This window comes from Panthera onca, chromosome X, assembly GCF_046562875.1.
Source record: "Panthera onca isolate mPanOnc1 chromosome X, mPanOnc1 haplotype 2, whole genome shotgun sequence".
Classification (NCBI taxonomy): domain Eukaryota; kingdom Metazoa; phylum Chordata; class Mammalia; order Carnivora; family Felidae; genus Panthera; species Panthera onca.
The window spans coordinates 109,315,448-109,568,495 of NC_138357.1; the positions used below are offsets into that span (position 1 = coordinate 109,315,448).

Here is a 253,048-nt window from a genome sequence, read left to right on the forward strand (position 1 = left end):
GTTCTCAGGCCTGTAAAAAGGAGATTCAGTCCTTCCACAGCTCCTGACCTGAATTGTTTCTAATTGGGAAACAAAAATAGTTTAAGAACATAGAAAGATGCTGCCTGCCACCCAAGGCAAATGTCAGTTTTCATTCATTGATTCAACTAATATTTATTAAGCACCTATGATGTGCCAGGAACTATTCCAAATAGCAGACATAGTCCCCAAATACTAAAAACTGAGGACATGAGAGGGAAACACAGAGGGAATGGGAGTACTAAATGAATTCAGCTTAAAAAGGGTCTATGTCTATTTATTTTACAACCTATATGTGGCAATTTGACCATTTGCTTCGACAAACCGAGCACACAGTCAGAGGCATGCACCCATGTTCAGATTCAGAGGGCCACGTAAGGCCAACAAGAAGGATAAATGAATGCTGGGGCCACTCAGCCGTGAGAATGCAAGATGTTCCTGCAACTCTTCTTATGGCTGCTGCTCTGGAGCAAAGGTCAATTCTTTTTTTTTTTTTTTTTTTTAAATTTTTTTTTTTTTTTTAACATTTATTTATTTTTGAGACAGAGAGAGACAGAGCATGAACAGGGGAGGGGCAGAGAGAGAGGGAGACACAGAATCTGAAACAGGCTCCAGGCTCTGAGCTGTCAGCACAGAGCCCGATGCGGGGCTCAAACTCACAGACCGTGAGATCATGACCTGAGCCGAAGTCGGGCGCTTAACCGACCAAGCCACCCAGGCGCCCCGCAAAGGTCAATTCTTAATGCAGAAGGCAGAAGGGAGAGGCAAGACTACAGGAGCCATCCGGATAGGCAAGTGCATCAGAAAGGACTACCAATCATGTCATTAAAACACAAAAAGAGATCTTTACTTTTGAAAAAGACCTATAAAGGGGAGAACGCGACAGGATTTTTCCAAACCTTATTCTCCTTTTTGCACCCTTACAGGGAGCTGGTGAGGGCAGAACAATGTCCACAAGCACACAGCAAAACGCTGCCAGGACAAGGCAGGAGGGACCACTCCTCGGTCCGTGGCCTCCACCCCCCTGCGGAACAGCACATGTGAAAGTATAAAGGGGCATGGTTAGAAATGGAGGCCCTGGAAGATGATGCTCTACCACCTAATGTTTGTAAGACAGTCGGAGACTTGAGATGGAAAGGGCCCCTATTTTTACATCTGTGACACAAGGAAAAGATCACACGGAATGGCCCCATCCCCAAGACACGGACTCGGTCCTCAAACCCGCAGGCCTCCATCCGGACGATCCTGTCCCGCCTCTCTCAGAAGCACGTCTGTCTTTTTCTTATCTAGTGGATTATGGGAGTTCCCTGATGAGACCTTTGTACGGGTGGATGAGGGATCTTTCCAAGGGGAACTACCACGAGCTCAGGTAACACAATGAAATGCAAGAAAATCAGGCTCGGTGCAGCGAAGAGAAAGGGCTGCCGAGGACGACGCGAGTGCAGCTGCTCAGAGCCCGACCCCTCCCCTCCCAGGGCGACCCCCACGGAGGCCACAGCGAGGGCACCTGCACGGACGCCACCGTGGCACCAAAGGACTTTGTACTGTGTACTTTAGAAGCTACAACTTTTCCATCAGTGAACTCAGTGCTTAAAAATTGGATGGGAGCATGGATATGGGCGTCACAAGAAGGCAGAAGCCAAAGCACAAGACAGGAGAAATCAAGGTGGAGAGAAACACCGTGTGGAGCCGTATGAAGCGAGGCCTTGATCTGGACTGTGGGAAGGCTTCCGTTGCTGAGGGTACATCCAACCCGACCTCCCTCTCCTCGGCCCGAGTCCTCTGCCCGGTCCAGCTTTCAGCAATAAGGAAAGGAGTATGAAAATCAGATCGACAGTTCTAAAAATCGCTACTATTCATGAAAATGAAAATTATGAAGACCTAGGGCATTTTTCAAAATAAATGAGAAAGAACTTTTGCCTTCGACAGCCTATTTTATAACTAGTAAAGTGCATCACACAGGGACCTCCAATTCCTTAGAAAACTACAAAGGAATCTGATAATGAGACTGGCAAAATTTTTACAGAGCATAAAAACTCCACTTCCCGCTCTTTACAAATTTGATAAGGACCAGAAGGTAGTTTTTCACTTAAGATCTTTGAAACCAAGCAGTTAAGTGAAAAATTCCAAGACACCTTTTGGAACGCTTTAATTGACAGAAGGGAAGTACACAAATGAATTTTAAAATAAAATCAATGCATCGGAGAGTAAGACCTAATGTGAAAGGTGCCACACCTCACTCAGATCAGATGGAAGAAGGCCAAAGTCAAAATCACAGAGTGAGGAAGGACGCAAATGCGAGACGAAGGGCCCTGGGACTGAATTATCAAGACACGCTCTGCTGGTGTCTCCAACTTCCAGATTACCCAGGCCTTAGTCGGTGGTTTGGAAAAACATGGTATTTGGTCACAAAGAGCAACAGTAGAGACTGGCTGCATCTGGAATGAGGAAGGAGCTTAGAATCCTGGGGACAAAGTACACACTCGACTCTATGACAATGAGGAGGGAGGTATGAGGACACCAGAGCGCTGATGAGGCTTTGCGCTCTCTCGTGACAGGCGCCAACCAAATCACAGCAACATACTATGAAAAATTGCTCAAGGTGCTACTTTAGTGAAGATATGGAGCAGCTACAGAAGGTTTCTCTGGAAAAGGTCCAGCTCATGTAGAGAAAATAAGACATTCAAGCACTGTAGTGACTATGTGCTTTGCTCAAAGTTGGTGGAGGAAAAGAGTTCTCTCTGGTTGACTTGCAGAAGACGATCTTTCTTCAGAGAGGACAGATGCATTCCGTTCTCTACAAAGTTCTATTGGTCTTGATCTTGTCCCTACAAAGAAAACAACAGGAATATCCACGATCAGTTTGAGTATAACGTTCTCTATTTAACGAAGATTGACTCAGAGCATTTAGTGACGGTGGTAATTCAAAAACCTTTGCCTTATCTCAGAATTACTCTGAGTTGGTACAGAAAAAGAATGACCATTTAATTACTTATACATATTTTAAAACAGTTCTTTACTCTCAGTTAAAAACCTGATTAGAAATGATGAATGAGCGCTAACGGGTACAGGGTTTCTTTGTGAGAGGGCAGAAATGTTCTAAGATTAGTAGTGAGGGTTGCACACTTTGAATACAGGAAAGCTGTACACTTTAAGAGGGTGAATTTTATGGGGTATATGAATTATATCTGAGTACAGCCCTAATTAAAAATCTGATTAGAGGTGGCTGGGATGCTCAGTCAGTTAAATGTCCGACTCTTGATTTCAGCTCAGGTCGTGATCCCACAGTTCGTGGGATCGAGCCCCGTGTCGGGCTCTGCACGGACGGCACAGCCTGCTTGGGATTCTCTTCTCTCTCTGCCCCTCTCCCGCTCCCACGCACCCTCTCAAAATAAATAAATAAATAAACATTAAAAAAATAAAAATAAAACATTCCAATCTTTTTTAAAAATCTGATTAGATCAGATGAACACCGGGTGACGTGTGGAAGAACCGAATCACTGTACTGTTCACCCAAAACTAATATTACGCTGCATGTTAACTAAACGGGATTAAAATAAAAACTTAAAAAGCCAAAAAAAGAAAAACCTGATTACAGAATAAATTTTCGATAAATTTCTCACTCACCTAGTGAATTTACCTACCTATACTAAATAATTTCCCAAGATCGCCACCAGTCATCCTATTTGTATAATTTAACAATTTGCATCATCAGGCTAACCAGTTTCCAATTTTAAATACTGCTTTCTGCTAAAACTTGTTTGTCTGATAATGTATTAGAAACTAAGACATACTTAATTATTATACAACCTGATAGAATATAGAGTTTTAAAACTGCATTTAAAAAATAATCAATTAAAGCCATCTTTTTCCACTGCAAATGGACCATGTTATTTGTAAAGACTGCTTGGGAGGGTGCCTGGGTGGATCAGTCAGTTAAGTGTCTGACTCTTGGTTTCAGCTCAGGTCATGATCTCCTAGTTCATGGTTTGAGCCCCACGTTGGGCTGCGTGCTACCAGCACGGAGATTCTTTCTCTGCTTGGGGTTCTTTCTCTCTCCCTCTCTCTGCCCCTCCCTGCTCGCACTCTCTCTCTCAAAATAAATAAACTTTTTTAAAAACCTGCTTCTGGACTACCCAAGTAACTCCCCCTATCAGAGCAATAGCTTGCATTAACTGGTCACAGTGATGCCCAACATGTTACTTGACTGCATAGAGACTGAAAATGAAATCAAGGGAAATTGATCCAGTTGGTACAAGCTGAATGAGCTGAATCCTGGTCAGGGACGGTATGTGTATGTATGTGTGAATACCCATGTGTATACCTGCACTCACGTGCACAAACCAAACTCCTCTAAATTTCATCTCTGAGATGAATGACTGGTCCATCAATCCCGTACAGAGGTCCATCACAATGCTTCCACGGGACAAAAATCAGTAAAGATACCCTTTTATATCGTTCATCATAAAAGACCAATGCTACTATAACTGAACAAAACCACGAAGCTTTATCGACTGTGTTTGCATACAGATACCTTTCTGTTGCGTGTTAAGAATCAAGGTTTTCAGGGTTAAGAAGAAATATACACAATTAACATACATTAGGGTGAAACATTGCAATGTTAAAATCAAATTGAAAGTATCAACGTGAACTTATGATTTAATAGTTCTGTCCAGAAAAGAGAACTAGAAAAGGTATAATATACACACCTAACTTCCAGATTAGGGTCTCTAATACCCGTTAAAAGCAAATAGGGCTCCTTGAGGGAAATGCTGATTCTAGGATGGAGGCAGGGAAGGTATAAGATGACACCATTATGTCATCTTGGGCCAGAAAAAGTTTTCAAAGATACGAGGGGTTTTAGCCAAGGAACACAAAGGATCTTACCGGTGGCCAAAGGTGTGCCAGTTTAAGCTTCAAAAAGATGGCTGCTATGTGCAGTAACATGGGTGAACCTCACAGAAATCCAGACACAGAAAGAGGACACACTACATGTTCCTTTTGTTTTACGTTTAAGAAATGACAGAGTCAGAGTAATGGCTACATGGTGGGGACAGTAGAGGGAAAAGACTCTGATTAGAAAGGGGCCATTTCAGGTGCTAGAAATACCGATGTAAAATCGTGTCAAGCTATAAACCTAAGATGTGTGCACTTTATATATGTGTGTGTATGTATGTTAAGTTCTGATTGAAACATATAGAAGAAAAGTCTATACTATCCACAATAATACTCAAAAAGGAGAAAGCCAGAAAATCATTTGTCACCGTTTAAGGTGGATTTTAACTCAACTTCTATCCTTGAAAATTGGTAGGGAAAGATTTAAATTCTTATCCTGCCTTTCCAGGAGGAACTGTACTTCCAGAGATACCTGAATGGCCTGCGTTGACAAGGAGGAACTTTAGAGGAGAATGTCCGCTAATAACTGTCAAAGGAATGATATCAAAAATAACTCATCATCTTATAAACATTAATGAAGTTACTGATTCAGGCCAAAATTACCAACTGGTGTTAAAAACCACTAGGTGATGGTTGCCCAGGGCCAAAGTAACACTACACAGAGGACTTTCTAGTTGAGAAGGTAAAAACGCCTCTACCATGGAGGGCCCAGACAGCCAGCATCTGCAACATGGTCAATGTTAACATCACTAATGGTGGATCAGTCACAGATCACAGGCATCATAGTGTAATTCTGGGGTTTTCTGTCTTACTTATTTAAGTAATCTCTACACTTCGATGTGGGCCTTGAACTCACAACCCCAAGATCAAGAGTCACAGGCTCTTCTGACTGAGCCAGCCAGGCGTCCCCTCATAATGTAATTCTGAAACAGTGCTTATGAGGGACTCCAGCAAAAAATGCTCTGTTGAGGGGCCACCTGGGCAGCTCAGTCGGTTAAGCGTCCAACTTCAGCTCAGGTCATGATCTTGCGGTTTTTGAGTTCAAGCCCCATGTTGGGCTGTGTGCTGACAGCTTGGAGCCTGGAGCCTACTTCAGATTCTGTGTCTCCCTCTCCGTCTGCCCCTCTCCCACTCGCACTCTCTCTCTCTCTTTCTCGGAAATAAATGAACATTAAAAAAAAATTTTTTTAATGCTCTGGTCAATCTTTAGATGAATTTGCACTTTATAGGAAATACAGAGAATGGGGAAAAAGCCAAATGACATTTCAAAGAAGAAACCAATCAAATGAAGGTGGGTATTTTTGCAGGACAAGTAGCAGCAACAACAAAAAAGCTGTCCTAGATTAAAAACAACTTGAGATTTGCTCAAATTTGTTACACAGTCCTGGAACTGATCCAGGCTTAGACACTTCATGGAAATTTTCAAGATGAGAATCTATTGATGTGGAAAGGTGGAAATGGTTAAATGAAATGAAAGCAGGTCATAAAACAGTATAAATAATTAAATCTCATTTGGGGAAAATACATATACAGTAACACCTTGGTTTATGAGCATAATCCTTTCGGGAAACATGCTTATAATGCAAAGCACTTGTATATCAAAGCAAATTTCAAGAACCATTGGCTCAGTTGTGATCATGTGACATTAGGCACCACGTACTACTCGTATTGCAAGTTAAAATATATTAGAAATGTTTGCTCATCCTGTGGAACACTCGCAGAGCAAGTAACTCGCTCGGTAAGGTTTTCCTGTATATACAAAGAGCAAAGTATCTGGAAGGACACACACAAAGTTGTAAGAGATGTTATCTTGGAGTTGTGAGCAGACAGTGGTTTCTCTTTTTTTTTTTTTTTGCTTACTTACATTTTCTAAGTTTTTTTTTTTTATAATGCACGCACACTGCTTTCTATTCTATTAATAAAAGGTTATTTTAAATAAACAGAGCCCTTACTGTTGCTAGCCTAGTGGGAGCTTGACAGTAATCAGAAGAAAAAAAACTGGAAACCAAAGATTGGATTATTGCCCTTATTACCATAAAGTAGTGAAAGCTGTTATTCTGTGATGTTTTTTCCTCTTTTTAATTTTTTCCTTTTTTAATTGTGGTAAATGATCCGTAAAATTGGCTATCTGGTAAGATGGTAAGAAACGGTTATTTTTAAGAGCACAGTTCAGGGGCATTAAGCACGTTCGGAGTTCTGTGCAACTGTGACCACCCTCCATCTCCAGAACATTGTCATCTTCCCAACGGAAACTCTGTCACCATTAAACACTGACTCCTCATTCCCCCTGCCCTTGGCAATCGCCATTCTACCTTCTGTCTCCATAAATCTGACTTTTCTAGGTATCTCAGTGTAAGTGGAATCATACAGTATGCGTCCTTTTCCATTGTATGGATAAACCACATTTTGTTTATCTTGACAATTTTATTTTTTTTTCAGATTCAACCCACCCACAGACTTTCTCTAAACACTCTCCTGTCAGTCTTCATAGATGATGACAAACTGCAGAATTTACTTTTTAAAAATCCAATGTATGGCAGGATAAACCTTGCTCACTGCTATTAATACCCCCACAGAGCAAGAACTTCTAGAACATGGGCACCTCTATCGGAATGGCTACTCTGGCAACCCAGTTCATGCTGTCCTTCCTGTCTGGTGTGAAAAAGCTGCTCCAACCTTTCTTTCTTGAAAAAAAAATTTTAATGCTTATTTATTTTGAGACAGAGACAGAGCATGAGTGGGGGAGGGGCAGAGAGAGGGAGACACAGAATCCTTAGCAGGCTCCAGGCTCCGAGCTGTCAGCACAGAGCCCGACCCAGGGCTCGAATCTACTATGAGATCGTGACCTGAGCCAAAGTTGCACCCTTAACTGACTGAGCCACCCAGTCAACCTTTCCTTCTTTAGAGATGACTATGCTTTTCCAGTGAAAAAACCACAAAGAAGATTTGGCTAAAGGTATCATCGGGCTGGTACATTCTGGGGAAAAATCAGACACTTTATAATAGAAACTAAAGTATGAAATTACTGTTTCGCCTTATATTTTGAAGCATCCCGAGGTTCTCTGCTGGGATTGCTCCAGTCGTCAGCTTCAGGTGTGGTCTTGTAGTGACGCCAGGCAGACTTATTAAAAACTGGAAGTCTCTCAAATGATTCACTTGAAAGTGCCTAACAGAAAGACAAAAACAGACACCGAAGGTCCACATGTCATTTTTCTCACATGAGATACTGAAATTTTACTATTTACAACATTAGAAACCCTGAGGCGTACTTTTGGAATTACATTAAAATTACATTTCGATAGCGGACATAGATTGGCCAGGATTAAATTAAAGCTTTTTTAAAGGAATAAAAACGTTCACTCATTCAAAACCAGTACCAAAGTACACGTAACCAGAACACAAAGTATTTTATTCAGTTAATACTGCTTTGAAATACTCAGGCGCCTTGACTATACGGTCTCTAGGCTGAGCACTGCTGTTCACAGGCTGACTGCTCCCCAGAGGGCCCACATAGAACTGAAGTTTCCTACATACTAAATTTATACACATAAGCACATAAGGTGATGCCAAATATCACATAATTTAGATGCAGTGGCACATAAGATGAACACTCCAAATCCCTGGTTAGGTTATGGTACGTAACACATCACGTATAACATATAACACACTGCGCATACGCAGCTGTGAAAAAGAATGACCATCTCTACATGCAGGGATGTAGCAGATCTCCAAGATATACAGGAAAGCTTAAAAAAAAAGAGCAAAATGTGGAAATAATCAGTGTGGGAAAAAATTATTTCCCCCATATGTTTATCAATGCAGAATCAACTCCAGGAGGCTCCATGAGAAACTGGTACCATGGTTACCTCTGGGAAAGAGACCTGGGTGGCTCAGAGCCAGTGGCGGGAAAGACTTACTTTTCCCTTTGGTAGCTTCTAAATTCTGTACTACGTGCCTGTATTACCTATTCAAAGAAATACTTCAAGTGTTCTAGAGTTTGGAAATAAATAAAAGTCTGATGCTACCAATGAATGAGAACACCTGTGTTACAGAAGCTTTGTTATTAGATCAGCCTTTTATATCACCATACCATGATTACTGAATTCTTGTAACTTTGGAAAAGCCAGTGAGTTTTAAAGCAAGAGACTCAAAGACTTCAGTTTAGGAAAATCTATCTCCTTTTACATTAGTCCTTTCAATGGTTATGCAATTTTAAAAGAAATCACAACTAAGAATCTTAGTCTTAAAAATCAGTATTTATGTGTTTACATGTCTGTATTTCGTATTTTGCTACACCTGAGCAGAAAATCAATGACAGGACATACCTTGGTTTTCCCATAAAACTAAAGTAAATCTGAACTGAACATAAGACATGCTGTAGTGCTGTTCTCCATTAGATGTAAGAACTTAAAGCTTTAAAACGTAAAGATGCCTTCATATAACTAATGAAATGCAGTACCTTCAGGTAAATGACAGCGTCAGTACCGACCCCTTCCATGGAATAGAGTTTCAGATCTCCCTGAAAATATCTGGCGTAAAGGCGAGAAATTGGCAAGCCGTAACCAAATCCAGCCTACGGAGAAAAGAAAATCCATACAGTGAGACAGGTACAAATGCGAACCCATTCGGTATGAGGACTCTTTGGAAGATTAAAAGAAATACTTAATTCAGTTTTAATGCAAATAAATTACAGACCCAACCTTTAATGTATATGCTCACTTATGGCAAATAATCTATTTTTACCCTACAAAAACACTTCTCTTATGTTTGGAAGATATTAGAAGTGCTTCAACTTTTGACTAATGCTTTTTTTTTAGTGTCTTAAAGCAAATTGGTAGCATGTTTTTAAATTTTAGAGATGGGGAAGAGGGGCAGAGAGAGAGAGAATCTCAAGCAGGCTCTACACTCAGCATGGAGCCCGACACAGGACTCGATCCCACAATCCTGGGATCATGACCCGAGCCGAAATCAAGAGTTGGTGACTCAACTGGCTGAGCCACCCAGGCGCCCCAAATTGTTAGCATTTTTAAAGCAAATCCCAAATCAAATGGGAGTTGAACTGGTAACAAAACTAAACCACGTCACCCTTAAGTTTCATTATCACAATTTCTTGCTCTTTGGAGTGAAAATTAAATTGGCACAGGAGTTCATATCGACCGGTACCCAGGCTAACACACCGAAACGAAAATTTCCTGAGTCTACTTCCTAAGGTTCTGTGAATGGTAAAGCATTTTGATATACGGCAGATCAACATGTGTTTAGAGACGAGAAAACAATTCCAGTACTGTCCTATATCTTTACGTCATAGAACCTTGAATGTAACAGGTTGTTGGGAAAAAAAAATTTCAGATACCGACAAGGACATTAAGAACAATGGAGACTAATTTCAGTAACTGTGGAGTGGAGGGGCAGATTCAGTGCCCCAAGCTTTGGCCCCTCGGATGAAATCCCGTGGCATGGCTACTGGGGGAGGCAGTGGGGTAATGCGCTCCTAGAGCAGCACGTGCCCTGGCTTTGGGCTCAGACAGACCTGAGTGGAAATTCACTCCGAGCAGTTTACTCAACCTGAGATTGTTTTCTCATCTGAAAATGTAATAAAAAACTTGCCTCAGAGCTGCTGTGAGGACTAGACCGTAAGTGTCAAGTCTTGACACAGTGCCTGAAACTAAGCACAAGTACACACAGTGAAGCTGCTGTCACACTGCAGAGCAGCAACTTTACCAGATAACGTGGAATTCTACCATTTTTAAACATCTTTCTTAGATTCCTTCCTCAGGGCAGGGCCCGACTCAAAGGGGCGCATATGACAGAGCGTACTGTCATTTAAGGGCTTTAGTACTGGCAGGGGCGCCTGGATGGCTCAGTCGCTTCAGCATCTGACTCCTGATTTTGGCTCAGGTCATGATCTCAGGGTCATGAGATCAAGCTCCACATTGGGCTTCGTGCTGAGTGTAAAGCCTGCTTAAGATTCTTTCTCTCCCCCTTCCCTGACTCTGCCCCTCCCCTGCGTGTGCGCGCGCACACACACACACACACTCTCACGCAAAAGTTTAAAAAAAAAAAAGGTGGGGGCTTTAGTACTGGCAGGATATTACCGGTACTGAGGACAAGAGGGTGACTGATGTCACCACAGTAAAGAAACCAGCATACTCCAGGAAGAGGCCAAGGAAGTCTGCCTCCCACATTTCCAGCAAGGCCCGGAGGCTGATATCGGGTCCCCCAGGGAACGATCGAGAACATGAGCGTGAGGAGACAGGTAGGCCCTGAGAATGCAGAGGAGGGGTGTCTAACTTGGATTTGGTGAGGTTCACCAACGTTGTCCCAGGGTGTCAAAGGATCAATAGCAGTGGGGTAGGAGGACCTTTCCACAAAAGAAATGCATGTGTCAAGGCACAGAGCTGTAACGTGGTAAGGTGCTCAGCGAGTAAAATGTTTTCTAGAAGTACATATCCACGTGCCCACTTTAAAGCTGAAGACAGTTTATGACTGGGAGAGATGCCAGTGGAAGCGTTTCTTCAAAGGAGAGGCCACATGGTGCCCTGCGGGTAACGCACACGTGGCCGGTGCCAGCCTTGCCGTAATGAGCACAACCACCTTGGGCGAGGCACTAGCCTTATTTTCTCATCTTTAAAAGGGGAGGTTAGAGCAACATTATTTGGAGTTCTACGTCAACTGTTCAGTTTCATTTAAAAAAAAAACTATGACAGAACAGCTATCCTCAAGATGCTATTTGAGGATATAGACGACCCATATTCCTTTTAAACAACTGAGGAAGCCTCCAGATTTGCTTGTAGTGTTTTTTTTTTTTTCTTTTGACATTCCTTTCAGTAGGGACCAGAGGCTGGCGAAGACAATGCCTTTCAAAATTGTTTTTTTCATGAATTTTCTTGACTCCTATAAAAATGACTTCCTGTTTTCAACATGCTGAGTTAACAAACTCTGTCTCGAATAAATGATACAAAGTGTTGGATTTTATTCATACAAATAAAATATAATCTTATGTGCTTATCAGTCAGGTCGGACTTGAAAATGAAACTTAATTTGTGCCCTCAACCATTTTGCAGACTGATAGCTATGTTGCTGTGTTTAATGACAAAGGGTTCAATTGTTGTTTGTCAATTAGAAACACTCAGCAGGGGAACAAAGTGTGGCCCGAGCAGGATCTAAATGCTGCCATAGTAACTTGGGGCTTTTCTCACTGCCTCAGTAGGACTGAGACAGAAAGGGCTCTGAAAATGCATACGCCACCTATATGTTTCCTGCTTATGTTGTTTAATATAAAAAACATAATGTGTTCATAATTTAACATTCTAATTATATAAACAAATGTGGTGGGGGAGGCTACAAAGCCCTGGGCGATCTGGGTCTCCACAGCATGCAGCACCCCGGGGTCCGGAGCACGAGGCAGCCAAACACACTCTAAGGCAACTTTGCCCGCCTGCTATTATCCTTCCGCTCTCACTGAGGGTAGCCCCAGGTGGTAAATGGGGCCTGGCAGCAGTCTTAACCAAAGGGAAATGCTGTTTCCCTCTATCAGGAAGTGAGGTACTCGGCTCTGAGAGTTGCTAAGACACAATTAGAGAAGAAATCTAGGTCCAAAGGATTCACAAAGATAGTAAGTAGTAGCGGGATACAACGCCCCCTCCTCCAAGTCACGCGGGAAACACTGGAATTCAAAGAGGCGTATTTAACCAGCCAGCGAGAATTCTAGCCCATTCCCTTGGGAGTCCCTCCTCGTGTTCATGGCCTTTCCTTAAGCAGTAGTTTGAGATGCTTACCAGAGGGGCAGCTCTTGTAGGCTCCAGGCTAGGTCTAGGAGCAGTTGAATACATGTAGTTAAAAAGACGGTCTATTTTTCGAAGTGGGACGCCACCACCTAGGTCACTTATCTGTAACGTACAAAATGTTTAAGAACAAATCAATCCATTCTTAGTACAAGGCAAGAAGTTCATTCAAGTACCTACCAGATAACTCTAAACTGTACAAGGGCTTTGAACCCCCAGTGAAATACGGTTCTCTCATCTAAACCTAAAACAAAGAGGGCAGGGAAACACAATAGGACCCGACAGGCTCGGAGCTGAGGTCTTGTTCAGCTCCCCGAAAAATGGGGTTCTGATAAGTTTAAATGAGGTAAGAAGCGAAAGATCGAATGTGGTACACACATTGTCATGACATCCATTGTCAGTTTTCTTCTCTTCCCTCTGATGCCGCAATGTCTAGGTACTATTCAATTAGCTAGACAAAGTATCTGTGCAAATAAAGCAGTCACCTTAATGGATAGGTCTTCTTTCCCCAGAGTAACAAGGGTTTTAACAGACGGGTAGGCTTCTTTCCTGTCTTCATAGAGTTCGACTGTCGCCCTCATTGAGTTCTGAAATAGTAAGACCTTTTTTTTAAGCATACCGCTGACTCACAAACCATGACTTAAAAACAGAAACTAGCAGAGGATTGCTTATTGCACAACACCACTTTTGTGGAGCAGACAGATATTAGTTGGATTTACACACCATTTTTTTTTTCCTCTAAAGAACTTAGCTAAATGTGTGTTTGGATCAAGGAAAATTTTCCCGATGCTTTATTTTGATTTTCATCTAGTTTCCTTCCCATCCATCACACTAAATATTTTTTTTTCTTTTCTTCCTTTTTTCTTCTTGCTTTCACTTTAGGGTATTTAAATTATTCAGCTCTTAACGAAGAGGGATGTTTTTATCACATGTAACGAGGCTACAGAGGCGCACTGATGCACTTTAAATCCTATTTATCAGTCTGCATTTACAGAGCACCTTTCCTCTAAAGAAGGCGGAAAACCTGAGAGTATTCATGTTTCCCACAAAAATTAATCATTTGGCTGAGGAAAAAAAAAAGGCAATGTCAGTTAAAAAGAAATTCTGAAAAAGCCACAGCTGTTGAAGAGAAAGTTCACAATTGAATGCCCATCTCAACCTTAAAATGTTACATCAGTAACATTATAATTTTGGGAAGCAAATCAGCATAACTGATTTTTCAGGTGTTCAATTTAGGGTTTTACACATTGGAAGAAATGAAATTTTAGCTTAAACACCTTGTGCCTATAATACTGCTCTTATAAATGCCATGAGCTACTGATTGACAAAAGCGACAGCTTAAGCTGCAGAGTCTAAAGAGGTTTTGTTCTTTTGTTTTTTGGTGTTTCTTTTGGTCCAGTCCTCCCCCATATTTCCCCTCTGCTTCCATCAGATCTTCTGAATGGACTCAAATGTGTAAAAGGGTTACGGTATCACCCAATACTAAAACAAATGCTAATGCACAAACATGGTTAATGTTTACAAACACAGATATGCAAAAACACGTATTTATTTTGATCTGGCTACCATCAATAAAGCCTCTACCAGGTTTGGAAACTAAAATGCATCTCTCATCTTATAAGTGAAGAAAAAACAGGATGGATTTTACATAAAATCACTAAGGTACAATTAAGCTTCAAAATCAATATGTACTAATATTCACGAAAACTATACTGTACACAGCAATTTTTCATCTCACAGTGTACAAATTATAAAACCCACAGGGTATCAGAAATAGAATTTTTAAAATGGTTATGCAAAACCTTTTCTTATGCTAATCTAATGAATCCATTATGCCTTGAATCAAAGTAATTTAAAATGAAGACTTTTTTCCATGTTTTTAAATTCCACTTACCTTGAACAACTCAAACAGCATGTGAAACAGATGAGAGGGCACATAAACTACCTGAATAGGTTTGTCTGGAGCTTTGGCTGAAAACAGAGACAAAACCATCAATGAGTAAGGACCAAAACTACAAGAAAGCCAAGAAAGCCGCTGGTATTCTATTTTTCAAGTACATAAAAAAGAACTCTACACAAAAGGCTAATTTAGGTTCCCACCTCCAGAGGTAGGGCTGAGCAAAAACATATGCTTGGAAGTCCAACAAGTTTGGGGAGAAATCCTGTTCCCTCACTTACCAGCTATGTGACCTTGGGCAGATTATTCAATTTCTCTAAAACTGGAGCAAGACTGGAATATTATCACCTATGTCATAATATTCTGAGTATTATTGAAGTCATCTAAATATTTCTCAGTTTTTTTTCAAATTCGGGGACATCACCCCCACTGGTGGCCCCAGTGGTGATCAGGAGGAATGTGAAGCCACAGCAGAAAAGGGGCACATCTTCTTGGCTAACTGGACGAAACAGCAATGTTAAATTCTGTTCGGTTTCAACAAACGAGGCACATTATGGAGTAGCATTTAAGGTTCACATAACTTTTCTACTAGTAGCTAGCAGATAAACTCCCACCCCTTCCCTGAGAGACCCCCAGTCTTTTCTCCTTGCATTAAGGATCTCTGGAGGAAAATACGAGAAATACTGAATCCCATGTCAGGCACTAAGAACAGCGTATGGGCTATAGAGTAGATGCTGCAAAATGGGGTCCTTCCTCCTCCTCGTGACCAGAAATCACTTAGGAGACAGAACCTATGTGAACTTCCTCAAGGAGAATGCAGACATACTCAGCCATGTTATAATTTTAACCTAACTACTTCCTCTAATAAAGTAACAGGGATATAAAGTAGAGCAAACATTTGTTTGGCTCTTAGCAATTTTCAAAGAGCTTCTGCCTGCATTAGCCAATCGCGTTCTCCCTCCTGACACTACTATGTGGCTCACAGAGGGGTAGTATTATTGTGGGCGAGGGCACAGGCTTTGCAGAGGCTACGTGACTTGCCTACTGAAACGGAAGAGGCCTGAAATCAGACAACTGAACCAAGAGCTTCTGACTCTAAATCCTGAACTCTTTGATGATCAGTTTTTTGGCAAGTACTATGTCAAATACATAATTTAAGATTTAAAAAATTTTTTAAAGGTTTTTATTTATTTTTGAGACAGAGCACGAGCAGGGGAGGGGCAGAGAGAGAGGGAGACAGAGAATCCACAGCAGGCTTGAGGCTCTGAGTCGTCAGCACAGAGCCCGACGTGGGGCTCGAACTCACAGACCGTGAGATCATGACCTGAGCTGAAGTCGGACGCTTAACCCACTGAGCCACCCGGGCGTCCCAATTTAAGATTTTTCTTAAAAAAAAAAAAAAAAAAAGTAGAAGTCCTTCTACCCTTTCCCATCTCAACCCCCAGTCTGCACCCGGAGGCAGCCACTTGTTACTGTTTCTGCTTTAGTCTTTTGGTTGATAATATGACCACTCTGTTCTGTAACCCTAATTAACTCTTCTGTACTTTGTCTCTAGGTTCTTTTTTAAAAAACTGAAAATTGATAGTGTTGGTAGCATCCTAAGTAGGTAAATACTGGTCACTGCAGAGCAGCCACAACACTGTGTAGAACCACATTTCCTCCCCCGTGATTCCAATGACATGTTTCATGTGTCACATGAAGGAGAAAGTTCTCAGCCCTAAGGTGAAATGGATTCTCTTAATCCTCCACCAACTGCTCAAAATCATGCTACCCTTTTTGAGGTCACTGAATATTTGGACTGTGTCCTTCTTACACAGTTTCATCTATTCCCTGGAGCTTCTAACAACCCTTCCTCTTGGGTAACTGGACAAGGTACATATGCTTCCCTTTCCTTACCGTATCAGTAAGATCTCCCAGCTTCCTGTTCTAGTACATGGTATCCATTCCATTCTTTATGATTTTTCAAACTAGAATTGTCTTCCAAACATGCTGCGTAGCCATCATCTTCAAACTGTTTTTGATTAAAGTTCCAGTATGTTCTTCACTATTTTTTACATCCATATTATATACACCATCAAGTCAGTCAAGTCGCCTACCTCAGAAAGGGGTGCTTGGGAAATGCATTTCTCAAACCTTACACCCTCTGACTCACTTGATTGAAGGTTTGGCTAGGTACAAAATTCTGGGTTCAAAATAATTTTCTCTCAGAATTTAGAAAAGGAGGTAGTCTTCCGGCCATGGCAGTGCAGCTGCTAAGTTTAATGCTAGTCAGGTTCTTGTTACCCTGCTGGGTGTCATCTGAGGTCTGATACACCTTGGTTGTAATATTGTTGAAGAATGAGGAACTGGATTAATCATCTGAGGTGGCCGCTGTCCATTTGCCCCTTCGGCCGTCACCTAAATGAGAAGGCTGACTTGCGGCACCCTGCGTACCTAGTCACGGCTTTTCAAATGACTTTAGGATAGGCACACAGTAAGCTGGCCTCTGACCAGAGGGTTCCCCAAATGCTCAAATGAAGAGGGCTTTACTTTGGGCTAACAACATGTACTTGAATAGCCCCAGTTTTTCCAAGGTTTTTCTTTTTTTTTTTTTTTTAATGTGTATTTATTTATTTTGAGAGAGAAAGAGCGTAAGCAGGGGAGGGGCAGAAAGGGAGAGAGAGAATTCCAAGCAGGCTCCACGGTGCCAGCGCGGAGGCTGACTCGGGGCTTGATCTGTGAGCCGAAATCAAGAGTCGGATGCCTAACTGACTGAGCCACCTAGGCACCCCTTTCCAAGGTTATTTTTGAAGAAAGTACTCTGATTTTAATTTTTGCACCCCAGGGAAAACGCTTCTGACTGTAGGCAGAGCACAGCCCGAGTCCAGTGCTCCCCACTGCCCCTCCATGCTCTGTCTCAGACCAGCTTTCAAGAGAACCCTAGCTTTTAGCTTCCTTTTCCAGTCCTTTGCACCTCCTGGCTCTGCTCCCAGAGTCCCTCCACCTTTGTTGTAGCCTCTCCTTTGTGGCTTCTCCCGTTCTGTCCCATAATCAGCATACTTCCATCTGTTTACTCCCTGGCAGGAGGTGAGATAAGTGGTCCACTGATGGTCCCCCCTGGTTTCTTTGCTGTTTTGCTTTGTATTCCTTTATTGCCATTTTAATGGAGCCCTAGGAAGAAGTTGAAACCTTAGCCTATCTTGTACCAAAAGGCATGATCAGTTATATAAAGAGCCTTCTGAATTCAATCTTTTCACTCCAAATCTTTTTCCAAAACTACTCTTTGATATTTTTTTTTTCTTTTCAGTTGAATCAACATACTTTAGGAGCCATCTGTAGGCTTGCTCCCTTACTTGTACTTTTATTTTCATTGGGAACATTAACAGGTTAGATGTCTCTCCTTCCTTATAAGACCATGTCCAATGCTTTTGTCCATGACTCTCACCTAACCCTGGGTCCAATGGTTTTTATGTAGTGGACCTTTAATAGATGCTTGTTAACTTTCTAAAAGAAGACACAAATGCAATATGAATTTTCCATTTAAGGGCACATTTTTAAAAGTCAATGGAAAAAAAATGGGCCAGGTTTTTCATGCTCAAGACTCAAGAAATAACCAAGTCTCTATTCTGCAGAGTCATTGCCCCAAATACCATGTGTTGGAACAACATTTAATAAGTAGCAACAAAACTTAACACAGGATACAAAGGATTTTATTTTCAGATTGTTCTCTCTCCTATAAGAATGAAAAACTAGAGGCTAAGCAGAAAGAAATGCATTTAAGAGAAAATAAGTAGCTGGGCACTTAGAGGTGATTAATCAAGTCCAAAAGTCAATGGGTAAGCCTATTAAAAACAGTACACGGTGTGGTCCAAAGTCATACTGGGATCAAGTCCTGATTCTGGCATGTAACAGATACATTAATAGGTATTTAAACCAGCTGGGCCTCGGTATTCCATACGTAAAATGGGCACAGTACATATCTGTGTAACTAGTTTACACAGAGCCTGCCACAACTAAGTAGTCAATAAATGCTGGCTAGTATCGTTACTAAAAAATTAACTTTACAGTGTTAACAGGGCCACCAGCAATGGCTTTTTGATTGCTGTACAGACCGCTGGACCAAAACTACACACGCAAGTATCCAATATGGGGAAACTAGAAATCAAAGATCCCAGGATACACACCTTTTCTGTAAACTCTCTTATAACAAGACACGTGTGGTATGACGTCAACTTTTTAGGTTGCCCACCAAACCCAAAGCTATAAATGAAACTGTTGGCAGGAGAGGCTGGTCTAGAAATGGTGAAGAAATGCAAGTAGTAAGTCTTAGCCTTCCCAAGTCAACCCTGACTTCCAGTAGCCACCCTTTTAAAAATATCCAGTCTGGGTCTGGTGCTTTATTTAAGGCCCCAGAAACAGCGTCCTTTTATCATCACACAAGGTGATGTTACAGATGAGGAAGTCCCCATCTCTAGTCAGAATCCATGTCCCCGCAGTCTGGCCAGCTACAAAGCTCACATCCTTCCTCTGAGCCATACTGCCTCACCACCAGGATTCACAACAGGTAAGAAAAGAGGTTTCTTTGCCTGATGTTTTGGCAAGCAATTTCTCAGGAGAATCAGAAAGCTAAAATGAGAACAAGTGTGATGAAATGGCTGTCTCTGGAGAAACCTACATGGGTTTCATGGCAAGTCAGAAATAGCCGAAACCTGGGGTGCCTGTATGGCTCGGTCGGCGAAGCGTCTGACTCTGGATTTCGGCTCAGGTCATGATCTCGCGGCTCGTGAGTTCGAGCTCTGCATCGGGCTCTGTGCTGACAGTGCAGAGCCTGCTTGGGATTCTCTCTCTCCCTCTTTGCCCCTCCCCCACTCTCACTTGCTCTCTCTCTCAAAATAAATAAACTTTAAAATATGTTTTTAAAAAAAAGGAAAGCTGAAACCTGATGTAAGATAAATAAAATTCTGTTCTTTTTAATACTCCCGTTAAGTTACAAAATGGATAATAAAGAAAGTTTATTACAGCTGGCTCCCAATACCCAGAAGTCTAGTGATGAGTGGTAAATCCTGACGCCGTTCACCAAGTATGTTCTCCACCATCCTATTCACTGCTTTCTCAGCGGTCTACACTGGGAAAGGAAAAACACCCAAAAATTCAGATTAAAAAAAAAAGATGATAGGTCACACTAATGGCAAAATTCTCACGTAGCAACAGTGCTCTCTCAGGTTGGTGGCAGTCCCCTGCTCTGAAGTGCAGGGCAGAGGGCAGTGCTGTTATCGACTACTGTTCAGGGCACCCGGTGGGTAATGGAAGCAACGAGAAAGAAGATGCTATGCTAGCTCATGCAGGCTCTAACAATGAATCCACGGGAATCTGGATCCGGCAGATTTCCTTCGGGAAAAACTGAGGCAGCTATCGTGCTGTGGGAAACACCCACTCTCTATAAAGTGACAACATCCATTAAGGGGTTGAACACTGACCTCTGACCTGCATCTCTAACGCAGAACCTGTGAGCGCTAAAGCGAAGTCCTTAACCATGCCCACAAAGAACTTTGACATTCAGGAAATGATAAAGAGCAATCATAAACACATTACCCAAAGCAACAGGAAGCTAGAGGTGGCCTGTAACCACCAGCATTTATTTCTCTTAAAGATGGGAAGAGCGGCTCCAAAACTCATGCATGAGACAGTGCTAAAAACAGTCATTAATCTCCTCTCCTGGTGAGGTGTGCTGCCCAGTGTGACCGCTTCACTGAGAAGGAACGGGGGACACGGCTGGCTCCCGGGATCAGCAAAAGCAGGCTCGCTGCTCTGGCCTTTACAGCGAGTGAGGCTGCCATTCACACGAAACAGCAGCTGGTTCCCACCTGCGAATTTAAGTCCCATGTTTGACAAACAGAAATCTGTACAGTGAGGTCAGGCCTTGCCCAGCCTGTAAGGAGGAGGAGAGAGAATACAGAGATGCTTCTACTCAGGAATACTCCAGCAAAGTCCCTTCTGCTGTGGCAGTGTATTGACTACAAATATGGAGAACCCAACAGACTGTGAAAGCAGCTTTGATTGCATACGTTCTGGAAGAACGGAGGGGCGAATATCCCGAAACGGCAGCCTCAAGTCTTTCCACATTTTGACCTCATTGCAAGTAAAATACGTTTTTGGTAGACGTTTGAGAGGGAACTGGGTTTATCTTTAATTGTAAGTGCCCACACCCTAAGAATCAGTCATTCCACTTCTAGGAACCCAACTGACACAAAGACTTCCACGTGTTCACAGATTTTCCCACCCTCCAGATACAGACCCACACATACCCTGCACCGCTCATTACAAGGAATATGGGGAAATTAGAAATCCTAAATGTTCACTCACCGGTAAATGATTAAATAAATCACGGCAGTTTACGCTGTGGATAATCTCTAAATGCCATTAATAAACGCAAAGATCTTCAAGGCAAAAGTGAAAAATACCAGTGACAGCACATGTATAGTTTCAACTCCATTTACATTAAAAAAAACCAAAGCTCTGTACAGTCCCGAGACAGTAGAGGACTCTCACTTTTTACTCTACATTCTGTATTGTTTGTATTTTTCCAACGAGCATGTCTCTTTTGTAACTAATAAATAAAGGTAACATGTAAGTAGGTATAGAATCCTATGACGAAGTTAACAATCAGTCATGACCCTACTATCCAGAAAGCTGCTGTATTTTGTTGCTATAAATCCTCCAAAATATTCTCCAATGAACTTGCACTACTACAAACTTTGATAGCCTGTGTTTAAAAAGCTCATCTTTTCCCATACATTCAATATTCTTTTTTTAAAAAAAATTTTTTTGAAAGAGAGAGAGAGCACACATGAACACGCATGGGGAAGGGGCAGAAGGAGAGGGGGACAGAGGATCTGAAGCAGGCTCTGCGCTGACAGCAGACAGCCCGATGCCAGGCTGGAAGTCAAAAACCGTGAGATCATGATCTGAGCCGAAGTCGGAGGCTTAACTGAATGAGTCACCCAAGTGCCCCTCAATATTCTTTCAAAGCATTATTTTGAATGGCTGCTTAGTGTTCTATCTTATGAGTGTATCACAATTATTTAAATAATCTTCTAGTATGGAAAACTTGGGTTGTTTTCTCACTTTTCTGTGTAAGAAAACCACTGTGATCATTATTCTTATACGTACATCTGTGCACACCTTACTTTCTTAGAATACATTTTCTGATGGTTAATTTACCAGACCAAAGAATAAGACCATTACTAAATTTAATTTACTAGGCCAAGAGAAAGGACACCAGTAGCATTTTCTGAGAAAGGCTGTACCAATTTAAACTTCTACCCAAAATGTGTAAGTGTCGGTGACAGAGTGACAGAGTAGTTTTCTGGGCACCAATTCAAAGCATCACAACGTTTTAATCACTGCCACTTTGAAAGACAACATTTCTCTATTTTTGTTTGTTGTTCTTTGATTAGTCTAGTTAAACGCGTTCCCGTATGTTTAGTGACTGCTTGGCATTTGTTATTTTGAGAATTGCCTATTTACAGGTTTGTGCATCTTCTACCTTGATCAGTTCTGTTGCAAGAACTCTGAGTTCTAACAGATCACAAACTCCTGTACAAAAACTCCTTACAACAATATACCTAGGTGACCTAAGAGATAGAAAAGTTTTAAAAGATATACGAGGAAAAAGTAGCGTACTTTTAGGATCTCATTGAAAGGTAGCTAAGGTATCAGATTTTTAGTCAACTTCCTTGCATTTAAGGTTAAAATTATTTTCCTTTTACCATTAAATTCTTCAACTTCCAGCTCTGGGGCGACCAGGTAATACTGTTCACACAGCATCTTGGCGGTTTCATATGCATCTGTAAAGAAAAAAAAGAGTTTAGCTTTTGACACAAGCAGAGAGACATACAGATACATAAAATAAACAAAATCAGGGCAGTTTCTAACCAGACGGATTTAGAATTATTGTTTTTTTTACAAAATAGTCTTTTTTGGCTGTAATAGAATTATGATGACTGAACCAAAATTTCTCTTCCTTTAAAGCTTTAATGACTACAAAAGTATCAAAATACTGCACTAATGACAATATGGCCAGTCGTCTACTAACCATACATTTATTTAACTTTTAAATATTCCTAAAAGGTATTTTTCACGAAAATTTATAAACTGTACTTTTGAACACCATGCAACCTGACTAAATTGCAGCATAAGAGATTTGTTGTTACACTATTATTGACTATACTCCCTCGGCCGTACTTTTCATCTCCGTGACTTACTTATTTTCTAACTGGAACATCGTACCTCTCCACCAATTTCACCTATCCACCCACCCGCCCTTCTGGCAACCACCAGTTTGTTCCCCGTATTTGTGAGTCTGTCTGTTTGTTCATTTGTTTTGTTGCTTAGATTCCATAGGTAAATGAAATCATATGGTATTTGTCTTTCTCTGTCTGACTTATTTCACTTAACACAATACCCTCTAGGACCATCCATATAGCCATAAATGGCAAGATCTCATTTTTCATGGCTGAGTAATATTCCATTGTACGTAGATACCACTTTTTCTTCATCCACTTATCTATAGATGGACACTTGGGTTGCTTCTGTATCTTGGCTACTGTAAGTAATGCTGCCATAAATGTAGGGGTGCCTATATCTTCGAATCAGTGTTTCTGTTTTCCTTGGGTAAAAACCCCCAAGTGGAATTACTGGATCATACGGTACTTCAATTTTTAGTTTTCTGAGGACCCTCCATAATGTGTTCCACAGTGCCTGGACCAAATACATTCCCCCGAGAGTGCAGGAGGGTTTCCTTTTCTCCACATCCTCACCAACACTTGTTATTCTTGTCGTTTTGACACTAGCCATTCTGACTGGTGTGAGGTGCTATCTCTTTGTGGGTACGATTTGCACGGTGACTACACTTACTGTGGTGAACAGTGAGTTATGTATAGAATTGTTCAATCACTATGCTGTACACCTGAAACTAATGTAACATTGTCAACTATACTTCGAAAAAAAATTTCAGTTAAAATAAAAACTAAATGACATTCTGGGAAAGGCAAAACCATAGAGACAACAGAAAGATCGATGGTTTTCGGAGGTTCAGGGGGAGGTAGGAAGGGCAGGGATGAACAGGTAGAGCATGGGGCGTGTTTAGGGCAGTGAAACTATTCTGTACGTACTGCAATGGTGGGTGTATGACATTATGCATTTGTTAAAGGCAACAGAACAGCACAACACAAAGAGTGAGGCTGAATGTAATCCACAGGCTTTAGTTAATAATAATATACCAGTGTTGGTTCATGAACTGAAATAAAAAGGATTTTAAAATAATCTTTTAAAAAATAATACTGCCCAAAGTCTTAAGATGTGCCAATTATTTGTAATGAATTATCAGTGAGTATTTGCTGGAAGAAGGGAATTCCATGGGCCACACACTCTAAGTTACCGGGGACACTACCATAGCTTAAAAAGGTCCTTTAAGTTACTTAAAGGTAACACAGTGGGGCTGATATTTATCAAAGTCTGAGGAACAAGAGTTCACTTCTAAAAGGAAAAAAAAGACATAGGGTAAGAAGATCTGGGCTATTAAAGAAATAGCTGGAACAGAATTCAGGCAGTTAGATCTCAAAAGATGGAAAACATTCAGAGAGCAAAAGTGGACTATTATAGACTGCATGGGTGCCTTTTCTCTTGAACTATAAACAATCTGAGGTCAGGGTTTGTGTTTTCCACGTGGTTTGTAACCCATACAGAACTTAGTATATACCTATTAGATGGTCAATACATATTCCTTCCTTTGATAAATTTTAAACCTTTTGATAATTTATTTAAAAAAAAATTTTTTTTAACCTTTATTTACTTTTTTTGGCACAGACAACGGACGGGAGAGAGTCAGACAGAGCGGCAGGCATGGAATCCGAAACAGGCTCCGAGCGATGGGCACGGAGCCTGACGTGGGGCTCGAACTCACAGACCGCGAGACTTCGACCTGAGATGCAGTCAGACGCGCAACCAACTGAGCCACCCAGGCGCCCCTTGATAATTTATTTTAAAAACAGCTTTACTGAGGGGTGCCTAGGTGGCTCAGTCAGTTAAGCGTTCGAGTCTTGGGTTCAGCTCAGGTCACGATCTCATGCTTCATGGGTTTGAGCCCCACGTCGGGCTCTGCGCTGACAGTGCGGAGCCTGCTCGGGATTCTCTTTCTCTCCCCCTCTCTGCCCCTTCCCTGCTCGCACTGTCTCTCTCAAGATAAGAAATAAATAAACATTAAAAAAACAGCTTTACTGAGATACAATTGTCATATCCACATAAGTCACCCATTTAAAGCATATACACAATTCCGTGGTTTTTAGCATATTTTCAGTGCTATGCATCCGTCCCCATGATCAACTTCACATTTTCATCACCAGGGAAATAAACTCCATGACCATTGGCAATCGTCTCCCTCCACCCAGCCCTAGGCAGCCACGGGTCTACTTTCTGTCTACAGACTTGCTATTCTGGACACTTTACATAAGTGGAATCACACAATACGTGGCCTTTGGTGCCTAGCTTCTTTCGCGGAGCAGAATGTTTTCAGGGGTCACCCATGTTGCACCGTCTATCAGTACTTTATTCCTTCTCAATGCTGAACAGTGTTACACTGTACACAAACGCATTTTGTTTCTCCATTCATTTGTTGAGGGACATCTGGATTGTTTCCCCTTTTTGGCTATTATGAATAATGCTGCTATGAACATTCACGTCCAAGTGTTTTTTGTAAACATATGTTTTCATTTCCCTTGGGTATATACCCAGGAGAGGAAAACTGCATGATCACAAGGTATCACAATGTTTAAACATTTGAGGAACAGCCAGAATCTTTTCCAAAGTGACATTTTTTTAAAGTTCACCTTTACAATTTCTAAAGATCAGATACTCAGATTACTTTAAAACGCTTCATAGGTGCATTTGCAATATTCTCACCTGGACACCAGCTCTTTGGAGACAGGCTTGTGGCTTTTTTCATATTCCTCACATCAATACTGTGCATAGAGTGGATACTTGTTTAAGATTCAAGAGGTAAGAGAAAGAGGGAAGGAAGGAAGAAAAGGGGAGGGGGGAAATAACACCTACAGAATTTAAGTATGTTAAAATTTAACACTGTCAACCTAAAATAATATAAAGATTCAGGTATGTTCCGACCAAAAAGCTTGGTTCATTCACCTCATATTGCTACCCAATTAAAATTTTACATAATATTTGACCTCAGAGTAAAAATTCTAATTACTAAACTTTTAGAATCAAACCTCTGTAAAGAATCACAAATACGGACACTGGAATAACTATGACAAGATGAAATAATGAGGGACAGCCAATTGAAATGTTAGTAAGAGGAGAAAAGTATTTTTAAAATGAAGAGTTGATCAGTGTGAAAACACGTTAAAGTAGCATTGAATTTAAACTCTAATAAAAGAAAATGAAAATTTGGAATTATACTAAACTCACAAGTTTTTTCCTAGAGTGTAAGAAACCTCATCAAACATCTGTAGTTTCATAAAAAGATAAGAAATCAACACTCCCTCTTTGCTTTGGCTACACCACTCAACAATGCTATATCTCCACCTAGTGACACGAGAGCACAGAGCCGACCGAGAGCCTCCAAGGCCACTTTCTTTAAACCAATGAATAATGAAATCTGAAAATGGAGCTTTGTTAACCACATACAGAGCTGACACACCTCCACAAAACAACTCCTTCAAGTATAGGACACCTTTAAAGATGTTTAAACATCGTTCTTCCATTCACTATAGATAGAAAAGAACCCAGTCCCACTAAATGTGCTAGTTCCTCATGGCATTAGCTTGGCCAGGAGCATGAAATTATAACAGCATTATTCAGAAAAGGTATTATGTAAATATAACATGGGCAAGATGACAGAGCCCAGAAAGAAGCAGTCAACTTGAAACTCAAAGACCCAGTATGGTTCCTAAAACCACATGTGAATAAGGATTTTTAAACCCTACTACTTATTACAGTGTATCGATGCTGTAATTAAAAACTGCATTATGGAGGCACCTGGCTGGGTCAGTTGGGAGAGCATGCGACTCTTGATCTCGCGGCCATGAGTTCAAGCCCCATGTTGGGACTAGAGCTTACTTAAAAAAAAAAAAAAAAAAAAAAAAGAAAGAAATAAGGAAAGAAGGAAAGAAGGAAAGAAAGAAAGAAAGAAAGAGAAAGGAAGGAAGGAAGAAAAAAGAAATGCATCATGAACCTGAAAAACTCAAGACATTACAACAAGATTCACATACACCAGCCAGCCAAAAGTATTTGTGGGGCAGTAATGGTAAAATCATATATTCATATTCATAAATTCCCATAACACATTATAATACCATGGACACAAACATGCCTAGTAAGCATTCCTTAGGTTGAAGAATCCTCCTGCCCATGAGAAAGTTCTCAAAGTGTAGTCAATTACACTGATGACAGATGTTCTTTTTGGTCAGACTGGGAACCAGAGGTCCAGAGTGTTTTCCAAACCTGGCTGTAGGCAGAATTCATTACCAAGTTAAAAAAAAAAAAAGTACACATTATAAACGAACCCCTGGAGATTATGATACAGTTGGTCCATATTGAGGCCTGGGAATCCATATTTTATTTTTATTTTTTAAACGTTTATTTTGAGAGAGAGAGGGAGAGAGAGGGAAAGAGGGAGAGAGGGAGAGAGGGAGAGAGGGAGAGAGGGAGGGAGAGAGGGAGGGAGGGAGGGAGGGAGGGAGAGAGGGAGGGAGGGAGGGAGGGGGAGAGGGAGGGAGGGAGGGGGAGAGGGAGGGAGGGAGGGGGAGAGGGAGGGAGGGAGGGAGGGAGGGGGAGAGGGAGGAGAGGGAGGGGAGGGAGGGAGGGGGAGAGGGAGGGGAGGGAGGGAGGGAGGGGGAGAGGGAGGGGAGGGAGGGAGGGAGGGGGAGAGGGAGGGAGGGAGGGAGGGAGGGGGAGAGGGAGGGAGGGAGGGAGGGAGGGGGAGAGGGAGGGAGGGAGGGAGGGAGGGGGAAAGGGAGGGAGGGAGGGAGGGAGAGAGAGAGAGAGAGAATCCCAAGCAGGGCTTGAACTCACTAACCATGAGACATGACCTGAGCCAAAATCAAGAATTGGACGTTTAACTAACGAAGCCACCCAGGCACCCCTGGGAACCCACATTTTAAAAAAAAGTTAGCAAGTAATTGTGAAGAGAAGCTAGATGTGGCTGGAAAGCCAAAGCTAGGTCATGCTAATTCTGTCACTGCCTCTCAGGACATGAATGATCATGGGGTACGGGGGTGCATGACATCACATGCATAGAGAAACAAAAAAAAATCTGTTTAACAATGTAAAAATGAAAAAGCTTTAAAACAACATAACCAAAATTCAACTACTGGTTTATTAATCCATTTCCTTTATTCTAGAGTAAAATGTAAGTTCTATTTACAATAAGCTTCCTAATAAGACTTCTATTTTTTTTTTAATTAGAAACCAAAATTTTAGGGGCGCCGGGGTGGCTCAGTCAGCTGACTGTCCGACTCTCAACTTCAGCTCAGGTCATGATCCCTGGGTTGTGGGATCGAGCCCCACATCGGGCTCTGTGCTGACGTAGAGCCTGCTCGAGTATCCCCCCCACCTCTCTCTCTCCCTTCCTCCCCGTGCCCCTCTCCCCAACCTGCGCACTTGCTCTAAAATAAAGAAACCCCAAATTTTATGTATGATAATTTACTAAATCACGTTTATCAGCAATATATTTTGTCTAGTATTTACCACCAATCTTTAAAAGGAAGTATCAGAAAATCACTACTGCTGTCACTGAACCTAGGTGCTATCCATTGTTTTAAAATATCTGTTTTCAAGGAAAATTAAGTATTGATCATAAAGTAACTAACAAAACTGTGGGTGTGGCACATATATACTTTCCCAGGCAACCCAAACTGTAAACACACAAGACTAAATATATTTTATTTAAAAGGGTAGGCAGGGTTAAGGGGCACCTGAGTGGCTCAGTCAGTTAAGCATCTGACTCCTGATTTCAGCTCAGGTCGTGATCTCACGGCTCATGGGATCAAGCCCCAGGTCGTCGTGCCCCACTGTCAGTGCAGAGCCTGCTTGGGATTCTATCTCTCTGCCTCTCTCTGTCTCTGTCTCTGTCTCTGTCTCTCTCTGACCCTTCCCCACTCATGCTCTCTCTAGCTCTCTCTCACTCTCTCAGAACAAACATTTAAAAAACAAAAAAATTTTAAAAGGTTCACACAGCAAGTAGTTGAACAGATTCAACGTAACAAGGAATTAGTTTTTTTAAAAAGCATACAGGAAAATTTAATGGATTATGGAAGTTATTTCATGAGACTTTTTTATTAGAAGACTTTCCTATTCAAAATTCACCACAGAATTCTGCTATCAAATAATAACCTCTATCGCGAATACACATAATCATTTGCTTACAAGAGGCTGAACAAGGATAAATGTGAGTGAGTGCTGAAAAAACAAACCTGAAGGTGTCACGGTCCCTTACTTGGGTCTAAAAGGATACAAAAAGCTGTCAAGCTCAAGATTAAAAAGCCGCTGCCAGAAGAGTAACATAAAGGACCATAAAGCATTACAAAGTCATAGATAATGCTGCTCTTAGGAAGCCTTGTAAGCTATAAAGCAATTCTAGTAAGGTATGTTTACCATCCTTCTACCCAAAACCCATCCTGAGTGGGAACCAGGGTTTTTGAAAGCACTGGACCTTCTCCTACTCTCCCAGCCACAGCCAACTAGACAAGTGGGGGACAGAACACCTACTGTAGGGCGACCAACCTACAGGTCGGTCACAGTCCTCAAATCTGTGGTCGTGGGCAAGAAGATGGACTGGGCCAACTAAATGCGTTTTTTGAGAAATTAGGATAGAGACAGGCAGGGCAGGAGACACAAGGACACGCTGAGAGTTATCATGACTGACCTAGAGGGCCTGGGGTGGCCACCAATGCCTTAGACGAGCTGCCCTAAACAAGCGTCAAGGCTACAGACAAGAGAGAAAGGCAGAGGGGCCGGGGCGCCTGAGTGGCTCAGTCGGTTAGGCGTCCGACTTCGGTTCAGGTCATGATCCACAGTTCGTGGGTTTGAGCCCCACGTCGGGCTCTGTGCTGACAGCTCGGAGCCTGGAGCCTGCTTCGGATTCTGTGCCTCCCTCCCTCTCTGCCCCTCCCCTGCTCACACTCTGTCTCTTTCTCTCTCTCAAAAATAAACAAACATTAAAAAAAATTAAAGAAAAAAAAACATTTAAAAGAAAGGCAGAGGGGCCATGGCTCGGCAGCCTCAGTTGCAAAGATACACAGTAAACAACCTTGTTTTCTGCTTCCCAGGTCCAGTGTAGCTCCAACTGTGAAGTGCTTCCTGTCCTCGGATTATCATGGGAACTACTAGATTCTTTTTTTTTTTTAAGTTTATTCATTTTGAGAGAGAGAGAGAGAGAGAGAGAGAGGAAGAGAGAGAGAGAGAGAGAGGAAGAGAGAGAGAGAGGAAGAGAGAGAGAGAGAGAGAGAGAGAGAGAGAGAGAGAGCGCGGGCGAGAGGGACAGCACGAGTGGGGGAGAGGCAGAGAGAGAGAGAATCCCAAGCAGGCTCTGCACTGTCAGCGCAGAGCCTGACACGGGGCCCGAACTCACGAGCTGTGAGATCATGACCTGAGCCAAAGTGAGAGGCTTAACCGATTGAGCCACCCAGGCGTCCCCCTACTAGATTCTTTTAACGTATCGGTTTCTTGTGCTAACATGAGCGGGCCTCTGTTACCTGCAACCTCAAGAGCCCTAAGTGAGAGCGTAAGACATTATCTCTGAACCAGAATAATGACATGCTCTCAAGATACCACTTGTATGCTATTATGCTAAGCAATAATGGCATGTAGCAACAACACAGGCAAACTAACATCACTGTGAAAGCTGACTTTTGTACCAAGTATTTAAGTCTGTACCTTTAAAATGATCTTACCACAGGATTTTCCATTTTATTTCCTGGTTTCTTAACAAAGAAAGAAGAGGAAAGGGTCACAATGGAAGGCACCTCCCAGAGGATAATAGGAACAGCTTTACAACACTAATTCCAGCATTCGCTACCACGAGTCTGTAATTTACAGATGGTGAAGGTAGATATTAATGTGCTAAATAGGCAGCAAGGAGGCATGCTTCAATGTTCTGCACATTCAATCAGTGTTATGCAAGATGCACCCCACGTTTACACATTTATACAACCATCCAGTCAAAAATAAAAATGTCCCTGCCCTTCTACATAAAAGTAGTTCCTGTGGTCTGTCTCAGGAGACCCAAGTATGGTACCATTGTTAGTTCATTAGAGCTGTGTAAGGCTGTGAAACGCATGCGCATATGGAGGCATGTGTGTGCACGCCCAGGTCACGTGGGCTTCACATGTGACTGTGCTGAACTCGGGCAGGATCTTCACAGCTGAGAAAATCAAGAGTAGAGCTGTCATTAAAACCCGGAACCCCTGCTTCCTCTACATCAAGCTTCCTAAAACAAAACAGAAGGACAAAAATAATCAAGACTGAGACAGGATGTGAGAAGGCCAAAAAACCTGAGAAGTCTCATAGGATGTGAGAAGGCCAAAAGGCAATGAAAAAAACACCAGCTACTCGAGAGAGAGGAAGGGAGCAGTAAGACTTCGCTAAGAGTCCAAAGACACAGACACAACTTTCTTCCACTCTCTGACAGTTCCCAGGAATACTGGGACTGGCTGTGACACGTGGGCCCTTTGAGACCTTCTCATCATTAGAGAGACTCCGGGGCCTTTTTGCTAGAAAACCCAGAAAAACTTCTAGGCCTTTTGACCGCTGGTGCTCTCTGCTTTGTTCGTTCTCTCTGTCTTATTTTGAGCCAGAAAGAGCCTGTGCTCAGGTGTTCTGACACTCAGAGAATTGAGAGGAGGGCCCAGAGGGAATGAGACGGGAGGTGACTGTTAAGCTTGGCTTTAGTCCACAGGGAGAAGAGACCTTCAGGTTTCCTTCTAGGCTGCCCAGTCTGTTTCGCCACAGTAGGAAAGCTACCTGATTTAAGGCCAATACCCCAGTGAGGAATAAAGACCATACACGCTGGGCTGGAAAAACCATTCGTATACAGAGATGATGAGTATAGCAGATGAGATATAGGAAGGACTCCAACCATACTGATACAGAGGACGGAGAAGAGGCTATGCTGTCAGATGTTCAGTTCATCCAGGAAGGTCATGAGTGATGGGCACTCACGCTGGACAAGATGAAACAAATACAATGGATCTTGTAGAGACAAGGATCACTCACCGTATTTGTGACTGCATACTCATCTGTAAATGTGGTATGAGCTCAAATGTATAAAACAATGTTCTCACTGAGTTACAAAAATGGGTCATTTTTATTCTCTTTACCCCTGCCCTCCTTTTCTGAACTTCCTTCAATGAGCACTTTTTAGTATTTTGCTAACATGGCATTAGTCCTCTTCACTGACCCAACTGCGAACACGAGCTGGATGACCAACAAAAACGCTCGATAACGTGGGAAGCCCTAAAGTAGAACTATTATTATAAACGTTAAGTTCGACTGCACGTTTGAATATACAATTACTCCCCCGCCAACCTTTTCATGGAAGGCCAAAGCCTCTTCGTTCCATATGGATCGGTTTTGGGCTCTAGGTCATCTTTCTCAGGTAAGTAACACCACATGCATGTATGAATTCCAACTCCTACTCCTTGAAAGTCTACTAAAGGTAAAGATACCTGTGAAGCAATGTGAGTTCAGGTTCCTTCTGTAATTTTTCCTCAGTGCTGCCCTGTAACCTAAGAGTTATCTGTTCCCTGTCACTTCATTACATTTTTAAGAGACTCTTCTTTATCAAGTCTTTCCGAAGCATTCAACTTGATTTTAATGGAGAGAAATCTTTTTTCTACTCGTATTTCTTCAGTTTACATAATATTTATATAAATTATGGAGTCACAACAGGTGGAAAACTTATACCAATGGTTTGAGGACAAGTAAGTGGCCCTTAGTAAGCATCCACCTCACCAGGTGGAAGGAGCATAAGAGCATTCTACAGAGTATGCACGAGCATACTCAGCGTGCCGTGGGGACCAGGAGGCATGATTTGCGAAGGGAACGAAGGTGGCAGAAGAGTTGATTGTGTGAATGTAGCTTGATGTGTTTCTGCACTTTCAGAATCTGAAACCACGCTCCGCTGCTGACTTCCTTAAGGGAAGAGGCTGTCGAAAAATGCAAAATCTGGTTTAAAAGATAAAGTAGGAGCGGGGAACACGCGAGCCCTTCCTCCTGACCACGAGAGCGAACGTGTGCTGGGGGAAGCGGCAATGCGCGTGGCAGAAGGGCATGGAGGGTAGCGGGGGATGATTTTCCTAGGCACTGGCATCGCCAGGAATCCAGGCTCTAAGTCATGCCCACAAGCGGCAGAAATGATTAAATGAGTACACAGTAAGCTTTATTCACAGTACAGCAGTGGTGCCACTGGGTACAAAGTGGAGAAGGGCAGGAGAGAGAGTGGAGCCAGAGCTGTGAGTAAGCACGGGAGGGGGCAGGGAAGGGACCTGTCTGGCCCACGGTCAGACCATGACCACAAAGGACAAAGGAAGTGGAGCCAGGAGGTAGACCGGAGGCATAAACATCTACTTTCTGTCTTTCAAGTATCAACTGAACCGCTTTGCACATCTCTTCAGCTAGTTTTCAGTGCAAAACTTCTGTCCCTAGGAGTGATGCGAAAGCAGAGACGATCAATTCCAGCCGTTGAGAAATTTGCAGCGCAGTTAGAGGGACCAACGAAGTACGAGGAAGGCCGGGACCGGGGAGCATGGAATAGGCCAGGGAAGAGCAGCGCAGTCAGTAAGTGGCGTGAACCCACAGGTTCTTTTCACCTGAAGAGTCAAGGGCAGCGGGCTCGTCCTCATCCTCTCTTACAAACTGACTCACGTTAGCGCCGCTTCCTCCCTCTGCTCTGAGAAGCGCTACCAGTTGCCTAGAAGTGTTACTTATCTAATTGTATTGATTCGCGGTTTAAATCTCTCTGAAAATTAATGAAAGACTGCCAAGAAACAATGAGATGATAAACATGAGTCTGTTTTCTACAAGTTGATCGTGAATAATGGCCAGCATATGCCAAAGTACAGATCACACTATAATGAACCCTGACGTACCCATTACTACACTCAGCGGTGTTCAACACATGTCAGTCTTTTCTGCTGCAATTCTGAAGCAAAACTCACATGTCATTTTATATCACATGCGATATTTCAAAGATACCTTTCTAGAAGCTAGGACTCTTTTAAAAAACATAATCACAACATAATACCACATGTAAAAACAACAGTATTTCTTCAATGTCAAATATCCAATTGTCTTATACATGTCCTAAATGACTTTTATAAATATTTCACTGCTTATGCCAGAAAGGAAAGTAAAAGGTGCCAACCTATTATATAATTGACAGTATAAACGAGAAGCCAAATGACTTGTACGAGGCCCAAGGACTACTCCTGGGAAACCTGCCTACAGTCCCTACCGGGTGAGAGCCCTGCTTTAGGAGCTCTCTCTAGATCAACTCATTTAACCCTATGACAAAAATGACTTACCAACAGCACCATTTTACAGATGAAGAAACTGAGGCCCAAAGAGATTACCTAACACGTTCAAGGGTGCCCAGCTAACCCAAATGTCCATCAACTGATGAATAAACAAAATGTAGTATATCCATCCACTGGACCATTACTCAGCTGTAAGATGGAATAAAGTACTGACCCACATGCGATGTGGACGAGCCTTGAAAACATTCTGCTCAGTGAAAGAAGCCAGACACAAAAGGCCGCATGTTGTGTGATGCCACTTACGAAAGTGTCCAGAATAGCAAGTCTATAGAGAGAAAGTAGACCCGTAGCTGCCTAGGGCTGGGCGGACGGAGACGATTGCCAATGGTCATGGAGTTTATTTCCGTGATGAAAATGTGAGGCTGACTGTGGTGATGAATTCACAACTCTGCACCTGTGCTAAAAACCACTGAATCATGTGTATACTTTAAATAGGTCAATTGTACAGTATGAGAATTCTAACTCAATAAAGTGGTTTTATTTTTTTTTTAATTTTTTTTTAACTTTTATTTATTTTTGAGACAGAGAGAGACAGAGCATGAACTGGGGAGGAGCAGAGAGAGAGGGAGACACAGAATCTGAAACAGGCTCCAGGCTCTGAGCTGTCAGCACAGAGCCCGACGCGGGGCTCGAACTCACGGACCGTGAGATCATGACCTGAGCCGAAGTCGGACGCCCAACCGACCAAGCCACCCAGGCGCCCCATAAAGTGGGTTTTAAAATAGTAAATTATCAAAAGGATTAAAATTTGTCAAAACAAGGAATGTCTATTGACCATCTTATGGGCATACGCTAAATTCAATATGAGTCACAAAACCAATGTAAAACACAAATGCTTATAGTTCAAAAGAAAAGGCATATATTCAGTACATAATCAAGTTCCTGTGCTTTCTGGATTTGTGCCTTTTTCTCTACGAGCGGGCAACTATCTGAACCAGGCTTTCTGATTCGAAAAGCCAGTGGGCTAGGTCTGATGAACACAAGCTAGGACAAGACCGATCCTGCTCCCCTTCTACCCTGGGGCCTGCAGAGGTCACAATCAACCACAGGGTTATCTTGTGAGCGAGCAACCTATAGGATTCCTAGGGAGCTGAGGCTGGGCCTATATTCACCTTATAACTGACATCATTTGAATGAATGTGTCCTAAGTAAACAGAGGCCAGAACAGCTCAATGATCCTTGGGTGTGCTAAGGCCACCATGCCGGGGTCCCCCTCCCTGGGTTTAGCAACACCCAGGCTATGCAAACGGCACAGATCTTCCTTACCTATCGCTGCTAAAGGTCTGGTCTGCTCCCCCACTGCGGAGGCTGCACCTGTTAGGCCATCTACCTCGTCCCTCTAAGCTCAAACAGCAAAGGTCACTCTGCTTGAGGTGGGCTTGAGAGCTTGGCCAAGAAGACAAGGCCTTCTTCTGCCTCCCACTTAGCTACACAGTTTAGAAAAAGAGCAACTAAGCTCCTTGATGAAAAACGGGAAGGACTGTGGCCATGAAAACTTGTGCGTGTTTAGGGGAAAGAGAGGAGGACCACAGTAGGAGATATAATCTTTGGGAAGGAGCAGTTTGGGGATCTGAGGCTGCACAGAGTAACCATAACATTGAAAAAAAATTGAAAGGGTCCAGGCAGGTGGGTCACTTAAAACAAGTAAGGCTTTGTGGAGATAACATTTATCTTAAATGAACAACGAGGAAACTGCTGTTCAAGTTACAAGTGCCTGGGTCCTAGGATGTATGGCTGCAGGGCTCCATTCTACTCTGAGGCTACTAGAAGGGTGTCTGGGTGGATGGCCAGTGAACCCATGAAGCTCACATGCCACACAGATGCCCGAACCTGGGGTGCACATCAAAAGGATGTTGAGATGTTACAAACCTGTGAATTCAGCTGAATTTTATAACACGGATTTATATTTCCTGGAAGTTTCAGGTACTGGTAGCAATCCAAACTTAGAATGCTACTTAAGCTACGCAACAGTTCAGTGTTTAAGATAAAACTATACGTAAAACTCCAGTCAATGAGGTAGAAACTCCTATTTCGAACAGTGCTAATTATACATCTTTTCCTGAACTGTCACATATTTGGCACAAGTGGCTTGGGCCCAGCCCGATGAATAAGCCAAGAACTTAGCACCATAACGCTAGGGTTGCCTCAATGAGACCACAATCCTATTTGAACTCCAATCACTAACACGATAGTGGTCTCCTTACCTTTCACTACGTCAGCCACATTACAGGTGGGATCGATACTTCCTATGTGTTTAGGATGAGCCGGATTAGTATCACCACCAAACAGAAGAGCTAAACAAACACAAAAGGGAAGGGAGAGATTAAAAGCAAAGCAGGCAACTGTAGGCTTACAAGCTGTAAAAGGATTGTCTTGTTTTTAAGAATCATTTTAGCATCCGCACTGACTTAAAGTGACAGAACACATATAATGGTGGCTGACTGGCTCCACTGGACCGCCGGGTGCTATGAGTGGGTCCGAAAGCAGTGACACGTGCCAGCTGTCCAACCCTTTTCTCCCTGACCCAATGTGACATGGAGGAAAAAGTTATTTTCATCCTTAGCCAAGTTTACCCACCTTCTCCATACCACTCCAGACAGTGATTCCAACATTCACAACATATTTAGAAACCGCAGACTGCCCTGTCGGTGCAGGCTTGCAAAGTATCTTTGCTGTGAGCACCTCAAGTGCCTCCGTAACAGAGATTGTTCTCCAGAGCAGTCTACACGAATAGTATCCATTCAAGTATTTTTTTTTTTTTTGCTCATTTTTAAAAGTACATTCAAACAGTTTCACAACACACAACATCTGTGAAATTTTACTCCTGAATAAAAGCCAAAAGGAGCCCTCAAGAAAAAAGTCATCTAAATCCAAATGTTTATAGGTGTAGTTATTTTCAAATCGGACGGAAATTGGAGATAACTTGGATTCCACAAAAGCGAATGCTTAAATAAAGCAGGGGAGGTTTTAAATTATGAAAAATGACAAATAAGGGCATTAGGCCAAAACCTATAGTTCCAACTGATCAAGTGGAAGAAAGAGGGGTACAACCTTGCTTAATCAATGACCCAAAAACATGTACATATACACGTACACAGACACAGTAGGTCACAAATTATGTAAGTAGTTTAAATCAATAGTAATTAGGTTGTTTTTTCATTTAAATTTCCTATAAATTGTTATACATTCCTATTTTTAAAAGATATTCATTTGGGACCAACCCACATGTATTAATTATTTAACATTCACTTATCCAAACAAATTAGTAAAGATGTTCTGCCTATGTTCTGCTTCAGCAAAGAGGGTGATTTAGACCCTAGACATGGAGGTGCTTTTCCATAATAATTATGAAATCAGGCAAAGAAACAAGGCTGAAAACGAGCCCAAAAGTTTTTTGTGGCAAGAATTAGTTTGTTTGTTTTTTTTTTCTTATCTGCTTATCATCCTGGTGAGGGGACTAAAACTCTGCAAGAGATTATGGTTTCACAATTCACTTAATCTGATTTCAGTGATCACTGTGAAATTAAAGATCAATTGCCTCAGGCTGTCATAATGCCAATTTAATATTCCCAGGATCAATGTTTTTAAAACCAACAAGGAGACAACGTAACATCCCGAGTAAAACATCCTCTCGGAGCGTCCTCCCAGGGACACATCCAAGCAGTGCGATGCCTTCACTAGGAAGGTAATGGCAGAGGCTTAAAGGGCGTGCAGAGTTCCAGTCTCTAATATGAGCATCAAATTTCAAGGGTCTCTTTTAACAAAGAATGCTAAAGAATAGCTTTTTAACAGACAGGATTTACTTGGGAGAAACTAAACTAGAAATGAAATTTCTACATACAAAAATGCAGATCAGTACATTCTAAATCAAGCAACAGGAAAACACTGGGGAGAAATCACTCTGGGTACCCATTCAAAAGTGGACCAAAACCACAACTTACTGTGCTGGTTAATAAGCATGCGGAAAGAGATGCGGTTGGTATAGAACCGATCCAGAAAATACTGGATGTTACTGCTAATGAACGGATCAAACCCAAATTTCTCCTTGTATTCAATCACTCCTTGTGCCATTGTAGGAACCACATCATTGTGTCTATTTCTGACTTTAATCAGAACTTGCAGAAAGCTGTGTAGGAGGGAAACAAAAAGAGGTCAGTCTTTATATTTCATGGGCTGATGCATGAACTTCCCAGCTCTGTCTCTGGATTTTCTATGTGCTGGTATTTTTTTAAGTAGAGACATAATCATTATAGGCTACAAGGAAATATTCATGAGAAACTAAACTATTACCCAAGTTTTTGCGTGAAACTTTCTATCAAAATTCTTTCAAAGACATAAAAAGTAAGAGGTTCTAGTTAAAAAAAAATGCTCAAAGATCTTTTTAGTAACCCAGTGACTTTCTGGAAAAGCAATCACATATAATACAGGTTCTATAAATTTTTGGTGAATAATTGCAGAACATATTAATATTTCTTCTGACAACATGAGGACAGTCTCCCAATATCTCCAAGGATTTATTATAAAGTCTCAAAGCAACAGCTTCCATGAATAAACAATGCGAAATTTCTTAAGAGTAAAATTTTGAAATGAATTTCTCATAGCAGTAAAGCAGAGCGACAAAATATAGATAGAACAAAGGCAATTAAAACAAACCTACAAGTATTATGGTATATTACTATAAAGATACAGAGGGGAAAATATGTACTAAGAGTGGTAACTAAGAATAGAAAGACAAGTCAATGGAACCAAATAAAAAGCTTGGAAAAAGGCGCAAGGGCAAGTAAGTCTGTGTACATAAAAACTTAGCATATTTATAAAGTGGTGTTCCAAGTCGGTAGGGAAACAATCAAATTAGTTGGGACAGCTGGCTAACAATTTAAGTCACATCCCAATTTCAACCCTTAAGCCAAAAATTTAGTTAAAAGATTTAAATGTGAAAGAATGAAACCACAGAAAAAATAAAAGAAAATCGGGTGAATAAGTATATAGCATAGCTTGGGGTAAGGAAGGCTGGTCCAAGATGAACACCATAGGTAGAAACCATGAAGAAATAAATGATAGTACTATGTAGAGTTTCAGCAATTCTATAGGGATACACATTACAAAGGCCAAAAAAAAAAAAAAAAAAAAAAACAGAGAAAACTACATTTACAAGAGCTACTGCTATCCTTAATAAAGGAAAAGATGAGCACCCCAACAGAAAACGAGGCAAGGGATCTGGTGTCAATGGGAAATTTACCACAGAGAAAATGCAAATGCCAGTAACTTCTCCCTCAAAATAGTAACAGAAAGGCAAAACAATGCAATAAATACTATCCTCCGCTTATCAAACTGGTGAATAATAACCAGTGTCATCTAATGTTTGTTTATTTTTGACAGAGAGAGACAGAGCATAAGTGGGGGAGGGGCAGAGAGAGAGACACACACACAGAATCCGAAGCAGGCTCCAGGCTAGGAGCTGTCAGCACAGAGCCCGAAGCGGGGCTCAAACTCACAGACCGCGAGATCATGACCTGAGATGAAGTCGGATGCTCAACCGACCGAGCCACCCAGGCGCCCCAATAACCAGTGTCATCTAGAGCAAGGAAGCATAACTGATGCATTTCTAGGGGCAATTTAGCAGCATATATCAAAAGACCAAAGAGAGTCATTCCACTCTCAGGAACTGATCCCAGGAAAGTAACAGGACAAGGCCAACAGCTGTATTTAAGAGCTATTTTTTAGAGCCCTGTTTAGAGTAGCAAGAAAAATACAAACCATTCTAAAACTCAATGACAGGAGGTCAAATCACATGACTTACCTGTAGATGGATCATTCTGAAACCATTAATAATGGTATAGAGATCTATAATGCCCACAGTTATTTTTGTAAAACATTGTGCACATATAAAAATATGGATGCCTAGGAAAAAGTATGGAAGGAAAATGTTAACAGTAGTGGTCTCATGATAATGGAAATTTGGAGTGACTTTCTTTTTACTTATCTGAATAGTCTCATGTTTCTCAGTGATGAAATACTTCTGTAACCAATACATACATACAAAGACATCAAAGATGAATAAATCAACCATGAAACTGAAAGGTCATAATTATCCAGAAGACATTTCAAAACGGACAGTTTGTCCTCTACGTAACGTTCTTTCCAACCTATTTAGAAATTAAATATCACTAAAGCTTAAGATTTCATTATAGTAGAGAAACACCTCACCTGACTGGAAGGAAGGAGACTTGCCTCAAGGGCTCAATTCTCAGAAGCTTCCCCAGTCTTCCTGGGCTCTTCTTAACTTTATCATCATGGGAAGTAACCTTGTGCTCTAAGCCGCTTTCACTTTACTTAAATGATCTCCCTGCCCGGGACTCCTGTATAACCTCTCCCAGACTGGAAAAGGCTACCACCATGAGTAAAGCCACTCGCTCACCTTCCTTTCCTTCCTTCGCCAGGAGCAGCGGGCTTCTGAAAACCCGACTATCTTAACTAGCTGTGTGAACCAGGGCAGGCCATCAAAACTCACTAAGGGAGACTGATTACCATTATGATCTCACACACAATGGATCCAGCACTTGGCAGTTTCCAAAGTGGGCTCATGTCCGTAAGTTGCATCTGACCGATAACCTGTTCCAGAAATTGAGACAGGATTCCGGGAAACATACAGCCGCAATATTATATACTTCCACCAATCTATACCCTACAATTTGAAGCTAGAGAAGTCATCCTAATGGCATCAAGACAAACTGTTACTAGCTAATGACTTCTGAGAAAATGAAGCTTCTAGATTCAATTCATTTAATTTCAATACCTTAAATGGCAGCAATGGCTTCTAGCAATGAAAACACTGCATCTGGAGCTCTAATCCAATGCCTCCCCTCCACAAGTCACAAATCCATCAACAAAACACCTAGCAAAGTATAAAACAGGTCAGGATTCTTCTTCCTTAAATTTTAATTTACAACTAAACTGGAGCTAGCTACTCAAGGCTCAAACTGGCGGCTCGGGCACTACGGAACGTTGTAAAGAACAATGTACTAAGGAAATGGAACAATGACTTACGGATCCAAGTTCTGCTACTAGCGAATATTACCACGTGGGGCAAGTCAATTCACTTCTCTGACTTCAGTTCCCTGAGCTGTACATTGAAAGGGCTGGGTTCAATGCCTCGAGCTAAGGTTGCGTGAATAACACAAAGTTTCTTGGTTCTTTTTCCGGAACGCCTATATAAGGCGTTTGGTGTCACAACTATGCGGACCAGGCTTCTACGTAGAAATTCTTCAGGACAACAGGCCTGCCCTGCGTATTCGCTCGTGTGTACGCGAAACAGGAGGAAAGTGATGTGAAGGGGATACTTAATTTCTCTTGGGGTAAAAAAGAAAACCACACTCAGAGCTGGGGTTAGTGTTTTTCAGTTAAATGAAAATGAAAAAACAGAAACATTTTCCATCTGCAAGAGAATTTGAGAATTCAGCAGTCTTCATGCGTAATAGCAACAAGAGAATTCAGGTCATTATATTAAAAGCACACTCATTTATGCTGCTCCAAAATAAAAGCATTACAGTTTTTCCGAGCTCAAATGTTATATCGCCTTGAAAATTAAAAAAAAAAAACAATATCTGTAAAGGACTGAATAGATAAATTCATGTCTATATAGAGGCCACTGCATTCTTAAAACCACCACTAGGTGGAACATTTACTGCGATATTTACAGTGAGGGGCCTGCGCCAGTTCACCATGAGTAAAAGCAGTAAGAACTAGACCGTGAAACAATGTTGAAGTCATTATTCCTTTTGTGCTACGTTAAATTCTTAACTCAAATTATTTAAAAATGTGACGTCAAGTTGTTACCCATTAACAAACCTAGTGCTTTTGTCCAAATTAAACTTCTTGGTTCTTAATGCCACGAGTTCCATTTACCAACACATTTTTTAACGTAGAAATTTGTACTTTCAGGTAAGTTTGGTACCATACTTACTTATCCAAGACCTGTGGATCCTCAGGGCTCTTATTCTCGTATTCTAGGAGTTCAAGAAAGCTCTGCATATACCTAAAAAAGATGAGTTACTGTGTTAATTGCCAACTGTGTTCATTGCCATCCATTCCTCCTTTCCCACGTCCTAACAGCAGCCCAAATTTTCACTCAGGTATCTCCCCTATCTCCCCCTCCCCACCATGTAGCCCAGGTGCTGCAGGGGAAGCTGATGCCATGCAAAGCTCCTGGGTGGCCTGATTTTTCTCTGGGTAATGGTATTTTTCTCATCACTGATGACTAGTCCAATAGGCATTCCCCTGAACACAGGGACCGGCTCAGGAATGGTCATACCGCCCCAATTCAGGCCAGTGAAAGAGAAGACATGGTCCAGGACTTTGGGAAAGAAATTACCTCACTCTGCTTTTTGTACAGTGTGCCATGTGGGTGTGGAGCCTGGAGATGTTGTAGCTATTCTGTCACCAGGAGGAAACCCAGCCTGAAAATAAAGCTAATGCCGTGGAAAGCAGGGCCTGGATAACCTCATGAATCTCTGAATTGAACCAACACCAAAAGCTCATCCTTCTGGCTACAGGAGCCAATTTATTGTTTCGTTGGCTTTTCTGCTATTCACAAACACATTCTAACTGGTACACCAAATCTACAGTTTGATTAGCCAAAAAGTACATATCTACTGTAAGAAACACTATGTGACACCAAAGCACACGCTACGAACTTGGAAACTACAAATAAATGTTCCTTCTCAGAGTTAAACCAATCTCATCAATACTGCATTGGAGGAGAAGGAATGCCTCTCTGGTCCTCAGAAACAGCTTCTGGATTAAAAATAGCTACATATCTCAATCAGGGGTCAGTACAGGAAATAATGTGTCCAAAATAAATATCTGGAGAACAGAGAAAAATGGGATTGAGAGAGGCACATTACTGGAGCAGCTGTATCCAGACAGAACCTGCTGGATCTGGAGGGGATTCAGAGATGCCAATTACTCAGACGTGCGCCATCTCTGCTTTGGATCTGAACATGCCCGGAAAGAATTATCCCTGAATATAATTATTTCGAACAATTAATTACCACTAATCCTACTAACCAGCTTTGGAGAGAGGATGAGGTACTCCAACAACAAAAACTGACTGTGGAGCACATAAATACATCAACAGGAATAATATTTTATTAATCAGCCTCACTTGAACTTTGTAACAATGCATGACACTAAAAGTATGCTCATCTCCAGATATATTTTTTAAAAGCCTCTGGGCACATCAGGCTATGAGTTAGGTACTGTTGAAATCTTCAGGTCAAACCTCTCGGAAAGGCCAAAGTCAGCCATACGCAATAAGGCCCTCTATCTAACACGCCCGCAGAATTCTAGGGAGGTAACCCATCCTTTCCAGAGGGGTAGTTCATCTAAAGAGCCAAGTCATGAACAGAGAGGAGCCAAAGATCACGTGAAGCTGCCCAGCCCGCAATTCAAGAGAACAAGGAGAACACGCTCTAGCGAGGTGGGCTTCACAGCCTGTTGTAAGTAAGAGTCACTATTAAGAGGAAAAGGAAACAACAGCTAAGCACAATGTGTGATCCTAAACTAGATTTCTAAATTGGGGGGGGTGGGGAGGGTTACTTAAAACAAAAAGAGCACTGTTAGGCCAACTCATGAAATGGGAACAAGTTGTCCCATATTAGAAAATATCACTGGACTGGGGCACCTGGGTGGCTCAGTCGGTTAAGCATCTGACTTCGGCTCAGGTCATGATCTCACGGTTCATGAGTCCAAGCCTTGCTTCAGGCTCTCTGCTGTCAGCACAGAGCCCGCTTCAGATCCTCTGTCTCCCTCTCCCTCTCTCTCTCTCTCTCTCAAAAATAAACATTAAAAAAAGAAAATATTACTGCATCAATGTTAAGTTCCCAAATTTGATAACCATACTATGGATTTCTAAGAGTTGTTCTGAAAGAGATATATACTAAAGCATTTAGGGGTAGAGGGACATGATGTCTACCGTTAACCCAAATGGTTTAGGGAAAAAAATAATGTGTGCCATATATGTACCACATGTGTGATATACCATAAACATACACACATATATACATACGTGCATAGAGAGAGAATGAATATGAGAAGAGCAGAAGAAATGCTGCCAGATGTTAACAATTAGTGAATCCGGGCGAAGGTATATGGGAATTCTTGCTACTAGTCTTGCAAACCTTTCTGTTACATTGGGAATTATTTCAAAGTTGAATTTAAAAAAAAGTTAAAAATGACATGCATAAGTTTGGAATGGCTATGGAAGACAAACAGGAGACAAAAAAAGAGCTGACCCGGTCATCTGAGTCTATACTTTGCCAGCAAATCACTTTGTTTTTTTTGTTTTTTTTTTTTTTTTTTTTTTTAATATATGAAATTTACTGTCAAATTGGTTTCCATACAACACCCAGTGCTCATCCCAAAAGGTGCCCTCCTCAATACCCATCACCCACCCTGCCCTCCCTCCCACCCTGCCCTCCCTCCCACCCCCCATCAACCCTCAGTTTGTTCTCAGTTTTTAACAGTCTCTAATGCTTTGGCTCTCTCCCACTCTAACCTCTTTTTTTTTTTTTTTTTTTTTTTCCTTCCCCTCCCCCATGGGTTTCTGTTATGTTTCTCAGGATCCACATAAGAGTGAAACCATATGGTATCTGTCTTTCTCTGTATGGCTTATTTCACTTAGCATCACACTCTCCAGTTCCATCCATGTTGCTACAAAAGGCCATATTTCATTTTTTCTCATTGCCACGTAGTATTCCATTGTGTATATAAACCACAATTTCTTTATCCATTCATCAGTTGATGGACATTTAGGCTCTTTCCATAATTTGGCTATTGTTGAGAGTGCCGCTATAAACATTGGGGTACAGGTGCCCCTATGCATCAGTACTCCTGTATCCCTTGGATAAATTCCTAGCAGTGCTATTGCCAGCAAATCACTTTGAAGCCCGTGAAGTAACTTTTACATAAGCAATAGGTTTGACTGTCAGCCTCCGCCACCAGGCCCAGGGGACTTGACGGTCATCTAGCCAACCTACAATCCCCACGACAATGACCCTGATAGTGAATTCACATTTTCTGGAGAAAACTTTCTGATGATGGTCTCGAAGCAATCAAGAAGTCTCACGCAAACAAACACTCATCGATCCGGAAATGAGCTACGCATCTGGGGTGGAAAGCAACCTACTTTGAGAGCCAAGTCACCGTGGCCAGCTCTCTGACCCGCCCCGGACCCCAGGGCCCCCGATCCTGCCACAGCGAGGAGCCGCTGCTTGTCTGGAACGGAGACTGGTGCCCACCCAATATACTGCTTCTCAGACAATTCAAGCTTAGCCCTAAGAACAGATTATAATTAATATTACTGAGGAATCACGGCTGAATGTCCATTCTCCTTCGGTAGCCTGGCTGCCATTAACCCTTTAAATGCCAACTAATTAATAGCTCCGTTCGCCTTCTATCTGTCCCCATCATTCCCTTCCCCTAAAATGCTGTCCCTGCCCCTGCCCCCTCCACCCATCTACCCAGGGGCAGTGCAAAGCCATAGCAGCCTCTTCACCCCCCCCAACCCCCCCCCCCCAACACCCTCTGTGCGCTTCCTCTGTACTGGCTTGAGAACACTTTTTTATCTGGCCTCCTTAACTCGTCCAGCTTTCTTGGTGACTTCTACCTTGCTTTTTATAATACACAGGAGACATGCAAGTGTTTCTTGACCATACGCAGATGCCTTTCTGAAAATACACCACCTGCTCTTACACCCTACCACTCGCCAACCTCACCCTGCTCACCTAGTGACTGGTTTGGTGACACATTTGACTGTCCCAATTCAGTAACCATGCCTGAAGCGTCAGAGCTGTACCCGATCAAACTTGATGTCACACTTTGCTCAGATTTTTTCTATTTTTCACAAGGCAAAGGAAGCACATTAGGTACTGATATTTTTACAATCCAAGGTTCCCCTTTAAACAACTTCATTTTCTCGAAAAGAAATACTGCCTCCAAGAAACTCCTTTAACAGGAAAACAAAAGGAGCAAGGCTGAGACTTGATCAAGGTGGCAACATTCCCTTACCCAAAGGATGGCAGACCAGTGCCCAGAGGTCACAGCATTGTTATTCATGTATATTTTTCTGTACCAATTTTTGATCCGATGGGCAATTACACTTATAACCAGAAAAATAAGATTTGAGAAGAAAGCGGTTAGTACACGTGAGAAGTATTTTCATTAAGACAATTTTAAGTTGTCACAAAAACAAACGAAGAAACACATATAACTGCTTGGAAAACTCAGCTATCCCAAATGACTCATTCCTACACTGGCATATGTGTACTTTTAGGGAGAATGGTCTCAATGCCAAGTGTCCAGAGCATCATGGGAAGACCCATCTAAAGCCACATTATTTACTCACCAACTCTGTACCAACCCCACCGAAGGGCGGTTAAGCAAGTTATCCGGCAGAAGATTAACTTCTCTCATCGTGTTAGCCAGTCGTACAGGAAGCTCCTTTCGCAGAAACATATATGAAGTCTTCTCACACGCATTATCTCTCCCTATTAAGAGATAATAAATGTTCCATGATTTTATAATCTAACAGATGCAATAACAGAGTGCTCTCGTGACGGCACAGTTACTGCTTAAAAAGAGAAAATTAAACAATCCTAGGGTCTCCAGCTAAATGTTTATCCTCTGAAATTGCAAGCTGAAGAAAATTTAATTAGAATAGAAAAAGAACATTTATTCCAAGAGGCAACCTTGAAAGCAGTTTTTTTTTCTAACACAAATACACTGCTAGGGTTACCAGCAGTGATATAAAAGTGACCTGGGATATAATCTGAACTTGTTTTCAAATAAACACTGTGGGAAAGCTGCCAAGTACAAAAGCAGGAGAACATGCAAATCCACTCCTGTTTACAGGGGTTTCCAGAATGCAACAGATCCACTCATTCCACAAATATTCACCTACTGCATGTTGACTCATTCCTAAGGTTTTCTTCAAACGTGTTTCTCCAGGAACCAGAGCTTTGTCACTCTGGGAAGTGGCCACAGACGTACTCTGATCGGGACACAGGGCTCAGGACGTGCCAGAGATACCAGCTCACAGGTGTACTCAGAAGCAGAGTGACCTACTATGGCAAGTCCGAGAGGGTACGACACAGTGTCGACCACAAAGACAGAGGTCAGAGAGTCTTCTGTCGGTCGCCCTGAGCTGGTGGTGCATAAAATTTATGTAACTAGGGCAGAGAGAGAGAAAAGGTACCCAGCCAGCAGAATGAGGAAACATGAACCACTTCCCCAGCTGCTCTGTGACCAGAGTGGTTCCACGTAGGTTTTGCCCCCCACTCCCCAGGTCCTGCTGTAAACCTGGATGATGGTTGGGGGATGGGGTTCATGACAGAAAGGACATGAGCTTTGGGGACAGAAATGTGCTTCGGCCCCAACTCCTCCATTTTGGGGGTAGGAAACCTTGGGTAAGCTTCTTAATCACTCTAAATCTCAGCTGCCTTAACCTGTAAAATGGGGATGAAAATTCAGTTTCTGTAAAGACTAAATGTGATAACATGTATGGAGCCTGACACAGAGCAGGTGAGCCATAAACATTAGTCCTTCTCCTACTCTCCATGATACTTATGGGTCCATCCCAACTCCTTCACATTCCACAGGCCTTCCTGATGCTCCATACTGCCGGGAGGATGTTCAGAGATGGGCAACCTTGAGACCAGGCTCAGAGAGAAACAAGCAAGGCTCAAGTAACAATCTTCTTTTTCCTTCCTTTATTCTTTTTTTTTTAATGTAATTTATTGTCAAGTTAGCTAACATACAGTATATACAGCGTGCTCTTGGTTTTGGAGGTAGATTCTGGTGATTCATCACTTACAACACCCAGTGCTCATTCCAACAAGTGCCCTCCTCAGTGCCCATCGCCCCTTTTCCCTTCTCCTCCACCCTCCTCCAACTCTTCCCATTCCTCCAAACATGATACAGGCCACAAATCAGAGATCCAGAAGTAAATCTGATTTGCTAACACTTGCAGCCAAGTTCTGGTTTATTCCTTTCCTCTTCCCGCTGAATAAGACTAGAAATAAAGAATCCACTTTTGAAAGTCATCTGCAGAACCTTTCTTTCTCCTACTGACCCCTGAGCCCCATTCTCCATTTTAAAAAAAGTTAGAGTAAAAGATTAGTCTTAAACAATTCATCCCTTACTTCGGTTATTCTAAGTGAATATACTGAATGAAGGCCCTGGGTACATCTTTAATCAATGATTCTGTCTTCCACTTTTCCCCCAACTAAGGAAGAAGGGCGTGGTATCCCAGCAACGACCTTCCATCACCTCCTCTATGCACACTTATTTGGCTTTAGATGATTAACATTTAAAAGGACTCCGGCTGCTTTGCTTCAGGTAATATATATCATTCCTAAAATGTTTCATGTAATTCTTAGACACGAATCATTTTAAATGCACTAAAAATGCTGATTTTTAAATCATAGTGAATTGCACACAAAATGAAGCACGTGTTATTATCTAAGGTAAAAGGTACATCTAACTTTTCACACACTAGGAGAAATACTTAGCATCCTGGTTAAATAGAAAAGACACCTTTTTTTTTTTTTAAGCACAAAAGAAATGATGAAGTACTCCCTGGAGGAGAAGGAAGTGAGGGAACAGGAGAGAAGAAGAAGCCCACGGGGGTTGAATCAGAATGGTGAGTGGCAGTATGAACTTGGGATTTAAAAAAATTACCTGAGTTTCTTGACACAAAAAGTTTCCATTTTCAAACTGCCATGTCCGCGTCAGTAGCAGCAAATTGGAAGCCTAGGGTCAGGGGAAGGGGAAGGACCAGGAGAAGTGGGGGCAGGCTGGCAGGTGGCAAGGGGCGGTCAGGTCCCTGTCTGTGCTGGAAACCCACAGGGCTAGATGGTTTCAGAATTTCAAGGTTATCAGATTTTAGGAAGGTAAAAAGGAGTATGTACACGTATTGTGCAACATGGTCTATTATACAGACACAATACAGCTGCAGTGAAATCTGCAAACATTTACAGAGAGCAGGACAGAGACCATGGCCTCAAATAAGTTCAGGTCATGTTTTGCCACCAAAGGCATGAGAAAACAACTTCAAGTTTTAGAGGTTTTTGGACTTGAAAATTCAGATAAAAAACTGCAGACTTGGGGCACCTGGGTGGCTCAGTCGGGTTAAGTCTCTAACTTCAGCTCAGGTCACAATCCCGCGTTTCATGAGTCCGAGCCCCGCATCAGGTTCTGCGCTGGTGGTACGGAGCCTGCTTGGGATTCTCTCTCTCTCTTCCTCTCTTTCTCTACCCCTTCCCCACTTTCTCTCTGTGTCCCTCTGAAAATAAATAAATAAACTTAAGGAAAAAAAAAGGCTGTAGACCCACAGAACAGTAACACCAAGATCATGTGCCAGACTTAGACTTGGGTTTGAATCCTGACTTGAGGCTCAGGAGCTCTATGAAGGTGACATGACTCTTCTAAGCCTCAGTGTAGCCAGCTGTAAAATAAGAACAGTACCTGTTTCACAGAACTGCGTTAAGGGTTAAAAAGTGCTTAACCTTTAACATTAACAACGTCTTAAAATTTAGAAGAGGGGGCTCATTAAATAGCCATCACTAATGATGCCCGCAATGATAAAGCAGAGAAGCCTGAGGCCACAGGGTGCCAGACCAAATCATCTGATACTTGCTAAACCCCCGAGAGCCCGACTGCATTCTGGTTCAGTGTGGTTGCCTCCGCTCATTTGGTGATTCTACATAATTAAAAAGGGATTAAGAGGGATTAAAGTATGTTGTGTCCCTACCTACCACTTTTATTTATTTTGAAATAAAAGGCCTTGACGCATACATCGGTCAACTCTGCACAAACTAGAAAATTCAACAACTAGGAATGGTCTAAGATAACCAAATACCAGGAAGCCTTTATTCTAGCCATCTTGGATGATCAGCCTGTTGTCAACCACCATAGAAACAACCATGTTTTGTCTCTAGACACCCCCCCCAACCATGGCACCAGTGGGAGTACCTCATCTACGGCAGCTCCTCAATGATTTACTGGAAGAACAGAGAATACTTTCGGAAGTTTGTAGTTTTAAGAAACAATACCTGAAAAATCTGTTTTGACTCCTACATTCTTCTTTAGCTTTAGAGATTAATTCTTTGTACTCAGGTACCTTAATTATACAGGGGGGTAAGCCTTTTTTAGTTAATTAGTGAACCTAAAAATAAATATGAAAGGCCCAATTTTTTTTAACCTTTCTGTGGTTTTCCTTATGTAAGTTGAAAGTATTTTATCCCATGTATTAATATTGGATATTCAGTTTAAATTAAATCAAAGGGTTCTGACAATTTTTTTTTTTAAGTAAACCTAAAAAAATCCTTTTGGTTGTAATTGAATGTCCTCTCGGAAGGCCTCAAGTTTTCTAAGTCTTCTGGCATATCCAGTATTTTCCAGTTATTCTTTCCAGTTATTCAGCTTCATTTTTTCCCCACTTACTTGGCTTCCCTACATTCCTTAATTTTGATTTTCCATTTTTATTCCATATTTCTCTATATGCTTTGCCTTATTCAATTTTACCAGTTAAATTTTTTCCTAGTATCTGTTGGAAGGATGATGAGGGAGTGGGTGAAGGGCAGGGAAGATTCTGAGCTTAACTACATTCGTGTGTATTTCTTTTTTTAAATTTTAACATTTATTTATTTTTGAGACAGAGAGAGACAGAGCATGAACGGGGGAGGGTCAGAGAGAGAGGGAGACACAGATCTGAAACAGGCTCCAGGCTCTGAGCTGTCAGCACAGAGCCCGACGCGGGGCTTGAACTCACGGACCGCGAGATCATGACCTGAGCCGAAGTCGGCCGCCTAACCGACTGAGCCACCCAGGTGCCCCGGTGCGTATTTCTTTAGTTTCTCATGCTCATATGATGACCTTTCAATTCTCTTCTGTTCTCGGTTTTTCAAACTTTGCCCTTTCATTGAGAAGTTGGAGACAATTACTACATATGATTTGCTTTGTCTAAAGAGGTTCCAAATAACTTTCCATTCACCAAGACACAGGATGAACAGACACAGAAACACAAATGACTTTTGAGCAAGTGCAGGGAGCCCTCTCGGTGACGGTTACCGATAAGAAAGGAGCGTTTGACTAGCCTTCTGAGAGCAAGAGTTCAGACTTATTCTTTATACCTGGTTTCCATCGTGGCCTCTGTCTGGTAAATCTTTAATCCTCTTCCTGATTAATTTACAGGAAGCAGAAAAAAATATTTCTTCAGTTAATAAAGTGACCTGATAATGTCTCTTATAATTGAAGCAGAGGGTTGAGCACATGCCCCCCAAAATGGAGAGTCCCCTGTCTGCATTACTAGTGGGCTTTGTCCACATATTTCAGCTTTAACACTTGCGGGGGGTGGGGGGTGGTTTGGGAGAGGTAGTAATGGAATCACGGAGTGAAAAAGGAGAGCAGTAACAGGGAAAACTATAGCAAGGCATCAAAAACCAACAGATTGATCGGCTCATTCTAGTTATGCTGTTTTTTTCTAAATACTGTCAATTACGTGTATGAGTCTGCAATGTATTTTTACCATTAACCATACTCAAATGGGGAAAACGTAACTGAGAAAATAATATCTTAGGGACAGCTCCGGTTTTTCTCCAGTTACATTTATAAGATTTCGATCTTTTGAAAACACTGAATTTTAGAACCATGATCAATTAATTTTTGGACTTGCCAGGGCTAAACAATGATTAATTGGCCTTCAAAAGAAAAGTGTCCTTCACTTATACTTTTAAAATATTTACTCTGTGTCCAGAAGTAGTACTTCACTGCCTGAGAAGTTTCACAGATTTCCTTTATCTGGGAAAACTTATTCCTGAGTGTAGACATCAAGATATGTAGACTGGGGCGTCTACCAAAATTAAGGCTGCCTCTATTCTAGGTCAGACCGTGTTTTGGTTATTATTACTAATAGCCAGAAACATCAGAGCCAAAGACGGGATTTCACACACACCGCATTCCCTGGCAAATTCAATGCCCCGACAACATCCAGACGTGACACTACTTCTTTCAGCTCAATGTCTATTTCATTATGCTCACCAATGCCATGGGTTAGGAATTCAGACAGGATGCAGGAGGGATAGCTCGTCTGGGACCTCAGCTGGAAAACTCAAAGGCTGGGGCTGAGGAGGCAGTGACTAGACGGGGGACCTGGAAGTTCCGAAGGCTCCTCATTTAGAAGTCTGAACCTTGGGCCGATGACTTGCCAACTAGGATTGCCTACCAGAGCAATATCTGGTGGCCTCTCCATCGGCCTGCTCACAGCATGGCGGCCTTGGGTTAGCTGGATTCTTGCACGGGTTCGGTGAACAAGGTGAAGCTGCATGGCCTTTTATGATCCAGGCTCAGAAGTCAAACAGCTAGTCACAAAGCTTGTCCAGATCCCAGGAGAAGGGGACAGATCCTTCCTCCTCTTGAGAGAGGGATGATGAGGGCACACGGTTGGAAAGCATCAGTGTGGCCATCTTTAGAAAATAGGATTTGCCCTATGATCATGAGGAGGTGCAGAGAATGATTTCTCAAATTACATTTTATTAAAATTTTTTTAACATTTATTTATTTTTGAGACAGAGAGAGAGCATGAACAGGGGAGGGTCAGAGAAAGAGGGAGACACGGAATCCGAAACAGGCTCCAGGCCCTGAGCTGTCAGCACAGAGCCCGACGGGGGCTCGAACCCACGGGCCACGAGATCATGACCTGAGCCGAAGTCGGATGCTCAACCGACTGAGCCACCCGGGCGCCCCTCAAATTACATTTTAAAGCACTCTTTAAAAAACAAAAGCACTCTTTGATTGCCTCAACTTATTTCTTCTGGTGTCATTTTTGAGCAGCCATTTATTTAGTTTAGTTTGTTTTTCACTGTGGACTTCCCTCAGACATCTGGTGACCTGTGCTTGTTCAGTAATGCTTGAGGGTGAAGCAGCCTTCAAAGACGAACGAAGTGAGGACCGCAAATATCTGGTTATTCAGGGCTTCTGGGTGGGGCCCTAACAGCACACCAGGATCCCTAATTCTCCTTAAGTAGTTCACTCGATGCCATTAGAGAAGAGTCCCCTGGTACCCTCTACTTTCCCTACAGATAATTACCTACCTACTAATGTTCCGATGGTTGGGATAAAGGATGACCCTACTGTTCGCAGACTTCCAGTTCATCCTCCGGTTTTCAGCCAGCCAGCCCTATCTGTCACTCCCGTCCTCTATCTGTGGTACGCTACTGAGGCCGAAGCCCCCTCCTGGGCCCTGCTGCGTCCAGCTCAGCACTCTCCTTGGCCACAGTGCCTTCTGAGTATGTTCTGGACCTGAGCTGTCCAGTGCTGGAGCCGCCAGCCATGAGGAGAAATTTGAATATTCAGTTTTCTTATGAGATCAATGATGATAAGAATACTCTTATGCTTCGGATACACATACTTAAGTAACTAGGGGTAATCACGTTCTCTACAACTTACTCTCAGATGGTTCAGCCAAAAAGGCATGTGTTGAGAGAGGGGCAGGGCAAGAGACAGGAAGAGGGATAGACAGAGGGGGGAAAGATAAGAAGCAAATATGGCAAAGTAACTGGTGGATCTAGGTGCCAGACATGGATGTTAACTGTAGTATTCTTACAACTTTTCCTAAGGTCCGAAATTTTTCCAAATGAAGAGTGTGGGAGGGACCCTGTGAACAACCTAACTATCCAACAATAAGGGAAGAGTAAAATAAATCACGACATTGTATATTTACATCGGGAAATATGGAGTCATTCAAAAGATTGTTTTTAAAAGCAGTCTCCTAACAGAAAGGTCTTCCTATGTAACTAGAGCCATTCTATTTTCTAAAAAGAATACAAAAATCTCACACAGAATGTGCTACCATATGCAACGGACGTGCGAAGCTCGTGTTACCTTCATGTAATGATTGTGGTTGTTCTTATAGGGAAGGAGGGTACAGGCTGACTATGACAGGGTCATTAAGGTAGGCGAGGGTCACTGGACCCTTCCCTGAGGGGCATCCAGGTCTGTGCTGAGAGAAAGTGACTAACATCCACTAATGCCCTCATCCTCTCTCTTTAGAGTCCTGTTCACTCTCTGAAGGTAGACATGTGTCCATAAACACACTCGGGAGAAACCCGCCCTTCTGTACGCCAAGTGAGGCCAAAGCAAGTTGTAAACGGGTTTCACCATAGGCCCACACTGTGTCCTCTGCCTGGACAACCCCTCTGCCATTTCCCCCATTCAATGAGTTCTATCTATGTCCTGTGGGTCCCAGGATTCCTCAGAATTCCTCAGAAGACTGAAGAGCCCACTGGCACAAAATCCAACACACTGTAGGTGTTTAATAAATATTTTCTGCTTAGAACTGAAAATAAAAACACCTAGCAAGTTTTAGAATAAACTTACTACAGCAAATACAACTCAGGGATGCAACATAATATTTGCTGGTAATGGCCAATTCCTCTTACAGAATGACAGATCACTTCATTCTATATATTTGGTCAGAGGTATTACATCTTTTAAGTTAGGGGAAGAGGAACCCAAGGGAGGTAGGAAGGTGAAAATAAAGCGGCAGTAACCGTCAGCATGGTGTGTCAGGCCACAGAGCGGAGAGAAAAGGCATGGGTGTGTTAGGAACTGATCCCACAAACAGAGCCCGGTCCAGCCAGAGCATGTGAGTAACATGGCAACCGCAAAGATTCCTATCAACCTAATTCCGGGAGGGGGTTTAAGATCTAGTCCTAATGGTGGACTGGTAAATTACGTGACGCCTTGTTGTCCTGGAAGCAAGAACATTTAAGTCAAGGTCACACTGCACTCATCCTCGAGGTTAACTGAGGCAAAACGTTAAGTTAACCGCTACAGTGAATGAAGAGGATCCAAAGCCAGTCACACTCCAAGCACAAACAAACTGAAAGTGCTGTTTCTTGGAAAATGGTCAGTTTTTAGAGCTGGGACCTTCAGCCAACAAACCTTAAAGTAATTAACATCCAAGGTTAAGAGCTCCCTATGCAGCCTTTGTTCTTAGCAGTAAGCTGATTTCATCCAGGAAGTGCTGTGTCACTAACTTCCTGTAATGAAAGCACTCACCATCTACTGGGCACCTACCACGTGCCACACCTTGCGCTCCATGTTCTCAACCGTACCGGTACGACGAGCCTGTGGTCGGATGCTAGCATTTTGATTCTGTAGCTTAATACACTGAAGTGTAGCGAGATCAAGTGATTTGCCTTTGCCTCCTGGAAAGAATAATTTCTGGTTCACCTTGGAAGAGTTGGTCAAGATGTCATGTCAACAGCTACCTGATGATTTGGGAAGTCTCCGCTCCTTATTCAGGACTTGTACTTTGCCATGTATAAAATTAGGGACGTTGGAGAGATGATCTCTAAGCTCAAGGTCCCACTGAATGCACCAGAGAGGGTTAGATGTTGGTTCGTATCTCTATTCAGTTATTTATCGTACACCAACTGTGCGTAGTAATGTCAAATCTCAGACGAGTATGCAGAGAGCACTGCGGTGAGGGGGCAGCCAAGGAAAGGAGTCAGAGATCAAGAAAAAGAGTACATCCTTTCACATGCGTTCTTCTAATTGTGTTCTCCACCCAGAAAGCCCCTAAGGATGCTGTGGATGAAGGACAAGAGGGTTAACATGGTGCACATTCCCAGAAACCACTTCTATGAAACAAGCCTTCGAGGGAGAGGTAGGGACAGCAGGAACGCATGCCACAAAGTCATAGGGTTCATAAACGATGACTAACACATCTACATTTATGTATTTCCCCCTACCTCACATTTATCTAGAAGTTTACCAAAGGCAGCGACTATGCCTTGACAATTTCCCAAAGCTTCTGTTTCCACTTCATTCCAAATCCAGGTGTTCAAGTGCTAACCTTCAGCATCTCGGACCCCATCCTCTGAAGTGGTTCATGGCTCTTAGGCTTAGGCCAACAGTCTACTGGATCTAACACAGTTCTCAGCACATCACAATCACGTGGGTAACTCCAGGATCCTGGCGCCTAGACACAACCTCTGGGGATTGATTCATTGGCCTCAGAGAGGGGCAGGTGCCACTAGTTTTAGGAGCAGCCCAGATTATTCTCGTGAGCAGCAGGACTGAAGACCACTGACTAACATTAATCACAAAAAATCCAACCAGGGAAGGCGAATCAAAAACTCCTCAGGCTCAGACAGTGGCTGTTTACCCATCTATTTTTAGTCTCTATTTTCATGTTTGAGATTTGTTTCAGCCTCTTAGGAAGCTGACCGAGGATGTCCTCATAGTCTTAAGAGACTTCTCAGCGTTACCACTATCTTCTTTCTCCTTGTCCTTTAGATGATCCTACACAGGAAAGATAAAAACTGCTGAACACATTCATGAAGGAGATGGCCGTACTTCAGGACGTGGTGACTCCTGCCAAGCGGCGACAGTGTTCTCGTCGATCCTTCCCCTCTGGTGGGTTTTGTTTCCACACTGCGCACAATCCTTACCTACTTCCTCAGCTACGGAGGGGTGGTACGACGAGCAGGTCATGGGTCCCCGGCTCTACTGTATGTGTGGGTACTTTTCTTAACGGCCCTGAGCCTCAGTTTCCCAATTTGTAACATGGACATGACTGTTGTCAGAACTCCACAATAGTGTATTTTATACCAAGTGTTGGTAAGTACTCAGAAAATGCTGCTGGAATCTACTCGATCTTTTTCAGTTTACAGAGTCCATTTTAATTTCCTTCTCCAACAGTTTCTAAAACCAAGCTAAGAAGCAGAACTAGGAGTATGCAGGTTGGAGATAGCGTGGCAGAGAATCTGTACAGAATGCTAACCAGAGACGTGGGCTCCCTTTGTACACAGGGCAGTTTCTAGAGAAGGGGGACTCGCTGCGAGCAAGTAGCTTAGGAGTTGATTAGAAATAAAGGGGTCACGACCACACTACATGACCAGTATAGATAGGTATAGTAATATAGCAATTACCCTTTTGCTTTCTATTTAATATCACAAATGGGAAGAGAAATTAACCAAATTTATACAAAGTTGGCAATCAGATACTAAGGAATACCTGCTACCAAGTTTAAGGAAACACTATATTCTACTAGGACAGGTCCCAGGAGACGTTCAGATAAAACCCAGAATATGCTCTGAGCTGTAAAAATCTAGCCATTTGCTGGGGAAAGAAAGGTATGTTACACATCTCAAAGGCCCCTACTGTTTTTTGGCCAAGAAGACATTGGGAAATATTTAACTTCCCACTCCAGGAAAATGTTAGAGGTATTTAGTAATTTATTCCCAACAGTGAAACTATTATATACTGACACCCATGCCCTAGTAAGAAAGCAAGCAACATTGGTGCAACTCAAATGGTCCGACTGGAATCACGTATCATGTCCAAGAATGAAAGTAAAATAATGACTGCCTGTGTGATGCTTAGGGAAATAATCTACCAGTGAGTTAGAACCCCAACTGTTCAATCAGAGGCAATACAAATATGGACCTGTATATGTATATACAATATAAATATAAATCTAAATCTGTAAATGTAATAGTTTGCTGTAATTTTTGTGCCATTCACTATGGCAGAAAGTATAATCTGGGAAAAGACGAGACACTGACCAGGAATAGGGTTCTCCTTGAAGGATATGAAAGATACCACCAGGGGCCTCAATCAAACCTGGCTCTGCCCGTAGGGGAAGCATGGAGGTAAACTGATCCCCCCCACATACCATGAAAGTGAAATGGGCTAGCTGAATGCTGCCAGGTCAGTTTCAATTAATGTCAGGTAAGCCACCCACACTCCCCTTAACACGTTTTTCTGTAAGTTAACTAATTTATCAAAAAGAATAAGTGGGCAGGTACAGCAAGAATTTCTAAAAAAATATGGAAATAAAGAATCGTCCTTACCAAATTTCAACACAAATTATGAGGCAAAGGTTAACATATACTACTTCGTTAAAATCAGAAAAGTTGTCCTACTGAATAGAATCCACAAATATAAACTACTCTGTGAACTTAGCATGTGATAAAAACAGAAACACAGCGAAAGATTTCAGGCCTTAAGAACTGTTGCTATGCAACTAGAAAACAGAACAGAGCCAAACTGAGTTAGCTACAGAAGTCCCATCAGAAATGGCAATAAATTCCAGAGGGGTTTAGTAACAATTTGCAAAACGCTATAGGTGATAAATCTGACCATGAAAAAAGCACTGTAATTGACTGAGTATAAAAAAACTCAGACTGTGCACTAAACAAAAAGGAAACTAGCATTCAGTCATAATACATGCAAACGTATGGGCAAAAGCTGGAAGACTATCACAAAAAAATGGATGGAAGAATTATAGGTGATATTCTTTCCAAATGCCTTCAATTGCATACTCTGATAATTACTTTACCAAAAAAGGAAACATGATGGGCAATGATACTTACACAGTACAATAGGTTACTATGCCAAACAGATACAAGAATTCATGGAAATGATTAAAACTCCAGACTCTAGTTAGTAAGCGGTCAAGGGCACTTTACACACAACAAAATGCAGAAAATAAACCACACAGGGAAAAAAAGTAAAACACTTAGCTTCTATGTTACCTATTACACAATTAAAATCATAACACCTCACTGTGGCAGGGCTGTGGAGAAACTAGAACCCTTAAACTTTCCCTTTCACATGGTCACTCCCCCCAGGGGCACGTACCACATAGGTAAATCATGGATTACCTGGAAAGGTCTTAGCTAACTTCATGTTACGCTTCAGATAGCCAATACAGTATTCGCTTTCACTGGCATTTGGGAGAAACAGATCATCATTTAAATCCAAATTTTAGAGCAATCACAGCAAAAGCTCCTTTAACAGGCTGCCATTAGCTTAGACTAGAGAGAGGTACAAAACGTTCTGTAAAGGGCCACACAGCAATCATTTGTGGCTCTGTGGGCCAAATGGCCAACTTTGCTTTTGTGGAGGGACAGAAGTCACAGACAATATGTAATACATGGGCATGTTCCAATAAAACTTTATTTATAAAAAACAGGTGAGGTCAAAACCCAGAGAGTGTACAAGACAAAGACCGGAACCCTAACATAAACTATGGACTGTGATGGGCCAATGTTGGTTCATCAGTTGTAACAAATGTCCCCACACTGGTGCAGGATGTTGATGGTGGGGTGGAAGGGCTGTAATTGGGGAGGGGCTGGGCATGGGCGCTCCCTGTACTTTCTGCTCAATTTTGCAGTGAGCCTAAAATTACTTTTTTTAATATAATTTATGGTCAAATTGGCTAACATCCAGTGTGTAAAGTGTGCTCTTGGTTTTTGGGGTAGATTCCCATAGTTCATTGCTTACACAGAACACCCAGTGCTCATCCCAACAAGTGCCCTCCTCAATGCCCATCACCCATTTTCCCCTCTCCCCCACCCCCCCCATCCACCCTTAGTTTGTTCTCTGTATTTAAGAGTCTCTTATTGTATGCTTTCCTCCCTCTCTCTTTGTAACTATTTTTCCCCTTCCCTTTCACCATGGTCTTAAAATTACTCTTAAAACTAAAGTCTATTAATTAAAAAACAAAACAGGGGACTGGCCCTCAGGCTATATAGTTCGACATATCTTCGAATATGGCATTCCAAAAACAAAAAGCATTTGCCCAACTCTGACCTCAGCTTATCAGCGAAGTCAAATAACGTAACGCCCATACAATATAAAGAAAAAGGAAAAGCGATAATATTTTCCCATTCCATCCAGTAACAAATCCAAAGTTTCTCAAATCTTGCCAATAGCCTGAATTTCCTAAAGCTTAGTGGGAGAAAACCACCCAACAGGTCAGCAAGTGTGGCCATGCCGCCCCTTCAAAGCTACAAAGAGTCCCACACAAAACTGCAAAGACAACGAAGCCAAAGCCACAACTTTAGTGCCCAGAGCCTGATAAACCAGATTATGTTGAAATCCAATGCTATCTGATCACTAAGGACCCAAAGGGCCAATTCTGTCTTTAAACTTAAATACTGATCAAGATGCATGAAGCCAAGTTAGGTATCTTTACCCTGACTGAAATCGTTCTCTTCCCCTTTAATTCTGAACAGTCGGCTTCTGTCTCCAAACAGGTTAGTCTAATTCTTGGCAACTCTTCACAGCAGAAAAACCTTCCTGCTTAGAGAAAAGGTATATCATGTACATGTACATACAGGTACAAAATAAAGACATTCGGAAACAATGCAATTGCTTTTCCTTTTTCCTAACATGATAATTAAAAAAAACCTTTTCATTTCCTCTGTAAATAAAACCACTCTTCTCTCCAGTGGTAATCAGGCTTCGAAGAGCAAAAGGACTTAAAAAACCAAGACTTTTCAAAGACAAGTCATTTGAAACCAAAGTCAACTTTTCAGCAGGTAGTGGAATCTTAAAATACTTTCTAAAGGAAAACAGAAAGTGGCTGGGCCCTTAAACCTCAAGAACAATAAAAATAAGGAAATTGGCTGGTGCCTTCTAACAACTAAAGGCTCCTAGGTTCAGAGAACCAGTGTGACTGTGGCAGACATCTTTTCTGTGAAAAGAAGCCAGGACTGTCAGACAACCTGCTTTCTGGTGGTTTTATTTGGGAGATGCTATATTTAAATGTGGGGACATTATGAAAGGTTTTTATGTTTTTATTTAATATTTACTTATTTATTTTGAGACCGAGTGGGGGAAGGGCTGGGGCGGGGTGTGGTGGGCAGAGAGAATCCCAAGCAGGCTCCAAGCGGTCAGCAGAGCCCAACACGGGGCTCGAACTCACCAACTGTAAGGCATGACCTGAGCCAAAATCAAGACCAGGATGCTTAACCGACTGAGCCACCCAGGTGCCCCTATGGAAGTTTAATCTTATATACTAACTGACTAAAGTAACAGGGTGTTTCACACCCTTTATATGGAGCCAGGAATCACCAATGACAGAGCGCCCACTCTGCAGACAGCAGACAGCTGAAGAAAGCGTGAGAAGTTCCAAAGAGGTGAGCGCCGCCCTCTAGAAAGAGACGGTTGTGAATAGAATAGAATAAAATAAAATAAAATAAAATAAAATAAAATAAAATAAAATAAAATAAAAGGAGGCTGGAGCAAACACCTTTAATACCGGTGCAGCTGTGCAAAAGACAAGCGCAAAGGAACTGGAAAATAAAACAAAAGGGGAAGTAAGTCTGCAGGAAGGGGATCAAAGTGATGAATGAAGGAAACAGAAGTGGCCAGAGTGAGACGGGAAGATGAAAAGCAGGTCCAGATGAAAATGTGAATCATTTCCTATGAACTCATTCAAGATTCAGAAGGTTCTGTCTTTAATGTATGTCTTAGTCTGAGTTCTCCTTTCCTTAGATCACTAAGAGAAGTTTGAATTCCTAACTACTCCTTAACGGAAAAAAAGAACTCAAACCTTTGCAAATATAACAAAGAACCACCACGAGCACGAGCTGCCCTTCAAAGACAAATTAATCCCCAAATCCCAAGAGTAACAGGTTCATAAGGAAAAAAAACTGTGAAAGTTATATTGCAAAAGAAAATCAATACGTGTTCATTCTGAACACTAAAATGTGATACTTCTATTACTCCTAAGGAATTAATATATACTATCTGAAGCCTCACTGTCCAATAGAAACATAATGTGAGCCACATGTGTATTTTAAAATTTCCTACCAGCCACATTAACTCACAAAGAAACAGGTGAAAGTTGTGACAGTTTATTTAAACTATCCAAACAATCCGAACATATCCAAAATATTATGTCTACATGAAATCGATATAAAAATATATTGAGATATTTTGCCAATTTTTACATTAAGTCTTTGAAATCCACTGTGTATCTTATACTTTTAGCACAACTCAATTCAAAACCTAAATTTCTATCAGAAATAAGTGACCTATAATTAGATTTCATCATTATAGTTAAGGTAGATTCACATATCCAAACTGTTCTAAACAGAGCTAAAAGTTTTCCATTTAACTGCATCGAGCATCAAGTTTAAATTGAAATTGAAATCAATTCAGTTTCTCTGCCACACTTGCCACATTTCAAGTGATAACGAGGCTCAAGTGGCTAGCGGTGACCTTACTGGACAAAGAGGGCCTAACATAATCACAGGAACCAAAAATTCAAACCTCGCTGTTAAAATAACTATAATAAAACAGCAGATAAAGATATATAATACAGCAGAAAAATTAAGGTATTAAAAATAGAAAGCAACAGAAAATTACAGATGGTTATCATTACAGATGATGGATCTTTCATATCAACAAACATACGTATCGGTTAAACTTCACCACATAAAAGGAAAAGTTTGATTCACAAAGCAAAACCTAACTTTATACCACATTTCAGAAAGACTGAAAATAAAAGACTAAAAATTAAAAAACAAAATTAAATAGCAATGCTCTACCAGAAAATGTAAACACGAGGAAAATAGGGATCTAGATCTCAATGTCAAATAAGGTTGAGTCCAGACTTAAAAGCATTAAACTAGTAAAAGGGCAGCACTCTGTATTGCTAAAGGGTACGTCTCACAATGAGGGCATGGCAGTTAAGAATGTCTAAGCAACAAACAAGATAAAGGAAATACTACTAGAAGAGAGATACGGAGAAACAAAATTCTATTACGAGAATTGAACTTCTCTCAGGTCATGATGGATCAAGTAGATAAAATAAAAAGTAAAGGTATAGGAAATTTAAATAACCTAATATGGTAGATATGGAATATCAAACTCTGTAACCTGAGAAGAGAACATCATCTTTTTGCTGCCCAAGGAACATTCACAGGAAATGATCATACACGGGCTACAAAGTAAACATCAATAAATTAAAGAAATAATTCAGACGTTTGCTGACCACAATGCAACAAAACTATCAAGAAAATGAAAATACAGGATGCACCCGTACCGAAAATTTAAAAGTCCACCAACTCTTAGTTCACAGAAGAACAAAAATCTGAAGCTGCAGAAGAGCAGGGAGGAGAGAGGATCAAATACTGTACATGTCAGCAGCTAAGCAGTGCTCGGAGGACTAATTGGAGCCTTAAATACTAAAATAAACAGCCAAAGAGAAAAGAAACCAAATGTCCAACTTGAAAAGAAAAAAGAAGAGCAAAATAAACCCAAGGATATTGAGGAGCTCAGAGGGCATTAACAAAGTCAAAGCGGACATTAATGAGCTAGAAAACAAAAGTCATAAAACTAACAGAGGAATCCAATCATAAACTCCCATGTAATCTCATCAAAAAGGGGAGGGGGGAATACAAAATAGAGGAACAGCCACAGAGAAAATTAAGACTGCTAAGAGACTACTATCTCAGCTATGCAAATGGACTTAAAACCTCAATGACTAGGACAATTTTCTAAGGAAATATAAAATGGACTCTAGAAGAAAATCTATACAGATCAATAGCACAAAATACAGAAAGAGCAACAGTCCCTAAACACACTAGGTTTAAAAGGTTGCACAGGGGGGTTCTACCAAATCTTTAAAGGACAGATCATTCGAGAGACAAACTGGTCTTAATATAGAAGCAAAAGGTTTTTTTCTAAAACAAGCATGTCACCGATAAGAAAATCTAACAGACTGCACATACACGCAGGATCTACAAACCGCACGTGGATACTAATATAATGAACCCAGGAGTTCAAGAGCCAATTCTTGCTACTTCTGTCTATGCTCAAAACCTTCCATAATAAAAAACGAAAATAAAAAATCGTTTACTCGAGGAGAAAAAATTCTCACTAGATACCACTTTTCATTCATCAAAAGTTTGAAGACGATTTGGTAAAAGCAGAGGAAAATAGGTGGTACTTCCAGAAACTTCTAGCGAGAGGATAAACAATCTCTCTGGAAAGCAATTTGGCAATGTGTGTGAAGATTTCAAATGCGCACACACTCTGACGTAGTAATCCCACATTTAGGAGTATGTCCTCTACACATACTCGTACATGCACAGAATGATCCACACAACTCGCCGCAGCACTGGTTGTCACAACAAAGACTGGAAAGACCTATTAGCCATAAAGAGGGAGTTGGCTAGTGAATTCTAGAACACTTATATAAACAAACTCTCAGAAGCCCTAAAAAAGAAAAAGGAAGTACTGTAGATAAAGATTGGAAATCTCTAAGGTATAAAGTTTAAAAAGCAAGGTACGGACAGAACTATAACGAGTTGCCGTTTCTGCAATAAATGGGGAGGCTAGTGGACAAAAGTAGGAAGGTGACATTTCTGTCTACGTCCTGTTGCGCTTTTTTTGAAAAAAAAAAAAAAAAAAGTTTATTTTTGAGAGAAAGAGACGGGGTGTGAGTGGGGGAGGAGCAGAGAGAGGGAAACACGGAATCGGAAACAGGCTCCAGGCTCTGAGCTGTCAGCACAGAGTCCGACATGGAGCCTGAACTCGGAACCTGCGAGATCATGACTTAGGCTGAAGTCGGACACCTGACGGACTGAGCCACCCAGGCGCCCTGAGCACTTCTTAAATTTGAAACCATGTAACTCCAATCTCAGATCAAGAGAAAAATCGCGTTTTTTTTAAAAATCCCACCCTTTAGAAAGCACTATTGCCACTATAAACTCATAATCCATTTAAAACGCTATGCTTGCTATACTTGCTCCCTGTGCGGAAGGCCATATTTCAGGTAAAGACTGAGTTCAAGAAACTCATTATTTTAAAGGGCATAGAAAAAATGGCACACATATGAAAGGGCAACGGTATTCTAGATCGGAAGGTCATCTAATTAGTGGTTCTCAATGCTGGTTATGCTTAAGGACAGCCTGGGAATCTTCAAAAAATACCAGTGCCATGCACCCCACCTGCAGGCCATTGACATGAGAAGTTTGAGGTATGGGACCCAGGCATGACACCCAGTACTTTCCAGCAGCAGTCCTCCACAAAGGGCGATTTTGCTCCCCTCAAGGGCATGGCGCTGTCTGGAGACATTCGGTTGTCACAACTGGTGACATCTAGCGGCTAATGGCATCTAGTGGGTAGAGGCCAGTGACACTGCTTTAGTCAACTTCCAACAACCCACAGGACACACTCCCAACAATGACCTGTCCCAAAATGTCAGGAGTGTCGAGAATGAGAACCCTTCCTTTAAAATAAAATCACTGGGGTGCCTGGGTGGCTCAGTAAGCTGGGTGTCCAACTTTGGCTCATGTCATGATCTCATGACTCTTGAAAGTTCGAGCCCCATGTAAGGCTCTATGCCGACAGCTTGGAGCCTGGAGCCTGCTTCGGATTCTGTGTCTCCCTCCTTCCCTCTCTCCCTCCAAAATAAACAAACATTAAAAAACTTATAATAAAAATAAAATCACTCCTTCTGAAGTAACAACCGGTTTTAATCCTCACTCTTAAACAAGGAAGATAATCTCCGTATTTTACTAGCGTGGATACACTAATATAATAACGCTATTTCGGGGCACCTGGGTGGCTTAGTCTGTTGAGTGTCTGACTCTTGGTATCAGCTCAGATCATGGACCCAGGGTGGTGGGATCAAGCACCATGTTGGGCTCCACACTGAGCATGGAGCCTGCTTAAAATTCTGTCTCCCTCTGCCCCTCTCCCCCGCTCGTGCTTAAATAAATAAATAAATACATGAACAAATAAAGCTCTTTCAGTGGCCATAGAAACTACAAGTTATTTGTTAACATGGTTATCACAAATACTGTAACACAGAATCATGTGTATATACTTTCTTTGGTTCCTGTCTGATTACTCAGTCAAAAATGTATGTCCCGTTTGTAAAGGAGCCAGGGAAAAAATCATAAAAGTCACCAAGTGGTGGCCTGGAGGTCAACACGGTCCACATATCTACTTTGTTTGAGCCTCAGTTCTTTTTATTTTGAGAGAGAGAGAAGGCGCATGCAGGGGAGGGGAAGAAATGAGGGAGAGATGGAACCCCAAGCAGGCTCGGTGCTGTCAGTGAGAGCCCATCGAGGGGCTAGAACTCATGCACCTTGAGATCACGACTGGAGCAAAATCAAGAGTCAGACGGTTAACCTACTGAGCCACCCAGGTGCCCCTATTTTTTTAAAGATTTTATTTTTAAGTAATCTCTACACCTAAAGCATGGCTCGAAGTCATGACCCCAAGATCAAGAGTTGCACACTCCCAGACTGAGCCAGCCGGGCACCCCGAGCCTCAGGTCTTTTAAAATATACTGAATCAGTGCCAATCAACCGCCCCTCTGGGAGCCAGCACATACCTGGGAGTCTGCCACAGTCCCCACCTGGCAGGCTTCATGTAGTCATTTGCTGCTTCCCAGCTGGTCCTTTAAGCATTTGAGGTGGCCTTTATCCACAGTTTCCACCAATCATAAGAAGGCATTCAGCCTTTTTACTCTTCTTCCTTCTCACCTTAAAAATATCCCCACATCCGTTCTAAATTCTCAAACTCCTACATTATTTGCCAAAATAGAACTATCAAGAGCTAGAAGAACTAAAAGAAAGGTAGAAGTTGAGACGGTCTCTCTTCTTCTGCTTGTTGTCATTAAACATAGGCTGCCTGCCACCTGTCTCTGGATATGACAAACTAGGCTTGTAGTTTCTAGCAAATTCCACTACAATTATATATAGCTCTTCTGTGGGCTTCCTTATAAGGAAAAGACTTCAATTATTAGGCTTCTTCCATTATCCTAGATTAGTGTATCCCTCCACCTCTCCCAAAATAGGTCAGAAGCCTTTTATGGGAAATATCTATCAAGAGATTTGGTCGTTTTCTTTTGAAAGGCTCATCCCTTTTCCTTTGAAACTACAATCACATATTTTGGGAGTTGTGTTTTACAGATTACCTGAAACAATCCACACGTTTCATTCATGAGGAAAACGAACCCCAGTGAGGCTCACTTAGCCAAGGCCATCCTCTTGAGATAGTGGCAGAAAAAAATTAGAACATTTATTCCCAGATACTGGTCCCATGGGGTTTTCCACGCTAACACTATCCTCCACTGTGGTCTTCCTACTCAAGTAACATTCTTGCGAGACATCTCTTAACACGGGGAGATACTAGCTGCTACAGGAATAAATCAACCGAAATTTCGCTAGCCTATCACAACAGCTATCATTTTAACTTTGAGGGTGGAAGAAGGAAATTCGGGATTTCTGGACTCCTTCTGCTCCTTTTACTGTGAATTAACCTAGCCCGGTTCACCCCCGATGAAGCTGACATCTTTGGAATCATCTCTAAACCATAAAGTAGGGATGGGAAACACGCTATTTATAGCAATGGTGGCATCTTCTTTCTAAATCCTGAAGTCAGGGGCTGCTTCAAACCTCTAAAACTCTCACAAGTGGCCAGAGATAGCGAACGACTGAAAAGCTTTTAGGGGGGCAGCTGAAGATGCAAAGGTCAACATCTCATTGAACTTTGACTTTCCTCCTCATTCTCTGGCAAAGTGGGTTCTTAAAATTTAATCTGGCCTCAACTTTAACCTATTCCTCTCTTCCTATCCCAACTTTTTAAGTATACACACAACATCGCATTTTGCCTGCCAGATCCTCCCTGTATGTTCTACCTCCTCTGCACATGTAGTTTTTTATTCCCACCTGATACGATCCCTTTACATTCACATAAAATTCATTAAATGAACAGACGCCCCATTATTTTCCCTTGAGAGCGCAGGGCATGTTTGCTGCTCCATTTTATTCCCCTCCAAGGATGCTGACCTCCATTCGGACACCCGGATGCGCACATTTGTTTTACTGTCAGGTGTCTCACAACCAGCTCCCTCGCCTCCAGCGATTGCAAGTATTCGCTCCGTGGCTGAAAAGGCACCACTCTGGGGAAACACGATCCGGTTAACATAAGGTGGTGGCATCTATTCCCATTTCAGCTAGGCCTCTCGGACAGGGTGAGGGCCGGGGCTTCTGCGCTCCCACCTTCATCCGTGTGAACTGCCCACCAGCCCACCCGACGGGGGGACAAGGTGGTGGGACACAAAAGGAGAGGCGCGATGAAAGGTGCTGGCACTGAGACCCGGGGTGTATCAGACCCTGCTCTGACGCTAGGAGCCCACGCGTCCCCTCCTCCCCAGCATGTAAGGCGTTCGCAGTCCAGGCCTCTAACTGCTTTAACCTAACACGAAAAAGACAACAGTTCGAGTCCTGCCGCTCCAGGCACACAGGAGCACCTTAGGGCAAAAAAGGAACAAAATGCCATTGCATAACGTATTCGACCTCAAGATGTTTCTAAACAGCGCTTACCCAACAACAACAAAAAGGATCTAACAAATCTAACAAAAATATTAAAAAGCCACCCACATTCCGCTACTAAGTTTTAAGGGCGGTGAGGTCTGTGTCAAGTAGATTTGAAGCTACCGAAGCAGGTCTGGGGCGTCCCGCCCGATAAGGGTCCTCGGACGCGGTTTCTGGGTTTTCAGGTAAAGCCCTGGCCGGTGTGTGAGCGCCAGGCCCTGCCCCTCGGCGCCCTGAAATCCGAGTCCCTGGGAGAGACCCCGGGCATCCTGGAGCCCCGCCCGCGGTTCCCACGGACTTTGCCCCGAGGCCGGGGAGACCCGCGGCGGGCCTGGAAGGCAGCGGCCCCGCGTCCCGGGGGCTGTGGGGAACGTGGCGACCGTGGGGGCCCGCGGCCCCGCACTCACCGAAGTCCAGGAACTGCTTGATGGAGAGCGGCGATGGCGAGAAACGCGAGTAGCGCTCGATCTGCTTAGGCACCGGCTGCTTCAGCAGCCACCAGAACAGCCGCATCCTCGCCGAGGCCGTGCACCGACCAGCCGAGACGCCTAGGCAGCCGCAGGAGCCAGTGCAGCCGAGCCGCGCGGATCGAACACGTCTGCCGAGCGCTCACACCGGCCCCCACCTCGGCTCCGGCGCCGCGGGTGCAGCCGCCGCAGCAGCAGCAGCAGCTCCCGGGCCGCTGCCGGCCGCCCGCGGCTTCTCCAGGGCCCGCCCACGGGGGCGGAGCCGGCCGCCGCACGTACGCGGCGCACGAAGGGCGCGGGGGGCAAGAGGGGCGCGCGGCCGCACGCGCCGGCCGCTGATTCGCCGCTGCCGCCCTCGCTTTCTTTTGCTTGAGTTCTCCCAGAAGCCGGCACCTCCCACCCTGGCTCCTGGCGCTGAGCCCCGCCTCCGGCTAAGTCCTCCGCTGCCGAAAGGTAGCGAAGGTGCCAGAGGACTGTGAGGAGGCCTGGAGCCCACGCCCAGAATCCAATCCTATGCCTCGTTCCAGGCCCGTCTCAACCGCAGGGACCTCTTCCGGGGGGCGGGGGGGGGGGGCCTTCCCTGGACGGGCTGGCGACTGCACTTCAGAATTCTCGTTGCAGCTTGACACTTTACTTTTCATGTTCTGTTTACCACTTTACTGGCTGTTACATGCTTTCCACCCCACCACCACCTTTGAGCAGATGAAACTCACTGGTTGTTTCATGCCCCCTCCACCCCCACCCATCATTGGACAGGCTTAATTGTAACGTCACGGGCTCTGTTTCGTAGCCCACCGCACCCCTCCACCTCCACCTCCCCACCCTTCCGGGTCTCACTCAAACACTTTTGGACAAGAATGTTAGGTTACCGACTCTGTTTCATGGGCTGCCGCTCCTCGTTCCCACCAATTCCCCCCCCCCCCCCCCAACACACACACCTTCCCACCTGTGGCCAACACCTTTGGACAAGATTAATTAAGTCACTGACTGTTTCATGCCATCACCACCACCGTTGGACAGTATCAATTTTAAGATCACTGACACTTGGTTTCGTGCCTCCCCCCTCCCCAATACTCCACCTCACACCAATGGGCAGGATTAATTATAAGGTCACTGGCTGTTTCATACCTTCACCAGCACTACCACTGGAAAGGATCAAATGTAAGGTCATTGGCATTATCTTTCACACCCCCTCACCTACCACCACCACCACCATAGGACAGCTCCTTGACTCTTTCATGCTTCACCACCACTAGCACCACCACATTTGGACAGGAATCTATGCTTACGCTAGTGTTGGGTATTTTTTTCTCTGCATACCAGTCAACTTGAACTCGGGGCTCAGTATATGAAATCACCGTTTCCTGATGCAGACGTATGAAGTACTGCCTAGTTTAACCATTTTCACCAAAACTTGCTTTATTTTTGGAAACGTGTCGATGTGGAGCTAAAGGAAAGGTAGAATATGCCCTAAGGAAAGGAAAAATGTACCTGGAAACCACTCTTTTAATCTAATTAGACTGGTTTTCTCATAGAATAAAATTATTGGTGTGTAGCTATTTAACTTTTGTGATTTCATTGGTTATTTATGCACCCAATTCTTTGCCAACTAGTTGCATCTTTTTTTCTGAATTTAAGGAAAAGTAATACACGCACTCAAGGCCATCCAGTGGTCTTACCATACTTCTAGATTTTCACATACATCTTGGTCACCTTGGTGGTGGTATGATATCTAGGCTACCATGTCTTTTCCATTCCAACCAAAGACGCACAGAGACGTACTAACAACCTCTTTAGCTGGGAACTTTGCCAGCAGAGCTAAGCAATCCTTTCGGTGTGCGTGGGCAGACACAAGGAAGGCCCGTGGCCTGTGATTCTTCCAGGGACTTTTGCAGGCGCTACCCAGAGGCAGAGTATACTTGGTACCGGTAGTGGTAGTCAGTAAACAGGAAGGGTTTCCCAGCCTAAGCAGCAGATCGCTGCTGACCTTTCTGAGCTTGCAAATCACTTCTTTCGCTCTTTCCTTTCCCAGTGAACAAAATCTATGTATTCTGCTGATTTGATTACTTCACTTGTCATGTGACTAGTTTTATTAATGCTTCTCCAAAAGGTGACAAAATCCTAGAAGCTGGGAACAATATGAAAGAGTCTGGTGTAATATAAATTGTGCCGGTTCAGGGCTCAAAGGACCCAGTCCTGAGCTTGGCTCTATCATTAACTGGCTGTGTGGCATTAGACAAGTCACTTAGCCTTTCTCTGCCCTAGATGGAGACACCTGATTTCTCTCCCTGGCATTTGTGACAATCAAATGAAATAAATCATATCTAATACAAACATAAGATACTGTTTTACTGCTTTTATACAACAATACATTTTTCAAGCTAATAGCTTCATGTTAACTGGCAAAATCCAGAAGGTAAACCAGTGAGTTGATTTCAGGGCTGGTTATAGTAATAAGAAAAGGATCTTGAAAGAAATAAATAGATCTTAGTGAACTTTTTTCAATTCCTTGTACATACCAAGGTTTGCCCAGGCCTGCTCCCAGTGGCTGTCAAAGTAAAATCCCTGGACCAGCAGCAGGAACATCACCTGGGAACTTGTTAGAAATACAAACTCTTGGACCCCACCCCAGACCTACTGAATGTTAAGCTCTGGGGGTGGGGCCTAGCAATCTGTGATTTAACAAGCTTCAAGGGTTTTAAAGATATGGCCACAAATTCTTTGATATTCCTTTCCCCGAGAGATAAGAGTTTAATTCTCCTCCCTTTGAGTGTGGGCTAGATTTGGTATTCACTTCTAACAAACAGAGGATGGCCAGAAGTGATAAGATATCACTTCAAAGATGAGGTTCGAAAACAACTTCACTCTTACAAATACCTGACGAATACTCCTCAAAATTATCAAGGTCATTAAAAACAAGGAAAATCTGAGAAACTGTGACAATCAACAGGAGCCTAAGGAGACGTGACAATTAAATATAATGTGCTATCTGGTACAGGATTCTGGAGCAGATAAAAGGAAATTAAATAAAAACTACAGAATTCTGATAAAGGGTAAATTTGGACCAAACGTGTTCAATAACAATACATCAATGTTTGTTCATGAATTGTAATGAATGTACCATATAATGCAAGATATCAATAGTAGGGAAATGGAGCATACAGCATATGGGAACTTTGTGTACTATCTTCTCAATTTTGCTGTAAATCTGAAACAGAAAAAAATAAAGCCAATTATATAATACAGTATTAACTACAGTCATCGTGTTATACATTATATCCACAGAACTTATTTTATCTTAAAACTAGGATTTTTGAAAGTTGTTAAGAGACATCTTAAAAGATCCTAATAAAAAGGGAAATCATTGTAACTATGTAAGTTGATGGGTGTTAACTAAATTTATTGTGGTAATCATTTGGCAATGTATACATATCCCAAATCATGATGTTGTACACCTTAAACTTTTATAATGTTATATGTCAATTATATCTCAATAAAATGGGTGACAAGCAGTATCTTTCGGTTACAAAATGTAAAATATATTCAAAGAAAATATATATTAATAAAAACATTTTATAACCATAGACTAACTACTGAAGATTTAAAGGACACGTATTACAGAGGCGCCTGGGTGGCTCAGTCGGTTAAGCATCTGACTCTTGATTTTGGCTCATGTCATGATCTCACAGTTCGTGAGATCAAGCCCCGCATCAGGCTCCTCATTGAGTGAAGAGCCTACTTGGGATTCTCTCTCTTCTTCTCTCTTTCCTCCCCTGGCTCGCGCGTTGCTGTCTCTCAAAATAAATAAATAAATAAATAAATAAATGTTTTTAAAAAAATAAAGGACATGTATTGCAAAAGTAATAATAAAGTGAACATTAAAAAAAAAAAGGCTGTGACTTCCCTCTTGGGGTTTCCTCTCTCTGCCTTCCTGTCTGTCTCTCTCTCAGAAGCCACCTGCCATGCGGCATGCGAGACAGACAGCCATGTGGAGAAGCCCACGAGAGTGAGCTTGAAAGCAGATTCTTCCCCTGGTGCCTTGACTCTAACCTTGTTGAGAGGCCCTGAGCCACAACCACTAGGATAAGTGGCTCCTGGACTCCTGGCCCACCGAAACTCTCACAGATTGTTGTGATAAATGTTTGTTGTTTCCAGCTGGTAAGTTTTTGGATCGTTTGTCATGCAGTAAAAGTTAACTCATCTACAAGCCTCGCAGGTGATTCTGATGCGTGCTCAAGGGCGAGAACCACTGTTCCGCCATATGCACTCTAGCCCAGCTCCGTGTTCCTTCTGGATAATGCCTCACACCTCAGCAGCAGCATCGCTGAGAAAACAGGGAGGCCTTCCCTGACCACGTAGGCACTTTGTTCCCCTTGCTATATGGTTCCCTGATTCTCTGCGCTTCTCACTGTAACGCTCAAAACACTGTTAGAATTTCCTAAGTGCCTGTCTTCCACCCTAGACACAAGCCCTGTGATGGCTGAGCCCAAGTCTCACTTATTCGCTCCTTCATTGCCATGTCCAGCGTCAGTACCACTCACTACGTCCACAACAAATACGTTTCAAATAAATGAAAACCAACAGCAGGAACAACAAAACGACCCCAGATTGCATTCCTTCCCATCAGCTCTCCATGGGGGACAAAGGCAAGGGTAGTATTCTGAGTAATTCATGCAATAATGGACATTTTATTAAATCATAATTTGATAAAGCCAAAAGCCAAAAGCCGAAGTGGAGTGGAATAGATGAGGGGAAAAAAATAACCCCTGATTATCTCATCATCAATCGCTATCCGGTGGATCTTGTTAATAAAACGCCTCCACCAGCACTTGATTTGGCCATGACCTCCTGGCCTCCCTGTGTTTTCCTCCTCCTTTTCTCTTTACTCTCAACTAATATATTTTAAGCACCTGCCGTGTGCTTTATGAAAGGACCTGTGTTTGTCTCTTCACAATAAGTCTGATGGAGGAATCGTATCCTCATTTTACGGGTGAGTGAACTAAGACACTGAAAGGTTAAAATAATTTAAGATTACACAGCTTGTACATGACAGTCCAAATTTGAATCCCGGTCTCCTGACTCTCAATGACATGTTCTTTCTTAATACCAGGCTGCATTTTTTAAAAAAAGATTTTATTTAAAAAAAAATTTTTTTAATGTTTATTTATTTTTGAGACAGAGAGAGACAGAGCATGAACGGGGGAGGGTCAGAGAGAGGGAGACACAGAATCTGAAACAGGCTCCAGGCTCTGAGCTGTCAGCACAGAGCCCGATGCGGGGCTCAAACTCACGGACCGCGAGATCATGACCTGAGCCGAAGTCGGCCGCTTAACCGACTGAGCCACCCAGGCGCCCCAAAGATTTTATTTTTTTAAAAGCATTTTTAGGTTCACAACAAAATTGAGTGGAAACTACAAGGAGTTCCCGTACACACACAGCCTCCCCCACCATCAACATCCTGCATCATACTGGCACATTTGCTACGATCAGTGAACCTACATCGAAATGTCATTATGAACCAAAGTCCACAGCTTACTGTTCACTCCTGTGTTGTACATTCTATGGGTTTGGACAGATGTACTGCCCTAAAAATCCTCTGTGCTCCGCCTACAAATCCCTCCCTGCTAACCCCTGGGAAGCATCGATCTTTTTTTTTTTTAATGTTTATTTACTTTTTGAGAGAGAGAAAAAGAGAGACACAGAGTGTGAATATGCAAGGTGCCTAGAGAGGGGGACGCAGAATCCGAAGCAGGCTCCAGGCTCTGAGCTGTCAACACAGATCCCGATGTGGGGCTCGAACCGCCAGATCATGACCTGAGCCAAAGGTGGATGCCTAACAGACTGAGCCATCCAGGTGCCCCAAGCATTGAACTTTTTACTGTCTCCATAGTTTTACCTTTCCCAGAACGTCATACATTTGGAATCATACAGTATGGAGCTTTTTCAGATTGGCTTCTTTCACTTAGTAATACACATTTAAGGTTCAACCATGGTTTTTTTGGCTTGACAGCTCATTTCTTTTTAGGTCTGAATAATATTCCATTGTCTGGATGTAGCACAGTTTATTTGCTCATTCACCTATTGAAGGAAATTCTGATTGTGTCCAACATTCACCAGCCCCCCCCCCCCCTTTTGATGTGAAGGGTGGCAAGTCAGGAGTGTGAAGATGAAGGGCGCCTGGGTGGCTCAGTCAGTGAAGCGTCTGACTCTTGACCTCAGCTCGGGTTACGATTCGTGAGATCCGCGCCCCGCGTCCAGCTCCACACTGAGAGCACAGGGCCTGCTTGGGATTCTCTGTCTCCCTCTCTCTCTGCCCCTCCCCTGCTCACAATCTTTCTCTCTCTCCCAACATAAATAAACTTTTTCAAAAAAGGAAAAAAGAAGTGTGAAGATGAGTGAACTATTAGTAAGGGTTACTTAATAAAGTTTTACTAAACTTCTATATTTACTCAAGTATGTGTGTGATTTGAAACAATAGCTCTATTTTCCCAAGTGCTCAGATTCATGATTTTTGTGACAAACTACTTTGGATGGGGCAAGTCCCCGTCAAGTCCATTTATCCTGGTCCTTTCATTTCTAACAAGGGAGGGTTTTCATTCTACTAGTAATAGTCTTTCTCTTCCTCCAAAAAGAGGTCAGGAAAGATTTTAAGCACAGGAATGGTGTGGCAGGATAATTTATGGAGAAATTAAGTCTGTGTTTTGTTTTTGCACCTCTTGGTGGGGCAAATGAAAGAGGTAGCTGACCTTCTCGACCTAAAAAAAAAAAAAAATGGAGACTTCACGTCTGGACTTCTTTGGGCTACCGTGTCTGAGGGTGTTCATTAGCCGTTTTTGTACAGCAGGACCGAAAACAGAAGTTGGAAGATGTAAGAGACATTTTGATAATGTCTGTAAATTCATTCCTTCTTCTCTTGGTAACTCCCTCCACTTTTGTCTACTGCCCCGTGCAGTGTATTTGTGCTGCGGGTGGGGGGAATAGCCTCTTCTGGTTGTAGTAATGAAATATATGGTTCAAACTAACAATTAATGAGCAGGGTGCCTGGTTGGGGGGGGGGGGTCCTCAGTCAGTTAAGCATCCAACTCTTGATCTTGACTCATGTCATGATATCAGTTTGTGGGTTCAAGCCCTGCATTGGGCTCTCTGCTGACAGCACAGAGCCTGCTTGGGATTCTCTGTCTCCCTCTCTCTCTCTGCTCCTCCCCCATTTGCACACGTGCACACTTTCTCTCTCAAAATAAATAAATAAACTTAAAAAATAATTTAAAAAAACTAATGAGCTTGATTCTGACCCTTGGCCATAGCCAGGAGGGTTCAATGGACACATGACCCAATTTAGGCCAATGAGAAAGGAGAAGATATTTCCTGGAGGCTTCTGTGAAAGAAACTTGCTTGCTATTTGGAGGAAGCTTCTGGAAGAATCTCTCTTTCTCTCTTTCTACCTTCTCCTTACCTCTGAGCACATGCAAAAGAGCATGTAGCATCAGCTGACAACCGTCTTATGACCAGGATTAAGCTGACTTTGTAGAAAGCAGAGCAAAAATGAGAAGAAACAGGGTCCTTGATGATGCTATCAGGTGACTAAATCAAACCAACCCTGAATCTTCCTCTGAACTGCCAGGTATACAGGCCAGTACTTCTCCTTTACGGTTTAAGCCAGGTTGAGTAAATCTGGGTCGTGTTGAGTCAAAAGTATCCTAGCTGTCATAGTAGGCATTCTCCACATACCCTTACATATACACATGGGACTAGCTCCCCATTGATGGGTGTCTTGCCAGCCCTGCACATGGGAATTCAAACCCAGATTTAATTTTATTTTTTAAAAATAAAGAAAGGTAATGTTTCATGTGCCCAATTTATGAAACAAAGTTACATCCTATAATATCCAGAAGGAAAAGACAATAATGGAAAAATAGCTCAATAAATCATGGCACACCCACTCAATGGCCCGATACACTGTCATTAAAAATTTGTTGTGTGAGGGGTGCCTGGGTGGCTCAGTCAGTTGGGCATCTGACTCTTGATATCGGCACAGGTCATGATCTCTCAGTTCGTGGCTCAAGCCCCACGTTGGGCTCCGCACTGACAGCGTGGAGCCTGCTTGGGATTCTCTCCCTCTCTTTCTGCCCTTTTCCCGCTCATGTGTGTCATGTGCACTCTCTCTCTCTCTCAAAAATGAATAAACTTAAGAAAAATTTGTGGTGTGAAGTCTATATGAGAACACAGAAAATGCAAACATTATAAGTGGGTAAAAGCAGGATACAAAGTTTAGTACTAAGTTTGAGCTCAGCTATGAAAAGATCACAAAACTTCACAGAAAAAGTCTGGAAGGAAACAGAAAAATGCCAACAATATGATAACCACTAAGGAGTGTTTTGAGTGATACCATGGTTGGATTGACATTTAGGAATTCCTCGGAGTCTCTGGGTGGGAACGTGATCCAAAAATGTGAGCCCAGAATAGGTAACGTGAGTGGCTTTATTCAGTTCTCCTTTACCCCAAAAGATGAAAGGTAATTACACAGCAACTTGTCACAATCTACTTACTGCTCTTCTGTTTTTCTCCAAATCATGATCTTATCAGTTTCTATTAATATTTGTAGTGGACTCTGACATCTAAGGTGCCACCTATTATCTGGAAAACTTGGCATTTCTCACATCGGTGAGTTTAGTACAGCCCTCATTCACCCAAGCTGTTCACTAAGGTGCAGCCTCCCCCTGGCCCTGACCATCACGACCACCACATGTGAACATGACAGCAAACTTGAGTCGTTTCCAAAGTCGCTAAGATTTCCTTCCATCAGGGAGACTTATGTATCTTCCAGGAAGGCCCCCTCTCCAGGGCGCTGGAGTTTTATCATCAGTTCCAACTCTTTTCACCTTCTTCTCCCTCCATTTATTCCGAAAGCCTGGAGGAAAAGAAAAACAGCCACTTGTCACAAAAAGATTGGGGACGCCAGCTCTAGGATAATCTGACCCGTGTCCCATCTACGAGGCAACTACAAATTAGTGATATTAAAGGAACAGGAATACGGTCAATCGCCTCCCATTGTTTGGAATGTGCACTAGAATAGAATTGAAAGTCCAGATTTTGAAATCTAAAGAGATCCAATCTCATTAGAAGCGCTAAGGCTGCACTGCCCGGTACAACAGCAACAGTAGCCAAGTGGGGCTCTTGAGCCGTTGAAATGTGCTGATCCGAGCTGAGAGGTATTGTAAATGTCAAATTCACACTGGATTTCAGAAACTCAGTATGCAAAAAAAAAAAAAAAAAAAAAAAGAGAGAAGAAAAAAAGAATACAAACTCTCATTTAGAATTTTCTATATTGATTACATGTTGAAATGATAACATGTTAGATATATCAGTTACATTGATTAAATCATATATAATATTAAAATTAATTTCATTTGGGTTTTTTGGTTCATTTTTAAGTGTAGCTTTCAGAAAATGTTAAATTACATCTGTGCCTCACATTTGGGGACCACATTATATTTTTTTAATGTTTATTTATTTTGAGAGAGAGAGAGAGAGAGAGAGAGAGAGAACGCATGCGTCTGCATGAGTAGGGAAGGGGCAGAGAGGCAGCCAGAGAATCCCAAGCAGGTTCTGAGCGCTCTCAGCACAGAGCCCACTGCCGAGGAGGGGGGTCCATGAACTGTGAGATCATGACCTGAGCCAAGATCAAGAGTCAGACAATTAACCAACTGAGCCCCCCGGGCGCCCCAATCACATTAGATTTCTATTAGATACGTGCTGTGCGAGATATATTGCCAGGTACCCTTTATACTCCTGTTTCTATAGAAAACATAATTAACACTTGCTGCTGGGCTTCTTTGTGGCCTAGCTGGTTAGGGGCAGTTCCCTCTTTTAATCGACATAGCAGCCCCACAAGGCACACATGAGTTTGCCTACTTACAGATGAGAAACCTGAGGCTCAGAGAAGTTCAGCAACTTGCCCGTGGCCATCCATTGATATATGGTAGAGTCAGGAGATCCAACACTGGATTATCGTTCAGGGAGTTACCCAGTTGCCAAGGCTTTTGTCTCTGCCATGACTTGAAGACCTATACAAGCAGAGGGAGCGATGCCAAACAAATGCAAGCAGATGAGTTCTCTAAAACTGCAATCGCTTTGCACAGACAAGCCTCAGTAAAAAATAAGACTACACCTTCCTAGTCCTAGATCCCATTTGACAAACATATGACTAGTGACAAGCAATACAGTATTGCCTTCCTGTTCAAGCTAACCGTAACTTGGAAAAAGGTGCGGAATGGGTGCTTTTGAAGAGCTAGGCTTTCCCACTCAAAAAAGGAAGATTGGTGTATTCGTCTAAACTTTCAGATGTGGCAGGAAGAAAAACTTGCTACTTAGCCCTATAATTTACAAATAAACAGTGCTGCTGTTATTTTTGGCCAGGTTTATAGATTCCAAGGGAATGTTTAACACTATAAAATAATGGAAACTGATTACAGTAATTTATATTCCTAGGGATGAATAAGAGGTTTGGCTAATCCATATCTTCCTCTTCAAAACTCGGTATCGTCAGACAGCTTCATTGACTGCTCCAGTTTGTGGTTTGGATGTTGGGTTCACGGATGTTCATTTTACCTATGTATTTATTTAAAGAGACAGCCATGCATGGACCTGATATCTTGAGCCCAGGATTATAATTCAGTTCTATGTAATGATGGACCCCCTTCAAAGATAGTACAGTCACAGCATACTGATCAGGTTTCTATAAATGCATGCTATCGATTTCCATAAACGCCTCAGCCCAATCAGGGGCTCAAAGATCCAGCCTCATTCTAGATACCATTCAGAATTGGGAAGTATCTATTCCTTCTCCAGAGAACCCTTCCCTTTACGCTGTCTCCACTTAAGAAGTATCATCCTACCCAGCCTGAAAAGCTCTCCTTTGCTCCACACAGTTCCCCTTCCCAAGAAAATACAACTCTTCAGCATTCCATTCCCTCAAGACTCTGCTCTTTCCTAGCCATGACTCCAAGTTCAACCTTTAGGCACCATAGCCGAGGAGTTGGGTCAATATTTTGTGGTGTGGACCTTTGGGCATTCCTTGCGACAGCAGGCATCCCATCACCTGTCCCCCCTGAGGAGTCGGATGGGCCCTAGACGCTGATAATCCCCACTCGGCCATCCTACAAGATTAGGCAGTTCTACTAGCACTGACAGCGTGGTCTTAGGCGGGTTAGCTAACCTCTCTGGGCTTTGGTTTTCTCACCTGGGAAATGGGAGTGATAAGGCCTCCTTTAAAGATTTGTCGTGAGAGGTGGAGAAGGTACCCTCCCGACCGGAAGAAGCTCTCAATTATGGGCGCTGTGGCTGATTCGATGCATTCGAACGGGACAGCACAGCCTCGGAGACACCTGACCCCAAAGTTGCAGGCCTAGATCTGCCACGAAGTAGCTCTGTGGATTTGGAAAAATTGCTTCATCTTTCCATGCCCAATTCCTCCTATGTAAAATGAGAGGGCTGCACTTCAGCTGATCTCTAGAAAGAAGATCATGAGTCTCTGAGAAGAGCTCTAACTAAAATACTCAATTATTCATCAGTGCCCATGTAGTCACCTGCTACTATCTTTCATCGGGTACTAACTTATTCAACAGATCCTGAGGGAAGAGTGAGCACAAGCACTTTCCCAGAAAACAAGAGAAAATAATTTTGTGTTCCTTGAGGGAATAATTAACCTGAAGGGTAAAGGAAATAGTGAAGGGGGGAACAACTACCCCCACTGTACAAATAAAAGCTATATTCGTGTTCAAAACCATGTTCAGAACTCTGATATTATTCAGAGTGAGTTAATTATTGTGTGAGTCAGAGCTGTATTCTGTCTCCCCTTGTATAACTCCTTGTATAACCCTTTTCTTCTTTTATTCCTTTCCCTCAAATGACTTCATTCTTTCTCTCTCTGTGTGTGTGTGTGTGTGTGTGTGTGTGTGTGTGTGTGTGTGTGTGTGTTTCTTCTCAGGATTCCTATTGTTGCTCTGGTTTCAGCGACAAAGCCACTTTGGTCTTGAGTGAGTTTTATCTGGCAGTATAACCTGAGGAACGCCTGTTCCCATTTTTGTGCTCTGTGGCCGCACGAAAGTGGAGGAGGTTGGGCTCCTACATACACCTCATAGTCGTGGTCAAGGAATTCCATGTGAATTATATGTAAGCTGAATTTCAGTAGACAATAAAAACCAGAGGAACGCTTTCTCTCACAGTTATTTGTACAGGTGCTGCCGAAGAGAGCATTCTCTCTTTGAACGGCAACATTATTTGAACTTCCAACCTGGAGCAAGTCTTTGGCTCTATCAATAGCCTTTCTGGCTTTCCACATGGAAGAAGACTTAGCCGTATCCTCCCCTCAAGCTTCTCCATCAAGTCACTTACCTAATATGCTCTTGTTCTCTGTCTGTTCATAGGACTCACCGCGCTCCATGAAGAACCACTGCATACACACTGCAGAACTGCTCTGAGATATCAAGTCACTCCGACTCCCTGGAGACACAGAATCTCTTCAACACTAGAATGAAAGGAAGAGAGAATGAGAGGGTGAGCTCACGGGTCCAGTCTCAGAATAACCAAGAATGGAGACAGGGATGGCCGCAAGCAAGGAGCAGAGAGCTGAGAGAAAGAGGGAATGATTCCGGCCAAAGGTGACAAGCATACAAGGAGATGCGGCTAAGGCCCTGCGGGTCTGGAGCCCTGTCTACCACCTACGTGTCTTTCTGGGAAGGCAAAGTACTGGTGCACGTGTGCGGTGGTGGCCGTGCAGCCTTCAGCCACTCCCGGCAGCAGTTTCCTGTCCGACTTCTCACCAGCACGTAGCTTTTCCTGAAGACCCTGTTCTCACTAACGTCTGCCAGAAACACTTAGAGAAGATGACCCCTTCCCTCCCCCACACCGAATTCATGCTAAGGTCACTGACCAATGATCTTCATGTCCAGGGGATACTTTTTAGTCCCTATTTTTCATGATCTCACAGTCACTCCGTCCTTTCTGAAAAAAAACTCACTTTTCCTTTCAGTTCATTGGCTCCACACCCTCCTTGTTTTTTCCTTTGCTTTCTAGTCATTTCCACGTCTCTTTCTCTGACCTCTGCTCCTCTGCTTCCTTTGAGGTCCCTTAGAGCCCTTTCAGAGGCCCTCCTCTTACCGGCTTCTCCCTTCTTGGGCAATCTCCGCTGTCCCCAGAACGTCACTTGCCGTGGAAATTCTAACTCCCAAGTTTAAATCTCCTGCCCCTGGGTATGCAAATGCCTACTTGACATTTCCCCATGAATGTCTCAGTGACCCCCTCAGGTTATACATGTCCAAAGTCATACTCGTGTTCTTCCCACCAAAGTTCTTCTCTTCCAGCATGGTTCCCTTCCTTAGAAAATGGCAGTTCTGCTGAGCAGGTTGCTTAAGTATGAACCTAGGCACCATCCCTAACACCTCCCTCTCTGTCACCTCTCACGCTCCATCGATCGCCAACTCTTTTGATCCTCTGACCTATATGTCCATCTCTTAAACCCTTCTGCTTCCCTCCATCCTCACTGCCACCATCTTAGCCAGGACCGCCATTACTTCTCACCCGGGCTGTTGCAGTATCCTTCTAACTGGTCTCTTGCCATCTTCTGTTGCACCTCAATCCATTCTTCCATCCACTATAGCCTACGTGATCTTTAAGAGTATAAATACGGAGGGGCGGGGCGTTGGCGCCTGGGTGGCTCAGTTGGTCGAGCGTCTGACTTCAACTCAGGTCACGATGTCACTTTTGATGAGTTCGAGCCCCACATCCGGCTCTGTGCTGACAGCTGACGACCTGGAATTCAGAACATGTCCCCATTTTCGTAAACTCTGCTTAGAATCCTTCAACACCTCAGGGCAGCTGGGTGGCTCAGTCGGTCAAGCATCTGACTTCGGCTCAGGTCAGGATGCCGCGTTCGTGGGTTCGAGCCCCGCCGACAGCTCGGAGCCTGGATCCTGCTTCAAGTTCTGTGTCTCCCTCTCTCTCTGCCCCTCCCCTGCTCATGCTCTGTCTCGCCCTGTCTCAAAAATAAACATCAGGAAAAAACTTTTTAATAAAAATAAAACCGTAAATATGGGCATGCCACGATCCTTCCATGGCCTACAAGGCCCTGTCTCGCCTAGCCCTAGTCACCCCTCCATCTCCTCTTGTACAGCACTAGCCCTTATTCTGTTGGCTCCAATGGCACTGGATTTCTCTTAACTCGTTAAAACACAATGCTTTGCCTGCCTACAGCTTTTGGATATGCTCTACCGATTGTCTGAAAGGCTCTTTCAACGTCAGAGTCTGCCTTAAACGTCACATCCTCAGGAAAACCTTCCCTGACCATCCAGAAGAAAGAGCTCTCCTTTTAGTCATTTGCATCGTACCATGCAGTACTTCAAAGCACACTGCACACTTGAAGTTGATTAATAGCCATTTTGGTTTAATGCCGGTCTTCCTCCTGTGGCCGTAAGTTCCATATCGGCAGAGCCCATGTCAGTTTGTCCACAAGGGAGGTCTCAGTTCCTAGCTGATGGTGGGCTCCCAATAAACTCTGTACAGTAACTGACTCTGAACACTCCTGCCTGCCATTACCCCTAACGCTTTCAAGCAAAGCACTCTCACTGAATTGAAAATAGCCTGTTGAATCCTCCTACATTAGCTTCCTGTGGCTGCTGTAACACATCACCACAAACTGAGTGACTTCAAACAGCACACGTTTATTCTCTGACACGTCTGGAGGTCAGGAGTCCTAAAATCAAGGAGTTAGCAGGGCTGCGTTCTTTCTGGAAGCTCTAAAGAGGAATCTATGGCTGGGCCTTTTCTGCCTTCTAGAGGCTTCCTGCATTCCTTGGCTCATGGCCTCACATCACTCCAACCTCTGCTTCCCTCATCATGTCTCCTTCTCGTCTCTCCTGCCTCTCTCCTATCAGAGCCTTTGTAATGACACTGCACCCATGCAGATAATCCAGAATCATCTCCCCATCTCAAGACCCTTAGCTTAATCATATCTGCAAAGTCCGTTTAGCCACGTGAAATAACCTATTCACAAGCTCTGGGGACAAGAAGATGGGCATCTATGCCTCAGAGGGTAAAATTTTTGCCAAGTTTTCTGGAAAAAATACTGAACTTTGCTACGAACTATCACCTACCATACACACTCTGTACACACCATGATATGGACCATATTACAACTCTTTCTCCTAGATCCCCTTGTAAATTAGCTTTGATTAGTATGTCCTTGAGGATGTACATATATTCCATAGTGTCTGCGTATACACAGTACTCAGGGATCCTTAGAATATCCTTCCAGATTTCTGTCCCTTTGGTGAGGAAGACAGAGCCAGAGCATGGGGAAGAATAAAGCTGGCGAAGCAGCTGACGTGACCTTGCCTTGTTTGACCCCGGAGTCTCCCCTCCCGACTGCGAGTCTCCCTTCCAAGCTGTTGCTTCCTTGAGAAAATGGCTGAGGGGATGGTCACAAGCTGCCTCACGTGGAAGAGTCGCAGCAAGAAGCTGTGGCCGAACATTTTTAGACACATTTATAATCTGTCAGAAAGTACACAAATACTTGACAGTGAGTGTGGAAGCAAAAAGGGTGTCGTGATCCAAATAATTTGCATCTTAAACACTTGACTTAACGGGTATGAAGATTCTGGAGGTGAGAAGGCCTGATCCCCAAGGTGCTACCTACAGACTGTTCACCTCAGACTTGGGGTGAGTGGAAACACTCAGCCTCAGGCGTGGTCCCGTCTTATGTCACAGCTGCCCTTACGTGCTCTCCTTGACCGTTATGGGAATCAAACAGAAGATGTTGCTTCTGGCAGCAGAGTGTCCTAAGAGTGAATCTCTTGTTCCCAACCAGCACGATCTGGGGAAGTAAAGACAGGTGTCTCTCTCTCTCTCTCTCTCTCTCTCTCTCTCTCTCTCTCTCTCATGGAATCTATTCCCCCTGTAGTAACCACATCTCAGCTCATTCATCCTTGGTCCCATCTAGACATTATTGCTTTATGGGCATTCTGGTTTCCCCCCAAGTTCTGATTATTTACCCACAAAAGATTTCCAAGGGGACAGGAAGCAATCGATAACACTTGTTGTGTACTCTACTTACCTTTACCTATTAAAATAATAAACATCACTACTGAGAAAAGTTCTAGGTAAGTTGTTCTAAGTCACCTAACCCTGAGATGGACACACCTTTAGTGGAATCTAGTCACAATGTCTTACAGCTTGGAGGGTAGAGGTCATCTGGTCCACCCCCTCATTTTTGTAGATGAGGAAGCTGAGGTTATAGACACCTAAGGAAACTGTGCGAGGACACGCAGGTCAGGGTGTCGACAGTTTCATAAAGCCATAAAAACTATCAACCAAGATTCTACCTCTCCAGTTGATAACAGTCATAGATATAGCTCCCATGTAATAAATTCAGTCTTTCACAGTTTTAAAGTTTGGTGATAATTCCACCCGAGCGAGGCCAAAGTTTACTTCAAACCTATGACAGAAAATCTTACTAAGCAATTAATGGTCTAAAAAGGTCACAGAACATATAGTTTACCTATGTCTAGTAACAAACAAGTTAAAGGACGTTTGCCTTTAACTACACGCAACTATACTTCTGATTTTACAATAAATCATTAAAATGGGCTTTGCGAAACTTCAGCTTAGAATCATCTTGTCAATTATTTAATCCTCATTATTATATACTTGCAATTTTAAAAATTGTTTCTTTTAAACAATGAGCCTGAGAACTTACATTGATCAAGCCTTATTATCCCTTTATGGACTCAGAGTTAGAAGGGTTTAACCGCAGGGCTTCAGAGCAAATCAGAAACTGTGTGACAAAGCCAACTCTTCCAGAACAACTGCTCTCATTCACCTTGAGTGAATCTTGGACACTTTGGCTTTGATGAATAGAGAGGGCGGAGTGTTCGGGAATTTGTTTTTCCCCACCAGTAATGATGCAGTACTTTTAATGGCAACCCCTATTTATACACATCAAAAACCGCTTCAGATGAAAACTGACAAGTCACTACCAGGCACTAGGTCTTTCTGACGAAGTCCTTTGCCCTTCCTGCCTGCAACCCCACACCATTATCCCAGGCAGTTTGTGTCACTCAGCTCTCGGCAAAACAGCAAATGTGAAAGGATTTGGATTAAACTCTGGACCCCTAGCAAGAGATTTAAGAAAAGTCCAATTTTTTCTTCATTGCAAAATTAAACTGATTCCTAGTGCAAAGTTCTTTCCCTCATTTAGGACAGGGAATGTTATCCAATGCTAGGTAGTTGTAAGAGAATCTGGCTTTGGGCTGGATCCCTGCATTGAAGAGACATTTTTCATGTTCCCTGTGATTTTATCTCCCTCTTCCTTCCCTTGTATCTAGGGTTGCCAGGTAAAACATACAGGGTGCCCAGTGGAAGGTGAGTTTCAGATAAACAACAAATTTTTACATATATATTAAAGTTTTTTATTTATTTTGAGAGAGAGAGAACACAAGCAGGGGAGGGGCAGAGAGAGAGAATCTCAAACAGGTTCCACGCTGTCAGTGAAGAGCCCAATGCCAGGCTCAATTTCACAAACCCTTGAGATCATGAATGGAGCCAAAATCAAGCGTCAGACACTGCACTGATTGAGCCACCCAGGTGCCTCACCAACAAATATATTTTGAGTACAAGTATGTCCCGTGCACTATTTGGAGCATATTTCTACTTTAAAAACCTATTTGTTGATTATATGAAATTCAAGTTTCAATGGGTGTCTTGTATTGATCATTTGTTTTTGGCTTTTTGTTTTTCTAAATGTGACAACCCTACCTGATTGTCCTCTTCCAACACTGCTTTGTTCTTTCTCCTAAAATTTTCTTCAATGGGCTTTCTTCCCAATTTCATTTACCTCTTTAAGGACAGTGGGTTTTTTTCTTTACCTTCTGCTCTTGTTTGGTGGGGGGGGGGGGGGGGGTATTAGTGTTTAGTGATTTTGGATTGAGATGGGTAGTACCAGCCTTCTGTATGAAGGGGCTCAGAGCCACACATCAAGGAAGATTTGAATAGGGCCTGTGTGAAGCCATCTCTTCTGAAGTTCTGCCTTCACCACATACCCCTTGGAGTTAAGCGTTGCCTTCTCTAACCGGTGCTTCCAAAACGTCCCTGGGAAACATTAACACAAGTTACTAATAGCTTAGTAGAAGCGGTAGTAATGATTTTTAAATTTTGTCTCCGTCTAATTTATAAAGTCTTTCTTGGAAGTATAACATGCATACAGAAGTGGGTCCAGTCAGTAAGTGCACAGCTGGGGGCGCCGGTGTGGCTCAGTTGGTTAAGCGTCAGGTCACGATCTCACAGTTCGCGAGTTCGAGCCCCACTGTCAGTGCAGAGTCTGCTTGAGCTTCTCCCTCTCTCTCTGTGCCTCCCCCATTCACAAGCTCTCTGTCTCTCTCAAAATAAATAAATAAACTTTAAAAAAAAATGAGTGCACAACTGGATGAATTTTCCCAAAGGGAGTGTACTCAGGTAACCAGCACACAGATCAAGAAATACAACATTAGCAATAGCACTGCTAGGAATTTACCCAAGGGATACAGGAGTGCTGATGCATAGGGGCACTTGTACCCCAATGTTTACAGCAGCACTTTCAACAATAGCCAAATTATGGAAAGAGCCTAAATGTCCGTCAACTGATGAATGGATAAAGAAGTTGTGGTTTATATACACAATGGAATACTACGTGGCAATGAGAAAGAATGAAATATGGTCTTTTGTACCAACGTGGATGGAACTTGAGACTGTTATGCTAAGTGAAATAAGTCAGGCAGAGAAAGACAGATACCATATGTTTTCACTCTTATGTGGATCCTGAGAAACTTACCAGAAGACCATGTGGGAGGGGAAGAAAAAAAAAAAGTTAGAGAGGGAGAGAACCAAACCATAAGAGACTCTTAAAAACTGAGAATAAACTGAGGGTTGATGGGGGTGGGAGGGAAGGGAGGCTGGGTGATGGGTATTGAGGAGGGCACCTGTTGGGATGAGCCCTGGGTGTTGTATGGAAACCAATTTGACAATACATTTCATATAAAAAAAGAAGTAAACATTGAAAAATGCCATTAAAAAAATAAATACAACATTAGAAGGGAAATCCTGTCACGTGCTACAATATGGAGGAAATTTGAGGACATGATACTATGTGAAATAAACCAGTCACCAAAGGATAAATACTGCATGATTCCACCCATATAAGGTATCTAGAGTAGTCAAATATATAGAAATAGGAAGTAGAATGGCAATTACCAAGGGCACTGGAGAAATGAGGAGTTATTGTTTAATGGGTACAGTTTCAGTTTTACAAGATGAAAAAGTTCTAAAGATCTACTTCAAAACGATGTGAATATACTTAACACTACTGAACTGTACGCTTAGAGACAGCCAAGTTGGTAAATTTTACGGTATGTATCTTTTACCACAATAAAACAAGAAACACAACATTACCAGCTCCCCCAGAAGCTCTCGAGCTCCTTTCCAGTCATTTCTGCCTGTCCAAGGTAACCACTATCCTCCTCTCCGAAGACAGCCCATCTGCTCTAAAAAGATTCTAGAGTTAGTAAGAAAAAAGGTGTACCAGACCCCTTTCCTTCTGACGGGGAGACTCCTTCAAATCAGAAAAGGACCGGCCGAGAGCCTTAGGCTCGCTGTGGTGGGAGGTGCTGAGGGAAGAAAAGGGCACCCAAGAGAGAAGACACAAGCGCTGGAAACAAACACCAGCTACTTTGCGTTCTTGCCAAAGGTGAGCCCTGCATGTTCATTACGAGTTTATTCACTGACGACGCATTGTTTTTCATTTTCACTGTGTTGACAACATGATCTGTAGGTTCATATTAGGGTCCCGCTCAAAGTATGCATTTATTTTTTGTTACTGTGTGCACAGCACTAAGTGCTTATTTTCTTACCGGAGTGTTTATTGCCTCTACGTAAGGCATGAGATGAAACAGATGTGCTCGCTCCTGCCTGCCTCCGAATTCCTCACGGGCAAATTCTAAACTCAAGGAAATTTAGGCTCACTTCATTTTACAACAGTAAAAACTGATCCACTGGCCTTTTTGACTACGTCCTTTTCCAAGAGGTCACCAAATGTTCTGAAGAACGAATGGCAAAACTGTCAACTCTGATCTAGAAAATGGGTAGGGGCGCCTGGGTGGCTCAGTCGGTTAAGCGGCCAACTTCGGCTCGGGTCATGATCTCGCGGTCCGTGAGTTTGAGCCCCGCGTCGGGCTCTGGGCGGACAGCTCAGAGCCTGGAGCCTGTTTCCGATTCTGTGTCTCCCTCTCTCTGACCCTCCCCCGTTCGTGCTCTGTCTCTCTCTGTCTCAAAAATAAATAAACGTTAAAAAAAATTTAAAAAAAAATGGGTAAAATTCCGCAGACGATGGCTTTTTCTCATGATGGTCGGCGGATGCCGCTGTGGGCAGTGGCAATAATGCCGATGGCTCAGCTGATGCCAGGAAGGAAAAATAAGGAAAATGGGTAAAATTGTTACGTTAGACCACAAATGGTAGTGACTGGGGCAGAGGTGAACAATTTGCTTATAGTCTTGAAGCCAAGGGAATGCGATGTCAGATGGTAGGAAGATATGCTGGGACCGTGGAAAAAGAAATGGCATTGCCATATCATGCTAAGGATTAGCCACTTAGATTAGTTATTGGGTCTCAGACCCAATGACTCCTTTAATAACACATACTCAGTAGCCCTCCTGTACTAACCTGAAATGAAACTCACAGGTGATACCACATACCCCTACGCATAATTGTAAAAAACAATCAACGTAACGCCGATAGAAAGGACAAATAAAAATAAGTAATTTATAATAAAATAACATGCACCTCAAAATGTAAACTCAGGCACAGCGATGCTAGAAGACAAAATAGAGGAGCCGAACGCTTACACTGTCATACCATCACTGTGAGTGACGGTGCAAGACAAAGACTGACACAGGTGTGCCCTAGTGGCAAAATCAGTTACCACCAATGTTGCTAAGACTTCCCAACATGGTGAACAACTTTTGGAGGGTTCGAAGCAAAACTAAATGCAAGCATCCTTGTAAAAGATGCTTGCATCTTGGAAACCTGGGTGCTTATTTTCATCAACATGACAGCTCAGCAGAATATCTCTGAAGGTCACGGTGCCTGGGTGGCTCAGTCGGTTAAGTGTCTGACTCGATTCCGACTCAGGTCATGATCTCAGCATCAGGAGATCAACCCCTGCATCAGGTTCCACACTGAATGTGGAGCCTGCTTAAGATTCTCCCTCTCTCTCTGCCTCTCCCCTGCTGTCATGTGCACTCTCTCTCTCTCTCTCTTAAAAAAAAAGATTTGAAGGTCATTCAGAACATGGGACAATTTCCAATTCTAGCATCTCTGGCCGGACCCTTTAGATTTCAACAGTGCTCCCCAATCACTGCAACAACAACAAAAACTACCCCCATCTATTTCTAAAATCTATCCCCGCCCCAGGACGATACCACCTCCCATTTAGTATCCCTGATTTAGAGTAAAACATTTTATTTGCAGAAGGATTTTTCAATTAATTTGTTTTTATTTTAGAGAGAACACGCGCGAGCAGGGGAGAGGGGCAGAGGGAGAGTGAGAATCCCAAGCGGGTTCCACACTCAGCGCAGAGCCCGACAGTGGGGGCCGATCCCATGACGCTGGGATCATGACCTGAGCAGAAATCGAGAGGTGGACGCTCAACCGATCGAGCCACCCGGGAGTCCCACTGCAGAACCATTTTTAAAATCTTTAAATATATCACTGATAAAATGATCCGTTTCCTTAGCAATTCCCCCAATTGTGATTCACATTTAAAAAAAAAAAAATGATGTTGAAATTTACAGTCCCACAAAAAAAGGAGTTTCCCAAGATCTGAGCCAGTTAGCTCATCAAGGGAGTCAGTATATAAAATTACATAGCACTTTTTGGGGGGAACACCTACTTGGTCTTTTAGTCATTAAAATAACAGGTTGACAAAAGGAAAAAAGAGAAAAACCCTGCAGGTTGTCTCATCAAGAAAAGCAATTTAATGAGAAGGTGTCACACAGATGTAGGATAATAATAAATATTATAATTATTGTTTTGTCCCCCTTTTCCAGCCATTCTGTTCAGTTGTGTTTTTCAAAGATACTCAGTAATTATGAAACTTCTTTATTAGCAGCACGCACTGTCAGTCCCAGTCTAGAGAGCACTGCCCTCAGGGTGGGTTTCACGAGTCTTGGGGCCAGCAGTGTGGCTGGAGCACCTGATTCTAGCTCAGAAAGCTCATTATACTCATCTCTTCCCAACTGTGCATCCAGCGATGTCAAGTTCATGGCCTGAAAGCAGCAGTGACGGAAGTATCAGCACAGAAATTGGCCGGCGCTGCAGATCAGGTCCACCACCACCACCCACACACCCTGAACTCCAGAGAGTTCTGTTAAACATTCACCAGACACCACTGCATGGGGCTGGCTCCCTGGAAAGAAATACCCGTCACAGAAGTACAAAACAAGATTTTGTTACATCCTCTTGGGAGACAACAGTCCATATTGGGCTCTCTAACGTTTCATCCAATTCTAGCAAAGTACCAAATGATGGCTCATAAATGACCAAGGAAACAAAGCTAAACAGAAACATCAATTCACTAGTATCCAAATATTTATTCAGTACTAACTATGTGCAAAACAGTCTTCTTAAATTCTTTCTGCAAAAAGGCAAGACAGACATTAAATAAGTACATAATGTGCAATGGACCAATGTATATGCTGCCAATTGAAAGAGATAATTCAACAATGACGCTAACATTTTTTGTCTTTATCAAAGGGAATATTAATATTAAATGTGCATGGTGACAGGTATTAAACAAATATTGTCTTGTTTGATCTTCACAACCACACCGTAAGATAATCACTAGGTTGAGCCACATGAAATTGCCAACAGTGGACCAATTTTGACCTCTACAAATGGTAATTTCCACCTAAATCACTTTCTCTGTTTTATAGACAAGGAAGCCAAGATCCTACCACACCAACCTGTCCAATGTCAAACAGCTAGTAAGTGGCAAACCCAGGGTTCCTTGCAGACCAGAATGGCTCCAAAGCCCCTGTGCGCCCACCACACATGCTTCCCAAACGAAAGAAATGTTAAGCACACGTGACGTGCTGCACACATTGAAAGAAATCTTGGCATTAAACTGTTTTGAAATAACTCATGGTAATAGAAATTAAATCAAGGACATGCGTTTTGCCACATAACTCAACACGGGCTTCCTCGGTTTGTTAATCAGAAACGATTAGAAATAATCATACTTGTTGATACGTTTGAGAGACTGAAAAAACATTCTAATAAAGATTGCAACCATTGTTTGACTTGTTCTTAAAAGCTCAAATTAATGTTTATACTTAAGAAATTCCACCAGTGTTAAATTTACACTTGAGAAATTAATGTTTAATTTGTACTTAACAAATGACTTTTTAAAAATGCTGTGCAAATCATCAAAAGCCTTATATTCAGTGATTCTCAAGCTGCTAAAATGATCAGAGCTTCAGAAAAGAATTACAGTCATAAATGTTTGAACCAGAGGGTATGGGCAGGAGTGTCTCAATTTTTAAAAATTGGAACATAGTAAAATCATGACACAACACACACATGTGTATGGGTATGTATGTATATGTGTGTATATACATATACAATATATATTATAGCAATAATCACGCCTCAGATAAACCTCATTGGCTATGATACTGCCATATATATATATATATATATATATATATATATATATAATCTATATAATTCAAACAAAAGTTTCTTGAAAATGTTTACTCTTGGTATGTGGTATTTTCTCTGATATGTTTTTTTCTTTTTTCTTTTCTTTTCTTTTCTTTTTTTTTTTTTTTTTTAGGTAGGCTCCATGTCAAATGTGGGGCTTGAATTCATGACCCTGAGATCAAGAGTCACCAGCTCCACCGACTCGGCCAGCCAGGTGCCTCTCCAATATTTTCTATTTTCTATTCTGGCCACAACTTAGTATATCATTCTCACAATTCACTAACGTGTTGTGACCCCCCAGTTTGAAACACATTCTCTTAGAGATCTTTATTTTAGAGACCTCATCTACCTACATCCCCCATTTTATTCCTTTCCTGCTAGGTTACTGTGTTTTTTGCAACTACAGCTTTGAGCCCCCGCTGACCAGCTTCTTTCCTTCCCTCCTTGAACAGATGCTTACAAATAACCTGCTATACGTGCTATCGACTGGGCTAAGTGCGGCAGATGCAATGTATTTATATTCACATCCTGGGATCCCAATGTCCATCCAATCATCCTGCGAATTAACAGCAGCTTCCAACCTTAGTGCTTAGTGCTATCAAGGACAGGTTCCAAGAGAGGGGGATTTGGCCTCGTTAGGGAAGACTTCCTGAGAAAATGGTACTTGAGCTAAGATGTAAAGACCCGATCCAGTCTAATCTAATCTAGCCTATTCTGTTCTATTTCATTAAGAAAATGCTTATTTCCATCCCCCAATCTACTCTGAGCAACTACTAACTCTAAGTAGTAACTGTCTCCATTCACTTAGCGTGACATTTTCAAGGATCATCCAAGTCGCTGCACTGCGTGGATATACCGTATTTCACTTATTCATTTGTCAGTTGATGGACGTCCGCATTGTTGCCACTTTTGGCTACTGAGTAATGCTACCATGAGTTTTTGGGCACAAGTGTTTGTATGGGCATATGCTTTCATTTCTCTTGGGTATATACCTAAGCGTGAAATTGCTGGGTCATACAGTAACTCTAATTTTAACATCTTAAGAAACTGCCAAACTATTTTCTAAAGCAGTTGCACCATTTTACATTCCCACTAGCAATGTGTGCGGGTTCCAATTTCTCCATATCCTTGCCAACACTTGTTTATCATCTGAATATTCGATTATAGCCATTCTAGTAGGTATGAAGTGGTATCTCATCGTACTTTTGGTTTGCATTTCCTTGATGGCTAATGATGTTGAGCATCTTTTCATGTGCTTATGGACCATGTGCATGTGTCATCTTTGGAGAAATATCTATTCAGATTCCTTGCCTATTTTTAAGTGGGTTACCTATCTTTTTATCATTGAGTAGTAAGAGTTATTTATACATTTTTCTTAAATATTTATTTTGAGACAGACCATGCGCGAGCAGAGGAGGGGCAGAGAGAGAAGTAGAGAGAGAATCCCAAGCAGGCTCGGCGCTGTCAGCACAAAGCCCGACATGGGGCTCAATCTCACAAACCATGTGATAATGACCTAAGCCGAAATCAAGAGTCAGATGTTTAATTGACTAGGCCACCCTAGGGCCCCAGTTATTTATACATTTTTTATACAAGTCTCATCACATAAGTTATTAGCAAATATTTTCTCCCATTCTGTTGCTTGTCTTTTCACTTTAAAAAGATTTTATTTTATTTTATTTTATTTTATTCATGTATTTAGAGAGCATAAGAATGCAAGCAAGGGAGAGGGGCAGAGGAAGAGGAAGAGAGAGAATCTTAAGCAGCCTCCATGACCAGTGTGGAGCCTGACATGGGGCTCGATTCCATGACCCTGGAATCATGACCTGAGCTGAAATTAAGAGTGGGACACCTAACCGACTGAGTCATCCACGTGCCCCTTTAAAGATTTTATTTATTTTTTTAATTTTTATTTATTTATTTTTGAGACAGAAAGAGACAGAGCATGAACGGGGGAGGGGCAGAGAGAGAGGGAGGCACAGAATTGGAAGCAGGCTCCAGGCTCTGAGCCATCAGCCCAGAGCCGGACGTGGGGCTCAAACTCGCGGACCGTGAGATCATGACCTGAGGTGAAGTCGGACGCTTAACCGACTGAGCCACCCAGGCGCCCCTAAAGATTTTATTTTTAAGTAGTCTCTCCATCCAACACGGGGCTCGAATTCACAATCCCGAGATCAAGAGTCACATGCTCTACCAACTGAGCCAGCCAGACGCCCCATGTCTTTTCACTTTCTTGATGGTGTCCTTTGACACACCAAAGCTTTGATTTGATGAAATCAGATAAGACCCTATCTTACACCACATTTCTCTGATCACCTCTGCAACCATCACCTCCATTTTACCTCAGCAATGGACCTTGACATCACCCAAAGCTGTGTGAACTCTGCTTTCTTAAACCCCAGTATTCTTCTCTCAGAGTAAAACCCTTTATCCTTCCAGCTTTCTCTCTACCTTGTGTCTGTCACATAAGCTCTGTAAACCCTCTGAGGCCTCCAATCCCCCAGCCTTCTGTTTTATCCCTGTATGTCACACTCTTACCTTCCAACCTTCTCACCTTCCGTTCTTTTCTTATCCAGCCTGGACTTGAGAACACAACACTACAAACTCTCCATTCCCTCCCTCCTCTACCCCACTGTCTATTTGCTACGCTTGTTCTGCAACCTCCAACCATATATCAATCCCTCCATCTGCCCTCTCTACTTCCGGTGCTCCTAGGCAGTGTTGAAAAAGTCACGCAATCTTATGTGTTAGAACGGCTCCTGATTCATGTTCTCCAATAGCTGCTGGGCTCTCGGAGCTGCCCTGCTGTCCTTTCATTTGACCCGCTTTTACTTTCCTCTCCAATTCCCTGAGGTCAACTCTACTCCACTCCCTTTCACTCGTGTCGTTCCCACCGTGCTCTTCCTTGAACAAGCCAAGATCACTCCCATCTCCTTGGTGCTTGCTGCTCCTTTGCCTTAAACACTCTTCTACTGGGTCCTTGAGTGGCTGAAAACTTCTTGTCACTTAGGTCTCAGTTTAAATGTCACCTCAGGGCACCCGGGTGGCTCAGTCAGTTGAGTGTCCGACTTCAGCTCAGGTCATGATCTTGCAGTTCATGAGTTCGAGCCCCGCATCGGGCTCTGTGCTGACAGCTCAGAGCCTGGAGCCTGCTTTGGATTCTGTGTCTCCCTCTCTCTCTGCCCCTCCCCTGCTCACGCTCTGTTCTGTCTCTTAGAAATGAATAAACGTTAAAAAAAATGACAAAAATAAATAAATGTCACCTCTTCAGAGAGGCGACTCCTATCTGCTCTTTCTACTGCTGCTGCCCTCCTGCCCTCCTCTCATTGCTATCACATACCCCTGATTTATTTTATTTTCTTCATCTGTACTTTCTGGAAAAATCTTACTCATGCTCCTAAAACCCTTCACTAGCTAGAGTCAGAGACTTGTTCCTCTGTGCCCTCATAATACCCTAGGTAGAACTTTCTTATGAACTGCTGTTATTTATGGACGACAGTTCTGCGTTCCTCTTCTAGATGCCAAGCTCCTGGCAGACAGATGCTGTGTCTTACTCATCTTTGGCTCCTTCAAGGTGCCCCACACAGAGCAGGGTCTCAGTATATGCAGAGGAGAGGTATAGAAACTCATCTTGGCATGCTGGGGTGGCTCGGTCAGTTAGATGTCTGACTGTTGGTTTTGGCTCAGGTCATGATCTCACGGTTTGTGAGTTCGAGCCCCGCGTCAGGATCTGTGCTGACAGCTCAGAGCCTGGGACCTGCTTCAGGTTCTGTGTCTCCCTCTCTCTCTGCCCCTCCCCACACTTGTGCTTCCCCCCCCCCCAAATAAATAAACATTTAAAAAAAGATGATATCTGATGTCCAACAAGAGATAATAACATAGAACATGCTTATGCCACGATGAAAATTAAAACACAAAAGCTGCACATAGAAAGATAGAAAATAAACTAACATGTGATGCTGAGTTTCATTATACAGAAGAAATATTGATGCCTTTCTTCTACTTTTCTGAATTCTAGTTTTCTGTGTATTTGCATTACTTTTATGCTGAAATGAGCTCTAATATTTTATTTCTCAGAAAGGACTACAGTCCCATTCTTTCTTTACTTCATACAACCTCAAATATTAATTGATTAATATGCTGGAAAAATGGAAGAATGCAGAGTCAGTGATTTATACAGCATCTCTCCACAAATTAATGAGAGAAAAAGACACATTACAGTAGTCCTAAAGTGAGGCTGGAGAACAAAACTAATTTCCCGTAGGCTCTGTACCATCGATATTGTATTTCAGATGGTTCTGTATTAGATCCTTGGAAATAGGGTAAATGACACTAGCAGAAGTAGCATTTAAATGGGGGGAGGGGCCCCTGGGTGACTCAGTGGGTTAAGCGTCCGACTTCGGCTCAGGTCATGATCTCGCAGTTCGTGGGTTCGAGCCCCACATCGTGCTCTGTGCTGACAGCTCAGAGCCTGGAGCCTGCTTCGGATTCTATGTCTCCCTCTCTCTGCCCCTCCCTTGCTTGCTCCGTGTCTCTCGAAAAATGAATAAACATGAAAAAAATATTTTAAATAAAAGAAATAAAATAAAACAGGGGAGACTAGTGGTGCCTGGCTGGCTCAGTCAATAGAGCATATGACTCTTGATCTCAGGGTTGTAAATGTGAGCCCTATGTTGGGTGCAGAGATTACTTAAAAATTTTTAAAAAATGGAGGAGACTGTAGGTGAAGTCTCATTTATTTTTTTTTTTTAGATTTTTTTTTTAACGTTTATTTATTTTTGAGACAGAGAGACAGAGCATGAATGGGGGAGGGGCAGAGACAGAGGGAGACACAGAATCGGAAGCAGGCTCCAGGCTCTGAGCCATCAGCCCTGAGCCCGACGCGGGGCTCGAACTCGCGGACCGCGAGATCGCGAGATCGTGACCTGAGCTGAAGTCGGACGCTCAACCGACTGAGCCACCCAGGCGCCCTGGTGAAGTCTCATTTAAATCAAGGTAGGTATGGTTCACTTTAAGGAAAGAAAAATACATGAAAATTCATAAATTTGGGTTTGTTTTATAAAAGGACTCACAAGAGAATTAGTTTGAGATCTAAATTCCCCTAATATATTTAAAACATGACGCCACTCACATAATCTATCAGAAAATAAATTTTCCAAGAGAAAGCTCACCTATGATTCAGGTACCAGAACAAGTACGTAATACAACACATCCCAGTCTAGCAAAGAAGTGGCAAAGTTCCTTAAGAATCATGCGAGGGCTTTTGAAACTTGGGTACGCCTTGTATCAAACAAGTTGGTTGGATGGCGGAGCCACTCCAGCCTGGTGTTAAGTTTGAGAATGAAAAATTTATAGCAGAGTTAAACCTATTTAAACAAAGGAGGAGAGCAGATTTTAACGAAACGGATAAAGCTAGGAGGATGTTTCAGTTTGGGGTCCCCCAGACCTGGGCGCTGACAGGAGGATTTCGGTGCCAACGGCTGTGGTGGGAGGTTTCAGGAGACATCGGTAGGGCAGTGGGGAAGGGAGGCAAGCAGCACAGCCCTGCTGGGGAACCCTGGGTGACCAGAGACACACTTCCGAGTCCCCCTGCCTGAGAAGCGAGGGCGCTGTGTCCAGAGAGAGTCTCAGGCCCGAGCAGCACTGTTGACTGCTGGGAGCTGGGCAGGTGCGCGCGAAAACAGTAAACGCCGGCCGTGGCGAGCGGGGGAGCCGAGGGCTTCTGTGCGTTGGTGCTTTTTACAAAGCGGTTCTAGCGATTCACACTTCCGGTTCAAACTGCGCAAAGCAGACTTTCTACAAACCGTGTTCTTTCATTTTTTTTTTGTGCCCAGAGTGCACGGGGGCTGCCCACATGCTGTTGCCGCCACATCCCCGTGTTCCGGCTCGGCCGCACTCCCTAGAGGGTTTTCCCAGGTGCCAGCAAGCTGAGGGCCTTGGTGTCCAAGCAGCTCATTCCAGTCCGACCTGTTGTCTGCGGTGGATGTGGTTCCAGACGGAACACACAGCCCGCACTGCTGTTACAGCAGAAAGCCTGGAGTCTTCAAAGCACTGCTCTAAACAACCTGATTCACTGTTATACTTGTTGAACGTGTTCCCCAGGCAAGGCACAAAAGACCGAATGCAGTTAGTCACTCTAGAAGGGAAAGTGACAGTTTGCGATCCAAGAGGACTTTGTCTCCCCGTCTTCCTCCTCCCCCTCCTCCCCACACCCTCTTCCCTCCTAAGCAATTTTTAAGGTCCAAAGAATGACTGTAGAGTTCGTAATGTGCAGTTTACAGCATGAAAACACTTGGCAGAGGAAACAACAACAAAGTCAACGCCACCTTGCCCGTTGCGGGCGGTTACGTAATAAAAGGGCAACCTGCTGTCTCCGGCAGAGCTGGAGGAGGGCTGGGAAGAGAGCTCTGCACACGGGATGTCTGTGCCTTGGGGTAGGGAGGGGACACCCTTCCAGGTGTCGGAAGCCTTTGACATGGACAGCATCCGGGCCTCTCCTCCCTGTCCCATCACCTGGAACTAGGGCTGCTCCTATGACACCTCAGTGTGGTTTTTCAAAGGCATCCTCCCCTTCCTCCTGGAGCACACAGCCCCGTGCTGGGCCCTCTGCTTGGCAAGTGGGGCGTGGGCTGCATTTCAGTTCCTGCTCAGTGCCCTTGGTCAGGCGTCCGACTGAGTGCAGGGCACGGCCCACACAACGCACATGGGGACCGTCTCCAGGACTGGGAGAAACCTTGCCCGGCCTGGTGTAGGTCACCCCACCCCAGGTCAGTCCTACAGTTTACTCATCTCCCTTCTCTTTAAGTGTTTGCTTCAAGATCCTGAAAGATCATTCTTTCCACTTCAGAGGACAGCTCCTTATTCCTGCCTCAACTTGCTTCCTTTCTAAATTACCTGGAAACCCCTGACCCTCCATTTGTTAACCTACATCATTTGGCCTGCTGTATCAGCATTACCCGCCAAGGCTGTATCACTCTTTCCCCCACAAAGTGGCATTACTTTGTGGCAGGGTGTCTGGGGAGGTAAAGGAGGCAAACGGTCACATTTGCATAAAGGGGGGTGTGGGGAAATTTGCCTAAGAAGCCCGGGTGCCTTCTGGGGGGAAGGTAACCCAGACCCAGCGCCGAGATTCCTTTCCCCAACCTGTGTTAGAGACCACATGACTTTACGACCTTAATAAAGGGCTACAGGCAGGGGAAAGGAGACACAGAGAGGGGGGCTGACTCTGTACCATCTAAAGGGAGAAAGAAAGCAGGATCTGGGTTCAGGATACAGCCACCACCAGACATGCGCTCACTGGGTTCTCCTGCCAGCAAACCACCACCCTCAGGAGGCGGCTGTGTAAACAAACCAGTAAGCTGCCCTTTCAACAGCTGGCCCCAGAGTTGCCAACCTCAGATAGAATCTGGGGACTCAGGAAGCCCCTGTTGGAACCACTGGCTTCAGAGGTACGCCAGACCTGTTGAGAGATACACCTGCAACAGAAGCTTCCTACCATGCCTCTTTCCCCACTTGAAGGAGGCCAGAATTCGGCTCACACCTGATTGGTGGAACCAAAATTACATAGCTGCCAAGCAGTCTGGGAAATGTAGTTTTTTTTTTATTTATTAGCATCAGCTACACAAACAGGCATGCTGAAAGGGGGCTCACTGAAATAGATGTTGAATAACCATTCCCATCATGGCTCCCCTGTTTGAAAACGTTCCGTGGCTCTCCGTCTGGATCACCCTCTTGAGGGAAAGCAAGGCCTGGGTCTACGATACAACAGATTCCAGCAATAAATCCAGCTGAAGACTACAGACCCTGGGGAGACGGGGAGACTACAGACCCTGGGGAGTCGGGGAGACGTCACAAGATGTTCTTGGACCTTCTTGCACTCTAGTCATTTTCTGTGGACTGGAAAAAACCACTGTGACTTCTATACATGTGTTCACCTATGTTTCAAATACGGCAGCAGTGGTGATTCAAAAAATATAAATCACATAAAAACCTTCCTCACAGATGCCCTGTTCCACACCCACAGACCGCACTCTGCCGGAATGGGAATGTTATCTCCCTCCTCTCTTGCCAATTCCTACCGATCATCTGAGACTCAGCCCAGCCCACCATGTCCACGACCCCTGGTAGGTGATTCTCTCTGACCTCCTCAGGCTGGGGTAAATAATTCTCCTCTGTTCTCTCTTTATATCCTGGTAAGTTATACTAATGATAATGATAAAATAAAAGCAAACCGTTATTGGCTCACTTGGTGCCAGGCTCCATGAGGTATGTAGTCTTATCACCCCATTTTACAGAGGAGGACACTGGGCCACAGAGAGGGTACATAACCTGCCCAAGATCACATATTAGTCATGGCTGTGACTCAATCCCAGGCAGCAGTCTGGCTTCAGAGCCCACGTCCTTGGCCAGTACTCTCATTTCCTCTTATCCTACCTATTATTACACTGCCCACCCTGCTATTTGTCTATCTATCCATCTATATCTCAATCTGTGCCTCTGACTCCACAAACAGCCAATGTGTTTCTACGATGTTAAAATGGAAAGAGAGGGGCACCTGGGTGGCTCAGCCTGTTGAGCGTCCGACTTTGGCTCAGGTCACGATCTCGCGTTTTGTGAGTTCGAGCCCCACATCTGGCTTGCTGCTGCTGTCAGCACAGAGCCTGCTTTGGATCCTCTGTCCCTCTCTCTCCGCCCTGCCCCAGCTTGCACTCTTTCCAAAATAAATAAAACATTTAAAAATAAATAAAACGGAAAAAAGAAAAAGTCAAAAGTTTTTCCTCCCTTCCCAACACAATGAAAATTCCAGGACCAGTGTCCAAATTGTTTGATCCTTCCTTCTCTCATCCTCCACTGTCTGTTAACATAGGGATGATTTTCTCCTTCAGCAGAGAATACTACACTAAATTACAGAGCAGACGATGAAATTGCTACCCTCAGCTCTCTTTTTTGCCTGTTTTCTCTAAAATAGATTCTTTCTGTTGGTTGTATAAATACAAGACAGAACCCACCACTGCTTTGCAATCATGTGGCCAAGTGTATCAGCAGCTCTGATCTCTGCTGGCACGGACCTCCTGGCCAGGATCCACTGAGCACTCCTCAGGACAGCATGAGGCTCCTGGGAACAGCATTCCCATGCAAACATTTATGAGAGTGATGTTGAACAGAGCTTGACATTTCCCCGGGAATCAGAAGGTGTTTCCATATCTGTTTTTGCTTCTACTGTTTATTACCCTAACACTGAAGACACTTGCCCACAATTCCTATGCCTCGGTACCTGGGAGGCTATGCTCGTGCTAACCAATTGGTCCTACTGTAAGTCCGACAATAAGCTAGCCAGTCACTCCCTATACGGAGGGGTCAGCCACTCTGACACCCTGGAAGTGCCAACTTAACCCAGACCCATCTCTCTTCTTGCTCAAACTCCTTTCTCTTCCTTTTCTACCTTAAGTGTTTGATCTCTACTAGCCCCCATTTGTTTTGGCTCATAAACCAGGCATTTCCTTTTCCCTCTTAAAGGTAACTTATAAAGAAACTCTCTTTAATCATCTTTCGAGTATGCTGTCCAGGCCCCTATACAGGGAAGTCCTCCCTAACTGAGAAGTGCTCTTCCAAAGGCTTGTGTCCTCTGCAGAAAACAGCCAGGGAACAAGCCGGATAGATCAGACATCGCGGCTTTGCATATCTCCCCTGTGTGATTTACACACCTGAGACCATCATTTCTTCCAGTAAGCACACTATTTTACCAAGGCACATCATCTGTAGGAGACATAAGAAAACATATCAAAGATGCTTCAGGGGTGACTTCCGTAACTCATTATTGTTTTAAGACATCTTAATTCCGGTTCAGGCTGAATGACCCAGTATATCCACGACCATCTTAGAGAGAGTCGGTTCAATCTATAGAGAGAGTGACGTGTTGTCAAAATAGTGTTGCACGAATCCTCTAAGGAGAGCCAAAAGAAAAACTAATGTGAACTACAATAATATTACGGAGTCAATGAGACGGGGCATTTAATCCACAGCTGATGTTGACACTGAGTGGCACACCCACAAACGCCAAAAAGAATTCGAGTTTAGAATACAGGTCCTCAGGGGCGCCCGGGTGGCTCAGTCGGTTGAGCGTCCGACTTCGGCTCAGGTCATGATCTCACAGCTCGTGAGTTCGAGCCCCGCGTCGGGCTGTGCTGACAGCTCGGAGCCTGCAGCCTGCTTCAGATTCTGTGCCTCCTTCTCTCTCTGCCCCAACCCACTCACATTCTGTCTCTGTCTCTCTCAAAAGTAAATAAACATCAAAAAAAAAAAAAAAAAAAGAATACAGGTCCTCAGCTCTGGCTGCACACTGGAATCACTTGGCTATTTAAAAAAAAAAAAAAACATCCATGTCCAGGCCACATCTCATGCCAATTCAATCAGAATCTTTGGGGGCGGGCCCCAAGCATTATCACATTTTAACCGCCCCCCCCCCAGGGATTCCAATATGCAGTCAAGTTGGAAAGCCACTGGTTCAGAACATCTGGCCTTTGCTCAGAACTACCTAGGCCCTCCTTTCCAGCTTCATCAAGTGTGTAGGGTGGGGAGAGGGCACCACATGCTTGCCCATGCCATTCACCCATATGCCAGCCCAACCTGCCAGCTGCCCACTCAACTACTGAAGGTGGAAACTCTAGGTATAGGTGACACTCGGCTGAGGGTTAAGGTTGGTATATATCAGAGCACTGAAAGCAGGAGAGACAAGGCACAAGCAGAAGAGACGTGAGTGTACTTTCGGCGGCAATCTGTGACATCTTTACTGGCCCTCCAAAGCGGGGGTGTTGGATTTGCCAATTGACGTATTGCCACCTGACAGTCAACTGATAAAGAAAAAAAAATGTGGGGGGCAGAGGGCATGAAGGGAGCTTCTGAAGTGCTGGTCATGTTCTATTTCTTTTTTTTAAGTTTTATTTATTTATTTTGAGAGACACAAAGACAGTGTGAGCAGGGAGGGGCAGAGAGAGAGGGAGAGAGAGAATCTCGAGCAGGCTCCGCATTGTCAGCACAGAGCCCGACGCGGGGCTCAAACTCATGAAACCACGAGATCATGACCTGGGCTGAAACTGAGAGTCGGACACTTAACCGACTGAGCCACCCAGGCGCCCCACGGTCATGTTCTGTTTCTTGAGCAGGGTGCTGGTTACACGGCTATGTTCAGTTTGTGAAACAAGTCCACCTGTACATTTATGATATGTATGTGTGATGTATGTACATTGAGCTTTAGTAAAAACTTTAAAAGAGAGACCCTACTCTGATCATTGACAAAGGCCATAGATGCCGTCAAAAATAAAGAGCCCACCAGCCTGTTTACAGCAGTGAGTTTGATAAGAGCTCTATATTAGAAACCATCCAAATAGTAAGGACTTGGTTGAATAAATTAAGCGTCATCCATACAATGGGATACTACGTAGCTATTAAATTTTATGTTGTAGAAGACTATGTCATGACATGGAAAAATGGTCACAATCCATTTTACATTTTTAAAAAAGGTGGATGGGCCCAGACATATCTCCAAAGAAGACACAAAGATGACTGACAAATACATGAAAAGATGCTCACTCGTGATTAGGGAAATGCAAATCAAAACCACAATGAGATATCACCTCAAACCTGTCAGAATGGCTAAAATCAACAACACAAGAAATAACAAGCGTTGAAGATGTGGAGAAAAAGGAGCACCCGTGCACTGTTGGTGGGGATGCAAACTGGTGCGGCCACTGTGAAAAACAGTATGGAGGTTCCTCAAAAAATTAAAAACAGAATTACCATAGGACCCAGTAATTGCACTACTGAGTGTTTACCCAAAGAATACGAAAACTCTAATTCAAAAAGACATATGCACCCCTATGTTTACTGCAGCATTATTTACAATAGCCAAAATATGAAAGCAACCCAAGTGTCCATCGATACATGGATGGATAAAGAAGAGGTAGTATGCATACACAATGGAATATTATTCCACCATAAAAACAGAATAAGATCTTGCCATTTGCAATGACATGGATGGAGGCAGAGAGTGTAACGCTAAGACAAATAAGTCAGAGAAGGACAAATACCGTATGATTTCATTCACATGTGGAATTTAAGAAACAAAACAAACGAGCAAAGGGAGAAAGAGAGAGGGAGAAAGAGAGAGAGAAGAAACAGACTCTTAACTACAGAGAACAAACTGATGGTTACTAGAGGGCAGGTGAGGGGAACGGGTGAAATGGGGGATGGGGATTAAGAGTACACCTGTCGTGATGAGCACTGAGTCATCTATAGAACTGTGGAATCACTATATTGTACACGCGAAACTAATACAACACCGTGTGTTAACCGTACTGGATTTAAATGAAAAAATTACTTTTTAAAAAGGTGGATGATAAAATGTTTTATAGATGTAATACATATTACTATTTTTCTACGCACACTATTTTTTGAGATGAATAAATACACCAGGCATATCTGAGATAGAAAGTTACACAGAAAGAGATGTGTGCGGACCAGACCTGGACTTGAGTCCCAACTCGGTTACTTACCAGTAATTCTTTGCCCTTGGCCAAGTTGCTGGACTTTGTAAAAACAGTTTTATTGAGATAGAATCATATTCCACACAGTTCACCTATTTAAAGTGCACATGCCACTGTTTTTTTTTTTAGTATTCACGGAGTTGTGCACCTATCACAATGTGATTTTAGAACGTTTTATCACTCCAAAGAGACACCCTGTACCCATTAGCGGTCACTCTCTATCCCCCCCTCCCCAATCACCCTAGCCCCTAGCAATCACGCATCTACTTCCTGCCCCTATAAAGTTGCCTGTGGAATCATAGGATATGTGTTTTGTGTGCGTCTGACTTCTTTTTCTTAGCATCATCTTTTCAAGGGTCATCCACATTATAGCATTTATCAGAATGTCATTCTTTTTTGTCGACAAATAATATCTATCTTGTCGACAAATGTATGGATATATCATGTTTTGCTTATCCATTCATCAGTTGGTGGACATTGGGTTGTTTCTACTTTTTGGCTATTATAAATAATGCTTCTCTAAACATTCACATACAAGTTTTTGCGTGGAGGCACGTTTTCACTTCTTCCGGGTATATATGTACACGTACAGTGGAATTGCTGGATGTAGTACAATACAAAAATATATTTGGCCTTTGCCCATGGTTCCTGGTACAGAGCTCCCAAAACCCTTGGAATTTTCTGAGCGATAGGAATGTGTTTTTGTTGTTACTCCTAACAAGCCCCTTTCAAGCACACCTGAGTTTATGCTAGTGAGGTGACTTAGGGAAGGACCCCTAGATGGCCATATGATAGGGTTGGTCATCAGAAAGGCTCAGTGATCAGAGTTGGAACTTCCAGCCCTACCCACTGAGCCATGAGAAGGGGAGATGGTGAGTTTCCAGGTTGGTGAACACTCGAGCTTGCCGGGAGAATGCCCCACACCTTCTCCCGCTGTCCATACCTTGCCCTTTGCATCCCCCTCATCTGGCTGTTCCTGAGTTGTATCCTTTGTAAGAAAGTGGTAAACATAAATAAAATATTTCTCTGAGTTCTGTGAGCCATTCTAGAAAACCACTGAATCTGAGGAAGGGATCATGGGAACCTGTGATTTATAGACAGTCAGAAGTATAAGTGACCTGGAACTTGCAACTGGCATCTGAAGCGGGGGCAGTCTTGTGGGACTAAACCCTTCGATATGTGGGATCTGACCATAACTCCATATAGTTAGTGTCAGAATTGAACAGTTGGAGATCCAACTGGTGTCCAGAGATTTGGAAAACTGGTTGACTGGTGTCAGAGTACACTCCAGATTGGGTCCTATGGTGACTCTGAGTTTAACATCTGGGGAAGGGCGGGGGACTGGGTGGCTCAGTTGGTTAAGCATCTGACTTCAGCTCAAGTCATGATCTCACAGTTCATAGGTTCAAGCCGTGCATCGGGCTCTGCACTGACAATGCAGAACCTACCCGGGATTCTCTCTCTCTCCTTCTCTCTCCCTCTCTCTCTCTCTGCTCGTCCACCACTTGCTCTCTCTCTCTCTCTCTCTGTCTCAAAATTAAATAAACAAAAAAAAAACATTTGAGGAAATAGCCAAACTGTTTTCCAAAGCAGCTACACCATTTTACATTTCCCCCAGCAGTGTATGAAGGTTGCAATTTCTCCATATCCTTGCCAACACCTGCTATTGTCTTTTTTTATCATAGACATTTTAGTAGGAATGAAGTGATACCTCATGTGGTTTTGATTTGCACTTCCCTAATAACTAATGATGTTGAGCATATTTTCATATGTTTATCAGCCATTTGTATAACTTGTTGGGAGAAATGTCTATTCAAATCATTTGCTGATTTTTAAATTTTTTTTAACGTTTTATTTATTTTTGAGACAGGGAGAGACAGAGCATGAACAGGGGAGGGTCAGAGAGAGGGAGACACAGAATCCGAAACAGGCTCCAGGCTCTGAGCTGTCAGCACAAAGCCCGACGCGGGGCTAGAACTCACGGACCGCGAGATCATGACCTGAGCCGAAGTCAACCGCTCAACCGACTGAGCCACCCAGGCGCCCCATCATTTGCTCATTTTTAAACTGGATCATTTAACTTTTTATTCTTGAGTTGTATGAGTTCTTTGCATGTTCTACATACAAGTCCTTTACCACATATTTGATTTGTAAGTATTTTTTATTATTAATTTTTGAGAGAGAGAGGAGAGAGGGCTCAAGTGAGCAAGGAGCAGAGAGAGAGAGAGAATCCCAGCAGGGGCAGAAAGAGAGAGAGAAGCGGGGCTCATGCTCACCCGAAGTGAGGCACGAGCTCACCCGAAGCAGGGCTAAAGCTCACCCTAAGTGGGGCTTAAGCTCACCAGATGTGAAACTTGAACTCACGAACCATGAGATCATGACCTGAGCCAAAGTCAGATGCTTAACGGCTGAGCCACCCCGGCGCCCCTATGTTTTCTCCAATTCTGTGGGTTGTCTTTTCACTTTCTTGATGGTGTCCTTTGAAGCACAAAAGTTTTTAATTTTGATGAAATCCAATACATCTTTTTTCTTTCGTCATTTGTGCTTTTGGTGTCATATTTAAGTAGCCTTTCAGGAACCACAGGTTTTAATCTTCATAGTCTTGGTGCCAAGAACAGAAGCTGGCATACAGCAGGCACATAATATTTGAGAACTGAGATGATAGATCTTTCTCTATCTAAACTTGGGAATTTATTGAGCACTGTATCTATTATGTATTGCTGTGGAATACATGACCCCAATTTAGGCTGCATAAAACCACAAACATTTCATTTGGCTCATGATTCAATGGGTTAATTGAGCAGTCCTTCAGATCTGGGCTGGCTCATGTGTCTATGTTCACCTTACAGATTGGCAGGTGGCTGGATGATCTAGAAAGGTCTGGCTCACATGTTTGGTAGTTCATAGACTGTCAGATGGGATGCATTGGTTCTTCTCCATGTAACCTTTTACCCACAAGCAGGCTAGCTCATGATCATGTTCACGTTCTAATTCCAAGTTCTAATACCCAAGCATTTTCAAGTCTCTGCTTGTATCACATTTGTTCATGTCCTATTGACCAAAGCAATTCACACAGCTAAGCCTAGATTTAAGAGATGGAGGCTCTAGCTCTTACGAGAAAGGGAGAATCTGTGGCCATTTTTGCAATCTACCACAAGCACCTTCTTTCTATTCACCTAGCACTGTTAGGCTCTTATGGAAGATGTAAATGGAGACCCTCTCTTCCTTCTAGGGAGCTTACAATGTCACTGTGGGCATTTAATCATTCAATAAATATTTATGGAGTACCTACTACGTGTTGGGAGTTCTGGGCTCTTGAGATACCTTCAATAAGCAGACCAGACTGCAATCCTTTCCCCTGTGGAATTTATATGCTAGTGAAACTTGAAAATACTGTCCTGACAAGTTGTTCTGGTGAGGTCGACATTTCTTTGATTGCACCTATATGCAATCAACATTAAATCCAAGATTTAGTCCTGGGAGCAGGAGGGATGTAGAAATACCCTTAAGAACACACAGCAAAACAAAAACAAACAAAACCCAAAAACAGCAGAACCAAGAAAATAATAATGATTAGAGCAGAAATAAATGATATACAAAATTTAAAAAAAATAGAACAGATCAATGAAACCAGGATCCGGTTCTTTGAAAAGATCAAAAAAACTAATCAACCTCTAGCCAGAGTCATCGAGAGAGAGAGAGAGAGAGAGAGAGGTCTCAAATAAACAAAATCAGAAATGAAAGAGGAGAAGGGCCTCTGGGTGGCTCAGTCGGTTGAGCATCTGACTCTTGATTTAGGCTCAGGTCATGATCCCAGGGTTGTGGGCTCGAGCCCCAAGTCAGGCTCTGTGCTGAGCATGGAGCCTGCTTAAGATTCTCTTTCTGTGTCTCTGTCTGCCTCTCTGTCTCTGTCTCTCTCTTTCTCTCTCTCTCTCTCTGCCCTTCTCCCCTGCTCGCCCTCTCTCTCTAAAAAAAAAAAAAAAAAAGAAAAAAAAAGAAAGCAAGAAATGAAAGAGAAGAAATAACAACTGACACCACAGAAATACAAAGGACTATAAGAAAATATTATGACAAGTTACGTGCCAACAAACTATGAAACCTAGAATAAAGATCAATTCCTAGAAACATATAACCTACCAAACTGAAGCAGGAATAAATAGAAAATCTGAACACACCAATTACCAGCAATGAAATTGAATCGGTTATGAAAAAACTCCCAATAAACCAAAATCCAGGAACAGATGGCTTCACAGATGAATTCTACCAAACATTTAAAGAAGAGTTAATACCTATTCTTCTCAGACTCAGAAGAGGAAGAAAAACATCCAAATTCATCCTATGAGGCCAGCATTACACTAATGGCCAACATCTCTGATGAACACAGATATAAAATTCCTCAACAAAATATTGGTAAACCAAATCCAAAAATACATTTAAAAAATCAATCACCACAATCAAGTTTATTCCCAGGATGCAAGGGTGGTTCAATATTTGCAAGTCAATTAATGTGACACATCATAACAATAAGAGAAAGGATGGGGTGCCTGGGTGGCTCAGTAGGTTGACCATCTGACTTCAGCTCAGGTCAGGATCTCATGGTTTGTGGGTTCGAGCCCCACATCAGGTTTGCTGCTGTCAGTGCAGAGCCCACTTTGGATCCTCTCTCCTCCTCTCTCTCTGCCCCTCCCATGCTTGCACTTTCTCTCAAAAATAAACATTTTTTTTAATTTTAAAAATAAGAGAAAGGATAAAAACCATACAATCATTGCAAAAGATACAGGAAAATTATGTGACAAACTACAACATATATTCATGATAAAAGCCCTCAACAAAGTCAGTTTAGAGGGAACATACCTTAATGTAATAAAGGCCTTATATGAAAAACCCACAGCTAACATCAAACTCAATGGGGATAAACTGAGAGCTTTTCTCCTAAGGCCAAGAATAAGACAAGGATGTCCATTCTCACCATTTTCATTCAACATAGTATTGGAAGTCCTAGCCACAGCAATGAGACAACAAAAAGAAATAAAAGGCATCCAAATCAGTAAGGAAGAAGTAAAACTTCCACTATTTGCAGAAGACATGATACTCTATATAGAAAACCCAAAACACTCTACTTAAAAACTGCTAGAACTGATAAGTGAATTCACTGAAGTTGCAGGATACAAAACCAATGTACAGAAATCTGTTGCATTTCTATGTACTAGTAATGAAGCAGTAGAAAGAGAAATTAAAAAACAATCCCATTTACAATTGCACTAAAAATAATAAAATACCGAGGAATAAACTTAACCAATGAGGTAAAAGACCTGTACTCTCAAAACTGTAGAACAGTGATGAAAGAAATTGAAGATGACACAAAGAAATGGAAAGACATCCCATGATCATGGATTGGAAGAACAAATATTGTTAAAATGGCTATACAACTCAAAGCAATCTACAAATTTAATCCAATCCCTATCAAAATACCAACAGCATTTTTCACAGAATTAGAACAAACAATCCTAAAATTTGTATGGAACCACAAAAGTCCCCGAATAGCCAAAGGAATCTTGAAAAAGAAAATCAAAACAGGAGGTATCAAAATTCTGGCCTTCAAGTTATATTACAAAGCCATATCAATCAAAACAGTATGGTACTGGCAGAAAAACAGACACACAGATCAACTAAACAGAATAGAAAGTCCAGAAATAAACCCACAATTATATTGCCAATTAATCTTCAACAAAGGAGGCAGGAATATGCAATGGGAAAAAGACAATCTCTTCGACAAATGGTGTTGGGAAAACTTGATAGCAACATGCAGAAGAATGAACCTGGACCACTTTCTTACACCATACACAAAAATAAACTCAAAATGGATGAAGGAGCTAAATGTGAGACCTGAAACCATAAAAATCCTAGAAGAGAGGACAGGCAGTAATTTCTCTGACACTGGCCATGGCAACATCTTTCTAGATATGTCTTCTGAGGCAAGGGAAACAGAAGCAAAAATAAACTATTGGGACTACATCAAAATAAAAAGCTTCTGCAGAGCAAAGGAAACAACAAACAAAATTAAAAGATAACCTATAGAATGGAAGAAGATATTTGCAAATGACCTATCCAATAAAGGGTTAATATCCAAAATATAGAAAGAACTTACACAACTCAAGACAAAAAACCTCAAATAATCCATTTAAAAAATAGGCAGAAAACATGTGAAAAGAAGATATAAAGATGGCCATCAGACACGTGAAAAGATACTCAACATCGCTCACCATCAGGGAAATGCATATCAAAACCACAATGAGATATCACCTCACACCTGACAGAATGGCAAAAATCAACAACATAAGAAACAAGTGTTGGTGAGGATGTAGAGAACAAGGACCCTCATGCACTGTTGGTGGAATGCAACATGGTGCAGCCACTGTGTAAGACAATACAGAGGTTCTTCGAAAAATTAAAAATAGAACTACCCTAAGATCCAGTAATCACCCTAGTGGGTATTTACCCAAAAAATAAAAAACACTAATTGAAAGGTATACATGCACCCCTATGTTTATTGCAGCATTATTTAAAATAGCCAAATTATGGAAGCAGCCCAAGTGTTCACTGATAGATGAACGGGTAAAGAAGATATTTACGGAATATTATTCAGAAAAGAATATTACTCGGTCATAAAAAGAAAGAAATCTTGCTATTTGCAACAATATGGATGGAGCTAGAGAGAACAGTGCTAAGCAAAATAAGCCAATCAGAGGAGGACAAATATCCTATGATCTCACTCATGTGCACTTTAAGAAATGAAACAAATGAACAAAGGGAAAAAAAGAGAGAAACCAAAAAACAGACTCTTAAGTATAGAGAATAAACTGACGGTTGCCAGAGGGGAGGTGGGCAGGGGACGGGTGAAACAAGTGAAGGGGATGAAGAGGGCACTTAGCGTGATGAGCACTGAGTCATGTATAGAATTGATGAATCACGATATTGAACACCTGAAACTAATGTAACACTGTATGTTAAGTATACTGGAATTCTAGGGGCGCGTGGGTGGCCCAGGTGGTGAAGCATCTGACTCTTGACTTTGGCTCAAGTCATGATCTAACGGTTCATGGGTTCCAGCCCCGCGTCAGGCTCTACACTAGCAGAGCAGAGCCTGCTTGGGATTCTCTCTCTGTGTTTCTCTGCCCCTCCTCTGCTCATGCAATCTCTTGCTCTCTCAAAATAAGTAAATACACCTTAAAAAAAGTATACTAGAAGTTTAAAAAAGACTCAGATAGTTGTAAGAATTCACAAATTCTGATTTTTCTATGGAAACCCCATAGAAACCCTCTTCACAATAAATGCTCTTACCATTTGAAAAAATAATAATAGTTAAAATGATAAATAAGAATACACAGCAAATGGACAGAATAACCTAGGGAAGAAAAGAAGACTCCTATCAAGAATGGAAACTTGTTTATATTCTAAAAGTGGGTTTCTATCAGTCAGGGATCAACCAGAAGCATATAACCAACAGGAGATATATGTGAAGAGATTTAGCAGGATGCCTGAGTGGCTCAGTCGGTTAAGTGTTCTACTTCAGCTCAGGTCATGATCTCATGGCTCGTGAGTTCAAGCCCCACATCGGGCCCTCCCCTTCGTGCTCTCCTCTCACAGGGCAGAGCGTCACTTTGGATGCTCTGTCTGCCTCTCTCTCTCTCTCTCTCAAAAATAAACAAACATTCAAAAAAAAATTTTTTTAAGAGATTCAGTGCAAGGCAACGCCTTATGTACTTGCGGGGGCTGGCAAGGCGATTCTGGAACCCATTGGGCTGGCTGACAGGAAAAGCAGGCTGGGACTCTGAGGCATGGGCTGAGGCTGCAGTCTACAGGCAGAATTGCCTCCTCTTCTGGGCAGCCTCAGCTCTGCTCGTAAGGTCTTTCCCCTGAACGAACCAGGGTCACCCAGATTATCTAAAATAATCTTCCTTACTTGAAGTCAAGTGATTATGGACTTTAACCACATCTATAAAACACCTTCACAGCAGCACCAAGATTAATGTTCAGTTGAATAACTGGGGACTGTAGTCTAGCCAAGTTGACACATAAAAATGACCATCACAGGGTTAGATTCTGTGAATATACTAAAAACCACTGTACACGTTAAATGGATGAATTAAATGGTATGGGAAATATATCTTAATAAAGCTTTAACGGGGGGGGGGGTTAATTCCGTGCCTTGGGAGATCAAATTTTAAAAATAAATGTAGGCTTCTTTTAAAGAAAAGTCATTATAAATGTGTTTGACTCAGCCTGGGAAGGCAGAACAAAAGCTGTAATCTGGGAGAAGTATGGGTTAACTCACCCTAAGCCTGGCATCACTCTGCCCTCTCAGCTAGAAGTAATTTCTCCACGGCTTCCTTACTGCCTCTGTGCCATAGACCCATTAATGTTTATACTCCCCAGCCAGTCACCAGAGGAGACAGACACCAGGAGAGCCAAAGAGCAAGGTCTGTGCTAAGAGCCCCTGAAGATCTTCAGGGCTATGGGCTGCTTTGGGGATATAGGACGTGGCACCACTTAATAAAAACCATGTTACCTCTAATAAGCTCTCTGTCTTCTCTGGGCTCAAGTGGCTCTGGCCTCTGGGAAGCTGTTAGAGTTCAACTACAGAGACAAATAAATAGGTGGAATGTTTCAAAAAAAAAAAAGTACAGAGAAGTCTAGACATGTTCCAGGGATTAGGAGCAGAGTGAAGTCATTGTGGGCTGGAAGAGCTGGGCAGAAGCCCATGGAAAAGATGAACTGAACATGGATGCACATGGGCAGGAGAGAAGGCACACGTTGGGACTGGAAACAAACAAAGGGCTAGAGGAGGGAAGAGGCCAGGCTGACTGGAACAGAGTGTTCTGGAGAGATTAGGCACGTATGGGAAGATGGGTGCAGGGCAGGGAGGCTCTTGAAGGAGAGGTGGAGAAATGAGGACAGGATGCAAGCATACCAGTGGCCTCCAAACTAGGGCTACATGTCACAAGCGGTGGTCAGGATGATCCACTGGGGTAGCAGAAGAAAAGATAACTTCTACTGGATTTCTTTCTGATTCAAAGAATAAGAAAATAAACTCAACTCGTGGATAACATATGGGTTGATGCTGTCACCCTCCCCCTGTCTGTGGGTCAGACAGTCACAAGACAAGAACAATACCCTAATTATTTTGAAGACAGAGTGGGAGTTCCTCAGCTAAGAGGACGGTAAGATGATAAGCCTCGTCATTGGCTTTCAACATATTCCAACATCTCAACGTTTTTTTCCCTGGCTGATTAAATGTGTTTACACATTTTAGTCTCTAGTTATAATGAAACCAACCCTCACAAAATAAACAGATAATTTTGAAGAATCCCACAAAGGAAGCCCTGGTTGGAAATAACGTTAACAAAGCAAAAAGAATCAAACAGCCAGAAAATGTGAGATTTCTCCTTCTGACAATGTAACTAATGTTGCATTTCTCCTCCTTCCAGAACCTTCCTTGTCTACCATATTTGACATCAAAACAAACACCACCTATTCATACCTGAAAAGAAGTTGTTCAAAGAACTCAAAATTATCCAGGTACCTACTGGAAATATGGATCTAAGTCTTGCCCAAGTAATAGCCTGCGACTTAATATACTGGTTAATGACAGTATGTCATATATAAACAAGTATGAACATAATAGGGGTGTGTACTAATGAAAGTACACAAGTAAAAACTTTGGAGCTCGCTGCCATAAGCAATGGGAAAGGCTTTTTTTCTGAAAATATCCTTTAGTATATAGGCTGTTCTAGGTTGGGTTCCCCCAGAAGCAGAAGCGGAGATGAGAATTTGAGTTACAAGTAGCTTGAGAGATGGACCCAAGAAACACTGGGAGGGGAGTGGGGACATGAGACAGGGAAGAAAATCAATACAGCGTGTGTCAGTGAGCAGGTTGTCACTGTGGGCAACTGAGGCAACGGACATTGGTGTAGAACCTACTTTATTGCTGTCTCACCCTAAGGGAAAGGAAGATGGAACAACTTCTGCCACCGTTGGTTGAGAACCACTCCTGGGGCATTTATTCCCCATCCCGCCCTGTGCTTGGGTAGGCCTCAGGCTCACAGTCACAGGGGCTGAGAGGAGGAAGTCACTGGCATGCATGGATATGGTGTGGTCCAAGAGATGTGGGTGGGGCACCCACAATGTCTGCTATGTGGGCTTGTTTATGGTTTGACTTTTTACAATAAACAGCATTTACTCTTTGTCTCAATCTTTGTTTTTAAACTTTTAACTTGTTAAAGTCTAGGCAGGGCAAGGAGCCCATGCATGTGGGTCCTGAAGGCCTTGGAACAAATGTGCTACCAAAGGGAGAGAAACAGTGCAGGCAGCTTCTTGTGCACACTTCAAGGCCACCGCATGGTACTCTCAGCCCATCATAAAGGAGCTTGTGAGCTGTTGGGCTACAGAGAGGAAGGTGGTTCTTTTTGAAAACGTCGCCTGAAAGTCTCACATGTAACTGAACTACAAGTCTAACTGCAACAGAAGACACTGAAAGGAAGGGTTGGGGATGGAGGTTCTCAGGGAGGTTCAGAAAGTTCAAATCAGCTAGGAATGAAGCTAAGGCCCTCAGTGTAGCCTTAGTTTAGAAGTCAAGATGAATGAATGCCAGGTCTGTCCTAGAGGAAAAGACCATTTACGAGTTGCTGTGGGTCAGTCAGCCCAGAGAGGTCTGGGCAGCAAAGGAGACATTGTGGGGGGTCTCCAGCACCAGAAAAGGTGGACTTTGCCCACTACTTGCCTATACACTAAGGCCATCCTGTCTACCAAACAGATCCTTCTAACGTGCTATGCTTGAAGCATGTGTGCTTAGAGGGATAAGCAAGCCCTATTCTATTTGGTCAACCACTTTGGTGCAAGTAGAGCTTTAGGCCCAATCTAGAAGGGAGGGACTGCCACTGAGAATGCCGTGCTAAAAGGAAGTTCCAGAGCAGCATGGAAAAGCAACTAGAGCCAATGAGACTGGGAATCTCCTCGCTCCTACTCCCAGCTTCCCAGGGCAGGCCCATCCTATGGGAAGGAAGAATAGGCAGCTAAATACAGAGTAGATACAAGGAGCCTCCACTGGCATGTCCTCCCTGACAAGAGGCTTTATTAGGGGCAGGGGAGAGACAGCCGAGGGCTATTCTTCCCACTAGTAAGAGGGTAGAAAGAGAAAGAGAGACAGAAAGGGGACTTAGAAGTGTGCCAAAGGTAGTCCACCATTTCATGATTTCTTTACACTGTTCCGTTATTAGAATGACTTACAGGTTATGCCACAGAGGACCCCTGTTAAAACACTGTTATCATTAGTATATTATTAACACAGGTGAAGGGGGGGTCATTAGCCATATGATACCCCGGGACCTGAAGGGAAGAGCTACAAGATATGTCCATAGTGACAGCGTGTCAATGGGAAGGAGGGGATACCATAGAATGCAAATGACGGGAACTAATGATTGTTTCTGCGTGACAGGATGCCAGACACTTTTCTTAACTTATTTACATTGAACTTCACTGCAACTCTACAATTAATAGATGAGGAAACTGAGTCACAGAGCTATTAAGTGACTAGTTGTGTTAATTCATTGGGCCCTTCGAGAAGCAGATGCCAAGATGGTACTGGATACGGAAGAGATGTCGGGGTGGGGGGCGGTGCTGGAAAGAATTCAGGGGGAGGGAGCAGGACAATGCAGGGCCGAGCCTTCAGATGGTGATGCTGGTCTGGCCCTCCTAGAGGAAAGACAGAAGGAAGCAGAAGTTCAAAGGAAGAGTGTTGGGCTGTGGCATGGCTGTAAGAAAGTCTCAGTCAGGCCAACAGGGAGTCCTCAAGCCAAGACGGCCCATCGGAAGAGTCCTGCATGTCCCAGGAAAGGCCTGTACAGATACACTGATGTGCGCAGTCATTGGCAGGGAAGCACAGCCTGGGTGCAAACGCAGCAGTGGATCTAGAAGGGGCAAGAGTCGGGACCTCAGTAAAGCAGGCTCTGAAAGCGAGAGCCCCAAGTGGAACACTTCCATGGCTGCCATGATAGCCTAAAACCAAAGAGCCAGTCAAAAGTGGGGCTAGGATTTGCACTGGGACCTTTCTGACTCTACACCTCACTGTTTTGCCACTGTGCTGGGTGCTTATGGTCTCCGGTATGAACTAAGTGGCATCAGAGGACTGAAGACAAACGTCACAGACATCCCAACTCTGCTAAAGGCTCCTCCCATGCCAAGGAGTGCAGTGGTGATAAAAGAGCCACTGGAAACATATTCATAACATCCTCAGATCATCTGTAGAGGCCATACGGACTCCTACTGCACAAATTTCTAAAACTGAAATCTAGCTGGGTAACATGAATTTTTATGAAGACATCAGAAAGAGGAAAGAAGATTTTAAATCCTATTAAAAATTTTTTAAAATTCTTTCCCATTCTTGCCATTTCCCCCACAAGAACACTCAAATCCACAAATATTTATTGAGCACTTACTCTGTGCCAGACTCTGCATTAGGGGTTGGGTACACCTGGAATTTACAGTACAGTGGGAGAGGCAGACACAAGTAATGATGGAAAATTATGGGTAAGGTTATGAGGATAAGTTCAAAGTGCCTTGAGACAGAAAGCAGGAGAGACCTAATAGAGACTGGGGTATGCGTGGGGAACGTCAAAATGTCTAAAGCAATGAATGTCCCAGGGAGGAATGGAATTGGTGTTAGTAGAACTAAGGCCTAGCCCAAAGCGCGTGTTGTTGGCTCCCTCAAACATGACGAGAGCTGGAAGCCAGGCCCCTGTGCTTAACTTCCTTTCCATGGTCCCTATGTGTATCTTCCAGTGGGCTTAGCGTATCATTTTGAGGAGAGGGTGTAACTGGACTGTGATGTTTATAGTGTTTGAATTCTTAATCCCCTGCAGTAGATTTGAAAACATACAAATAAAAGAAACACACCACATAGTTTTAAGCTTACTTTTTTCCCCTGGGAATCAAGTAGATTTGAGCTTCCCATCAGCTGGCTGTTCCAGCTATCACAGTGTAATGATTAAAACCCACGTTCTTTATGTTGCCAGTTGGTAAGATGGCAGGGGGTGTTCTCCGATTATATTGTTTAAAGGCTGTAAAGCTCCCCTATCTCCTGGTTATGAAAATGTTTGCCTTTTGGTTGACTAACTGATTTTGAGGCTCACTTGTTATACTGCTTATTCAGGTTGGAAATCATTAAACAAAATGATAGCTCATGGTTTAAGAGACCGCCATCTAAAAACAAAATGCTTCTTGCTATTGAGTGCTCATCAGTTTCTCACTCCTATTAAAAATAATTCTTTTCCCGTATGGAAGCCCACGAGATCAAGCTTTTATTAAACAGGCTCAAAACCCTTACCGATAATCACCTCGTTAATCTCCACACTGTTCCGTGTTAGACAGGGCCAAGTGTCATTACATCATGGTGGGCCAATTCCAGAAAGAACGCACTTTGGCGGGCAATTCTAGGTCTTCCAGAAACAAACAGGGTATTCAATTCCCACTGAGGTATCAAGGTTGAATCAGAGAACAACAGAGTATCAAAGCTAGACTTTTCCCCCCAAGATGGAGAGGCAGGGTTTAAGAGCATGTGTCCTGGTGTTAGCCAGGGCTCTACTCAAATGGGAGCTCTGATTTTTACCTCTTTGGGCAAGGTTCTAAACCCCTTTATGCCCAGCTTCCTCATCCATAAAACAAACTGAAAGAAAATGTCTGCTTCACAGTATGGTTATGAGGATTAAATGAGCCAGCCTACATGTGGTACTTAGTGGAACACTCATTATTATTATTATTATTATTATTATTATTATTATTATTAAAATAAGCTAATAATAGCTTATTATTAGGCTCAAGCTTGATTTTCCAGAGATACTAGGGATAAGGATACTGAAGCCAGACATTGCATGGTTTTCCCAAGGTCCCTGAGTTGGTTATAGACAGGTTAAGGTAGGGAAGAGAATCTAAATCTCATGTTTCCAAGGACAAAATAGCGAAGGGAGTCCAGTAATGGTATCAATGCCCACCAACAATGTCTTTCATTCAACGCCTGACAGACTGGAGCAGACCGATCCCTTCCTCACCCTCACCCTCACCCTCACCCTCACCCTCACCCTCACCCTCACCCTCTATACTAGTCAGAGAATCAAGACCTTGCACAAGCCACGTCAGCTACTTGGGTCTCCATTCCTGCTCTTGAATATGAGGAGCTGGCCTGACTCAAACAGACTCGTTAGCAAGGAAATTTTATAGACCATTATATATTAAAGACCATTGTAAGGCTTTCAAATCCAAATTCAGCATTTAAAAAAAATAATGATAAACTGAGCTGAGTGTCATGGACTCAGAGCTGAATGGTGTGTATCTAAGGTGAGGAGTACACTGGCAGGGAGGTTCCTGTGGCACAGGTGCACGAAGCAGTTGTGAGCTTTGCCTGCCTCTCTACCTGTGTAGCCTCCAAGTCTGAGTCTTTGACCCTCCCAAAGACTCTAAACACGCCTTAATATTTTGAATAAGCCTCTTAAGCTAGAGGGAGTGAATTCTGATGTTGGCAAGTAAAAATTCTGATGGAGTCAGAATGGGGTATGTTTAAAATTAACCGAGTGATGTTGCCACAATTCCCAAAAGGTTCAGAATCAATGTCTCAGAATATATTTCTCAAAGTTAAAAGTGACTCTTTCAAATTTTAGCAAAGTAAGAATATTTTTGTTTCTTCCACATGTGCATTTATCACTGAGAATGCCAATAATCTCTAAGCTGAAGAATGCTTATAAGCAAGGATAGAGATCCCTACTTTGCAATGAGATTTGCAAATACGTTTCTGGCTGTTTCTTCCACAGTATGTCTAAGAGCATCACCAGAATATGCTGGGCACTGACCTATACAAGATGAACCTCAAAGTCAGACCTTTTCCTTTACTAGTACCACTGATTCTTACTGTGAACTTTTTAATTGTGAGGCTGAAATGCCTGCCTCATATACAACACACTCACTGTAATCAGAAATCTCCAGAAGCCCTAATACAATGTTTTATAATCTGCACTGGCATGATGAAAACTATTTGGGGTTATCATAAATCTCCCTAGAAGGGTAAGGGAATAGAAATGTCATTGAAAACAAAAATGTCACAAGCATGAATCTTTTAACAGACATAAGTGAAAAAGTCTGCCCACTTCCTTCCATTATATAACGGACAATGGTAACTATTATGCAATCAGTCCAGTCTTTTTTACCTCGAGGGGGAAAAGACATGGTGCCATGAATTTCAGGTTTATTGGAATCTGGATAAAGTCTCTCTAGTGAAGTTTCAACTTATTTTCACAAGAACTATTTAGAGACCCATAATTTCAGTCAGACATTAATATTTTGTCTTACGCTGAGGCTGCCTTTTAAAAAATCTGTAATTCAAAACCCTGAAGATTCAATATACCAAAAAAAACCCTGTTAAAACTAATAAACAAAGGCAGAAAAGTTGCAGTATACAAAATGAACATGCAGAAACACTGCTGCATTTCTATACACTAACAGTCTGAAAAGTCAAGTAGGCAAACAATTCCATTTACAATGGCACCAAAAAGCATAAAATACTTAGAAATAAACCCAACCAAAGACATGAAAAACCTATACACTGAAAACGACAAAACACTGATGAAAGAAATGAAAGAAGACACAAATAAATGTAAAGACATCCCATGTTCATAGATAGGAAGACTTAATATTAAGATGTCAATCCTCCCCAAAGTGATTTACAGATTCAGTGTAAATCCTACCCAAATCCCAACAGCATTTTTTGCATGAATGGAAAAAAATGCTAAAATTCATACAAAAGCCCAAGGGACCTGAAATAGCCAGAACAATTTTCAAAAAGGACAAATTTTGAAAAAGTATGAAGGACTCACATTTCGTGATTTCAAAACATATTTTAAAGCTACAGTAATCAAAACAGTAAGGTCTGAGATAAAGACAGGCATGTCAATGGAATAGAGAGCCCAGATATAAACCTTTAACTTATATGGTCTAATCGTCTTTGACAAAGGTGCCGAGACCACTCAATGGAGGAAGGACAGACTCTTCAAAGTATGTTTTTTTTAAAAGATTTTTTTTTTTATGTTCGTTCATTTTTGAGAGACAGAGAAAGACAGAGTGTGAGCAGGGGAGAGGAAGAGAGAGGGAGACACAGAATCCTAAGCAGGCTCCAGGCTCTGAGCTGGCAGCACAGAGCCCGACACGGGGCTCAAACTCACAAACTGTGAGATCATGACCTGAGTCAAGGTCGAACGCTTAACCAATTGAGCCACCCAGGCATCCCAAGAAGAGTTGTTTTTTAATGGGTATAGAGTTTCAGTTTTGCAAGATGAAAAAGTTCTGGATAGCTATCTCACAACAATGTAAATATATTTAACTCTATTGAACTATACACTTCAAAACTGGTAAGGTGGTAAATTGTGTATTATGTGTTTCTTGCCATGACAAAAAAGACAAAAATCTGTACTTCAATATGTACTTCTACCGTAAGAGTATATGCCATTAGCATCTGAGAATATATGAATGAAGACATTTCCATATTGATATTTTTTTCTTGCCCTGTATTTACTCAATACCTGGGGTATCAGACTTTGATTTCCAATTCAAGTGAACCTCCCCTCCCCTCAGTACTGTCTAGAATGCAATACTTGAGCCTTTATCTGCCCAGATTCATAGAAGTCCATCTATTCCTGCTCTCCTGTCATCCCTTCATATGATAAGAATCCTTTGGGATTTTCACTGTTCAGCCTGAAAATGTCTGCCTTTGTGGGAGTCAGAACCCTCCTGACATTGGAGAACACTGCAATCACCACCAGTTGGCCACCAGATCACCAAGCCAGAAGAACAGTGCAGTTGATGGGACCACTTGTCCCCACTACAGCTGCCAAAGAAGGAGGGTAGACAAAGAAGTTACGTGATATGAAAAAGAACAAATCCAGGGGCCAGGGCTCTTTGAACCTATTCATGTGTTCACTTTACCAGGCTAAGCCTGTCCCCAGAACTACACTGGGACAAGTTCATTGGTACCCCATACTGTAGACATAGAAATACCACTAATTTTTTTCTTTAAAACATTTTTTATTAAAGTATAGGTGACACACCTATACTACATTACATTATATGTAACTATGTTACATTAGCTTCAGGTGTACAACATAGTGGGTCAACAACTCTACACATTATGCTATGTTCATCACAAGTGTAGCTACAATCTGTCACCATACAATGGGGAAGGTGGTGGAGGGATGGGCAAAATGGGCAAAGGGGAGTGGGAGGGACAGGCTTCTACTTAGGGAATGAGTAAGTCATCAGGATGAAAAGTACAGCACAAGAAATACAGCCAAAGTTAGTGTAAGAGGTTGTACAGAATACCATTTCTGATACAGAGCTGCAGCCATCCCACTGCTCTAGTCTTGCCCACCACTGCACAGTAACTGCACCGCAGGATCCTTGTTGCCATTCTCCACCTCCAGTGTGTGCCTTGTGTCGCTTAGGTCCGCTTCAAAAGAATTTAACTCCAAATCTAAAGAAGAAGCTTGATGCTGACAGTACCTTCCCTTCCAGAAAGCCCTTGGCCTTCTTATGCTAATTTTCCCATCCCCCTGCCAGCAACCTTCAAACTCTATACATCATGAGTTAAGTGAAGAAGTAAGAAGGAAAATTTACCAAGTAACCAATTATAACCCTTCTCTCTTTTTTGTGGAAAGGGTGGGATGGAAATAGAGTCAGGTAGAAACATCAATATAGGAATATTCACAGAATATTCTTCAGCAGTTTTTTCACCAGCCAACTGGTTTACCACCTCTGAAAAGCCCAATGACCTTTCTTCAGGACTCCAATCTTTCTCACCTCTATGCTTCTTTTTGGATCTCTAGTTCTGTCTTTGAAGATTTCCTGTAAGTGTCCAATGAGTTGAATTACACATGAAGTTGGAGAGACAAGGATTATTTCAAACTTCCTCAGCTTCAGGTCAACTGTCAATGTATTTTAATAAGGCACAATTATGGCACAAAAACAGACAGATCAATGGAACAGAACAGAGAACCCAGAAATGGACCCACAAACATATGGCCAAGTAATCTTTGACAAAGCAGGAAAGAATATCCAATGGAATAAAGACAGTCTCTTCAGCAAGTGGTGCTCAGAAAACTGGACAGCGACATGCAGAAAAATAAACCTGGACCACTTTCTTACACCATACACACACACAAAAACACTCAAAATGGATGAAATACCTCAACATAAGACAGGAAGCCATCAAAATCCTCAAGAAGAAAGCAGGCAAAAACCTCTCTGACCTTGGCCACAGCAACTTCTTATTCAACACATCTCTGGACGCAAGGGAAACAAAATCAAAAGTCAACTATTGGGACCTTATCAAAATAAAAAACCTTCTGGATAGCAAAGGAAACAATCAGCAAAACTAAAAGGCAACCGACAGAATGGGAGAAGATATTTGCAAACAACATACAAGATAAAGCATTAGTATCCAAAATCTATAAAGAACTTATCAAACTCAACACCCAAAAAACAAATAATCCAGTGAAGAAATGGGCAAAAGACATGAATAGACACTTCTCCAAAGAAGACATCCAGATGGCTAACCGACACATGAAAAAATGCTCAACATCACTCATCATCAGCGAAATACAAATCAAAACCACAATGAGATACCATCTCACACCTGTTAGAACGGCTAACATTAACAACTCAGGCAACAACAGATGTTGGAGAGGATGCAGAGAAAGAGGATCTCTTTTACACTGCTGGTGGGAATGCAAACTGGTGCAGCCACTCTGGAAAACAGTGTGGAGGTTCCTCAAAAAATTAAAAATACAACTACCCTACCACCCAGCAATGGCACCACTAGGTATTTATCCAAGGGATACAGGGATGCTGTTTCGAAGGGGCACAGGCACCCCAATGTTTAGAGCAGCACTATCAACAATAGCCAATGTATGGGAAGAGCCCAAATGTCCATCGATGGATGAATGGATAAAGAAGATGTGGTATATATATACAATGGAGTATTACTCAGCAATCAAAAAGATGAAATCTTGCCATTTGTAACTACGTGGCTGGAACTAGAGGGTATTATGCTAAGCGAAATTAGTCAGAGAAAGACAAATATCATATGACTTCACTCATAGGAGGACTTTAAGACACAAAACAGATGAACATAAGGAAGGGAAACAAAAATAATATAAAAACAGGGAGGGGGACAAAACAGAAGACTCATAAATATGGAGAACAAACAGAGGGTTACTGGAGGGGTTGGGGGAGAGGAGACGGGCTAAATGGGTAAGGGGCACTAAGGAATCTACTCCTGAAATCACTGCTGCACTATATGCTAACTTGGATGTAGATTAAAAAAATAAATTAAATAAAAATACCAAAAAAAAAAAAGGCACAATTACACTTCAAGGCAGTGGAAGATGGGTTCATTTCAGATTTGTCAGTGAGGAGTCATTCTAAGCCTTAAAGGTCATAACCTCCCAGAATTCCTTGCCTGGGCTTTAGGTGAGAATGTTTTCCATTTTGGAAGATATAGCCATATGTAGAAAAGGGGTGTGTGTGTGTGTGTGTGTGTGTGTGTGTGTGTGTGTGTTATGGGTAGAGTCACATAACCCAGCTGTGGACAGGAAGAAAGATGTAGAGGCTGAGCACCAGGATAGGGATGAAAAAACCCTTGCATATCCTCCAGGTGCAGAAAAACCAGTTACGAGTTCTTCATAGGGCAGTTCAAGGTCATCTTGACACTGACTTATGCCTTAGACCTTCAGGAAAGACAATGGACATTTTTCTGGAAAATAGCTTACAGTCTAATGTATCTCTACAGGTTTTGAAGTTATAATCTGGATTTGAAAATGTATCCAACGTATGTTGTGCCATTGTGATGTGTGACAAATGGTGATGTTGTCTTCCAACTAAAAACATTTATTAAGTGCCTTCCATGTGCTAGGCATCATTTTAAGTATTAACAATGTTGATCATTTAAACCACACAACATCCTGTGAGATATGTAGAATTATCTCACTCCACGAATGAGGGAACTGAAATTCACAAAAGCTTCCTCCAAATTCATATGACTAATTAGCAAAAAGTATGGATTTCAGACCCAAGTCTTCCAAGCATTTGGGTGCCCACTGTACCGTGACACTGCAGCACCTAGAATTTCCTGCTTTCTTCCTTCACCCCTGTTAAGAAAAAAGTATTTGGACACTTGTTGGAGATGGTAAGGAAGGCTGCTCAAGAAGGGGCCTATTGCAATGGGGGTTTTGCAGGAGAGGAGACAGATTGGGCTCAACTCCAAATACAATAAGGATAAGTGGAGATTTATAGCCAAGAAGCAAGGCGAGGTCAGTGAATGGAAAATTACTAAGAGGATACATCAAGGCTGGCAGGATTTTAGCTAGACCAACTCAACAGGATTCTTGCTGAAGGCAGGCAAGGATCATAAAAGAAGATATCAAGAGTATAGATTGAGAAATCTGACCAGAGATCAAGGATGATCAGATACCAAGGATTTGAGTTTTAGGTAAATTGACTCAGCAGGATTCTTGCTACAACTTGACTAACCAGGCCAAGGACCAAGCCTAAGGCCAAGGCCTACTCAAAAAAAGAACCTGGAAGAAAGTGATCCAAGTTTGGTCAAGTAGATAGTCTCTGTCACCCCATAACATGGAGGAGGGGGTGGCCATCATGGGTGGAAAAAGATCGATGACAGGTGTATGGCAAGGGAAATGGGCAGAAAAACTGGCCAGACCAGTGAACAGATGACCAATGATGGAGACATGAGGAAGCGCCTACTCCCACACATTCCCAGATGTGTAGGGTACAGCCTAAAAAAGCTGGAAAAGGTTTGCTCTAAGATACCAGATTTGAGGGATGATATCTTCTGTGGTATTGTATATTAAAATAGCAATTATCTTCCTTCTCTGTCTATATAGTCCAAGGCTTGTTAGGCCAACAGATTTGAAGAATGAGTTCAGGGTCAAAAGTTGATCCCTGGGTGATTCCATTTGGTAAACATGTGGTATGGCAGTTATTGTCCTCAATTCTTCACTCTTTCCCACATCATACTCTTTGTCTTGAGGCTCTGTAATTCCTCTCACTAGAAGCAGAGTATTTCCCCATCCCATTGATACTGGATTTGGCCATGTGGCGTGCTTTGGCCAATGAGATGTTTGCAAATGTAACGCAAATGAGGCTGAAATGCCCCTGTGTGGTTGGGCTTGTTCTCCTGTGTTTCTGCCATTATTGTGAGCAGAACACGGCCCAGGTCTACATGCTAGTTCAAAGAGGATGAGGAACACCTGGAATAGACCTAGACTCAAACTGCATCTTAAATTCATGCCCAGTCATCACTGGCCTGGATAAGCCAATCTGCAGATGCAGGAGGAAGAGTTTTGGGGTGCTTTATTATACATCGTAATCGTGGCAATAGCTGAATGATATATGAGGACACGCAGGCACAGGCAGCAGCTGGCAGTAAGTATTTAGTGGGGTGTGGGAAGGTTTCAGCCTGCATCCTCCACTGTGATGAGATAAAATACTTGTTCTAGAGTATCATCTTCATAGCCAAAAGGCCCATGCATTTACATACAGAACAATATTAAGGATATTTCTCTGCTTCCTTTTTCTTTTTCTTTTTTTTTTAAGTAGGCTTCATCCCAGTGTGAAGCCCAACACAGGGCTCGAACTCACGACCCTGAGGTCAAGACCCAAGCCGAAATCAAGAGTCAGATGCTCAACTGACTGAGCCACCCAGGCGCCCCTCTCGGCTTCCTTTTTTTTTTTTTTTTTTAAGTTTATTCATTTATTTTGAGAGAGAGAAACAGAGAGAGAGAGAGACAGAGACAGAGACAGAGAGAGAGAGTGAGCTGGGGAGGGGCAGCGACAGAGAGAGAATCCCAAGCAAGCTCCGTACCATCAGTGCAGAGCCCAAAGCAGAGCTCAATCACACAAAACCATGAGATCATGATCTGGGCTGAAATCAAGAGTCAAACACTTAACTGACCGAGCCACCCAGGGGCCCCTCTGCTTCCTTTTATAATTTTTTTTTCTTTTTCAAGTTTTTATTTAAATTCCAGTTAATTAACATACAGTGTAATATTAGTATCAAGAGTAGAATTTAGCGATTCATCACTTACATACAACACCCGGTGCTCATCACAAGTGCCCTTCTTAATACCTATCATCTATTTAACCCATTCCCCCCTCCCACCTCGCCTCCAGCAACCCTCACTTGGTTCTCTATAGTTATTCACCTGTTTTCTGGTTTGCCTCTCTTTCCACCCCACCATGTTCATCTGTTTTATTCATTAAATTCCACATAAGAGTGAAATCATGTTGTATTTATCTCCGACTTATTTCGCTTAGCATAATAAGCATGTTGTATTTATCTCCGACTTATTTCGCTTAGCACCCACGTCATTGCAAATGGCAAGATTCCATTCTTTTCTATGGTTGAGTAATACTCCATACTCTATATACCTCACACATCTTTATCCATCTGCCTCCTTGTTTTCAAACTAAACTGTAGGACACCTGTTTCTACAATGCCCATAACTAGAACGTGGTGACTGACATACTTCTAGCTGTTTCCCTTCTAAATGGGTGACATCGAAGAACCCAATTTCTCCTGGATATTCAAGTGTGACTAGAAGCTTCCATGATGTACAGACAGCTGTGGTGAGTATACGAAGAATTGGATAGGAGGTCAGACCACTGGCGTGCTATAGCAGACACACCAGCCTGCAAGGGCCGACTGTTAAATTTTCAGGAATTTGGCAGGTCAGTTGTTAAACACAGTCATTATGAAAAATTAAATCACAGAAACTTACCCTGGACCTCACTCTGCAGCTCAACCCTGCCCTCAGTTCCCAGGGCCCATCCTACAAGGTGGCCATTGTAGCAGGTCACCTGACTGTGGGCACATCCTGGTTATGGTTCCTGGACTTCGCCTTGTGCCCAGGCTCTGCTTATACAGGAGACCCCATCTAGTAGGCTGTAATCCTGAGGTTCCCCTGGGTGTGGGGTCTTGCTTTGCTCTTGAGAATCACCCTCCCAGATTTTCATGTCTTCTCTCAGACCCAGCAAGCGGTGAGAGCTTTCAGCCTCAAAAGAGCTGGATGTTGACTGCTTTCCCTGACTCTAACACGAACCATAACTCCCAATCCTAATCTCTAACCCTACACCTTACTCTAACTCCTAACAGCTAACCCTAACTCCCAACCTCTAATACTAACCAGAAACCCTAACTCAAATCATTACCCAAACCCCTAAAGGTAATCCAAACAGCAAACTCTGCCTGGCTCTTTAACCCCAGGCCCTATTACATGACTCTGATCTCAACCCAAACCCAAACCCTAATGCCTTTCTCCAGGGTCTTCTACTCACCTGCGGCAACTCCTTCCTCATGTTATCTCCCCAGGGTCAGCAGCTTTCCTAGAGAAGAAATCACTACTGCCCAGAACTCTTTCGGCCAGGCAAAGGCAACCAGCTGGAAACTCTGTTCTCCGCTTGGAGGTTCCTCCAAGTAACTGAGCCATTTGCATTTGACTTTCCAATCCTAGCATCTCCTTTCCTGTGCCATCCTGCTTCAGGAATGGATCACTCTCTGGCCCAATCCTGAGACAGAATGACAAGCTTCAGTTACTTGAGAAATTAATCTAGGAGGAAAACTCTTCCTCCATAATGTCCACTAAATTAGGTGGCTCAAACTCTAGAGCCAGCCTGCTCAGCCACTTGAATCCTGATGTAAGCCAGGCAAGCTACTTAATTTCTCTGTGCCTCAATTACTTCCTCTATAAAGTGGGTTTAATAAGAGTCCCTCTCTTATAGGGTGGCTGGGAGAATTAAACAAGTTAATATATAAAAGCACTTAGAAGAGTACCCGGCACCATAGTAACCACCAAATAAGCGTTTGCTTTTGTTAACATACTAAGAGTATTGCAAAAAATAAAAAATAATAAGTATACATTTTCCTCTTCAGACTCCCACTTGCTTTTATAGTGAGGGCAAAAAAAAAAAACCCACCTAAACATGCTTATTTTAGAAATTTTACATAGAACAGTAAAGTCTAAAAAAGAAGAAAAATAGCCCACATCCAGCCAGTTACTCACATTTCAAGGACAAAGGACAATTTGACTTTGCTAACAGTGTGCATTTTAGATTTTTCAGTTGCTGCAGCCCTGCCCAGCCAGCCAGAGCTGTACTTTATTTTTATTTTGCTTTTGGCACTCAAGTATAATTCCAGGCATAACATAGGGTCTCTGTATGTTTGTCTTTCCCACTAGGTTGGAAGCTCCTAGAGGAGAGGAACAGTGTCTCTTTAATCTCTGCGTTCCCCGTAACACCCAGCAGAGCCAGGCCAGGAAAGACGCCTTCTAAATGATGATATGCCTGCTTTGCCCTAGCTGAACCATTTTGGGATTCTGTTCATGCCTCTTTGCTCAGAAAGCCAGGTTTCTAGCAGAATTATCTTTGAAATAAAATGTTAGAAGAAAAGAATCTCCCATTTTGAACTTGGTGGGGTTCTGCACTACCTCTCACAGATCTTGGAAAGAAGGTTTTCCTCTACTGGGTAATTTCAAACATTTTTTTTCCCACAGGGTATGTGGCTCATTAAAGTGGTGATTTTCCACTTGCAGGTACAAAACAGAAAGGAGGGCTGGCCAAAGCCATGCCCCAAAGAAACACGGCATCTGTTCTGAGCTTCTTATTTCTGCTGGCTGCCTGCTCAAGACCACAAACCAATGGACGGTCCTTTCTCAACAAAGATAACTGTATTAAAATGGCCATGATTCTCTCAGTTAAGTAAGCTTATCAAGTGGCAGCAAACACCACACCAAGGAGTAAAGTAAGAAAGGGAAACATAAGACCTAAGGTTGCATGAGCATGTTTTTTTTTTAATGATTTTTTAAGAAAAATTTGGAAAGAGCAAGACAGAAGATGGAACAGCTATGTCAGTTTCAGGGATAATCCTGCTTTCCACGCAAGCCTTCTGCCCTCTCCTTTCTCTTTGATCTTTCCAGTTGGCCTCGTGTTCACAGCAGAGAGAGCTGATCTAACCAAGCTATTCCCTTCCCAGAAAGGCCTTTTGCGATGCTTCCGTGCAAACTCAATATTCTTACTGGAATTGAAGTAGGGAACAGACGCAATAAGAGAATGAATGTGCAAGTTTATAATCCAAAAGAGGAACAGGTTCTTCCCCCAAATGATGAGCAGCTTTTAAGTCAAATGGAGCATCAGAAGAGGCAGAAAACGTATGTATGTGTATGAAAGAAATGCTTACGTATTACATAAATCTATGCATCAGCCTCTAAAAGCTAATCATTAAGAAGTAGAAAAAAGTAATCAAGGCTTGCCTCTGTATACCAAAACTCAGGCAAGCGCAAGGGCTGTCCTGTCATTGGTGTTTTTCGTCCCCCCTAACAGATCCTCTCCCCTCTTCCCCAAGCATTTTACCAGGCTATGTTTAGAACAGACGTCAGACCTAAGAAACCAGCCTGGAAGCAAGACTTTCCCAAGAGTGCCATCTGGTGGTGCTTCTACGTATTACAACATTGCTTTGACCTGACGCTGACAGAGCTGAAATCAAGAGGCAAACAATTTGGAATCGGTCCTTTCCTGATTTAAAAAGTTGAACCTTTGGGACTTGGCAATGGATCGTCTATGTTAAGTGTCAAACACACAGGTGTTGAGAGAAAGTTCTGCCTCAAGGTGGAAATCAGGCATTTAGGAAACAGAAAATCTTGGGTTGGCCTGAATAATCAGCTGGTTTCATGAAATTAGCACTCCATTCTTTTTTTTTTTTTTTTTTGTCTGAAGCCATGAACATATTTACAAAAGGCTGCCTGGGAGAGATCTGCGAAAATGTAGCTTCTAGGGAAAGGACTTTGAATCACTACATTTTAGAAATAGAAGAATCCTTTGAGTTGTGGTCTTCTTAACCTGAGGAGCATGATCCTGCTTTAGGGGCAGTGAACTCCTCGAAGTTGAACATAGAAAGTGGTGTGTTGGCACATATGGGCATTTTCCTGTAGAGGGGACCCATAGTTTTATTAAGAAACTTCTGGGGGCGCCTGGGTGGCTCAGTCGGTTAGGCAGCTGACTTCGGCTCAGGTCACGATCTCGCGGTCTGTGAGTTCGAGCCCCGTGTCGGGCTCTGGGCTGATGGCTCAGAGCCTGGAGCCTGCTTCGGATTCTGTGTCTCCCTCTCTCTGACCCTCCCCGGTCCATGCTCTGTCTCTCCCTGTCTCAAAAATAAATAAACGTTAAAAAAAATTTTTTTAAAAGAAACTTCTGTCTACAACAGCGTTGACAAACTCAGTTACTCTCACTTTGGACTTTACTGTTGTGGAGACATCGTTGCTTTGAGGCAGATGTTCAATGGTAATTGCTTCTAGACATTTGGAAGTTGGGGTTTTTTAAATTTTTTAATGTTTGTTTATTTTTGAGAGAGAGAGGGAGACAGAGTGCGAGTGAGGGGGGGACAGAGAGAGAAAGACACACACACACACACAGAATCCGAAACAGGCTCTGAGCTGTCAGCAAAGAGCCCAGTGCGAGGCTCGAAATCAGGAACGGCGAGATGATGACCTGAGCCAAAGTCAGACGCTTAACCGACTGAGCCACCCAGGTGCCCCTAAACATTTCGAAGTTTTAATACAGAATGTCAACCCACTGGGCTTAATTCCACTCTCTACCCTACCATAGCACAGTCTAGTTTTTCCTAAATGGCATCCCTTCACACATGTGGTGCTAGCATGAATGTGCTTCTTCCAACCCTCCCCCATTTCCTGGCTAAAGCCACCTGCCACCAACAGCTTTCATTTGCCATGGTTTTCAGATCCACCGTTTCTCAGGTGCCCTCTCCTTTTTTTTTTGAGACAAACGTTCTTTGAAAACTTTACGTACAAAACCGAATGCACCACCCTCCGTAACAGCCCCTTCCACCTACAGACTGCCTGACCTGAACTTGTTCTAAACACGCAGTGACTCTTTTCTATTTCTGCACCTACCTCTGCTTTAACCAAGAGCCTTTTACCCTTTCCAGTTTCAAGAGCGCTCCCGTTAGTAAACAATAATAAAGGGGGAAACAAACCAGGAGCCGTATGGTTCTTTCTCCCTGCCACTTGTTTTTACCATTTCACTCGCCCCAAGAGGACCTATCCTTTCCTCGTTTTATTTCTGGCTCAAATATAGCATAAAAGCCTTTTTATGGCCACATTAGTGTCATTCTCAAGTCTGAGCTTATTCTAGTCTTTTGATTTCTGATACGTTTATGGCATGCTTTGTGCTTATCCTTTACTGATGCCAGGTTTCTGTTTTTGTACATAGCCCTTTAAAATGAAGGCTACAGAAGAGCCCTCTCTGCAGCCTGGATGGGTTCCTGAGATCAGCCCATTTTCTCTCTTCTCCAGCTTCCTCTGTGGGTAAGTATCATGAGCAGGTTTTTTGGCACCCATTTTCTCTTGCTCATCTCTATCTCTTAGACTTTCTGGCCAGGAGCTCATGCCCACGTATCTTTAACGTTTTTACAAGTCTTCTTCCCTAAACTTTGGGGACGTGCCTGGGGATCCCTTTCTTGACTAAGTCCAATTGTCCTTGTCATTTTCTCCTGTTTCCTATCACGCCTCACTGACGACAAGGATCGGTGGATCCGGTGTGGACCAGGGGGCCGGCCTTCATCAGCACCATAAGGTAATGAGAGGTAAACAAGAGACAGTGGTGAAGGATCAAGACCAGAGATGACGCTAGGAAGAAATGGATAGAAAAGGCAGTTCCAGAAGGAACTCCACAAATGCTGACTGCACCTCACAGCTTTCCCCGTGAGCTCAGCCCGGCACAGTAGGGGCAGGGATGCATCTTCTGAGGACCGGGTGGCGCTCCAAGGTCCATCCATGGAGTGAACAGAAAATGTACACGGCAAGGGGGTGGGGGGGAAGCTCTTGCCTCCTTACCTTGGGGACACTAGTTTCTGAGCACCACCAGCCCAAGGGTCCCGGAATCTGATGCACCGGAGGACCGGACCTCTGACAGTTCCCTGGCTGAGGTCAGCCTGGAAATCCTGCCAGGCTGAGCAGGCCCACCGAAGGCAGCAGGGCCTGCAGCGGAGGGACCGAGCAGCGCCGCGGACAAAGCCCGCCCCCTGGCTGCACTGGAGCAGGGCCATCTAAGCGCGACTCTGCAGGTGGCAGGCGACTGAGTGCCTGCAGTGTCCTTACAGTGAGACGACCACTTCCCAGCCCCCCGCCCCCACCGCAGACGCGTTTGGTGTCCTGCCTGATTGACTCAGCACTCACCAGGCCCGCACTTGCAGGTGGCTTCTCATTGCCAGCGTCCATCACTCCGCCTGGGCTCGTCCACTGCAGAGGGTGTTCGCCACAAATCTAGGGGCCAGCAGTTCCAAGGGGCAGCCCTCAACTACGGAGAAAAGGGACTTCACGGCAAAAGACCCCAGCTTCTCACTACCAAGTGGGACAGTTCAGAGATCCGTGCAACACAGTCTCCCAGATGTCCCCAGTGCCCGGTGGCGCATAGTGGCCACCTGCTCACGGACACCAATCACTGACCCTGTACTGGGGGCTCCTCGCCACTTCCCTGCTGGGGCTTCCCGGCACCACCTCCCAGGTAAACCGCTTGCACCTGAGTCCTAGTCTCAGGGCTTCGAGGGGAACTCAGCTTAAGACACCTGCTAATTGTACTTGTGTAAATCACATCACCCCTTCCCTCGAGGCTCACATAATGACCAGTCAGGGCAATTGTTGTGCAGCTTCCCCAATCCCCGACTAGCCATCTCACTCTGCGCCTCCTCAGGAAGTGGGTCTTGTGTAGTGGTTTCCGTGTTTTTCCATGGCTGTTCCTGAGTGGACACCTGATTGCACTGATTAAGTGCCCCCGGCGACCCTGCCTACAGACCAGCCTGACCACTCCCCCTCACTACCCTCTTGCCAGCCTCCACCAGCCCCTAAGCAGTGGTTCCCAAAGAGCCCTGCACCTGAATTGCCTGGGGAACATGTTGAAAATGAACTTGCCTGGGCACTATCAACCGAATCAGAATGTCTGCAGATGAGGTCCGGGAATCTACATTTGAAACAATTTCTCAAGGGACCTTTTACAGTCCGAAGTTTGAGATCCGCCGCTCAGAGGTGCGAGCAGACAGCAATCAGCATCATCGGTTTACCCCCAAAGACTTAATATCTCACCCTTGTTCAGCAAAAGCCATAGCACTCAGTGGACAACAGGAGGTGCTTCCTCCAAACAGTCCATCCCTTTCACTGTTCCGGCGTGCTCTCCTGGCTTCCGACAGTGCTTTGCCCATCATGCGGAGGGCAGACGTGCCTGGGGTTTTAGGTTCCCCGAAGTAGAGCTTAGCCAATGACTACCAGGTGTGGGCTTCTGAAAGCACAGGTGATTTACTTGCATCTGGGATAAACTCGTGGGGTGTAACCTACCCTCTGAGCTCCTCTGAGGCTAGGACTTCACTCAAGATCACCCCTTGCTTAGGTTGAAAGAGAACGTAACTCGAGGTATCATAACCCCAGATATCAAGATAAACTACAAAGCTGTAGTAACCAAAACAGTATGGTACCGGCACAAAAACAGACCCATAGATCAATGGAACAAGATAGGGAGGCCAGAAATAAACCCACGATTATATGGTCAATTAATCTTCGACAGAGGAGGCAAGAAGATGTAATGGGAAAAGCACAGTCTCTACAACAAATGGTGTTGGGAAAACTGGACAGCAACATGCAAAAGAATGAAATTGAACCACTTTCTCACACCACCCACAAAAATAAACTTAAAACGGATGAAAGACCTAAATGTGAGGCCTGAAGCCATAAAAATCCTAGAAGGGAACACAGATAGTAATTTCTCTGACATCAGCCACGGCAATGTTTTTCTAGATATGTCTCCCGAGGCAAGGGAATCAAAAGCAAAAATGAACTATTGGGACTTCATGAAGATAAAAAGCTTCTGCCCAGCAAAGGAAACAACCAACAAAACCAAAAAGACAACCTACAGAACGGGGGAAGGTATTTCCAAATGACATATCTGATAAAGGGTTAGTATCTAAACTATATAAAGAACTTACATAACTCAACACACACACAAACAAAATAATCCAATTAAAAATGAGCAGAAGACACGGACAGACATTTCGCCAAAGAAGACATCCAGATGGCCAACAGACACATGAAAAGATGCTCAATATCTCTCATCGGGGAAATGCAAATCAAAACCACAATGAGCTATCACATCACACCTGCCAGAATGGCTAAAATCAACAAGAAACAACGAGGGTTGGCTAAGATGTGGAGAAAAAAGGAATCCCTGTGCACTGTTGGTGGGAATGCAAGCTGGTGCAGCCACCCTGGAAAACAGTATGGAGATTCCTCAAAAAATAAAAATGTAATTACCACATGATCCAGTAATTCCACTACTGAGTATTTACCCAAAGAATATGAAAACACTAATTCAAGAAGATATGGGCACTCCTATGTTTATTGCAGCATTATTTGCAAGAGCCAAATTATGGAAGCAGCCCAAGTGTCCATCGAGAGATGAGTGGATAAAGACGATGTGGTATGGAGAGAGAATAGAATATTATTCAGCCATAAAACAATGAAATGTTGCCATCTGCAATAACATAGATGGATCTAGAAAGTATAAAGCTAAGTGAAGTAAGTCAGTCAAAGAAAGACAGATAACCATGATTTCACTCCTCTGTGGAACTGAAGAAACAAAGAAAAAAGAGACAAATGAAAAAAAGAGACCCTTAACTACAGAGAACACACTGGCGGCTGCCAGAGGGGAAGTGGGTGGGGGTGGATGGGTAAAACAGGTGATGGGGATTAAGAGTGAACTTGTCACAGTGAGCACTGAGCAACGTATAGAATTGTCGAGTCACTATTTCGCACACCTAAAACTAATATGATACTGTATGTTAACTACACTGGGATTAAATTTTGAATGCAAATAGCTAATGACACCATAAGTAACATTTCTGCTCAGTACCAACTTGTTCACAAGGGGTCTCAGTTACATTTAAAGAAGGTGCCCACAAGGGCACCTGAGTGCCTCAGTCGGTTAAGCGTCTGACTTCAGCTCAGGTCATGATCTCGTGGTTCATGAGTTCGAGCCCCACATGGGGCTCTGTGCTTACAGCTCAGAGCCTGGAGCCTGCTTCGGATTCTGTGTCTCCCTCTCTCTCTGCCCCTCCCCCACTCGTACTCTGTCTCTGTCTCTCTCTCTCTCTCTAAGATAAATAAACATTAAAAAAATTTTATATAAATAAAAATAAAGAAGGTGCCTGCATGCATGGAGATCATGAAAGCTGGTGCCCTTTTCCCTCCTCTGTCATCTCTTGTCCCCTTTGGTAACAGCTAAGACTTAATTAGCACTTACTGTATCCCAGATACTGTTCGAAACACTCCACGAATAGTATGCCATTTCATCCTCACAGCAACCCAGAAAATTGGCAATTTTATCATTTCCGTTTCACGATAAAGAAAGTGAGCACACAGATAGTAAGCGACTTGCCCAGAATCACACAACCAGAAAGTGGCAGAACTAGCAATCAATCCAGACGGTCTAGTTCTAATATCTGTGGCTGACCTGGATCCCTCCCTCCTCTGATCACATTGTATTTATTCATGTGTTCATTTGTTTGGCTAACTTTGACCTGTCTTGCTCCCCATGCATTTTATATGGATTGATCTCGTCTCAACCCCATATGCTGGACTAACTTCACGATGACAAGCAGGACCTAACCCTATATAAATCTCCTAGTCCTCTGCCGCGAGTCAAGATAACTTGGCAGACGTTGTTGTGTTGTCTAAGTTGGCGGCTTGTAGCCATGCGTGGCTACTTAAATTTAAATTAAGATTGAATTAAATTAAAATGTCATGTCCTCGGTCCCATTAGCCACATTTCACGTGCTCGACAGCCATTTGTGGCTAGTGGCTACCAGAATGGACCAGCACAGATACAGAGCATCGCCATCACTGTCGAAAGTCCTGCTGGAGAGGAGAGTGAGTGCTACTTCAGAGGCTGGCACAGCCGATTTTTCTCTTGAAGTCTAAATAAAATTAGTTCTCTTTTGCCAGCTTCTCTAGACTCCTACACATTGCTACTCAAATCCCATTCACATCTGCCCGGATTCGCAGGAAGGCTGACATGCTGCCTAGGACGTGGGCTGGAGGATGCGGGTGAGGGGAACCTCTCTCCTGGCCCGTCTGACTCCCAGACAAGGTCACGGCTGTAGCCTTGCTTCTGCACGTGGGGAAACGTGTATCAGGCACATTCAGGCACATCCCATTTTGTTTGCCGGTACCCACCTGCCCCTGAGTCCCTGGCCCTCAAAGGACACAGGAATGTGAAGAGGCTTTTTTTCTTTCCTTCTAGCACCTGTTTTTATTATTTTTAATATAATTTATTGCCAAATTGGTTTCCATACAACACCCAGGGCTCATCCCAACAGGTGCCCTCCTCAATGCCCATCACCCACTTTCCTGCCTTCTCCACCCCCCATCGACCCTCAGTTTGTTCTCAGTATTTGAGAGAGAGAGAAAGCGCGCACGAGAGACAGCCCACACGAGCAAGGGAGGGGCAGAGAGAGGGAGAGAGACAATCCCAAGCAGGCTCTGTGCTGTCAGTGCAGAGCCCGATGCGGGGCTCAAACTCACCAACTGTGAGATCACGACCTGAGGCGAAATTGAGAGTCTGCCGCCTAACCAACTGAGCCACCCAGGCGTCCCAGCCTTCTGATATATTTGACGTCTTCCAGCCCTTGAGACAAGCTCTACTTTCTGGACATGGCAGTTTCCTGAGCCAGTAAACCCCTCTTTTTGCTTAAACTGGCTTGATTTAGATTTCTGTTACTTGCACTAGAAATGATGTTAGCATAAAAGCCCTAACAGAAAACAGACACACACCAACCGACCTTACTCTCTCCAAAGAGGTCATCCCATACTTCCAGTATCGATCCTTATAAAGTGTATTCACAGAAATTTGTAATCTCAGGGCACCTGGGTGGCTCAGTCAGTTAAGCATTCGACTCTGGAGCTCGTGATTTCACGACTCATGATGTCACAGTTGGTGAGTTCAAGGCCCGTGTCGGGCTCTGTGCTGACAACATGGAGCCTGCTTGGGATTCTCTCTCCCTCTCTCTCTGCCCCTTCCCTGCTGTCTCTCTCTCAAAAAATAAACTAAAAAAAAAAAAAAAGAAAGAAACGTGTAATCCCATAGCCTCCAGGAAAATGCTAGATCACTGTGTTATTTTAGCATGATATATAACAGGAAGCAATTTAAAAATGAATTTAGATCTGAATACTATTAAAGATTGTATTATAATTTCTATTTTAATATATCCTTTAATAATACTCATAATACATGAGGACAAAGTTTGACTCTCCCCCATTTAGCAAGCGGGGGATGCTACTTATTTTCAATTCAGTATACAGGAAAGAGCATGGTTTAGCTATAAATTCAAAATGACATATCAATATTGTGTTTGGGGACCAAATGTGTATTAATATCTATATTGATATTTAACTGTGTGTAACTGCCCTCCAAACATCTTCCATGAGCTGGTATTTGGAATTCTTGAATTTTGCACTTTAAAAAAATCAATTACTTTATTATTGTAATTTTCATGGTTTGTTTCTAAAAGAGGAGTCATGAGCACTTTCTGGCTGCTATTTGCAAGTACTTCTCCAGAAATAACACACTGTGGGTTTGGATAATTTTATTCCCAATAAAAGAAAAGGAAAATCAGATACAAGTTTCTCCTTTTAACTTTTGTTTAGAAGAGCTAGAGATATCTTGATGTATTAAGAAACGAGAATATGAATATACCTTATAGGTCTGAGGTCACAATTGAGAACTATCATTTTTATGTCCCTCATTAGATCGTTCTATTTGTTTTTTACCATCTTAACCATTTTTTATATATTTTTAATGTTTATTATTTATCTTTGAGAGAGAGAGAGAGCACGAGTGGGGGAGGGCAGAGAGAGAGGGAGACACAGAATGTGAAGCAGGCTCCAGGCTCTGAGCTGTCAGCACAGAGCCCGACACGGGGCTTGAACTCACAAACTGAGAGAGATCATGACCTGAGCCAAAGTTGGATGCCCAAGTGCCCAAGTGACTGAGCCACCCAGGCACCCCTTAACCATTTAAAAAAAATTTTTTAATGTTTATTTATTTTTGAGAGACAGAGACAGAGCACGAACACGGGAGGGGCAGAGAGAGAGGGAGGGAGATACAGAATCCCAAGCAGGCTCCAGGCTCCAAGCTGTCAGCACAGAGCCCGACACGGGCCTCGAACTCACAAGCTGTGAGATCATGACCTGAGCCGGAGTCGGACACTCAACTGACTGAGCCACCCAGGCACCCCACCATCTTAGCCATTTTTAAGTGCAGAGTTCAGTAGCTCACTCTATTCTAAATCATATTCATAATGCCTCCTCTCTTTAACCCATAATCCATTGTGATGATAAATTACACAAGTGAATGAAAATAACTGAAAGCTGTAAAATGGTGAACGCCACCAACCGTAAGGCTAAGTAGTCAGCTGGGTGATAAAGCAACCAAGGGACTGATGCCAAAACAGGTCCAGATGATCTCCACAAACTGCCCCAAACACCTAGTCCACATCTAAGGCCTTTACGGTTGAAATTATAACAGACTCCATTATCATTTAAAAAAAAGTCACCAACCTCAGAACACTTTCACAAATCTCCAGGCATTGTTAGTACCAAAGCTGAGGTTGGAAATCTTCGCATCCCGGTTCCACCTCTCACTAGCTCTGTGACCCGGGGCCAGTTATCTCCTTTTTCCCTTTCTGATGCTTAGTTTGTGGGTACATAAATGAACACTTAAAAGATCTACCCAGTGAGCGTGGCCAGACCACAATCTGGGCACACTAGGGCCACAGCAAAGACGGAGGAGAGCATCAACTTGGACTCGGCTGGTGTTGCTTTCACTCTGATTTATTATCAAACCAGCAGATGGATAAAAGCCGCTCAAAGGATAAAAGTGATAATGATCCAAATGAGCGAAGAGATGTAGCTTGTCACGGTGGCCCTAAAAGAGCGAGGAGTCTGCCAAGTCAGAGAAACGAAAAGCCTTGACTGACTGTAGCACTAGGCTGGGGTAGGACCATGACGCCATAGCAGTGGTCTACAAAGTGCGGTCCCTGGACTGGCATTTTTGACCCAGGGATTTGTGAGAAATGCAAATTCTTAGGCCCTAGCCCAGACCAACTGAATCAGGAACTTTGGGGGCGGGGCCCAGCAATTTGCATCTGAAGAAGCAAGCCCTGGTCGGGGCGGATTGTGATGCCTGCCCAAGCGTGGGACACCTGCACTGCAGCAGGAGACAATTCCTTCTGCCGTGGGTTTCACCTTCCCGTTGTCGTTTCTCTCCCAGGCCTGCTCACCACCCAGAGTTACTGCGACGACAAAATCCCACGTAGACTTGGTAAGTGCTCTGTTATCGGAAGGATCCGTTTTTCTCGGGAGCAATGCTAGGCCGAGAATTTAACTGGTTCTGCCCGGGTACTGAGTGATCAGCCCCACTAACGGGCGCAAGGTTGGGCTATCCCTTTCCCTCTGGTCTTCGGGAATCACCTTCACTTTTGTTCGTAAAGGAGGAAGAGATGGGATGTCGAGGGCCCGCTACCAGACACCATCTGCCTGAGGAGCAGCCTCCTGGAACATCGCCCCGGCTCACTCAGAGCAGCACTGTCCAACAGAACTTTCTTTGGTGCTGGAGATGTTCTGTAAAGTGTGCTAATCTGCACCGTCCAATACAGTAGCCACTAGCCACGTGCAGCATTTGATAACATGGCCAGTGAAACTGGGCGATTACATTTTACATTTTATTTAATTGTGATTAATTTAAATTTGAAGAGCCACATGTGGGACAGAGTTATACTAAAAAATTATTGATTGTATACCTGCAATTCGAATTTAATTGGGTGTCCTGTGTTTTTATTTGCTAAATCTGGCAACCCTACTTTACAGATTCTCAGTGATATTGACCTTGACTCCTCCAATGGAAAGTCTGATTGAAAGGGTCTCTACCCATGACCAGAGGAAGCAGATTTGACATTATACTGACCAGAAAGGGCATCTGGCTGATGTTCTTCTGGAGACAATTTTCAGAGAAATATGGCTGAGAAAATCAATATAACTGATGACTAAAAAGACAAACTTGTACTATCATTCCTATACTCATACTTATTTCTCTGCAACTGAATCCATCTTCTTGCGAGATGAGATGGAAAGCAGTAGTCCAGAAAGCCTAACTTAGTCAAGGATCATTCTGGATTTGGGGCATGGTCCTATGTACTAGGACTGCAACAGGGAGAAATGGTACTATGGGTCATGCTACTGATTTATTTAAAACTTTTTTTAAGTGTTCACTTATTTGTTTTGAGAAACAGAGAGAGAGACACACACACAAACGGGGAAGAGGCAGAGAAAGGGAGAGAGAGTCCCAGCAGGCTCTGCACTGTCAGCACAGAGCCCAACCCGGGGCTCGATCTCATGAATGGTGAGATCATAACCTGAGCTGCAGTCAAGAGTCAGACCCTTAACTGAGCGAGCCACACAGGTGCCCCTATGCTGTTGATTTTAAGGCAAACCCTACCCCCTTCATTACTTAATCCCTTAATCCCCTCAATGAATGACTACCATATTAAAGTCATCATAGGAAATGAAAAAAAAAAAAAGACCCAGAGCCTTTCCTTATGACTATACTTAAGCTTTGCTTCAAAAACAAATCAAAAAAAATATATATATAGCAACTAGAATACTGCCAGTTCTCAGGAACACTTGATAATATTTTCCCCACAACCCTATAATTTCAAGATGTGATCAAATGGAGGTGCCTTTATATCTCCATTCACTCTGGCCCTCACTCTCTGCCATAACTAGCTCGTCTCTGGCATCTTGAGGTCTCCAAGCTCATTCCTGATGTAATAACATATTATTTTACAGTTACTTATTAAATAGATATTTGATAACATCATTTTTAACTAGAGGAAAGGATTTGGAAATTGGCACTCGTTCCCCAGGAATAGCAAAGAAAACACACATGGTGTTTTTATAAAGTAAATGGTGTTCCAGAAGGCAGACTGATTCTTGTAAAACCCAGGCCCCTTCTGTTTCCAAGAATGTCCAGGTCAAAGAGTAATGATCACGGTTTTTCCCTTTCAGCAGGTTTTAATGTAACAAACAACCAGCAGGTTTAAAAACAAATCTTAATAGCATTGTATCTAGACCATCACCTTTGATATTCTCCTATTTTCTCCATTGCTTAAAATACTCACACGGATATATATTTAGCTTTGGAGATCTGGCGATTTGGGAACCAATGGGTCTCTGGGAAGAGATTATTAGGTGATCATATTGCTCTCTGCCTCCTCCACCCTCCCCCGGGGTCCTTCTCTGTCTCTGCTACCCACTTCACTAAGAAAAGGTATTGAGACTGGGAAACAGTCTCAGAGAACCTGCCAGAGAGAATCTGCCCAAATTTTTGAAGGGGCTCCTCTAAAAATAGCTCAAGTTTAAATCTGAAAATGGGGCAGTCACCCTCGAGGGCTGCCATGTAACTGGCACACAGACTGTGGTTCTCAAAGTGCGGGTGGTCCCTGGCCCAGAAGCAGCGGCAGCATCTGAGAACTTTCTAGAAATGCTAATTCTCAGGGCTCACTCACGCAGACGTATCTGGATGACAGCAGTTACCCGAGTATTCTATCCTTCTTTTTTTCTTTTTTAACCTTTCATGCTTCTCTTTCTTTCTCCGGAAGCAGCGCCCCCCTCCCCCAGGCACATTCAGACCTTTCCTCAGTCAGAGTACAGCAGCATTCTCGAAGCGTGGTCCCAGGACCAGAAGCACCAGCCTCAGCTGAGAACATGTCAGAGGTGCACGTTCTCGAGCCCCCCCCCACTCGGGGCTACTGAATCAGAAATCCAGAGGGTGAGGCTCAGCGGTCCGCGTTCTAACAAGGCCTCCAGTGATTCTGGATGCACACCAAAGTTTGAGAAACGGTGAAGAGTAGTCCCTGCTATTTTGCCTATTCTGTGACTTGGAAGCTTGCCCAAAAAGCCCTGTGATTTTATTCTCATGGGATTTTATTCCTTTGTCAGTCTGCCTTATCCTCGAAAAAGTATTAAAAATTGAAAATTCCATCCACAGTATTATCTGCAGATATAAATCTACGTTTCTCAAGAGAATTCATTTCAGGAAGGGTGTCTCAGCAGGCCGCGTGGGCCCTGTGCGATGGGAAAGCCATCGTGGAGAGCCGTGGGTTCGAAGATGCCTCCTTTCCCCCTTGATGTAGGTAAGAGAGTGTTGCTGTCGTTGTTATTGTTGTTTTAATCAAGTTGGTAGAACAGTTTGCCAAGATTTGGATCTACTGGAGCATAAGAAACCATTCTCACAGCCCGCCCACCCACGGAAGCCTATCTCTGGGGAGACATTTAAACTCTCCATCTTTAACTTAGAAGGTTAGTGCAAATTTAGCTTCTCAATCGTTTGGTACTATGGATGCAAAGGTAGAGGTATCTTTCAAGTCAATGGGTATGAAAGTCAGGTTTAATCCAGTCTCTCCCCCTCCAGTCCCTCCTTCACATTCCTGCCGGACCAACTGGGTTAAACCAGCTCCAATCATAGCATTTCCCTCCAGGGGTGGCTCCCCAGTACCTACCAAATTAACTTCCTATTTCTCACCGGGCATTCAAGACTGAAACTGTAGATCCTCAACTGAATCATATGAAACTGCCATTTTAATTGGGCAAAAATGGTCGAACATCACCAATTTCATGTGGCTCAACCTGTTATCCATTTCATATTTAATTTGTTAAACTTCTCTATGACCTTTTTCTTTTTTCTATTTTAAGATTTAAGCTTCTTGGACTTGTAATGCTTAATCTTAAAACTGCCACCCCAACTGCTGGTGAAAAATCTCAGAAAAAAATGTTGCCTTCCTACAGGTACAGAGAGGCAGACGCTATTGTGTGGCACAAAGCCAGTGCCATGTCATAAACTTAGAACTGGAACATTTACTCAAGTCTCTGTCCCACCGTCCTGGCCAGGATGGTGGTGTGAGTAAAGGCCATGATCCTGTTTTGTTTTCTGTTACTATAAAGCTGTCCTTTAGAGTGTTATTTGTAGAGAAACCTATCTCTTAAGATACGTGGATATCAGAGTCGGTTGCTATGTGTGGTAAAATAGAACCCATAACGTTCCTCTTAGGTGCACAACATAATGATCTGACATGTGTATACACTGCAAAATGATTACCGCGGTGAGTCTAGTCAACATCGATCACCGCATGTAGTTACCAACTGTTTTCCCTGAGTAACCTTTAATCCCACTGCAGATGGAACAGGTGCCTGACTCTGCCAAGTATGAAGCAAAAGGCCTTGCGTGTAAGCATGCTCTCAGTATTTAAAAGATGACACTGAAGAAGTCTCCCACAACCAGTATTAAGGGATATCTTGGGTCTAACTGACCCCTAAAACCAAACCATTCTTCTTCCCCACTGCGGGAAGTCAACAACATCCCTGCACACCTTGAAGATTCTAGGGCCTGGCTCATCACTACACTGTAAGAGTTCTTGGTGATTTCCAGCCACGTAGATAGATGAGCCTGCCAATAGTCTGGCCCCTGGTTCCCTTGACCTTCTCTTTTCCAGTGATTGTGTTCACCACCTGCACCAGGAGGCCACTCCTGTGGTTTTACCCTAGACCTCATCAGTACCGATGACCATAGGCCCCCATAATCGCACCTTCAAATGCCACTCTCCAAACAACGCCAAAAATAGTAATTTCAAAATAACTCTGGTTTCTCAGAGTGTAAAGAAGATGCATAGCCCCAAATACCACTTCTTATAATCACCCGCTTCCCCCTCCACCTCTGGCACAGAAGCTCCAACACTTCTGTGAAGAGCTGCTTAGAACCCAAGAGTAAGCCTGCTGGGTGGGGGCGGGGCATGAAGGGATTTGCTGTGAAGCTATTTTTGCGTACCACTTCACAACTCTTCCAGAACATCTTTTTCATATCAAAGAATGCCCCCCATAGCGGTAATAGGGGTGGAGGGTGAAAGCTTCCCGAGCTGCCCCCGCCCCCCACCCCCCGCCACCTTCGCCACGGACTTCTCACTCAAGTCTCAAACACTTTAGAAAACTCACCCCAAACATTCCTTCGAAAAACTGTCCCACCAGCTATAGACCTCTGCCCATTCCCATTGGAAACTGGAACGGCAAAGCCAGAGACCCTGGATCGAGACGACAAAAGGCGGCTGGGAAGCTGTGGGTGCGTGCAGGCGCGTACGTGTGCGTGCGTGTGTGGGCGTGCGTGCAACAGGACTTGTCCGGTGGTGCCAGAGCTGCTAAAGCCCAACGCTGCGATCAGGAAGCATCAGGTGCGCCTACATGCTGAGGAGGGGCTCCAGCCTTCCAACCCAGCAGACGCGTGCTCTCAGACAAAAAGACCGAGAAATGGAACAGCTGGCCCCCATTACGGCTCCCTGCGACCTCCACCCCCCACTCGCCACCCACCAACCTATGTCGACACGACAGGGCCGGGGAGGACAGGGAGGGGAGCTGAGTGTTCCTGGTGAGAGGCTGCTTTTTCCAGGGGAGAGGAGATGTACCGGTGCCCTCCTGCTCTCCCAAACCGAGAGACAGGTAAGGGACAGCCCTGAGAGAGCTGCTCGAGGGCAGTGGGAAGGTCTGCAGGACAGGCAGGTTGGCACCCGGTTTCCTGCCTGGACCCTCGCTGAGCTGCACAGACCCGCAGGCCCACTCTGCGGCCCTGGGAGCTCTGGGCGAGGGAATTTTTGCCCGGGCTTAACAAACACGCTCACTGATGTGTTGTTCGTGAACCTGGAGTCTGGTGCCCCCTGGTGGTCAAGAAACATCTAAACGTCAGAAGCTCCAAAAGTACTGAGGCGTAACGTGCCTGGAAAGAAAATGGGACCATCACTCCCAGCCTTCAGAGCTGGGAAACGGACCTTAGCAGTTCCCAAAGCTCCATGTGGAGGAGCACAGGGCTTACGTAGAGGGCTGTCCAGGAGATGGGAGACAGAACCGGCAGAAGGGCGTGGGAATCAGCAGGCAAAGCTGAGGGATGCCCCGGGGAAGGAGGAACCCAGACGAAAAACAGCACGGCCTCCAAGGCAGAGACCCCCCCCCCCCCACCCCAACCCGCCGACCTGCAGGGCACCTCACAAGATCATGGCATCAGACCTGGAAAAGGACCATATCCACAGGAGTTCTCTGTCTCCCTTCTCTCTCTGACCCTAAAACCAGAAGATATAATATTGGGATTGGGATTGGCCAGCTTTACCAACCAAGATAACCCTCCAAGTTACGAGATATGCCCAAGGTGTCATTAAAGAATGGGAAAAGAGGCTTGGTGCCACACAGTTGAAAGCAGTGATTGGAAAAAAACAAGAGTTACATGTATACAGTCCACCACTGAGTTGAGACCTGTCAACACATCAGTTACATGCACCCAGGCACAGGCATGGATTTAGAAGGACACGGAAAATAGCAACTGTGCCACTTACTACTTGTACTGCTTCAGGCCAGGCCTATCTGACCCTCAGTTTCTTCAATCCTCAGGGGATAATAATAGCTAATGGGCAACGTTATTCAAAGATTAGAGGCAGGGTATGTAAACAAAGAGAAGCTACTATGTATTTATATATTTGTTTGCCATCGTCGGGAGGCATTAGTTTCCCAGTTTCCTTTGACAAAAGATTTGAAGCAGTCTATGAAAAAAGGTAAAAAGAACTACTAAAATAGAAAGAAAGAAAAAAAATTTTAAAGAGCAAGGGAATGCTGAAGAGCTAACCATAAATGTAAACGTGGTGGTTCCAGCTTCACATTTGGTTTTGAGTTTCCTGTCAGCTGAAGTGAAAAGGGAAACCTGAGAACTTGTACAATTCCCGTTACCAGAAAGGGGCAGGGTCGCTGCCTTCTCAGGGGAGACAAGCTCTTCTGGGCTCCAAATTCGAAAAGCAAAGCCTCAGCAGGAATGTTTCCACACTGGCTTGTACCTTACCTGAAACCTTGTCTATTCTTTACCACAGGGTTCCAAACGCCCTGAACTACTAATAGAGAAGTAGATTAGTAATTGGGACCGGGCCAAAGTACTGAAAGTTGATGGGCCAGATTTCTACACTTCAGAGCATGGTGGTATTCTCCAGCAATTCTTACCCCACAGTTCTTCAAATGCTTTCAGATGTGCTGTCCCTCAATACAATCCATTGCAAAATCACCCAAAGGACATTTAGACCCACCACTTCCACCCCCAAGGAAATGTTTCCATTTGTAACTCAAGCAGAAGCTTTAGACTAGACTGATGACAAATGAAAGCAAAAGTATAGATGTATTTTTAGATGAAAGAGCTAAATTCAAAAGGCTCTTCTCTTTCCAGAACCAATTCAGCCCTCTAAAGGCCACACCGCTCTCCCTTCAAGGCCAAGGTCACCTTTCAGGAGCATTAGCACATGAAGTAAACAGCTTTTGCAAAACAGTGCCACAGGTGAGCCTTCCCATCCGAAGCGCAGAGGCGCCGCAGCTAATCTGCATATGCTAACTCGAGTTACCGGGGAAGAAGCCCGAATAAGCCACCGTCCTCCCTCACCTTTACTTTCATCCCCACATAGGTTTTGCTTTTACCATATGGTAATTATTTCCAAATCACAAGTGCAAACACTCACTCTGATTGGAAAATTAGCAGATTTCAAACTCGGGTAATTTGTCCCTAATGAGGAACTTGTTGAACTGAATTTAACAATTAACTCGCACACCCTTTGCTGCCTGCGGCTTATGAGAGTGAAGCGGGAAAGAAGGAAGGGCAAGCCGAGGGCCAGGCCTGGCAGGACTTTGGCACAAGACGAGGGTTGGGATGGGGCAAGGTGTGTAATGGGGTTGTGGGAACATCAGGAACTTGACTGTTCAAATGGATATATATAGCCAATCACAAACATATGCCAAAGTAGGGGCGCCTGAGTGGCTCAGACGGTTAAGCTTTCGACTTCGGCTCAGGTCATGATCTCATGATCTCAGGGCTCTGTGCTGACAGCTCCGAGCCTGGAGCCTGCCTCCGATTCTGTATCTCCCTCTTTCAACCCCACCCCTGCTTGCGCTCTGTCTCTCAAAAATAAATAAATGTTAAAAAAAAAGTTTAAAAAAAACAAATATATGCCAAAGTAGTGAGAATAATATGGTGAGCCTCCATGTACCCATCACCCCAGCTCCCACAATTACCAAGTCATGGTTGCTCTGACTTCATCCATGCTGAGGAGCAAGAGATCAAGAAAATGGACAGGGAAGAAGAGTGAAACAGCAGGGGGTGGGTCTCCTGCCTCGAATTCCCAAAGGTTCCAAGATCTCTAGGGGCAGAGGTGGGATGGGTGAGTATAAACTGCTGGGAGGGTTTCAGCCCCCTTCATTAGCATTTTGAATCTGGCAGGGCAGACCCTGGGAAAGAGCTGACCCGTTTTCCGGGTCTCTGCTACCCCGCCCTGCCCCAGGGCTGGGGTCGCTTGTTCTCTCCCCGCGGCTACAGGTCCAGGTGACCAGAAGCCCTGAGCGTTTCTGGGAGCTCTGGCGGAACACACAGTCAGCAATGGTCACCCCCCTCCAACCATGCTCCGATGGTTGGTTCCTGCCTCTTCTCCAGCACTGGTGCCAGTTCATGCCTGAGGCTTAGTCTCTACGATCTGCTCTGCTGTTTGTCCCTCTAGAACTGCCCTACCCGGGCGCCTGGGTGGCTCAGTCGGTTGAGTGTCCGTGAGTTCGAGCCCCGCGTCGGGCTCTGTGCTGACTGCTCAGAGCCTGGAGCCTGTTTCACATGCTGTGTCTCCCTCTCTCTGACCCTCCCCCGTTCATGCTCTGTCTCTCTCTGTCTCAAAAATAAATAAACGGTAAAAAAAAAAAAAAATTTAGAACTGCCCTACCCAATTGGCACCATAGGTAGATGTGGCAACTGACCACGTGAAACGTGGCTAGTGAGACTGAGGAAGTATTTTTTTTTTTACTAATTTAAATTTAATAACTGGTCCTTGACCCAATTATTGGAAAACTTCTAAGTATATTTGGAAGGTGAATCTACATTTTCAACTGTAGAATCTAAGTACAGATCAAGTATTTTTGGTGAAAATCTAGCATCTGACTTGAGAAAGGCTTTAACTGTCTGGATTTTGAAGATTTAGTAAAAATGAAACAATGTAAAATATCTCATTAAGTATATTATTAATTACATGTAGAAATGATAACCTTTTCCATCTATCAAGTAAAATTAATTATTAAGGGCAATTTCTCCTGTTTACATATTAAAATGTGACTACTAGAAAATTTCAAATTATATATCAGGCCCAAATTATACTTCTACTGGACAGCGGTGACCTAACCAGACTCCTCCCTGCACTTGCAGAGAGCCTAAAAAAATAGAATTCTGTTGCCAAAGTTCTTCCTGTGACAGAGGCCCCAACTGCCAGACATGTCCTGCTATACTAGCCTCACCTGGATTTTCCTGGATGACCATCTCCTGTGCCATCTTCTCTGCTCCCTGTGCATTCTGAGGCCACCAACTTTCACACAACCATGGCCTGTGATGGGCCCTGACCTCATAAAGACAGAACCTGCGTGACCTAATTTCAGACTAAGATGATGAATTTGACCTGGGGTAGGGAAGAGCCTCCAAGCTCTCAAGATACTCAAATCAATGTAAAGGTCCTTCACAACACACAGCCAGTTAATATCCTCAAAAGGGAACTTGGCTGAAGTTGCAGCCTAGGGAAGAATCTTTACAAGGAAATAAAGGCCACCAAATGGTGATTTGACACAAAGCTGAATTTATTTGCTTGTCCAGGAGGGGAGCATCACATTGCTCAAGCACAAGTTCAGTTGGTGTCTCCCTGCAAAATGTTCAACCTTGAACAACACGGGTTTGAACGTATGGGCCCACTTATATGCAGATTTTACTTGATACATGCCACACAATATTTTCTCTTCCTAATAATTGCCTTAACATTTGATTTTTTCTACTTACTTTATTCTAAGAATACAGTCTGTAACGCATATAACGTACAAAATATATTACTCGACTGTTTAAGTGATCGGTAAGGTGTTTGGTCAACAGTAGGCTATTAGGGATTAAGTTTTTGGTTACGCAAAAGCTACACACAGATTTTTGACTTCGTGGGGAATCGGCGCCCCTAACCCCCACACGGTTCAAGGGTCACCACTACAAAAAGGGCCAGATAGAGGGCAAAAGGAAACAAGTACATCGAATCAGGTGAGATTCTGAGCACGGGTGTCTAGCTGGTTCCCAAGGCCTAGCACACACTCTCCTGAGCAAGTTCACTTCTTCAAAGCGCAGCCACCACACCCAAAGATGTCCACGATGGGTTACACAAAGCTCTCGTGGGCTCCCTGTCACTCACGTGGCACATCTGACTTGTTTGCTTGAAGTTGGCCAAAATCCTCCCTCGCCAGGATCCGTAGCACATTAGTACAGCCGGGTCGATCACGTGGGAGTCACCCACCGGTTACCCGCCTTGTCACTCATCTCTTTTGGAACTGCCAGGCCACATTTCCCTTCTTTCTTAGGGCAAGAGGCAGGGACACATGCGTGTGTACGTAGAAAACAAATTTTGTGTGGACAGGTTGCCCTTTGGAAATGGCAAGGGAACAAAATAGACGAAGCTCTCAAACGCCAATGATCCTAGCAACACCGTTCACAACGCCCAAAGGCTGGAAGCAACCTCCGTGTCCATCAGTGGATAACGGAGGAGCTAAATGCGGTCTGTGCTGACAAGGGAATATTATTCAGCCATGAAAGAATGGACGAAGCCCGATCCGTGTCACACCGAAGAGGAACCTTGAACACTAGGCCAAGTGAACGAGGCCAGACAAAAAAGGTCACATACCATTTGACTCCATCATTGGCAAGCATCTAGAACAGGAAAGTCCACAGACCAGAAAGCAGATTGGTGTTTCCGGGGCTGGGGGAGGGGAGGACGGGACCCCCCGTGCTAGTGGCTACAGAGATTTCTCTGGGGTGATGAAAACGTTTTGGAAATAGAAGAGGTGGTCGCACGGCAACGTGAAGGCATTCAATGCCACGCGGCCGTAACTTTAAAACGGTTCCTTGTCGCTTCTGTGAATTACACCTCAATAAAAAGAAAGGCGAAAGAGAACGAACTTCGGGGATCTGCTGAGCCCCACTGACACAAGACAGAAGGAACAGACACGAGGGAGCAGGGGCTGCCGAACAAGTGATGATCACCGGGAGGGGACAGGCAGGAATGGGTGGGGGGCCGGGGGGGTGGATTCCACGTCAGAAGTGACCAAGGTAGCAAACGCTTGAAAAGCAAACAAAGAAAACTCATTTTCAAATGTTTAGCTGTTCAATTTCTGCAAATAACCTGGAGTTCTAAAACAAGCAAATGATTTGATAGGGAGAAAGCAAAGACCTCCCACAAGTGCCTTTTCAGGCCCAGTGATTGTACCTGGAGGAGAAGGGCTGAGCTCAGCCTGTGGACCGCCCCCAACACGGGCGCCCCTGAGCCACTCTGCACGTTGGGAGGGCTCCCACATCCTCCATATGAGCCTGACAAGCATCATCTTTTGGTAGTTTTCACAGTTTCTTTCAAAACTAATTCGTAAGGATTGCATTTAATACGCTGCACGCGAACCTTTTTGACACACACCAAACGACGTTCTTCTGAAAGGTGTTTCTCCTATTTAACAGGTCACTTCAGGGGCGGCTGAAGTGGGTGGCTCAGTTGGTTAAGCACCCGACTTCGGCTCAGGTCATGACCTCACAGTTTGGGAATTCAAGCCCCGCCGTCGGGCTTTGTGCTGACCGCTCAGGGCCTGGAGCCTGCTTCGGATTCTGTGTCTCCCTCTCTCTCGGACTCTCCCCCCACTCGTGCATTCTCTCTCTCTCAAGAACAGATAAACATTAATAGGTCAGTTCAGTACCGATTATGTGCAGTGACACCATTAAAATTTTTTTTTAACGTTCGCTCATTTTTTGAGAGAGAGACAGAGAGATGGGGGCGGGGGGGGGGGGAGCACGAGCAGGGGAGGGGCAGAGACAGAGGGAGACACAGAATCTGAAGCAGGCTCCAGGCTCCGAGCTCTCAGCACAGAGCCCAACGCAGGGCTCGAACTCACAAATCGCGAGATCATGACCTGAGCTGAAGCCAGACCCTTAACCGACTGAGCCATCCAGGCGCCCCATAAAAACCTATGGCCTTCCCGTCCACGCTACAACGCGTCAAGGGTGAGCCTTGACGGTGACGACGTTACGCTAAGTGAAGTAAGCCAGTCACAGAAGGACACCTCCTGTTCCACGAGTGCACTTTATCCGAAGGCTCTAAAGCAGTCACACTCGCGGACACAGAAAATGATACCGTGCATGCCTGGGCTGGGGGAGAGGGAAATGGGGAGCTGGTGCTTGACGGGGACAAGAGCGTCGCTTCTGCAGGATGAAAGCAATTCTAGAGACGTGCTGCGCAGCAGTGTGAACGTACTGAGCACTACTGAACCGGGCACTTCGATCACTTTCAGCAAAACGATCCCAGTTTCTTAAATCACTGCCTTGTTTCTGTGCAAAACTCACGAGGTTGTGCTTCTGTACAGAGTTCGTACATCTAAAGGTAAGATGCTGCTGACACATTAAAAAAGCAAAAACCAAAAAACCCCAAACGAAGGAAAACCTCGGAGTTCACCTGGGCCGACGCTCTGGTGTTTTTAAAAAGAGAGGAAATGGGGCGCCTGGGTGGCGCAGTCGGTTAAGCGTCCGACTTCAGCCAGGTCACGATCTCGCGGTCCGTGAGTTCGAGCCCCGCGTCAGGCTCTGGGCTGATGGCTCGGAGCCTGGAGCCTGTTTCCGATTCTGTGTCTCCCTCTCTCTCTGCCCCTCCCCCGTTCATGCTCTGTCTCTCTCTGTCCCAAAAATAAAATAAAAAAAAAAAAAAAAAAAAAAAAAAGAGAGGAAATAAGCGAGACTCAGGATCTGGGAGGGGAAGGCGGGCCTCTGTTCCTTTTACCTTCGGACTGGCTTGCGGCCCGCTGGTCCCAAGAAGGCTGAGCCGTCTGGGTGGCTACTGTTGTCACGGCCACCGGGTGCTGCAAGATTCTATGCTGTTGCGCCTGCTGCTGTGGCCACGGCTGCGAGGCAGGGGACAGCTGCAGCGTGTGCCGAGGGCCGCTCGGCCCGGCTCTTCCCTGGTTCTCTGCAGCACAGCCAAGCAGAGACAACACAGCTGCCTGGGGCTGCAGCAAACTCCCCTGTCCCTGTCCCTGTCCCCGTCCCCGTCCCCGTCCCAGGCGGTTCAGGACAACGGCTTGCTGAGCAGGTGAGGCCGTGTCTGGGGGGGCTGGGCCTCGGGCACCGGGACCCCGTGGCACTGGCTGCCAAGGACCAGAAGCGGAGACTTGCTGAAGTTGTTCCTGTGGAATCAACTGATAGAGCCGCTGCTCTGGCTGCTGCTGGGCGTTCAAAGGGGGCGAACCTTGCGGAAGCTCCAGCAGAGTCACCGGCTTGAGGCCTGAAGCATTTTTTAAAAAAAACTGAACGCGGACTGGAGACGCAGCCTGTGCTGCAGTGCGCACTGCATTTGGTGGCCGAGCTCCCGAGGGCAGGCTGCCGGGCTGGATTCCCGCAGGATCTGTGGCCCCAGCGGTAGAGCCCTGCCCGGGGCTGGAACCCCTCGCCAAAGCCTGGGCTCCACAGACCGGGCCCGCCAGCTGGATGATGTTGGGGCCAGGGGAGCAGGCCGTGACCTGGGTGGCCAGGCTTCTTTGTGATGAGCCGGTAGTGGGTAGGGTGGCCGCGGGAAGCATGCTAACTTGAGTCACCTGTTTCGCAGAGGGCTTCTGGGAGCTGGCCGTGACCAGGGGGGCCAGGGCTGTCTGTGATGAGCCGGCGGTGGACAGTGTGGCTGCAGGAAGCATGCTAACTCGAATCACTCTGACAGGGGATTGCTGGGAGTTGGCCATGACCAGGGGGGCCAGGGTTGTCAGTGATGAGCCGGTAGTGGAGAGGGTGGCCGCAGGAAGTATGCTAACTTGAGTCACCTGTTTCGCAGAGGGTTTCTGGGAGCTGGCCGTGACCGGGGGGGCCAGGGTTGTCTGTGATGAGCCGGTAGTGGGTAGGGTGGCCGCGGGAAGCATGCTAACTTGAGTCACCTGTTTCGCAGAGGGCTTCTGGGAGCTGGCCGTGACCGGGGGGGCCAGGGTTGTCTGTGATGAGCCGGCGGTGGACGGTGTGGCTGCAGGAAGCGGGCTAACTCGAATCACTCTCACAGGGGATTGCTGGGAGTTGGCTGTGACCGGGGGGGCCAGGGTTGTCTGTGATGAGCCGGCGGTGGACGGTGTGGCCGCAGGAAGCGGGCTACCTCGAGTCGCTCCCGCAGAGGACTGCTGGGAGTTGGCCGTGACCGGGGGGGCCAGGGTTCCTTGTGGCGAGCTGCTGCTGGACAGGGCGGCTGCGGGAAACATGCTCACTCGATTCACGTCCACAGACGAATTCTGGGAAAGACTCGGGGGCTGAGGAGCAGGAGCAGGAGCAGGAGCAGGAGCAGGAGCTGGAGATTTAAAGAAGCCGCTTGCCTCCACTGGGGTGAAACTGTTGCCTGACCGAGTCCCTCCTGAGCTCCAGGAAAGTCTGAAGCGTAGAGGTGGATGGCTGACTCCCTTCCCCAGGACTGAAGACCAAACCGACACCGTCTCAGGCTGTGCTGTTTCTTTCCCGGGAGGCGGCTGGCTGAGGCTGGCTGAGCCACTGGAGCCGTGTGACGCGGCGGCGGGACACTTGGCCTTGCGCTGGACCAAGACAGCTGACCGAATGGCTTCCGTCCCAGCATCCGTCTTTGAGCCAGGCCGGACACTGTCTGGATGGTCGTCTGTGGAGGAGTGCGGAGGAGACCCCTGTCCCTCACGTCTGGCTTCTTTGCAGGGCCTTCTTCTTCCAGACAAAGGTGGGTCATCCGGCGGCTGCATGGAAGTCAGCTGCGCTGTCTGAGACTCGCCGCCAGCTTCATAGCCCAATACGGAATCACCTTCTACCTTGTGGGCTGGCCAGGCCGTCGGTGGCGAGCCATCGTATCTGGCGGACTTCTTCCCTCTGGCGTATTTCTGCACGTCCACTCCAGAAGGTACGGCCAAGTCACAGGGTCTCTGTTTCCACATATCGACGCAGTTCCCCGCTTTAGAAATTTTGAGGTCGTGCTGCGGACCTGCTTGCCTTTCTCTGCTTTTCTTGCAAGAGGCCCATACTCTCAGTTCAGGAGGAGGTGGACGATGAGACAGCTCCTGCTGCCGGTTCAGGGAGGGTGCAGAATACCTCTTGAAGCTCCTTTTCATGGGGCCAGTGTTCATCTTTTGCTTGTTATAGAGCAGCCTGTTTGCAGTGCAGGCTACTGATACAGAAGGATCAAGACACAGCGGTTCGGCCGTAGCTAAGATCAGCTGGCTCTCCAGCAAAAGCCTGTCTTCCTGGGTCCAGGTCTGGTCATCGCTGCTCATGGACTGCACGTCGCAGGCTAACGTCTGCATCGTTGGCCGCAGGAGAACATGCCTGCTCGCGTAGCCGGGAGGTTCCCGACTGCACTGCCTGTAGTCCCGTACCTGGGCTATGACACACCCAGAGTGAAAAAAGTTAACCTGAGATTTTTCCAGGAGATCCACCAGAGCAGGAGGTAATTGTTCAGCATCCAAGTATTCGAGCAACTCCCCTTCTTCATAAGGCAGTCGAATGGTCTCCGAATAGGATCCATTTTCGCCCTCGAGCATCAGCGAATATCCCTCCTTTCCTGGGTATAGGTTGACCACTAAGCACGGCAACGACTCTCTCCTCAGGAGCTTCTCCAACAAGTTCACGTTGCTTCTTAATTCCTCCGTAGCCTCAGGCTCTTTCCCGCATTCTTCCACATATAGGTCATAAAGTTTTTCATCCAGAGATGCTCCCCCACTCGCTGAGCCTTTCCTTTTAGGAGGCCTCTGCTGGGCACTGGCAATGACATACTCCGCACGGTCCAGAGCTCGTTCTAAAGCCTGCTGCATCGTGGCACAACAGGGGCCCTAAAGAGAAGGGCAAGCGCAAGTGCAAGCGCCTTGAAGAGCCGGGTGAAGGTCCCGTCTTTCACGTCGAGCTAGAGGTAGAGTCTTGCAGACGCCGCCACTCCACAGTGCAGCCACCAGCCTAACTTCCAAATGGACGGCAAGAAACGCGCGCCGGGAAAGCACCGCACGACATACCTGCGATCTGGGTATCCAAAGCCAACAACACGTGTCGGAGCCGCCACCGCGCGGCTCTGGAGCGGCCGCGGGCTGGGCCGGAAGTGGAGGTGAGCCCCCCCCCCAGCTCCCCCCTCCCTCCCGGAGCAGCCGACAACCCGCTCCTGCGCATGCGCGCTCCCTGCAGGCCGCAGGCGTCAGGCTCAGGCGTCAGGCCTCAAGCCTCATCCTATTGTTGCCTGCGCCTCCGGGCCACGAGGCCCCGCAGCCCGCACTTCCGCTGCTGCCGCAGGGCCGGACCTTTCCTTTCCCCGTAACGCGGAAAGCACGCCACCGAAGCAGAAGCAACGGCCCGACAAATAACCTACTTTCTGCCACGGTTCGAGTCCACGCCAATTCGCGCAGGAATGCGGCTGTCGGGGAAGCGGCGCAAGCTGTGCGCTTCTCTTCTTGGCCAGCGCCTCACCCAGAATTGTGCACGGTTTCTGCGTCTCCCGTCGGGAACGGCAGGGCTGCTCCCGGTGCCCGTCGCCGCTGTGGCACACCCCGCCCCCCACCCTCCACCCCCCACCCCCAACCGCGAGTCCGCGTCCGTAGCTCCTGCCTGCCTACGTGGAGGCTCGCCGAATCTAATCTGGTGCAGGCGTCAGATGTCCTCCTTCCTTGAATCTGCCACTGATCTCCTGCCTGACGGTCGTCAGACGTGCACCTGGCATGCCTTCCTGACACTTAAGTCTTTAACTTGTTACTTCCCCGTGTGTCACAGGAAGGGCGTTTTTACACACGATGCGGTAGGCAAGTCGTATTGTCTGTGAATTGCACTTCAGGATTAAACTATTTGTTGGGAAAGGTGCTTTGCATGTGATGGAGCCGGGGACTGTTGTCCCGGCTGATGGCAGCGCACTTCCGCGATCACCCTCCCTGTGAGACCACCGCCAAGGTCCTAAGGATGGCTTTGGGGTGAGGTGTGCGGGTCGTAGATCGCGGATGGGCCCTTGTTTTCCACTAACGTTGTTGCCTTGAGGTGTGCCGGCCTTTTGGGACAGGTTTTGAAAAGAGTCTCTTGACGTTTGTGTGAGACGTGGCGATAATAGGGGTTCATGGAAAAGCCTCACAAAGGAAAAGAAGACAAGACAGATCGGCGAAAGTCCCGAATTTCACACAACTATGAAATCAACGTGGGTTGGGGCGCCTGGGTGGCTCGGTCAGTTAAACGTCCCACTTCAGCTCAGGTCATGATCTCACTGTTCGTGGGTTCGAGCCCCGCGTCGGGCTCTGTGCTGACGGCTCGCAGCCTGGAGCCTGCTTCGGGTTCTGTGTCTCCCTCTCTCTCTGCCCCTCCCTTGCTCGTGCTCTGTCTCTCTCTCTCCCTCAAAAATAAATAAAGATTTTTTAAAAATTAAAAAATAAAATAAAATCAATGTGGATTTTAACCAATGGCAATTATGACAATTACATGAACAGTAGATACATTGTATTGAAAGAGGACTAAAACCTTTTTCACTCAGAGCTCCCGAAAGATGACCCTGGTTCAGGGACAGACAAGAATACTTTTCTACTTGCATATCAACCATCTTTGGGCAAACGGATACTTGGGGAGCGCCTCAAGGGGGCTTGAAATCAAGTTTAGTCTCTTAACTCTTTTACACATCCTCCCCGTGTCTCTTTTTCCCACCCCCCACCTGCCCGAAATTAGGCTAAGTACCAGACTGGACGGCCAAAGCATAGTTTTCTTTTTCTTTCTTTCTTTCTTTCTTTCTTTCTTTCTTTCTTTCGTCTTCCTTCCTTCCTTCCTTCTTTCCTTCCTTCCTTCTTTCCTTCCTTTCTTTCTTTCTTTAAATGTTTATTTATTTATTTTGAGAGAGCGAGACAGAGAGAGAGAGAGACAGAGAGAAAATCCCAAGCAGGCTCTGCTCTGACAGCACAGAGCCCAACGACACGGGACTCGATCTCACAAATTTGTGAAATCATGACCTGAGGCGAAATCAAGACCGAAGCTCAGTGGGAGAAGTTGGCCATCCCTTCTCGGTGCTGCAGAGACGCGTGCTCCGTGGTATATCTGGCTGGACGGACAAGCGAAACGGTCCTCCATCCGAGTGAAGCGGCCAGTTTCGTGTGAGTTGTGTGTGTGCCGCAGCGTACGCGCACACTCGCGTCACCTCTAGAGCCACCACGGCCCAAGACGGAGGTTGTGGCCCGCTCCTTACCCGTCATCACGTGAACCCCGAGGCCTCCTGGCCACAGGTGCACTGCTCGAGGTTCTCAGCCTGGCCGCGCGTGTATCCGAGCGTGCGTCAGTTGGCCTGGCAGCGCTTAGCGCGGTTGTGGTTCAGCCATCCCCTTCACTTGCGCCCCCTAATTGCCTGGTCTTGCCACAAGATGGGGGGTTTAAAAAACAATTGCTCTGAGTGCACACTGTCCTTGGAGCCTTCCAAGCGCGTTAATGAGCACACTGGCTGATTATAAGGACTCCGATGGCTGCCCTCCCCTGCAGCCGCCTGACCTAGATGCACACGCTGAGAAAACTCATGGCCAGCCTAAGATATGCTCGTGGAAGAAGAGAGTTCAGTTAATTGCAAGGTAATTGAGCTAATTTACAACTAGCAAACTGGTGTGTGCCATACCCATCGAGGGCTAGCTCTAGATTTTGCCACCTCTCCCCTGCTGCAGCTAGTTAGAGGCACCGGCCAGAGAACAGGGACCTCAGGGAGCACGTGAAGGTGAGGACACGTTGTTTGTTGGCCTCACCTCTGGTTAACCCTCCATCGCCTGCCCTGAGACTTGATGTGTCTTTCCCGTGATCAGGCCCCGAGTCCCATTACAGCAAATCCCTTGGGGATGCTGTAGCTCTGGGAGATCATGTGACTCAAGGCCCCTCCCACAGCCTGTTACAAAGATGGAAAGGCAGCCCTTATTCAGAAGCATCAGGACAGGTCTAGGCACCCCTGCGATGGGATTTCCCGGGGTGGGGGCGGGGGGAGACAGATGGGGCTCAGCTCCGAATACAGCATGGGCACGTGGGAACTTGTGGCCAAGGAGCAGGGTGCAGGTCAGTGGGTGGAAAAGGACTAAGAGGAAGCATCGCGGGTATGGGGGATGCTGGCTAAACAGACCCAACAGGATTCTGTACCAAAGACAGGCCAGGGTGATCAGGCATCGCCTGGGGGATGGTGGAGGATGAGAAACGTGATCAGGAATGGAGGGTGGGGGGGGGGGGATTCTGGTTAAACGGACTTAGCAGGGTTTTTGCCAACACTGGATTCTACAGGGAAGTGCACAGATGGGCCTGGGAGAAGGTTCAGGGGCCTGACGAAAGTTTGGTCAAGAAAAGAATCTCTGCCATCCTGGCTGCCTGTCTGGCTGAGTCAGTAGAACATAAGTCTCTAGATCTAGATGTCTTGAGTTCAAGCCCCACATTGGGCGTAGAGCTTATTTGTATGTAAAAGATCTTAGGGCAAGCACAGTTCCTAAGAACTACAACCAGACTTGGGATTCAGTAAAGGGCCCTTGAGCAGCTTCATTCCAATGAAGCAATCTTGAACTGACAAGCTAGGTATTAGTCAACCAGTCCACCCTCAGGAAACTTGCCGGCTTTGCTTCCATAAGTACCACCCGTGCTTTTTGTCCAAGAGGGTCACCATGTGAGCTGTTCTTCCTTGTGTGTTTTCTAATTTGAGTAAATCCTCATGGCTTCAGTTGTCTTTGAAGTATTCCTTCACAGTTTGGGGACTCTGTCACATAGGACATAAGCCTGCTGGAGTCAGTCAGGTTCTTCCTATCTTGTCCAACAGTGAACTCAACCTAGAGCTGTGTCTCAAAGTCTTCATATTTCCTTTATCGTTGTTCCCCCCAAAGGCTGTATGCAGGGAAGCCTGGGATGGTCTGAATCATGTAGGCGTCAATAACTGGAAAAATCAAGGAAACCCCCCAGAATGAACCCACACAAAATAGAAAAGGAAGATAAACTCCAAAACTTATTAAAACAACAACTTGAGTGTGTTTTTTCCCACACCTGAAGAAAAACCACTTCTCTAGTACCCAAAACAATATTGGAGGGAAGGAGACACCTTTCCTCTACTCTCTCAGACCCTCTGTCTGTGGCCTGCTAATTACACTGGCAAAAGGCAGATTAACGGGAGGAAAGGTTTATTACCTATGTGATATGGGTGCCTCACCGAAAAAGAAATGAAGATCCCAAGGAGGCAGTTAGACCCAGGAACTTATATACCATTTTAACAAAAACAAAATGAGTTTGTGGAAAAGGGACGAGACAAAAGAAAAGAAGTTTGGGCTTCTGGGAGCAGTAAGTTGTGGGATGGTAACTATATAGGGGCAACAAGTGAAAGATAGGGGTTAGTTAGTAAGGGCTGTTCCGCTGGTACACCTCAGGGCTGACTTTCTGTCTCCAGTGGTAATGGCTGTTCTCCTCTAGAATGGGAGAGGGAGGGGAAACACCCCCACAAAGGGAAACTTATGCCCTAATTTGAGGTGGATGTGGGGAGGACAGACAACTATTTCTTCTTTTGTAGTTTCTTACCTGCTTTCAGCTCAGAACAATTCTTACGTCAAGGTGGCATATTTTGGCGTGGTACGTTATGGTTTCCTTCGATGTGTCTTACTTTTTCTACTTATAAATTAGCTGTATGCTTCCACTCCTAGGAGGTGATTGAAATGATAGTTTTACATTTCTGCCTCTTAAAATAAATGGTTCATAACTTAAAACACCCCTTCTAAGCAGGCATATAGCATTCTCTGTGTTCCCATCCCCAGTGTATTTGCTTGGCAAAGGTACAGAATGCCCTGCCCCCAGCACAAGCTCCCCTTTTCTTCATGTTTCTTCTGCTCCCCCGGCCCCTCTACACTCTCACTTTTCAGTCTTCACATACCTCCCCTCACAACATGCCCTGTCCTCCCATCAGCTGGAGCTTCACAAAGGGTTAGAGAGCCCAGGAAATAGTATAAATTCCTTTCAGTAAAACAAGAGATTTTAATGATTAAAATTTTTTTTCTGAGATCAGAAAAAGCTACCACACACGTCTCCTTTGTGAGGGAGAATCAATTTAAGATTTCAGTGAAAAACCTTTCTTGTCCATCAATGAATGAATGGATAAAGAAGCTGTGTATATACATACAATGGAATATCGTATTGTATTGTATGGGGAACTGGAGGAAGATGGCCAAACTTCCAGTTATGGGGCACCTGGGTGGTTCAGTCAGTTAAGCATCCGACTTTGGCTCAGGTCATGATCTCACGGTCCAGGAGCTCGAGCCCAGCATCGAGCCCTGTGCTGACAGCTCAGAGCCTGGAGCCTGCTTCAGATACTGTGTCTCCCTCTCTGTTTGTCCCCCGCTTGCACTCTGTCTCTCTCTCTGTCTCTGTCTCTCTCTCTTGAAAATAAATGAACATTTATAAAGTTAAAAACACACACACACACTAGAGGAGTACTCATCTCAATATTAGGCTCTACCAAACAATCTAAAGCAGAGAAACTTGCTGCATTTCTATTTTTTGAAATCACTGTCATGGAGACCTCATTGATCGTATTCCAGTGTCTCACAGATGACTGTGTCCGTGACTCCCAGACCAGTGAATAATGGTGGACGCAACAGTCGCATGCCGTGGCAGCTTCCTAATTCACAGAGTTCCCCTGGATTTACTCCCCCTGTCTCTTTGACAGGGATGGTTATGTCAAGGATTGAAACCTCTTGGTAACAGTCACACTATCTCTCCTGAGAATTTGAAAAAATATTTACAGAGATTAAAGAGAGAAGATGCCTGATTTGACCAAAGCAGTGGTTCTCAACTTAAAGCGTGCATCAGAATCCCTGGAGAGCCTGTTAAAACACAAATCACTGGGCCCATCTCCATCCCCAGAGCTTCCGATTCAATAGGTCCGGGGTAGGGTCCAGAGCATTTGCGTTTCTAACCAGTTCCCAGATGCCGCTGGTCCTGGCACCACATTTTGAGAACCACTGGACCAGACAAAAGAGAATTATTCAGCTCAGAGCCCCTACTGAGTCTCTGCACTACTAAAAATGGCCCTCAAGGGCCCCTGGGTGGCTTAGTCGGTGAAGCATCTGACTTCGCCTCAGTTCATGATCTCACGGTTTGGGAGTTCGAGCCTGCGTTGGGCTCAGTGTTGACAGCTCAGAGCCTGGAGCCTGCTTCGGATTCTGTGTCTCCCCCTCTCTCCGCTCCCCTCCTGCTCGTACCGTCTCTCTCTCTCAAAAATAAATAAACATTAAAAGAATTTTTTTAAGTTAAAAAAATAAAAAATAAAAATGGCCCTCAGGGTGGATGGCTTGTTCCGGTAGGGCATGCAATGGGCTTATTTTCTCTGTATATTTCCTATGTACCACCAGTATCTGGGCAGGAGGGAGAGGAGGGAAGTCGAACCAGCTCTGCCTAATTAAATAATGTAATTTTGAGTAGAGCACCTCTTTGCAAGTTGCATTGGCTTTGGGAAAGTTTGTCCTCTATAATACAATTTAAATCTACTATTGCTAAGAAGTGTCTTTTGTCCTAGGGACAAATGTTTACCCAGAATTTACCCACTGGGGACTGGAGTCGTAAAGGGGCACAGTTTCACCTCACTCTGATGGAAAGAGAACTCAAAAGGATTTGACATATCACACCAGGGCCCCTGGGCTGGTCTGCTGGGCTTTGGGAATGTACTGCTAGAGAATTATAGAGCCTTTGACTATACCTGAAAATGGGTGGAGAGGTACGTTAGGTCTGTTCCCTGGTAGAAGGCCCTGAAATGAGGATTCATCTGCAAGTGGTTTTTTGAACTAAGCGCTTCCAGTGATACCGTAAAGGGGTTACAGATGCAGGACAGGGAAGAGGAGGAAGCCGAAGATGTGACCTCAGCCAGACCCAGCCTCTGCCTAGCCCTGAGGGGGAACTCTGAAGTGTGAGTTATGCCTCAGAGTTTGTCCCAATTTAAGGCCAGAGAGCTAGGTTTTCACACTCCTGTCCTTGTCTATCCCTGGTTCTTTCTAGCTCTTCAAAGCTGTTCCAACAACCTGAGAGTTGTCTTCCGAAAAGAGTCTCCGGTACAGACCATTAGAAGCAAAAGCACACAGAAGCCAAGGGAAGAGGGTGGAGAAACTGTAGACAGGATCCCAGGGGACTTGGGCAGGGGTCAAAGAGCACCCACCTCAGAAGGTGATTTGCCCTAGCATAGCACCAACCCTGAGAGCAGGCGGTAGAGTTCTCCCACTGTGGAAGGAAAGCTGTATACTGACCATATTTGAAGAAGCGGGTCTCACATTCTCTCTGGAAGGGACAGAAGAGAGTGGGCCCGGGAGTAGGGCTGAGAACTGGGATGTGCCCTCAAAAGGACCCCACCCTCCTCCATGAAGTGTTTAATGCCCTTTGGACTAGGAGAGGAGTCATATTTAGCATCTAGTTAAAAAGTATTTTCTACCTCATAATGCCATTAGGTTAGCCCCAGCTGGTCAGTAAAGTCTTAAAACACATTCTCACCTGCCGTTGTGGGTGAATCGAGGGCAGGTCTCTACAGGGAGTGTGGCCCACCCTGTATCACCTTTCCCTGCTCCATGACAGCATTGTCACAGGGAGGAAGACATGGCCGCAGGGGGTGGCCTAGAGCAGGAACTCACAAAGCAGAAAAGGAGGTGCCAAGTGGATGACTCTGGAGTAGACGGATGACAACTCCCCTTTTCTTTAAAAATAAAAGAAAAAAGGCCCTTTTAAGGAGAGCAGGGAGAAGCTAGTGTTTGGATTACACATAGAGTTTAAGTATCACACCGGATGTGAGAAGTTTTTCTAAGAGATGCCACCTTTATACCTCAGCCTTGCTAGGACCAGATTGGTATCAAAATGGTGGTGGCACAAGGCATTGACTCTCTGAGACAGATGAACAGATAATGAACGATATTTCCAGAAAAATGTAGGCCAGGAATCATATCTAGCTTTTATAGCTGACAAAACTAAAATTATAGTCGGGGTTATCATCTTTTCTTAGTAATGCATTTTGACTGTAATTTGGTATTAGACAGTGCTATATACTTAGTAACATTAGTCAGCCTTATTAAAATGGATCTGATGACACAATTTTTTTCTTTCAAAAATCTTTTAAGTGTTTTACTCTTTCAAAATGTAGGATGACTAAATAAGAGGTACTTAATCTAGAAGAACTTCTTTAGGTAAGGTAAGATAGTGAGTTTGAAAATACATGTAATTTTAATAAAGGAATATATTATATAAACACTAAAATTATATGTATACTGAGGCCTACCATTTTCCTTTATATCTTTATATTTATCATACATATTTATATATCTTATACATAGTAAATGACATTTACATATAAAAATTTAGAATTTGAGCTATAAAATTATATACGTACATATATATAAATATAATTCTACTTTTCTGAGCACAAAGTATACTTCTTATTTTCTGAGCCACATTTGGTAATTCTTGTAAAACCATGCAATCTATGGTCTGGTGTAGGTATTAGAGTGTTGTGGATAATGAAAAAGATTTTGGTTTTAGCCCTTGTCCTTACAAATCTTTCTAAGGAGTAGCATGAGTGTGCTTTTTGACCTCAGCAGTTATGGTACAGTAGATATAACTAAGTCTTTGAATGATGACACTGATCTTGCTTTGCTTCTGGATCTTGATCCTAAATGCTGTTTTCATTATAAGTCTCCTGGATATGAATACATTTTGGACCTGTTCATTTTCTTGTAATTTTCCTCTTTCTAGTGTTTTGAGGGTCTGCTATTTGAGGTTCTAATGAACTGTAAGCCTCACCTGAATAAGTGCTTCACCTTGGGAAGAATAAGAGATAGGGAAAAAAGCAGAAGCTGTCATTCCCAAAGTCCTTGCTTCAATATCTGCCATTTTTCATACAAATGTTAGGAAGCCCAAAGGCTTCTAGCAGCACATTTTCATTTCAGAGGAAAGATAAGGCTTGTCTTTTAAAACCAAACGCAACCAGTTTTGCTCATGATATTTTCAGAGTGTGCTTCTTCCAGGCCACTGATGATCGGATGGAGGAAGTGGAGGCCACTAGCTTCCCATTTTCCCTTACGGTCTGTGGGGGAATATTCCATTTCCGTAGGCCATTTGGCCTGGTCACTTTCCCAGCACATACACTGCCAATTCCTCTCTGCCCTCAATCCACAGCTGACCCTGAACAACTCCATCTCCCCGCCCTGGGTGTAACCAGAGACACGGATAATCCCACGATGGTAAACAGAGTTTGTGCCAATTAAATTTTTAACGAAAACTGACATTACCAGCTCCTCAGTTCCAGTTAACCTCAGAGAATGAAAATGGCTAACATTTATTGAGCACTCACTGTATAAAGAGTGTTTGCATGCCTTAATCTCTCAAAGTCTATTTTATAGTTGAAGAAATAGAGACTCAGAAAGGGTTTAAAACTCATCAAAGCTCACATAACTGGAGCAAACCCAGGAAAATGGAACAGGCCCGTCTGGTTTCAGAGCCTGAGTTCTTACCACCATATTGTTTTGTTAGGTTTGTTTTGCATTCCCGGAGACCCTAAACCTCTTACTTATTTGTTTCTGAGATCTGAGATTTCGGAAACAAAACGTTTTATGGAATTAAAGAAGGATGCCATTAGATGTTCTGGGAAAGGCTGCACACACCTTTTGTGTGCATCTTTTTTTCCTCACAATTTCAGATACCAGACAAGCAGATTTTGTTAGAGAGGTACGGAGTTCTGCAAACTTAGATTCCATGAGCTGGGGCAGTGCAATACAGGTCTTCACTAATTCTCAGCACCATCCATCACATACAGCAGATATTCATTTTCTAGCACTACTAGCACATATTACCACAAACATACTGGCTTAAAACAACACAAATTTATAATCTTAGAATTCTGGAAGTCAGCAGTCAGAAACTGAACTCACTATGCAAAAATTCAGGTGTGGCCAAGGCTGCGTTGCTTTTTTTATTTTTAATTTCTATTTTTAAAAAATTTGTAACATTTATTCATTTTTGAGAGACAGAGCATGAGTGGGGAAGGGGCCGAGAGAAAGGGAGACACAGAATCCCTAGCAGGCTCCAGGCTCTGAGCTGTCAGTACAGAGCCTGACACGGGGCTTGAACTCACAGACCAACCGCAAGATCGTGACTGAGCTGAAGTCGGATGCCTAACCAACTGAGCCACCCCAAGGCTGCATTACTTTTTGGAGACTTTAGGGTGAATCCATTTCCTTGCTTTTTCCAGCTTCTAGAGGTCACCTGTGTTCCTTGGGTCGTGGCCCTTTCCTCGGTATTTGAATAATTTGAATAATTTGAATATCTTCAAGGCCAGCAGCAAGGCATCTTCTGGTGCCTCCCTCGCTCTCTTACTCTCTTGATTCCCTCCTTCCCTTATGAGGACCCTTATGATTATATCGGACCCCCCCCCCCAGAAGAACAAGGGTAATCTCCCCATCTCAAGCTCCATAGCTTAATCATACCTGCAAAGTCCCCCTCGCCCTGGAAGGTAACACATTTATTGGTTCCAAAGATTAGCATGTGGACGTCTTTGGGGACCATTACTCTGACCACTACAACTACCTAGTTATACACAAGGCATTGTGCTATGCCCTGGGTAAGCTGTAGTGAGCAAAAATAGCAGTCCCTGCTCTTATGGCAGTTTAAAGTTTAAAGAATGTCACCATTCCCCAACTTCCTACAATTCTGGCAAAAATACAACGATTGTGAATTATATATGATACCATACAAGTCACCAGAAGCCACTCAATCTCTTAAAGTTTGCAATCCAAGCCAAATTCAACTCTTATTCTCAACTCCTATGAACAATTATTTATCAAGTCTTTTTCAACTCAAGCATTTCTTTGACATCTTCACTAACACCAACCATCAGCTGCCACTATGGTATTGCAGTCGCTTCCTCACCTGTTTCTGTCACCAATCTCACCCCGTTCTAGCCATTGCCTTCACCACAGCTCCAGTTAACAGGCTAAATAGTTACTATTTCTCTTCAAACTGTTCATTAGTTCCCCACTGTCCCCAAGGAATAAAAGGAGGGTGCTGAGGCAATCATAAGAGGGTTGTGAGGAAAAAGTGACGAACCTTTACTGAGCGCTCACTATGTGCCAGGCAATGTTTACATAGACTATGCCACTTAAACTTCAAAGTATCATCATCATCATCATTCTGACTTATAAATGAAAAATAGGGGCACAAAAGAGTTAAGTGACTTGCTTAAGGGCACAGATAATTAGGGGAACTAGGGGGGTTAGGCCCCCAACTTGTAGAAATTCACAAGAGGATTCTAAAATGTATACGGAAAGACAAAATGACTAGGGTAGCCAAAATTACTTTGCAAAGGAACCAAGTGGGAGCTTTCTCACTACTTGAATCAAAACTCATTATAAAGCTACAGTAATTAAGACAGAGTGTATGGCCTCTGGGTCCTGGAGGAATTGACACCAAATATGCATGAGGTAATTTATTTTTTTGCATGATGGAAAAGTTCTATATCTTGATTGCAGTGGCGTTGCACAATTGAAAACATTTTTCAAAACTCCCAGAACTGTACACTGAAAAAGGAAAATTTTACTCTCTGTATATGATACTTAATAAAAAACATTCATGCTTGACCTCAGCATGGAATGAACTGGTTTACTATTGCAATTATGGTAATTGTCTTGCAATTAATTCAATTCTCTTCTTCCTCTAGCATATCTAACACTTGGTTACTATGATAAGGAAGCTTTCCATAATTAAAAGTTGATGGTGACAGAGATTCTTTTCTTGACCAAACTTTCGTCAGGCCCCTGAACCTTCTCCCAGGCCCATCTGTGCACTTCCCTGTAGAATCCAGTGTTGGCAAAAACCCTGCTAAGTCCGTTTAACCAGAATCCCCCCCCCCCCACCCTCCATTCCTGATCACGTTTCTCATCCTCCACCATCCCCCAGGCGATGCCTGATCACCCTGGCCTGTCTTTGGTACAGAATCCTGTTGGGTCTGTTTAGCCAGCATCCCCCATACCCGCGATGCTTCCTCTTAGTCCTTTTCCACCCACTGACCTGCACCCTGCTCCTTGGCCACAAGTTCCCACGTGCCCATGCTGTATTCGGAGCTGAGCCCCATCTGTCTCCCCCCGCCCCCACCCCGGGAAATCCCATCGCAGGGGTGCCTAGACCTGTCCTGATGCTTCTGAATAAGGGCTGCCTTTCCATCTTTGTAACAGGCTGTGGGAGGGGCCTTGAGTCACATGATCTCCCAGAGCTACAGCATCCCCAAGGGATTTGCTGTAATGGGACTCGGGGCCTGATCACGGGAAAGACACATCAAGTCTCAGGGCAGGCGATGGAGGGTTAACCAGAGGTGAGGCCAACAAACAACGTGTCCTCACCTTCACGTGCTCCCTGAGGTCCCTGTTCTCTGGCCGGTGCCTCTAACTAGCTGCAGCAGGGGAGAGGTGGCAAAATCTAGAGCTAGCCCTCGATGGGTATGGCACACACCAGTTTGCTAGTTGTAAATTAGCTCAATTACCTTGCAATTAACTGAACTCTCTTCTTCCACGAGCATATCTTAGGCTGGCCATGAGTTTTCTCAGCGTGTGCATCTAGGTCAGGCGGCTGCAGGGGAGGGCAGCCATCGGAGTCCTTATAATCAGCCAGTGTGCTCATTAACGCGCTTGGAAGGCTCCAAGGACAGTGTGCACTCAGAGCAATTGTTTTTTAAACCCCCCATCTTGTGGCAAGACCAGGCAATTAGGGGGCGCAAGTGAAGGGGATGGCTGAACCACAACCGCGCTAAGCGCTGCCAGGCCAACTGACGCACGCTCGGATACACGCGCGGCCAGGCTGAGAACCTCGAGCAGTGCACCTGTGGCCAGGAGGCCTCGGGGTTCACGTGATGACGGGTAAGGAGCGGGCCACAACCTCCGTCTTGGGCCGTGGTGGCTCTAGAGGTGACGCGAGTGTGCGCGTACGCTGCGGCACACACACAACTCACACGAAACTGGCCGCTTCACTCGGATGGAGGACCGTTTCGCTTGTCCGTCCAGCCAGATATACCACGGAGCACGCGTCTCTGCAGCACCGAGAAGGGATGGCCAACTTCTCCCACTGAGCTTCGGTCTTGATTTCGCCTCAGGTCATGATTTCACAAATTTGTGAGATCGAGTCCCGTGTCGTTGGGCTCTGTGCTGTCAGAGCAGAGCCTGCTTGGGATTTTCTCTCTGTCTCTCTCTCTCTCTGTCTCGCTCTCTCAAAATAAATAAATAAACATTTAAAGAAAGAAAGAAAGGAAGGAAAGAAGGAAGGAAGGAAAGAAGGAAGGAAGGAAGACGAAAGAAAGAAAGAAAGAAAGAAAGAAAGAAAGAAAGAAAGAAAAAGAAAACTATGCTTTGGCCGTCCAGTCTGGTACTTAGCCTAATTTCGGGCAGGTGGGGGGTGGGAAAAAGAGACACGGGGAGGATGTGTAAAAGAGTTAAGAGACTAAACTTGATTTCAAGCCCCCTTGAGGCGCTCCCCAAGTATCCGTTTGCCCAAAGATGGTTGATATGCAAGTAGAAAAGTATTCTTGTCTGTCCCTGAACCAGGGTCATCTTTCGGGAGCTCTGAGTGAAAAAGGTTTTAGTCCTCTTTCAATACAATGTATCTACTGTTCATGTAATTGTCATAATTGCCATTGGTTAAAATCCACATTGATTTTATTTTATTTTTTAATTTTTAAAAAATCTTTATTTATTTTTGAGGGAGAGAGAGAGACAGAGCACGAGCAAGGGAGGGGCAGAGAGAGAGGGAGACACAGAACCCGAAGCAGGCTCCAGGCTGCGAGCCGTCAGCACAGAGCCTGACGCGGGGCTCGAACCCACGAACAGTGAGATCATGACCTGAGCTGAAGTGGGACGTTTAACTGACCGAGCCACCCAGGCGCCCCAACCCACGTTGATTTCATAGTTGTGTGAAATTCGGGACTTTCGCCGATCTGTCTTGTCTTCTTTTCCTTTGTGAGGCTTTTCCATGAACCCCTATTATCGCCACGTCTCACACAAACGTCAAGAGACTCTTTTCAAAACCTGTCCCAAAAGGCCGGCACACCTCAAGGCAACAACGTTAGTGGAAAACAAGGGCCCATCCGCGATCTACGACCCGCACACCTCACCCCAAAGCCATCCTTAGGACCTTGGCGGTGGTCTCACAGGGAGGGTGATCGCGGAAGTGCGCTGCCATCAGCCGGGACAACAGTCCCCGGCTCCATCACATGCAAAGCACCTTTCCCAACAAATAGTTTAATCCTGAAGTGCAATTCACAGACAATACGACTTGCCTACCGCATCGTGTGTAAAAACGCCCTTCCTGTGACACACGGGGAAGTAACAAGTTAAAGACTTAAGTGTCAGGAAGGCATGCCAGGTGCACGTCTGACGACCGTCAGGCAGGAGATCAGTGGCAGATTCAAGGAAGGAGGACATCTGACGCCTGCACCAGATTAGATTCGGCGAGCCTCCACGTAGGCAGGCAGGAGCTACGGACGCGGACTCGCGGTTGGGGGTGGGGGGTGGAGGGTGGGGGGCGGGGTGTGCCACAGCGGCGACGGGCACCGGGAGCAGCCCTGCCGTTCCCGACGGGAGACGCAGAAACCGTGCACAATTCTGGGTGAGGCGCTGGCCAAGAAGAGAAGCGCACAGCTTGCGCCGCTTCCCCGACAGCCGCATTCCTGCGCGAATTGGCGTGGACTCGAACCGTGGCAGAAAGTAGGTTATTTGTCGGGCCGTTGCTTCTGCTTCGGTGGCGTGCTTTCCGCGTTACGGGGAAAGGAAAGGTCCGGCCCTGCGGCAGCAGCGGAAGTGCGGGCTGCGGGGCCTCGTGGCCCGGAGGCGCAGGCAACAATAGGATGAGGCTTGAGGCCTGACGCCTGAGCCTGACGCCTGCGGCCTGCAGGGAGCGCGCATGCGCAGGAGCGGGTTGTCGGCTGCTCCGGGAGGGAGGGGGGAGCTGGGGGGGGGGGCTCACCTCCACTTCCGGCCCAGCCCGCGGCCGCTCCAGAGCCGCGCGGTGGCGGCTCCGACACGTGTTGTTGGCTTTGGATACCCAGATCGCAGGTATGTCGTGCGGTGCTTTCCCGGCGCGCGTTTCTTGCCGTCCATTTGGAAGTTAGGCTGGTGGCTGCACTGTGGAGTGGCGGCGTCTGCAAGACTCTACCTCTAGCTCGACGTGAAAGACGGGACCTTCACCCGGCTCTTCAAGGCGCTTGCACTTGCGCTTGCCCTTCTCTTTAGGGCCCCTGTTGTGCCACGATGCAGCAGGCTTTAGAACGAGCTCTGGACCGTGCGGAGTATGTCATTGCCAGTGCCCAGCAGAGGCCTCCTAAAAGGAAAGGCTCAGCGAGTGGGGGAGCATCTCTGGATGAAAAACTTTATGACCTATATGTGGAAGAATGCGGGAAAGAGCCTGAGGCTACGGAGGAATTAAGAAGCAACGTGAACTTGTTGGAGAAGCTCCTGAGGAGAGAGTCGTTGCCGTGCTTAGTGGTCAACCTATACCCAGGAAAGGAGGGATATTCGCTGATGCTCGAGGGCGAAAATGGATCCTATTCGGAGACCATTCGACTGCCTTATGAAGAAGGGGAGTTGCTCGAATACTTGGATGCTGAACAATTACCTCCTGCTCTGGTGGATCTCCTGGAAAAATCTCAGGTTAACTTTTTTCACTCTGGGTGTGTCATAGCCCAGGTACGGGACTACAGGCAGTGCAGTCGGGAACCTCCCGGCTACGCGAGCAGGCATGTTCTCCTGCGGCCAACGATGCAGACGTTAGCCTGCGACGTGCAGTCCATGAGCAGCGATGACCAGACCTGGACCCAGGAAGACAGGCTTTTGCTGGAGAGCCAGCTGATCTTAGCTACGGCCGAACCGCTGTGTCTTGATCCTTCTGTATCAGTAGCCTGCACTGCAAACAGGCTGCTCTATAACAAGCAAAAGATGAACACTGGCCCCATGAAAAGGAGCTTCAAGAGGTATTCTGCACCCTCCCTGAACCGGCAGCAGGAGCTGTCTCATCGTCCACCTCCTCCTGAACTGAGAGTATGGGCCTCTTGCAAGAAAAGCAGAGAAAGGCAAGCAGGTCCGCAGCACGACCTCAAAATTTCTAAAGCGGGGAACTGCGTCGATATGTGGAAACAGAGACCCTGTGACTTGGCCGTACCTTCTGGAGTGGACGTGCAGAAATACGCCAGAGGGAAGAAGTCCGCCAGATACGATGGCTCGCCACCGACGGCCTGGCCAGCCCACAAGGTAGAAGGTGATTCCGTATTGGGCTATGAAGCTGGCGGCGAGTCTCAGACAGCGCAGCTGACTTCCATGCAGCCGCCGGATGACCCACCTTTGTCTGGAAGAAGAAGGCCCTGCAAAGAAGCCAGACGTGAGGGACAGGGGTCTCCTCCGCACTCCTCCACAGACGACCATCCAGACAGTGTCCGGCCTGGCTCAAAGACGGATGCTGGGACGGAAGCCATTCGGTCAGCTGTCTTGGTCCAGCGCAAGGCCAAGTGTCCCGCCGCCGCGTCACACGGCTCCAGTGGCTCAGCCAGCCTCAGCCAGCCGCCTCCCGGGAAAGAAACAGCACAGCCTGAGACGGTGTCGGTTTGGTCTTCAGTCCTGGGGAAGGGAGTCAGCCATCCACCTCTACGCTTCAGACTTTCCTGGAGCTCAGGAGGGACTCGGTCAGGCAACAGTTTCACCCCAGTGGAGGCAAGCGGCTTCTTTAAATCTCCAGCTCCTGCTCCTGCTCCTGCTCCTGCTCCTGCTCCTCAGCCCCCGAGTCTTTCCCAGAATTCGTCTGTGGACGTGAATCGAGTGAGCATGTTTCCCGCAGCCGCCCTGTCCAGCAGCAGCTCGCCACAAGGAACCCTGGCCCCCCCGGTCACGGCCAACTCCCAGCAGTCCTCTGCGGGAGCGACTCGAGGTAGCCCGCTTCCTGCGGCCACACCGTCCACCGCCGGCTCATCACAGACAACCCTGGCCCCCCCGGTCACAGCCAACTCCCAGCAATCCCCTGTGAGAGTGATTCGAGTTAGCCCGCTTCCTGCAGCCACACCGTCCACCGCCGGCTCATCACAGACAACCCTGGCCCCCCCGGTCACGGCCAGCTCCCAGAAGCCCTCTGCGAAACAGGTGACTCAAGTTAGCATGCTTCCCGCGGCCACCCTACCCACTACCGGCTCATCACAGACAACCCTGGCCCCCCCGGTCACGGCCAGCTCCCAGAAACCCTCTGCGAAACAGGTGACTCAAGTTAGCATACTTCCTGCGGCCACCCTCTCCACTACCGGCTCATCACTGACAACCCTGGCCCCCCTGGTCATGGCCAACTCCCAGCAATCCCCTGTCAGAGTGATTCGAGTTAGCATGCTTCCTGCAGCCACACTGTCCACCGCCGGCTCATCACAGACAGCCCTGGCCCCCCTGGTCACGGCCAGCTCCCAGAAGCCCTCTGCGAAACAGGTGACTCAAGTTAGCATGCTTCCCGCGGCCACCCTACCCACTACCGGCTCATCACAAAGAAGCCTGGCCACCCAGGTCACGGCCTGCTCCCCTGGCCCCAACATCATCCAGCTGGCGGGCCCGGTCTGTGGAGCCCAGGCTTTGGCGAGGGGTTCCAGCCCCGGGCAGGGCTCTACCGCTGGGGCCACAGATCCTGCGGGAATCCAGCCCGGCAGCCTGCCCTCGGGAGCTCGGCCACCAAATGCAGTGCGCACTGCAGCACAGGCTGCGTCTCCAGTCCGCGTTCAGTTTTTTTTAAAAAATGCTTCAGGCCTCAAGCCGGTGACTCTGCTGGAGCTTCCGCAAGGTTCGCCCCCTTTGAACGCCCAGCAGCAGCCAGAGCAGCGGCTCTATCAGTTGATTCCACAGGAACAACTTCAGCAAGTCTCCGCTTCTGGTCCTTGGCAGCCAGTGCCACGGGGTCCCGGTGCCCGAGGCCCAGCCCCCCCAGACACGGCCTCACCTGCTCAGCAAGCCGTTGTCCTGAACCGCCTGGGACGGGGACGGGGACGGGGACAGGGACAGGGACAGGGGAGTTTGCTGCAGCCCCAGGCAGCTGTGTTGTCTCTGCTTGGCTGTGCTGCAGAGAACCAGGGAAGAGCCGGGCCGAGCGGCCCTCGGCACACGCTGCAGCTGTCCCCTGCCTCGCAGCCGTGGCCACAGCAGCAGGCGCAACAGCATAGAATCTTGCAGCACCCGGTGGCCGTGACAACAGTAGCCACCCAGACGGCTCAGCCTTCTTGGGACCAGCGGGCCGCAAGCCAGTCCGAAGGTAAAAGGAACAGAGGCCCGCCTTCCCCTCCCAGATCCTGAGTCTCGCTTATTTCCTCTCTTTTTTTTTTTTTTTTTTTTTTTTTTATTTTATTTTTGGGACAGAGAGAGACAGAGCATGAACGGGGGAGGGGCAGAGAGAGAGGGAGACACAGAATCGGAAACAGGCTCCAGGCTCCGAGCCATCAGCCCAGAGCCTGACGCGGGGCTCGAACTCACGGACCGCGAGATCGTGACCTGGCTGAAGTCGGACGCTTAACCGACTGCGCCACCCAGGCGCCCCATTTCCTCTCTTTTTAAAAACACCAGAGCGTCGGCCCAGGTGAACTCCGAGGTTTTCCTTCGTTTGGGGTTTTTTGGTTTTTGCTTTTTTAATGTGTCAGCAGCATCTTACCTTTAGATGTACGAACTCTGTACAGAAGCACAACCTCGTGAGTTTTGCACAGAAACAAGGCAGTGATTTAAGAAACTGGGATCGTTTTGCTGAAAGTGATCGAAGTGCCCGGTTCAGTAGTGCTCAGTACGTTCACACTGCTGCGCAGCACGTCTCTAGAATTGCTTTCATCCTGCAGAAGCGACGCTCTTGTCCCCGTCAAGCACCAGCTCCCCATTTCCCTCTCCCCCAGCCCAGGCATGCACGGTATCATTTTCTGTGTCCGCGAGTGTGACTGCTTTAGAGCCTTCGGATAAAGTGCACTCGTGGAACAGGAGGTGTCCTTCTGTGACTGGCTTACTTCACTTAGCGTAACGTCGTCACCGTCAAGGCTCACCCTTGACGCGTTGTAGCGTGGACGGGAAGGCCATAGGTTTTTATGGGGCGCCTGGATGGCTCAGTCGGTTAAGGGTCTGGCTTCAGCTCAGGTCATGATCTCGCGATTTGTGAGTTCGAGCCCTGCGTTGGGCTCTGTGCTGAGAGCTCGGAGCCTGGAGCCTGCTTCAGATTCTGTGTCTCCCTCTGTCTCTGCCCCTCCCCTGCTCGTGCTCCCCCCCCCCCCCCGCCCCCATCTCTCTGTCTCTCTCTCAAAAAATGAGCGAACGTTAAAAAAAAATTTTAATGGTGTCACTGCACATAATCGGTACTGAACTGACCTATTAATGTTTATCTGTTCTTGAGAGAGAGAGAATGCACGAGTGGGGGGAGAGTCCGAGAGAGAGGGAGACACAGAATCCGAAGCAGGCTCCAGGCCCTGAGCGGTCAGCACAAAGCCCGACGGCGGGGCTTGAATTCCCAAACTGTGAGGTCATGACCTGAGCCGAAGTCGGGTGCTTAACCAACTGAGCCACCCACTTCAGCCGCCCCTGAAGTGACCTGTTAAATAGGAGAAACACCTTTCAGAAGAACGTCGTTTGGTGTGTGTCAAAAAGGTTCGCGTGCAGCGTATTAAATGCAATCCTTACGAATTAGTTTTGAAAGAAACTGTGAAAACTACCAAAAGATGATGCTTGTCAGGCTCATATGGAGGATGTGGGAGCCCTCCCAACGTGCAGAGTGGCTCAGGGGCGCCCGTGTTGGGGGCGGTCCACAGGCTGAGCTCAGCCCTTCTCCTCCAGGTACAATCACTGGGCCTGAAAAGGCACTTGTGGGAGGTCTTTGCTTTCTCCCTATCAAATCATTTGCTTGTTTTAGAACTCCAGGTTATTTGCAGAAATTGAACAGCTAAACATTTGAAAATGAGTTTTCTTTGTTTGCTTTTCAAGCGTTTGCTACCTTGGTCACTTCTGACGTGGAATCCACCCCCCCGGCCCCCCACCCATTCCTGCCTGTCCCCTCCCGGTGATCATCACTTGTTCGGCAGCCCCTGCTCCCTCGTGTCTGTTCCTTCTGTCTTGTGTCAGTGGGGCTCAGCAGATCCCCGAAGTTCGTTCTCTTTCGCCTTTCTTTTTATTGAGGTGTAATTCACAGAAGCGACAAGGAACCGTTTTAAAGTTACGGCCGCGTGGCATTGAATGCCTTCACGTTGCCGTGCGACCACCTCTTCTATTTCCAAAACGTTTTCATCACCCCAGAGAAATCTCTGTAGCCACTAGCACGGGGGGTCCCGTCCTCCCCTCCCCCAGCCCCGGAAACACCAATCTGCTTTCTGGTCTGTGGACTTTCCTGTTCTAGATGCTTGCCAATGATGGAGTCAAATGGTATGTGACCTTTTTTGTCTGGCCTCGTTCACTTGGCCTAGTGTTCAAGGTTCCTCTTCGGTGTGACACGGATCGGGCTTCGTCCATTCTTTCATGGCTGAATAATATTCCCTTGTCAGCACAGACCGCATTTAGCTCCTCCGTTATCCACTGATGGACACGGAGGTTGCTTCCAGCCTTTGGGCGTTGTGAACGGTGTTGCTAGGATCATTGGCGTTTGAGAGCTTCGTCTATTTTGTTCCCTTGCCATTTCCAAAGGGCAACCTGTCCACACAAAATTTGTTTTCTACGTACACACGCATGTGTCCCTGCCTCTTGCCCTAAGAAAGAAGGGAAATGTGGCCTGGCAGTTCCAAAAGAGATGAGTGACAAGGCGGGTAACCGGTGGGTGACTCCCACGTGATCGACCCGGCTGTACTAATGTGCTACGGATCCTGGCGAGGGAGGATTTTGGCCAACTTCAAGCAAACAAGTCAGATGTGCCACGTGAGTGACAGGGAGCCCACGAGAGCTTTGTGTAACCCATCGTGGACATCTTTGGGTGTGGTGGCTGCGCTTTGAAGAAGTGAACTTGCTCAGGAGAGTGTGTGCTAGGCCTTGGGAACCAGCTAGACACCCGTGCTCAGAATCTCACCTGATTCGATGTACTTGTTTCCTTTTGCCCTCTATCTGGCCCTTTTTGTAGTGGTGACCCTTGAACCGTGTGGGGGTTAGGGGCGCCGATTCCCCACGAAGTCAAAAATCTGTGTGTAGCTTTTGCGTAACCAAAAACTTAATCCCTAATAGCCTACTGTTGACCAAACACCTTACCGATCACTTAAACAGTCGAGTAATATATTTTGTACGTTATATGCATTATAGACTGTATTCTTACAATAAAGTAAGCTAGAGAAATAATGCTATTAAGAAAATTATAAGGAAGAGAAAGTACATTTACAGCCCAGTACTTATCTATGGAAAAAATATGCATATAATGGACCTGCAAAGTTCAAATCTATGTTGTTCAAGGTTCAGCTGTACTACACGGAGACATAGCTGAGCTTGTGGTTGAGTAATGTGGCAGTCCCCTCCTAGGCAAGCAAATAAATTCAGCTTTGTATCAGATTACCGTTGGTGGTCTATGTTATTTCTTTCTAATCATCCCCTCCAAGGTTGGTAGTTTGATGCCGCTGCAATTTGATGCAAGGGTAAGCACTTCTCAAGTAAAATCCCAGGGTATGTATTTATTCACAGAACTCTGTAAGGAGGACTTCCCGTGTGCCTTGTACCGTCTTAGGGCCCCAGCTGGGATGGGGAGAACAGAGACACCAAGGAAAAGGAAAACACCTCTACAGAATCTAGGTCCTATTCACTCTCAGATCATTTTGTCCTTTAGCAATGTAAGCTATGTTCCCAATATGATAAAGTCTCAATAGAATAATGAATGTTAAACATACAAAGATAAGTACACAATAAGAGATTGGGAAAGAGAAGGCTCAAGATTTTAGTGGCTTCACACCCTATCACAAGTCAGAGGGCAGAACACAGACCATGAGATGATGGAGATACGATTAGATGGAAAAGTATTGCTCAGCCCCTGAAGTCCAGGCACATGGACTTCTGCACTGAGAATTGTACTTTTGTGTAAGTGGCAAGTTAAAAATCTGTCCTCCCATTCTCGATTTCTATTTTGAGAAAATCTTGGGGAAAATATCCAATTCTAAGAAGCTTCTGTTTTCTTCCAAGTGCCACACACATGTTAGGTTCCTTACTGGACAGGTTGTCTCCAGGGTCCTGTTCCCACTTCTCCCCACCTTCCAGCCGATACCAGTCTTGTCTTTGGTTTTGTGTGTTGCCACCTACGGTAGCACCGTGGCCACCTGTTCATTAGAGAAAGCTGCGTTTCTTCTTACCGGAAAGGATGAGGACAACCTTGATAGAGTCTTAGCAGTGTTTCAGGTAAATATTTTTTCCAGGAAATCATCTTTCATCTCCAGAACTTCAGTACTTCAGCTTCAGGGAAAATGTACTTAGCTGCTTTAAGTGCATCTTGAAAAGCACCTAGGCTATAAAATACAGGATTTCTCCCCCTCTCTCCTCACTACATGCTAGGCTAGGCACTGTTCTGTTGTACATTTTAACTCACTCAGCCCTTGAGAGGACCATGTAAGGAAGGTGCAAATATGGATGAGAAAATAAGGCATTGGTAGCTAAAGTTCTTCACCCACCTATGAACCGTCAAAGCCCAGATTTGGACCCAAGCCTCTTGGGGTAAGAGACCATGTCCTCTCCCAAACTGCCGTCTCCACTGCCTCGCTGAGAGCAAGACATAGACCCATCCACAGTGGGCTCACCATATGGCTGGAGAGACCCCAAGGCATATGGATGAAATGACAGATTACAGCCTGTCACTTAACTATATGTTGGTGTTCGAGGGGAGCTAATAACTGACATTTCTACCATAGTTTGGAACCATCTGAAAGAGAGAGCGATTCAGGAGTCAAGACAGCCAGACACCGATATATTCTCTTTGTAAGTGACACTCATATATTAGAAGATGTCATTGAGATCTGGGCCAAGCAAGTGTCATACTACTGCGCCATGGGAGTAGGGACATCCCGGGAGAAGTGAGTGGGCAGAGCAAGGCTGAGGTTAAATTGTACATAGTGGCCAGATTACTGAATGGTTATGACGGCAGGCTAGAAAGGAGCTGCTTGCAAGGCAGGCATTACTCATTTAATCCTCAAAATGACCCTATTGGTGGTCAGTGTTGTGAACTCCATTTTCTTTTTTTTTTCTTTGTTTTTTAAATGTTTATTTATTTTTGAGACAGCGCGAGCGGGTGAGGTGCAGAGAGAGAGTGGAGGGAACAGAGGATCCAAGGCAGGCTCCGGTGCTGACAGCAAGAGCCCGATGCGGGGTTCAAACTCACGAACCAGGAGATCATGACCGGAGCTGAAGTTGGACGCTTAACCTACTGAGCCACCCAGGTGCCCCCCTCTCCTCCATTAACTCCATTTTCAAGTGAGACAGCTGAGAGAGAGGATGCTGTGACTGATGCAGCTGATGGAGGGCCCAGGATTTGAACCTAGACAGCCTGGCTCCAGAACCCATGATCTTAACCACATTGAAGCTGCTTAATACATTTGCAGGGTCAGTCTGGGAGTAACTAGGACTAGGTACAAATGCTGTTTATAAAATTCCTTCCATAGGAAAACACTTATAAATCATACTTAGAAAACGTCCCTTTCATAGGGCGGGACGTCCTCCATATAGAGGACACACATTATTGACCTCCCTGTAGTTGCGAGTTACCTGCTGTATTGAAATGAGCAAGCACACTTATCCCAAAGTGACCTCATTCTGCCTTTCCGGGACCATGAGTCCGCTGAGGCTGGAGCAGAGTGGAGGAAGCTTCCACTGAACTGGGCTTCCTGACTGGGCAGGATGGCACTTCTAACAGGCTCCAGGGAGGACTGCGAGGGGCACGAGAATCCACCTGCCCGCACGCTAACAAGTGAGTCTGCTTTCATCTTGTGGGTGCTGGCAGAAATCACGAGAACGGTGGGTCGGACAGAGATGAAGGATTGCAACACTCGTAGCGCAACAGGCAGCATGAGCTTCATGTTTGCATTGGTTCTCTTGCCCTATGCATCCCACTGGGGCAACACAGAGGTGGGCCCATGTGGGTGCTGCACGCACAGTGGCTGTGTGTCACTGGGGAGGAACCAAGCTTTGGAAATATTAATATTTAAAATTTGGTTACATTTATTTATTTGAGAGAGAGACAGAAAGAGAGACAGAGAGACAGAGTGCACATGGGAAGGGCAGAGAGAGCGAAAGAGAGAGAGAGAGAGAATCCCAAGCAGGCTCCGCACTGTCAGTGTAGAACTTGAACTCACGAACTTTGAGATCATGACCTGAGCCGAAACCAAGAGTCGGATGCTTAAGTGACTGAGCCACCAAGGTGCCCCTGGAAACACCAATATTTTAAAGAGGGCTGCAAGCAATCTGCCGCATTTTTGACCTAAAGAGAAACCTTCTCCTACTAGTCAACAAACACATTTTACTTTGGCTCCATATGGAGACACGATCTCTATCTCCTAAGGCTGTTCACTATACAAACTTCCTTGGAAAGTTAGTTCAGAAGAAAAGCTGCCTGTGCCTCTGCTCACAAGACCTGCAGAAACAAGAGAAAGCCATGGAAAAATGTCTCCCAACAGACCGCAGGTGCTGGCGGCGGGAATTCCCAGCCAACCTCTTTAAGTATCTAGTGTCCAACTCCAGCCTGTGTGGCACCCAAGCAGTTTGTGTGTCCCTTCATTGGTAAGGTGGTTTTCCCACGATTGTTCTGAAGGAGAGCGGTAAGGGCGCAGGTTCCTCTGCTGGAACGTGGACCCACGCTATATATCTGGGAAGGGACGCTGGCACTGGTACTCTCCTCTACCGGATATTGGGAGGAAAGGGACCCATGCCTTCTCTTCTCTTGCTACCTTGGCCTTGGAAGTTTTTCTTTCTCCCAGTAAAGCTAATGACTGAATTCATTTTAAGCCCCGGTATATGTCAGTAAGACCCAAATGGTCTCACCACAGTAGATAAAGAGAAATAAATAACATTTGGGGCGCCTGGGTGGCTCAGTCGGTTGAGTGTCCGACTTCAGCTCAGGTCATGATCTCACAGCTGGTGAGTTCGAGCCCCGCATCGGGCTCTGTGCTGACAGCTCAGAGCCTGGAGCTTGCTTCCGATTCTGTGCCTCCCTCTCTCTCTCTCTGCTCCTCCCCCACTCATGCTCTCTCTCTCTCTCTCTCAAAAATAAATAAACATTAAAAAAAAATAAAAAAAAAAAAGAGAAATAACAAGACATTCTAGAGTTCCCAGCAGCCAGAAGGAGAAAGATCAAACAGGACAGACAGCCAGCGAAAACAATTGCTAGAGAAGACTTGGGGCGCCTGGGTGGCTCAGTCAGTTTAAACGTCTGACTCTTGATTTTGGCTCAGGTCACGGTCTCACCGTTCCTGAGTTCAAGTCCCATGTCAGGCTCTGCACTGACATCGCAGGGCCTGCTGGGGATTCTTTCCTCTCTCTCTGCCCCCTCCCCCTTGCACTCTCTCTCACTCTTGAAATAATAAACTAAATAAAATAAAACTAGGATTTAAAGAGATTCAAATACAGCATGAGGGTGACCAAGTGCCCCAGTTTGCCCGGGACTGAGACAACTCCAGGGATATGGGACCTGCAGGGCTGATACCAGGACAGTACTAGGCCAACTGGGATAAGTTGGTCACCCTCTACATGCACATATCTTCCCACACATGCAAACTTTCTGAAACTAGATGCTATGATTTCAAACTTAAAGATACATCAGGTGAATTAAAAGAGAGGATGGCTACTCTTGCAGCCATACTTAGTAATCTGAGTGAAGGGAGGAAATATCTCAAACCATAATATCTCAAAAATACAAAAATATGGAACTTATAGGGAAAAGATAAGAGTCTTCGTGGAGGATAGATCTAGGAGACATAACAAGCAAAAACGGGTGATCGAGGAGAGGGAACTGGTGGAGGAAAAGCATAATTAAACAAATAATAAATGAAAATTTCCTTGAACAAAACAAAGGCCCAAGTTTGCAGACTTAAAAAGTGCACCAAGTTCCCAATAGATTCCATGACAATCCCAGCAAATAATCTACCAATTATCATCGATTAAATTACTGTTCACCAAGTACTGATTCCCTTTCCTTTATCTGACATGGGTGAGCAGATCGTGCGTCCCTAGCTCCTGACTTGGGGTCGCCTATGTGACTCACTTGAGCCAATGGACTGGTAGTGGATATAATACAAGCAGAAAACTGAATTATACCTGCTTGGTGGGCTCACCATTTTCAAACTCAAAAATAAAAAAGCCAGTTATTTTACTAATCAAATGAATTTCCTGAGGAATAGCAGAGCAATTGCAGCTTGGGACATGCAAGCCCTGGGGAGCGACAGGTAAGTCCAAGGAGATAAAGGGAAGGTCAGCTTTTATTAGGTTGTTTTTTAAATGGTGGTTGGAATTTTTTTAAGTGTATGTAGGTATATATGTATGTATGGACGTATGTATGTAGTTTCTACACCCAACGTGGGGCTTGAACTCATGACCCCAAGATCAAGACTCATGTGCTTCTCGGACTGATCCAGTCAGGCACCCCATTTATTAGGATTTAAGAGGAAATTGGGGAGGGTTGTTCGAAACAGAAGTTCACTAGAGAACAAGAATTTCAGGTTGTGGCGATTTCTCATTGGCTACAAATCGTGGTTAGTACTACTGCTGAGGCAGGAAGGGAACTTTTGGAAAAGCAGATCATGAAAGCCCTATGTGCAAAATGTCCTTCCCTTGTCAAGATAATTCTTACCTTGCTTCCTGCTGCTGGTTATGCAGGCGGTAATGGGTGGTACATGTGTGAGAGCCCCCCGCCCCACCTTCCGGGCTTCCTAACTCCTTTTTTTTTTTTTTAAATATAATTTATTGTCCAGTTGGCTAACATACAGTGTATACAGCGTGCTCTTGGTTTGGGGGGGTAGATTCCCATGATTCATCGCTTACATACAACACCCAGTGCTCATCCCCAAAATAGTTTCCTAACTCCATTTTAAGTGAGGGTTCCTTTATTTTCACATCCTCCTGTCCTTCTGCTTTGTGCCCCAAGGGGAGCAAGCTTTGGGAGGCTCCTGATTCAAGGACGAGAACTACATCAAGTGGACCTGGAATCAATCTGAATCTTAGTGTCAAGCCCAGCATAGATTTGTCGAAGTGTCAGTGACCGATAAATGCTCCGTGTTTAATGCAGATGGGATTTTTGTGGTAGTTTGTTACATAGCATTATTGTGATGCTAGCTGATATACATACAGAGGCATACCTTGGTGAAATTCTAAATCTCAAGAATAAAAAATAAATCTTAAGTTTCCACTAAGAAAGAGTATGTTTTCTATAAATAGAAAATAAGATGAGGGGTGCCTGGGTGGCTCATTCAGTTGAGCGTCTGACTTCGGCTCAGGTCATGCTCTCACCATCTGTGGGTTCGAGCCCCTCATCGGGCCCTGGGCTGACAGCTCAGAGCCTGGAGCCTGCTTCGGATTCTGTGTCTCCCTCGCTCTCTGCCCCTCCCCCACTCGTGCTGTCTCTCTCTCTCTCTCTCCCTCTCTCTCTCTCTCTCAAGAGTGAATAAACGTTGCGGCGCCTGGGTGGCTCAGTCGGTTGGGCAGCCGACTCCGGCTCAGGTCATGATCTCACGGTCCGTGAGTTCGAGCCCCGTGTCGGGCTCTGTGCTGACAGCTCAGAGCCTGGAGCCTGTTTCAGATTCTGTGTCTCCCTCTCTCTGACCCTCCTCCGTTCATGCTCTGTCTCTCTCTGTCTCAAAAATAAATAAACGTTAAAAAAATTTTTAAAAAAAGAGTGAATAAACGTTAAAAAAATTTTTTAAAGAGAAGAAAATAGGATGAATATTGGACTACTCTTATACAACATTGGAAGTCCTAGAAGATAGAAGATGTTGACATAACATCTAGAGACTTCTGAGAGTACAGGACTGCCACCCCAGAACTCCATACCCAGCTAGCATTTTATTTATCCATTAAGGTAAACAATTTTTTTTCATTTTTTAAGAATTAAAATATATGAATAGCCACAAGACCTGTTTGAGAGAAATACTTAAATCATTCTAACCAAACAATGATTGAACAAAAACAGAAGCCTCAAGTACTAAAGTTTAAATGGATAATGATTGGGTTCCCGAGAATAAGTAATGTGTGCTTTCATCTAAATCAACCATAAATGAACATCTTGGAATATGTACTATGAGTACGAGATAAGGATTCTTTTTTTTCACATAAGGATTCTTGAAAGAACTTGCTGCAATGGTAATTTTAATAATAGTCTAGAGCTAAACTATTTCATAGACACCTAGGCGTTGATGTGGTGAACATGGAGGTAGAGGAGAGAAAGAGCATTTTAAATTCCTCAGCTAGAGCCAGAGGGGGAGGGAAGCTAAAATAGTGTGACGACCTCATCTTATTGGGGTAGATGATGCAAGGAAGAGTAAACTGTCTTGGTAAGAAGAGTTAGAGGTCTCATGTCAAATAACGGTAACAAAATATGGAATTAAGCATGCCAGAGAATAAACTGCCATTAAAAGAATGGAAAAGTAGGGGCACCTGGGTGGCTCAGCCAGTTGAATGTCCATCTTCAGCTCAGGTCACGATCTCATGTGCTGACAGCTTAGAGCCTGGAGGCTGCTTCAGATTCTGTGCCCCCCTGTCTCTCTGTGTCTCTCTCTCTCTGTATCTCTCTCTCTCAAAAAGATTTTAAAAAAGAATGGAAAAGTATGGGGCACCTGGGTGGCTCAATTGGTTAAGTGTCTGACTCTTGATCTTGGCTCAGGTCATGATCTCACAGTTAGTAAGTTCGAGCCCCGAGTCAAGCTCTGCGCTGACAGTGCAGAGTCTGCATGGGATCCTCTCTCTCCCTCTCTCTCTGCCCCTCCCCTGCTCATGCTTTCTCTCTCTCTCTCAAAATGAATAAATAAATTTTTTTAAAGAATGGAAAAATACAATGGAATGTCCAAATTAGCAAGGGCAAAAAATAGACCAAATAGCAACTTAATAAAACTTAATAAAAACAGAAAAAGGGAAGGAACAGAAGCAACATCAAAAGTAAAATGATTGGATAAATTTCATATATTGAAAAAAAAAAAGTAAAATGATTGGGGTGCCTGCGTGGCTCAGTCAGTTGAGCATCCAACTTCGGCTCAGGTCATGATCTCACAGCTTGTGAGATCGAGCCCCACATCCGGCTCTGCACTGACACTGTAGAACCTGCTTGGGATTCTCTCTCTCTCCCTCTCTCTCTGTCCCTTTCCTTCTTGCTTTCTCTCTCTCTCTCTCTCTCTCTCAAAATAAAGAAATAAACATTTTTTTAAATAAATAATTTTTTAAAAACGTTCAAAAACGGGTAACAGCATCCACTCCAGAATTTACCCTAAAAAGAAGCAAGGAGAATTAAAATCTAGAGCCATCCAACTAAAGTATGGTCTCCCAACCAGCAGAACTGGCACCTGTGAGAGCTGGTTAGAAGTTCAGATTCTCGGGCCTCATCCCAGACCTACTGAGTCAGAATGTGCATTTTGCCAAGATCCCCAAGTTTGCCAAGTGCTGCTGTGGAAAGTCTCTTGGCAAGCTAATAACGAACACAGAGTCTCAGGCTTGTCGAAGTGGGATGTAGCCTGGACCCTTATGTTCTTACCAAGTTCCTCAGGTGGCTGTGATGCCAGCCGAACTTTGAACACCACTGCACGGAGAGCTGTGCACATGAGGCACGTGCCGCTATTGACAGTTCAATTTGAACTTCAAAGTGAACAACATTCAAAATTCACGCACACTAGCCATAGTCCAGTGCTCAAGAGTCACTCTACTCTATCAGGCAGCGCAGGTAGAACACTTCCATCATTGCAGAAAGTTCTGTTGGACAACACTGGCCTCCTAGGCTCTCAGTCTTGGCTACACATTAGAATCACCGGCCATAGTTTATTGCTCTTAGTGTGTTTTAAATTTCAAGGCAGAATGCTATTTTAAGCCTCATCCTACAGGCATTGTACCTTCATAGAAACCTGACTGACCTACCATTTTCCAGTAAGAACACCATTAGGAAAGCCATGACCTTGGCCTTGATAAAACCGCACATTATTTCCTGCTCAGATGACCATGTGAGACATTGTCATTTAAGTTTGGGCCAGGTTCTACATAGGTAACTTTGTGGATGTGATATTTCTTCATTTTCCCTTTCATCAATGGAACAGATCCCATAAAAGCGCTAAGAAAAACTTTCCAGGATTCCGTACGACTCATACTCATTCTTTCTGCCATGGTGATTTTTGTTTAGGGCCATTACCCACTACTCATTGCATATCTACATACAGAATCTGATTTTTCACCGGCCGCCCCAGGCTGCCTGTTGAATAGGTGTACAACAATGACCAAACTGTCTCTCTCTAGATCAGCCCCCACCGCCAACCTGCAGAATGTACAGAAATATCATCTCCAAACGCCTGACTTCCAGCTGATCGGGTTCCGCTTTGTCCTGTACACGTTTTCGCACAACCCTAATGCGCCTCCTTCGGCCTCTGCTTTTACAAGGACAGTGAAACCCCAGAGACGCAGGCTGCTGTAGCGATGTCCTTTGCGGCTTCTGACTCATAGACACGCCTCCGTTTCAGACTCGAAGAATCTCCAAGGGTCACTCAACGAGGTTACTTGAATGGAGTAGTTCTTTATGGAGATTTGCATGGCGGGGCGCTTTCATGTGCTGTGTCTTCTTGTCCCTGCCCAAGGCCCCGGAAGATCTATTTGACATTCCACTACATGGAAACACCTCTCCCCTGACCAGCCATTACCTAACCAAGTGTGCATCTGGATTCTCCCTCCTTTGGGGGTAAGGAGTGGCCCTTATTCTGAGTGTTCAGTCCTGGAGGTGGGAGGGGGCCAGTGGCCCTACATGGCTAGTCATTGTCCTTACCAGGGCTGGGACGAGGTGAGGCAGTGAGGCACGCACTCTCCAGGTCACACAAGAGCAGTTAGGATTTTGACACTGTGTTCACCATGGTTTTTTTGCCTTAATTCTGATTGTTTTTAAATATTACATTAAGTCATTTTTGTCTTGATGACTGAAGTTTGTTCGCTTGGCACTCTGTTAGATTTTGTGCAGGTGCCTCGCTCACCTACCCTAGTCCAAAGCCCTGATCCTCTCCACCAGGCTCCTTTGTCCCTCATTTAATAGAGCCTGGACAGGCCTACCGCTCAGGCCATCACATTGTACTTAGTATAAATCCTGCCTGGTACCCAGTGTAGACCCTGAGCTCCATACAGATGATCGTGGCCTCGTAATCATGCTGTTCACCATCCATCGTACCATGCTTCGTTTTCATAAGTCACTGTTTCATAAACAATTTTCCTTGTTTCTAGGTTGCCTTAATGGCCTCTTTTCACAGTGGGAAGATAGTCTATGTGGCTGATGCACACTATACCTAACTATTCTATTATTGGATATTTGGGTTAGTTTCCATTTCTCATTCATAAACAAGCCTTTAGATCTGCAAAGAAGCAAAGGTAGAAACCTGAATGAGAGAGAAGCTGCTCTGCCTCATCAAGTAGGAGGCTTTTTTTTGAGGCCATTTTGGAGTCTGGGGGGTTGGGGATTCTTCTGGTTTTCTGGAGGGGCTGCAAAGAGGAGAAGAGGGTGAGGCAGCTCCCTGGAAAGCTGGAGCCCGAGTTGGCAGCAACAGCGCAGGGGCATTGCAAAGAGGTGTGTGCTGTGGTACGGAAGGTAGCAACTACACGGAGCCACAGGGGAGACCCCACCGTCACTGCCACATCTTCAGGAACGGTCTACGCCAGTATGAACTGACTCATGGACGCATATGAGGGCGCTACCAGCACGCTACTTTGCACGTATACAAAGAAGCCACGACACAGGTCAGTTCTATCCAACAAAGGCAAAGGCAGGATTTATGTCGGATAAAAAGGGAGAGAGAAGAAAAAAGAGCAGACATTTGCAAATGGTGGCATTTGTCGTCTTTTCCTTCGAGTGTCTTCCAATGCTAACAGCTGGCAACAAGCGGAGAGGCCCACGGAGGTGCCTACCGAGGGAAGACCAGCAGGAACACACCTGTAGTCAAAACCAGGTGGCTCCAGGTGGCTTTGCTGTGGCCAGTAAGGATTCAGTCCAGGCCCCGTGGGGCACTGCGGGAAGGAGAAGGAGGGGCTGTTGCAGGATTTCAGGTGTTGAAGGATTCTTTTTAATGTTTTATTTTTTTGAGAGACAGAGCGTGAGCAGGGGAGGGGCAGGGAGGGCGGGAGACACAGAATCCCAAGCAGGTTCCAGGCTCTGAGCTGTCAGTGGGGCTCGAAGCCACGAACACAGGATCATGACCTGAGCCGAAGTCAGAAGCTTAACCGACTGAGCCACCCAGAGGTGTTGGATTCTAAGCAGAGTTTAAGGAAATGAGGACATGTTCTGAATTCCATGTCCTCAAGAGGCAGAAGCAATGCAGTAATTGGGTGACCTTCATTTTTATCTGAGAGGTGGGAAAATTAATAAGGGGCTAGAGTCATCATTGGTAAAGGCACGGTAGTGAACCTCGTCACTCCGAGGTGGGGGGTTGTTAATCATTTTCCTGCTTGAGGAGTGGCCTCGTCTCTGTCTACTTCCACCAGCAGTCACAGAGTGGCCTTCTCTGGACATTATTCTCCATGACAGCTATGTAGCTTCAGGTGGGAATATCATTGACCTGGCTGCCAGCAGGGCTGTTTTTCACTATCGCAGGGCCTCCTTGCGGCCAAGGGCAGACTAGGTCAGCCTGTGGGATGTACATCGGTAAAGTCGGGGCCACACAAATTAGGGCATTCTGCCCGCTCACAGCAGGATCAGTCACCAAGGAAGTGATTTCGGTCATTCGTGGACGCACCAGGAGATCCGGGGCATCTCCTCCTCCGTGTTTGGGACAGGCTGCTTCTGCTTTGTGTCTGCCAGCGTCTTTTGATGGCACGCACGTTTCAGTTATGCCCTTGCCCTCATCCGGTTTTTCTTCATCCAGTCTTAGCTTCCCTTCCGTCCAAATGCAGCTCCTTTGGTGATAGCACGTTCCCTGTGGAAAATTACCCTTTCAGCAGGCGTGGCGGCTCATCCACACTGGGGCCCGACGGCCTGTACAGGATCCACCTCAGAACAGCCTGCCTGAGACCCAGAAAAGGAGAGTCTTGACCCACCAGCCCATCCTCACGGCCGACGGTTGCCCGTGAGCCCCTCACCGTGCCAGGTGTATGGAGTTGCCACAATGACTGGGCAGCTCCCACAGGCGTCCCCTGCCTGGCAGATGTGAAGCATTTGCTTGACATGCGAGAGGTGAATGAATAAATGGGGGGGGGGGGGGGTGGGGTTGGAATCCAGCATTTTGTTCCTGGGAGTTTTCGGTGATTTCTGCGGTCACCACATGAAGTAGGATCAAGTCTCAAAGAAGCCATCTCATACTGATGTGGTGAAAAACCCTACACCTAACTCAGGTTGCCTGCTCTACCTAGAGGATGCCCGTGGCCCCTTAGAGCTTCTTTGAGTAATAAGCCAGAGTTCTGCCTGGCTCTCCCAGGCCGCAGAATCTTCTGTCCTTAGGGGTGAAGGCCCTCAGTAAGTGCGTGGCCCCACTTACTGGAGCCCACAGATCAGATGCACCCTGGGCCCAGTAATGAGAAAAGGAATAAAACAAAGAAGCAAGACAGATGAGCTCTAGGCTCCTCCTATGCCACCTGTTGGCTGCACACCTTCCTGGGAAACCATCTGGACAGTGTACAGGTTCCCCCCACTATCTGAAAGTAGAGCGTTCCGATGAAACCTTTTCTAACTCGAAATGGCGTAAATCGAGGAAGTAATTATTAATTTATATGAATTTTTTTTAGCTTTCTCAGACCCCAAAAATAACCTCTTAGGCTTTTCTGATTCCTTAGGACACATCTTGCAGCTTGCTGATGGATACACACAAAATAAATCAAGATAACGCACACATGCTCACAGACCCAGCGCAAAGCTCAGGTCTTGATGGCGAGATGCCCAGTGGAGGCCCCCCCACCCCCGCGCGGGGAAGGAGCTGGGTGGCGCCGTCCTCGCTGCTCGCAGTGCAAGCTGCCTCTGTCAGGCTCACTGGCAAATAAATGCCCAACGCTCTTTTCACTTTCCACTTTTTTCCCATAAAAGCTAAAATCCTCTTCGGATTTCTTTCAGTTGGGGAAAACAGGTACTACTGTAGGTCTTTCCTAACAGAGAAGTGTCATAAGACAAAGTTTTGAAAGGCAGGGGATACCTGTACGTCTAATTTTAGCAGTGTAACTCCAGCAAAACTCTGGACAGTAGAAGATTAAGTATTCAGGAGGTTAAGACTGGCCAGAACTGAAAAGGACCCCAAAATGTAACGACTGAAACTGGTAATGTACACAGATAGCTAGATCAGTTTCAAAATCCTCTCTCTCCGTGAGCAATTTTCTTCCACTTCACAATCCCTCGTTATATACCCTTTCATTCAAAATGTGAATTCTCCCTCCTCTTGTAATTTAACCATCTACTAATCATTTCTGGGATGGAAACACATATTCCTAAGTGAAACGCTTGTGAAGAGCTGAACTAAGCAGACAGCAGGTTTGTGTCTCTAATTTCTTGCCTAATGGTTAATAGGACTGCCAAGGAAGAACTTTTTTAAAGCCTTAAACCGTGATTATGTTTTTGTGCAAACTGAACTTTTTTGGGCCACACAGAGGTTTGTGTCTCAGTAAAGTGGAAAAAAAGTCCAAAATAATAAAAACACGTTGCTCCAAAATGGTAATTATGAAAATGATTAATAGTCTACAAAAATTCAGGGCAACTCGTTCCAAACAAGAGGAAAGCTATGGAGATACGGACTCTAGCCTTGGGTCTTCCGGTCACTAGCTACGTGACCTTGGGCACGTGTCTGCATCTCCCACCAAGTTTCTGAGTCCCTTTATTACAAAAATGATTGACATGAGATCAAGAAACAAAAAGAAGATAATAGCAAGGAAGTGTGATGTAAAGAAGAGAATATCAATGTGATGGGACAGGGAAGAAGTCGGACATTTTCTCTGCTTGATTTCCTCTACTATCACTTCTGGCCAGCCCTCCCCACTGCTCAAGCTGCTCTGTAACCAGGGTAATTTATGGTCTCCTTTCACAAAACAACCGTCTCAAGGATGTCGGCAGTGAGCAAGACCAGCTAAGACTTTCCTGTGTTTGAAGTTGAGAGATAAGCAGTTGGCTCCAAATGAGATCTCATTTGTAAACATAAAATAGACTCTGCATACGGTCCGCGGTTCCTACTGAACCCAACGTCATCCTTTATCACTCTCAAGAAGAAGCTTTAAAGATCTGAGCATTTTGAGAGCCTCCACCCCTGCTGTCCTCCCAAAGTCAAAAAATTCCCAGGCTATCAAATGCAGGGTGTGGTAAATTACACAGCGGGCCCAATTCTTCATCCCTCCCCATGTCCATATCCTCTGCCACGTCGTCCTGTAGGGCCCTCCGGCTATAGCAGTCAGCCAGGTACGGAGCCTGGGATCGTGGGGACCAGTGCAAAACAAAACTGCGGGACCCCTCGTTCAAAAAGTAGCAAGTGAGGGCCATTACAGCTGCTGAAATATATAGCTTTTTCCTTTCTTCCACAGTCCGTCTTTCTCTTTCAACATGTCATGGCATTCTTTGCTATTTCATGTCATTCTAAATAAAGAAGAAATTTTAATTATTAGCATGAATTTTACAGTTCATCTTTATATTTTGCAAGAAGGGACACTTGAGGCTGGGACATCCGCGCAAAGGGCGTGAGGCAGGCACCCCTGTGCAAAAATAAATGTGCTGCATCTCCCCTAGGCTGAGAATTTCTAGAGTATGGACACAGTGGCGTATTTACCTTTGAACTCCCAGAGGTGGGCATGGTGCCCGGTAAACAGTAAGCGGTCAAAATGTATTTAGGAAAGAAAGAGGAGGAAGAAGAAAATGAGTTTGAAAATCAGTTTTGCTTGGGAAAATGTCAAGAAATTGGCACAAATATCACTAGTGAGAATATAAAATGGTGCACCCACTTTGGAAACCAGTTTGGCGGGTCCTCAAAGAGTTAAACATAAAGTCCCCATAAAACCCAGCAGCTCCACTAGGTACACACCCAAGAGAACTGAAAGCACATGTCCACATAGAAATTCGTACATGAATGTTCACAGCAGCGTTATTCGTAATGGCCACAAAGTGAAAACAATTCAAACATCCATCAACTAATGAAGGGATAAACAATGTGGGTTCTATCCATAAAATGGAATATTATTTAGCTATAAAAAGGAATGAAGGGGGGCGCCTGGGTGGCTCAGTCAGTTAAGCGTCCGACTTCAGCTCAGGTCATGATCTTGCAGCCGGGGAGTTAGAATCCCGCACCGGGCTCTGTGCTGACAGCTTGGAGCCTGGAGCCTGCCTCCGATTCTGTGTCTCCCTCTCTCTCTGCCCCACCCCTCTCGTGTTCTGTCTCTCAAAAATGAATAAACATTAAAAATTTTTTTAAAAAAAGGAATGAAGCTTTGACACCTGGTACAACATGGATGACCCTTGAAAACACTACCCTAAGTGAAAGGAGCCAGTCACAAAAGATTATATATTGCATGATTTGGGGACACCTGGGTGGCTCAGTCGGTGAAGCATCCAACTTGCCTCAGGTCATGATCTCGTGGTCTGTGAGTTCGAGCCCTGCATTGGGTTCTGTGCTGACAGCTCAGAGACTGGAGCCTGCTTTGGATTCTGTGTTTCCTTCTCTCTATGCCCATCCCCCGCTCATGCTCTGTCTCTACCTCTCTCTCTCAAAAATAAATAAAACATTAAAAAAATAAAAGATTACATATTACAGGAAATGTCCAGAACAGGTGAATCCATAAAGACAGAAAGCAGATTGGTGGTTCGCAGGGGATCGGCAGAGGGGGGAATAGGACTGACGGTTAAGGGGCAGAGAAGAGAGTTCCTTATTAGGGGGATGAAAATGTTTTGGAATGAGATAGTGATGATGGTTGCACAACTTTGTGAATACACCAAAACCCACTGAATTTCAGAAGTTTTATGGTACGTGAAATATATCTCAAATTTAAAAACACAGTTCTGCTTGGGGGGGTCCATTTCTTTTTTAAAAATGCTTATTTATTTATTTTGAGACAGAGAGAGCAAGCAGGGGAGGGGCAGAGAGAGAGGGAGACAGAATCCCAAGCAGGCTCCATTCTGGCAGCACAGAGCCCCATGCGGGGCTCCATCTTGTGAACCGTGAGATCATGACCTGAGAGGAAATCAAGAGTCAGACACTGAACCGACTGAGCCACCCAGGCGCCCCAGGGTCCATTTCTTACTTAGTAGTGTGACCTTTGAAAACTTATGTAACCTTTCTGAACTTCAGGTTCCTCAACTATAAAGTAGGAAAAAATAATACTTAACACAGAACTGTTAGTGGAGATCTAGTTAGCTATTAAAGGGAAAGCAGTTTGCACCAGTCTTCAGGCTCTGCTCTTACCTGCTGCCCTCAGTATCTGGTGGGGTTGGGGGGGGGGGCGGTCTCTGGTGAGATTCAGGACAAAAGCATACAGTGGAGTCCCTCACTCACCCTCTATCCTCAGGGGAGTAGAATGTGAAGGAACATTGAGCCAGGGAGTGGAGTGGTGAAAGTTTTCCTCCTCCTCCTGTAAGCTGGACACCACTCCTTGGGAGGGACTCTCTGCTTTAGGGGGACCAGGTGAGACCCCAGGGGAAAAAAGGTAGGACAATGCGTCCCCAATTTTGGCTGGTCGCTAGGCTGTAAGGGGCAGAGTAATGGGGCTTCTGGGGATTTCCGCTTGGTCTAGCGCCTTAATGGGAAATTGTGTGAACAGCGTGCCTGATTTCTTGCTGGACCCATCCATTCAGCAGGAATACAGTTTCAGGGAGGAGAGGGAAGCCTCAATGTCTGGCACATCCAGGGCTAAAGAGATCCCTGCAGCACTCCAGGCAGCAAGGAATACCTGCTCAAACAGAACGATCTTGAATTGTATTTGTTCAAAATAATTTAGTGAGGGTGGGTGGTATTGACAAGGAGTGCTTTCATATTTCCACCAGGGGGCGCTGTCTGCCTCCTTGGTGGCCACGTCCATGTTGTAAAGGAAACAGACGTGGAGTTAACTTGTACCATAGGACCAATTTTTTTAAAGTTTTAACACCATGAAAGTGACTCCCCAGTCTACACTTCTAATCCTGAACTTCCCTCCAAACACTGGTCCTACATTTTCAGCTTTCTGCTTCCTATTTCCACCCGGATGTCCTGCTGACACGGAACTCGCTATGCCCCAAACCCAGCTCACCAGCCTCTCTCTCAAATTGAGCTTCTTATCGTGGTGTGTGGACCGACGACAGCTAATTCTGTTCTGCAGAATGTGAACTGCAACAGGATCTCTGGCTGAAACCTGGTCACACTGTGCCTACCGCGTCAGGCACTCAGGAGAAAGCAGTGTCTTTTTCCACTGTGCGCAGAGGCACCGGAATGGCTTGCGGCGGTCCCGGGCACCACAGGCACCTCTCGTGCTCAGCCTGGCCGTTTGCGTGTACGCGCTTCTCTCTGTTCCACGTCTGCCGCCATCCCTGAATGTCAAAACCACAGTTTTGTCCCTGAAGAGCCATCACGATTGTTGCCACTGCCATAAAACCTTCTCTGGACTGCTTCCTCTCCTGCACTCCCACCACCCTTAGGTCAACTCTTCTCCCTCTGAATTTTCAAGGCACCTTACTATACTTTCACTGTGGCATGTGCCCTTTCTGCCTGGGAGTCAGCTATTGTGTTTTATTGTGGTAAAAGCCGCTTCACATTAAATTTACCATCGTAACCATTTTAAGTGCACCGTTCAGGACTGTTAAGTATATTCACACCGTTGTGCGACAGATCTCTAGAACTTTTTCATCCTTTGATACTGAAACTTCATATATATGTTAACCACCAATTCTTCCAGCCCCTGGTAACCACCTTTCTACTTTCTGTTTCTATGATTTTGACTACTTTAGATACTTCATGTAAGGGGAATCATACGGTTTTTGTCCTCTTGTGACTGGTATCTTTCCCTTAGGATAATGTCCTCGAGGTTCATCCGTGTCGTAGCATATGACTGCATTAACTTGTTTTTAATTAATTTTAATATTCCATCGTAGGCATAGACCACATTTTCTTTATCCATTCATCTGTCCGTGGACATTTGAGTGTATTATTTCTGCCTCTTTGCTACCACGAATAATGCAGTGATAAAGACGGGCGTGCAAACAGCTCTTCGAGATTCTGCTTTGGATTCTTTTGGATAGGTAGCCAGAAGTGGGATTGCTAGATCATAGGGTAGACTTATTTTTAATTTTCGAGGACCCTTCATACTGTTTTCCATAGCAACTGGACCATTTTACATTCCCACCAACAGTGCATGAGGGTTCCCACTTCTTCATGCCCTCATCAACAGTTGTTATTTTCCATCGTTCTTTTGATAATGGCGCCCAGCCATTTCAGTACAGGTGGCTGGGTTAGTTTCCTAGGGCAGCTGTAACAAACGGTCACAAACTGAGCAGCTTAAAGCAACAGAAATGTATTCTCCCATAGTTTTTGGAGCCTAGAGTCCCAAATCAAAGTGTGAGCAGGGCTGTTTCCCCCTATCGTCTCCCAGGGAGAATCCGTTCCGTGCTGTGCTGCTGCCTTAGCTTCTGGCGACTGCCAGAGGCACTTGGCAATCCTTCGTTTGTCGCTGCATGAGTTCAGTCTCTCTCCACTCCCATCTTCATATGACCATCTTTTCTCTCTGTCATCTCCTTTTCTCTTACAGACACGGTCCCTGGATTGAGGGTTCACCCTGATGGGGCAGGGGACACAATTCAACCCACTACAGTTGTCATAATACACTGAGCGCCTTGAGATCAGGATATGATCAGGATCATATGTCTTGCCCACATTTGTTTACACCCAAGTGTCCAGCACAGTGCCCTAAACACAGTGCTCAATATGCTCATGGAGTTCACAGTTGGCTGCACTGGTGCTCAGTCAGGTGATGGATGCCGTCTAACCTGTTGGAATGACACCTAAGGTGGTCAGAATGCAGTCAGAATTGGGAACTGCACATCAGGGATTCGCACACCCCACAGGAACTCGATCATCATCACCCCAGATAGGACTTTTAAAATATAGTGCAGAGGGTGGCTCAGTCGGTTAAGCGTCTGGCTCTTGATTTCAGCTCAGGTCATGATCTCATGGTTCGTGAGGTTGAGCCCTGCATCGGGCTCTGCGCTGACAGAGTGGAGCCTCTTTGGGATTCTCTTCCTCCCTCTCTCTCTGCACACCCCTCCCTGTCTCTCAAAATAAATAAATACACTTTAAAAATAAATAAAATGGGCACTTAAAACAAATAAAATAAAATAAAATATAGTGCAGAGAACTCAATGAAAAACCACTCATGGCTTCATAGCCACAGAGCTTAAGTGAAAAACTTCTCCCCATTCTTGCAAATAAATCCCAGATGAAGCCTGGCTGGCCTTGGGAGATTAAGGTAAACTTGGCCAAAACCCCAAGTTTCACAGTGAGAGTCCACAGCCCTCCCCCCAAGTCCTGCAAATTCTCAACTCCCTCCTTCATGGTTCTGACTTGTCGTTCCTGTGTGAGTGTGTGTGTGTGTGTGTGTGTGTGTGTGTGTGTGTGACTCCTTTCCTTTCTAAGATTCAGACGCTTTGCCAGAAGCTGTGCAAGATCCCCAACCACCTCCCCCACCCAAGCGGCTCATAGGTTTAGAACTGGGCCGAAGGTTTGGGGGTTACACACTGCACCCCCAGTCTTGGGCCATCTTGCTCATTCCACTTTCTCCTTGTTTTACTTTGCTCTGTCCCTTCCCTGTCTGGTTCGAAACACAAACTCCTTTCCGGTCTCATCCAGGCAGTTTTGCTCACACTCCCTCCCCCTGACATCTCGGCTTTACTCTAAACAGGCTTATTTTTGTAATTGAAGGAAGGCAAAAAAAATTTTCTTAAGGCAGGCAAGCAGGCAGAAAATAAAAGGTGGGGAGAGAGGGACTGGGACCTTCTAAGAGGAATTCTCATACCAGCCATTAAAATAATATTATTTTTTCTTGCGCCTTATAAATATTAATAATAAGTAAAAATTGGAAGTTCTTGGAGTAGGGAGGGAAATTTAACAACAGGCTGTGGTCCACTTGCTGTAGACTTCCCCCAAACCTTGGCCTTCTTGCCAGAGTGAAGCAATTCTCTTCTTAAGTTTACATTTAATTATAATTGCAACTGTCATGATGATTAAGCCTCTCCCTTTGTCATTGTCTTTTCTTGGCATCATTTCTTTGGCTCAGTTTGCATGCTATAGACCGTATGAATCACAGCGAATCTGTGCTTTTTAACTGTGGCGAAACCAGAGGCAGCTTTTTGTTTATTCCCAGAATCCGTTCCAAAACAGCTGTTAAATGTTCATCCTTGGTTTTGTCATCTTATTTCAGGGAATTGTAACAGCGGCATCTTCTGTTTCCAATTCTCCTGAAGAAAGAAGCAAGTTGGTGTGCAATGCGTAGGTGCTAGTTAATGCCTTATTTCCTCTCATTTCCTTAATCAGGAAATTTCATAGTTCAGCAGGGGCAAGGTTCCCAGGAATGTGGTTCTGACCTCAACCAAGCTGTGTGAAACACTTGACCGTGAAAACAGCTTGCTCTGCAAGCCTCTGGGTGTTCCAAACCAAGAACGACCAGAAGCTTCCATTTGACAAAGTAGTGAGGAAAGTTTGTAAATTTTTCATGGTTAGTGATGGTTCCATCTCCAGGAGAATCAATCAGCTGAAAAGCAATACATTAAGTCATAAATCAACTGGTAGTCTGGACACAAATTGGCTGGTGGGTTTCACTTTAGGGAGATTTTCTTCTGAAAAACTGCAGTTGAATGATGGACTCAATACCATGTGGTATGAAAAAGCACTCAGAAAAATCAAGACAAATTGTGCCTTATCTGGGTGCCAGACGTTGCTTAGTTTGGGGTCATCGCTTGAAGGCTAACAGCTTACCAAAATGGCCATTTTTAAAATGTCACGAGCCATGGTTAAATTGCTTTTTACCAATGGTTTTCACCCCATAGCTATACATTGGAATTACCCAAGGGGAGTTTTAAACATATACTGAGAACTGTTCCCTACCCCAAAGATTTTGAATCACTGGTCTTGAATGAAAACTAGACAGACATTGGTCTTTTTAAACTGCTCTCCAGGAGATCTCTAGCGTGCAGCCAGGACTAGAGCCAGTGCTTTCTGAACCACAAACACCTTTGAAACCTGTATGTTGTGTACGGGGTGGGCACAGTGCAACCGCGCACACTGCCGGAAGTCAACTGGCTTTACACTTGCCTGTCTTTTATGTAGAACGTGTTCTCCTTCCATCAGAGATAACTTAGCCCGTGACAAATAGCCTTTGGCAAGCCTCACATTCATTTCTGTGTGATTTCATGTGTGTGTGTCTCTCTCCCCGCCCCGCCCCACCCTTCTACACCCCCCTCCCCGGAGGTGCAAACCTAATTTTCAGCCCAAACCGTCTTTTAGAGACTGAAAACCTCCCAAGCCAGTTCAGACTGCCCTGGCAGACTGGCTTCTAGAACAACATACATTATCCCCTGTTCGAGTGAGTATGATTCTCTTCCCCTCCTCAACCTCCAGAAGGGAGGAATCACCAAAATGTGAGCCCTTGCTAAAAACAAAACAAACCAGGGGTGCCTGAGTGGCTCAGTCGGTTAAGCTTCCGACTTCAGCTCAGGTCATGATCTCAAGGTTTGTGAGTTCGAGCCCCGCGTCGGGCTCTGTGCTGACAGCTCAGAGCCTGGAGCCTGCTTCCGATTCTGTGTCTCCCTCTCTCTCTCTGCCCCTCCCCTGCTCACACTCTGTCTCTCTCTCTCTCTCAAAAATAAATAATAAACATTAAAAAAAATTAAAAAAACAAAAAAACAAACCAACCTCTGAATATACCAATTTTCCAAACTGGTCCTTGTCCAGTATCCTCCATTTCAGGAAATGGCCCCTCCACTCTACTCTCTTTTTGAACCAATAAGTGAGACTCAGACTTGATTCTTGCCTTCCCATCTTCCCTCACATCTGATCCCTTGCACTCCCCCTCCCATTCAATCAGCTCAGTCTCCAAGACAACTCAAATTTATCAGCTTTTCACCACGCCCACTTCACTGCGGGTCTAGCCACACCCATGGCCACGCCCTCAGCTACCTGCTAGTATCACACCAAGTCACAGTCCCACCTCCGCACTGCATGGCCTCCCACCTACGTTAGCTTCTGTCTCTGCTTTCAGCCCTTCAAGCCATTCCAGCAGCCACAGTAATGTTTTCATACGGTGGTTTACAAACCACTTGTCTGCCGAAAGCCGTTCTCAGGCGCTGTGCATTTCAAGTGGAGTAAAATCCAGACTCCTCACCATCACCATGGGATCTGGCCACTGCTGCTGTGTCCCCACCATGAGTTGGGTCCCTCTCCCTCTCCTCACTGGATCCAGTCACGCTGGTTTCTACCCATTCCTGGAGCATAACAGGTTCTGTCCTTTCTCTGGTGCCTTGCCTGGCTGCCTCAGTATCCTGTCAGTCGCCCTTTAAGCGACCGTCTTCAAAAAGGCCTTCCCTGCCGATTTTATCTCTGTCTTAGTATCTGACGTATTTCCTCGCTAGCAATTATTTACCTGTTGGTCTGTCTTCTCTCTCCCCTGACTAGAACTGAAGCTCCATGAGGAAAAGGACTTTCTCTGATTCACAAGTGTGTGCCCAGCCCCATACACCATGCCTGGCACACAGTGGGAACACTTCCGATATTTGTGGAACCATTTGATGAACGACTGGAAAGAGGAGAAGGAAGGGACTGGGCAGTACACGTATCGGAAGCAACGTACCTCAGCATGATTAACACTTGATTGCGGCTTTTGAGAAAAGGAATGTCAGCTTTTACTTAATGTGCCCACTCTGGCCATTAGCTCTTGTCGACACAAGTATCACTCAAGTCATTCTTGTAATTTGCACCAATTAGGGTTCTGGTTGCAAGTACAGAAACCAACTTCAGCTAACCTAACCAAAACCACGAATCCATTACAGGGCTTGTGGCCTGCCTTATGGAGCCTGAGCACTGGCGACAGAAAGGGACTAAGATCAGGAAACAAATTCCTGGAAAGCTACGGATATTTCTCCTTCTCTTTCTTCTCTCTCTCTCTCTCCCCCTCTCCTGCTCTTCTCTGCACAATGTCGTCTTTCTTGTTTCTCTGCAGGTCAGCTTTCGGTGGTTTCTGAGCTTGTGCCTCTCTCCTGTCCTAGCGCCCAGGTGGAGCTGGGGTCTCATGGAATCGCACCTCCGAATTTCCTGAGAGAGAGATTCTGAGTGCCCCAGCCCGGGTGAGGTGCTCAACCCCAGACGGTTGCCAGTAGCCAATGAGATAGGAATCCATATGCAAGGGCTCCCGCCACGGGTGTTGCCTTGAAATGCCCCAGGGGGTGAGGGAGTTTCAAGGGACAGCTCCTGGTGGAAAGGGGGAATCGCTGGCTTTCGGGCCTCAAGTGGTCTTCAGGGCCCCGCTCATCCTCAGCTCCTCCTGGCTGTCTCTCCACAAGCTCCTTACAAGCAGGCTGCCTCTGGAGCTGGTTCTTTAATGCCTGGCATAGTATGGGGGAGAAGGAAGGGAAGAAGAGAAGCATTTTCATGCCACAGAAAGAGGAGACTTCAATCAGGAAAAGAGTATTTTAAGCATCAAAGCATGACATGTTGTTTCTAAGAGGAGAATTAGGTTAAGAGAAGAACACGTGCATATGAAGTATGAAAGCTTGGTGGATTATTTTCAGTTGTTGCCTTTGAGTTATTTGTTCAAGCCTAACGACTCAGCCAGTGAGAGAGTCTTTTTTTATAGGATCAATCTTACCTTATTGCTCAAAAGGCAAGTCCAAATGATAATATATTTCTGCGTAAATGTTGCGTTGACGAAGCAGCCTGTGTCCCTGTCCTTATGCTCCCTTTTATGAAGCATCGTCTTTCAACGCTGACACTTGAATCTATAGAAACAGACCCATCAATATATTTGAATAAAACATAAGTGGTTGGCTTTGGGTGTGAGAGTTTAAGGTCTTATGGAAGAATGCCATGCAAGATAGAACAAGAGACATGTTGAGGAAAAGTCTTCCTTAAAGGCCACATGGTATATTGCTCAACATTCCAGCTTTGTGGCCTAAGGATTCAAACCCTGGTTTCTGCCCATTTTCTAGTTGTGTGGTCCTCAACAAAGTATTTCATTCCTTATAGTAAAACAGGAGGAGCAACAGCACTTGCCTCTGAAGAGTTAGGTGAGGTTTACTTGTATGAGTGGATCGTATCACTTAGGGATTGTGCTGGACTGCAAACAATAAAAGCCCTGACTAAATAGTAGTGTCTGCAGCATTATATTGTATACCTGATTAATTATATGGGAAAATAAATAAGTAAATAGTAGCTTCAGCAGACCATTCATTTTTCCCACTCACTAGGAAGCTTAGGGATAGGGACTTGGGTAAGGGGCTCACAGATTTCCAAGCTGAGGTCTTTGCAGCTCCTGTGATCTTTCTTGCACGATCCCAAGATGGCTGCCATGGCCTCAGCCATCATGTCCATATTCCTAACAGCAAAAAGGAGGAAGGGGTAGTGATTGAATCAAGAGAACAAAAACTTTCCCAGATGTCGAAGTCAGCACAGGCTAAGTGCTGTGACAAAAAAGGCCACTGATCAAGGGATCGACATGATAGATATTTACTTCTCACTCTTGCCAAGGTCAGTTGGTAGCAGAGGGTAGGGGCTAGGGGTGAAGGATAGGATGTAGCTTGGCTCAGTCCAGTCATGCAAGAACCCATTTAGACTACAGGGCTTCCAGGGTCCTAGTAGGCATGAATGTCCTTCCAGCAGACAAAGGAAGACAGAGCGTGGGGAAGTGTGTAGAAAGGTTTATGGGTCAGGTCTAGACTGAGGTACTAGATTTTTGTTCACATTTGACTGGCCAGATTTCAGTTACGTGGGTCCACATGAATATAAAGGGAGCCAGAAAATACAGTCCCAGAATGAACACTTCTTCCCAGCAACGTCTCCGTGCCATGGACGGGGAGCACGGATCTCTGGAGGAAGGGCCGTCTCTGCCACATTGGAGATCCATAGCAACTTCTGCATAGATTGTATTGCCTAAAATTATGGTACTTGATCACCACTGCCTGCAACAAAGCCTGGGAAATGTAGCTTTCAGCCAGTACGATTACAACCTCGGATAGCTTGAGTTTCTTTTGATAAGAAAATAGTGGGTAGGCAACTAGCAATGTCTGCCTCATGTGAGGAAAATTCTTAACACAATGCCTGGCACTTAAATGTTCAGTAAATGCTAGCTATTGTCACTGCTAGGATAGCTTTCTTGGGGACAGATGTACTATCTGGCATAGCTGTATTTCCTGCTGTAAATACTTTGCTTGACATTCTGGTTTATTGAGTGCAGAAACTAGGGTCAGAAAATCTGGATTTAAATCCTGGCTCGGTCCCTTACTATCTTCTCTGAGCCTCGGCTTTTTGATTGAAAAAATGGAAGGGTTTAGACGTGCCCCACAAACTTGCTGTGTGGATTAGCTTAGACAATGAGCTCAAATGGGCCAAGAGCATCCTTTTGTACATATTATGTACACAATATTACAACTGAATCTCAAGTGGAAGCAACCCAAATGCCCGCTGCATTAGCTTCCTAGGGCTTCCATAACAAAGTGCCACAAACTGCGTGGCTTAAAACAAAGGGACTTATTCTCTCCTGGTTCTGGACGCTAAAAGTCTGAAATCAAGGGGTAGCAAGACCAGGCTCCCTCCCGAGGCCCTACAAGAGAATCTTTCCTTGCCTCTTCCATTTTCTGATGATGGCATGGTGATCCTTGGCTTTCCATTGCATGACTGCCCTTCTGCCTCTGTTCCCCGTGGTATTCTCCTTGGCATGCCTGTGTGTCCCTACTCTGCTTATAAGGACACTAGTCATATTGGATTAAGGGCCCACCCTACTCCAGTATGACCTCATTTTTTTTTTTTTAGTGTTTTTTCATTTTTGAGAGAGAGAGAGAGAGAGCATGAGTGGGGATGGGGCAGACAGAGTGGGAGACACAGACTCCGAAGCAGGCTCCAGGCTCCGAGCTGTCAGCACAGAACCTGACACGGAGCTCAAACCCATGAACCGTGAGATCATGACCTGAGCAGAAGTCAGACGCTCAACCGACCGAGTCACCCAGGTGCCCCCACTATGACCTCATCTTAACTAATTACATCTGCCATGACCCTGTTTCCACATAAGGCCACATTGTGAGGTACTGGGGGTTAGGATGTCAACATGTCATGGTGGGGGAAGGGGGCCACAACTCAATGCACACATAATATTCATTATATAATGAATGAATGAAGAAAATGTGGTATATCCACATAATGGAATATTCTTCAGCCATAAAAAGGAATGAAGTACTAATCATGCTACAATGTGTGAAAACATAATGCTAAGTGAAAGTAGCCAGACACAGAAGGTCATACCTTGTATCATTCCATGTGCACGAAATGTCCACCACGGGCAAATCTATGAGACAGAGAGCAGGTTAGTGATTGCTCAGGGCTGGGGGAGGGGCACTGGAGAGTGACCGCCAAAGAGTAAGGGTGGGGTTTCTTTCAGTGGGGGGACAAAAATGTCCTCAAATCATCGGTGGTGACAGTCGTGCGATGAAAATGCACAAATGAAATGCCGCCATTTTAAGTAAGTTTGGGCCTCTACCTTCAATACATTACATTTCCAGGGTCCGGAAAGAACCTATACACGTCATCCGACAAATGCTGCTGGAAAGCTGAAAGGAATCCTAGGTTAGGGAGGGAGAACACAAGACTTTGGGGGAAGGAGAAGGAGATTTCGCTGGCCAAGGGATTGGGGACAATGGACATCCACTGTCCTCTAATTTCAATGCTCTTTGCTCAGCATCTGGGAGTCTTGCTAATTAGGAATGCCATGAGTTCCTTGATCCGTAGCAAGTCCACACCCTGTACCTTGGCTCAGCCTGTAGCCCTGTCATCACTGACAGAAGTAAACCCACTATTCTGTCTTCCCTAAATTTACACCTAACGTTCTCTTCACAGGTCACCTTTGGCAGGCCATTCAAGGCCCTGTTGTAAGAATGTCCATGAAATTATCCCTGCAAGGCCACGAAATGATGCTAAAATTTGAGATCTCTATCCATATTCCCCATAGCACCTAAATATTCCAACTCTATTTCATCCTCCAGACAGGAGGGGGGGGCAGAAACTCCTTTTACACAGAGAGAGAAGGCAACTGAGAGCTGCTATGTTGATGTTGCATGCTGCCACATTCCTGGCCCAGGGCCAGGCGCTGCTGGAGATACAAAGAGGAATAAGACCCAGAACTTCCTCTCAGGGGTCTTTGAATCTGGTTGTTGACAGCGGTGGAGGTGGGTGAGGTAGAAAGAACTGGCCGGAACCAAGGTCTGTGACTCCAACTGTGTCCCTAACTACTCCTTGAGTGTCAGCCCTAAGGCCCTCTGCGGGTCTTGAAAGATTTCCCCACTTTCTCTATGTGCATTATTCCAAAGAAGTTTCTCTGGCTCTCTCTTCTCCATCCCTCCACCTCTACCTTTCAGTAAGTAATATTTCTTTTTGAGGTGACTCTTACCTGCCTTCCTCTAGCCCCCAAATCAGCAGGCCATTTCTTCTGTTTCCAGTCACCCCAAGGTTAAATACAAATGTCTGTTGCATTAACAGGAAGAAAATGGAACTGAAAGAAAGTTTGCCTAATTTGTAAAATAAAAATGAGTTTCGATCCCGGTAGCTTATGTATTATTCTTGTAAGGACTGGGTTTACATCGATCAGCTTTTCCATGGCAGTCAAGTGTGGAATGTGGTGAAGTTAGAAATGTAATTGTGTAGACATAAAAAATTGCATCTCTATAACCATCATCGGGACACTTTTCTCAAGACGCTATCTCGGTGTCCTTCAGAGCAATAACTATATCAATTGAGAATGTAACAGAAGCAACTTAAATGTTATGCCTCGTTTACTTCTGGTAGGGCTAATGTGCTTCAGAGCAAGACTATTACTCATGACATAAGGTACTCTCAGACAGGCTGGAAACGCTTCAAGACCATTAAAATAAAATGCCAGCCATTCCTGCTGTTCAAATATTCTTCAACTTCTAATTTAAGGCACCAACACCTAAGAATGTAATTGTGTTATTCTCTCTGATAGCTGGAATCTATCTAAGCCAAATGCCGGGGAATTATGGACTATTGGGGCTACGGGAGTCCAGAAGACAAATGAGGTGGGGAAAATGTGTTATTTTGTACCGGCACGTTCAACGTTTGTGCTCCGTTATCGTTTATGTGTTAAAATGTATTCAAAGACAAAAGTGCCTGAATTGTCTTTCTTCAGCTGAATTGAAGACGAGGTTGGGGAAATGCATAAACCACCTCGAGATCTGAACTCAGAAGTCAGAAAGAGAAAGACTCACACACCTGTACTCAGAATTACTTTTTCCACTAAATTTTCTCTAGACTTGATTGTTCATTTTTGAAGCAGGAAGTTGTCTTCTTGATAAAGCAGTCCCACGCATCACCCCCTTCCTGGCCCCAGAAGAATTCACAATTCTCTCCCTGATGAGCAAGTGGACCACAGTTTGAAAAAGGCACACCAGATCAGAAAAAGGGCAATTTTAAAAGCTGATGCCGGGAAAGGTGATGCTTCCCCATCACATGTGGAAATTACTTCTGTTTAATGCCTGCCTTGGGAGGGGCACACGTTAGGCGCAGGGACCCCATCGGCACATCAGGGCTTTGACTGGGACACGATGCCAATTCAAACTGTCACACAGTGCAGGGAGGGAAAAAGCCTAAATCAGTTTCTATTCTTTAATAGAAAGCAATACTGTAGTTTAAATTAGCAAGGCACGGCTGAACCACTATTTAAAATGCGTTTGCACTGACATCCCAAGAAAGGGGTTTTTTTTTCTTGTTTAATTGCACTGTCAGTGTGGAACGCTTTCACTTAAAACCATTCTGAGGTAGACCTTTTAATAGAAAGTGACAATTTAAATTGCCATGATAGCAGCGTAAATGGTGCTTAAAGTCATTACTAAACTCACGTCGCACTTGGCTCCACACCCGGCTTGGTAAAGCTGAAGGAAAGGTGGGGGGGGGGGGGGCAGGGAGGCAAGTCACTAAGTGGTGAATCATTAATTCCTTTTATATTCTTTGTAATAACATCAGCTGTGATGAAGTCATCTGGCTCCCACTGGATGTGAGTACGTTTCTACTGAATTCCACATCGTTCCATTCTAACGTTGTCCCAAGAAGCGCCTATTACTGAAGAACTGCTGTAGTCACGGGCGCTCACTTCCCGGCTGTTACTTTGCTTTCTTGTCTTCAGGCCCACGGTCTGGAAGAGGGGCTGTGGTTTCCATTTGCTGGTTGGAATGGAGAAGTGAAGGTGTTAGATCTATTTCCTTTCTTTACTCTGCCTTGAGTCAGTCAGCTTCTCCAGGTAGTCCTTGGAAACGAGAGCTTTCGAGGGGCACTGTCCCCAGAGCCCAAGGTGTCATCGCGAGTTGAGGTCAAGGCCCTCTGAGTGGTGCCATTGGTCAACTGGTGCCATTCGATTGGTTTAACCGCAACAACTGGGTGGCCAAACCCATGAGGCCATATCTGGGACCACAGGGGTGGCAGCACCATAGAATCTACTGGAGCCATGCACCTGGAAAGGAGCTCACTAGCAGGTTAAGGTTGAGTTTAAAGGACCGGGGACAACGGAAGGGATAGACGAGGAACAGAGAAGCCTGTGCGCGGGATTGAGAACCACTCGGTCACCTCAAGTCTCTCACTCAGTTTTCTCCAGTCTGAAAAAGAAGCCCCTAAAAGCGAATTCATCATTTGGTTGTCGGGCACAATAGTTCAACTAGTTTATCACAGAGTTACCGTGTAAAAATATGGTGTGCGTTCCTTTTTATCACGTAAACATTACCTCAAAGAGCTAACAGCTGTAACTGGGCTCCCAGTAGGGAAATGTGCTTCACATTTTAAACATCAAACACTCTATCTAGGACAGGGTTTCTGAGTAGTTTCCTGAAGTCATACAATTTAAGGGCTCTGGGAATGACCGTACACCTTTCAAATTTATCCTAAATTAGACATTTAACATTTCTGAAATTTCCATCACTCAAAATGGGAAGTGACCCTGGTGATCCTCGGGGGCATGACATTAGGGTCTTAATTTCAGGGGGCTGGGGATGGGTTATAGAGAGTCCGTGAAAACCATACACAGATTTGCGGGGGGGGGGGGGGGGGTGCTTTACTAAGTTCATTTCTTTCATCACATTTCAAAGAACTTTATGAAGCGAAGACAAAGCAAAACAAAACAAAAACCTTAAGAACCATTAATGCAATCTTACTTCACGAAAAACGAAAAAAGCAGAGAGGTGGTTGACTTCCAGGGGTCACGCTGATAGCCACTGGCCAGGCTGCACAATCCCAGCCTCCGATTCCCAGCCCGACACTGCCTTTTTCGTTTTTTACAATTTCTCTTCCTTTTGCAGAAAGCTGCTTTCTTGGCAACCTCCACTCCCCGGAACACAACTGTCCCTGGCAGAGGCAAGAGGGGCCTCAGAGCCCCTGAAATTACTGTCGCAATGTTCACGCCTGTCGGCCCATGAAAGGAGGACCCGAGAGATCATGGATTTATTTACACCATGTATTCATTCATTTAACAAAGATTTATCCAGCTCAATATTTCTCAGTGCTCTATTCGTACCTAATTCTGACAAATTTTGTTATCCACCTTCAGAGAAAATAGCAGGAAGTTAGCTGGAAGAGGACCGCAAAAGGCAGAGAAATTGATCCACAATTAGGAGCTACTCGCCCACAGCCTGACAGCAAAGAGAAAGCAAACATCCACGGTCGTGCTGGGAAGGCTCTGAGCCCTGAAGCGGACGGTAAATGGCTTCTCACACAGTCTGATCGCGAATGTAGGGCTGGGCAGAGTTCGCTTTACAAAACTCTTCATGTAAAGGGTTAAAATGTATGCCGTGTGATGAAAACACACATCTACACAAAAACCTGTACACAAATGGTCACAGCAGCGCAATTCAGAATAGCCAGAGGGGAGAAAACAATGCAGATATCTGTCTGCAGATGAATGTGCTCTATCTACACAGCGAAATATTATGTGGCCATAAAAAGGAACGAACTACTGACACCCATTACGACGAGAATGAACCGTGAAAACATTACGATGAGTGAAAGACACCAGTCACAAAGGGCCACGTAGTCTATGATGGCATTTATATCAAATGTCCAGAACAGGCAAATCTATCGAGGCAGAAAGCTTAATTGTTGCTTAGGGCTGGGAAGGATGGGCAGTGGGCGATAACCAGAGGATACATGGGTCCTTGGTGAGGTGATTTACGTGTTCTAAAATTGACTGGTGATGCTTGCACGCATCTGAATATGTTTTAAAACTACTGACTTGTACACTGTGAATGGGTAAATTGTATGCTGCATGAATTATATCTCAATAAAGCTGCTGGTTTGTTTTTTTTTTTTCAATGCACACCATACGAAGGCTTAAAACCTAAGCTCTAGCCTTGTGGAAAATCGCTTCTCCCTTTGGAGCCAAACTTGGAAACGTCACTGGTCTTAGGGAAGGGGTAACACATGAGGCTAATTCACAGCAGGTTCTTAGTGACGTCCGCTTTTGTTATAGTAACAAAGGCAGCAGAAAAACCCATAGAACACAGGATGTCAGAAGAAGTATCAAAGAAGGGAGGAAAGAGAAGAGTTAGAAGGGAAAATACACACGATACACATACAGCACAATATTCTGCCAGAGAATAAACTTGAGTTTTGGACTCAGTCAGCTAGTCACCTTAGCCACCTTAGGGAAGATGATACTCAGAAGAGGGAGGGGGGAATCTAGGATATAAGTAAGTTTACTATGTTTTGAAAGGCCAAGTCTTGTTGGAGGAAACTAACTGCTGATATCCAGAAAATGGAGCAGTTGGTCTCTTGTGTTTAAAGGGTCAAAGGAGACAAAGTGCCTGGTGCAACAGGGGATAAGGCAGAAGACAATCTAAAAGCCTCGAGAGAAGCGATGGCCCCTCTGTTGTCTTTGGGGACACTGGAGGAGCCCTTTGGCACCAGTGCCATCCCCAAGACTAGATAAAGGCCAATAGCTGTGAGTGCCACAAAGCAGGGACACCTGGGCCAGCCTCGGGTATCAGGGCACCGCAGGGGACCAACTTGTGCGGCTGAGAGGACCGGATGCTAAGAACTGTGACCTATGGAAATCTATATGGCACGAGCGGAGCACCCTGGGGTGAGCCAATCACTGAGGAAGCACGACACCCCCAAGCCGGGCCCGGTAAACGTCACAGCAGTGAGGCCAACAGCAGCCATACAGCACTGGTGTTGCTCGTGACACCGGGAGGCAGCAAGAACCCCGGCAGCAATGCCAGCACAAGGCGACAGTCAGCTGGGATCTTCCGTGTGCAGTGAGAGGCCCGCAATGTTCTCGGACCACCTGCAGGGGCGAGGGGGAGCCAGAGAGCGTGATGGTGGACTTATGGGCCACCTGACCCATGTGGTCCTGAATCCATCTTAACTGAACGTGGAAAAAAAAGAGACGGGACACGCTCAAACCCTTCAGTTTACGGACAAGTTCGTGCTGGTTACGACAGAATAATATGCCCTGGAAGCAGTATGGAAGTCTGGAATTATGATGTGTTTTCCCAAGCGTTATCTCACATCGTCCTCATGGAGTCCTGTGAGCAGGTAGGTGGCTGACATTATTCTCCCCAAGTGTCAGATGAAGAGACTGACGCTTGCCGAAGCCAAAAGAATTGCCCCGCATCGCATAATGAGTAAGCACCGAAGCTCTGGCTTCCACAAGGTATTCTGACCCTTAGTCCAGTGGGCCTCCCGTTACTCCATGATGCCCTCCAAAAAGGGGGGAATACATAAGCCCCCCACAACTTCAGGATCTTCCTGGCTCCGGACTGGAAGCAATGATCATAGTCCAGGGCCATCATTCCTAAGTGACCTCACTTTGGCCGCGGCTGCTTTTCTTGCTTCAGTCCACGGCACTCGCTCTAAGAAAAGCTTCCTCCATGACTGAGGCAGGCCCGGGCCTGTGCCCGGATCCACACACCCTGACCAAATCCTGCCACGTCTGCCTACCACTCCAATCACTTGTGAACTCACCATGTGACGGACAAGCGGCCCCTAGGCTTTGTTTGTCAGCACGTCTCCGACATCAGTGCTGCCTCGGCCTGTTAAGAATGTGGGTCTTCCTAACTCGAGTGGAAGCTCTTTGACACTGGGGCCTTGTTTCACCTGCTTGTGACTCTCAGCAGCATCTAGCGCATAGAAGGAGCCCATAAACCGCTTTGAACTGTGCCTATTCCTTTCAAACACACAGTGGGTGCTTGGCAAATCCCTGTTAATTGCCTGGTTGGCAAATTGACTATTCTCCAGTCCAGTCCTGTGCAAAACAACAACGATCCTCAGCGCCTCCGCCCACGCTGATCCTTACAGACCTGTTTCCTCAGCCAGTGACACACAGATGACACCCTCTTCCTACAGAGTCACGGTTAAGAGCAGGGGTCCTGGGACCGCCTCGGTTCGATCCCCTATCAGTAGTGGTTGTGTGCCCTCCAACAAGCTCTGGGCGTGTTGCTTCCTGCCTGTGAACTGGGGACGAGGAGGATGATAATGGTTTCTTATCACTTAGGGTTGTTATGGGAATGAAGTCGGGGAGTCTGTGCTCAGAACTGTGACGGAGCACAGATGAGCACGGATACGCGCCGGATAAACACAGCCAGTTAAGCTTACGAGTTGGAATTGCACGGGCCCTGCCCAGACGGCGTATCCAGTAACCAACACCGGGGGCTTCTCTCACCCCCCTCAGCTGAGCTGCAAGTAGATAAAAAGCAGATTCTAAAACCGCCCCCCCAAAAAGAGGAAAGGAGGGTTTAACAACCGTTTTTCTGGGAATACCCCCCTCCCTCTTTAGATGGGGAGCACTCCCTTTCAAAAGGGAGTACTGTGTGACTCGGTGGAGCCGTTAGAGTCACAGTGGGTCGTCGCATGCTTCGTCTCGGGGCAGCAGGGCACGTGAGCCTGGCAACGGCACTGGGAATTGCGTCACGTCGCCCAACCGCTCAAAGAGGCATAGGCTTGGGTGCGTGTCATTTCAGGGGTCCCGTCACTATTAGCCACCCATTCAATCAGTCATTCACACATTGATTCATTCACTTATTCATCTAGCAAATACTTATTTAGCACCACGTGGAAGACATATGATAAAATGTAACTGCTATGTTCATCATATACCCTTGATCCTCTGGAGTCCCCAAACGGATTGACCGACACATAGTTCACATCCTAGTCATTTACAAACAATAGATAAGATAAATGAGTAAAATGTGTGGTATTTTAAGACAGTGATATGCTAAGAAGAAAACATAAAACAGGGAAAAGGATACCGAAATGTCAGGGGATGAGTGCTGAAACTCTAGATAAGTTGGCCAGGAAACCAAAATCAGTATCCTTCCCGGTTCTCCAGAGAAACAGAACCAACAGGATGGAGACAGAAAGCATGGGAGATTTTAAGGAACTGGCTCACGAGAGTGTAGGGCTGGCAGGTCTGAAATCCGCAGGGCAGGCCAGCAGGCTGGAGTCCCAGAGAAGGTTCGATGTTGCAGTTTTGAGTCCAAAAGCGGTCTGGAGGCCGCGTTCCTTTTCCTGGGAGGACCTCAGGCTTTTTCACTTAAGGCCTTCAGTTGATTGCCCGAGGCCCACCCTGTTGGGGGAGGTCATCCAGAGGACATAACCGCCAGTTGACCCTTAAGCTGGACCTTGGCAGTCAGAGGCTCCCTCCCCTGTCCTTGGAATGTTTCTTCGGCTTACCGGTCCCACACTAGGAACCGGTTTCAAGGACACAGCCTTGAGAGTGTAAGGTGTTTCTGAGCCCATCTGGACTGGATACGTGGCAGAATCCTGTTAGAGCCCCTATATAAACTTTTAACATTCTGGCAGGGGGTGTGGAGATCTTGTCCCATGGTGCCCAAGACAAGCCTGACAAGTTCCCTTGCTTATTAAACCTGCCACCCAAATGTAGAGTGGCCTGCCTCTTTCCTCAGTCTCTCCTTGCCCTCCTCATCCGGGGGCCAGTTCACAAACCAACGACACCCACATTGTGGAGGGTAATCTGCTTTCCTCAAAGTCTACTGAGAAGGGGACTTTTGAGAAAAAAATAATCAGAAAATGAGAGAGTGAGCCACACAATACCCGGGAAGGAGAAAAACAGGTAGAGTGAGCAGAACCGGGCACAAAGGCCTTGAAGTGGGAAAATGCCAGGAGGCGAGTGAACAAGGGGAAGACGACTGGAGAGGAGACCAGACTTGCAGAGGGCAGACCGCGCGGGGCCTTGTGGGTCTTCGGAAGCACTTCGGCGTTACTCTGAGTAAAATGGAGGGGAGGGTTTCAACGAAGGAATGATGGCTGTGACTTGGGCTCTGACAAGATTACTGGCTGCTGTGTGGAGAACGGGCCGCAGGTGGGCAAGAACGGCGGCAGAGAGCCCAGGCGTGAGGCTGTGCTGGTAACCCAGGACAGATGATGGGGGGGCTCGCGTCAGCGTGGTGGCAGTTAGGGCTCGGGAGAAAGGTCGAGGAGAAGTCCTTGAATTCTGGATGTAGTGTGAAGGTGGAGCCAGGAAGACTTGCTGGCAGACTGGACATGGGTTGGGAGCAAAAGAAAGGAATCAAGGAAGACACTAAGGATTTTAGCTCCAACCATTGGAGCTGCCATTACCCGGGGTGGTGACGTTCGCGGCAGTAGCTTGGAGTGCAGTTGTGTATAGCAAAGACTCTGGGCCACATAACGGGTTACCTAACACACAGCAAAGCGGAGGTGTCATACAGGCGGTTGGGTGTGCAGGTCTGGAGTGTGGGAGTGAGGCCCGTGTTGGGGATATAAATCGGCGATTAGCAGCATGCAGATGGTGTTTACAGCTCCGGGGCATTCCATGAAATCACCCAGAAAGTGAGAGCAGATACAAAAGAGCTCCCAGGAGTGAACCGCGGGCCACGTCGACACTTGGAAGTTGGGAAGCTAAGGAGAAGCCGACAAAAGGGATGAGAAAGCGTGATCAGAAAGAGAAGACCAGGGGCACCTGCGTGGTTCAGTCGGTTGAGCCTCTGACTCTTGATTTCGACTCAAGTCTCCATCTCACAGTTCCTGGGATCCAGACCCGCGTCGGGCTCTGCGCCGACAGTGCGGAGCCTGTCTGGGATTGTCTCTCTCCCTCTCTCTGCCCCTCCCCTGCTTGTGCTCTCTCTTCTCTCTCAGAATAAATAAATGAACGTAAAAGAAGACAAAAGAGGTGAGTGGGGTATTGTGGGAGCCAAGGAAGAAAGTGTTTCAAGGAGAAAGTGACCAACATGTCAAATGCTACCGCTGAGGACTGCGAAGTGACCACTGGCCTTAGCAATGTGGGGTCGTTTGTGATTGGGGCAGTTTTGGTGGACAGATGGGGACAAGGCCTGATTGGGTGGGATCTTGGAAGAAGAGAAGCAGAGATCTCAGGGACTGGGGACGGATGCCACTGTAGTATTTAATATAGAAGAAATAAGGGCACATGTATATGCTGATGGGAGACGTCCAGGAAGAGGAGAAAATTGGAGATGCAGTGAGAGAGAAGACTGCCGCGGCCATGGCCTTGGGAGGGACGGAATCTAACGCACAGGTGGAGGGTCTGTTCCCGGCCAGGAGCACAAACCAGTTATCCATGTTATCGGAGTGGAAGTAGATGTGGGGGGAGGATGGCCGTGTTGCCTGGACCATGCACTTCTCTTCTAATCCTGGCCATTTTCTTAGTGGAATAGGGAGCTAGGTCAATCTCAGGTCAAAGTGAACACGGAGGGCAGGGGGAGAAAAGAGGTCGAGAGTTTGAAGCACATTTTTTTTTTTTTTTAAACCCAATGCTGAATTTTGCTTCCATTTCTGTGAGTTGGAGGCAGGCTGTCTATCCAAGAGTCAGAGCACAGGACACATAGAGCCTGGAGCGAGCCAACCCAAAGGCTTAGGTCCATAGAAGCATCAGTGTCCACAGAAGGGAGGGGGAGGAGAGCAGAAAGGACCCCAAGATGCCTGCGGCAAGACGGGAGGCACCCCAGAAAGGACAAAGGGTACATCAGGTAGGAACTGGGGATACCAGTGTTTAGCCACGTCGACTAGTGTTAGAGCCCATTGTGAGGTCTGTCGGTGCCTCCAGAAAACAGCAGATGAAGAGCACTCCCTGCTCGTGAACATTTGCCGTCTTCAAATGGAAGATGGGACGTAGAGGGTCAAGTAGGGCCTCCCTTCCCCCACCGCTGAGTAGCAGCCCAGCTCCTCTGTTGACACTGAACGTGGCAGTGGGGCGGGCCAGGGGGCTGTTAGGAGGAAGGAGAGGAGAGGGCCCCGTTCCAACTCCTACACTCCAGTTCACCAGCGTGGTCCCTGGACCAGCGGCACGCATTTCACCTGGGAAACTGAGGAATGCAAAGTCTCGGGCCCCACCCGCTACGTGGGAGCCTCTGAGGGGAGGGCCCAGCGGGCTGTGTTTTACCCAGCTCCTCTGCTGTCCACCCGAGTTTGAGAAACATTGCTCCAAGGCAGCCGGGAAAAGTCTCTCTCTGCTCTTATCCAGTACTGCCACCTATTGGGCAAGCTCTCCAGGCGCTGGGAGGTTCATCTAAACTCGAGGGTTTCCTTTAACAGACTTAAACAACTTTACAAAGCAAAACCAGAGAGCAGCCTTCTCGCGGCCCCTCACATTAGGTAAACACTAAGTTCACACGGCTGTGACAAATATATTGAAACTCCTATTTTTTGGGTTTTTAAAAAATAAAACATTTTGCGTTCACTTTCCACGGCCCAGTAGAACACATAGTCCTTCCTTTTCTCGTACTGTGCCATCATAATACAATTGCGAAGTCACGGTGACCACATTTTTCGAATGTGATAAACTAGACATATGGTGCGACTGAGCATAAATCGACAGATGGAGACAACATGACCTAATATTTGGAATTAATACCATCCTGGGAAATCTTAGAAGTTTGTTATTGTATCACAAATGAGGCCATCATTTCTGTGGTTTTGAGCACTCGAGCTCTTTACGGTTTTCAGTAGTTACAAAGAATAAAGCAGTAAACACCTTCGCATAATAAACTGGTTTTTAAAGGTGATTTCTTTAGGATTACAATAAGAAAGTAAACTTTCTAGCCCAAATGGTATAACATCACAATGGTACCTAAAGAAAGTTGAAAGAAAAACTAGAAGGAACGCAAACATGTTAACAAAAGAGTCAATTGTGGCGCCTTCATCACACGCTGCTCGGCAGCTGCCGTAAATCACATTTACAACAAGCTTATACCATCGTGTCAGGGAATCTGGTCCACGTTCCGGCCTCCAGTTATCTTGGGAACACCCTTCCCCTGTCGGTCCTGCCTCCCTGGTAGAAGCCAGAAATCTTGCTTTCTCAGCTCACGTGCAGATAGGTTCACACGTGACGTAGGAGTCATCCGTCACACGGACAGAAGTGAGACTTCGATTCAGAAGTGAGCATCGTGAACGGTCAAGAGACACGTGGCATGTGGCGCCGGCAGCCGAGGGTCCAGCGCCTGCTCCCCAGCCCTGCAGGTGCAGGCCGTGGCGCCGTGGCCGTGGTACTCACGGACCCCCGGTGGGACGGTTTCACCGCCACTCCCGGCTGAGAGGCCTGGAAGCCGGACACTCTGGCCCTCTCAGAGGTTTGCAGACTCCGTGATTTTAACAAATCCCCTCTCTGCTTGTGTGCTGGCTCTAGTACTTCTGCTATAGAGCAAATCACCCCAAGGCTCAGTGGATTGTGTGGCTTAACGCAGAATTTCTCAATCTCAGCACAATCAACATTTGGGGCCAGATAATTCTTTGTTGTGAGGGGCTGTTCTGTGTGCTGTACAATGTTCAGCAGCACTCCGGGTCTCTACCCGCTGGATGCCAGGAACTGTCCCCTCCTCCCAAGTTGTGACAACGAAGCATAAGGTCTCCAGACATTGCCAAACGTCCCCTGGGGGGAAATCCCCTCCAGCTAAGATCGACTAGCTTCAAACAACAACGTATTGGAGAATGTCTTGGCTGGAAGGTTCTGGCTTGGGGTATCTAATGCGGTTGCAGTCAGATGGTAGTTAGAGCTAGGGGCTGGCTGGTAATGTTTGTCTTCTCATGGAGTCTCAGGGACCCTCCACATGGTTTCTCTATGTAGGCTAGTTTGGGCTTTTTCACCACATGATGACCTCAAAGGAGTTGAAGTGCTTACGTGGAAACTCAGCGCTCCAAGAGGACTGGTACCCAAAAGAACTGGGTAACGCCTTTTAGGCTCTAGCCTCAGAAGTCACACGGTTCCACTTCCAACATAGTTACAAGATTCGAGGGGAGGGGACAGAGACTCTGCCTCCGGATGGGAAGAGTGTCAGAGTTACACTGTAAGATCCTGTGGGATGGGAGATGGTGTTTGAAAACGATCTGAAAACTGAAAAACTACCTGAAAATCTGTCACGGTGCTCTACAACGTTACTCATCAGAGAAGTGCAAAGCACAATGAGACCCCCACTGCATACCCACCAGAATGGCTAAAAACAAAAAGATCGACAGCACTAGGTTCAGACAAGGATGTGGAGCAACTGGGACGATATTACTGACGGAATGTAACTCGGTATCACCAACCTTGGAAAAACTGTTATCGGCTGAAGCCAAACCTACGCCTAGTCTATGACCCAGCGATCACTTTCCTGGGCTCGGAACCCAAGGGAAATGAATGCGTATGTTCAACCAAAGGCACAAACAAGGATGTTCATAAAAGCTTTATTCGGCGTAATCAAAAACTGGGGGGGGAGACACGCGCATTGGGGCGCCTGGGTGGCTCAGACAGTTAAGCGTCCGACTTCAGCTTAGGTGACGATCTCGCTGTTTGTGGGTTCGAGCCCCGCGTTGGGCTCTGTGCTGACAGCTCAGAGCCTGGAGCCTGTTTCAGATTCTGTGTCTCCCTCTCTCTCTGCCCCTCCCCCACCACTGCCTCTCTCTCTCTCTCTCTCTCTCTCTCTCTCTCTCTGTGACTGTCTCTCTCTCTGCCTCTCTGTCTCTCTCCTTCAGAAATAAACATTAAAAAAAAATGTCTGTCTGTAGTGAGAGGTCTGAGAAAATTAAAACTTAAAAGCTTAAGTTACGGGAAACTGAAACCTAACCAAGCTTAACCAGCTTGTTCCGCTTCTGTACAATTGCTTGGCGCACCCATGTATTCCTGATCAATCATTGTTGCCTGGCACATCCGTATATTCCTGATCAACCATTGTTACTGGCACATCCGTGTACTCTTGATCAATCATTGTTGCCTGGCACATCCGTGTATTCCTGATCAATCATTGTGATACCCGTACCCCCGGTTGTGGTCTGACCTAAAGGCAGGAACCAATCAAATACTGTTAAGTGTCCAACTTTAAACACCAACCAATCGCAGCTCTGTAACTGTGGAAAATTCCTGATTTCCCCATGACTTGTTTGTACCTGTCTATAAAAGGGGTGTAAAAACCTCTCTCAGGGCCTCTTGGCGTCACCGGCAACGGGGGCGCAGAGGTCCAGGTTCGAACCTGCAATAAATGACCCTTGCCGCTTGGCTTTGACTTACGACTCTGGTGGTCTTTTGTGGGAGGTTTCAGAACTTCGGGCATAACAGTAGGAGAAGACATGTATAAATTGGGATCTTCTCAAGGGGCTCCTGGGTGGCTCAGTTGGTTGAGAGTCTGACTTCAGCTCAGGTATGTCACGGAGCCCACTACAAATACTCTGTCCCCCTCTCTCGCTGCCGCTCCCCCAACTCACTCTCTCTCTCTCGAAAAAGAAATAAAATAAATAAATAAATAAATAAATAAATAAATTGTGATTTTTCTCATCCAAGAGAATGTTACACTGCAGGGGGCACCTTGGGTGCCTCTGTCGATTAAAGGGCCGATTCTTGATTTCGGCTCAGATCATGATCTCTCCGTTCGTGAATTCGAGCTCCGCACAGGGCTCTGTGCTCACAGCGTGCAGCCTCCTTCAGAACCTCTGTCTCCCTCTCTCTCGGCCCCTCCCTCACTCGCATACATGCTCTCTCTCTCAAAAAAAAAATAGATGTTTTAAAAAAGAATGTTATGCTGCAATATTAAAGGAGAAACAACTTATACACTGAACAAGGATGAATTTCAGAGACACTGTGCTCAGCAAAGGAAGTCAGACATACACATGGTGTAATTCCATTTAGATAATGTTCAAAAACAGGAAAAACTAATCAGTGGTGATGGAAATCAGAGGAAATGGTTACCTGTAGTGGGGGAAAGGGATGAATACCAACTGCAAAGAGACACAGAGAACTTCTGGAAGGCTGGGGATAATCTATATTTTGATCTGGGTGGTGATGACACAAGTGTATATATATGTAACAGGTAATTGGGACACTTCAATTCGTGTGTTAGTGCCCTGTAGGCACTTTATTTTATCCCTCAATAAAAAGTAGAAATAAAATTCCTTTTCTGCTTCAAGTAGCTACTGGATTCTGTCAGTTACAACCGAGACCCTCACCGCTGGAAGGCCGGGTCTCCCGCCAGAGCCACCAAGTTCCTGTGTGACTGGATCCTCTGCAAATTAAGCCCTCTAGAAAACTATCTCCGTTCAGGATGCACCCAGGGGAATTTTCCTACAGAAGAGAGGTCCACAACCAAGCATTGTAACCCTAAAATATTAAAAACTGATGAACAAAACCATGTAGCTGTTGACTATCAGTCAGGAACATCCTACGCACAGCTGAAAGATAAATTAGGGTACAGAGAACTTCCATTGAGAAGCTTTCCCAGAACACAGTGCAAAGAGATAAAGGGAGGAAAGGAACAGAGGATGTAAAGACACATGGAGGAAAGATTCAGTAGTTACAATGTTCTCTTAAAGTTATTTCCAAAAGGAGATAATGGAAGCAACGTTCAAAAAATGGTAATAGTCAAGAAATTCCCAGAACCCAAACACAAGTCCTTAGATTTAGAGAGACACAGAGTGCCAATCGATATTAAAAAAAGAACAACAACCACCCACATCTAGACAATGTGGCAAATTTTCAGAACAAGAAGGACAAAGCGATTGAGAGGGACAGCGAGTGCCAGTCAGCGTTTAAAAAATAACAACAACCACCCACGTCTTGACAATGTGGCAAATTCTCAGAACAACAAGGACCGAAAGATACTAGAACAAAATGACCTGAACAAAAATAAGAATGAAATTGACATAGACTTTTCCATCAGCAAAACACATGCAGAACTTCATGATAAATTGCTGATATGAAGTGATAGATACTTGGGAGTTCATTATATTATTCCCTCTACTTTTCTGTAAGATTAGACTTTTTCGCAGTGCAAAGATTTCTTCCGTTGTTTTTCCTTTTGTTGTCTACTGGAGGGTAAATATATTGGAACTTTGAATTCTGTATCCATTCATTATGTGAAAGATGAAGACAAAATGAGAACATTTTCAGATTATAAGGACTCAAAACTATTATCACACCAGATGCTCCAAGAGAACTTCAACAAGGAAAAAAAGTGCAACTAAAACAAGTAAATGGGATGAAAGTGAATACGAAAAGGGTTAACATTAGGCAGGGAGAGATGAGGGACCTTCAGGGAGGCAGGCTGCAGCTGCAGGGGGAGGCTGAGGAAGCGGCAAGGGCAGCGGGAGTTTGGGGAAAGGAGGATGAGATCAACCTGTTCCGGACCCGCCCGGGCTGGATGCCGTGCATGGAGTCTCACGAACCCTCTGGTAAGGCCCCAATAAAAAGTCAAGGACAGAATCCCTCAGCGGCTACCCCCTCAGGACCCTCTCACTCTTGGGCACTTTGTATTTTCCCTCAAGAAACTCGCTCGCTTTGCTCACTCTCTGTTGTCCGTGAGATTCATTCTTCCACTCCATGAGACAAGGACCAGCGTCTCCCCCACCCTCCTGTAACAAAAGGGGCAACGGAAGGCAAAGAAGTCCGTAAAATACGTGGTAAAACTAAATTATGATCGCTTATGAAAATGATGGTCTTTAACACCAAACCGTAACTAAATTCAAGATACATCAGCATGGAAGTCCTAGGAGAGTGAGGAAGGGGTGGAGTTGAGGGCAGTAAAAGCTTCTAAGGGTCTAATTGTGTCCAGCTCAGTCATTCAGAAGAAAAGTGGCCTTTAGCCGAGTACGCCTCACACTTGGATATGTACATGAATCACCGGGGCCCTTTGTTAAAGAGCATTTTCTCTTTTTTCCTTATTTGTTTGTTTGTTTTAGTTTAGAAAGACGGAATCCCAGGCAGGCTCCGCACTGTCAGCGCAGAACCTGATGCGGAGCTCAAACCCATGAACCCCGAGATCTTGACCTGAGCTGAAGTCGGGACACTTAACTGACTGAGCTACCCGGGCGTCCCTAAAGAGCGTTTTCGGATTCAGCAGGGCTCAGGTAGGCCTGGGATTCTGCATTTAAAACATACTGCACAGACCACATTTTGAGCAGCAAGTCTTTAGGCTGTATTGTGGTTAAGGATTGTGCTGACTCAGGGCGAATAAATAGCTAAACTTCCCTCGTTCTGTTTCAAAAATGTAAAAATGATAAACACAGTGTTTCAGAAAGTATTCCGGGACACGATTTGTAAAAATCACAGACCAGAAGCGAAGTGGAAACCCACGGCTGTTTAAGTGTGGGCCCTTAGAGACCAGGAAGGACCTGACCCAGGCAGTAAAGTCTGGAATTTCAACTCCAGCCAAGGAATAAGGAACCGCCGCATCCTCTCCCCCCACCCACAGTAGGGGAACAGATGCACTGAGCTCATGGTCCACCAGCCCTATCTGCAGGCTTACCAAATTCCACGTATCTGCTTCGGAGCAGAACTCGAAACAAACTGCACCTATTGTGTGAGCTCCTGGTTTGGAACTGTGATACATGCCTGCAGGGCAAAAGCCCTGAGCCCCTGGTTTCTGTCCTCAAGACACTGGGCTGAAGCAATCTTAAAACCACTTTTCAGGGACACTGAGCGGGAAAGAAAACAAAACCAAAAAAAGCCTCCGTAAAGATGAACGTTCACAAAAATTTTTACAGGGGCACCTGGGTGACTCCGTCAGTTAAGTGTCTGACTTCGGCTCAGGTCATGATCTTGTGGTTCATAGGTTCGAGCCCCCTGTTGGGCTCTGTGCTGACAGCACAGAGCCTGGAGCCTGCCGGATTCTGTGTCTCCCTCTCTCTCTGCCCCTACCCTGCTCATTCTCTCTCTCTCTCTCTCTCTCTCTCTCTCTCTCTCCTCTCTCTCTCCCCCTCAAGATAAACATTAAATTTTTTAATTTTTTACAAAGGCCACAATGAAACCCAGCACTGCAAAAGGAGGCCACATGTAAGAAGAGTCACATAAAATAAAGTAGAAATAATAGAACAATCTGGAAAGGATTTTAAAATGTGTATTTAAAATCAACAAAAGCAGGAGGTTATGAATCAAGAACAGATGAAAATCTTGAAAATTAAAAAACAAACAAACATTGACACCATTTTTGGAGGGTAGATTAGCCAAAGTCCAGTCAGGAAAAGAAAAATCTCTCTAGATACTTCCAACAGAGGGAACTTGATACAAGGAGTGTATCACACAGGTAATAGAGGAACTGAGAAGCTGAGAGGGGACAGTGAGGCATCCCAGAGATCACAATCAGCAAGAGGCTGCTACCACGCCTGTGGCTGAAGGGACAGCAGAGAAGGCTGTGCTGTCAGAACCCAGCATTTAGAGCCACGTGACAGGAACTAGAGCCATAGCAGGAGCTGCCACAGTGGAAGGTGCAGCTTTCCGACAGATAAGACGGAGGCACAGAGGAGACACAGTCCCTTCTGGAAACACTGCCCAACACCCAAACAGGAGGGAAATTCCTCTCCCCGGAGGCATCTGCCAATACCTCCCATTGGCCAAACCTGCCCAGAAGGGATCTGGGATACATAGGTCCCTGCAATATGGAACAGGACAGAGTAGGGTGGGGAATGAATCAGAGAAAAACCGACAAATGACCAACGTAATGAGATCAACAGGAATGGGCGCAAAAAGGGGATTCGTCATTCAGAAGACAGAGCTGAGGAAATCACTCAGAGGCGGCGCAGTAATAAAAAGATTTAAAATATGAAAAAGTAATTTTCATTGAGGGGGATAGATTGAGAGGCACCAAAACCTATTTAATGAAAGTTCCAGAGAGTGAAACTAGAAAGAATCAGGAAGTAGCAATATTTAAGGAGGTAATGTCTGAGAATTTTCCAGAACTGCAGAAAGACAGCCCCTAGATTGAAAAAGCTATTTCCAGGGAAGATCAGCTGTATTCATGATACCATGAATCCCCATGAAAATAACTAAAGCTATGGGTAAAAATTTTTAAATCTTAACAGCGTTAAAGAAAACTAATAAAAAAGCAAGCAAATACCAGGCCAAAATTCAAGAGAAACCAGGAGCCTGTAGAAAGAAACAGAATTTCAAAGCACAGACTTACTTTTACCCCCAAGGGATTTGCTAATAAGGAACACTTGTGCTTCAATTTTAGCCGCTTAATGGGAAAATTTGGACATAAAACAACGCCAGGGCCGGCTGAAGGTAGAGAAAGTAACAGGAGGCCTTTCCCATGTTAAGCTGGGACCCCATTGGCTTGGAGATATTTAAGAGCAGAGAAAAAAAATCCTTCCCTGTGAGGTTGTGACCATGAACTTGCAGCTGAGGTTCACACTGCCTGAGTGGTTCTGGGAATTTAAAGTTATGTACCTGATTTAAAGCGGCTGCAGATTGGGGCTAAGCCAATAAGAAAACGCAAATGCAAAACTTTATTTTTTTAAGACAAGCAACTTCATCCTAGGCTTCAGTGAATCTCCAACAAAATAATTTTTCAAGTACAATAAACCAGCATCAAGTAAAAAATAACCAAACATATAAGAGAACGAGTCACCATGAGTGGGAACCAGATAAAACAACAGAGTGCAGAATCAAACTTAGCAAAACGTCAGACAGAGACTAATTGGAAAAAAAGTCCTTACTGCATTTAAAGAAATAAAATACATGATTAAAAATATCTGCAAGAAGAAAAAACTATAAAAAGCGATCCTTACTGGTTTCTAGTGCTATTCTCCAATAAAAGGCATCAGGGCTCCTTGGAGAAACGATTGTTTCTAGAACTGGAGCAGGAAAAATACACAGTGAGCCCGGAGCACCTTGAAGTGCCAGAAAATAAGGAAGTGCTCAAGAAACGAAATGTTAAGAGTATCTCAAAGGAGCACAGGAGACAACCCGAAGGAGCCACGAACAGCCAAAGCTGGGACAATTGGGGCAAGAGAAACAAAATACAAAAAGTAGTATTGCATTATAAACTAAAGTTATATTTACAAAATAAATATCTATGAGTCCATAATGATACAAACAAAGAAAAAGTAATGGGGGCGAATAGACAAATCACAGAATTCCAAACAGTTTATGTAGATACTCCCCCTCAAGGAGGTGAAGCTTAACTTTCTACCTCCTCCTTGTGGGCTCTGCTTTGAGCCTTGCTTCCACAAAGGACAGCATCGAAAGGAAGGAAAGGAACTTAACAGTGGAGCGATCTGGCAGGTGCTACCTCAGCCAGGTGACCAAGGTCAACATGGCCAGAGAAATTGTGGAAACATATATTAACTACAAAGAAGAAACAGACAGTTGACTTTGCAACAAAAAGAACAGAGGCCAGAAGAAAATAAAGAGATAATTTCAGTGAGCTGAAAGAAAATAACAGCCCACCGAACAATCCATACTCAGTGAAAAAATATCCTTCGAGCATAAATGTGAAAGAAGAGAAGCAGAACCAGAGCAATCCGGACAATGAAGTTTTTAGAGAGAGACACAGACACAGAATCGGAAGCAGGCTCCAGGCTCCGAGCTGTCAGCACGGAGCCCGATGCAGGGCTTGAACCCACAAACCACGAGATCATGACCTGAGTCAAAGCCGGCTGCTCAACCGACTGAGCCACGCAGGTGCCTCAAAAGAGAAGATTTAAAACTCTGGCAACAAAATTCGAAAGCGTAAAGAGGGGTGCCTAGGTGGCTCAGTCAGTTAAGCGTCTGACTCTTGACTGCGGCCCAGGTGATGATCTCACGGTTTGTGGGATCGAGCCCCACATTGGACTTCGAGCTGACAGCGCAGAGCCTGCTTGGGATTCTCTCTCTCCTTCTCTCTCTGCCTCTCTCTCTTTCTCTCTAAATAAATAAATAAACTTTTAAAAAAGTGTAAATAGAATCAAATGGGAATCCAGAACAAAAAAAAATACAGTCATTGAAATTAATAACTTGAGTGACAGGTTTAACAGCATTATTATACACAGCTAAAGAGAATTGATGAACTGGAAGATAAGCCAGGAGAAAAAATATCCGTGACAAAGTAGAAGGGGAAAAAAGGAAAATATAGAAAACAGTGTAAGAGACATATAGGTTATGATGAAAAGACCTAACAAAAGGGTCGTAGAAGCCCCAGAAAGAACAAAGAGGCAAAATGGGACAGAAACAATATTTGAAAAGACAATAGCTGGCAATTTTCCAAAACTAATGAAACATACAAGCCATATATTCACGAAGCGCTGTTAATCTGAAGAGGGATAAATACAAAGAAAACCACACATAGGCACATCATAGTCAAACTGCTGAAAACAAAAGCCAAAAAAAAAAAATCTTAAAAGAAAACACGCAAAAAAGACAAGTACCTTCAAAGGAGCAATTATGACACTGACAAATAATTTTTAACACAACAAGCGAGAGGAAAATGAAATGATATCTTCACAGTGTTGAGGGTCATTAGCTGCCAGTCCCGAATTATGTATTCAGTGAAAATACCCTTCGAAAATGATGGTGAAAAAAAAATATTTTCAGACAAGAGACTGATGGAAATCCTCACCAGTAGAATTTCCTTAAAGGAAATAGTAAAGAGTGTCATTCAAGCTGAAGGAAAATGATGCCAGATGGAAATTCGGATTTGCAGGAAGGAATGAAGTACAAGTAAAAGTGTAAATATGTGGGCAGTTCTAATATTGACTGTTCAATACAATAACAATAATTGTGGGGAGGCTTAGCATACACAACTGCAATGGCCTACGGGTCAGGGGCGGGGGTATGAATGGAATGTTCGAGGTCCTTGCACGGTCCCGGAAGTAGGCAAAAATACCGTTTAACATTAGATCTTAATCGATCAAAGACACCTGTTTAATCTCTATTACAACTACCGCCCAGCAATCGTACTCCTGGGTATAGGCCCCAAAGAGATGTGTAGACACGTGCACCACAGGAGAAGGGTAAGAATGTTCACAATAGCCGTATTTGAGACAGCCCCAGATGTTGATGGAGAAAGGATCAATAAATTGAAGTCTGTTCATCCAGGGGAACAAAACAGAACGAGGGAGGGAGTTCCAGAGAGACTCTGACTGGAGGAGCTTGACAATCTCTCCCGGCATAGCCACCGGAATGAATGAATTGATTTGCTTCACTCCGTTTAGGATTAAAGGATTAAAAGTTCCAGGAGAATGAGTCAGCCTCACATACTTTACACAACACGCTGACACTTTGGCTCTACTGCAGTCATTAGAGGAAGAATCTGGCAGATGGAGCCTTCAGGGGCCTCTTTAGTTTCTGTAGCAGGAGTTCCGCCAGATCCTCAAGTTATCATTCCACCAGAGATGGTGCACACCTAGGGAATTGCCCAGAAGTAACCGTCCTTGCTGTTATAGGAAGGGATGGATCGCTGCGGGCTGGTGCCCCCTCCCCTCACAAAACAATCCATCCTTTCGGTCGCTCATTATTCATATAACCCATCTGCCCCTAGAGACGCTTCCCAAAATGCTGGGGTCTAAAGTAATGTGATTTTCTCCCTTGCAACATAGAACGCGCTCACTCTTCCCAAAGAGAGGCACACCGAAGTCTCCTCGGTTTCCGTATCCAGCTGCAAGAGAAAGATCTCTGGATCAAATCTGTTCCTCTTCTAATTCCACCACAGTTCTATGTTGAGAAAGGAGTGAGTCACAGATATGAGGAATTCTTTAAAATTCATAAATATACATATTTGGCAAGGAAGAAACTTTGAGGATCAGAAATGGTCTTGTTTTTGCAACTAGTTCTGTGGTTTCCCTCCTCCATCATGCAACCCTAATTCTTCCTGCCTTGCTGGCGTGAGATGTCCCAAACTTGAATTTCTCAGAGTCTATGCCCCTGTCAGTCCTGCCGGGTCAGGTGCCCAGTAGTCTTGCCCAGGGGGGCCCGAGTTCCATCCGTCCCCTGCCCTACCCCCATAGCAACCTATTTTGTATGAATCAGAGGCGGTGGATTAAGCCAATATCATAAGCCCCTTGTTTTGCCTTCTCACAGCAATATGGGGACGAGGCAAGAAGTTTCTGCACCAGATAAGCCCAGAGGCTCTCTAGATTAACATCCCAGCTGAAACCAGTCGCTCTTCCTCCCCACAAAGGGAGAGGATGCGCGTGATCTCAATTTCTCACAGGCTCTCCTAGTGCTATCAGCAACGGGCAGCTGATGTTCTCAGAACTGATATGCGACCCCCCCCCCCCGGGTAGCTGGCATCCAACTTCAAATCCACACCCTCCTCACCTCCCCCAACCTCCCTCCCACACAACTGTTCTCCTAGAAGCCCTGTAAAAAAAAGGGGAAAAACCTGCCAATAAATATACAAAAGGATTTTCAACCTCGCCGATAACCAAGGGAATGCAAACTAAAACAACAAGAAGTCATTTTTCACCCATCAGAAGGGAAGATACGACATTTGGGCAAAGTTTAGGGCAAAGAGGCACTTTCATTACTGCAGGAAGTCTAACTTGGCACAGCCACTTTGTCGAGGAATATGGTGGTGTCAGTAAGTCTAAACATGCACGTATTATATGATTCAGCATCTGCCCTTTTAAGTATCTGCTCTAGAAAACACACTCTGGAATAGATAGACAGGAGATGTTCACCTTGGCACTGTGTATAAAAGTGAAAATCTGGAAACAACCTAAAGGTCATCAGTACAAGGTAAGTAAAATGTGGTCTTTTCATCACATAGCTAAGAATGAACTAGATGCCCAAGTATCAACAGGGATTTCAGAACTGGATGAGATGGCTGAGAGAAAAAAAAAAAGCAAGGAGGAGTGAAAAAAGTGAACGATACCGATAGGAGTGTATCATTTTTGCAAAAACAGGCACATGCGTGTTTATGCATATACTTTTTAAGTTCTGGAAGATTTACTCCAGATTCATAATAAAGAGTGGAGAGGTAGGGAACAGAGGGACTTAGATCAGGTTATTTTCAAAGGTGACTTAATCTTTATTTATTTATTTATTTATTTAACGTTTGTTTATTTTTGAGACAGAGAGAGACAGAGCATGAACAGGGGAGGGGCAGAGAGAGAGGGAGACACAGAATCTGAAACAGGCTCCAGGCTCTGAGCTGTCAGCACAGAGCCCGACGCGGGGTTCGAACTCACGGACCGTGAGATCATGACCTGAGCCGAAGTCGGACGCTTAACCGACCAAGCCACCCAGGTGCCCCAATCTTTATTTATAACATACTTATTTTCACCAGGAGAATGGGTTCATGTTTCATTCTTACAAGTGAAAATTAATAATAAAAATAACGCATGTTACTCTGGAAAGTCTACTTACCTTAAAATGCTCACTTGCTTGGTGTATGATGAAGACCCGCCTTTGGTGACATCTTTTATGCAGGACCATAGACCAAGGGGCCCTAGAAGCTTCCAGGAGTACTCCCTTGGAGATACAAGGTCTAACAGGCAAACCAGGCAGGCACAGCAGAATGTCTCCATGAGCTTTAAGCCAAATTTAAACAGGAAGCTTCTAAAGCTTTTGAAAATCCACCAAAATTAGTGAGCTAACAGTGGCCCTTAAATGACTTATCGACTGCTGCATAAGAAATTATCCCAAAACATCATGGCTCAAAACAACACTTATTACTACACAGTTTTTGTGGGTCAGGAACCAGGGACTCTCACAGTGCTGCAATCAAGGTGTTGACCGGGGCTGCAGTCTCATCTGAAGGCTCCGTGGAGGGAGGCTCCACTTCCAAACTTGTTCAGGCAGTTTGTTGGCAGGACTGTGTTCTTCACAAGCTGTTGGATTGAGAATCTTGGTTTCAGTGAAGGCCTAAGTTTCTGATTGGTTGTTGGCCAGAGACTGCCCTCAGTTCCTTGACATATGGACCTCTCCGTGGTGTCGATCACAACATGGCAGCTGGCTTCATCAGAAAAAGCAAGCAAGACACATCAGACAGAGAGAGAGAGTTGTGACCAAGACAGAGGTCATAGTCTTTTGTGGCCCAATCTTAAAAGGGACAACTCATTGCTTTTGTCATATTCTATTCATTAGAAGCAAGTGACTGGAGTGGCATACTCAAGGAGAGACAAGCATCATTAGGATCCAGATCAGAAGCTGCTACCATCACCACATGGGAATTCTGTGTTGTGTTTATGCTGTGTTATAATGGGGCCAATAAGGGGGAAGGGGGTGCCCCAAGCATGGAGGAAATATTAGTATCCAAGAGTCCTGAAAGAGAATTCCTAGTGTTCGAGAGAATACTAGTAAATCCAGTAGATGGCACCCTTCACTATGAGCTGGTACATACTCCCTTGAGAACAGCATCTTCTGACACAGCCTACCCTGGAAATAAAGAGATTTAAGCATCCAACTAAATATTCTTATTAATAGGGATTATGATATATACCTATTGATGACCAATTTTCAAAGAAAAATAATACAATTCTGCTACATTTCAAATTGATTTCTATGATTATCTTTTTAAAATTCTGTTGCAGATTTTGGCATGTATGGTGACAAATTCTATCATAATGACATGTAAATTTTTTGTGTGTAAGCCAGGATCTGACTACGACTAAGTGAGCAGTCTTTTTAAACTACAAGTACCTCAATTCAGCATCACAACTGATAAACTCAACATCATGTGGTCGTTTGTGCCTAACAAAATATTGTACTTCCAGAAAAATGGCCATACCATCAATTAACTTTTAAGCCTTTCTTCACATGGTTAAAGTCTCTGGGTAACTATAAACATTAAGGGTCATCCAGCAGTGATTTTCAATCTATAGTATGTGACTTACTAGTGCATCAGAAGGGACATTCCCATGGGGGCTGAGCAGTCTTCTCGGTGGTTAATTTGACAACTACATGTGGAGTGCTCTCTCTCTCTCTCTCTCTCTCATACCATGTTCTCCAGGAGCTCGTGCTGAGCAGCGAACAGCAACAACGTGTACTCTCTGCATAAAACTCCCCTGGTAAGCCAGCGAGCCCCAGCAGAGACGCAGGCAGCCAAGCTTCCCCCACTCTGCTCCAGCCCTATAATCCTTGAAACAAACTTCATATCAGACCAAGCATCACAGCCACACGAGCAGGAATTCTCAAACACAAACACAAACATGCAAAACTCAGAGAACGTTTGAGGGAATCCATTGCCATGAAGGACAGGCACCAAGCTCACCCAACACAAGAAACACCAGAGTTGCCTCTTGTATTTATGGCGGGATGGTTGTGTGTGTGTGTGTGTGTGTGTGTGTGTGTGTGTGTGTCTTTTTCCCACTCCATTTTGAGGAGTCTGAAACATCTCAAAGCTGAAATAATAGGAGGAGGCTTTTTTTTTTAAATGTAATTAAAACCTGAGAAGGAGTCACAAGCTCTTTCAGCATATTTAGGCTCAAGATATACACCAACAGGAAGTTGTCCTCCACAGAAATGTCTGATCGGTTTGTAACTATCTCTCCCGAGGGTCACCTCACCCCCATGAACTCTTCCGCTGTCCACGTCCACCCGCAGGACCTGAAACTTCCTCCTCCTCCCTCCAGGAGGGGAACTGGGTGGGGTACAGTATAACTGGCGGCCAATAATAGACTAATAGAAAGATCAAGGCATGTGGGAAAGAAGCGAAGATGTTGAAATGGTTCAAGGAAGTCGCTCTCTACTAGCGAAGAAGCGGACGCAGGCCCACAAGATGGGTGAACGGATGAGGACAAGCCACCGAGTTCTTCTTTAGACTCCATACGGCCTGGATTGTGAGGTGAAGAGTTCATCGTGTGTGTCTGGTTGGCTGAGGTGTGGGTATGCTGCATCTCTTCTCTCTCAGTCACTTACCAAGCTTTGCTTTCTCCTAAGGAGAAGACGAAGAGAGGAAAAGGTCGTGCACAGGGTCGTTATTGACCATCCCATCCCTTCCCCAACAAAGCAAAAGTCCTTAAGCCCAGACCGCATTTTGAGGTACTCTAAAGCCATCTTGGTGTTTCAAGGTGTGATATTCAGCTGGACTTCAGATTAAAACTTTTGTGTTAAACAAGAAAACATTTCCACCATAAATGTCAGACTATAGAAACAATGATGTTAAAGAACGGGAGTTGCCCGGATGCAAACTGCAATGGCTCTGACATTCACCCCAGATAGCCCAAAAAGTGGGGGGGATGGAAATTGTGAGACAAAGCGGCAAATGTCACAATTTGGTGAGGCGGATTTCTTAAGGTACCAGATCGGAAGACTTTGATCTGTGATTAGAGATGCCAATGAAATGGGACAAGAGCAGAAGCCACAAGAGCAGAGGGACTATGAGGTGATTGCCATGTTAGGGGCGTTCATGGCCTCTAGGTCACCAAACTGGGTTTTTGTTTGTTTTTGAGGGAACAGGAGAATGGACGACGGCTGCAATCCATAGGCCCAGTTGATTAGCACAAGTTGGTGAGAAGGGGGACAGGCACCGCCTGCTCCTCCAGACCCTCTACAGCAGGGACCTCCTGGGAGAGAAGACAGCAAGGCAGGAAGGGCCAGAAGCACCAAGAGCAGAGCTTCTCAACCTTGGCTGCACGTTGGGTCACCTAGGGAGCTTTCAGAAAATACCAGTACCTTGACTCCTCCTCAGAGATGCGCATCCTACCGGCCTGGGCCGAGTCCTGTGCAGAGAAACTTTTTCAGAGGATCCCAGGGGAGTCTAATGTGCAGCTAGAGTTGAGAACTTCTGACCCAGATTAAAAGCCTGTAATCCTAACGTATAGTCGAGATTTATTCAGCCATCTTCGTCTTCAGCTTAATCTTCAGAATTCTCACCACGGGTGAAGCTAGTCTGAGGAAGGGAAAAAGGTCATCATATCTGTTCTCCAAAAGCAAGATTAAATGACCAAGCTCTCACTGATCCAAGGGACAGAAGCGATCCAAAATACAAAAGTGGACCTGAGATCAGTAAGATCCCCAGGGTTTAGACAAAGCAGGATCCGAAGTCTGAGTAGGGCTCCTTCCCAAAAGTTCAGCTGGGAGACTCCACAGACTGATTTGACTTCAGTTGAACAGGATGAATCACGAAGGGACTGGCAGTGAGTTTTTAGCCACTCATACCCCAGCATTCGGGAAACCCAGACACACGGAGATGAAACCTGAAGTGCCACCTCCAAACATCGGGAGGATCTACATGGCCTGGGTTTGTTTCAAGTTGTTAGGGAAGACCGCCAGCAGCGAGCGGCCCGCAAACATAAAGATACCTCCTTGGAGAACGTCTTCTCGTTTTCACACAATATAGGGCAGAAACGGCAGGATGTGCTGCGCTCTGGCTCTAAAGTACGGGCAAAGAAATCATGACGAACTTGGGGTGAGGGGGTGGCTCAGTCGGTTGAGTGTCCGACTTTGGCTCATATGATTTCTCAGTCCGTGGGTTCGAGCCCTGTGTCCGGCTCTGTGCTGACAGCTCAGAGCCTGGAGCCTGCTTTGGATTCTGTGTCTCCCTCTTGCTCTCTGCCCCTCCCTAGCTTGTGCTCTCTCTCTCTCTCTCTCTCTTTCTCTCTCTCTCTCTCTCTCAGAAATAATAAACGAGGAAACTTAAAGAAAGAAAGAAAGAAAGAAAGAAAGAAAGAAAGAAAGATGAACTCAGTCAAGCTCAGCATGGCCTGGCCTCCACAAGGCCAAAAAAGGAGTTCAAGTCACGTGAGCAGCAGAAGGATGGAGACTGAACTGGAGAAGTAGTCTTTGGATGCCACTCTCAAATACTGGGATTCTCTCTGCAGAAACTTGCAAATACTTCCTCGGGAAAAGCACTAACAGGGACAACAATTGTATAGAATAAGCACACACGGTCCTCCCTCACTGTGTTCAGTTTCTAAGGAGAAAGAGTCTTTTTCACGTTGCAGCTCTTGGGTTTTCCTTTGTTGCGGAGAATCCACAGGTAATGCACATAGAGATTTTTAAAAATATAAAGAACACAGAGATTCCAAGTTGGAAGAAGAAGAGCAATGCGTTGGGGGGGGGGGGCGGGATAAGAAGCTTTGTGGACTAGATATTTGAGGGGATTTGAGAGGGTTGGAAGAGATTTTCAGAGATCTCTTACCAGCAGTGTAAAGTTTATTGGGGAAGCAGCAGTAGGGAGGAGGAATATTTAAGATGTTAGGTAGGCATTAAAAACACATTTCCTCTTTGGTTTTTCTCAAGAGACCCAGTAAAGCTGTAAATTACTCATCATGAATGTTGGCTGCTGACCTAGATTTCTTTGGATAGATTCCTTGCAATAAATGGATCACATAAAGTCCTGCATATTAAAATTATTAAGAGTAGATGTAGCACACAGAAAATGACTTAGAATTAATTAGTAATATCAGGAGAAAGATTAGAGAGGCTATCACATTCGTAAAACAAGAATTGGCTCTTCCGAAATAAACGAGTTAAAGATTGGAAAACAAAAAATTGAATATCAAAAAATACTCTAGCTGAAGAACATGTTTTTCTGAGTGACATTCTCAGAACACGGTACAAAAGGGGGAACAAAAGAGGTAAAAATGTGAAAGAAAAGTTAAGAGAACAAGGACAAATGTAGAAGAATCAGCACTGATCTAATGCAAATTCCAGAATAGCCAAAGGGAATAGAAGGGAGAATATAGTAAAAGAACTGAGGTAGAGATCCCCCAGATGTGAAAAAGAGACATGAGCTTTCATATTTAAAAAGCCAATCAAATGCCAAGTAAGATAATTTTTAAAATCTTTATCTGGGTCTACTATGATGAAATATCAGAACACCAAGAATAAAGAAAAAACCCTTTAAATTCCCAAAGAGGAAAAACATATTGCCTTCAAAAGAATTGGGTAAAATGGTGGCAGAGGAACATCAACGATAAACTGAGAATTAACACTAAACTAGAAGTTATGTTTATAGAATGGAATGTGAATTTCAAACACCTTGATGAAGTACAATAAAGTAACTCATAAAACATGGAATGTACATTTTCTATTTCTGGTGATTGTAGATTAATTTTGTTGCATACAAACTCTTTCACAAAGTACAAGCAGAAACACCAGGTTAGATATTTTTCAAAATCTGTTTGAAGGCATCAGAGCCAATGCAGTGAGGACTTGAGAGCCAAGATAAAAGAGATGAGAAACATACAAAGATGAGACCAGCATTCGCTGCTGACTTCTTTTCCCTTCGAGGCCTTTACTGATTCTAAAAAAGCAGCTGAAAGGCTGAGAAGCTTAGCAAAAGCAATGACTCATAGACTGAGGAACTGAGCGCTGCTTCCAATAGTCTCAAAGGGATAGGGGGGAAATTAAAGAGTTTAGGGTCCACTAAGGAAAAGGGACACTGATAAACACTCCATGTTTTCAGCTGAAATCTCTGAAGGGCCATATATTAGGAATAAGAATGAATCAAAAAAAAAAAAAAAAAAGAAAAAAAAAAAAAAAAAAAAAAAAGAATGAATCAGAAATGAAAAAGCCCTCAAAAAGACTTACTCCCAGCTTCAAATCAGTTTAATCCCTGATTATATTAAGGAGAATTGCCTCTCTTTCAGCTTCCAGCCTGAAGCTAAAATAAAACTATCCTGTAAGAAAATAACTCTACAGTGAATCAAATTATCCCTCTCTTTTTTTTATATACACAATGCCAAACATTCCATCAACAATTATTAGAAGGATTCTGGCCAAGATGGAGTAAGGGGATCGAATGTGCCTTCCTATCTGAAACAACCAAAAGATGGGGGAAAAAAAAAAAAAAAAGGAAAAACTAGGTTACAAGACGCTGAACTTTAGGCAACAAATAACAGTGATGGGGAGAACTGAGAAACAAGGTGATCGCTACAACTGCCCCACGTTACTCCCTTGAGTTTCGAGCTCCCAGTGCAGGAAAGGAGAATTCAGGCACAGCCTGGCAACCTCGCCACGTTGAAGAGACAGAGCTGGAAATCCAGGGAGATCCACATGGCGAGAATCTGCAGGAATGAGTTTCAGAGAGGAAACAACTGAAAACACCGAGAACTCCAGCTATCTACAGAGAGAGCCCCCTTGAGTATTCAGCAGAGTGCTAATCAGCACAAGCATGTTAGCAAGCTGCCCAAAGCCAGGGAAAAAGCTAAATGAAGAGGGACAGTACTTAAGCTTACACCAGGCCAACAACACTGCGTGTTCCCACCAACCAGACTGGACAACCTCAAAATTCACAGGAAATTTGGCAGAGTACTCAGAAGAATCTTAGGTCAGTTGTGGAGATAATTAACCCTAGACTAAACACTGTTCTGGTCCTGTCTAACAAATCTTAAAAGCAATACCTGAGAGGATCAAATTGTTTCCAAGTGACTTAACTGTGTCACAGAATAAAACTCAAGAATGTTTATAGGAATACAGAATTACCTGGCATTCAACAAGGTAAAATTCACAATGGCTGGTGTCCAATTAAGAAATTACTAGGCATGCAAAGAGACAGGAAAATACAACCCAAAATGAGAGCAGGGGCGGGGGGGATAAATCAACCAAACCAACCCAAAATGACACAGATGTAAGAATTAGTAGACATTAAAAGACTTATAACAGTATTTCATATGATCAGAAAGTTAAGACATGGAAGATATATATTTTTTAAAAGACCCAAATCAGCCTTCAAGAGATGAAAACTACGATGTCTGAGAGGAGCTTACACTGGATAAGATTAATAACTGATTAATAATAGCCAAAAATTTTCCAAATATGATGAAAACTATAAATTCACAGATCCAAGAAGCTCAATGACTCCCAGGCACGAAAAAAAACCCATGAAGAAAACCATTACAAGGCACATCATAATCATAGTGCTCAAAACCAGTGATAAAGAGAAAATCTTAAAAGCAGCCAGATAATTAAAACACATGTCACACAGCATATTTCTCTTTGGAACAATGCAAGGAAGAAGACAGTGAAGAAACATCTTTAGTGTATTAAAAGAATAAAAGTCCACCTAGAATTCTATGCCAAGTGGAAATTTTCAAAAATTAAGGGAAATAAAGACTTTTTCAAACTTACAAAAGCTGAAAGAAGTCATCACACAGTAGGGAAAGGAGAGTCTGTCCATAAATGATGTTGGGAAAACTGAATCTCAAAGAGATACCTGCACTCCCACATTCGCTGCAGCGCTATTCACAATAGTCAAGATATGGAAACAATCTAAGTGCCTGTAATGAATTAATGGATAAAGAAATTGTGGCACATGCGCGCGCGCACACACACACACACACACACACACACACTGGAACATTATTCAGCCTTAAAAAAAAAAAAAAAAGAAATCCTGCCATTTGCAACAACACGGATGAACCTGGAGGACATTAAGCTAAGTGAAATAAACCAGACACAGAAAAACAAATACTGCATGATCTCACCTACATGTGCGATCTAAAAAAGTTGAACTCATAAAAGCAGAGTAGAATGGCGGTTGTCAGGGCCTGAGGTTTGGTGAAGGAAATAGGAAGATTTTGGTCATAGGATACAAAGTTTCAGTTATGCAGGATGAATAAGTTCTGAAGATTTAATGTACAACATAATGACTATAATTAATAATACTGTATTGGGGTACTGAGCCTGAGTGGCTCAGTCAGTTAAGCATCCGACTGTTCACCTCAGCTCAGGTCTTGATCTCAGGGTTGTAGTTCAAGCCCCACATTGGGCTCCACACTGAACGTGGAGCCTACTTAAAAAAAAAAAAAAAAAAAATACTGTCATCGAACACTTGAACTTTACTAAGAGAGTAGATCCTAAGTGTTTTCACCACACGCACACACACAAAGTAACTGTGTGAAGTGATGGATATGTTAATTAGCTTGATTGTGGTAATCATTTCACAATGTACATGTAGATCAAAACATTACAGTTTCAACCTTAAATATGTACAATCTTTATTTGTCAGTTACACCTCAATAAAGCTGGGGGTGGGGAACAAAGGGAACAAAGAACAGATGGGACAAACAGAAAACTAGCAAAAGATACAGACTTAAACCTAAACATCTCAATATGCACATTGAAGGTAAATGGTCTAAACACCCCAATGAAAAGGAAGAGATTGTCAACTGAGATTACCAACAAGACCCAACTATATGTTGCCTATAAGAAAGGGAGCTTAAGATATACCAGTCTTATAGTAATAAGAAAGCTGGAGTGGCTATATTAATTTCAGACAAAGCCTATTTCAGAACAAAGACCATTATGAAGAACAAAGAAGAGCATTTAATAATGATAAAGGGGTGAGTTAATCAAAATGGCATGCAAGTCCTAAACATTTCTGCATCTAATAACAGAACTCCATAATACATGAAGCAAAAACTAATAGAACTGCAAGGAGAAAAAGACAAATCCACAAATGTGGTCAGAGATTTCAATACCCCTCTCAATAATTTATAGAAGTAGGAAAGTCAGGAAGGATATGGAAAACTTGAACAAAACTACCAACCACCTAGACCTAATTAATTGACATTTACAGAACACTCCTCCAACAACAGCAGAACACACACTCTTTTCAAATATTTGGTAATTAAATAACACACTTCTATATAACTCATGGGTCAATAAAGAAATCACTGAGGGGGGCACCTGGGTGGCTCAGTTGGTTAATTGTCCAACTTCTGCTCAGGTCATGATCTCATGGTTTGTGGGTTCGGGCCCTGCATCGGGATCTGTGTTGACAGCTCCGAGCCTGGAGCCTGCTTTGAGTCCTGTGTCTCCCTCTCTCTCTGTCCCTCCCTGGCTCATGCTCTGTCTCTCTCTCAAGAATAAATAAACATTTAAAATAATAATAATAATAATAATAATAATAATAATAATAAAATCAATGGGGTGCCTGGGGACTCGGTCAACTGAGTGTTCGACTCTTGATTTCAGCTCTGGTCATGATTCCAGTGTCATGGGATCAAGCCTTACATCGAGCTGCTGGCTGAGTGTGGAGTCTGCTTAAGATTCTCCCCCTACTCTCTTCCTCTGCCCCTCTCCCCCAAGGTCTCTTACTAAAAAATAAATAAATAAACGAGGGAATTAGAAAGCAAACTGAGCTATCTGAAAAAGGAAACACAGCATTTCAAAATTTGTAAGAGGACACTAAAATCGTATTAAGAGAAGAAATGTTCAGGACTAAATGCCCAAATTAGAAAAGAAGTAGGACTCAAATAAATGACTTTATTTTCCACCTTCAGAAACTAGAAAAAGTGGGGCACCTGGCTGGCTCAGTCGGTAGAGCATACGACTCCTGATCTCAGGGTTGTAAGTTGGAGTCCCACTTCGGATGCAGAGATTACTTAAAAAAATTTCTTTTAATATCAAAAAAAGAGACTAAAAATAGAAGAGAAAATTAAACCCAAATTAATGAGAAGAAAGATGATACACAGATCAGAGCAGAAATGAATGAAGTAGGAAAAAAACAAGAAAATAAACGAAACCAAATGCTGGTCTTCGGAGAATTTTAATAAATCTGATAAACCACTAGCCAGACTGATCAAGGGAAAGAAAAAGAAATCATCACAAGATATGGAAACCACAAGCCAACATCTGCCATGAACATAGATACAAAAATTCTCACCATCCCTCAAACCAACTTCTCCTCCCCATGTCTCTGCCATTGTTCATGCATCACCATTCAAGTCATCCCCAAATCCCGTTTTCTACTTCTCTTTTGCTCTGCTCCCATATGCAATCAGTCAACTTGTCTTGAATTTTCCTTCCGCACTCAGTGGTTTCCAGGCTGCCCCTCTTTCCCTTCTACCATCCCTGCTGTGGCTCAGGTCCTTCCTATCTCACAGCTGGGCTCTTGCAGTAGCCCTCGAACGGCATCCCCATCCGAATCCAGTCCGTCCAGGACACCTGTACACTGCCACAAACCAGCTCAGCCTTCCGCGAGCACCATTTTGGTCACCACCTTGAACTAAGTGCCTTATGTCAACAAGCACTAACCACAGTGTATTGTACATCATCAGCACTCAAACAGTATTTACTGAATGAAACGAACAACGAGTTCCTCGGGGCAGGGACCGTGTTGTTGTTTACCACTGGATACTCATGATCCAGCACAGTGTAGATAGCAGCACTCAATCAGTGTTTCAGTGAGTGAATAAACCAAAGGTTGCCACTGACCTACTCAAAGCTTTTCCAGGGCTCCCTCTCCCTATTGAATCAATGCTCAAACTGCTTAGTCTGGCATTCAATACACTTTATAAAATATTTCTGTGTTAGCCAAGGCCCTTTATGTTTTGAGAGATTAAAAATACAATTCTAAAGAATTTGCGCATGAGAAAGGGAATTTACTGGGGCACCTGGGTGGTTCAGCCAGTTAAGCGTCCAACTTCGGCTCAGGTCACCATCTCCCGGTTCATGAGTTCAAGCCCCGCGTCGGGTTCTCTGATGTCAGCACAGAGCCCGCTCCAGATCCTCTGTCCCCCTCTCTCTTTGCCCCTTCCCTGTTCGTGCTCGTGCGCGCGCTCTCTCTCCTGCTCTCTCAAAAATAAACATATTTTTTAAAAGTTGGTTTATTGGCTTGTATAACTAGGAAGTCTAAATATCAAGAACAGGATCAGCGGAGCCGCTGGGTTCACAGTGGGCTATGGCATCCCACGATGTCTGAGGCAAGATCTTGGGGGAAAGTCTGCACAAAGTTAAGTGGAGGCTGAAGAGACAGAGAAGATGGGGAGCAGCGGGGGAGTGACTGATAGGTGCTTGAGGCAGATCCTGGAGTCTGCAATCCTGGGTCATTTGTGTGAACAGAGCAGGTCCACTTAAAGCAGCTTCGGTGGGTAATCCGCTGGTGGGTGTGAAGGACGAAAGGCCAGGACTGCTCGACCTGGGGGTGCGGGTGGAGCGAGGTGCTCAATGATGCCACACGGGGGGTACAGTTAGTCAGGAACTTCTACCCGGTAAGAAAGACATTTTCACCTGAGAATACATACCCGTCTCCCCACCCAAGTGAAAATTATTTCCTTCCTGTCAAAGAAGAATATCAGGGTTGCTGATGGCCCTGGATAACTTCCACACTCATATGCCTAAAATCAGGCACCCGCACCAGAGGATTGCTCCCTGTGCCTTTCACTGCTCCGATTTCCTAGCTGTTTGCTTTTGTCAATAACATGGGGTTTCCCCAAATTTCAGAGAAGAGCTGATGGAAGTCAGTCATATATATATATATATATATATATATATATATATATATATATATTTGGAAATGTACGTGTCCCCAGGACCCAAAGCTAGACTCTGGGATTAGAAAACCAAGGCAATGAGGTTAACTGTAAACACTCCGGGAGTTTCTTCATAAACATGACAGGGTACTGCAGTTCAAAAGAAAATTCTATATAAATAAACATCACACCTTGTACAAAAATTAACTCAAAACGGATCATAAATCTAAATTGAAATTGTAAAACCATAAACAAAATAGGAGAAAAATCATCTTGACCTAGGGTTAGATAGAGTTCTTAGGTATGATAGGAAAAGCATAATCTATAAAAAGAAAAAACCCTGAAATATTGGACTTTAAAAATTTTTAAACTTCTGATCTGCGAAAGATGATGTTATTACAATCAAAAGATAAGCTATAGACCAGAAGAAAATATCTGAAAGTCACATGCCCAACAAAGGCCTGATACCCAGAATACATAAAGAAACTCAACAGTAAGAAAACAACAATTCCATTAAAAGTGGACAAAATGCATTAATTGATGCTAAAAGAAAGATACATGGAGAGTAGACATATTGTAAAATTCCATTTCTTTGAAATGACCAGAAGAGCAAATCTGTAGAGATGGAAAGTAGATTAGTGGTTGCCAGAGGCTGGGGGAGGTGGGGGGTAGAGGAAGCCATGAGGATGAGATTTCTTTTGGAGAGATAAAATACTCTAAACTTACATCACGGTGATGGTTGCACAACCCTTTGATGACACTGAAAGTATTGAATTGTATACTTTTTTGAGAGAGAGAGAGCACAAGCGAGCGAGGGGCAGAGAGAGAGGGAGAGAGAGAGAGAGAAGCGGGGCTCACCCGATGTGGGGCTCAAACTCACAATCCGTAAGATCATGACCTGAGCAGAAGTCAGAGGCTTAACCCACTGAGTCGCCCAAGTGCCCTGAATTGTATACTTTAAATGGGTAGATTTTATGGTATGTGAATTATATTTCAATAAAGATGTTTTTAGAAAAATGTAGTATATTTGCAGAAAAAGACAAATGACAAGGACAGACAACAAAACAGAGAAATAGACCCGCATACGTAGGAATATCGTATTCTACATATTAGCCAGCTTCGCAAGTCAGGGAGCAGAGTATTGGTTTTTTGATGGGGTTCAACTTGTACCAGTTTGAAACAAACAAACAAACAAACAAACAAAACCCCTTAAACTGGATGCCTAATGCATACATATCCTAAAACCAACTGGATTAAAGGCTCGAGTAAGGAAAGTCAAACCATAGAGCTTTTAGAAGATAACATGAGAGAATATCTTTTTCATAGTAGGGAAGGGAGGTCCTTCCTAAGACATAGAAAGCACTAATCATAATGAAAATACCTGTTTTACTACTTTATTTTTTTTAAGATTTTATTTTTAAGTCATCTCTACACCTAACATTGGGGCCCTAACTCACAACCCCGAAATCAAGAGTCTCACGCCCCACCAACTGAGCCGGCCAGATGCCCCTCAATTTTACTACTTTAAAAAATTGGGGGTACCTGGGTGACTCAGTCGGCTGAGCATCCAACTCTTGATTTCAGCTCGGATCATGGTCTCATGGTTCATTTGTTCAAGCCCCACATCAGGCTCTGCGCTGACAGTGCAGAGCCTACTTGGGATTCTCTCTCTCTCTCTCTCTCTCTCTCTCTCAATAAATAAATAAACCTAAAAAAGTTTTTTAAATGAAGAACTGTTCTTCAAAAACACAATAGAAAGAGGTGAATGGCAAGCCACAGATCAAGAGAAAATATTTGCAGGGATTGTTAAATATCAAGGACTAATACTAAGAATATATAAAGGACGTTTGTGAATCAACAAGGAAAAGGCAAACAATCGAACAGAAAATGGACAAAAAAAACCCACCCTATACACCCTATACGTCACAAAAGAGGAACCACAAATAATTAATAAACATGTGAGAAGATACTCAGTATTATTCATTAGAAATATGCTAATTAAAGCCTCAATGAAATATTTTTTTTAACATGCACAAAATTGGCAAACTAAAGTCTGAAAATATCATGCTTTGGTGAGAATGCATAGCAATGAGAATTCTCATATAATGCTGCACATCTTTGCCAAAACTGTGTTTTCAGATTTTGCTGGTGGGAGTGTAAATTGGTCCATTTGGAAACAAAGCTTGGCATTGCATGTTAAATTTGGATAAGGTGAGATAAGATAATTGGGGACAATGGCAATGTCTGCTCTCATAATGCTCTAATTATTTTCTTTAATTATTATTATTATTATTTTTTTTTTTTGGAGAGAGTCTGAGTGGGTGAGAGGGGCAGAGGGAGAGAGAGAATCTTTTTTTAAAGTTTATTTATTTATTTTTTTTAGAGAGAGAGAGAGAGAGAGAGAGTATGCAAACAGGGGAGGGACAGAGAGAGGGAGAGTGAGAATCCCAAGCAGAACCCGATGCAGGGGTTCCAACCCACGGACCATGAGATCATGACCTGAGCCAAAATCAAGAGTCAGATGCTTAAATGAATGAGCCACGCAGGCACGCTGAGAGAGATTTTTTTTTTAATTTTATTTTTTTATTTTTTTAAATTTACATCCAAATTAGTTAGCATATAGTGCAACAATGATTTCAGGAGTAGATTCCTTAATGCCCCTTACCCATTGAGCCCATCCCCCCTCCCACACCCCCTCCAGCAACCTTCAGTTTGTTCTCCGTATTTATGAGTCTCTTCTGTTGTGTCCCCCTCCCTGTTTTTATATTATTTTTGTTTCCCTTCCCTTATGTTCATCTGTTTTGTCTCCTAAAGTCCTCCTATGAGTGAAGTCATATGATTTTTGTCTTGCTCTGACTGACTCATTTCACTCAGCATAATACCCTCCAGTTCCATCCACGTAGTCGCAAATGGCAAGATTTCATTCTTTTTGATTGCCGAGTAATACTCCGTTATATATATATATATACCACATCTTCTTTATCCACTCATCCATCAGTGGACATTTGGGCTCTTTCCATACTTTGGCTATTGTGGATAGTGCCGCTCTAAACATGGGGGTGCATGTGTCCCTTCGAAACAGCACACCTGAATCCCGTGTATAAATGCCTAGTAGTGCCATTGCTGGGTCGTAGGGTAGTTCTATTTTTAGTTTTTGGAGGAAGCTCCACACTGTTTTCCAGAGTGGCTGCACCAGCTTGCATTCCCAGAGATTTTTAAAAAAATTTTGTTTTAAGTTTATATCTTGAGAGAGAGAGAGCAAGCGGAGCAGAGAGAGAGGGGAGAGGGAGAATCCCACTGTCAGCTCAAAGCGTGATGCAGGGCTCCAAATGACAAACCGTGAGATCATGACGTGAGCCCAAATCAAAAGCCAGACGCTTAACCGACTGAGCCCCCCAGGCGCCCCAGGAAGGACACAAAATCTTAAGCAGGCTCCATACCCAGCTCCGAGCCCAACAAGGGGCTGGATCCCATGACCCTGGGATCATGACCTGAGCCAAAATCAAGAGTCAGAGGCTCAACTGGCTGAGCCACCCAGGCGCCCCGATAATGCTCCCCTTCTTGCTAGCTTAACAAGACTTAGAGCATTCCAGGAAGGAAAGATATGGGGAACGCTTATCCAGCACTAACTATATGCTAAGCATTAAGTTAAGACCTTTTCACATGCTTCTTTGAAGTTGAGGCAAAAGGGGTGTCCAGAATGCTGTCATTCTATGACACGAAACTTCTGGCTGAAGTTCCTTCTACTAAAGAGAAATATCTCAGGAGCACTCTTACTCCATCAGGACAAGCTACACATTTACAAAGATTACCATTCTCTGGCTTCTTTCTTCAAGAGACATTGGTTTCAAACATTTCATTTTTTCAGTACAATCACGATCACACACTAGGGTGTGAGAATAAAGGGATTTTTCTCGTCGGTGCCATTTTATGATGATGAGACAAATCCAGGAGATCTTATTTGTGAATCACAGGAATGCCCAAAGAAGCAAGATGCCAATCAGAGAAGTAATAAATACAAACATAAGAAAATTTCCTTCAGCTGAATAGGGACTTGAGTCATCCGGAAGAAAGGGCTCAACAAATAAACTCCAGACACGGTTAGGACACACGTGCGCACGCACATGCCAACGATAGATCCTGGTGAACCTTCTGAATTCCAAAGATAAAGAAAAAAATCATATACCCTTCAGGCAACAAAGGAACAGGCAACATATAAACAACAACAACAACAACAACAACAACAACAACAACAACTACACTAGCATCAGACTTCTCCCAACACTGAAGGTGGAAAACAGTGAAACATCTATGAACTCTCAGAGAAAAGGGACCGTGACCCGAAGTTCTAACCTCTCAACTAAGATATCATTTGTTAAGGCAAAGGAGGTATTTGGGGGTAGTCAAGGCCTCAGAAAGAATATACACCCACACAGCAGACATGAGGGAACAAACATGAAGTATACATCAATCCAATGACAATTTATTCAGCACAGAGATGTCACATGGGGAAAGATAAAATGACTAAGAAACAGCAGTAACAATAAATCCTGTGGTGTATTGTACACTTACATCTAAGTAGATTATGAGAACATGACTGAGATTTGTAATGTAAGAGATTAAAAAAAAAAGATTGTTGAAATAGAAAACACATCAGATAAAACAGAATTCAAGATCAAATATGTTTGGGGCGCCTGGGTGGCGCAGTCGGTTAAGCGTCCGACTTCAGCCAGGTCACGATCTCGCGGTCCGTGAGTTTGAGCCCCGCGTCAGGCTCTGGGCTGATGGCTCGGAGCCTGGAGCCTGTTTCCGATTCTGTGTCTCCCTCTCTCTCTGCCCCTCCCCCGTTCATGCTCTGTCTCTCTCTGTCCCAAAAATCAATAAAAAAAAAAAAAAAAAAATATGTTAAAGAGGACAAAAATGATGTTCTGTAAAAGGCACAGTCACGAAGATTACATGTATGTAACAAAAATCTATATAGACACCAAATACATAAAGCAAAACTTGAAATACAAGGAAACTGCATAAAACACCCTTATGGGGGTTGATTTTAATATTTTTTGAAACTTAAAAAATTAAGTAGTCAAAAATTACCAAGGATATAGAGGATTTGAAAATACAATCAACAAGCCCAATTTTACTTATAGATTTATACCAGATACGGAAAAGTAAACAGTATACTAATACAAAACCTATTATACCTCACCCAAAAAGAAAACTTGAAACATTCCCCCAAAATGTAGAGGTTATACACACCATAGTTTGAACCCAAACCAATAAGACTAGAGATCAACACTAAAGAAATTAATAAAAACTTTTGCTATTTAGAGGTTAAACACTATTGGGGCGCCTGGATGGCTCAGTCGGTTAAGCGGCCGACTTCGGCTCAGGGCACGATCTCGCGGTCCGTGAGTTCGAGCCCCACATCGGGCTCTGCGCTGACAGCTCAGAGCCTGGAGCCTGTTTCAGATTCTGTGTCTCCCTCTCTCTGACCCTCCCCTGTTCATGCTCTGTCTCTCCCTCTCTCAAAAATAAATAAAACGTTAAAAAAAAGAAAGAAAGAAGTTAAACACTATTGTAAAGAGGAAACCAAAACTGACGTGTAGAGCTGTCTTGAAAAGTATGAAAAAGAACAATTAATATGCAATGGGACACAGCTAAAGTCATATACCAAATAAAACGCACAGCTTTCAAAAAGTTCATTTAATAAGCAGTGAAAATAAGTGAAATACGAAACATGAGACATTTTAACTAGATAACAAAATAAACTAGAAGAAAACAGGAAAAGAAAACTAACAACAATGCAAGAGGAGATTAAATAGAAAACCAAAACATACAAGCAAAAAACAAAATTAAGAGCCCTTTCTTTGATAATATCTGTAAACAGCTAAAACTCTGAAAACCTGTTTAAAGAAACAGAGAGAAAGGGTGCCCGGCCAGCTGTGTCAGTGGAGCGTGTGACTCTTGGTCTCAGGGTTGTGAGTACGAGCTCCACATCGGGTATAAAGATTACTTAAAAATAAAGTCTTAAAAAAAATAGAGAAAACAAAATATACAACATTCGGGGTGCAAAAGGAGATAAAACCAGAAGTGCAAGAGAATAAAATAATTATGAGAGAATATTGTGTATGTCTTTAGGATAATAAATTGAAAATCTAGAAGACTAGTTCTCAACCTTGGCTGCACATTGTAATCGCCTGACGAGCTTAGAAAATTCCTGATGCCTGAGCCTCACTCCCAGAGATTCTAATTTTGTTGGTCTGGGGTGTGGCCTGGGCCTGGGGGAGACAAAGGCTGTGCCAAGTGATTCTGATGTCCAACCAAAATCTAGAACCACTAAGTCTTTACAGGGCTTGGGCCATGTGGTCCGTGAACCAGCAGCATCAGCACCTCCAGAGACCTTGTAAGAAATGCGGAATCCCAGCCCCCACCCCCCAGACCTACAGAATCAGGATGAGCATTTTCATGACATCTCCCAGGTAATGTATATGCACGTTAATATATGAGATGTACTGATCTAGAGAAAATGGAAAATTTCCAAGGGAAATACAGATACTAACATTTATTTAAGAAGAAAAGCCGATGGATTAATTAGTCAATTAACTAATGTAGAAGAGATCAGAAAAGTAAACACCTACCATTTATAATAAGGCATCAGACTCAAATGCTTTCACAATTGAGTTCTAATCCTTAACAATCAGATAATGCCTCCGGTTTTTAAACCATTCGTAACTATAGCGAAGTTTCCAAGTTCATCTCATGCAGCTAGTATTACATTCACATTCAAACCTGATGCCGTAGTACAAAACAAGAAAACACCACAATTATGAACACAGATACAAAAATTCTAAATAACATATTACCCAATTTAAGCAACACTATATTTACAGAACAATAAACATCGCCTAAGTAGGGTACTTTTATCCTAGAAATTCGAGCATGGTTTAACTTTAAAAAATCTATCAGTGTAACCCAGTATACTGTATGACATTAACAAATACAAAATGAAAATCAAGTAACTATGTCAATCGGCGGTGAAAAGGCACGTGATAGTATTAGCAGTTCCTAATAAAATCTCTAAGTAAAAGAATAATGGAAAGAAATTATCTAGCCTTGGTAAATGCTACGTTCCAAAACCGACATTATACTAAGTGGTTCAATACTCAAGTATGGCCCTCCAAAGGAGCAATACAGAAATGACTGCTATACTATACATTATTCAGCATTGTTTTAGAAGTTCTAGCTATGATAAGACACAAAAAGGAAATAATTGACATCTTTTTGTGGTGACTACACGCACAGAAATTCAAGAGGCTAGTAAAGTGCAATTGGAATCGGGTGGATTCCAAGTATGGTGGATTCGCTGGGTACCTAAAAGTAGATAGGGGCACCCAGGTGGCTCAGTCAGTTGGGCGTCCGACTTCGGCTCAGGTCGTGATCTCACGGTTTGTGAGTTCGAGCCCCGCATTGTGCTCTGTGCCGACAGCTCAGAGCCTGGAGCCTGCTTCGGATTCTAGGTCTCCCTCTCTCTCTCTGCCCCTTCCCCACTCACACTCTGTCTCTCTCTGTCTCAAAAATAAATCAACGTTAAATTTTTTTTTAAATTTATAAAAACCAATAGTTTTTCGCTAGACACGAGCAGCGTCTAGGTAGCCAAAAAATTATAATGTACTCATGACAAATATGACCTATATGAAGAAAGCAGTAGTACTTTATTAAAGAAGGCAAAACAAAACCAGAATAAATGGAGGAACATGGATGTGAAGACAGTGTGATACAAATATTAGGCTCAATTTAATATTAAAAATTCATGCAATTTGGAGCAAAAAAACCCAATTCAATAGGTCTTCTAAGGGAAGCTAGGTAAAATGACCTCAATGTTCCTTCAGAAGAATAAATGTCGACAGAACAGTGAAAAAGAAAAGGACTTGCCTTTTGATATTAGAGCTCAGCATAGAGTGCTGTGAGTAAAACAACATGCCAATGGTACAAGAATAACAAACAGATGAATAAAACAGAACGCACCTCATAAATAAATCCAAGGTTATACATGAACTTGGTACGTACAATGTCATTTCAGTTCACCGGGGTCAAGGATGACCTACTATAATAATTCGCTCTCTAACCAAGAGAAAAGGGAAACTAGGCCCCTTACCAAATAACATATACCAAAATAACTTTAACTGTAGAGAAGCCCAAACAAAATTAAAACATCACAAGAAAATCTAGGTGTGTATTTGCAGAACCTTGGGGTAGAAAAGAACTTTTTAAGTAGGACAAGAAACCCTAGGAATCATAAAAGGGGGAAAATAAATATATCTGATTACACAAATATTACAGATAGCAGGATAAGCCATAGACTGAAAAATTGTGCAGCAAGTGTATCAAAAAGCTAACAGGCCCCATGTTCAAAGGACTAAATAGGAAATGGGGCACAGCATTTGAACAGGTGATTCATAAAACTCAAAGGGCTATTAGCCATGTGCAAGTCTTACTTAGCTCCACCAGGAAATCAGGTCAAGGCTTACTGAAACAAGGATGGCATCTAGGCAGAGAGATTATTTTTGTATCCATGATACTGGCCCAAACAGCCAGTGTTTGTGAAACTGAGGCGAGCGGCTACAGCCTGGAAAACCTGAACATCCAGCAAGGATTTCTTTAGCATTTGCTACATGCCATGTTGTTCTAGGTGAACAACAATGAACAAAACAGACAAAAGTCCCTGCACTCCTGGAATTTACATTCTAACCAAAAATAATTTGCCGATATCTAGTAACATTTTCAGGGGTGCCTGGGTGGCTCAGTCGGTTAAGCATCCGACTCTTAATTTGGGCCCAGGTCATGATCTCACGGTTCGTGAGTTCAAGCCCCAGCGTCGGGCTCTGCGCTCACAGTGCAGAGCCTGCTTGGGATTCTCTCTCTCTCTCTCTCTCTCTCTCTCTCTCTCTCTCTGTCTCTCTCTGTGCACCTCCCCCCTCACAATAAATAAATAAACTTAAAAAAGAGCACATACCCTCTCACTTAGTAATCACATCATGGGGCAATCCACCCTACAGATATTGAAACACAAGTATGTAAGGATTATATGTACAAGGACAATTATTCCAGCATTCTTGTAGTGGCAGAAAACTGGAAACAACCTAAATGTCCATTAAAGGGGAATGGTTGACCAAATTATGGTGGGTTCGATCTCTGGAGAGTTATTCAGCTATTAAAGAGAATGAGATAGAGTTCAGTCCAGTGTCCCAGAGAGATGGACATGATATGTTAAGTGACATGCAAAGATATGCAATCTGACTTTGGTCAAAGTGTGAAATCTCTGCTTCACCTGCTCTCCCAGCTTCCTCATACTCCCTTTACGTTATCCATCTTTATACGGGTTTGTATGAGTATAGAGGGAAGACACAGTCTGTTAACTATGACTACCAAAAGGAAATGGTTTGCAGAAAGCGTGAGGGTGAGCTCAAGGTTGTCTATAAAGACACATACTCATTTTGTATTGTATAACACTTGTGACAGTAACAGGTATTTTGCAACTGGAAAACCCAATAAAATTAAAACTCAGTACAGATATTCTTTAAAAGACAGTATGTTCATCTAGATATGTCTCTTGAGGGAAGGGAAACAAAGCAAAAATAAACTGGTGGGACTTCATCAAGACTAAAAGCTTCTGCAGAGTGAAGAAAACAATCAACAAAACTAAAAGGCAACCTACTGAATGGAAGATATTTGCAAATGACCTATCTGATAAAGGGTTAGTATCCACCATATCTAAAGAACTTGTAACACTCAACACCCAAAAAACAAGAAATCCAATTTAACAATGGGTAGAAGAGGGGCACCTGGGTGGCTCAGTTGGCTAAGCGTCCGACTTCAGCTCAGGTCATGATCTCATGGTTTATAGGTTCGAGCCCCGCATTGGGCTCTGTGCTAACAGTTCACAGCCTGGAGCCTGCTTCAGATTCTGTCTCCCTCTCTTTCTTCCCCTCCCCTACTCATGCTCTTTCTCTCTCAAAAGTAAATAAACATTAAAAAAAAAAAACTTTTTACAAAATGGGTAGAAGGCATAAACACATTTTTTCAAAGAAGACATACAGACGGCTAACAGACACATGAAAAGATGCTCAATACCGATGATCATCAGGGAAATACAAATCGAAACTACAATATCACCTCACACCTGTCAGAATGGCTAAAATTAACAACACCAGAGACAACAGGTGTTGGCGAGGATGCGGAGAAAAGGGGAGCCCTCTTGCACTGTTGATGGGAGGGCAACCTGGCGTAGCCACTCTGGAAAACAGTACGGAGGTTCCTCATAAAAGTTAAAGCTAGAACTACCCTACGATCCAGCAATTGCACTACTAAGTATTTATCCAAAGGATACAAAAAACACTAATTCAAAGGGATACATGCATCCCTATATTTATAGCAGCACTATTTACAATGGCCAAGATGGAAGCAACCCAAGGGTCCATCAATTGATGAATGCATAAAGAAGATGTGATACGCACACACACACACCGGAATATTATGCAGCCATAAAAAGGATGGAATCTTGCCATTTGCAATGGCACGGACGGAGCTAGAGAGTATAACGCTAAGTGAAATAAGTCAAAGAAAGACAAATACCATATGATTTCACTCAGGTGGAATTTAAGAAATAAGACAAATACGCAAAGAGAAAAAATAAGAGACAAATCAAGAAATAGACTCTTAATTATGGAGAACAAACTGATGGTTACTAGAGGGTGTGTGTGTGTGGGGGGGGGATTGGTAAAGTAGGGGATGGGGATTAAGGAGGGCACTGTCATGATGAGCACCGGGAGTTGTAAGGAAGCGGTGAATCACTATATCGTACACCTGGAACTAATCTAACACTGTATGTTAACTAACTGGAATTAAAATTAAAACTTTTTAAAAAACAAAAAAGATAGTATGTTCTAGGTAATGGGACTGAAAAAGGAAGGTGTTTTACTTTCTTCTCAGTACCATACCGAATTTTCCATATTGCCTCCATAAAGAATGTGCACTAAAAATTTTTTAAAGACAACCAATAGATATGGAAATAGTTGATGTTTGAAATGAAAATTCCTGAACACAGAATCGATGCTGCGGTAACGAGACAGATAAAGGATTCCCACGTACAAAGACTGGAAGAGAACAAAGATGAACCCCCTTAAACAGAGCAAGTGGCATTGTGGGTGATCGTTTTTCTAAATTTTGTGACATGTAATAAAAATAACTTGTGACGTTATCATCTTTGAATAAGCAAACTTGCCCTTGAAAAGTTAGTTTTCGGAGGAAAAACTAAAGCATACTGGCCTAGAAGAAACAGGAACTAAATCTTTAAGTCTGTCACAACAACCACCTGAAGAGGGGGCAAATAAAAGTTTACTGGGGAAAAACAACAAATATTTAAGGCTAAAGGTGAGAACCTCACATTCCGCTAGTGGGCTAACGCCAGAAGGCAACCCAGAGTTGGACTAACCCTTCCTATTTTATGAAGATGGCATGAGGGGACTTCTCTGCCTTCTGTGAGTCCTGGCCTAGGAGAGCTGGCGGGCGGTGGGGCGGGGGGGGGGGGGGGGGGTTGCTGCAGCCATTCTGTCCCACTTGCTCCATTTCTCTGGTGGGAGACCAAGCAGTCTCAAGAGCTCCGAGTGACTTCGAGTGCCTGGCTGCATCATTCGAAGCCTAAACTGAGGGGGACGAGATTTGGCCTCTGTGTCCCTGATTCGATTTTACCAGAAGTCACACATTGAACTGGTGTTGTACGTCACTTCCCAATGTGGTTCGAACCCAAAGGGGAGAATGGGTGTCATCAGAGCCCCCCAAACCCCAAGACACGAATGCAACAGCGCTCCTTATCTCAAAGAAGCTCGGACAAAAGGAAATGGCTTCTGAACGTAAAGCCAAACACAACCATAAAGGAGAAGCAGAAACTCGCCTCTCTTGAGAAGCGTAACAGGGGTGCAGTTAGCTATTCTGTTTTCATCGACGAGTTTAGGTACTTCTGTGGTCATTCACATGACGGGAACAATACAGGCCACCGAAAACCCCTAAGCTGGTTTTCCACAGCCAAGTATCACGGCGGCTTTACGGTATCAGCAGGTCACAATGCCAAATCCTTCGTGCCCACCAGTATCAGCAATACAAATAACACGAGAGACCGTGGGAATAGGAAAAAAAAATAAATAAAACGAAAATAATTCTTGAGGTTGACCTCAAACTTGGTAAACTAAGAATTCATGAAAGTCAAGAAAATGATATTAAAGTCAGGGTAGGTGCAGATGCTATAGTGGTATCTCATCGATGCTAGAAATGCTGAATGGAAGGGGTCACATCACTTCCAGTTTGAAGTGTTGGGGACTTATTAACTTTGTGATTTAAGCCTCCCCATTTGTGTGTGTGTGTGCGTGTGTGCCTTGTCCATAGCCAACACTCCACTAGGGTAACTTAAAACAAAATAGGAATTTATTTACAACAGCAAAGATGTCAAAAATAACAGAAACGATATAGAACAAATCCAAGAATTATTTTATGAAAAAGGCAAACAATATATACACAAGAGATAAAATAAAATTCAAAAGGGCAAACTTAATTTTGACCTCATCAAAACAGCTGCAGAATGTGGCAAAGTGGTTTTTCAGGTATGAATTGCGTAAGTAATGTTGGGCCAATTAAACACACACACTTTTCAGCTTTTCTCTCTTACTGGCTGAGTCTTCTTCCTCTGAATCCTATTGACCTTTGAGGACTGTAACGTAGGGGAGGCCATCCAAGATTTACAAGTATAGGCTGTTTACACGGGTACTGAAAAAGATACGCTGTCTGGCGGGCTCGCACTTTTTAAAAAAAGGTAAACCAAAGGTATAAGCGAAGTCCCATCTCACCCTCCCTGCTTATTTCTGGGGTTGT

General features: G+C 44.5%; 1 protein-coding gene, 2 long non-coding RNA genes, 1 other non-coding gene and 2 pseudogenes across 8 annotated transcripts; 3 read left to right on the top strand and 3 right to left on the bottom strand.

The window, feature by feature from the left end:
• Positions 1 to 391: 391 nt before the first annotated feature.
• LOC145714647 (uncharacterized) lies at positions 392 to 862 on the top strand. The gene is made up of 2 exons (XR_014136917.1): positions 392 to 493; positions 750 to 862. It is a non-coding gene; the product is annotated as an uncharacterized LOC145714647 (long non-coding RNA).
• A 1,747-nt stretch (positions 863 to 2,609) lies between these two features.
• Positions 2,610 to 71,440, bottom strand: PDK3 (pyruvate dehydrogenase kinase 3). 3 transcript variants are annotated; one of them, XM_081794320.1, is made up of 12 exons: positions 71,364 to 71,440; positions 46,585 to 46,726; positions 42,145 to 42,216; positions 38,123 to 38,307; positions 36,386 to 36,475; positions 22,344 to 22,421; positions 14,593 to 14,669; positions 13,184 to 13,285; positions 12,693 to 12,803; positions 9,374 to 9,487; positions 7,941 to 8,080; positions 2,610 to 2,846 (listed from the first exon to the last, which is right to left on the bottom strand). In XM_081794320.1, the coding sequence occupies exons 1-12, from the start codon at positions 71,428 to 71,430 to the stop codon at positions 2,816 to 2,818; spliced, it is 1,209 nt and encodes a 402-aa protein (XP_081650446.1). In that variant the 5' UTR covers positions 71,431 to 71,440; the 3' UTR covers positions 2,610 to 2,815. The 3 variants fall into 3 exon arrangements, with proteins under 3 accessions (XP_081650446.1, XP_081650445.1, XP_081650444.1); XM_081794319.1 differs by lacking the exon at positions 71,364 to 71,440 and adding an exon at positions 68,785 to 69,527 and having other exon boundaries at positions 7,949 to 8,080; XM_081794318.1 differs by lacking the exon at positions 71,364 to 71,440 and adding an exon at positions 68,785 to 69,526.
• A 4,772-nt stretch (positions 71,441 to 76,212) lies between these two features.
• LOC145713881 (uncharacterized) lies at positions 76,213 to 212,457 on the bottom strand. 3 transcript variants are annotated; one of them, XR_014136697.1, is made up of 5 exons: positions 212,220 to 212,457; positions 81,238 to 81,370; positions 80,084 to 80,352; positions 78,761 to 78,908; positions 76,213 to 77,752 (listed from the first exon to the last, which is right to left on the bottom strand). It is a non-coding gene; the product is annotated as an uncharacterized LOC145713881 (long non-coding RNA). The 3 variants fall into 3 exon arrangements; XR_014136696.1 differs by lacking the exon at positions 212,220 to 212,457 and adding an exon at positions 145,431 to 145,672; XR_014136698.1 differs by lacking the exon at positions 212,220 to 212,457 and adding an exon at positions 145,431 to 145,671 and having other exon boundaries at positions 80,084 to 80,316.
• On the top strand, positions 89,246 to 89,332 carry LOC145714771 (small nucleolar RNA SNORD35). Its single transcript, XR_014136978.1, has one exon. It is a non-coding gene; the product is annotated as a small nucleolar RNA SNORD35 (small nucleolar RNA).
• Positions 153,258 to 156,558, bottom strand: LOC145713486 (transcription factor SPT20 homolog pseudogene; annotated as a pseudogene).
• LOC145713494 (transcription factor SPT20 homolog pseudogene) lies at positions 171,551 to 174,851 on the top strand (annotated as a pseudogene).
• Positions 212,458 to 253,048: the final 40,591 nt, after the last annotated feature.

What these genes read in the sequence shown, in the direction of transcription:
- PDK3 (XM_081794318.1), bottom strand. Translation starts at nt 68,890, where the DNA reads ATGCGGCTGTTCTGGTGGCTGCTGAAGCAGCCGGTGCCTAAGCAGATC. An exon ending in GATCCACAGGTCTTGGATAA is followed by an intron (nt 38,308 to 42,144) that starts GTAAGTATGGTA and finishes CCTCCTACACAG; the next exon opens with CTTTCTGCAAGTTCTGATTA. An exon ending in CTACAAGAGCTGCCCCTCTG is followed by an intron (nt 9,488 to 12,692) that starts GTAAGCATCTCA and finishes TTTTCTCCGTAG; the next exon opens with GCTGGATTTGGTTACGGCTT.